The sequence below is a fragment of the Caloenas nicobarica genome, chromosome 19, assembly GCF_036013445.1.
Source record: "Caloenas nicobarica isolate bCalNic1 chromosome 19, bCalNic1.hap1, whole genome shotgun sequence".
Classification (NCBI taxonomy): domain Eukaryota; kingdom Metazoa; phylum Chordata; class Aves; order Columbiformes; family Columbidae; genus Caloenas; species Caloenas nicobarica.
In genome coordinates, this window is record NC_088263.1 from 9,161,313 (window position 1) to 9,441,172 (window position 279,860).

At 50.5% G+C, this 279,860-nt stretch overlaps 9 protein-coding genes and 1 long non-coding RNA gene across 21 annotated transcripts; 8 read left to right on the plus strand and 2 right to left on the minus strand.

Annotated features, from left to right (window-relative positions):
* The first annotated feature begins 45,607 nt into the window (after positions 1-45,607).
* NOTCH1 (notch receptor 1) lies at positions 45,608-88,379 on the plus strand. Of its 2 annotated transcripts, none has more exons than XM_065648240.1 (34): positions 45,608-45,812; positions 47,489-47,570; positions 64,094-64,356; positions 64,735-65,073; positions 67,904-68,026; positions 68,183-68,416; positions 68,542-68,697; positions 68,789-68,974; positions 69,722-69,835; positions 70,417-70,530; positions 71,585-71,818; positions 72,129-72,239; positions 72,958-73,150; positions 73,399-73,544; positions 73,820-73,933; positions 74,891-75,010; positions 75,177-75,329; positions 75,738-75,966; positions 76,113-76,314; positions 76,449-76,602; positions 76,852-77,036; positions 77,231-77,363; positions 77,650-77,907; positions 78,017-78,129; positions 78,658-79,229; positions 79,954-80,382; positions 81,162-81,310; positions 81,944-82,160; positions 82,516-82,606; positions 82,863-83,028; positions 83,771-84,066; positions 84,389-84,536; positions 84,625-84,722; positions 85,170-88,379. In XM_065648240.1, the coding sequence occupies exons 1-34, from the start codon at positions 45,755-45,757 to the stop codon at positions 86,637-86,639; spliced, it is 7,650 nt and encodes a 2,549-aa protein (XP_065504312.1). In that variant the 5' UTR covers positions 45,608-45,754; the 3' UTR covers positions 86,640-88,379. The 2 variants fall into 2 exon arrangements, with proteins under 2 accessions (XP_065504312.1, XP_065504313.1); XM_065648241.1 differs by having other exon boundaries at positions 77,788-77,907.
* A 3,937-nt stretch (positions 88,380-92,316) lies between these two features.
* SEC16A (SEC16 homolog A, endoplasmic reticulum export factor) lies at positions 92,317-120,314 on the plus strand. 5 transcript variants are annotated; one of them, XM_065648412.1, is made up of 33 exons: positions 92,317-92,453; positions 96,164-98,743; positions 99,512-100,033; positions 100,588-100,730; positions 101,221-101,306; positions 102,210-102,345; positions 103,140-103,338; positions 104,404-104,581; positions 105,355-105,497; positions 106,076-106,137; positions 106,365-106,503; positions 106,753-106,995; positions 107,322-107,419; positions 108,102-108,183; positions 108,372-108,489; positions 108,722-108,833; positions 109,038-109,143; positions 109,623-109,763; positions 109,878-109,991; positions 110,592-110,796; positions 110,991-111,239; positions 111,984-112,072; positions 112,838-112,885; positions 113,061-113,219; positions 113,434-113,511; positions 113,729-113,785; positions 114,471-114,582; positions 114,920-115,057; positions 115,701-115,801; positions 116,151-116,225; positions 116,835-116,894; positions 117,790-117,864; positions 118,668-120,314. In XM_065648412.1, exons 2-33 carry the CDS (start codon positions 96,236-96,238, stop codon positions 118,734-118,736), a joined length of 6,645 nt encoding a protein of 2,214 aa, XP_065504484.1. In that variant the 5' UTR covers positions 92,317-92,453; positions 96,164-96,235; the 3' UTR covers positions 118,737-120,314. The 5 variants fall into 5 exon arrangements, with proteins under 5 accessions (XP_065504484.1, XP_065504480.1, XP_065504483.1 ...); XM_065648408.1 differs by having other exon boundaries at positions 96,164-100,033; XM_065648411.1 differs by having other exon boundaries at positions 96,164-100,033; positions 104,464-104,581.
* Positions 120,315-120,757: 443 nt separating this feature from the next.
* Positions 120,758-130,525, plus strand: INPP5E (inositol polyphosphate-5-phosphatase E). 2 transcript variants are annotated; one of them, XM_065648464.1, is made up of 11 exons: positions 120,758-120,883; positions 121,698-122,765; positions 123,933-124,056; positions 124,583-124,680; positions 125,364-125,488; positions 125,628-125,747; positions 126,125-126,232; positions 126,655-126,816; positions 127,393-127,508; positions 127,954-128,090; positions 129,183-130,525. In XM_065648464.1, the coding sequence occupies exons 2-11, from the start codon at positions 121,909-121,911 to the stop codon at positions 129,313-129,315; spliced, it is 1,980 nt and encodes a 659-aa protein (XP_065504536.1). In that variant the 5' UTR covers positions 120,758-120,883; positions 121,698-121,908; the 3' UTR covers positions 129,316-130,525. The 2 variants fall into 2 exon arrangements, with proteins under 2 accessions (XP_065504536.1, XP_065504537.1); XM_065648465.1 differs by lacking the exon at positions 129,183-130,525 and adding an exon at positions 127,776-127,854 and having other exon boundaries at positions 127,954-128,033.
* A 285-nt stretch (positions 130,526-130,810) lies between these two features.
* PMPCA (peptidase, mitochondrial processing subunit alpha) lies at positions 130,811-136,071 on the minus strand. The gene is made up of 13 exons (XM_065648507.1): positions 136,001-136,071; positions 135,704-135,906; positions 135,486-135,565; positions 135,111-135,193; positions 134,733-134,827; positions 134,470-134,570; positions 133,795-134,058; positions 133,507-133,599; positions 133,127-133,245; positions 132,556-132,646; positions 132,382-132,444; positions 132,006-132,150; positions 130,811-131,730 (listed from the first exon to the last, which is right to left on the minus strand). Exons 1-13 carry the CDS (start codon positions 136,051-136,053, stop codon positions 131,561-131,563), a joined length of 1,560 nt encoding a protein of 519 aa, XP_065504579.1. The 5' UTR covers positions 136,054-136,071; the 3' UTR covers positions 130,811-131,560.
* A 331-nt stretch (positions 136,072-136,402) lies between these two features.
* Positions 136,403-140,869, plus strand: ENTR1 (endosome associated trafficking regulator 1). Its single transcript, XM_065648688.1, has 7 exons — positions 136,403-136,525; positions 136,606-136,836; positions 137,870-137,943; positions 138,696-138,807; positions 139,396-139,458; positions 139,826-139,965; positions 140,387-140,869. Exons 1-7 carry the CDS (start codon positions 136,412-136,414, stop codon positions 140,478-140,480), a joined length of 828 nt encoding a protein of 275 aa, XP_065504760.1. The 5' UTR covers positions 136,403-136,411; the 3' UTR covers positions 140,481-140,869.
* Positions 140,870-141,124: 255 nt separating this feature from the next.
* SNAPC4 (small nuclear RNA activating complex polypeptide 4) lies at positions 141,125-156,324 on the plus strand. 2 transcript variants are annotated; one of them, XM_065648502.1, is made up of 23 exons: positions 141,125-141,315; positions 142,227-142,267; positions 143,276-143,434; positions 143,578-143,703; positions 144,352-144,430; positions 144,970-145,051; positions 145,300-145,404; positions 145,999-146,071; positions 146,354-146,518; positions 146,719-146,866; positions 147,267-147,373; positions 147,659-147,753; positions 148,464-148,558; positions 149,177-149,262; positions 149,614-149,979; positions 150,644-150,733; positions 150,959-151,196; positions 151,301-151,371; positions 151,697-151,795; positions 152,034-152,061; positions 152,676-154,780; positions 155,322-155,444; positions 156,236-156,324. In XM_065648502.1, the coding sequence occupies exons 1-22, from the start codon at positions 141,126-141,128 to the stop codon at positions 155,433-155,435; spliced, it is 4,662 nt and encodes a 1,553-aa protein (XP_065504574.1). In that variant the 5' UTR covers position 141,125; the 3' UTR covers positions 155,436-155,444; positions 156,236-156,324. The 2 variants fall into 2 exon arrangements, with proteins under 2 accessions (XP_065504574.1, XP_065504575.1); XM_065648503.1 differs by lacking the exons at positions 141,125-141,315; positions 142,227-142,267; positions 143,276-143,434; positions 143,578-143,703; positions 144,352-144,430 and adding an exon at positions 144,696-144,846.
* Positions 156,325-156,474: 150 nt separating this feature from the next.
* On the plus strand, positions 156,475-166,601 carry CARD9 (caspase recruitment domain family member 9). Of its 3 annotated transcripts, none has more exons than XM_065648504.1 (17): positions 156,475-156,528; positions 157,025-157,126; positions 157,502-157,601; positions 158,496-158,637; positions 159,570-159,735; positions 159,926-160,149; positions 160,419-160,556; positions 160,986-161,311; positions 161,704-161,883; positions 162,071-162,223; positions 162,699-162,824; positions 162,944-163,135; positions 163,682-163,723; positions 164,084-164,129; positions 165,533-165,600; positions 165,814-165,896; positions 166,333-166,601. In XM_065648504.1, the coding sequence occupies exons 6-17, from the start codon at positions 159,966-159,968 to the stop codon at positions 166,421-166,423; spliced, it is 1,629 nt and encodes a 542-aa protein (XP_065504576.1). In that variant the 5' UTR covers positions 156,475-156,528; positions 157,025-157,126; positions 157,502-157,601; positions 158,496-158,637; positions 159,570-159,735; positions 159,926-159,965; the 3' UTR covers positions 166,424-166,601. The 3 variants fall into 3 exon arrangements, with proteins under 3 accessions (XP_065504576.1, XP_065504577.1, XP_065504578.1); XM_065648505.1 differs by having other exon boundaries at positions 162,074-162,223; XM_065648506.1 differs by lacking the exon at positions 165,533-165,600.
* A 79-nt stretch (positions 166,602-166,680) lies between these two features.
* On the plus strand, positions 166,681-168,538 carry DNLZ (DNL-type zinc finger). Its single transcript, XM_065648862.1, has 4 exons — positions 166,681-166,707; positions 166,858-167,094; positions 167,477-167,616; positions 168,262-168,538. Exons 1-4 carry the CDS (start codon positions 166,681-166,683, stop codon positions 168,431-168,433), a joined length of 576 nt encoding a protein of 191 aa, XP_065504934.1. The 3' UTR covers positions 168,434-168,538.
* Positions 168,539-170,990: 2,452 nt separating this feature from the next.
* Positions 170,991-173,540, plus strand: LOC135996486 (uncharacterized). The gene is made up of 3 exons (XR_010607271.1): positions 170,991-171,068; positions 171,332-171,439; positions 172,232-173,540. It is a non-coding gene; the product is annotated as an uncharacterized LOC135996486 (long non-coding RNA).
* Positions 172,935-237,348, minus strand: GPSM1 (G protein signaling modulator 1). Of its 3 annotated transcripts, XM_065648531.1 has the most exons (15): positions 237,272-237,348; positions 213,179-213,400; positions 212,770-212,905; positions 212,352-212,494; positions 211,368-211,491; positions 210,085-210,200; positions 209,656-209,811; positions 207,789-207,897; positions 204,848-204,974; positions 193,157-193,227; positions 190,785-190,964; positions 176,115-176,274; positions 174,428-174,636; positions 173,896-174,068; positions 172,935-173,809 (listed from the first exon to the last, which is right to left on the minus strand). In XM_065648531.1, the coding sequence occupies exons 1-15, from the start codon at positions 237,325-237,327 to the stop codon at positions 173,665-173,667; spliced, it is 2,127 nt and encodes a 708-aa protein (XP_065504603.1). In that variant the 5' UTR covers positions 237,328-237,348; the 3' UTR covers positions 172,935-173,664. The 3 variants fall into 3 exon arrangements, with proteins under 3 accessions (XP_065504603.1, XP_065504605.1, XP_065504604.1); XM_065648532.1 differs by having other exon boundaries at positions 173,728-174,068; XM_065648533.1 differs by lacking the exons at positions 190,785-190,964; positions 193,157-193,227; positions 204,848-204,974; ... (6 more) ...; positions 213,179-213,400; positions 237,272-237,348 and adding an exon at positions 179,800-179,927.
* Positions 237,349-279,860: the final 42,512 nt, after the last annotated feature.

Genomic DNA, 279,860 nt, shown 5'->3' on the forward strand with positions numbered 1-279,860 from the left:
GTGCTTCATCCTCCTCCTAAATGTGCTGAACCCTCCCCTGCTGCCTCCTCTCCACACCAAATCCATCCATCTGCTGGAGCTGGAGGCCCCCAGGTCACAGAATCACAGAATGTTAGGGATTGGAAGGCACCTCAAAAGATCACCCAGTCCAATCCCCCTGCCGCTGCAGGAACACCCAGATGAGGCTACACAGGAATGTCCTCCCACGAGTCCATCTTACATCGAGGAGGGAAGAACTTCGCTTACAACCACAACCTTGCCTGGACCCACAGTTCCCTCCTCACCCTGGCCCGTCGCTGCAGGGCAATGGGACCCCAGCAGCGGGTCCCTGGTCATCTGCGTGACAAGGCTCAGTCACCCAAGGGGACCTGGGGGGCAGAGCAGTTATGGCAGGGCAGCAGGCAGGGCTGCTTGGTGGTTAAACCACAGAATTTGGCCAAGTCACTGAGCAAAACAGACCCCAACCCCTTCCCCTCCCTGCCTGTCTAAATAGAGCCGGCGATCAGCCCTGCACTCAGTGAGGCCCCGACGATAAAAAGCAGGGCTTTGACGTGGAGGGGAAAGGAGCCATCCCGTGCAATCCCTTATCTCTCTTCGGTGTGCATGAGTGGTGTGGGAACATGCGCTTTCCAAAAGGCATCCCTGGCAAGGAGGGGCTGGGTACCCCACGAGCCTCAGGATGAGGGGGCAGAGGTTGCAGCCCAAGCCGCGCACGGGGACGCACAACGTGAGAGCCGAGAGCCACCCGCCCGTCGTGCCGGGCCAGCCGTGTCCCCAGGGACACGCAGGAGCTCAGACACAAAGCTGGGACACACAGGTTGATCAGAGGAGACGCCAAGCGGCTCGGTGGGGCCTGATCCCCCTGCCTCCTTCTGCCCTCCTCCGGTGGCCACGGGAGGTTTTCCTTGGATTGTTCTCATCGGCTGCGCCGGCTAAAACCTGCTTGTTCACGTGGAGCCAGACCTTTAATGAAGCCCCCAGCGTGGCAGGGATAATTACCTTGTGCTCCAGGAACTGCCCTCATTATTTGTTATTAATATGGGATGGGGTGTTCCCAGCCCAAAGAATTACCACAAGTAATCCCAGCCCCGATCCTGCCAGAGACTCTGCGGGAGTGGTGCAAAAGGGTTTGCAGCGTCTGGGACTAAATATAGCCCCATGATGCGATGAGGAGGAGGAGGAAGCAAGACCAAGAGTCGTGAAAATAAGAGACACGTGCCTTTCCTCGGGTGGAGGGGAGTTGCCTGTCCGCGCTGCTTGTGCTTGCGCTGCTCTCTCCCAGCACGCTTAGGAAGGAAAAGCACACCCCACCGTGGCTGCTCGCACACTTATTAGCCTGTTTGCATCAAAGACTTCCCTACAGAAGAGCACCCATCTCAGCTCTTGATGCCATCCCGCGAGGGGAAACTGAGGCTTTCCCACAGGAAAACCCCGGAGCGAGGGAGCGCAGGGGCTGGGAGCTGCCCCTTCGTGTGCCACCGCTCCGAGAGGCAGCGGGGGGAAAGGGGACAGCTGCTGGGAGGAGGTTGTCCCTCCTTCACCCAGAGGGGCAAAGGCATTTGGAAATGGGGTGTGATTTTGTGCAGAAAAAATCCGTGTTTCCCATTGCCTGTCTGCACAGTGCTGGCAGGACGTGGCTCTCCGGGGCTGCTCAGCCTCTGTCCCCACCTTGGGGTCACACATCGAAACATCTGGGCTGCAAAAGGCAGCGGGGAGGGTGCTGGGGGTCCAGAGGATTTGTTTTGACATTGTTTTAAACCTCAGAAACACGTTTCAGGAAACCTCAGAGGAGAAAATATATGAAGCGAGGAGTAGCAGCATCTCCAGGCGACAGGAAGGTGGAGTGGGAGAGCTGCGCTAGCGGGAGCGGAACACTTTAAGAGCAGAGGTTTCTTTGAGTTTACAACTATGAAATTCAAAGTTAGAAAATTAATAAAGCTGCTTACGTGTCTCAAATTGAGGCAGCATCTTCACAGAGAAAGGGGAAGGAAGATTCATGCAATAAAAACATTGAAATACTTTGCACCAGGGCTTGCCAATGAAAAGTTTAATTCTGGAGCCACTAAATGTTTTGTTTCATCATTTTCAGATATGAAACGTGCTTTTGGGAAGCAGCATTTTCCCTGACAAATTGGTCCCAGCCTAAAAAGAAAAAGGCTTTAAAGGATATTAACTGGCCCCCATGAAAGAAAGGAAGGTTTTAATTTCATGTGGAACACAGCATTTGCAGAACGAACTAGAAAAGGAAGCGTGGCTCTTTCTTCAAGGCTGAGCCTGTCTGACTTTGTTCTTGTGGTTTTCAGTTCAGATGCAGAGTAGAAACATCTATTTTCCCCCCATTTCTCCCCTTGAACCCTCAAGCGCAGCCCTGCCGCCACCATGGCCACAGGACCTCACAACCCAGAAGTGCCCACTGGAGTCAGGTGTAATTAATTCACTTTGGGCGCTGCTCGTTAAGAGCCTCCCACCAACCCCAGCTCTCAGCTGCAGCTGAGGTTATTGCTCTTCCAGGCTCAGCCATGTGTTTCTGTTTATTCGCTCAGTGTGCCAGCAGAGCCCCCACCTCCAGATACATTATGTTTGCATATAAGCTGCAAATTCGAGTTAGATTTGGTGGGTTGGAGCCTTGGGGGTCTCTTGGCTGCCTTTAAAATAGCTGCTGGGTCTGAAGGGTCTCTAAAGAGTGGGGCTGTGTGGGGAGAAGACCAGGAGAAAAGAGAAAGGAAAAGGAGGGGAGAGGCGTGGGGATAATAAAGGAGAAAATCCAGTCGGGAGAGGGACCGGCAGAGCCAGCGTCCTCAGGGCTGTCCCCAGCACGGTGTGAGCCCGTCTCGTGGTGGGGACATGGGGTGCTGCCCAGCCTGCGGTGACACAGCCAGACGCCATCGTCCCACAGCCTTTACCGAGGGATGTACACGAAGCTCAGCATCCCCAGCCTGACGATGAAACTCCTTCCCTCCAGACGGCAGAGGCAGAGCAGGCTCTGGCCACCCGAGCAAGGCTGCCACCTCCCTTTCTCGTCCTCCAGCGCGATGTGACCGTGGCTTTGCAGAGCCCAGCAGCCCCTGTCCCCCCGCTCTCCCCCCGGCCCCGCAGGACCGCCATCCCCCCGCATCCCCCAGCGCTCCCGTCTGAAACACCCAGCGGGAGGCTGGGAACGTTTGGCTGCTCTCCCAAGGAGATTTTTTTTCCTTCATAAAACACCAGGCAGGCGGGAGCTTTTCACATGCGGTGGGCACGGCTGAATCCCTTTTCTCAGCAGCCAGTGGGAAGAAAACGGAGCGGGGACAAGAGACGGGCCAGCCCGCGCCCCCGCCTGCAGCCAGCGGGACAGCCGGTGCCTTTGTTGAGTGTTTCAGAAGTGGAGGCAGAAAGAGCGTGTTACAGAGGAGCTGAAGATATAATGATGGCCCTGAATGTGGTGAAGGAGCAGTGTGGGGCGGGAAGGCTTCGGGCCACCGAGGCTGGGGACAGGCGAGGTTTGGTGGCCATGGAGGGTGGCTCTGGGTGCTGGGATGGGGCTGAGACCCTCACTTTGGGCATCTCTAGGGCAGCGGGTCTCCTCCTGGCCTTGCCCTGTCACACTCGCGGCTGGTATTCTCAAGGTCACCCAGCTGGGTGAGGAGTTGAGGGTTTTTTGAAAAAAAATAATAAACCAGCACTGTTCTGCACTTGGGCATTTCTGCACTGCCTCAGCCCAACAGGAGGGAGCCCACTCCTGCACCCGGCTCTGGCTTTTTCGCCCCCAGCCCCTTGTTCTCCCCCTGAGGGGCTGGTGGGGACAGTGACAGGGACAAGGACAGGGACAAGGACAGGGACATGGACATGGGCCGCCCTGGGTTGGGGAGCAGGGCAGCCCAGCTGTATGTCACTAGATGGCGGCGCCACCTCAGAAATGGCCTCAGGGGCCAGCCTGGGGGTCCCCTGTCCCCATGTCCCCACAGATGCCATTGTCCTCATTGAGAAGGCCCAGGGCAGGCTGAGCTGGCACGGCTCCCTGCACCTCATGGGGACGAAGCAGGGGTGTCCATGGTGGGCCGGCACCGCTCATCTCCCCGTGTGACACCCCACCCGTGGGTATTTACCCGGGTACAGCGTTGCCGCCCTCACCCAGGACAGCAGATGGCACGCAGGGAGCGGAAGGGGGGGCCCATGTTGCAATCACCCATGAGTAAATAAAGATGTGCTATACCTCACCTATTGAAGCTGGAGGCTTTTCTATTTCTGCTCGCTGCAGCCTCACCTTACGGGACTGTTCCTGATGGACAAAACCTCATCAGCCATGCTGTCCTCGAGACAGCTCCAGCACGTGCACACCGTCACCTTCCCTCCTTGCAAACTCCGCTTTCTGTCTCTCTTTTCCACCCTCAAATCTGAGTCTCTTGCAGCCCGAAGGGTTACTTTTGCTCCCCGGTAAGAAGCACAAATTTGTGGTGCCCCACGGTCAGCCCCATGGCATGGTGTTCGTGTTCCCGGTATGGCCAGTCCTCTCCAGTGCTGCGGCCCGTCAATGGGCAGATCTGCAGCTTTAAGGCACAGCCCAGCCAGGCCGCCGAGCAGGTTGCTCTTCCCAGCCTCCAGTGACCTGCCAGAGTCAACTTAGCTGAGAGTAATTAGTGTGGTTATCAAGGGAAGAGGTGGATTAATGTGGGAAAGTCATTGATGAAGGCAGAGAAGGGCAGATGCTTTCCTGGCGTCCCCAATCAATACAGACCTTGGAGGATGAATGAGGGCTTCAAAGAAAAGCATCAGTGAACAATTGAATGCTTTTAGCTCCCGGATGGCTGCTCTGCCTCAAGCGATGAGTGAAATATGGCACAGAGCAACCCGCACACTCTCGCAATTATCCCTCGCTTGTGCCGCTGGAGGAGCCTCTGCCCACCGGGCACCCACGCAGGGCAGGAGGATGCTGGTGGGGTGGGATGAAGATGGGCACCAAGGATGCGAATTTGTGAGTTGGATGGGCCGAGAGCTCCCTCCAGACTCCCATCTCATCCCCTCTTAGCCTCCTGGCTGTATCTCACACCTCTTCTTCCCGGGAGGATGAGTGGACACCAACAACACGAGTGGGGCCGTCAGTGACCACCAGTGTGCAGGAATCTCCGGGGCAGCCACAGCCTCAAGCGTGTCCCACGCAGGGCAGGGGACAAGAGAAAACCAGGCAATCCCAGGTCCTCTCTCAGAGCCTGAGCAGCACCCAGCACACCCGCTCTCCTGTCCCCGGCCGTGCCCTGCCCGTGCCACGCAGCCACCGCCGGCGAGCCGCGCTGCCGGTCACCGCACAAAGAGCCGGTGGCCTTGCCTGCGCCCCCTCTCCCTGCCCCATTTTGCTTTTGCTTTAATTGTGAGATGTGGAAAGTGGGTCAGGAAGAGCCAGGAGCAGCTGCCGTGCTGCAGCCCCTCGGCCCCCCGTGCTGGGGATGTGCTCCCGCGGCTGGTGGTGACACCAGGCTGGTGGCCACCGTGGCTCCTGCATGCCAGCACTGCTGCCTGCAGTGGACACGAGATGCACACAGATATGTCCCTGTGCCCAGAGCTGACAGCTTCTGAGGCAAAGCCTTTCTGCTCTCGGAGATGTGTTTTTTCATCGCACTGAAGGAGAAACTGAGGCACAGAGCTGGGAAGCAGCTCGTCCAAAGCCAGCAGCCTTGGCAGGAGGAAAACGCGCCAGCACGGCCGTGCCTGCCGGTGGGTGGGTGCTGAGCCACAGGGGTGGCTCCTGGCACACGGGTTATTGGCCGTGGCCCCTGGTCCTGCCCGGGTGGCAGTTGGTGCCAGGAGACTCCGGCCACACGCAATCGCTGCAGCCGGGTCCCCATGTCCCAGCTCCCTACTCTGCCACCCAGCAGCTTTACTTGAAAGCCAAGCAGGGTGTGACAGAGGGGGAGAAAAACCAAAACAAATTGCAGCATGTTTGGGGTTTTTTTGCACTCCCGGCCCAGCTCCTGGCCCCTCCTCTGTCATCCCTGCTGGAATGTGCCTCCGAATTCCTCGCTGGCTCTCTGCGTGCCGCTGCTGGCTTCGCCTCTGATTGTTTGCAGCGATTGAGCTTTTCCCACACTCCAGATCACGGCTCGGGATCACCCGTGGCTCCGTGCCGGCTCTGTATCACCCCCAGCACAACATGCAAGCGCAGATTTAGGCAAAGCGGCGATGGAAGGGAGCCGGCGGGGTGAAGTGGGTGCTGCGTGACTTGGCCGTGAGTCACAGCGCACCAGCTCAGCCTCTCCTCTGATCCCGGCTCAACACCTGCGCTGAGCATAGCGAGTTCAACACCTTTGCCCGCACATCGGATGCTGCTGTGGGCCTCACATGGGCTTGACCAAGCTGGGTCTGGGCAGATGCCGCATGAGCAGGCAGGAGATGCAGATGGGACTGCTGCCCTTTCACATATTCCTCATTGCTTCGGCCGCAATCTCCATTTCAGAGTCCTAACACAGCCCAAGATGCATGGTCACCAATTTTAGGTGCCCCTCTTCCCTGGCGCAGAGGCTGCAAATATTTGGATTTCTTCACTTGCCGGTGAAGCCTTGGGAACATTTTTCCATCTGAACACCGGGACTTCTGCTCTCTGCAGCCCCTGGACGGGGCTCCTGCACATTGTTTGCCTCCTGCACTTTGTTATTTCTGGCTATGGCTGCGTCCCCCCTGCTTGGTGTCACTTCCCTGCTGCACACACACAGGGCAGCTGCTGTTTCCATCAGTCTGGACACACCAGAGAGACACCCATGCCCCAGTGCTGGAACATTGTTAGCAGCAGGATGACCCAAAAGCGGCTGAGACCAGCTGTGGTCATGCAGATCCCATGTCCACCCATCTGAGCATCTGACACATCTAAGCTTGAATCCACCTACTCATCATTGCATCGGCAGAGCACCTGGCAGCCATTTCTCCTTCCAACACCCCAAAATGCCCTTATCTGCATCATAAAGTGGGTAAGAAGTCCTACGGAGTGGAGTTGTGTCCTGCAGACATACCAGGTCAGGAACCTCTTGGGAGTGCGTGGCGCAGATTGACATGCTGAATCCAGGCTTCCCAAAGCCCAGGCAGCTGCCATCCCCTCCTGTTAATGGACTACATTTTAAACACGGACTCCATAAAGTAGTTAATCCTTATCTGCAATTTATAAAAGGATCAACTGCATGTGATTAAGACCGTAGTGCGCAAAACACCCAGCTCCAACGCAACAGAATCGCACCCCTGCAGGTCTCTGTGCTCAGCCCCCATTTTGGGACCAGCATCCCGATCCCAGGTCCCTTGAGCCCTCCAGGACCAGACAACGGGGACTTCCCAGAGGTGACCCCCAGCCCTGAGCACCCTTGAGCCTCCTATCTCCCAGCCCAGCTCTAATCTCAGGGCTCAGGGCTCTGAGCATGAATAAACTCACCTGTTATTTGCAAGTAATTCACCCACAAGCACTTGACAAACAAAAGCCTGTAATTAAGCAAATAACACAAGCCCTCTCCCCTGTTATACTGTGCTGTAGACCGACTCTTGTTTGGATTGTTTTATTGCAAAGAGTTTTAAATCACTCTTTTTATTTGAGATGAGGTGAAGTCTAAACATAGGGGAAAAAAAAAATCAGGGAAAGAAGGTCGGGATGGGCGGCTGCCAGGGCTCAGCCCTATCGCTGCTGTTCTCATAGGAAACCCCCATAAAACGGCTGAGAACGGGACACCCGCAGCATTGCCTTCTGTTCTGCTCCTATCGCTAAACCAAACATCGTGGAAGGTGAATGTAAACAGTTTCTTTAGCCCGATCAAATCGCCAGATGTCAAATTAGCACACTCAGTTAAGCCTCAGCCCTAATTGTGCCATTTGTCATGCTGGAGCAGGCAGCAGCACAGCATGTGTCCCCCCCAGCACTTTTTAGGGGGCAAGAACTCCCTTCCAGCCCCAGTGCTGTGTCCTGCCACCCCAAGTCCATCACTGCACCCCGTGGGATGAGGATGGCGCAGGGTCCCGTGTGAGACGATCCCCCAGGGGGCGATTCTCCACCCTGTCCTGCCCAGACACCCCCAGTCTGGGGACAGGGAAGAGCAGACATCCCCTGGTGCAGCTACCCAAAGCAGCATCTCCCCCTGCAGCTCTCCGGTCCTGGCTCCTCCAGCGAGGGCTGTTTTCTCTGGGCACCACGGCTGCTTCTGGGGCAGGAGCCCTTCATCTCCAGCCCCTCTCACTGCCACAGTCATAGAGTCATAGAATCATAGAACGTCCTGAGCTGGAAGGGACCCACAAGGATCATCGAGTCCAACTCCTGTTCCAGCGCTGACGTCCCCAGCCGCCCGCAGCACCCACCGGTCACCGCTCCCCTGTTGCTGAGCACGGGCAAACTCGATGCACACACTGGCACACGCGGCTCAAACCTGGTGTCGATCTCAATCCTTATCACGTTTTCTCAGTAGCTCCCTCCTTCCCTGCACAATGAAGGTCAGGGTGCAGAGGGACATTTGGTTTCTTGCCATCAAAACAGCTGGGTTGGTGGTTTTTTTTCCTTCTTCCTGCCCATCACACGCCAGCTCCCCGTATCTAGCAGCCCCAAGGCGAGGTGGCCATCGCAGTGTGTGGGTGCCAGGTGGGGACAGTCCCCAGCAGCCCCATTGCAGCAGAGCCCACGGTCTGCCTGGCGCGGATGGGATCCCGCTCACAGAGTCCCACCCGGGCCAGCCGGGAAATGACCAAAAGGGGAAATTAATGTAGCAAACAAGCTTTTGCGCTTTGCTTATTTTTTTTACTGCTTAGAGGGTTTTTTTCTTTTTAAAGGGCTCAGATGTTTTGGGTGGGAAAGCCTGCCCTGGAGCTAACCCGCTGGGATATCAACACCCAGGGGGCACTAAGAGGGTTCTGGTGATTTTTTCTGTTAGAAAAACAAGTACTTGGCTGGCCAAAGACAAATATTTTGAGTGTTTGCTTTTAACGCTTTAAGCACCAGCCATCTGTGCCTTTCCATTTAACAAGAGCTTCTCACCTCGCAATGCTCCTTAAACGTGGGCTTGCTAGTTTTTTAAATTAACTCGAAGTCAAACCAAAAAATTGTTTCACCCGTCCCAAAAGAACACATTTTATTGCTTGGCTTTGCGAAGAAGAGCTTTCTCTGGCCATGTGCGTTTTGCATAAGCCAAACAAGCCTCCTCCTGCCCTCTTGGCCACCAGCCCTCGAGCTGCCCCCGCCTCATGCCCAGTGAAGCTCCATCTGCGCAGGAGCACATGTGGCCAAATCCAGCCTCCTCCGTCCCGGCAGCGACAATCTCAGAGCTGTTTGCTGCCAGTAAGTTTTGTGCACGTAGGCGGTGGAATAAGAGGTCAAAGAGGCCCCATTGGTGTCACCGCTAGTGTCACCTTGGAGAAAGAAACTGCGTGGGGAGCTCAGCCTTCTTACTAGACAGCAGAGCACCCACACACGAGACACTCGAGGGGTGATGGGTGCGTAGGAGACCGGGCTGGTTTCCTGTCTGGGCTCGGCTGCTCCCGGCGCTGTTTCGTGCCGCGAGCCCTCGCCGAGCCCCGGCTGTGTCCGTGTGTCACGGCACAGCAGTGCCACGGGGCTCCCGGCAGCTCTGCTCTGCTGGGGGGCACCGGCAGCCGCCCCCACCACGGTGCCCGTGGCTGTGCAGCTCCGTCAGGCATCGCCGTGGCATCAAATAGTGCTTTGCTGAGCTTTTGCTTCTCCTATTGATAAGAGCATGGTCTTGCTCAGGACCAAGTTCTCTGTGAAAATGGGGGTCCACCTAGCCGGCACCCTCCACTGTGAAGCCACCAGGCTCCAGGCCCCAGGATGGAGGCACAAACTTCCCTGGGAACTGAGGTATGGGACGTCTCCTTGGCTTGGGAATGGCGAGAGGTGGGAAGGGTCAGATTCACGGGACTTGTGGTCCCGGTGGCACCAACCATCACGCTGTGGTCTCCATAAAATGCTGGTGTCAACATGGCCCAGGTGGGAACAAGCTGGGGGCACCAAATGGCTCGGTCTGGAGGCCCCCGCGGTGGCAAAGGGCCCTGCAGGCCGGCGCTCGCCGGGGCTCGGAGGAGGATTCTCAGCTGTTTGTGTTCAAAGCCAGTGGCAGGAGGGTGCGGAGCGGGACGGCCGGGTTTGCAAACCCATTGGTTTACGGAGGAGCCAGGAAGGGAGGGGCAAGGGAGCAGCCTGCCTCGTAATTGCGTTAATTAACCAGGCTCGCTCCGAGCAGGATCCCACACTGAGCATGCCGCGTTCAGGGCTGTGCCATCCACACCAAAGGTGGGTGCTTTGTCATCCCCCACCCCAGCGGTGCCACCATCCCCTCCTGTCCCCAGCGTCCCAGTGGGACCATCCAGCCAGGTCTGCTCCCGAGGTGGCTCCCGAGTGATTTCCCCATCCGTCAGACAGCAAGGGTCACACCTGGGGTCACCCTGGCTGTGCAGCCCTCGGACTTGGTGACTTTTTGGACAGGTGCAGAGCAGTCACACGCAGGTTCCTTGCTGTTGGTTCCCAGTGATGCTCAGCGGTACCACCAGGGTCCCCGTGTCCTGTCAATCAATGCGGTTGACACTGGACAGCGTCCAAAGCGCAGGCTGCCAGGACGCTGCTGTGCTCTGCAGGACCAGGCAAGGTGGTGTGTGTGGGATCTGGCCCTCGGGCGTTCGCTCAGCCTGTGTCGAAGTGACGCAATGGAAAGCGGCAAGCAGGAGCGTGCCTTGCCCCTACTTGCAGCTCTTCCAGCTCTAGGGCTCGATGGTGGAGATAAACGGCCTTGATGGGACGGCAGGACAAGTTCCAACACTGCTTCCCAGTGCCTGTTGCCAGCTTCAGAGCGTGAGAAAATACCAGGCAGGGAGGGAAGGATCAGCATCGCACGGATGTTTAGAGATGATTGATATTTTCATGGTGAAGTTGGGATTTTTGGGTTCCTCCATCCCTCCGTGGGGCAGGTTTCTAGGCTCGGGCTTGCACGCACGTGTTTGGCACAAGTGCTGACACGGGTGCTCAGCGACATGCCAGGGGCCGGGCTGCACCCCGACATCACACCCGTGCACCCACTGATGGGTGCAGGCGCCCGCTGAGGCCGTGCGCATCTCCACACACGTCCCGCCAGCCCTGGCCCCTTCCCCGCTCAGCACCAGCGTCCCTGGTTGAGCCCACAGCCTGGTGTAGGATGGACTCTCAGAACTAGTGAGTTTGAAAGCAAATCAAGCAAAGCACCAAATGCACAAGTCACCCATGGGGGTCTCTCCATGGCCAGGGGCCCCCGGGCCGGGTGCCTGCAGGGAGCTGCCACCTCCCTGTTCACGGTGCATTTGGCTCCAGGAACTGGCCACGGGCGAGGGCTCTGGTTAAAGGAGCAGCTGAGACAACTTGTTGCTTTTTAAACAGGCAGTGAAATAACCTTTCCATTCAGCTATGGGTAACGATGCCGTAGGGATCAGAGGGTCCCAGGGCAGCCCCACTCCCCCCTCATTTTGGCTCTCTGCATTTGCGGCCACTCTAGCACCGGCTGAGAGATTGAATCCTGGCAGACAGTATCTCCTGCCTGGGAGGGGAGGACCAGACTCTTCTCGAGATGCTCTAGGACATGGCATTCAGCTCCTTCCACCAACACTCCCTTCATAGTGCTAAGAAGACAGAAACCAGCCCGGGGAGCGCAGCTCTCATCTCCTGGCAGGTTGTGGGACATGCCCGGGCATAAACCGTTCCCTGCTGCAGACGATGAGCCACCGCGTGCTCTGGAGATGCTGCCACCACACAGGGGATCTGGTGTGAGCAGGAGCTCCTGCACAGGTCCCCAACAGTCCCTGTGCCCCTCAGTGCTCCCTCGGGAGAGGGAAAAACACAAAGAGCAAGCGCAGCTCTCTGGGAAAGCTCCCTGCCTGCTATTCAGTGCTGCATCCCTTGAGGTTGTCTAGGGGAATTCAGCCTGATTATCATCAGAATAAAGGCCAAAGGAGCCCAGCTCTCTCCCTGTGCTCTGGCTTGCTCTCAGTTTCTCTGAAGTACCCCCGCTGGGTTCGGCTTGGCCCCCACTGCTGTGCCCTGCATCCAGAAGGATGCAGGCTTGATCCAAAGCCTATAGACATCCTGGAGCATCTTGTCAGTGCTTCCACTGGGACATGGATCAGGAGCAGATGTAGCCAGCTGGATTGGGGTCTGCTCCTTCCCAGACCTACGTGACTCCCCCAAGTGAGGCTGCAATTGCAAAAAGGAGAGTTTTTTCTAAATGAAGATGAGACTGAGCCGCAGACAGCAGGAGCGAACTAAAAGGCACAGCCTGCTTCAAAATCAATGTCTTTGCAGCAGCTGCTTGGAGCAAGGAGAGGCAGCTCCAGCCCCAGCAATGCCTCGGGCAGCCCTTCCACACTGCATGGGGATGCTCCAGAAAAGGGGGAGCTAAATCCAGCCAGGGAATTGGGTGCTCTATCAATTAATTGGGAACCTGCATGTGATTCCTGACATTATTTATGTCTGAGCATGCAAATGCAACAGCCATGCATCTTGGAAGCAGGGCACGCTCTTCTTGCCTCCAGCTCTCTCAACAAATGCATGTTTCCTCTCGGATCCCGGAGGTTTGCTCTCACCTCCTTATCGGAGCCGGGACACGTGTGGTTTTTGATGGGGAATCGTGCCCCCAGGCTCTCCACCTGCCAGCTCCCCTCCATGCGGAGGAGGAGGCTCCGCACCGTGGGATCTCTGCGGCAGCGTGGGGAAGCAGCTGTGCCCGGGCACGTCCCTGCAGCGGGCGGGATGCTCAGCCCCATGGCCCAGAGCTCACCCCAGCGCTGAGCCCAACCCAGACCTTTCCTCTTGTCCTCCTCAAGCCAGGACCCTGAGGGATGGGGGCTGCGTGGTGGGGATGGCGGGGAGCCCAAATAGGTGGGTGCTGCATGGCGATGAGGCTCAGAGCCCAGGCAGTCCCTTACGCTGCCCCCAAACATCTGCTCAGCAGTTTAACCCTGCTCTGGCCCCTCTCCAGCCCTCGGGCTGTTTCCTTGCATGTCCGTGAGGGTTATGACCCTGCAAAGACCCTCTGCTGGAACAGAGGAAATATTTATACCCACTCTTTAAAGCACGCACTTTTCAGAGAGCTGATGTGCAGGTGCATGAGTGCAACAGCCTGTCCATGTCCTCCTTGTGAGTAAACGATGCTGGCACTGCCACACTTCATGGCTGGAGGGCTGGCAGGTCCCCCCTGTCCCTGTCACCGCCGTGCTGGCGCGGGGAGGGGGTGCCCAGCAGGCAGCAGCTGACGCATGAGTTCACCTGGAAAGCCCCAGCCCGCTGTGCCAGGACGAGCAGCAGGGACAGGGAGAGCTGCCCTTGTGTGCTTGCATCCTGCCAAGCCATTGCCTGCCCCTGTCCTGCCCTGCAAAAAAAAAGCTCGATGCCACCCCGGCTGCAGTGGGGCTGGGGCTGATGTGCCCGCACCGGGGTGATGCCTTGGAACAAAAGGTTGGGAGTTTAATGTTGCACCAGGAAAACAACTCACTGGAAACCTGCCACCATTTGTAAACAAATCGAGGATGAGCCCTGACAAGCCCAGCTCATATCTCCGGTGACACAACCACTCTCTCATCCCTGTGCCCTTTAAAAAGCGAAGTGCGAAGGGAGAGCATCCTCCCTCCTGTGCTCTCCAGGGCCAGGGATCGTGCTTCGCAGGCAGCCGCTGCACTGACCAGGAACGGAGGCTTTTTCCCAGGAACCGGTCATGTCTCACCCCAGCAAAGCCACAACAATGGTGTCCTGACACTGTCATCACAGCCACTTTGCCCACCCCGCATCCCCGTGTGCCGGGCACTGGGCACGTTGCTGTGAGGTGGGGAGTGGTACCCAGGGACGGGATGGGGTGACCCTTCCCAGGAAATACCCTGACAAAACCTGCCAGGGAAATTCAGGGCGGGGAGAAGTCCTGTCTCCAGAGCACACTCAGCCCCTCAGTGGTGACTGACAGCTGTCAATCAATGAGCGACACAAAGGGGGCTGGGAATTGCAGTTTGGGTGCATCTGGCCTCTGGCGGGGGCCTGGGCCAAATATCTGCCTGCCAACCTACTGATAAAAAATGGTGTTTTCATAAAACTGGGATTTGGGGGGAGGACGCGTGGGGGGTGACATTTCCAACAAAACTCTTCTCTAGTGCCGGAACAGCAATCATTTTTATCACTTTTTGGCAGCCAACCAGATTTACAACGGCCTTTCACTGAAGAAACAGAGCTTCTGTTTGTTTTCGGGGCATCCACATTCCCGGGGTTTAACAGAAATGACTATTTTCCCCCCTTTTTCTTCCAAATGTTGACATAGAAGTGAAACACTGCCTTTGCTGCCAGGTCGCCAGCCAAGAGGAGAAAGGGAAATGTGCTGTTTGCCGGAGGAAAGGCCAGGACGTGCCTGGGTTTGTCTGTGCCCCCGGGGATGTTCCACCTGCCCGGCTGGGTTTGCTCCGGGCTTGGAGCTGCTCTGGCCCCGCTGCACCAGCACCATGTCCCGCATGGTCGCAAGGGCTGCCGCAGCCGAGGAACCACCACGGGGATGTGCAAACCCAGCAGAAGCAGCACCATTGCGTCCTCCTGTCACCGTGTTGAGCAAGGAGCCCAGGGCACGGAGCCACAACTGGCCATGGCTTTGCAGAGCCCCCGTGGTGGTCACAGCTTTGCAGGGACCCCTGTGACGGTCGTGGCTTTGCAAAGGCTTTTCTTGCAGGCCCCTCGAGCACTGAGCGATGCCCAGACCCAGGCTCTGGGTTTTAATGCACCCGAGGAACCCCAATTTCTCCCCCAGCCTCCGTTCGCCCCTCTAGCACTGCAGCAGCCATTTCGCAGGGATATTTGGGGGCTGCTTGTGGTCCCAACACACCATCCCCGTCCCATCCTACCCCCTGAGAGCGTAAGCCCGTCCCTCGCTGGCAGCAGCCCAGCCAGGGCCGTGCAAGCGGTGGGAAAGCCGAGGTGTGTGCACCTGCCCCTGGCCCCAGGGGGACGAGGCGGGACAAGGGGGGACGCGGGGGCGGGCAGGGGGGAGCAGCATCCTCCGGCTGGGAGGGAGGAGGCTGGAGGGAGGCCAAGCGGGGGATAGAGACCGAGTGAACTCATCTCTCGGCCCTTGGGCCAGGGCACGGGGAGGACGAGCCACTGGGTGCCCATCTGACACCGTCCCTGCATGGAGGCTGAATCCTGCTGCGAGACAGGTGCCGGCGGGAGGCTGCAGCATGTCCCCGCACGCCTGTCTGCTCAGTGTCTCCTGCAAGAAAGCAGGAGCTGCACCAGCCTCCCTGGCTCCTGCATTCTTGCTGGTGTTGTACCTGACCCCTGCAAGGATAAATTTGCAGTCTGGGATGTGCAGGGTGGCCCCCAACAAGGCTATGGGCTTGCATCTCAGCTCTTGAGGGCTGGTGGTTGCCCTCAGCCAGCCCAGCAGACCCAGGGCTGAGCATTGGGAGCTCCCAGCCCTCTGCCCACCGTGGCAAAGCCCCGGTGCTTGGGAAGCTGGAAGCACCCTTCCTCTGGGTAACGCCCGTGCCAGATTCCCAGGGAACTTGAAACAAAGCAAATCCAGTCCAAGACACGCATCTCCAAGGTCTGTAGCTGGAGGGCACTGCGGGGAGCTCAGGGGGAGAAAAGATGAGGGGAATCAAAACCTTTTTTTGCAGCCAAGTGTGCTTTTTCCCAAATCCTTTGCAGCTCTTTGCCTCAGAGGCTGTAATTACCAAGACTTGCCCTCTCCGTCTGCACGCGGCTGCCGTGCTGGATGCTGCCCCGACACTTTGAAGTTGCTCTTTGCAGCAGGGTAAAGGTTCGTTAACTCTTTCGGGATGAGCAGGGCGACCTCCATCATCTCCTGACTCATGAGCAGCGACAGCACCTGCAGCACCGTGGTCGGAGCTTGGTCTCCCCCACCGCGGACACGATCTGAAGATGTGCAGCATGTCGGTGCCGATCACGTCACCCTCCCTTGTGCCTTGGCAGGTCCTGACACCGTCCAAGGGGACATCAGCCCAGCGAGGGTGGCAGCCGGTGTCCCCCACACAGGCTGTTTGCAAATGGTGACCAGTGGCCTGGCAGGGTCCAGCGCTGCGTGCCTGGACGTGTCAGCAGATGGCAATGTTTCTGTGCTCTGCATATCTCCGCAGATCTCTCTTTTTCAGCCCGCTTCCAAACCTGGCGGCATCAGCAGGATCCCTCCATGGGGTCCAACCGGGCCCAGCCCAGAAAGTCCAGGGCATCAAGGTCTGATGAAGCTGTCATGACCAAACATCTCCAGCACCCCGCTAGCAACATCTTGCAGTGTTTCTGCTCCGTCCATGCCCAGGACATGGCCTTCTCATCCTCTCCGTCATGGCGTTACTGTTTCTGATCTCAGCCCTGGCCAGGAAGGGCAGAGGCAATGACAAAAATAGCCAACAAACTGTTCAATGAAGATTTTTCAGACTCTTGGGTGTGGTGCAACTTTTGGGCAAGAGATCAGGGGTTGGCTTTTTCCATCCGAGGCTGCTCCCCTGCACTGGTTTGTCTCAGCCTGGCTGCACCAGGAAGCTTGGGAACACCAAGGCAAGCTGGGAACGGAGGAGGAGGTGGAAGAAGGCTGTCCTGGTGGTGGCCTTAGTAAAATAGCAGCCAAAACATCCCTGTGGGGAGCTCTGAAATGCCAAGTCTGAGCGGCAGCAAGCCAGGGCTCAGCGTTTTCCCTCCTGCTCGCCTTGCTCCGGTGACAGCGGTGCCGCTGGTGCCCGGGCGCAGCTCAGCCCGCCCCGCTCGCAGCGGCAGGTTTCTGCTCCCCAGGCTTCCTCTTTCGGGTGAGATTTATGATCACGGCAATTAGGAACTGGGAATGACCCGGCGAGCCTGCCCCAGGGGGTAAAAATAGCCCTGAGTCGTGACGCAACGGCTTGTGGTGTACAGAGCCCCGAGGCTGGGGACACGCTGGCGATGCTGCCACAGCCGTGTCACCTGCACTGCAGGGTGCTGTCCCACAGACGTGTCAGGAACCCGCTCTGTCCCACCGATCAGCCATGCGGGAAGATGCCAAGGGCATCAAGCCATGCCGAACCCACACCCATGGGATGGAGGCTGCTTTCCAAGGGGCCTCGCACCCCGCCAGGGGAAAGCACCACCGCACCGAGCACCTGGAGAAGCCGGATGGGCTGTTGGGAATGTTCTGGGATGACATTTTACCTCCTGGTGTAAAAGCCCGTACCCCGACAGCCCCGTCCCTCCCTGCCTGCGGGCTGGGGCTGGAGGAGGGGCTGGACCCTTTGCGTGGGCGCAGCACGTCCTGCCGCATCCCCGTTCCCTTGCTCTGTCTAATCCCATCAGGTAACAACCTTCGCTGATGCGAAGCCCCGAGCACTCAGATGCACTTGACTAAGTTGTGTGTCAACTCGGCTGAGCAGAAGTGTCTGTTGAGGGTGGGTGGTTACCGCAGGGTAACGCGTGCTTCCTCTGTGCAAGCTAAAAATAGGTGGCGGAGCACAAAGAAACAAGGTGCTGGGTGCACCTCTGCATGGGGGAAGGAGGATCCTGACACAGCTTCTGGGTGGATGTTGCAAGACCAGCTTAATTCAATGCAACATGTGCTCCAGTTTCAGGACTCTTTGTTTTCACAGGAGATTTGCACTTGAAAAGCCACTATCAAATTTGCATGCGCCAACATGTACAGAGTCAGGCCAGAAACAGAAACGATGCCCTCTGGTTTCCAGAGCAATCCCCGCTTCCTATTGCCTACCTGGCTTGCACACCCACGGAGCAGCACCCGGCTGGTCTCCCAGTCTGGCCCAGAGCGCTCGGTGAGAGCAGGACAGCAAATCCACGGCCAGCACGTGTGCTAAACCCATGCCCAGCGTGGAGCAGACAGCTCTGTCCTGCCCGGTGATTAATGACCCTCTGCTGAGATTCCCCAGAAAGCAGCAAGTGTCTTTCCAATGGAAGGAGCTCGTTTTCACTGACACGGGCTCGACAGCTCACACCATCCATTGCAGAAGGGACTTTGACCATGAACTCCCACTCCGGGGGCTGACTTTGCATTCCTGATTTAGGAAAAGCAGCAACGTCCCTGCAGCGGGTTCCTCCAGCTGGCCCGGGGCAGGCAGGGGAGCGGGGTCCCAGGGACACCCCGAAAAGGGAGCAGCTCTCTGCACATCGCCCCAGAGCAGAGCAGAGCTGATCCCAGCACGGTCTTTCGCTCCTCTAACAACATCAGCCCTCCCGCACAGCAAAGTTGTTCCCTCGCGTGGCTACACATCCCCAGCCGAGCCACCGAGCACACGTGGCAGCAGCGCCGGTGCCAACTGGTGGTTAAAGCCGAATCCTTGGCGGCTTAAGGGACCTGTGTGGTCCGAGCATCACTTCAATCCACCCCTGCGGGGAATCGCTCCCAGCGCACGCAGCCGAGAGGCTGCCCGGGGCGAGTGGTGCCGCGCCAGAGCCCGCGGCTGGAGATGCAGAGAAGAACCGGCTTCATGGCCCTTTGCTTGGCCAAAGTCTCCCCCTGGCAGGTGCAGGGAAATGCGGTTTGCACTCCTGCAGTGTGGAGGTATTTTTGCAGAGCTGCCCATCATCCCAGCACCTTGCCAGAGGAGGAACAGGGGAAACCACAACCCTAGCTGGCTGCGAAACATCCCCCAGCCCGGCTGCATCCAGCCTCATGCACAGGGAGCATTTGCTCCATGTCCTTTTGGTCTGAGACAGCACAAAACGCTGGCCGAGGGCAGGGAGGATTCGTGCCAAGAGCTGATCCTCTCCTACTCGCTGGTGGAAGGGTTATCGGGACAGGAGCGAAATCTGGAGCGGGGCCGAGGTCGGAGAGGTGTGGGAACGCAGACAAGGCAGGGTTATTTCCCCTGCACCGCCGAGTAGCGAGGCAGGAAAGACACACAAATAGACATAATTGAGGCTAAATGTCTTAGGTTTTTGAATCAACATGCACCACTGAGAGCACAATCAAAGGCTCTTTAGTAATTTATTGACTTACCCCGAAGTAAAATTATCTGCACGTATTTATCACACCCACACCCACACCCACCCCTTCCTATTAGGTAACCGAGTCCTTCCAGAGCACGGCGGGCGGGAGGAGGACGGGACGTGGGACGGGAACCAGGCTCACACCAGCGAGATACCGTCAGCATCGCTGCTGCATCCATCACACCCCCCTGCCCGGCCTGGGGGTGCAAAGAGGCTCCGGCAGAGCAAAGGGAGATGGTACCAAGCACAGGGGGGTTGCATTCGACACCTCCCGATGACCCAGCTCAAAGTGTTCCCAGGTGGCTGAGTCCCCTCCCTGCCTGAGCTCAGCTGAGACCAAGCAAACTCATGGCAGGGGTGGCCCTTCCAACTCCAGTGCTACTTCAGCCCCGGCTTTCCAGGCAGAAAGGGGAAGGCGGCAGCGAGAGGTGAAGGCAGTGGGCCCTGAGGTCAGCCTCGGTTTCAGAAGGCACTTGTAGGTTTTCTGCGCTTGCAAAACTTCCCCCTCCCTCCTCTTGCAAAAGACCCTCGGCTTGCAAAACAGTGGGTGGGGGTTGAAACGTGAAAAAAAAAAAACAAAAAACAACTTGTAAAGAAAAAAGAAAGACTTAAGGTATCAAGCTTGCAGTGAGAGTGAGCACCTGGCTCTGATTTCACCACCATGCCGGCACCGAGGGCAGCCTGTGCCTCAGTTTCCCCTGCCAAGGAGTGGGGCAGGTGCCGGGGGAGCAGCCGGTGCTGCGGGGCTCCCCCCAGCAGGTTCCCAGCCATGTTCCCACTCCCACGCTGGCACACAGCCCTGGCCCAGGGGTTTGGAAAAACCCTCCCCATCCCACGCTGCAGGTTCAAAATGCTGAATTTTGTTGCTGACAGGTGAGGTGGCGGGTCAGACGTGGCCGATCCTGACCCTGCATCCTTAGAAAGCACCGACTGCTGCAGCGGGCAGCTGGGAGCATCCCCAGCTCCCTTGGGATGCAGCTGAGCCCATCACTCCGGCTCAGCGTGGTGTGTCCATCCCGGCCCACTGCAGGGGACAAACACCTCTCTCCCTAGAACACCCACAGTCCTGCTCCCTCAGGAGCCCCGAAAATTGAGGAAAAGCCTTGCTGTGGTCCCTGGCAGCCCAACTCACCGCAGCAGGGGGGAGCTGGGAGATCCCTGCTTATAATTAGCTGGTGGCAAAAGCCCAGAGGGGAAATGCAATTGTTCATGCAATCCCGTGCGCAGCAGACAGGGGAAGAAAAAACCTCCCGAACAAGAACATGTGCTACCAAAATGAGTCCAGCTCCCACATGAGGGACGATGAATCATGGGGAGATGAATCTTCTCCCGTGGGAGTCCCCCACGGGCATCACTGCACTCCAGGATGCCTATGGGGAGACACGAGCCAACACGGGGGTGCAAAAGGGGTGTTACAGCCCAAGGACTCATCCCTGGACACCAAGGACAAAATGTGGGGCAGAGCTGAGCAAGAGGGATGCCCTGAAACGAGCACAGAGCCCCCAGACGCACCCGAGCACGGTGAACAGTGCAGGGAACAGCCTGACACACAAGCGCGGGGAGGGGACCACGCACACACAGAGCCCCCCAGGGTGGAAAATGGGGTATTTTCCCTTGGTTTGCTCTGGCCCTGTCGCATGGGAAACTGTGAGTACAAGAGAGAAAGATAGCGGCCAAGGGGAGATATCGCTCTGGCTTCCTGCGGGCAGCTCGCAGCCCTCCGCCCCGCACCGGCCAGCGGAACCTGCGGTTCACCAGCCCCAGAGCCCCCCCAGCCCACGGCTCCTCTCCTCACCTGGCACTAATTAGCCTGATTAGCACCAGGACTTCACACAGTGACAGATCAGGGGAGCCCAAGCCTGGTCTGTGCATGGATAAAACAAGGAGATGCTCCTCAAGGGCTGGCGGTAGCCCCCCAAAAAGGAGGGGTGCTGGTGGTCCCAGCTCATTTTGGTTGTAGGCAACCCCGTTGGGGGAGCCCGTCAGCCAGCACTGCGGCACAGCCAGAGTCAAAGCAGCCTCGAGGCTTCCCTTAAAGCCGTGTTCACATGTGCCCTTGACCACGCTTCTTGAGTGCACTGCAAAGCCAAGCGATTTGGGAGCTAGCAAACCACAGCCCCAATATGGTTAAAGCCTGGTGTGGGTGCCTGGTGTCGTGCTGGGAGGAGAGTTTGGCCCCAAAGTCACCAAAAAATCTCACAGTGATGCCTGAATCCCTCACCCCGGCTGCTGCCCGAGCCAAGAAGAGAAAGAAAAGCAGGATTACAAATGCACGAGCATGCACGTCGGGTGCGCTCACAAGAACAGGTGTGTGTGCACACCTGGGGACATCGCACACAGGAGGTCAGTGCCTGGGTTGAGCCCTCTCTTGTGCAGGTTGTGAGGTCGAGGGGCCGGGGACGGATGCTGGCGTTGTCCCCAGTGACAAACCCAGCCCTGGGAATGTTTGCCAGCAGCTCGGGTTGAGCTGCCGTGAATTATGGACACGTCCCTGTGGCTGGTCCCTGCGGCAGACGGCATTGCTTGGGTTCAGCCCCCGCATCTGCCTCCCCGGGGCTCCCCGAGGACAACCAGCCCTGGGAACTGGCACTTCTCGGCGGGGGGGGCACAGCCATCCCAGGACAGGACCCACATCCCCTGCCCTGGCAGCCCCACTGTCACGCTCTGCGGTGAAGCGCAGAGATATCCCCGAACCGCTTGTGCTCCCACTGGAGTCCTGCAACAGCGAAAGAGGAATCCGCCCCCAAAATCGATCAGCTTTTACCTTTTTACCAGGAAACATCTGGGAAGGGGATGTTGTTATTAAAGTCACCTGAGTGCTGGGCTCAGCTGTTGGGGGGGGGTGCAGGGGCTCAGTGGGGAGACATGAAAATGGGGCTGCATGAGAGTTTCCAAAACACCGGCCCCATCCCTGTGTGCAGGATTCTTCCTCGTGGTGCAGGATTCAGCCCGGTCACAGTGCCGGGTGACCCGTCGGGGTTTTGCTTGCCCGGTCCTGCAGGTCTGAGCACGGCTGCTCCCATGCAAGCTCCCAGCAGGATAAATGCCCCCCAGCCCTGAGGATGGGCCTGGAGCGGTGCAGACCCCCAGCTGCGGACAGTCCCTGCGCGAGGAAGATGTGTGGGGGCAGGAAAACACAAGGCGGGGAAATGCAGCAGCACTGGGAAAACTCTGCTTTTTTTTTTTCTTTTATTATTGTTGGGGGTTTTTGTTCTTTTTTTTTTTTTTTTTTTTTTGGAAGGTGCCTGGGAAAGGAAGCGATTGTTTGGAGCAGATCTTGATGTCTCCAGGCCCCTCGCTGGGGAGATAACCAGGCGCAGCCCCCCCACGGCAGCGAGCCCCAGCCCGGCCCCACTGGGAATCGTCCCACCGCAGCTGCAGGGGGGCCGGGGGGCTCCGGTACCAAAACCCACCACCCCTGGAGCCGGTGTGACTTGGGGACAGGGTCCCCTGGCATTGCCACCCCCGCGGTGGCTCCGGGCCACGTCCCCACCTCAGCTGTGTCTGTTTGGGGCTATTTTGAGGGTAAGCAGGAATTAGGCAGCTTTAGCTCCTTTCTGATGCTGTTGCCAAAAATCTTGGCTAAGCATATGTAATTAGGGACTCCGTCATCTTTGGAGCCATTACCCCCCGTCTACCCGGCACTGATTTGCAATATCGACATCTTAAGTACCGCCGTCCTGGACCTCTCCTCCCTCTCCCGCCATCTCTCACGACTTGAGCTGGAGATTAGGGAACAAGAGAGGGGTTTGGGGCCTTGCTGTCCGTCGGGAGATAGGGCCGGCTTTGCTCTGAGGAGGGAATTATTCTGGGTATGAATTATGTCATTTTCCTCTCCGGAAACGGCGCATGCTCCCGGGTGTCACAGCTGGCGGGGTGGAGGGGGAAGCTCCCTCCCCGGCACGTCCCGGCTCCCCGACCTCTCCGGGTCCCCAAACTGCGAGAAGAACATTGGGAGCAGCCGGAGGACGAAGGAAAACGAGCAGCGGCTCCTCACTCCTCCGCTCACCGCCCAGGAAGGATGCGGCTGCAGTTGTGCCGGGCTCAGCTGTGCTCGGGGATGGAATCCAGGCTGGAAACCGAGGGGAGATGTGGGGCGGATCAAAGGCTGATGAACCTCTCGTCCCAGCCCCCCGGGGAGCACCCGCCGGGGTCCGGGCTCTGCGGCACGTGGAGCATCCTGAGAATGAGAGCAAATGGTGGGGGGCTGCGTCCCCCTGTCCTTGGTGGGGCGGTTAAAGATAGTAACGGGGAAAAGAGCTCTGGAGGGGACGGAGCATCTGCCCCATGAACAGTGGTGCTGGCAGACAACTAAGCCAAACTGGATTGGGGTGCAACACGCCGGCACCTTCCCCAGCACCTCACAAACCGCACCATGCTCTGCTCGGGAGCACTGATCCCCCCGCCTCGTCCCGGCCCTTGGCAGCCGCCGTCAAAAGGAGCATTTGGGGCCGCGCTGGCACCCTCGGCAGGCGCCGGGGAGGGCGGCCGGGCCAGCTGCTGCCGCTGGCGCCGGAGCCGGCGGCACGGGCTGCGGGGCAGGTGGACGGCTGGCGCGGCCGCCTCGCTCCCCACAAAGACGTCCCTTTCTCCGGGACAGAATCGGATCTGAATGAACCCGCCTGATTTATTTGGTGTCGTTTCCTCAAATGGCTTTTCCTGGCGAGGGTGCCCGTGCCACCTCTCCCCCTCCCGCTGCTGGCACAGCCCCGGCACTCGTGTCGAGGAGCATGGACAGGGGTGAGGCTCCCTTTGCAGCAACCAGTGCACCCAAATACCTGCAGAATACCCCCCTGCAGATATCTGGGGAAGGGGAGACCTGAGCATTTCTGGAGAGAGGCCAAATGCAAGGCTGGACGGTTTGCCAGCACGCAGCGAAGATGCCGGGCACTGTGTGTGTGCAAGGAGTGATCTGCTGCTGGGACCCGCTCCGCAGGCTCATGTTTACCCCTAAGTACTTCAAAAATGTGCTTCGTAAACCTCCACACATCCTCCTGTTGCGCAATGCTGGGCTCTGGGCGCGCAGAGCCCCGCTCCATCCCCGCAGGCAGCGGGATCGCACCCCGCCCCTGGCAGCACCCGAAAGCCGGGCTGCCCGGGGACCCGGGGCTCTGCAGAGAGCCGGGGCCCAGACATGAAAAAGCCTCTACGGTTTTCCTTCCTTATGTTATCCAAGCACAATATCAATTAAAAACCGCTCTGTTTAAAAATGCAAATGATCCCTAGCATGCCGATGCAGACAGAGGGAGTCGCCCCGTCTCTGCCACTGAGGGCCCAGATCTGCTCATTTCACTATCTCGCTCCCTTGGAAAACTTAATTAAATTCTCCCTTTGATTTGGGCGTGCTCCTGCACCCCGTGCGGCTCCTGCCGGGGCGTGCAAGCCTCCCAAAGCACCCGGCTCCTTCCTCCTGCGATGGGGAGCACCCCGCACCTACGGACCTCGGGGGTGCTGGTAGGAGCAGCCCCACGGCCACGGCGGGTCCCCGCGCCCACGCGCGCCGTGGCACCGTGCACGGAGCAGGTGTGAGCCACGGCTGCTCGCACCTGGCAAAGCAGCGATCTGCGATGGGAAAATCTTTGTCTTCTTGACTTTTGGGGATTGGGAAGCTGGTTGGAGGTGACTTTTCCATCTGGGGCTTGGCACCTGGGCTGGCATCCACCCGGCTGGCCACGCGCTTGGCTGCACGTCCATGCCTCTGCTTAAAAGCAAGAAAAAAAGAGGGAAATATCAGTCCCAAGAAGATGCCTTGGCTCGTTGTGGGCTGTTTGCACACCCTTACAGCAGCCAAAAGGCCATCCGCGTTTATCATGGACGATTTCCCTCAGCATCCCTGCAGACCGGCTGTGGGGCTCCCCTGGGGCAGCCCCCCAACTCCCACACACTGCCTGTGGGGGAGGCGGATTCCAGCCCTGCTGGAAAAGCAGCCGGAGGATGAAGCCGGGCCGGTGCCTGCTGGCTCACAGATGGGGCAGAGCAGCAAAGTAGGACAGCTTGGGGAGGCAGCTCTGCCTCTGCAGCCCCATTGTCCCCTTCTCTTCCCGCAGCCGCAGCGCGGAGAGGACGCGCGGTGCTCAGCATCACGCCGGCAGGTTACCATGGCATTTCCCTGCCAACCCCGGCCCCTCCGTGCCTGCTGCTGCCTGAGCATCGCTCGGCACGGCCGAGCCCCTGCCCCTCCTGCCTTTCCTGGGGGCCGGTGGCCGAGCAGCCGTTGGGGAAGGAAGCGGCGGGGAGGAATACATTGACCTGGTGGCAGCTGTGCTGCTCCAAGGATGCGTTTCACCTGCCCATGTGCAACGTTAAAGTGGGACTTTCCTACCCAGGTAACTTGGACCAAGCACAGGATCACCTCGTTTGCTGCTAATTTGCTACTTTGTTCCTGCTGCTACGGCAAATATTTGCATGTGGTATGTGCGGAGAAGTTCCTCCTTTGTTCCGCAGCCTCTCCCTTTGCCAGTCCCTGCAGCAAAAGCAGTCTGGGCTGACTGTTGATGCAAAGTGGTTTGGCAAGAAAGATCCTGTCTCTCTCCCCAAAATCTCCATCAGTGATGGGCTCGGGACAGCACAAGGCTCTGCTTCCCACCTCTCTCCTTCCGCACAGGCCAAGCAAAGAGGGACTAAGCAGGGAAAAGTCTGTTCTGCAGGAATTCAGAGCCAAGTTTGCAAAAGATTTCAGGCATGTCTTTTTGCAGACTCGGCTGTGGCAGAGCCAGAGGAGCTCCTGCTCCTCCCAGGGCAAGGGAGCAAATGGTTCAAAGGCTCCGTGCTGGAACCTTGATGGCCTGAGAAACCCTCAAGTCCCAGGTCGAGGCACATGGGCTTGCTGGAGACACTGCCCTGTCCCAAGGACCCGTCCTTCATGTGGCCAGCATTATGGGAGCAAAGACCTTATGGAAAATCGGGGGTTTTCGGTGGCTGCTGAGCCCCCTCAGCCCTGCACAGCCCACCAGGGCTCACCCCCAGCCCCCAGCTGTACCCCGGCAGTGGCAGCACTGGCTGGGAGCCTTTGCACACCCCGATTCATCTCCTGCTCCTCACAGAGCCCCGAAACGAGGGCAAACGCAATGCCAAATCCAACCCTGAAGATAGAAACTGAAATATATTTGCTTTGTTAATTACCTAATTACACTGGAGATAAACAACAGAAAGCGTCTCTCTGGCACTTTCGGTATATTGGGTGTCAGATACCTCGAGACTCAGCCCAGCCACGCTGTAGCAGATGGATTTTGGGGTGTTTTGTGCAAGGGCTCCCTCCTGCTCCGGGTTCTGCTGCTGAGCCAGGCAGCACCCCCGGGCTCGTCTCCCACCCAGCTCCCAGCCGCCGGAGTCAGGAAAGGAATTTGGCCTCTGGGGCCACGTTAATTATGATTGCTCCTCACCACCACTGTAGCCAGCCCACAAGGCTCCCCTCGCAGAGCTGTGAGCTTTGCAAACACCCACCTCCCCAGCACGGGGCCGTGGGGTCCGGGACATGACACCCCGATGCCGCAGATGCTCCCGCATCCACCTGCCACCCCATCCCGCAGAGCCGGGACACGGCACAGCAAAGGGTGGTTGGGGAATGGCGCTTCTTCCCCTCACCCTCCTGCCGCGGGGATGTGTCTGGGCTTATTCCCCATCACTAAAAAGCAGCCACCCAAAACTTGCTCGCCCGGAGTTCAAATGTGCAGAGATGTCCCTGGGGCACATGGGGAGGGGACAGTGCCGGAGAGGGGACCGTGCCGCCTGTGTGCAGGTCCTCACCCCTCGCTTGGGAGCACTAGAAACCCTCTTGAGGTTTCTTAGTTTCCCTTAGTTTCATTGTCCCAGCTGGGTTGGTCCCAGCCAGCCCCCCCAGCCTCCCCATCCTGCCCAAACCAGCAGTGCAGCCCCCGGAGGTGTGTGGGCAGGGGGTGGTTTGGTCCCGGAGGTCCCCGAGCCAGACTGACCACCACATTTCTGCAGACAGTCTGGTTTCACGGTGCGGTCAGGTTTCCAGCTGGGACCTGGCCAAAACCAACCCATTCGTTACAGTCCAGATCTCAGACTGGGCTTTACAGCAACTGTGATCCCATGGCGGAGGGAGAGATGCCCAAACCCCACTGACCCACGGCTCCTGCCCCACTCAGACACCCATCACCCGTGTCCCTCCAGCACCAGCCAACTCCAGAGCCGTGGTGCCAGAGCTCTGGGTTTTGGGGCTAGTGAGGAGCCCCCTTTCCAGGCAGCCCCCTCTCGTCGCCCCGTGGGACCCGCTGTCCCCGGGGGTGCGTGTCAGTGGGGCAGCCAAGCGGCTGTGGTGCTGGCACGGGGTTGACTTTGGGTGGTGGATGGTTTAGCTGCTCTGTGCCACACCTCCGTGGCTGGCTGGGCTTGCGCTGAGTTAGCAACGGGGGACGATTCCCTACTCCTAACGGCTGGGCTGCTCCCGGGAAAGCTTCATGAAGGAGGCACAGCGGGTGTTCCTGCTCCCATGGGGACACTGAGGGACCAAACCCCAGCCAGGCGTGGTGGCAGCAGGGGGAGATCAGAAAAGGTTTGGGCTGGAATTGGGAGGATGAGCAGGAGGGAAAGACATCTCGAACCCTCCCTCCGCTGGGATCCCTGTAGTTAAAACTGGGTGTTTTTGGCAGAGACGTGCCGGTTGCTCAAGTGACTCCTCCGCCATGGAGAGGCTCGGGGGGGCCGTGGGCGTGCAGGAAGGCAGCTTGAATTACCCCAACGGCCCCTCTGTAGCCGAAGACTCTCCAGAGCCCGGGAAGTGTCTCTGTCAGCCTTGACCTCATGTCAGCGATGCTTTGGAGTGTTTGGGGTTCCTGCAGAAACCCCACAGCAGCCAGCCTGGCGTGGGATGAGGACACGGTGACGGGGGGCAGCAGAACGAGCGGCAGAGAGAACGGGTGGCAGCAGAACCTGCCCCCAGAGCAGGGCTGCGGGGACAGCTCGGCTCCTCCTCTTTTCCCTACTGCAATTTCGGATTTTGTGCATGGAAAGAAGAGCAGGCCTCAAAAGTTCAGTTTCCTCCACCCCCCTGCCCCGCTCACAGCAGCGCGAGTTGAATTTAATGCTGCTCGTCAGGCAGTGCCTGGCTGGCTGTGCCGCTCTGCAAGCTGATGGGGAAACCAATTGAGGGCAAAATTGCTGCAAACAATTGTCCTTTTGTCCCTTTCCCTGGGGTCTGTCTGCCAAGGTTAGTGGAGCTGAATAAAACTCACTTGAGCTGCAACTCACACAAGATACCGAGGGCTCCTTTTGGGGCTTGGTGGGGCTGGAGGAGGGGGAGTGGGGAAGAGGGGAGGGCGGGGAGCAGGGGGACACTCGGTGTGTGCCCAGTGCTCACCCGATGGGCTCTGGGATGCAGTGGTTGCCTGGGGAGCATCCTCCCAGCCCCAGCTCAGACCCGGGGGTCCGTGGCCAGCTCCTGGCACTGACCGAGCCACTGGGAAACTGGGCTGTACTGGGGTCAAGCTGCGACTCTGCTCACCCCCTCAGCACCCTGAAATGGGCAGCAGGAGCCGGCGGGAGCACAGCTCCTCTGCCACGCACCCCCTGCCCAGTGCCAACCCCAGAGCAGTTTGGCCGGTCCCTCCTTGTGCACTCGGCAGCCTCAGCAGGAACCGTCCCTCCGTGCCCGTGGGCTGCCCAGGCAAACCCCTGTAAAACACACGGAAACTGATGCCTCCTCCGAATAAATAATAGCACGCTTGTTTGATTTCCTGAGCACAATAATTAAAAGCCCAGGGGCAGGAGGCATTGTCTGAGCGCCCCTGGGACCCCAGCTCGCTCAGCTGACTCTTTACATTCCCCCAGTTATTCTTTGCGTCCTTTTTTTAGCTTCTCCATTGGCGAATGAAAAATAAAAGCACTTTTTTTTTTTTTTCCATCAATCTGGCTTTGTTACTGGAAGCCGATGCCTGAAAAGAACTTCTGTGGGTTTTTTTTTTCATGAGTAATGAGCACTTCTGTTCTTGCTGCCCGAACATGTATGTGTTTTCCCATGGGGGTGCCCCTCACTTCTCCCCCCTGCTCCCCCAGGTTTATCCCAGAAGATTCCTTCCCTTATCTATGTAACGTGTTATGGCACGGCTGGCATCACTTCTCCCTTTCCCTGCCATGTTGCTTCTCTTTAAGTGTTTCCTCGCCTGGCAGGTGGTGCAGCGTGGACATGGTGCGATGGGACCTGCAGGCTCGAGGCCCAGGTGATGGGCTGCTGGAGTTCTGGGCTGGCAGATCTACCCCAGCCCCGCAGGACAGCCAGGGAGGAGGCAGCATGTCCAGGAGGGCAGGAGCAGAGACTCGACCTCACCGGCCCCTGACACAACTCTTGGGTGCTCCCCTGCAGCGGGGAGCCCTGATATGGAGATCATTCCCTCTGCTGCTGCTCTGCGGTTGGAGGGGCTGTGGGTGATGCATAGTGGAAAGCTGCACTGCGCGAGAAAAGTAAAGCAAAAGGACACCAAAGCGGGGCTGGCTGCTTCATTATTATCCTTCCCGGATTTGTTCGCAAAGCTGCAATGAGCAAAATCCAATTTCTGGGATCTTCTGGCAGCTGGTTTTCTAAGAACCCAACCAGCCGCGGAAGGGGAAGGGATGGGCAGGCTGGTGGCGGCTCTGCCACCGTGACGGAGAGAGTTCCCTGCCATTACGGGGCAGGTTTCAGTTCCTCCGAGCGGGGGGGGGGCTGCTCCCCTCTGTCTGCGCTGGTGTCCCTGGGGGTGGCACGTTCCCACCCCTGGGCCGGGGACCTGCGGGGCGCAGGGCAGGGGACTGGGGCTGCTCCAGCTCTGGGACAAGCATTCCCAGACCCAACACCCCTCTGGATATTTTTTATTCCCCCTCGGAGGCCTCACTTTGCAGATGGGTGCAAAATTTCTCGCCTGCCTGCAAACAGCAGCCGGGACAGCCCCGTCCCAGCACAGCCCATGTGCACAACGGCTCTGGCCCCGCCACCCCCGGGACACCCTGCTTGTGCTGAAATGCGAGCGAGAGGGGACCAAGGCTTTACGCCAGGACCATTCTTGGAGCTGCACACCCTATCAACCCCCTCAATAGCTTGTGGCATCCCCAGGACAAGGAGGAGCAGCAGCGAGGCGGCAGGAGCAGCGGGAAGGGTTGGGGTGTCCCATCGCCGCACCACTGTCTAGGAGACATTTTTGCCTTTCTGTTTTTAACTTTGCTGACGAGGAAAACCAACAAACACCCCCAAAGGAGCTGTGGGAAGGGGGAAATGCCTGAAAGTGAATCAACCCCAGCCAGACGCAGCAGTTTGCAGCCCATAGCGGGGGTGAGAGCACGGTGTGCATCGTGTCGGCAGCTCCAACGTGGCCGTTACCTGCACCAACGAAGCAAAACCTCCCGAAGTGCCAGCCGGGCACTGGTGAACCAGGGACCGCCTTCGCCACCTGATTTAGTGAGTTGGAAACCAGAGGGGCCTGTGGCAGCTGGCTGCGGGTTTGGCTGCAGAGCCACGATCCCATCAGCCGAGATGTGATTCTAACCCAGAGAGGTTTTAGTTTACAGTTGACAAAGGCCAAAAAAAAAAAAAATTATCCCCTCTTTGGCAAGTTTTGCTCTGAAAAACCTCTGAGTGTCATAGTATTGTTGTCTTTTTCCAACCCAGAGGCTGCCTAGTGATTCGAACCATCAATGAAAGCTGCTGCCCCGGCCACAGCAAAATGAGGCGCTTTCAGCAGCCTGAACGTGTCATTGGGAGGTTGCCATCAAATGCTGGTTAAAAAAACACAGCAGAAAAAAAAAAAAAAGAAAGAACAAAACAAAGGCAAGAGTACAAACAGAAAGGGCTTGAGATCAGACCAAAGGGAAAAAAAAAAAAGTTGTTATGAACTATATTTACTCTGCCTGAGATCCTTCACTGCCTTCGCTTCTGTGTGCGGTTATTTATTCACCGAGGGCCAAATCGCAGGAAGCACTTGCAGCCCTCAGCTCCCGGCAAGTCACCGGAGCCGCCACAGCTGCTGCGGCGATCCTGCCCCCCACATCCCCCCGTGTCCCCCCGTGTCCCCCCGTGTCCCCCCACCCCAGCGATGCTGCTGCGCTGGCTCCCCAGGGCCCTTCTCCTGCGGGGTGAGCCCCACGCCAGCAGATCCCCACGGTGCTCCCCTGCCCTGGGGAGCCACTGCGTTACCTCCAGCTCATGGTTTCCAGCTTTTCTAGGTGCCCATTTACACCCCCAGCACAAACCCAGCGTGAGCATCACAAGCTGCCACCAGCAGCCGTGTTTCTGCAGAGCAGGTTGGGCTTCAGCTAAGGATGGGAGCAAAGGCTGACAGCTGCCCCCACATTATTTTTACTTTTCTTATTATAATTTTTCCGCCAAAATGCTTCCTACCCAGGCTCATGGGTTCCTTACGGTCCCCAGGCAGGTCCCTGGCAGTGTTCTCACCCCAATTCAGGGGCAGCAGGTGGGGAACAGACTTGAAATGCAAAATCTCCCTTGTGTTCACATGCTCTTAACACATCAATCAAGGCGGCAGTGAAAGCGTGCTGCAGCCCCACCGAGCACTTCACACCGGGGTGTGCAGCCCACCGCCACCACCGCCACCACCATTGTCACCACCGCCACCGCCACCAGCACCACCAGCAGCCCTGCAAAACCCTGCGGGTGTCCCCAGCCCGGGTCAGGGCAGCAGGGCTGGCTGGATGCTCCAGAAATGTTCCCCTTTGACTCTCCGCTGCTTTCCTGGAGCATCAGTGTCAGCGAGGGGTTTCTGCCGGCTGGGAGCCCCACGGCCGTCAGGGCTCGGCGCTCCCACGTGCCCCCACGCAGGGTTATTTTTCGAGCATTTCTTTTCTTTCCACTCATCCGGTATGGTTGTTGTGACACTACAGTCAGCAAATCTCATTAAATTGTAGGAAATGTGAGGTTTTTACTGCTTCAGTGAGATTCGGCTGATAAAAAGAGGAAGCCAGAAACTCTCTTTGACGGGGTGTGAAGCCCTGTTGTGCCACCCCCAGACCTCCCCGCGCCCCTTGGCTGCTCGAACCCCCAAGTCGGGGTCTGACCCACAGCTGCAGCCCCGCTTGGGGTGGAGGGGGACTCTCTGGGTGCTGGGGGCACCCACAAACATGCCAGGGTGTTGCTGCCCACGTGTCATCCTGGTCCTGGGGCAGAAAGCAGGATATGACCCCCCCACTGCCTGCCGGACCCGGGAACCCCAAATTCTGCTCTCACCAGTGCTCATGGCCATGCAATACTCGTCGCTGGCACAGCCCAGGGACCCATTTTCAGCTCCTTTATCTGATGGGACATTTTGAGGGAACAATGTCCCCCGCGGCAGAGCTGGGGCGAACAATGGGCACGGGGCGACGGGCGGCTCGGCGGCCGGGCTGCGGGACCCCGGGCGCCCCGGCCCGCAGGAAATCCTTTTATTTTTCACTCGTGAACTGAAACAAACACAAGCTCCTGTTTATTTCCTGGTCGATTGTATTTTGGAGGATGGAGGTGGCTTCCCCACGCCGGGCAGCTTAACTCCTCCCGCGCCGGCTGTGACTGTCCCCCGTCCTGCTGCAGTGGTTGACACACGGCGGGACTCCTGCTCCCTCCGCCGCCGCCTCCGCCGATTTATGATGAATTTGAAAACCTGGGGGCCATAAATAACACGTGTTGGCGTGGGAAGTCTGGGAAGCGGAAAGGCAGCCCACGGCCGAGGCTGGGGAGCCCGGAGCGGTGGCTGGAGGGCTTAGGGTTGGAATTGATGCTGGGGGAGCGATGCAGCATCCCGGGTCTGCTCCACACCGACAAGCCGGAGCGGGCACCGCCGCGGCCGAGCCCTCTCTTGCGAGGGATTGTGGCTCCCACGGCGAGGCCGAAGGTTTGCCGACCTCGAGCTTTTCTCACAGCTTCCCCGTCACATCCTCTCCGGCTCCCACGTCTGCCGTTCACAGGCGCTGCTCTCTTGGCTCCCGGCCCCGGGGCCTGTGCCTGGGTGGAAACAGCATCCAGATGGAGCTATTTTTTCACATTTTTGGGGGGGAGGGGAGGAAGGTTTGGGAAAAAGCTGCTGGGACGGGGGAAGTGGAGGGAAGGAGCGGATTTGCAAGGGGCTTGGTTAGCGTGGCCCCGTTTCTGCGAGATGCTCCTGGGAACAGGGGGGCTCAGCGGGGAAACCGAGGCACAGAGCAGCCCACCCAGGGCAGTGTCCTGGCTGGCGATGAAGTCGTTAACTTCTGTCCCAACCCAGTGCTGGTGCGATCGGGGGGACGGTGTGGTCGGGATCTCATTGTCGGTGGGGAGCAGCTGCCCAGATGGGGACATCGGTGCCACGGGCAGAGCCCAAACTTTGCTTTCGTTCATCCAGAGGGGGAGGAAAAGCCCCTCCACCCTCTCAGCCTTAAATCGCATCCATACAAAACTTTCGAAACCCCACCATTGTGTCGGAGGATAAACATTTATTGAATATTTCCTGTTTGGCACGAACACTCTCTGACTCCTCTATGGTCTTTTTCTTCTCGTGCCTTTAAACGAGAATTATTTGAGCTGAATGTAAAGGAAAAGAATCCCCAGAGCACAGAGCCCCTGGGAGCGTGGAGCGAAGGAAAGCCCACGTGTGTGCCATGCCTGCTTGCTGTTAGCTATTAATTTCTGTCTCCCGAGGTCTGACATGAGCAATGCATTATGCAAAGGTTGTGGGAATATTTCAGACGCTGCATCCCAGGGGAACTACAATTTCAGTTTTACAGGGTTGAGGGTATTTTTTTTCCCCCCTTTCTTTCAGATGTGTTATTTCACTGAGATGTAACAGTGGTTATGACTTACACAGCAGAGGGAAGGACGAGCTGGGTCTGGCTGGGGTGGTCAAGGGCTCATTGCCCCTGGGCACATACAGTTCAGCCTGGTCCCCTGCATCCCCAAAGCCCCACATCAGGCACCCATCAGATGGAGGAGCAGAACTTGGACCCAGCTTGCACACTTCAGCAGGGGCAAAACCCCTGGGGTCCAGACAAAAACGGGGCTGGAGTCTTGTGGAACAGTGGGGAAGGCAGCGCCGGGGGACACGCTGGGTTTGGGGACAGCACCTGGCACACCCTGGGCTGGGAAAAGCCCTCCAAAACACGAGATCTTCCAGCAGATAAGCCTTGCACCAGGCACTGGTCGCAGGAACTCTTCTGCTCACTGCTGCTCCTTGGTATGTTCCACCACGGCACCTCCAGGGCTGGAGCGGGGAAGGTGGGGGGACATGGGGGACATGGAGGACACGAGGGACATGGGGCCAGCCCGTCCTGCACGGCCAGGAGCCCAGAGGGAGAGAGAGGGCTCAGGTTGGGATGAAGCTGAACAGGGCTTGGTCCGGCGGCAATCTAATTCTGGCCCGGGCACAATCAAAAGGGATTTATTTTTAGGCTCCGGGCTATTGCTGCTTTGGGGAACTGAATGGAAAATGTATATTTAGCCTCTTTGGTGATTTACTTAGAAAAATAAGCTCCTGTCACCGCTGCGGGTGGTGATTTGTGCCAGCCCTACCCTCGCCAGCACCACTGGGTCCCCAGGCAGCTGAACACACTGACGAGCATCGTCCCCCCGCACGGCTGGTGGCTTGCAGGCTTGCTTCTTTTTTGTTTCGCAAAAGCATCTTGTCATCCCGCAGACTTTGCCCTTGCTGTGCAAACGCAGGTGTTGGAGGGCAGCGCTGGGCACCCTCCCACACCGCTGCACCCACGGGACAACCCACCCGGGACCGGCACCTTCCCCGTGCCCGGCGGCCGGCGCAGGGGACGCGGTCACGTAGGTCCCGCTGCAGCGACGTGATTTATTGGTGCCTGTGGGAAGCGCCGAGGCCTCTCTGGTGTGAAAGACGCGCATGAACGCACGGCAGGGAGATGGCGTTTCCTCCCCGAAACGCAGGTGAGAGCCAGAAGGGCAGAGCATTACTGAGCCGTTCACACTATAAATACACGAGATACAGGAACCCGGGGCCCGTCGCTATTTTTGCCTGCAGGAAGCCAGGATGAGAAGGAGAGCATCCCTCCCTCCCCAGCACGTTGCTGGCAGCGGGACGTGGCCAGGGCTGTTGGGCTGGAGAAGTCCTGCCCCACGCCTTCTCTTGAGTGTCTTTTTTTGCACAGCACCACTGCCAGCAAACATGCTGCCCCATCGCCTTCACCCTCACAGGGCAAAGAGCAGTTGCTGGAGGGTTGCTGTCCCTCGGCTGGGGCTCTGCAAGAGGCTGCGTGGTCCAGGCTGCTGCAAGCGTCTCGGCTCAGGGCGATGGGGATGGCCGGGACAGGAGCGTCTGGGTAACCCCAGAGCCCCGAGCCCGCGCAGCAGCTCCTGCTCCCCACGCCGCCTGGCCGGGCGGCTAAAGGAAAAGATGTGTCGCCTTCTCTGGGATTGATATCAGCTCTGCATCCTGCAGAGATCTCTGCTGCCTGGTGACGTGCTCCCCTTGCGCAGGGGAAACAGCACAGGCTTGGTCCAAAAAAACTTGAGGCAGAGTCCTGTCTCTACCAGATACTTGCTTGGTCTCTGCAAGTGTTTGTGTGTGCGTTTGCACATGTGCGTATGTTTCTGTGCTCTTGTAGAGAAACTGCATTTTGCAACAGACAAAAGGGAAAAAAATATTTCAAGAATGTCTCTTGAATAGATTAATCTCGGGGAATTTGACAACCGAGGTCACCAGTAACTTTTGTTCCTTGTTTGCTCAGTGTGGAGCCGGGTCTGGGCTCCAGGTGGGCAAGGTCCCATGGATGAGGAAGGTGGCCGGTTCCCAGCTGAGGATAATTGTGGGTTTGGGGTCTAAGAGCAGCAAAAGCTTCAGGACATGGTTGTGACCTGGATCTCCCAGCTCACCCTGGCAGGAGGAACCCTGCCTGGGGAGCGACTCTCCTCCGAGCCCCGGTGTGACCTGCCGGGGCGTGCTCCGGCTCCAGCATTCACCAAAAGAAAAGAAGCAAGAAGAAAAAAAAGTCAAATCCTCGTGATGTAGCCTCATAATTACCTGTTATTCTCACATCAAGGTAATTAACAATTAGGCAGCTGTCTGAATCACATGCAGGGGAACAATTATTTTGTTATTAATGGATTCTATTTAACAGGTCCTGTTTTCCCAGATGTTTTCTTTTTTTCCTTGTGCTTTCATGAATTATCCTAGCTATTAAACCTGCCCCAGAAAAAGGGAGGAGTAGTCCTAATATTTACTGAACCTTGCAAAGCATCACATTTCTCAGCTTATGAACCTGTCACAAGTCATCGGGGGGCTCCGGCGGTGATGGGGAACCCGTAACCCAACACCCTGTGCTGTCACCTGCACAGATCTGCTGGCTCTGCCCTGCTGCTGCCGGGCAGCTTATTCATTTCACGGGTCCCGCTGCAGATAAAAGCTATTATTTACAGTCAGTTACATATTTCCGTTGGCAAACCACCTCCCTTAAGTGCAGGTTTGAAAAAACATCCCGCTCAGCAAACCCAAGCCACACAGGCTAAAGCCAAACCCGCTCTCACACGGTGCTGCGCCCACTCCGATGTCCCGGCGGTGCCGTGCTGGGTGTCACCACATCTTGCTCCCACATCGCCGTGCAAAGAGGTGCTTTAATAATCCCTGAACACTGGCAGCCGCTGGCAGGGACAGCCCAGGTCTGACCTGTTGGCTCATCTCCCATGGGTGCAGAGGTGGTTTTGGCTGCGATGCCCAGGGCTCTGCAGGGACCAGGACCTGCTGGGCTGCCCCAGGGACCCCGGGTGCGGACAGGAGCCACCACGGGCTGGTGTGGCAGGTCCCAGTGATGGCAGCTGGAGGGTAGAGGGTACGTGGGGGTGAATCCCTCTCCATGGAAAGTTTCATTTTGATTTTCCCAGCTTTTCAGTCTGGCACGTGCTCTAAAGCAGGAGGGTTTCACTCCCTCCCAGACCCTTGAGTTTGGGGTTTTCTTGGCGAGATTGTGGGGGGGGGGCAGTTTTTTGAGTTTGCTTTCAAGGGTTTGTGCATATGGACTGGTCCAGCTCTGGGGTCTGTGTTTACAGTGGGGACCGAGCCCTCGCAGCCGCCCTGCACAGGGCCAGGCACCTGCTCCGCTCCCGCTTGTTTTTTTCCAGGCACGGAATTGGGGATTCCACTGGAAAACAGGAACTGTGCTGGACAGCAGCTGCTCTGAGGCGGTGAATCAGCTCGCCCGCTGACGCCCAGCAGAGCCGTGCCAGCACCAGCACCAACACCAGCTCTCCCGTGCCCGACGCGCTGGGGACCCCGACGTGGCCGCACGTGCCACCAGCCCGGCGGGCAGCACGCGGGGACCCGGCCAGCGGCTGCGACCACCCGCGTGGCAGAGCGAGGGGTCTGCGGCCGGTGCCCCGTCCCCGCCGCCTGCGCAGAGGTCAGCGGGCCGCGATCAGGCGCGGATGGCTAATGCCTTTTGTCCCAGCCTGACTTTTCCCCTCCCGGCGGGATTAGGACAGGATGACCAGGCAAGGAGCCCCTAATCCTATTACCAGCCCCGCCGGGCAGGCCTGGGAAGCGGCCGCGCCGCGAGGCGCCGGGGCAGCGGGTGAGGGAGCAGCCTGCGATGTCCTGAGCTGTTGCTGCAAAACCAAGCACAGCTGCCATCCCGCTCAGCCCTGTCTCCACCAGTTTTCCCAAAATCACTTTGCTCTGAGCTTGGAGAGCTCTCGGTACGATGCCTGAGTTTGTCTGGGCAGCACGAGAGACACGGACAACCCTGACCCCTGCGTCCCCCATCAGTGGGGCTCAGCCCCCCACAGTCACGCACCCGGCAGCATTTGGGACAGGTGGTCCCAAGCCCTTTTGGCTCATTTGGCTCATTTGCCACATTTCTCTGCAGGACTGCAGCTGAGAGGGCAGCAAACCTTTTCCCGCCTGGCGAGCAAATTGTTTTTCTCCCTCAACAGTTGCAAGAAGCTGTGTTTGTCTTTCTTTCCCTTCCTGTTTACTCGCTGCCATCAGGACGGGCTTTGATGTGTTTTTGCTGCTGGACATTCACAGGAGCATCATCCCGCGGGTGCCCGCAGCTCCCCGCACGGTGCGCTGGGGACCGTGGCTCTCAACACAGCTCCAACGTCGCCGGCACCGCGGCAGAGCCCGTGTGCCGCAGGGGCACAGCCTGGCGCGGTGCCGGAGCGGGAGGGAGCCGGCACACCAGTCCCCTCGGCAGCGCCGGGGCAGCCGCACAGCTCCTACGCTCCAAAGTCCAGGCGGCAGCGAGAGCCCTGCCCGGCCGTGCCCAGGGCAGATGCCACCCCGGGGGGGCACAGGCTCCTCCGGGAGCGGGGAGCTGGTGGTGGCACCGGGGTCCCGCTGGGCTGCATCACGCCATCCCCATGTCCCAGGGCAGGGGTGTCAGCACATCCCTCCAGCCGCTGGCCAGGGGGGCACGGATCCCCCCTGCACTCCTGGTTTCCTCCCAGCTGTGAGTCTCACTGCCCTGTGCAAGAGCCGCTGCACTTGAAAGGTCACCGGGCTTTGATGTCGGTGGCTTGGGATGGCAGGGGAGGGTTCGCACCTTGCCGGCACTTCTGGTTCCCAGCACATCACCCACGCCAGCCCGTGCCACCAGCTCTGTGCCTGCACCGCAGCACAGGAACAGAGGGACCGTCCCTATATGTGGAGATGGGGGAAGCCGCCTGGGCTAGCCGGCACCCCAAGGGGACACAACCCAAGCAAGAGCCCCTTTCCCACCGAGGGAGCAGCCCTGGCCAAGCAGGAGGGATCCCTCCCCATGGAGGGGACCCCACAGACGGATGAAGGATCATGGCATCACAGGGGGTTTTTTGTTAATTTCTATTTCAGCCAAATTCTTAAGAAAATCTGCAATGATTTTCCAGGAAATAAATCGCTCATGTGCAGCTGCCAGCCGACAGAGATCGAGAATGGGCTCTGGGGCTTCTCCAAACCCTTTGGCACTGCTGCAGCCCCACGACAGCGCCCAAGCACAGCCACTGCGGCACAGGGCAGGGGACCAGGATGTGCTGGGCATGACAGGGGTTTTCCTGGGGCTCCTGCGTGCACCCAAGCGTGGTTCAGGAGGGTCGTCCCACGATGGGACACCCTGCGATAAAGCAGGCGGCTCCGGAGAGGCAGCCGGTGCCCCTCAGCCTCTCCTCTCCCAGCGGAAACAGCATCTTTTGGCCAATTTCTCCTGGTTCTCGTCTTCGTGTGCCTGGCTTTGATTCACGGCTGAGCCCTGTGATAATGTGGCTGCCTGGGAAGGAAGGGAGTAGAAGGAACCGGCTATTATGCTTGGCCCCTCTCCAGGAGGTGTTTTTGCTGGGAGGCACCAAGGTCAGAGCTGGGTGGGAAGCGTTCCCCGACAGCAGCCCTTGCACATGCCCCCAGCCACGGCGGGGGACGCAGGAGCCCCCACACCACCCTGGCTGCAGGGTTGCCGTCCTGGTGCCCAAAGCCCAAAACACCCTGCAGGGGCACAGAAGATGCATGGCTCCCCCAGCACGTGTTTTTTGGGGAGAAAGAACTGGTTTGCAGCCGCTCTGTGAAATGGAACATCTCCAAACCTTCCCGTTTCTACATGGAAGGGAAGACGGGGCGGCGGGCGGGAGCACCCATGAACGAAGCAAGCGGCAAGGGCTGCAGTACGGAAAGCGCTTTCTCACCCTCTTTTTGTAATTGCTTAAGAATTTCAGCTGGCTTCAACCTGGCGCAGGAGCTCCCAAGCCCCGAATCCCATTGCTGTGAGAACAGAGCTGGCACCAAAACACTCCTGAAACTACCTGCTGGCATTGGTGTCATCCCAGGACCCTGCGAACCAGCCCCCCGAGTCCAGTGCAGCAAGAAGGGGCATGCCTGGGTCTCCAGGAGCGACATCTCCCAAAAAACCTGCCCCAAAACCTGCAAGGAGTGAGTGTCCGTGAGGCACGATGTGTTTTTCGAGCGTTTGCCCTGGGAGAGGCGAATCCCAGCGGCGCGGAGCCGGGTGAAACCGCGGGGATGCCAGCGCATCTCAGACGCGCTCGGCATTGTGCAGCGGTCCAGAAATCTAGTATCAGGTTCATGCCCAGGCTTGTGTGCAGAGAATCACGCTTGGGTTTTCACTACTGCGAGTGACGGTTTTCAATTATTGAAGGTAAATATCAGAGGAGGCCTGATCCTGGCCCCTCCGCACACTCTGGTGAGCCATTTCTTTGCTGAGATGATGGAAAGTCCCATGTGCCTCAGCAGGAAAAGAAGGAATGGAAGAAAAAGCAAAGAAATGGATGGTTTTGAAAGAAGATGCATGTGAAACTCGGGGTGCAAACGTGTCCCACGTGGCACCAGGGCTGGGGGCAAGGCTGGGCTGGGGTCTGCGCTTTGAGAGAGCCGGGGTCACCGCCTGTGTCCCACCCATGGGTGAGAGCTGGTGGGTGCAGAGCCACCCCCAGCCCCGAGCTGGGTGCCCACGATGCTCCCAGGTGAGGGAGGGGACAGGGACACGCAGGGTTTGCAGCACCCAGGTGCAGGCAAGGGCAAGAACACGGAGGGGACAAGGACGCGCACTGAGGGACCCGGGGACCCGCACCCCGAGCCAGCCCGCGGGGAAGGGACGGGCTCAGCGCCAGGCACATCGTCACCCGCAGCCCCATAAACCGCATTGGCCTCTGTTTACACAACAGAGAATGTTTCGGTTGTTTTATGGGGGTGGATAAGAGCAGCGCAGGGGCCGGCAGTGCCGGGGCAGGGCCAAGAGCCGCCTGCCCAACACCTGCTTTCCCTTCACAGCCCGTAAAGGCATTTTATTTTAAACGCGACACAGATTTTATAGCGCAATAGCGCAGCAGCACCTTTCACCCAGGTACAAACAGTGCGGGGAAATCTGCTGCTCCAGGACGTCTCCCTGCCCGTCGCTAATCCAGTAAGTGAGAGTGACTAAACTGACTTTACACACCAAGAAATGATGGCCAGAAGCCACCCTGCAATTAAAACCAGTTTCAGCAGCCCGTGAGGAGGGAAACCTCGCGGGTGCCAAGCGCGGGCGCAGCAGCCGTGCCGGGGCAGGGACACGTGTGGCACCGATGGCAGCGAGGGCTGGCTGTCCCCTGTGTCTCCTGTCCTGTCCCCATCCCAGACACCCTGGTGGGGTCGATCCCCACAGCGCTGCCAGGAGGAAAATCATCCTCCATGGGCATGTGCTGCCGGCGGGACGGCACGATCGGTGTGATTTATCCTATGGCCGTCCACCCACAATCCTCCACTCAGCTATTTAAGAAAAAAAAAAAAAATCAGGATTTAGACCATTCTTTCAAATCCAGCCTCGTTTTTCTGGTGCCCTGGGGAATCGCAGCTTAATCCCATTATGGGGCAGCTTGGGCTGGGATAGTTTTACATCGCAGACTCCATGACCGGCTGCGTTTTTATCTGCTCAGACTTTCCAGGATGCTCTACCCACTTTGATTCACGCTTAATTACTAAGAATTGCTTTTTTAGAGAGCGTGAGCCAGGGTGCGGGTGCGTGTACCAGCACTAACCCTGCATGCCGCTCCAAAACCCAGCTGGAGGAGGAACGCCAAACCGAGCACAGCGGGGAAAGCAGGAGAGATCCAGTTTGATGTCTGCCTTATCGGTCCTATTTTTATTGCACTAAATGTAGAAGAGCAAAATATTGATTGTGATGATAAAGAGATGAAAGTGTCAAGAAGGAATAGACACACTAGTTACTCAGGCGATTGGAAGCCGCATTGGTTGTATTTAACAGGCATTTGCCATTAAAAAAAAAAAAAAGCCTGTTTTTATTTAAATAGCCTAGGGCAAATTTCTCACTAAACCAACTTTCCCACGCCAGCCCAGTGCTCTAACTCTGGTTTTTGGCAAATTTTTTCCTGAGCTGTCAAGGCAAAATATATATAAGAATGCTGGTCTCACTTAGGTTTTTTTTTCCAGCCCCTGGAGACATGAAAATAATTTACAGATGTGCGTTACCTGTTTATATTTGTATTAAGTTTTGCTTAACAGACATAATTTTCTTAGCTCGCAGTAACAAAAAAATATTCCCAGAGTTTCACTCATTTAATTTTAACTTATTAAAACTTTTAAACATGTGTGGAGGTTTAATGTTTTTAAATCACTAATCACATGGACAGTTGCCAAGGTTTCTATTAAAGCCTTTTACAAATGCTATTTTTAAAAGTACCTAAAATCCCATTATTTTTAACCCCTGAAGACCACTCAAAACAAAAAGTTTCTTTGGATTTATGTCACATTCACCTCTTATTGCAAAAAGATTTATGCTCGATGCTGACTTTTCCCTTCCTCTCCTTTTTCTTTAACTGGTAGGAGTCTCTGGGGGAGGCGTTTGGGAGAAGGAAACTCAACGAGGTTCCCTATGAGGATCTTGCACCAGATCCCCCCCGTACCAGGGGAAGGACGGCACCAGATTAAAGTGGGACATTTCACAGCAGCTCCTGGTTGGAGGAGTCATCCTCACGCCAAGATGCTCGTGCCCCCATCCTGCCCATGGGAAACCACAGAGGAGCCTTTTGCCTCCCCCACGGCAAAGCCTTCCCCGGTGCAGAGCCACACCACAGCCCCTGGGTGATGGCAATAAATAGATTTATTTGACCTTTTGTGCTCAGGGGTGAGGCGGCACGGCCGCACGGCCGCATGCACGGCTGTGTTTGCATTTATCCGCAGCCTTGCCCACGGCTGCTGTGCACAGACCCTCCCCAGCGCAAAGGAAAGAAGGGCCAGGGCTCACACACAGCTTCCCACGGGCTCTTTTGGCCCATGGGTGCCCAGCACCCCGAGAGTGCCCGGCGCCAGGGACACCTGGTAGCAGCCAGTGCCAGGGTCCCCACCGCCTGGTTCTGCTGCTACATCCCGCCACGCTGCGCTGGCATCACCGCCCCTTGGTCCCAGCCGGTGTGGGCATGGCGGGGACCCCGACAGCCCCATGGACCCAGGCATGGCCACCGCGGTCTGGTGGGGCTGGGGGAGCTCCCTCCAGTTTCGGGGAGCAAACCCGTGATCACAGCTAAGCTGAACGCGCTGTGCTCTCTGCACGTGGAGAACAAGCCCGGACAAAGCTACGGCCGGTATTTCCAGGCGGGTAGAGCTGAGATGCTCCCTGCTCGCTGTGTTCTGATGGGGAGGGAGAAAGGGAGAAGATGGAGAAAGAGAACAGAAGTTTCCAGCTCCAAGGAAGACTGAGCAGCGGAAACCTCAGGCTGCCCTCGTGGCTGCTTTGCCTCCAGCTGGGGCTGAAAACGGTGGGATGGTCGTGGTGCCACAGGGACGTTGCTCAGCCAAGCAGAGGCAGGAGACACATCCCGTGGCCCAGCTGCTGCCATCCCACTCGTGTCTGCAGGGAGGATAAAGCAGGGGGGACACCCGCTTCCCTGGCAAGGGTACAAAATGCCAGTGAAGGGGCACGACAGCCTTTGGCGTATGTTACTTGCTCTCGAAACGTGCCGATGGCCTGGCCTTGCCCCTGCTCCGCCACGATGGGGTGAGCCAAGTGGCATCTCTCGGGGATGCTTTAAGGTTTCAGAGGGGCTCGAGCTCCCAGTGGCACCCAAACCTCAGGTGGCACCATGCTCTGCTCAGACCCTTGACCCCCCAACCTGGAACAGGGCACTGGTTTGGAGCCCAAAGCGATGAAAGCAGGAGGAGCAGGGAAGGAGGGGAGAGCACGGAGTGAGGTACCGCTGCAGGGCTCGCTCCTTTGATCTGGGGAGCAGACTCTGCCCTTCGGTTTGTTTAATTGTTTCACACTTGCTCTGGAAATAATTTACAACAGGAAGCAGTGGGATAACACTGGGCCTGGCATGGGATAGGATGAGCCTGTGGGCTAGCAGAGAGGTGTCCTGTGATGAGAGGCACAGATGACAGGGGTGTCACCTCCTTCCCATTAACCCATCGCAGACCCTCGCTCCCCTTTCTCTTTCCCAAGCTTTCCGCCAAAGGCCGGCAGCCAGCCCTGCATGTCCCAGCGTTTGAGAGCTAGAAAAGAACCATCCGATGGCCTTCAACAGCCACAGCTCGGAGGGGCTCAGGGGGTGACCCAGGGGTGCGATAGCATTTAGGTGCAGTTTGTACCCCAGATTCTCTGTGCTCGAGCTTTCCCCCTCCTCCGTTTGCAGGTGCCGCAGCACGGTGCTGCAATTGCAGACACCAGGCTGCCGCGGTGTGATGCAGGGGACCCGTGTCGCGGTGAGCCTGGCTGAGCAGCGTTGGCCCCCACAGCCATGCGAGGAAGCAGCTTTCATCAGCACCCTCGCACAGGGTGTTTTCAGCGGTGATGCTCTGTGGGTACAGCCGCTGAGCACCCCCCTGCAGGCACCGCTCTCGGGTGACATCGGCAAATACAAGTTTAAATGCTTCAGCCCATCTCCAGGCTGGACCTGGCTGGGTTTCAGTTGGAACATCCGCACACTACCATCCCACAGGCTCTGGGGCAGCTCGGTGTGCCAGGCTCAACCACAACTGAGCATGGCCTGGGGACTGCAGCGGGGCTCTGGGGACACAGGGATGAGGGCACAGGCAGCACTGCATGCACGGGAAGCCTGCGCGCGTCTGGGGGTTGTTGGACTGCCTCCCAGGTTTGGCTTCCCTGCTTCTCCTAATTTATTTGTTTGTTTGTTGATGCCTCACATGGGCTGGCCAGGGTTCTGCCTGCAAGTTCATTAGTTCACAGCACAAAACAAACAACATCCGACCCCAGCTCCACAGGCAGCTGCCTGCACGTACGGTGAAGGCGGGTAGGAAGTGGCTCGGAATACCTGCGTGCACCTGTGCCGTGGTGCAGGATAGAGGGTGAATCCCACCCGTGGCCCCAGGTGCACCCTGCGCCCGGCTCTCCTGAGACCCCCAGGGGATGCTCAGCCCAAGTCCTTATCCCCTGGTGCAATCGGCCATTTACAACTGCTCCATTCCCATGTGTCCCCACAGTTTACGTGCTCACGCCGCGGGCCTGGGTCCTCCTGCGGTCCCTGAGCAGGTGCTGCAGCCCACAGGACTGTGCAGGGGCTGGGGGGGCTGCACTGGGGGGGCTGTGCAGGGGCTGTGCTGAGGCTGGTTAAGGGGGTTGCACCAGTGCTGGGAGAGCGCTGTACTGGGGCTGCACTGGCATTGCGCAGCGTGTACATGGTGGGGCTGCAGCAAGGCTGGGGTGAGAGGCTGAACTGGAGGTGCCTGGGGCTGCACTGAGGGTGTTCAGGAGCTGCGTTGGGACCATGTGGGGGCTGCTTGGGGGGGTTGCATGGAGGTGGCTGGGGCTACGCTGTGGCTCTGCAGTGGCTGCATGGGAGGGCTGTGCTGGAGCTGCACTGGGAATGGGGGGCTGCATGGCAGGGTTGTGGCGACCACATCGGGGGGTGCACTGGGGGTGTATGGTAGCTCCATGTGGATGCTGCACTGGGGTGTCCGGTAGCTGCACGGGGAGTTGCACTGGTGGTGTCCGGTAGCTCCATGTGGATGCTGCACTGAGGTGTCCGGTAGCTGCACGGGGGGCTGCACTGAGGTGTCCGGTAACTGCACGGGGGGCTGCACTGAGGTGTCCGGTAGCTGTATGGCGGGCTGCACTGGGGCCCCCCGTGGGGCTGCGCACACCCCGCAGCCCCACTCCCGTCCCCTCCGTGGCGGGAAGGGGGTTCCCAGCGGCGGCCCCCCGGGCTGGGCAGGGAGGAGCGTCCCGTCCCGTCCCGTCCCGTGCAGTGCCGTGCCCGGCCGTGCCGCGGCGTCCCGCCCCGCGCCGTCCCGCCCCCCCCCGCCCTCCCGCCCGGCCCGGCCCGGCCCGCCGGGGCTGAGCAGCCGCGGGAGGCGCCGGCGCTCGGAGTCGCTGTGCTCGGCGCTGGGGCGCGGTGTGTCTGGGGTTCCCGGCGGGGCAGCGCGATACCGGCACCGGCTCGGCCGAGGCCCCTCGGATCTATGCGGCCGTGAGCGGCGGGAGCAGAGCGGGATGGAGCGGCTCCTGGCCCCCGGCCTCCTGGTGCTCCTGCTGCCCGCCCTGACGCGAGGTGAGCGCCGCCGCCACGGGCCCCGGAGCGGCCGCCCCGGAGCTCGGCAGGAAGTTTGTTGAGAGCGGGGCCGGGCGCGGCGGGTGTCCCGGTCCCGGCGGGGCTCCGCGGGGCTCCGCGGGCACCCGAGCGCGGCGCCGTCGGGGGGTCCGGGACGCGCGTTCCCCGTGGGAACCGGGACTCGGAGCCGCGGGATGCCTGGGAACCGAGCTCAGCTCCCGCGGGGGAAACGGAGCTCGGCGCCGCCGGGGGAAGCGGGGCCGGAACCGTGGGGGGAGCGGGGCTCGGCACCGCGGGGGAGTCGGGGAGGCCAGACGGCGGGGGGGCCGGGGCTCCGCGTCTCGGAGGAGGTGGCGGGGCAACCGCGCTCGGGGCCGCCGGGAACCGGAGCTCGGTACCGGGGGGCGCTGCGGGGAACTGCGCTCGCTGCCGTTGGGGGAACCGGAGCTCGGTACCGGGGAAACCGGAGCTCGGTACCGCGGGAGCCGGAGCTCGGGGCGGGCTCGGCGTGCAGGGCGGGCGCGTTCCTGCCTGTTGTTCTGCGAGAGCTTTCGACCGTTTTGCAAATTTTTCTCGGTTTCCTGTTTCTTGAAAGTCAGCCGGGTCTCCTCCGGGCCCCCCCCCCGGCGCCGGCCTCGGGGCGGGTCCGGGTGCTTCGCCGCAAAGCGCTGGCCGACTGTCGGGGCCGACCAGTCGGGGCCGGGGAAAAGAACCCTAAAAGTGGCCCGGAGGAGCGGGGAGCAGCGCGCCGCGGCGGGTCGGGGCCCTGCGATGCACCCCCAGAACCGGGGCCGAGCGAGCAGCCTCCTCCGGAGCAGGAGTGTCCTGGGAGGATTTGGGGAAAGGAAGGCAGCGGGGTTGCCTTCACCCCGCTCCGCACCAGGGCAGTGCGGACTGAGAGCCATGCCTGGCACCCGGCCCCTCCGAGGCAAAGTTTGCAGAAAGTTGTGCCCAGCACCACACTCCATCCCCCCGTGGGACACGCGGGGCTGGGGACAGAGTCTCGAGCGCTGCGGGGTGTCCCCGGGGTGCCTGGGGCTCGGCAGCCGTCCGGGGGACAAGTTTGGTTCTGGCGGTGCCAGTGCGAAGCTGTAGTCGCTCAGAGTGAAACTGCTCTGGCTGCGCACACGTGTCGCAGAACCAGTTACCGTGAAGAGCAAGCGGGGCAGAGAAGGGGAAGAGCGAGCCAGGGTGGAAATCAGAAGCGATTCTGGTACTTTCAGCAAGTTGCTGCGGTAACTGTGCAGAATTTGGCTCTGAGGGCCAGACAATGAAACCTTTACTCATAGCAAGTTGTGATGGGCGACTCATTTCATTACTGAGTTAGTGGTAACTAATGGGCCCTTGGGCGGGTGGTTTTTCCCAAATGGCATTTGTCACTCAAGGACCTGCTCTGGGGTTTCTCTCTGTCAGTCCTCCTGCTGGAGGAGAAGGCAGAGCCTACTCTCAAGCCCACCCTGAGTTTATTTTTAGGTGAACCTCTCCGTGCTGGAGCCACACGGTCCCTGCTCACCTCCATCACCCTGCGGGTGGGGGCCGCCGGGTGCTGCAGCCCCCCAGCTGCTCCAGGGGTCTCGGCGAGCCTGTCCCTGGTCCGGGTGACACTAGGGGATGCAGCCCCCCTCCGTTGCCACCCGGGACCTGTGCTATAGCTAACACTTCCCTTCTGTTTGCAGGTTTACGGTGCACACAGCTTGCTGAATCCTGCCTCAACGGGGGCAAGTGTGAAACTTTTCTCAACGGGACAGAGGTGTGCCAGTAAGTATGGAGGAGCCAGAGGATTTTCATCTCCCCCAACCAAAGTATTGACATGCATGTTGACTTTGCTTTGAAGGCTCTGGATTTAATAGAGCAAGATGCGTTTTCTTTCCTTGAGTGGCAAGAATAACCTGCTCGTGTAGGAGTCGCTGCAAGTTTGGCAGGATTGGGCTTTGTTCCTAGCTGGGTGGAAAAACATGGGCAAAGGGCCACGTTTTGCTGGTGTTAACCTATGCAGACTGCCCTGCTGATGGAGCAGGAGGTAGGGCCAGCCCGCGGTGCTCGTTGGACCGTGGGGCAGGGAGGGAGGCTGTCTCTCTGTCTGTCTTCCAGCTATTCCCTCCTGGCCCTGAAGCATTGCCTTTCAGTCCCTTGCACCCTGGCAGTTCGTGGTGCGGTGTCCAGTACATCTCCAATAAACGTTCGAGAGGGATTTCATGGTGTGGCTCTGGCTGCGGGAGCTGCACGTTGATGTCCGTGGGTCTGCGGGGCATCACCCGGGGCAGGCGGGGGAGCAGGGCCACCTCCTCCCACAGCCGCCGCAGTGCCAAGCTGCGGTCCAGCCTGGTGTTCCTGGCGGGCCCTGGCACCCGGGCAGGAGCTTTCTCCAAGCCGATTGTGGGGAAACGGATGTGTAAAGCGTTGGGACTCTTTGAAGGACCAACCGACCCACCGCAGCGATGGCCGATTCACTCCAGGCTCCCAGGGAACAATAACCAAGAGAAATGAATAAGACTCCGGCTCCCTTTTTAAAACTATTCCATAAAAGAAATGTGAATGGGCAAGGCTCTGTTTTCCGGCCAGATTTCCCCTCTGCCTGTTGAACGTGGCCTGAGCTGAGAGCAGGCGGGGAGATGTTCCCACCCACCCCAAACCTCCAAATAGGAAGTCCTCGGAGGAGGAACCTGAAGGCATTTCCAATCCCAACCTGTTGAATGGCAGTTTCCCTTGACAATGCGTGTTGCTTTTTTGCAAATCCGCCCGGGTGCCGTTACTCTGCCCAGTAGCTGGGCACCTCCCGCCCCCTTCTCCAAGCTGAGCCCCCCAACCCTTTGGTGCAAATAAATCAGCAAATCAATCAGGCACATGAGCAATTTAATGGACAAAGGCTGGGTCCCTTTGTGAGCCACTAATGAATGCACGCCACTTTTTTTTGCACAGAAGCCCTTACCAACGCTTGACGCTCTAAATCTTGTTTTCTTTCATTCAAAGAGCGACAGCTGGGATTCGGTCGAAATTCGGCAGCTATTGTTAAGGGAGGCAGATTAATGCTGTGTGACTAATCATGTATGGCTTCCCAGAATGCCCAACCCTCCACCCCCTCCCCAACCTTACACCCCTCCTTTTCCTTGTGGTCATTCTTCCCTTTTTTTCTTAAGTCTCTGCAACTCCTGATTTACATTTCATGTACAGATGGTGATGGAATCTAATTAGATCTGATGTGTGCGAGCTCTATTTGGTGGAAAAGCCTCCAAAGTAGGCTTGAGCTGGATTTTTTTTTTAAGGGAAAAAGTTAACCTTAAAGAACTTTTTCATTGCTAGCTGTGAATAACCGCCTCTCTCTTGGCTGCAGACACCGGGGTGGCTTTGCGAGTGCGTGCGAGTTATTTTTGCAGGAAGCCAAGGTGTGTGCCCTCGGTGTGTTAAAGCGCTTGTCCCGTGCAGGGTACACTCATGGGCGATGGGGGCAGATATTAGAGGTACTACTAGACCAGAGGAGGTGCAACTTTCCAAGGCATCCGATAGCAGCTCGCAAAATCCTGGTTTTTCACTTGTTTGAATATCTCTTTACGAGGAGTTTTGCTTCCAAGCTCCTTAAACAAAGCAGAGCCAAGAACACAGATACCAGACGCAGAAAAGCTTGGCACTGCCCTTTGGCGCCTGCGTGAAATGCACCATTTTGGCTACTGGCCACATCTCCGCTCGGCCTGGCACTTAACAAAGTTTGGCCATAAAGCCCCATTGTGCTGCCCCCACAAATCCAATTAGAAAGTGGAGTGAAATAAATAGCGTACGAGGGAGACGCTACTCCAGCGGACGAGCGTCCCGGCGTTTGTGGCGGGAGAGAGCTCGTTGGGTTACGTGAAGACGACTCTGATAACACCAAACCCGAGTTATCAACCCTGTTACGGAAAGGGAATCGTCGGTGCGAGACGAGGGACTTTCTCTGCCTTTATTACTTTACAGCGATAGTTTGTAAAACTCCAGGTGCCTTATCTTGCTTGTCCCTTTGCCAGGCAGTCCGGGGCGCGCGGGGCTTTAATTGAATGGAGAGGACTGAGCATTTGATCGGCGGGAGGGCTCGTGACAGAAGCGGCCTAATTAAGCCGCCTTTGGAGCTGCTTTTCGTCTTGGCAGGGGCAGCCGGGTCTTTCAGCGCTGGAAGGGCAGCAGAGTTTTGTGCACCTTGCAGGGACTCTGGGTGTCTCTGTCCCACGCGTGGCACTTGCACCAGACCTGGAGCTTTCAAAGGTCTCGTCCGCGGAGGGCTGGGACCGGCAGACGGTGGCTGATGCCTTGTTCAGCGTGTGGTTTCTCGGCGCTGGGGAGCTGCGGCTTTCCAGAAAAGGCACTCGCCCTCAATTAAGGCATTTTCCCAGGCAAAATGAGAAGGTTTTCCGAAAGATGGTTTTGACTTCTAGTGATAGCTCCTAATTAGACTGTTGGATAGCCATAGTTTTGACTGGCATCCCTGCAAACGAGCGGGGCTGATTTTAGCTTGCTGTGCCATGTGACGTTTATTCCCAGGACCTCCCTTGCTCCGCTAGTTAAAAGCAGATGGCATGAAAGAGGGCTGAGTTTCCAACCCCGCTCCACCAGCCTTTCTCCATTAAAGTCTGCGCCTGGGTTGTCATACTCTTGCCTAGAGAAGCCAAAGGAAAAGAATAAGTTAAATTAATCACTAGGCTTGCGCTGAAAAGGGGGAAAAGTCAGTTTGCTAAAGTACTTCCTCTGTTTATGAATCAGCGCGGTGTTGTAGTTCAGCCGGGGCGACGGCTCCTGAGCCGATGCCCGTTGCCACCACCAGCTACCACGGGCAGCGAGCCAGAAACCTTGGAAGAAACATTCAGAGGGGGCCTGTAGTGGTAAGAGATGATTATTTTAGCTCAAAACTCTTTCAGGAGACAACCAGGAAGGCAGAGGAGGGATCCGAGCCCTGCGCTTCTCTGTGCCCTTCGAGTTATTCAACTGCTCAGTCATTGTTATCTCATTGTAAAGGGCGGAAGTTTCCTTCTGGTTTGGTTTTTTCTCATGTGCTTTAACCCAACGTTATTTCCATGAAATAATAACAAAGAAAAAAATGCAGTCTCGGTGCTGGAGAGGAAGAGGGTGGAGTGTCGAACAATCAGCCAGAGGAAGCTCTTAAAGAAGTAGCCGAGCAGTGATTCAGCCATGTTGAGAACTCTTGATGGCTCTTTCGAGCCTGATCTCATTCTCGGAAAGAACAAGCTGGAAATGGGTAAAAGGGTGGATTAAAAATACAAAAGCATCACCTGTTGCAGATTCCAGTGGAAGGGAAGCTCTGCTGAGGAGCCCAGCTGGTGAGGTCACGGGGACAGCAGCAGGACTTCTGATGTCTTTTCTAGAAGGATCTCCATTAACATCTCTCTGCAAGGCGTCTTGATGGTTGTCAGTTGTCTCAGGTGGTCCCGCCGACTCCCGCTAACTTGCCTTGGGATTTTATTGGGTGGGCTGAGGTTCGTTGCTCGATTTTTCTCATGGCTCGGTACTTGTGATGGCCAGAGGGTTGTAGTGCATCTGGGCAGGGGCCGACACGGGCGGCACTCAGGACATATCTTGGTAGGTCCCTCAGCAGTACCTGCAGCACAGAGATGAGCAGGAGCCGGGGGTGATGCTGCTGAGATGAGGTTGCTCGGGGGGTCCCCAGCATCCCGAGGGGATGAGGCATCATCACATAGAGTACGTTTTATTCCACCAAAATCCCTGACTTGCCGTCTGCCTACCTGCTGGAAGCCACGATGTGCCCATTTGTTCCAGCTGATACTACATGCCCTGGTCTCACCTCCAAGGCTGTTGTGGTTTATTGTATGTAGCATGAGGGAGACATGCTTGGTCATTGCAAGGCCGAGCTATTCACCAATTAAGGGCTTGGATAACGTAATCAGCAGGCAGTTAGCAAGTTTTAAAATAACATTGTTTGGAAATGAACCTGCTCTTTCCAGGCCTGGAGGTGCGCAGACCCTCGTTTTGCTCGTGTTGGTAGGTGTCCTGAATGGTAACAGCATGTGTACAGGAGTGGAATGTGGAATTTATAGACCATCAGCGTGTTTAACGAGGGAGTAGCCTCGGGGTGCAGTTACCGGGAGCTGGTAAGCTCTGGATCTGGATGGAGACTTCTCCATAGTTAACCTGTTGCCAAACTCTGGGTGAAAGTTTTAGACCATGTATTGAGGTTGTGGAGTGGAAGAGCCTCTGAGATACAGTTTAAATCCCCCTGGGGAAGGACACCTGCAGTGGGGTCTGGGCTGAGTCCTGTCTCCATCCCAGGGGACAAAAAGGTGTTTGAGGTCCGTCTGCTGCACTGCAGGTGTGTGGCTTTGTGTCCAGCCAGGACAGGGCTCCGTCCTTCAATGCCACGTTCCTCGGCCAAAGATCTGGAATGAGCAGTAGAAATGCTACTCTGGTGTTCAGGGGAGACATGACATTTTTGTTGCTTGGGTATGTGCGCTCGGAGCAGAGACGTGAGGGTCAGGGCTTTGGCACCGCCGGTGTCAGTGGAGTCTGAATGGCTTGGGAAGCTCCAGCTGTTAATAGTTTCTTTGCGCACCTACTTAATAGCACAACTCTCTTTGCACATCTACTGTATGTGACGTTGGGAAGCCTTTGCAGCACCTCGCCAGGTCTCAGTGACCCCAGCCCATGGCAGGTCCCACCTGCCTGCTCAGAGAGCCCCAGGACAGGTAGAGGTCCCCACCTGGGGATGCCCCAGTCTTTACTTTACAATCTGAGCCTTGCTGGTGGAGCAGCTCGGTCCTGCTTCCAGCTGGCGATCTGGCCGAGGTGTGACGGTGCCCGTTCAGACTTGTGCACCTTTGTCTGGACTTTACCTTCCTCTCTGGGCAGTGGTGCCTGCACCCATTGCAGCTCCACCCTCTACAGCTCCAGCATGTGTCCAGTGGGTCGGGTCACCTCCTCTCACCTCCCTGTGTCGGCAGGTGCCCCACGGGCTGGGGTCTGCAGTACGGCGTGGTGGCAGGTTTCCACGTGTGTCAAGTGAGATCTGCTTGGTGCCTCAGTTTCCCTTCACGTGCTGTTTCTTATCTGAACATCAAACCCCGTCTTGGTGTGAGATGGAGCAGCACAACCCGCCAGGCGCGCCCCAGCTCCTGGAGGTGAATTAGGTGATGGAGGTTCCCGTTGGGAAATGCAGCGCTTGGTGTGAGCAGTGCAGGATCAGGACCATGTAAGGGGTTGGGGACGGGCAGAAGACATTTGGCTGGGCCGTATGAGGAGCTCTGCCCCAGAACAGAATATTTTCAGTCGGAAGGGACCTACAGTGATCATCTAGTGGAACTGGTGGGGCAGCATCCTGCGCAGTGGGCATCACTGTGGCCAGTGATGTCCCACATCTGTGTCTGCAAAGGGCTGCTGGGAGCGTGACGCCGGTGACGCGGGAGCGGTGTGTGCTCTGGATGTACGTCCCTCGCCCAGCAGGAATTAACGTCTGCTTCAGGCTTTCACCCGTCACATCCTCCCCTTCCCCCACCGCAGTCTGGAGTTAATATTGGAAAAGTCAGTTAAACAGTTAATGTTTAGGCCCTGGTTATTGGGCTCTTGCACTTTTCCAGCAAAGGGAGCAGAGTTGCATTTTAATGGGAAACTTTCACGCTCAGTCAAGTTGCAAAAATTTATTTGCGCAGAAGTCGTTTTCTTTTAACAAGTTTTCACCCTAATTCCCTTCCTCAAAATCTGAATTTAATGGTATTTATATGGGAAATGGATTTATTAAGTTTTAATGATGGTATAATGTTGCCCTTATTTAATAGAAGGGGCAGGCGGCCTTGCGGTGGGGGGCTGGGAGGGCTGGGTGCTGGGGGAGCCCCCACGGGCTGGGGAACCTGTTGCTTTGGGCTCGCTCTAAAGTCAGTGTAGCTGCGAGCGGCGGTGCTGGGCTTTGCTGGGACCTCCGGGGCTGTGCAGGATCAGTCCCAGGCTGTTACAAGGGCTGAGCCTTGCTGATTCCTCCTCATCCTCCTCCGGAGCTCCTGGCGCGATGTGACGCTACCTGTGTCCGCTGCAGCTGTCACCAAGAGGAGCAACTAAAGGAGGTTCTTCACTTTGTCACCTGTTCTGTCCCATCAGCAGGGTGATGGGGACCCCAAGGACCTTACGCTCCCCACCAGCATCACTGCCTGGGGGGCTGAGTGTTGCTGAGCGTGCAGTGATTTATTTTATGATGGAAATTACCTGCTGTCGATGAGCAGCCGTGGAGCAGAACATGTCCCCAGCCTTCCCGCCCCGTCGGTGCATCCTTGCACAGGGGGATCAGAAAAAGTCCCTCTCAAACTCACTCCTGGCCAGTTAACCCCTGGAACAGCCCCTCTCGGGGCAGGTGGGGGAGCGTGGCTGTGGGCAGCGCGATGTGCAGCGCTGCCGGCTCTCGTACCTGCTGCCCGCCAGCGGCTCTGGCCCTGCGCAGCGGCTTTGGGGCGGGCTGGGAGAGTGACCCCCTGGGGGAGCAGCCCGGGAGGAGGGGGGGGCCTCTCCTTGGCCCCTATTAAAATGTTAGACACAGACCTCCGAGTCAAAAGGCAGGGCGACAGACGGCCCTTTCACAGGGCCTGCTGCTCCCCACAAAAGGGGGGTTTCCAGGGGAGGGGGGCAGGAATGCGCGCTGCGGCCGGAGGGCAGAGCCGCCACCATTGTCCCCTCTCCCTCGGCGAGGGCGTCATGTTGACACAGGGATTTCTGCCGGCAAAAGGTGTCAGAGGCAGAGTCTTCCCTCCCTCCCTCGCCATTTCCTTAGTTAAACTCAGCAGCAACAGAAATGCCAGGATACAGATCCCAGGAGCAGATACCCGCCTGCTCAGGGGTGCTTTACATCCCTCAGGCTGCGGTTTCCAAGTGGGGGGAGGTTTTTGTTGCTAATAACTGGGTTTGGGAGCTTTGCTTTGCCTGCAAAGAGAAACCAAGAGCTTCGTGGCCGTGAGGTTGAGGGGAGGTGGATCCGTCGCTGTCTGGCCGTTGTCATCTTTGCCCGCTCACCATCTCACCGAAACAGCCCCGGTGTGAATTGCTCCAGCTTTTGGTGGGGTTTGTGCCGCAGGGACACCGTGTGCTCTGCAGAACCCCCCTCTCCTCCTGTTTATAAATATTGGAGCTAAATATAGCTTGTTTAAACTCTTGGTGGCTGTTCAGATCCTAATCTTAGGTTTTATGTTCAGGAATAGAAGAGTGGGATGGTGGGGTCACGCATGTCCCGGGTGGGAGTTTTCCATATTTGGCTCTCGGGCAGCGCAGTGTTTAGCCAGAACTTGGTTTGAGGGGGAAAAGGAAAAAAAAAAAAGAGTTCATCATCACTTGGTGAGATGGTGACACTGTGTGCGTGCCAGAGCTCCCGGGAGCAAGACAGAGTGAAACTGCCCTGCACAGGCAGCAAGTGTGGGCAGAGCGGGTGAAAATGGGCATTTACCCCAAAAGTGATGGGGAAGGGAGGGTGGCCTCAGGTACCAATAGTGCTGGGCTGGCAGGTGGCCTGCAGAGGTGGAAATTCCTCATCTCCCCCAAATTCCGACTTTTCTGTCTGCTGCCTTAAAGAATAAAACATTTTTAAAGGAAAAATGCAAGTGAAAAATCGAAACAGGGAGCAGTTGCGGCGGGTACTCTCGAATGCCAGAGCTGCTGTGCAGAACCGTGGAGGAAAAGAGTCGGGGAACTTCATGGTGTCCAAACGGCACATCAGTCACTGGTGTGGGCACGTGCTTGGGGACCTGCCCCGGGATGCTTGTCCCTGCCCCGGGATGCTTGTCCCTGCCTTACGGGTGGGCAGTGGGACCGTTTGCCAGCCTTAGCCAGGTTGTGCGCCCTGGGGATGCTCCGCTGGAAGCGCATTCTTCATGGTCACCCCATCAATGGGCTCCTCCGAGACAAGGAGCGGGTTGAGCGGGAGAGCAGAGCTCGGCAGTCGCTCTCGCAGACAATGGGGCCGTGCGGATTTACACCGGCAGAGGATATAAAAAACATTAACTGGGGGAGGAAAACAAAAATATTTCATAGCGGCCATTGTTGAGGGTGGGAATGAGGGGAGTTTTGTCTTGGTCTCTTCCTTCGACATCTTTTATGTTTATTGTGAATGAAGCTCCATTGAAAGGCAGCTCCTTCCCAGGTAGCTGGTTACCACCCCGTGAATAGCCTGGCCACTTTGCTTAGTAATGGGATTATATTGTTTTTCATTACAATGGGAACTTTGATTCCCAAACTGTCCTGACTAATGTCTGCTTAAGAAACAAAGCCATTTTTTTTTTCCCCTCTCTGCTTTGTGCTGGTAGGAGGAATAGAGCTCTAGCACGTTTTTCCCCACTCCCATCCATGCTTTGGGAATTCCTTTAGTTTCTCTCCAAATGAAAGTCTGGGTCTTAAAATCTCAATTAGATGGCTTGGGCTAGGTCAAAAATGAAATGGAACAAAAAAAACACATCAAAGACTTCGGATTGCACTTTGCTTTTTTTAATTAAACAAGACTGGAGATCTGCTCTTGCTTTATTAACCTGATGTCACTTGAAGTAACCTGCTGCTTTGCCAACCACCCTCCCTGTGTGAAACTCTGTTTTTTTCCCAGGCTGGTGTCCCGGTGTGTTTAATAAAGCAGGGCTTGGATGGAACTTTGTAAAAAAAACCAAAAAAACCAAAAAAACAACAACAACAAAAAAAACAAAAAAAACCACCGGTTTGGTCTAGCGCTGGTTTTTGGTGCTGGGAGACGCGTCGCGGCTGCCGGAGGTGTTTGTGGGGCTGTGCTGGCGCCGGGGCCGCCGGGAGCTTTGGGGTGCACTGCCCAGCCAGGGCGCCCCACGCGGGTGAGGGGGAGCTCTGTCATCTCCGCCTGGGCTCTCCTGGGAGCCGTGGTGAAGCCTTTGGTTTCTTAACGGACTCATGTGCCAGAAACCACAGAGCCAAGCTGCAGGTGAGGCGCGGTGAGCCCGGCCGTGCCCGCTGCCGGGAGGGGGCTTGAGCATCCCCCGGCAGCCCCTGCGAGGGCAGGGGGGACCCTCTGCCACCCCCTCCTCTCCACAGCCCCGTGTGCCCCAGGGAGGTGAGGGCGGCGTCTGAATGTGTTCCCCATCTCCCTGCACCCATCTTCCTCCAGCTGTGCCACCCTGAGCAGGGTGACAATGCTGCAGCAAGAGATGGGACCAGAGTGCAGGATGCTGAGCTCTGCTTTCCCAGCCGGACAGGTTTCCAAGCCTGTCTGCCTTCCCCTGGCTCCAGAGCACGTTCCCATGCTCGGTGGGGTGTTTCCGAGGTGGGCTGACCCCGGGTAGGCAATCAGACGCACCTGCGGTCCCTGATGCTTCGTGCAGGAACACGGGAGGCGTTGAATGAAATAAGGTGGAATGGGAGGATGGAATAAGAAGCAGATCTCTCAGTGACATGGAGACATCTCTGAGCATCAGCCCTTTCTCTGGTTGGACTGGAGCTGGGGGAGATCTGAGTCTCCTGGGCTGGCACTGAGCAAACATGTCTTAGGGGGAAGGGTGTAACGCCAGGAGAAAGCTGGGGTGGTGCTCCTGGGCTGTGCCAGCCGGGAAGCCACTGGCACAACTGGAAAAGTGACTCTGGTGCGTGGATGTCTGATGGCAAGCCAGCATAACGCCCAGGCTCTGCAGCTGCTGGGGCTGTGGAAGGAGGGGATTGTGGTTCCCGGTCCCGGTTCGCCGTCCCGGCCCAAGGATGACGGTGACCCTGAGAGGTGTGGGGATGATGGGGCAGGGTCGTGGCACCGCTCTGCAGCTGGGAGCAGCGTGCGGTGGCTGTGGTCCTGTGTGTGGCTAAGGGAGGCTCGGCTGCTGGTTATTTCTCCTTCCCTGTCTTGTTGCCAGCAAACACATGAAATCCCTGTGTTCTGCTCACATTTGGCCGCTTACTTTGCTCCGTGGGGTCCGGACTGGGCTGGCACAGGTGTCTGCTTGGTCACGCGGTTTGTTTGCTGGTGTCGAGGGCCCTGCGTGTGTGACGGTCCCTTGGTGGGGACCCTCCGCACCACGCAAGGTCACAGTCGTGGTTTCTGAACCACCTCTTCATTAGGGTGGCTTTGCCAGGGGCTCCGGGGTGCAGGGAGGGCGGCTCGTTTGGGATGGCTGCTCTGGGCCATGGGTACCGCAGGGCAGAGAGCGGCATCCCCCCAGGCCAGCCCGGGGATGGGTGTCGGGGTGGGGGCTGTTCCCCTGGCCGGGGACACCCCGCAGCCAGCGCCTGGGTTTGCTGCTGCCCCAGGGGCAGCGGGGACTCTCCCGGCCACATTAGTCTCAAGTGCCCCCAAAACGGGGCTTGAATAAAGACCCGAGCCGCCCTTCCTCGGCTTTCCCACGGTGCTCGTACCTTGGGGAAAACAACCGCGGCCGTTTATGCTTCCAGCAGATGAGGGTGAGGAAGAGGTTATGTGATAGCAGCGCAGATAAGAGGCAGCCTGGACGTGGGGTCAGTGGCTGCGATGGGGCTCCCCGCCAGCCCCCCGTCCCCTCCCTCAGTGTGGGGGCTGCCCCCTGGACCTGTCCCCGCCGTGGGATGGGGATGGGGGACAACCCCTGCGTGTCCGGTGGCCGTGCTCCAGCTTACACCTGGTTTTCACTTTGCTCATTGGTTTATTTTGCGCGTTTTAAGCCCAAGGTGGGTTTTACCTCCGCGTCATCGCCCCACACCTCTGAACCGCCCCCCAGCCCCTGAGCTGCGCTTGTGCAGGGCTGACGCATCCCGAATTTGAACAAAGCTCCCGTGCCGCCGTGCGGGAGCCGTGCCGGGGCGGGCTGGGCTGCAGGAGCGCCTGGGTGTCATCTGTGCCGGCCGTGGCAGATGGCAGCTTAGCACAGAAAGGAAAACAGTCTTGGGTCAGAGGTCGCAGAAACATCTGCCTCGGGATGCTTTCAGTGCCCGCATTGCTGCGGAGGGACAAAACCTGTTGCTGGTGGGTTGGAGGAAAAGCCTCGCACGCTGCGAGCAGGGAGGGAGCGAGCAAAGGGCCAGCAGCGCGCGGAGCTGCACGCGTGGAGCACCCGGTGTGGGGCTGCGGGGCGCCGGGACGGGCACCCCGACTCTCCCAGCACGGCTGGTGGGAGCTGGAAGCTGCGGCGCTCGGGCAGCACGTGTGTAAAGCAAAGCGGTGGCAGCGGCGCGGCAGCAGAGCCTGTGGGCTCTCCCGTGCTTCTGCGGCTCATTCACGCTTTGGATTATACGATGTGCCAAGCTTTTCTGGAACCCTGCTGAAATCACTGCAGCGCTGGGCTGCAGTTTGTCACTCGTGGAGGATGTGCAGCAGACACAACAAATGCACGTGCCCACGCCGAGCAGATCCAGATTTGGCCTGGGCTCGGTGCTGGGAGTGGGGTGGGAATCCGGGGCCGCTGTTCCCGTTCCCAGGCCATCCCCCGGGACTCGCTGTCTGACCTTGGACGAGGCCTTCTCCGTCACCCTTCACATCGCCCATGAATCACGGCGGAGATTTATGGGTCGGGAGCGCGGTGCATTATTAATTGTGCCTCCCCCCTTGCAGTGGTTTGCGCGGGTGCTCGCTCAGGGCCAGCAAGGAGGGGGAAGATGCGTCGCAGCCTCGTGTCATGGGAATCCAGCCCCAGCCTCTGCCCGACCTCCCGAAACAAAAAGCCACTGGGATGTACCACCGCTCCAGACGCTCAGGCGGTGTAAATCGGTGTGTTCACACCTGCAAGGAGCACATGCAGCATCCCCATCCGCAGGGTTGGGGACGAGCCGCTGCATCGCTGTCCCCTCTCCTGCCTGGGGCTTCGGTGACAGCCCGGGTCCCTTGGTTAGGTCACGTAGAAAACATCCTAGAAGTGAAGAGTCATGAGACTGTCTGCCCTGACCTGCTCCTTGTGCCAGGACGGCGCTGGGAGCAGGAGCATTGTGCGTTGGAGCAGGGCTCAGCCATCACCGGGGTCGGGATCTGTCACCCTCCATCACTGTCTAGAACAGTAGGGTGGGTCATGGCTGGAGGCTTTGGTGCCTCTTCAGCAGGTTAATGAGTCAACAGAAACGTTTCTCAGCTGCGTGCTCAGGGAAGGGAGAGACATCAATATTTTTAGCCGTTGCTGTGTCACGCGTGGGGCTGGGAGCGCGGCCGCGCTGGCCTCTCCGGGGATTTCATGGGAGCTCCTCAAAGCTGGTTTCTAATGGCCCTTCGGAGCTGTTTTGCTCCTGGAGCAGCTGCCCTGTCCTCTGCCAACATATATATGTATAATTAAAGCATAGCTTTAATGTCTCTTATGCTAATTTCCTTGAGCTGCCTGGGGTTTGGTTTGGGTAGCCCTCGCTTGGGAAATGCCAAAGGAAAAACCGCAGGGTGATGTTCACCTGGCTGAGCCCGCGGGGACGTCGCATCCTCCGGGTCTGCTCACCTGGGAGCCCTGACGCCACCACCCACTGGTATGTTTTTTACAGAAAATAAAGCTTAGCTCCTTGGGCTGAACTTTAGGAGAGGTTTTAAGCCCCTGGAGAAGTACATGGACGCATGATGAGGTTGCAGCACGGCTGTGAGCTGAACTTGGCTCTGCTGAATCCAGCCTTTCCAGACCTGGGAGAGCTGAAAAATAACTACGTCTTGGGCTGGCCTTATTCTTCACCTGGTTTTTGATCCCTTGCTTTGCATGAGAAGCTTGTCTTCAGGCTTTCCTCTGCAGCCGGGACTCTCTAAAGCTGTTGCGGTTGTTGGGTTTTTAAATGCAGCTCCAGAGTCTCCGGCTGTGAGTGAGCTCTGGGACCTACGCCGGGGGGAAGCAGTGAAATTCATCCTGCGGCTTCAGTCTGCAGCCATTCCCTGCTTCGTTTCAGACTTGTTGTTTCAAATGTGGGCAGGAATCGCATCGTTCCTGTGCAGAAGCATCTATGGATGCTGCAGGAGCGGTGTCGAAGCCACCGGGTGCAGAGCTGCTGTGGGCATGTGCCAAGCGCTGCTGCATGCGAGCAGGAGTGTCGGTGTCCTTGTTTCGTGCTCTTGCTGAGCAGGATTGTCACTGTCACAAGAGCCGTGTCCCGACCAGCAGACAGAGCTTCTGCTTTGATACCTCGAATGAAACCGAGATGCCTTAGAAAGCGCGGGGAGGAGTTTGAGAGGGCTCCCCAAGCCGGGAGCTGGTGTGGTGTGTGTGACAGGTCTGTGAGGGCCGTCCCCATCCCTGCTGTGGTTGGGATTCAGGAATCACCGGGTAGCCACAGCACGTCTGCGTTGCACAGGTGCAAACGCCTCTGTAGGTTATAGCAGGGACCATACCGGATTTGTAGTGTGCCTGTGCGTTGCTTCACCAGCACTGCTCAGTAGCTGGGAATACCCATCTCGCAGCGGGGAGGAATGCAGCTCACAAGCGTACCCCGATCCTGCCTGCCCGCGTGTGCCCATCGCCCAGCTCAGCCCCTTTGGCTGGGGCAGACCCGTGCCAAGCCCTTCATCGGCGTCTGCCGCACCCTCCGCTTGCTCCTTGAGCTGATTGTGTCTATAAACCAGCTCTTAAACAAATAGAAAGCCATTAAAAAAAAAAAAATCTGCAAACTCCATGAAACTTGATGGCTTTCCTGAAGCAAAAGCCTGGAGCAGCCCAGCTGGGCGGGGGGCAGCCCCCAACCCCCTGTGCCTTCAGGCAGGGGCTCCCGGCCCCCCAGGAGAGTTCCTCCAATCACTAATTAACCTCTTGGCTAATAACCATACCCAGGCTTGGGCTGGGCTTCCCATCTATGAGCCGAAACCACCAGTTGCCCGCACTGAAATTGGAAACAGTCTGAACACTAATTGGGTGGGAGGGCTCTCGGCTCCGCGCCCCTCGCCCTGGCCTCATTTAAGCCCCGCGGTGCAGGAACCCCAATCCCAGCGATTGCCCCGCCAGCTCGGCCCGGGGTGCAGAGCATCACCTCCCGGTCCCGGCTGCCTGCGGCGGCACCGTCATAACCAAATCCCGCGCCGGGAGCCAAATTCCGCGCCGTGGCGGTTCCCGCGCACTCGGTGGTTCCCGTGCTGCCCCGGGGCTCTTTGTCCAGCATCAATTTGTGTTTTTTATTCTTATTCTTTTTATTTTTTTTTTTTCTTTCCGCCTTTTTCTCCCATTGGAGAATCTCACGACGCCTCCCTGTCCAGCCAGCCGCTGACAGAGCCCGGAGGATTGTTTTAAGAAAAAAAGCGTGTGTGGTGCGGGGAGACGGGGGGAGAGCGGTGCATTTTAACAGATGACTGCACACTTGAGCGGTTTGCCGGCGGCGTGCCTGTGCCGGCCGGCCGGCCCCGCACAATGGTCCCTCTCAGGCGGCCCCGGCCCCCAGCCCCTCGCATTCCCCCGCGCGGGGCCGCGGCGCAGCCACCCAGAAGCGCCCATCGCCCCACGGCCGCGGCGTCCCGGGCTCGGAGCCGCCGGCGAGCCGGGCATCGGCCGCGGGCGCCGGCAGCTGCTCTGCCTCATTAGGATGCACACCTGCTCCCCGCCGCCCTTTGTGTGCCGAGCAGATGCCCTGATTTATTATTATACACATTTTCTTTTTCATTTGGCCTGGATAATGCCGTCTCATTAACTCAAAATGTCTCCGAATCCTGACAAATTCTCACACAATCCCCAACAATGAAATCAGAATTGGGTTAAAAAAAAAAAAAAAAAGAAGTAGTAGAGGAAGAGGAGAGGGGGAAGCGGGGCTGAAACGTGGTCCTGCCACCAGCATGGCGCGGCAAAGCACGGCGGCTGCCGGTCGAGGCTGGCAGAGGATGGGGGTTTGCTGGCTCTGCTTCACCGGGGGAGCCCCACGTTCTTGTTTTGGGGTTTGTAGGTGGGTGGGGGTTGCGGTTGGTGCTCTCTGCAGCGTTCCCTGGGACCCTCCCTGCTTACCCCGGGGGGGCTGCCTGCCGCGGGAGCCTCGCAGGACTGTGCCCAAGGCTGGGGGACGCAAGGTCCCACTAGCTTGGGTGGTGACGGTTGTGAGCTGAGCACTGCGTGTCCTGCTCTGCTGCGGTGGCATTGCCATCGCGGTGCGGGACGGCAGCGGGACGGCAGCGCCTCGCTCCTCCCATGCCCCGCTCGCGACAGCTGCTCGGCGCAGCCCAGCCAGGGCAGCAAATCCCCCTTTGGAAGCGGTGTAATGTGAGCAGAGCTGCTTGGGGACAAAACGCGCAGCATCTCGTGTTGCAGGCGTGATGCAAAAGATGCTGCATGGGAGGGTTTGTGCTGAGGAGGTGCTGAAGGATCTTGTCCCCAGGATCTTCGTTGAGTGTTGGGTGCCCTCGGTCTCTCTGTGCAGAGCTTTGCTCTGTCCTCCCTTTCCCAGGGGGCAGCTCCCCCCTCTGCAGGGTCCTTTGCCAGCCCCGTGTCCTGCCCAGCGTCACCGGACTTGTCCTTGCAGTGTGTCCCCATCACCCCGGTCCTGCAGCAGGCAGTTGCTCCAGCCTTGTCAGCCAATGGTGACAGATGGTTGAGCCGGTGACCGCGTCAGGGGGACGTTTTCTCAGAGCCCCCACGCAGAGGGACGCGGCAGCCGGGGCCACTCGTCCCTCCTTGCACAGAGTTTATCATCGGGGAAGATCTCAGCTGGCTGCGAGGAGCAGAAATGTGTCCCACCTGCTGCCAGCCAGCACTGAGCTGGGGTTTAATTGTGTTTGAGTGATTTCTTAGGATGGAGGAAGGATAAACATCACCCTGGTGGGGCAGGGACCAGTAAGTGGGGGGGGGGCAGAAAAAGCGTGTTGTGATGAGAAGCAGGACGTCAGCACTGGAGGCTGCGGTTTTGCAAGTCGGCGCAGGCCTCTCGATGGGGGACGCCTTTGTTCCCAGCACCTCTTTCATCTTCCTCTTCTCAGCCCAGAGCGGCCAGGGCAGAGCCTGGCAATTGCCAAACCCGCCGTACTGGGATGCAGTGCAGGACTGGGCTTGGGGGCGTTTATAGAGTCTTAGAACGGTTTGGGTTGAAGGGACCTTCCAGCTCCCCCAGTGCCCCCCCTGCCATGGGCAGGGACATCTGCACCAGCTCAGGTTGCTCAGAGCCCCGTCCAGCCCGGCCTGGGATGTCTCCAGGGATGGTTCATCCACCACCTCTCTGGCCAACCTGGGCCAGGCTCTCACTGCCCTCAGGGGCAACAATTTCTTCTTCATGTCCAGCCTGAATCTCTCCTCTTTTAGTTTAAAACCATCACCCCTTGTCCTATTGCTACAGACCCTGCTAAAAAGTCTGTCCCCGTCTTTCTTATTGGCCCCTTTTAAGTACAGAAAGGCTGCAATAAGGTGTCCCCAGAGCCAGTCCGTGGGGTGGCTGGGTGTCCCCAACCCCTCAGGGACAATCCCACTGACACACCTTCCCCCTGCCAGGTGTAGCGGTGCCTACGTGGGCGAGCGGTGCCAGCTGCCCAACCCCTGCCTGAGCTCCCCCTGCAAGAACGCCGGCACCTGCACCCCGGTTGTGCGCGGCAGCACCGTGGACTACACGTGCGCCTGCCGCCTGGGCTTCACCGACGAGCTCTGCCTGACGCCCCGCGACAACGTCTGCATCAGCAACCCCTGCCGCAACGGGGGCACCTGCGACCTGCTGACGCTCAGCGAGTACAAGTGCCGCTGCCCGCCGGGGTGGTCAGGTGAGGGGGTGTCACCGCGGGGCACGGGGACGTGGTGACGTGGACCGGGGGGTGGAAGGGCAGCCAGCACCAGGGGTTGCTCCTGGAAAACCCTCATGGATGGAGAAGGATGCTGGCTCTGATTTTGGCTTGCTCCAGCACTGGGAGAAAGGAGGGGAGTCTGCACACTTGAGCAGGGGTTTTGGGGGTCCCTGGCTGGGTGAGCTGCAAGACTTCTGCACGGGGGAGAGTTTTACAGGGGCAGAGGTGGGGAGGAATTAGTTGCACCCCCTGTGAACACAGTCCCAGAGCCAGCTCTGCGCCCCAGCACAAAGATCGCTCCCACCGGGTGCTTGAGCTGCAGTTTGCATCCTCATCCTCCCGCCCTGCCCTCCCCAGGCAAAACCTGCCAGCAGGCCGACCCCTGCGCCTCCAACCCCTGCGCCAACGGGGGCCACTGCGTCCCCTTCGAAGCCCACTACATCTGCCGCTGCACCGCCGGCTTCCACGGGGCAAACTGCAAGCAGGACGTGAACGAATGCAACATCTCACCACCCGTCTGCAAGAATGGCGGGAGCTGCACCAACGAGGTGGGCACGTACCAGTGCTCCTGCAAGCCGGCGTACACCGGGCAGAACTGCGAGCACCTCTACGTGCCCTGCAACCCCTCGCCCTGCCAGAACGGGGGGACGTGCCGCCAGATCGGGGACACCACCTATGACTGCACGTGCCTGCCAGGTAGGGGCTGCCGCTGAGGTGGGGGACGGGGACCAGGGACCCTCTTGCAGCCCTTTTGCCCCTCTGCTTAAACAAGTAGTGCCCAATCTTGCCCCGAATTTTGGCTCTGGGAGGGACAAAAACAAGAGGCTGCTGGCTCACTGTGCCACGTGTGTTTGAGAAGATATTGGGCAGCGATGCCCAAAGAAGGGAGATCATCTGGGGGCTTTTTATACTTGGTGATTCACCAAAATAGCTCTTCCAAAACAACTGTTTCAGCAGAGGCCCCAGTGCGGATGCTCATATTCCAGAGTACGAGTGCCTTTTTCCGCTTCAGCTTAATCCACTTCCAGAATGGAATAATTAGCCCGGAATAGCTATTTTGGAAAGTTTCCGAGTGCAAAGGGAGTTGGGGAAGGGAGACCCTCTCCGTGCTCTCTGCTGCTCTCTCCAGCAAGCGCTGGAGCAGCCCGGATGAATTACAGCCTCCGAAACGAAGGGCTCCTGGGACAGGTCCCCTCAGCCCAGCACCCTGTACAGGAGCTCAGCACCTGGGGGGGCAAAAAAGCGGCTGTGAAAGGGCCCCCTGGCCCCGTCAAGCCCTTTCACTTCTGCCTTGGGGCACTGGTCGGCAGCGCAGTCAGGGCAGGGAGCGGAAGGGGCTGAGCGTGTCCTGCGCTCCCCCCGTCCCCGCTCTCCCCCCATCCCCACACTCCCCCCGTCCCCGCGCCGCCTGGAGAAACGAAATAGCTGAGTTTCCTGCCAGCACAGCCCAGGCCCCACTGCCACGCGATGCAGCCCCGTGCCCCTGCTGGTGCTTGGGAAAGATGCGTGGTCCCTGCACGGGGGGTCTTATCTTGATCTCCAACACAGGCTCAGAGCATCAGTCCCCTTCCCAAAGCTTTTGGCTGCAATGACTTAAAAGATCCATTAAGCATCCAAAATACGCGGGATCCTGCAGCATCTCCTGCTTCCCCCCCGACACCTGCTCACCCGTCCTTAGGGGCAGCACCGGGGCTGACCGGGCAGCCAGGGAAGGAAGCCTTTCCTCCCCGGATGAGCCGGTGCAGCCGGGCGCTCCCAGAGGCGATGCTCGGCGGGAGCAGCTCCAAGCCCTGGCCCGGCGGAGCGGCATTGCCGCAGGGACGGGCAGGAGGAGCTGGCCCTGCCCTGCCGTTCTGCTGACGAGGCACTTTCCTTGGCGCAGCCCAAGCGTCGGGCACGTCGAGGTGAGGTATGGCCCCGGGGGAGCATCCCTACCGCGATGGCACCGACGCTTTCACGCCCATCTGCGGCTTCGTGGGCTGCTCCCCGGAGATCTGCATGCTGTTCGGGCTGGTTTGCCACCTGCGGGGCGGCACAGCCCCTGCTTGGGGGGACGGGGGGGTCCCTCGGCACCTCTGCCATCCGGCACAGCTCACTGCAGGAGCTGCATCGGCTTCGGGCGGAGGCAGGAGGGACCGGGGGCCGTTCCTCATGATAAGAGGGTGATTGATACGCTGGTATGCGGCGCAGTGGACCTGAAACAATGTCCCCTTTTAATTCACGGAGAGGCCTGGTTGGACCACGTTTCTTCAAGTTAAACTAATCTCAGCTGTTTTATCGTGCCATCGCTGTAGAATGTAACCTTGAGTTTAAAGTAATTGCAGTACTAATTACTCATTCGGATGGTTCAAAATGAGTTAATCCTGGTATCTAGGACATTGCCAGTTATTACTGTTCGGTCTCAGCCCAGCTGCTTAAAAATGAGGTGCAAGCATCATTATCTGCTTTGGATTCCTACCATCAATCATTAATAGCTGGTTTTGCTCCTCGTGTGATGGAGCTGAGGCTACAGGGGAAAGGAAAATATGGTCCTTTGGAGAGAGTGAGCGGAAAACCCCCATCTGGGCCACGGTCTGGGGTCCGGCGGAGGATGAGCCTGGGCAGCGCAGTCCCTTCCCGTGGCGGTGCAGTGAGCTGCCTGTGCGGGGAGCAGCCCGGTCTGGACCTGCAGAACGCCCTGGGGAGTTTGGGGAGCTGCCGGGACATGCCGGCACGGCGGGGAGCTGGTGTGGGCTGGCATCACCGTCCCGACCCCCACGCCTGGGCAGGCTGGGGAGGTGATGCCTGATGGTGGCTGGGTCGAGGGCTTTGGGGTCTTCCAGTAAATGCAGCTCTTAACCCAGGCAGCAGGTGGAGGAGGATGGGGAGGGTTGGCAGATGCCCTGGGAAGAGTCTGGCTGTTTCGTTTCTGCTGGAGAGGCCGGGGGTGGTGTGGTTTCCACGCGTGCCGCACGATGCAGGTGATAACACAAACCTGAGCAGCCGGACTCCCCAGGCGAGCAGCGGGCTGGGACCAGCACTGCGTGGGGCGGTGGGTCGTCCTGCCAGGGGTTGGATTTCCTCCCCAGGGAAAGCGCCGCTGCTGAGGCTCTTTACATGAGAAGTTAAAAGCTGGTGATTCAGCACCAGGTGCCGCAAGCCTTTGTGGGAGCAGCCCCGGTTCATCCCGGCTTGCCATGGAGCCGGATCTTCTGCTGCTCGGGGCAAGCGTCTCCAGAGCCGGGGGCTTTGGCAGACGAGCCCCTCGCCGGGGATGCCCCACCTGCCATGTGCGGAGGAAGGCGCTGCTGTTTGCTCTGGTGATGGTGCCCTGGCAGGGAAACCTGCGCGGCAGAACCGAGCCCCAGCAGCGGCGGGACAGGGCTGGGGATGAAACCAGTCTCGAAGCTGGGCTGGGAGCGCCTGGCGCGCGTGCTCGACACCTGATAACGATCATCCTGCCGTGGGCGGTGGGGTGGCGGGGGGCTGGGGCAGTGGCACGGCAAGTTGGTGGGTCGGCGTCACGGCAGACATCTCCTCTGCACAGGGTTCACGGGCCAGAACTGTGAGGAGAACATCAATGACTGTCCCGGCAACAACTGCAAGAATGGAGGCACCTGCGTGGATGGTGTCAACACCTACAACTGCCAGTGCCCGCCCGAGTGGACAGGTAACACCGCTGCCGCGGCCAGGGTGGCACAGGGCTGGGCTGGGAGGGTGGATCCTGCCCTGAGGGCTGCAGGGGGCCGGGGTGGGGACAGCCGTCCTGCTTCTCAGCGATGCTGCAGAGCCCACAGGAGCTGACATGGTGCCCTGTCCCTGGCAGGTCAGTACTGCACCGAGGACGTGGACGAGTGCCAGCTGATGCCCAACGCCTGCCAGAACGGGGGCACCTGCCACAACAACCACGGCGGCTACAACTGTGTCTGCGTCAACGGCTGGACGGGCGAGGACTGCAGCGAGAACATCGATGACTGTGCCATGGCCGCCTGCTTCCAGGGGGCCACCTGCCATGACCGAGTGGCCTCTTTCTACTGCGAGTGCCCCCACGGCCGCACAGGTGAGGTCCTGTCCCATCCTGGAGCGGGGTGGCAGCTCCCCACGTGTCCTCTGGCTCCCAGCTGAGGTCTTGCGATGACTTGTGTACCCATCACCCTTGACGTGCGCCTGAATTTTGCTGCCCAGGTTTGCTGTGCCACCTCGATGACGCCTGCATCAGCAACCCCTGCAACGAGGGCTCCAACTGCGACACCAACCCCGTCAACGGCAAAGCCATCTGCACGTGTCCCTCGGGGTACATGGGGCCAGCCTGCAACCAGGACGTGGACGAGTGTTCGCTGGGTGAGCAGCGGGGCTGAGCTCACATGAGCAGGTCGGGAAAGCACCGGTGCAGCCGGGAGCGTGTCCTGTGAGCTGCGGTTGTGTGTTGCAGGAGCCAACCCTTGCGAGCACGCGGGGAAATGCATCAACACCCAGGGCTCCTTCCAGTGCCAGTGCCTGCAGGGCTACTCAGGCCCTCGCTGTGAGATTGATGTCAACGAGTGTCTCTCCAACCCCTGCCAGAACGATGCCACCTGCCTGGACCAGATCGGGGAGTTCCAGTGCATCTGCATGCCCGGTGGGTGGGCGGCCCCGCGGACCCCTGCCGCGGTGATGGGTGTGGGTGGCAGGAGGGCTCCGGGTGCCCCCGAGCCTCGGCTCGGTGTTGGTTTGGGTGAGGAGCCACGGGGACAGCACCAAAAAGAAGGAGCTTGGTAAAGATTGCAGCGATGTGGGGATGGGGCATGAGATTTGGGCACCATTCGCTCTCTACAACTTATCTGAAAGGAGGTTGTAGAAGGGAGGGTGTTGGTCTCTTCTCCCAAGTAACAAGCGACAGGACAAGAGGAAATGGCCTCAAGTTGCACCAGGGGAGGTTCAGATTGGATATTAGGAACGATTTCCTCCCAGGAAAGGCTGTCGGGCATTGGAACAGGCTGCCCAGGGCAGCGGTAGAATCACCATCCCTGGAGGCGTGTAAAAGACTTATAGATGAGGTTCTTAGGGACATAGTTTAGTGCTAGACTTAGGTTATGGTTGGACTTGATGATTTTAAGGGTCTCTTCCAACCAAAATGATTCTATGATCAGCCCTTCTCCGGACTCCTCTTGCCAACCTCGCCAGCTTTGATCAAGCCACGGGCAGGGCGGTCTGGGGTAGACAACCATGGAGCAGCTTGTGCATCGGGTCCCACCACCTGTAGCACAGTTCCTGAGCTGCCTTTGTAAAGCTGGCGCTCCAAATGCGTCCTGGTGTCACCTGCTCATCCCACGCGTTGTGCCGGCCCCGTGCCACGGCGCTGACGGTGCGGCGGGTCTCTCGGCAGGTTACGAGGGGGTTTACTGCGAGATCAACACGGACGAGTGCGCCAGCAGCCCCTGCCTGCACAACGGCAACTGCCTCGACAAGATCAACGAGTTCCACTGCGAGTGCCCCACTGGTACGTGGCATCCGTCCCACTGCCGTCGTGGTGACAAAGTCATGATGCATCCCAGCTCAGAGCCAAAAATGGGCTCCTTAAATTCCAGGACCCCCCTGAAATGGGGAGAGGGGGCTAAGCACCTCTCAGCGCTTTTGCTGGGGGATTCCCTTATCGTGGCAAGGGGCTGAGCCCCGCTCAGCGATGCTGCTCCAGGTCTGGCCCATGGGAGAGGGGAAGGAGGATTAAACCCCGTGGCTTTGCACTTGAAAAGGCCCCTCTCTGGGAAGGAGGGCTGGGGGGGGCCGCGCCAGCGGCTTTGAATGCGGTGTCAAAGTCACGGGGTGGAGCGGAGAATGGGGAGACGGTTAATCTGTGAAAGGAGGTTTTGAAGTTCAGAGACTTTGCTCCTCTAGAGATGTAAATAAGATGCTCTCAATGGCGGGTCGCAGCCCCGCATTCAGGGCCCCCAGCAGCCATCCCCATGGAAACCCGGCGCCCTGGCCGGGCGGCGGGGGGGCCCGGTGGGATCTGCCCGGCGGAGCGGGGAGCCTGGCGGGTTCGTCCACCACGCGGGGACGTGACTTCTCCCTCCATCCCAGGCTTCAACGGGCACCTGTGCCAGTTCGACATCGACGAGTGCGCCAGCACCCCCTGCAAGAACGGTGCCAAGTGCGTGGATGGGCCCAACACCTACAGCTGCGAGTGCACCGAAGGTGAGGGGTCCCAGGGGGCTCGGGGGGTCCCACTCTGACGGGCAGGAACAAACGACCTTCTACCCCATGATGTGCCAGAAATTGCCAAATTATTAACAAGTGCCCACCTCCCCAAGCACCTGCTGTGGGTGATGTCCCCAAACCCCCCAGCAGCGGGGTTGGTCCCTGCTGATGTGCCTCCGAGGGACAGGACCATCCCTTTCCCAGGCGGTGGTGGAGCAAACTGAGCCCTGCTGTCCCTTGAGCTGGGCTTAACAAGCCCAGTGCTCATTAGGTGTGGCCCCCAGCAGCCATCCCGCCTGGGCGATGGGCGGCAGCGAGGGGGATGGCAGGAAGGAAGGAATAAAGCTGCCTCTATGGGGACGCAAGGTGCAGGGCTGTGGGGGCTCGTCGACCGAAACCCAAGGAGCGATTGCACAAAATGATGACTTGAGCCCCGGTGGCAAACAGTGGCTCTTTTGTGGAGCAGCTCCCGCCAGAAATCTTCCAGCTGAATGGCCTCTAATTAGTGTCTTGCTAATGCCAAGCCCCGATGAAAAGCTGCTATGTGGGCTTGGCGGGGTCTAGTCAAAGCTGTACTTTGTCCTCGGCTCTCCACCCCCAGCCCAGTGGGGAGGGAGCCGGCCAGGAGAATAGGATCTGCCGGGGGGGTTATTATTCGGGGGTGCCTGCGGCCGGCCCCCCCGCACACTCCAGGACGAACCGCGGGCGAGCGCGGGGCCCCACTCCTGAGCCGAGGCGGCTTAATGCGGGTCATTGTGCGCCCCAGGACAAAGCCCGCAAGCTGGGGGCTGACCGGCCCGGCCGCCGGCACACCGGGGTGCTCCCCTGCGTACGTCTCGCTCCCGGGGGTCCCGGGGCTCACGGCGGGGCAGGTGGGCAGGTCACATCACCCCCAGGCACTGCCCCACACCTGGCCAGAGTGGGAAGGGGTGTCCCCCATCCTGATCCCTTATCCCCCATTCTCACCCCATGTGCCCCATCCTGACCCTGCATCCCTCATCCTCACCCCGTGTCCCCCATCCTGACCCTGCGTCCCTCCCGCTGGTGGCAGGTTTCACAGGCTCTCACTGCGAGATCGACATCGATGAGTGTGACCCCGACCCGTGCCACTACGGGACCTGCAAGGACGGCATCGCCTCCTTCACCTGCCTCTGCCAGCCCGGCTACACCGGCCACCGCTGCGACATCAACATCAACGAGTGCCAGAGCCAGCCCTGCAAAAACGGAGGGACCTGCCAGGACAGGAACAACGCCTACAACTGCCTCTGCCTCAAAGGGACCACGGGTGCGCAGGAGGGACCCCCCGGGGGCTCTACGCGGGTTGGCTGTGCCGTACAGCACCCCGGTCCCATCCCCGTCCCCAGGCGGGTTGGCCCTGGGCCACCGCCAGCAGCCGCCCTGGTGCCGGGGCTGGCCCGGGGCGTCCTCGGAGAGGGCCGGTTCTCCCGGTTTGAGGAACTGCACCCCAGCCGGGAGCCAGGGAGCCGCTTGCGGTGGAGGCACTTTGTTGTGGAGCAGCCGTCGGTGTTGACGAGCTTCGTTTTGCCTCATCAGGGGGTCTGGGGACCCCCTAACGGCACCGCTCTCTTTCACAGGGCCCAACTGTGAGATCAACCTGGACGACTGCGCCAGCAACCCCTGCGACTACGGCAAGTGCATCGACAAGATCAACAGCTATGAGTGCACCTGCGAGCCAGGGTACACAGGTGAGAGCAGGGCATGGCAGCCACCATGGTGCCCTGGGGACCTGGTCCAGATCCAGCCTGGTGTGGGGAGCCCCGGGATGCCTGCAGCTGGGGGTGTCCTACACAGCCAGGGCAAGGGTACAGCCAAGAGGGGAGATGCTGCCATCCCACTTTCGGGAGGGTTTGCACCCTTTGTTCAGGAGGGTGACCCCGGCTCAGGCCAAAATCAAAGGGGTGTCTGGTGCCACGAATTTGACTCCCGCTGCGCCCACTCCCATGGGTATCGGGTTGCTGCCTCATCCGACTGGTTTGTTTGATCGCTGCTGGAAATGGCGGAGAGCTTTGATGGGAGCAGCCCCCGCCTCTCCCCGCTCGCGCGGCCCCTTGTCCGCCTGCCCGCCGGGAACCGCAATAAAGCCCGGCTTTGTCAGCCGCGGCAGGTAGGGTTACAGGCTGAAACCGGCTCCCTTCGGCATTCCCTCCTGGACCAAACGAGCACAGGGCACGGCCTCTTCCCAGTCGTGTTTAATTAAGCCAGGCAGGCGATAGAAGGGTGTGAAGTCACCCTAGCCGGGGGGCAGCCCTGCTCCACACATGTGCCCGGAGATTTGAGATTCCAGCAGCCGTTCCTTGGGTGGTTGGCCAGGGACCTGCCCGGTGGGTGCCCCCCGGGAGGTGGCACACACCCACCGTGTATCCCATGGGGTGACATTTCCTCACATCCCCCTCGTTTTCCCAGGGCGCATGTGCAACATCAACATCGACGAGTGCTCCAGCAACCCCTGCCACAACGGGGGCACCTGCAAGGACGGCATCAATGGCTTCACCTGCCTCTGCCCCGAGGGCTTCCACGACCCCAAGTGTCTGTCTGAAGTGAACGAGTGTAACAGCAACCCCTGCATCCACGGGAAATGCCACGATGGGCTGAACGGGTAGGCTGGAGGGTGTGGGGACCCTGGGGGGCTGTTGGGACCAAAAGGGCCACCAGCAAAATTAAGGTTAGAGACAGGACGAGCAGCTACCCGCGGTGCTTGTCCATGCTCTGTGCTAGTCCCAAGGGATGTCTCCCCTCAGGGACACGCTGAGGAGCCTGGGCTTTGCTGGGTAAATGATGGCCGGTGGAGCCAGGAGGGCCACGTTGGACCAGAACTGTGCTTTATGCCTCAATTTTGCCCCGAAGCTACAGGTGTGACTGTGACCCAGGCTGGAGTGGGACAAACTGTGACATTAACAATAACGAGTGTGAATCCAACCCCTGCATGAACGGTGGCACCTGCAAGGACATGACCAGCGGCTACATCTGCACCTGCAGGGAGGGCTTCAGCGGTAAGGGACTCCGAGGAGCTCTGGGTGGGGGTCCCCGTGACGCTGGACAGGCAGGAGACTTCTCTGTGAGCTGCTGGAGACCCCAGCTCTGGGTGGGAGACGTGGCAGTGCCACCAGTCTGGGGACCCTCAGCAGGGCTGGAGCTGAGAGCAGGAGGCTCTTCCAGGGTGATTGATGGGCTGTTGCCGTTGTCACCATGTCCCCACCGTACCCACAGCCCCCTCCCACCAGCACACCTCCATCACAGTCACTTTTATCTGTTTTTCTCAACACAGGACCCAACTGCCAGACCAATATCAACGAATGCGCTTCCAACCCCTGCCTGAACCAGGGCACGTGCATCGACGACGTCGCCGGCTACACCTGCAACTGCCTCCTGCCCTACACAGGTGAGGGGGGCACCCTGCACCACCCCCATGCCCTCGCTGGGGCTCCCGCTTCAGCTGTGGCAGCAGATTGGTCCCTTTGCATGTGCAACAAGCCAGCACCGAGTGCAGAGGCTTCCCTCGCTCTGCCCTGCCGTGGGGCTGCCCATGGCCGCCGCTCCACCTCCCTGTGCCACGCTGCAGCTGGAGGAAATTTGGAGGAGCTTTAGGAAGTAGCCAGCCAAGGCTTCCTCCCTCGTCTTCCTCCTCCTCCTCCTCCTGGAGGGCACCGAGGCGGTGGCTCGGCCACAGCAACCGCCCCACTCACACCCCACTGCCCCAGGGGGTCGGCGCTGCCGGCAGCCCCGTTCTCCTGCCACGATGCTCGTGCTGGAAAAAGCGAGGAGAGGCCGAGGGGCCGGGGGATTCTGCTGAGCCGATTCCTGTTTGCCGGGCTCCCGCTTCCTCTCGCGCAGAGCGGCAGCCGGTGCACAATTGCAGGAAGCCGTGAGCCGTTTCCTGCCCTCGGCAGTGGCCATAGAAACCCCTGGGGGGGTTGGGGATGGGGCAGGCAGGGAGGGGAAGGCTCTGGAAAATAGCAAAGGCCAGTTTGGGAGATACTGGCTGACAGGGAAGATAAGGGTTCGGAGGGAACGTGTCCCTTGGCTGGACGTAAACAGGAAAAGCAGCTGAGAGGGACGTGGGGGGGAGCGCAAGAGGGGAAAGACACCCCGAGCAGCGCTTCCCTGCCAGGGGAAGTGTGCAGCGCTTTAGTGCAGCCCAGATTGCCAGGGCTTAAATGATTTGGGGGGGACCAAGGTCATGGGGCACTGGGGGTGGAGGAGTTGGCCCCAGCTGGGCTGCCCTGGGGCGGTGGGGAAGCCCAGGACTGGCAGCAGCCCAGGGCAGGGGATGGGGCAGCGGGGTCTTGGCCCACCCGTTGGTTCAGTTGGGTGTCAGCGGGTGCTTGTGCCTGTGCAGGAGCCACCTGTGAGGACGTGCTGGCCCCCTGCGCTGGCGGCCCCTGCAAGAACGGCGGCGAGTGCCGGGAGTCGGAAGACTATGAGAGCTTCTCCTGCAGTTGCCCCTCTGGCTGGCAAGGTAGGGGCACGGTGCTCGGCCTCAGGGAGGGTCCTGACCTGCCCACGGCTCAGCCGGGTGGGCAAGACACAGCCATCGCCTGTGGTTTGCTGCGAACAGTACCCAAGATATCACTGTCACCCTGGGGGCTTTTGCCAGTGCCTCCAGCCCACACTCTGTCCTGCAGGTCAGACGTGCGAGATCGACATCAACGAGTGTGTGAAAAGCCCGTGCCGCAACGGGGCCACCTGCCAGAACACCAACGGGAGCTACCGCTGCGCCTGCAGGACCGGCTTCACCGGCCGCAACTGCGACACTGACATCGACGACTGCAAGCCCAGTAAGAGCAGGGACCACACTCAGCCTGGTCCCGAGCCATCGTCTTCTCTGCCCCTCCTGGGGCTGGGATCCTGCTCCCCGCGCACGGGCGAGCCCCGGCCGCTGCTCCAGGCTGTGCTGTGAACCCTGCTCGGGCTTTTGGGCATCTCGAGCACCTGCCAGTGGAGTTGCGTCAGTCCAAGGCCAGATGGGAGGTGGCAGGAAGGACACTGGGGGGGAGAGTGACGTGCAGGCAGTGAGCAAGTGTGTCCCATGTGCCATCGTTGCTCCCAGTCCTCCAGCGGGGCTGGGCTGGCCTCTGCCTGGTCCATGGGCTCTGTCCCATCCCTCTGTGTGGCCAGGGGATGTGTGGGGACGGGACAGCAGGGCTGGACCGTCGCATCCTCACATGCACGTCCCTCCTCTCCAGATCCGTGCCACAACGGTGGCTCCTGCTCTGACAGCGTTGGCACGTTCTTCTGCGAGTGCCTGGCTGGTTTCCGCGGGCCGAAGTGCGAGGAGGACATCAACGAGTGCGCCAGCAACCCCTGCAAGAACGGTGCCAACTGCACCGACTGCGTCAACAGCTACACCTGCACCTGCCCCTCCGGCTTCAGCGGCATCCACTGCGAGAACAACACACCTGACTGCACAGAGAGGTACAGCCCGACGCGGGCACAGCCTCTGTCAGGGCTGGAATGAGGGGCTGAGGTCCCTGCGCTGCCCTGGGCTGGTTTGGGGTGGGGGCTTTGGTGTGGGGCATGATGAGCCATGACTCACTGGGACATGATGTCTATGTTCCCAGCTCCTGCTTCAACGGTGGAACCTGTGTGGATGGCATCAACACCTTCACCTGCCTCTGTCCACCCGGCTTCACGGGCAGCTACTGTGAGCACGACATTAACGAGTGCGACTCCAAGCCATGCCTGAACGGGGGCACGTGTCAGGACAGCTACGGGACGTACAAGTGCACTTGTCCCCAGGGATACACAGGGCTCAACTGCCAGGTAGAGGAGCCTTGGGCTGTCGGCTGCTGTCCCATGTCCATCCTGGCTGTGGCGATTTGGGGAGTCACTGCAGTCTCCATGGCTGCAGAAGCACTGCTGGGTCCTGACCCCTATCCCTTGCTCTGCTCCCCCAGAACCTGGTGCGTTGGTGCGACTCCTCTCCCTGCAAAAACGGAGGCAAGTGCTGGCAGACCAACAACCTGTACCGCTGCGAGTGCAACAGCGGGTGGACAGGGCTCTACTGCGATGTCCCCAGTGTCTCCTGCGAGGTGGCTGCCAAGCAGCAAGGTGAGTCCCTGCCATGGATACAGCCTCACAGGGCCAGGGTGGGATCCCCGGGTGCCCCCTGCGCTGGGCTGAGCAGGGACATGCTCAGTTCTCATGGGGATCTTTGGCACAAGCAGAGCGATCTCAAGGATTGCTGTAATGTGCACCCCCCGAGGCTGCAGTCCTGGCTGTGATCCCCGGTGGGACATGCAGTGGCCAGGACGTGGGTGTCACCAAAGTCACAGCATCTCACTCTGCTCTTCCTGGCAGGTATCGACGTAGCACATCTCTGCAGAAATTCGGGGCTCTGTGTGGACACCGGCAACACTCACTTCTGCCGCTGCCAGGCCGGCTACACCGGCAGCTACTGTGAGGAGCAGGTGGACGAGTGTTCCCCCAACCCCTGCCAGAACGGAGCCACCTGCACAGACTACCTGGGAGGCTACTCCTGCGAGGTGGGTGCTGCAGGAAGACAGAGATGCACAGGGAGAAGACAGCAGTTGCTGCCCTTTTGCTGCCCAAGGAGCTGCCCCAGTTTCGGGCTGGCTCAGTGTCTCTGTCCCGAGGTGGAGGCCGGGCAGCTGACCGCTCCTGCAGCCAGGTGGGAGCTGCGCGAACCTCTCTGACCGTTCTCTTCCCTCCTTTGCAGTGTGTGGCTGGTTATCATGGAGTTAACTGCTCAGAGGAGATCAATGAGTGCTTGTCCCACCCATGCCAGAATGGAGGAACCTGCATTGATCTCATCAATACCTACAAATGCTCCTGCCCCAGAGGAACTCAAGGTAAATTAATTCCCCAGGCTGGGACATTAGTGGGCTGAGCGCGGATATCCTCGGGAGCTGCTCATTAGCTGCTCGGGCTAGCAGAAGCAAACATAATGGTAGTTCTGTGTTTGTGGGCGAGCTTAGCTGTCAAGGCCATGCAGCCTTGGCCGCGTGGTGCTGCGTGTCCCCTGCCCGAGCGGCGGCTCAGGCTCAGCCCCTCCGCAGGGACGGGTCACGCAAAGGGACCAGCGGGCACCCCGATACTGTTTGATGAGCTGTGTGGGTTGTTCCCCCGTTTCTCTAGGGGTGCACTGTGAGATCAATGTGGATGACTGCAGCCCTTTCTTTGATCCCGTCACCCTGGGGCCCAAGTGCTTTAACAATGGCAAGTGCACGGATCGGGTGGGCGGCTACAGCTGCATCTGCCCCCCTGGCTTTGTAGGGGAGCGCTGCGAGGGAGACGTCAACGAGTGCCTGTCCAACCCCTGCGACGCCCGCGGCACCCAGAACTGCGTGCAGCGGGTCAATGACTACAAATGCGAGTGCCGACCTGGCTACGCCGGTGAGCACCGCGTGCCCCCCAGCTCCCCGTGCCTGGCCCCGCAGCCCCCAGCCACCCCCAGCATCTTGCACGCCTTCCTCTGCTCCTCACGCGCTCCTCTCCCTCGCAGGCCGGCGCTGTGACACCGTGGTGGACGGCTGTAAAGGCAAACCCTGCCGGAACGGTGGGACGTGCGCGGTTGCCAGCAACACTGGCCGCGGCTTCATCTGCAAGTGCCCCCCGGTAGGTACCTGCTCCTCTCCAGCTCTGAGCATGGGGCGTTGCATGGAAAAAGGGACAGGCCAGGGGAGAGTTTAGCCCCTGAGGATTCCCCAGCTGGGACAGCCAGGAGCAGGTGTGGAGGGGGAAATGTTTTGCTGTGGGTGCTTGCTGGAAGGAGATGTATCTGTACATCCCTCCTCATTTGCAAGGAGACTGGGTTTGGGTGAGGGACAAGGAAGCCCTGCAGGTATGACACACAGCTCTGCTGGTACAACACACAGCTCTGTGGGACAGGCTCTTGCCTGATTGACCATCATTCACACCACGTCAAGGTGGAACAGGCAGCTGTGAAGAAGAGCTCCCTTCATTTTGAGGCAGATGTTTACGTTCCAGATTATTCTTGCCCATCACTAGTTTCAGAGGACACACCAGAGCCGTGCCCTGGTTCACCGGGTTTGTGCTGAGTTTCCCAGAACACACACGTGTGTTTAGGCTGCTCACGGGACAGCGTCCGTGACTCTGACTCCCTCCTTGCTGTCGCCTCCCCAGGGCTTTGTGGGTGCCACCTGCGAGAACGACTCCCGCACCTGCGGGAACCTGCACTGCCTGAACGGCGGCACCTGCATCTCCATCCACAAGAGCTCCAAGTGCATGTGTGCTCCGGCCTTCACGGGTCCCGAGTGCCAGTACCCGGCCAGCAGCCCCTGCACCCCCAACCCCTGCTACAACAGGGGCACCTGCGAGTTCTTTGGCGACGCCTCCCCCTACTACCGCTGCAACTGCCCCGCCAACTTCAACGGCCTCAACTGCCACATCCTCGACTTCGATTTCCAAGGTGGGATCGGGCAGGACATCATCCCACCCAAAATCGAGGAGAAGTGCGAGATCGCCGTCTGCGCGGGGTACGCCGGCAACAAGATCTGCGACGGGAAATGCAACAACCACGCGTGCGGCTGGGACGGGGGCGACTGCTCCCTCAACTTCAACGACCCCTGGAAGAACTGCTCCCAGTCCCTGCAGTGCTGGAAGTACTTCAACGACGGCAAGTGCGACTCACAGTGCAACAACGCTGGCTGCCTGTACGATGGATTTGACTGCCAGAAATACGAAGGGCAGTGCAAGTAAGTGACTTTCTTATTGACCTTGTTTTAAAGCCACGACTTCCATACTGATCGTCTCGGGGTATTTTCTGGTCGCCTTTGCTAAAACTCCTTAGTGCAGGCCTGTTGTTCACTCTCTGCATTGTGTTCTGCTGCCTTTGGGGCTGCAACTCAAGCAACCACAGTTCCCTGTGGTTTTATTGAGTTTATATACACTTCAAAGCTTTGGCTCCTTCCAGATGGCTTCCCTGTCCTTGCCTTTATCACGCCATGGAAGTGAATTCTCTAACTCTCAGTCGTAACACAGCGAGTTTCAGTGTAGGGAGACCCCAGATGGAAGAGCAGCCAGAAAACATGATGATGTGAACATCCAGGCATTTACCAAACGTTGTCTTTGGCAACAGCAGGAGCTTAATCCCAGATGCCTGGACAAACTCTGGTCTGAGTAACTATTTTGTGTCCCCGTGTCTTCTCTGAGTCACACTAATTTTTCCCTGTTTCTGGCATCTACATTGCAACCTATAATTTAACAGCTGCTGTCTTTCTCCTGCAGAGGTGAATGCTTCACAGCACTGCATGAAACAGTTGCCTTCTGTGTAAACTGGCTTAATGTCTATGAGGATGAAGAATATTTATAGGATAGAGAGGTCCTTGTGGACCACCACTTATTTTCTCAGCAGATACAGATAATACGCGCAGTACTTGGTCTAATTCATTTGTCTGCCTTTCTTTTTCTTCCGCCCAGCCCTCTGTATGACCAGTACTGCAAAGATCACTTCTCCGATGGTCACTGTGACCAGGGCTGCAACAATTTTGAGTGCGAATGGGATGGTCTGGACTGCGCAAACAACATGCCGGAGAAGCTGGCGGATGGCACGCTGGTGGTGGTGGTCCTCATCACCCCCGAGAACCTCAAGAACAACTCCTTCAACTTCCTGCGGGAGCTGAGCCGCGTGCTGCACACCAATGTGGTCTTCAAGAAGAACGCGAAGGGAGAATATATGATCTTTCCATACTACGGCAATGAGGAGGAGCTGAAAAAGCATTACATCAAGAGGTCGACAGAGGACTGGTCAGATATGTCTAGTGCTGTCATCAACAAAGTGAAGAGCAGCCTCTACTCCAGGGCCGGCAGGAGGCAAAAGAGAGAGCTGGATCAGATGGACATCAGAGGGTAAGGGGGACCAGTGGGTTCCTTTTCCACGGAGCGCTATTTGTTTTGTGTGTTGATAATAGTAACACGCTATAAAGGGAAGGATGTAGGGCAGATAATTGTATTTAGACGTTGCGTTCTGTGTGAACAGAAACCGGATTTTGCTCTCATGTGGGAAAAGCGAGTGATCGCTCAGGAATCCCTGATACAATGCTGCGCCGACTCTCACGATTGAAGGAGTCCTGCGTATTGTTGGGAGCCGGGGCTGGGCTGGGTGGGACCTGGAAGCAGAGCTTGGCCTGACCGACTGTCTGACTTCAGGAAGTCATTAAGTTAAGCCTCAGTTTCTCCCTGGGAAATGCTTTCTAGAGCTTTGTTGTAAAACTCAATTACTGCAAACTGTGTTCGGAGATCTTTGATATAAACATATAGACCTAACCTTCTCCCTCTCTGCGGGCTTAATCAAAAGCCACCGAAAGCAAAGGAGTTAGAGCAGTGAAACTGATGCGAAAAGATCTGAAGGCTCCCAAACAGCATTATTGAAGATACTGTAGCGTCTGGGTGATTTTAAGACGTTGTGAAGCAGAGATTCCCTTCCATTCTGAGTTATATTCAGCGAGGCAAATCCGGTAGCCCATGAGTGTGAGCTGCAGGGCTGGGGCCACCGGGCAGCAAGGAAATGGGGTCCCACCTGCTAATTCCCACCGACGGGGGTTAACGAAGGGAGGGAGACGGGCTCGTCTGTCTTGTCAGCGTGGTCATCGCTCCGTGGGTCTCATTGACTCTCCTCTCGCACACAGATCCATCGTGTACTTGGAAATCGATAACCGCCAGTGCATCCAGTCGTCTTCCCAGTGCTTCCAGAGCGCGACCGATGTGGCAGCGTTCCTGGGCGCCTTGGCCTCCCTTGGCAACCTGAACATACCCTATAAAATAGAAGCCGTTAAAAGTAAGTACCACTGGCCAGCTGGGGAGGAGAGGCAGCCAAAACTTCCCAGCCTTATCCATGTTCAGTTATCCGTCAGCTGGCCGCACTTGAGAACAGTCTGGTTTTAATAACCTTGCATCATTTCTTTTTTTTCTTTGAGTCTGTTCTTAAAAAAAATTGCAAAACCAGTTTATTATTTTTGCTTATTCCAGGTTTATTTCAAAATCATTATCACTATAAAAGTTATTAAAAAAAAAAAAAAATAAAAGAAAAAGAAAATCCAACCAGCTCCAATCAATCAGTGACATGCAAGGAGTTGAAGTTTGTATCTTGAAAATCCCCCCTAAATCCTTTTGTCTTAACAGCTCAATGCAAGCGCAATGATTTGAAGTTTGCTAATCCTTTTCCTTAAAGGAGAAAAAAGTGAAGCTGTCTCCTGATGCAGACTGGCTTGTGCAGCCGAGAATTTGCCGATAGTTTGCAATTCTGATTAATAGCTTATAAAATGACCTTATCTGGGGCGGCGGGGGGGGGCGCTGATTTGGATCAGCCTTAGGTACCTCTATTAACTAATTTTCCTTCATTTCCACTCTGTCACTGGTTTGCTATGCAGCTTAATGTCTCAGCCTCTCTTTGTGCCCCACTGTTCTGTAGGTGAAACGGCCGAGCCCGCGAAGAACTCCCAGCTGTATCCTATGTACGTGGTGGTGGCCGCGCTGGTCTTGCTCGCGTTCATCGGAGTGGGGGTGCTGGTGTCTCGTAAGCGGCGCAGGGAGCATGGGCAGCTTTGGTTCCCAGAAGGCTTCAAAGTGACGGAGTCGAGCAAGAAGAAGCGACGAGAGCCACTTGGGGAGGATTCTGTGGGACTGAAGTGAGTAATTTCCTTGCTAACCCATTAAATGCAGTGCAGCAGGGCTGCTCGGGGCTCTTCTGAAAGAACCCATCAGAGTTTTGTTCTCCAGTGCATCATATTGCTGTAGCGGGAAGGAGAAAAATCAGGTTTCTTAAAGTTCTGCACGGGGAAAACAGTGTTCTCATCTGAAGGAGGTTGTTAAATGCTTTGTGGTCTGTTTACTCTTGGTAAAAAATGAAAGGCAACCTGAGGGGAACCTCCTGGAAATTGCCTTCTAGAATCTTTGTTCAGTTTGTGCCTGTATATAAACACAGCCCATCACAGACTAGTTCCTGCAGAGGAGCTGATTTTTTGTCTGGTTTTATTTTTAAAGACCCCTCAAAAATGCTTCAGATGGCACGCTAATGGACGACAACCAAAATGAGTGGGGCGATGAGGAGACCTTGGACACCAAGAAGTTCAGGGTAAGCTCGGTGCCGCGTCCCCTTTCGGTGCTGCGAGCTGTCACTCGCTGGGTTTTGTCACAGAAGGAGCAGCGTGGAGCGGAGGGACCCTCGGGGACCCAGTCTGCGCTGCACGGGCTGCCAGCCCCTGTGCAAACCTGCGTGTGGCAAACACCCCTTGGGGACTCGCAGAGCTTCCCACGCCGGAGCTCAGCGCCCCCCTCGCACCCCGACCCGTGCGTTTTGCTGGGTGCTTATTCCCGCGGTCGTTCCGCAGTTTGAGGAGCAGGCGATGCTGCCCGACACGGACGACCAGACGGACCACAGGCAGTGGACCCAGCAACACCTGGACGCCGCTGACCTGCGCATCTCGTCCATGGCGCCCACTCCGCCGCAGGGGGAGATCGATGCCGACTGTATGGATGTCAACGTCAGAGGTCCTGGTAAGCTGGACGCCTTTCATCACTTGTGCGCTGCTTGTCAGCTCCTCCGCAATCCTCCCTCACCCCCTGCAATGAGCAGCCCCAGACAGCCCTACCTGTCCCCATTTCTAGTACAGAGTTGCTGCCAGGTGTTCTGCATCACATGGTTGCTGTTGTGTGTGATTTAGAGATAGACCCTGTCACGTTCTGCTTTCCATGAGATCTCTTTTGTTGAGATGGAAATCAGAGAATACAGAAGAACTACCTATTGATTCATCCAGCTTATCTCTCTGACGCTTCTAAATTCCTCTCCTCCCACCAAACTGCATGTTTTACAATCTTCTTTTCAGGTTTTTAACTCTATTAATAGTTAATAGGTTTTAAAATTATTACAAACATTTGGTCTTCTTCACATCTGTGAAGTTGTCCTCTGAAATAATAGAAACATTTAAGGCTGTGCTGTGCTGTACTGTACTCAAGTTTGCTTTGAGCAACCAACCTTATACATTGCACTTTACATGTTAGTGTGCAAGCTAGGAGATAAAATACGAAAAGCAGTGAGTGGTGAGATACCACTAAGGAATTTCAGATCCATATCAGAGGAAGGATATTCGTGTTTGATGTTTAGAACCAGTCAGGAGCTCAGTCTTGATGCACCCACGAGAATAAGCATATATTGCAACCAGAGCATCTTACTGAGCCGCCTTCATTAGAGGAGGGTAAAAAGCCTCTTTTTTCACCAAGTTCCCCCACGTTTTTTCAGATGGCTTCACCCCCCTCATGATCGCCTCGTGCAGCGGAGGAGGGCTGGAGACCGGCAATAGCGAAGAGGAAGACGATGCTCCCGCCGTCATCTCGGACTTCATCTACCAAGGTGCCAGCTTACACAACCAGACGGACCGCACCGGCGAGACGGCCCTGCACCTGGCCGCACGCTACTCCCGCTCGGACGCTGCCAAGCGCCTGCTGGAAGCCAGCGCCGACGCCAACATCCAGGATAACATGGGCAGGACACCCCTCCACGCCGCTGTCTCTGCCGATGCCCAAGGCGTCTTCCAGGTCGTTGATCCTTTCTTGGGATTTTCTGGGGAAATCCTGGTGCTACGTGTTGAGTTCGGTCACACAGCTGAGCTTATCGCACAGTGTCCCACTTGCCCTGGCAAGTTAAAGTCTTGAAAACCGAAGCCCCGGTTGTCTCAGGGCAGGACACAGCAAAGCAGCAGCCCTGTAGCTGCTGTCGGGATCCACATCCCCAGACTGGGAGGGGGAAACTCCCTTTCCCCTCTGGAAGGGGAGTTACAGGTCCTGAGACTTGGGTACCAGGACTGTCTGCTGTCTGTCCCTCCTGACGTTTGGTGTCCTGCGCTTTGGTCCCTGGCAGATCCTGATTAGGAACAGGGCAACTGACCTTGACGCCCGAATGCACGACGGGACCACTCCTCTGATCCTGGCCGCTCGCTTGGCCGTGGAGGGGATGCTGGACGATCTCATCAACTGCCACGCAGACGTTAACGCCGTGGATGATCTAGGTACTGCAGGCGACTAAAGGAAAGGGCTGCTTGCCATGTCCCTCACCACTCACTAATATGTCTTGTATTTCATGGTCTTCCCCTGTAGGCAAGTCAGCGCTGCACTGGGCAGCTGCTGTGAATAACGTTGAAGCCGCAGTTGTCCTCCTGAAGAACGGCGCCAATAAGGATATGCAGAACAATAAGGTAGGGGTCTCCTGGGCTGACATGGGCGAGGAAAGAACCATGTGGAGAGTCTGTTAAAGGGTAATTTTTGCCTAAAATGCAACAGTGTTTGGCACTGAGACTCTAATTTGATTGTTCTGCTGGGAATGAAGCTCTTGGATTTGGCTCAAAGAAGCACTGTGGGACTTGGTCCTTTGAGTGATGTTGAGGAGCCGCGCAGTGCTTGGTGAGCAGAATGACACAGTGTTAGTGTGGCCGTCTCCTCGCATGTTCTGAGTCACTCGTAGGGTCCCTGGTTTGATATCAGTATAAGGACATGGCTCAGCAGAGTAGAAACAAGCAGCAGTAAAACCTCACCAGAGGAGAGACCATTACAAGCCACCCAACTGCATGGTGTCGGGCATGGAGCTCAGGATGCTAACCAGGAGAATCTGTGAAATATCTTAACGCTCTTTGTTGGGTTTCCAGGAGGAGACCCCGCTGTTCCTCGCAGCCAGAGAAGGGAGCTATGAAACCGCCAAGGTCCTGCTGGACCATTTTGCCAACCGCGACATCACGGACCACATGGACCGTCTCCCGCGGGACATCGCCCAGGAGCGCATGCACCACGACATCGTGAGGCTGCTGGACGAGTACAACCTGGTGCGGAGCCCACCCCTGCACAACGGCCCACTGGGGGCCCCCACGCTGTCCCCACCGCTCTGCTCGCCCAACAGCTACATCGGCAACCTGAAACCTGCCGTCCAGGGCAAGAAGGCCAGGAAGCCAAGCACCAAGGGCCTGAGCTGCAACGGCAAGGATGCCAAAGACCTCAAAGCCCGGAGGAAAAAATCACAAGACGGAAAAGGATGTCTGCTTGACAACTCCAGCGTGTTGTCTCCAGTGGACTCGCTGGAATCGCCCCATGGGTACCTGTCGGATGTTGCCTCCCCTCCGCTGATGACCTCTCCGTTCCAGCAGTCCCCTTCCATGCCTCTGAACCATCTGCCAGGCATGCCTGACGCCCACATGAGCATCAACCACCTCAACATGGCAGGGAAGCAGGACATGGCCATGGGAAACTCCAGCAGGATGGCTTTCGATTCGGTGCCGCCGCGTCTCTCTCACCTGCCCGTCTCCAGCCCCAGCACGGCCATGAGCAACGCCCCGATGAATTTCTCGGTGGGCGGCGCGGCCGCTCTGAACGGGCAGTGCGAGTGGCTCAGCAGGCTGCAGAACGGCATCGTCCAGAACCAGTACAACCCCCTGCGGGGCAACATGCAACCTGGGGCGCACCAGCAGACGCAAAACCTTCAGCATGGCATGATGACCACCCTGCACAACAGCTTGCCCACCACAAGCTTGTCGCAGATGATGAGCTACCAGGCGATGCCGAACACCCGCCTGGCTTCCCAGCCTCACCTGATGCAGAGCCAGCAGCTCCAGCAGATGCAGCAGCAGCAGCTCCAGCAGCCAAACCTGCAGCCGCAGCAGCCGCCGCAGCCACCCCAGCAGCCGCCGCCGCAGCAGCCGCCACCGCAGCATCACAACCCCAGCTCCAACGCCAGCGGCCACATCGCCCAAAATTTCCTCGGTACGGAGCTGAGCCAGCCCGACATGCAGCCGGTGAGCGGCAGCTCCATGGCCGTCCACACCATCCTGCCGCAAGATTCCCAGATGCTGCCCACGTCTCTGCCGTCCTCCCTCGCCCAGCCCATGACCACCACCCAGTTCCTAACTCCACCTTCCCAGCACAGTTATTCCTCCCCCTTGGACAACACCCCCAGCCACCAGCTCCAGGTGCCCGACCACCCTTTCCTCACACCGTCTCCGGAGTCGCCGGACCAGTGGTCCAGCTCGTCCCCTCACTCCAACGTGTCCGACTGGTCCGAGGGCATCTCCAGCCCCCCCACCAGTATGCAGTCACAGCTGGGACACATCCCCGAAGCCTTCAAGTAAAAGACGGTGGCTCAGAGACGCTGGTGCTCAGCAGGAGTTAGAAGCTCGAGGGAGATCTTTTTTTAAAAGGACATCGGATGCTTTTATCAAAGGATCCTTTTAAAATATGTTTTTATAAAAAAAGAAATAAAAAGACAAATTAACTCCTTTTTTTTTAGTATTTATTTATGTACTTTTTATTTTACATGAAAACACTGCCTTTTTATTTATATGTTCTATTGTTAAGAACTCAATGTGTTTCAAGAAATCAAAAAATTAGGTTTTTATAGGACATTCTCTTTTGTTTGGGGGGGTTCATTGTGTTTGATTTGAGAGGAAATGTTTATGTAAAGATATAAGCAGCGATTTGTGATTCTGAAATGCCATTAATTTATTTTTTTTCTCTTTCAACTCAGAAAGAGGTGAGAAAGAAAAGGGGAAGGAAAAATTGACTAAAAATACCACTCCTTAGGGGGAATAAATTAAGTATGGGCAGATTTTTGAAATGTACTTTAAAATGTTTCCTTTGCTTTTATATCTGAGAGGACATTTTATGGTACCAGTCATGAATCTTTGTTTAATTTCAGTATTATATAGTTGTACATTTGCCTTGATAATAGAAATGTTTGTTCTCTCTTGTTTTTATATATATAAAAATATATATTTAAATGATTTTTATGATCTAAAAAAAAAAAAAAAAAAAAAAATCAGGATTATAGACCTGTAAGAACAGGTTCTAAGCTAAAAAAACCCCCAAACCACAGAACATGAATACTAGCCCCCACCAGAAGAAATGTATTTGCCAAACTTTTAAGAGAGCAAACCCATAACTACGGAGTATATACCAAACCCACAACTTTGGAGTTTATACACAAAGGAGGCTTAATTTTACTTTGAATATCTTTACTTTTTTTTTTTTTTTTTTCTCGTGTTTGCATTTGAGTAACTGTTTAAGAAATAAACGCCAATATAAACTTGTTAAACCACATCCTTATTTTAAGGATGGCCGGCCTGTTTCGGAGAAGGCGTGTCTATTAACGACCTGAGTGAGATGACGAAGCATCGTTGACGCTGCCACCGCCACACGCTCCCCCGCGTCCGGCCCCAGTGGGACGCGCTGCTGGTTTTACTGGGGTGCCGGACTCCCGGACGGGAGGGCGAAGGACAAGCGCAGCCAAGTCTGCGCCGTGAAACCTTAACATTTGGTTCTTGTTAGCCCGGAGTGGTGCATCTTTTTTTATATTGATGTGCGCTCTTTCTGTGTATCATGTAAAATATAGTATAAGCCTGTGGCAGATTTAATGTTTGTAAATACGGGGTTTTTTTTTTTTTAAAGAAAAGGTGGATTTTGTTTCAAAAATCTAAATGAGCGAGTCTTAAATATATCGTAAATATATCACCTTGTAGAGGTGTTGGAATATCACTCACTCGGGGGCAAAGGCAACCAGACACCCTAAGACTAGATATGTGTATGGGACAGGCAAATAGCAGTTAATCAAGAAAACCTAAGAAAAGGGTTCCTTTTCCTCACTCCTTCTTATTAGAACACCAAATCAAGTGGATATTTCTCAAGGCACAGCGCCGTGCTGAGCACTCATCTTAGTTAACGTTTCAGACCATTGTTATTGTGACGTGCCTAATATGAGTGATAAAAACATCACGTGGTGTTGAATCTTCCTATGTTTTATAAACTAGAGTGTAGTTTAAGAAAAGATATCTTCTGTAATAAAGTTATCTACATGCAAAGTTGTAGTTTGCAAAAATGATGTATTTTTTTTGGTTAACTGATTTGCAATAAATGATGCTTCTGGGCATCTAGATTTTACTAAAACTGGAACTTAAGTGTTTTTGTTACGGATTGTTTGGAATCTGGATTTGATACCCGCTGCCTTTCGATACTGCAGGCACTTTTCCTGAGGTCTTGTTCCCTGCTGAAGCTCAGAGCAGGGCTTTGGACAAGGAAACTTTCTCCTCAACTTGCGCAATTCTCTCTCTGACTTGAGCCGTCTGGTCTGAGGCAGGAGAGGCTCTGCCCAGGTGGCCCTTTATGTTGTGGCACAAACACCATGCGGAAACATTTGCCATCCTTGCCGCACTCAAGATTTTTAAGGTAATTTAATTTTCTTTTCCCCACAGGGACTCTCTAGTCCAAATGCAGCTGCAAAGGCCCCAGATAACTGGATATAAATAGCTGAACTGTGGACCTCCTCCCAAATCAGATAAGCCCGGTGACTCCTGGAATGCTGGTATTTTCCACTCCGTGGCAGGAGTGGGCATGTGTGTACATGTACGCGGTATCCAGCCCCAGACAGTTTCGGGGCCACCAGATATTTGCTCTAAAACTGGTCAGAAGCCGGTGCTGCTGCAGCAGCATTTTATGCACCGCCCAGCAGCGGTGAAACGCGGCACCTTCAGAGATCGGGGAGACGATGTGCCAGTGTGCGCCCCCAGCAAACTCCTTGGAAAGGGGTATTTTAACCAAGGATAAATCCCTCTTTGTGGTTCACCAGCGAGGATCTCATTACTCCAAGGGACACCCTGAAGATGGGCTTCCTGAGATGTGCTCTTGCCCCGAGCTGTGTCTCGCTGTGTCCCATCTGGGGATGAAGAGCATCTCCCTTCACTACAATTCGTGCATATATCACATCCGGCAACATCCAGATGTGTTCTCATCCTTCCAGGCTTCTCCCACACGTGCACGTCCCAGCGCCTGTGCCCACGGGTGGCTGCAAGCACAGCGTGTCCCCGTGGGACCGGGACACGCTCGTGCCAATGTGAGACTCTGCTGTCTGGTCCAGTGTGCAACACTCCAGTCGCTCACGGTCAACGTGGGAATTTGGCCTGGAACGGATTAAAAAAAAAAAAAAAAAAAAAGGGGGTTATCATGGTGTGCAAAATAACACGACGTTGCAAGAGGCAACTAAACGTAGGTGGGTCATTTCAGAAGTGAGGGGCTGCAAAGCAAGTAATTCTCCGTGAGGATGGGTTAGAGGGACAGAATGAGGAAAGAGGGGGTTAAATACCAGGGAAAGAGGCAAAATAAAAAGGTCTGCATTGGCACATAATAAATTGGCCACAGGTAACTCAATGAAGAAGTTAGCAAAGGTTTTCTAAGCAGTAGAAGAATAAGGATACACAGTTTAGTGCTGAAGTATTTAGTCCCCAGCTGAGTCTGGTGTGGTGACCCACAAACTCATGCCAGTCTCTCATTCCTGCTGAGCAGGTATATGAGGTGATCCTGGGTCACAGATCCCCAGCTGGGACTGAGGCAAAGTTAATGAGAAATGAGTGAAATGGCCCCAGTTTCAACCCCCCCTCTCCACACCCAGGGCACCAACTCTCTGTCCAGGGGGATTTGCCTTTCCCCAACCCCCTCCAAGCAACCCACCCTGTCCAACCACCAGCTCATCTTGACCTCCTGCCGGTAAAGATGCTGGGAGCTGATTTTCAAGCTCTCACATCAACAGAAGATGCAGAGGGATGAAGGGGTCATGGCAAGCACAGATGTTGTAGCATTCCAGGTGAAAAAGGCTGAGAAGCACTGAAATTATATCCCATGCCAAGGGGAGGGTTCAGAAGTGTTTGCATAAAACAAGATGAGCACCGAGCTGCTCCGATGGCAGGTATGTTGATGCTATGAGGAATTGGTGCATCTGCACTATTTGTTTACATGCTGGAGGGCCCGGGTTTTTTTGTTCTTTGTTTTCATTATTCCTGCTCAATTAGATGGGACATTTAGAAATTGCTACTCTGTATTGCTTTTACCTCCAGGCTATTGGTGTTTGCTCAGAAAGTTGTGAACAGCTGCTTGAACCCTGATTGCCGAATTGCTGCTGCAGCTCAAATCATCCCCTTAAGAATGTACAACAGAGCCAAATTCATCTCAGGTGCAGCCTCTCTCGAACTGCACATGGGTGAATGTGGCTGGGGTAGTTTGGATAATCACAGCAACTAAACGAGTAAATAAATAGAGCTCAGCTTGTCCAAGTTGGCTAACCTGATACAGAATACTGATACTTGCAAGAGAAATGCTCTTTTAGCCATTTTCCCTGTTTTTAAACTCAGAGAACGATCCTTTCAATAGTGAGCTCCTGGGGCAGAGCTTGTTTGTGGTTGCCCACAACCTGAAGGCTGAATAAATTATCTGAATTTAATGGGAAAAAGTCAGTATCATTTTTATTGTACCCCAAATAAGCCGATGAAGTAGGAGACAAGGATTCACTCTGTCCTCATCCCAGCAGCAAGGGTTTTATTTGTAAGAGTCACTCTCAAGTCCAGAACTGGCTGTGTTTGCTGAGTGCAGCAAATCAGTGAGAAAGCTTCAGGGTAAAAAGGAATTGAAGGTCTTAATGAGACAATTCTTCATAATCACATACTTAAAAGAACAGCAGAGGTGAGAGCCCACCATTAGTGTTTGCATTGTCTATGTATGTGTAAAAGATGAGGGTTAGATATGTTATGTATATAGCTATAGATACAGATGTAAACTGTTGATGATATTTACAGAATATATATGTATTATTAAAAAGACAATCGGGCTAATGAAAATCACATTTCCTCTGATTACACCTGTATGGGGAAACATCAAGGAAGGACCAGGGCTTTGTCTGCTCTTCATGCGTGTGTAGGGAAATGGCATTTGACAAGCTGGTTTATACGAACGTTCCTGCAAAAGCGAGAGATAAAAGGCATTTTAAAAAATCACAGCCCTGCCTCTGGTTCCCACACCAGCATCAAAGCGCTGCTTCCCCGCCTGGGCTGGGCTTTGAGGATACCACCCGGCCTTAATGATCCAGTGTGCAGAAATAGCTCTTGTGCTGATAACGACCCTTGATTAAGATGTTTATGCAGGTTGTTTCTATTTTCTCCTCCACGGCTCGTCATTGGGTGCAGAGCGTGACAGCGTCGGAGCGGTAAGCGAGACGTGTCCTACGTTTGAACGGGGACTCCCCTTTAAAAAGCTCCGTGTTTGCATGGAACAGACCGTCAACACAGACATAAGTGTAAAATCTTTATTCTTGCCAACAGCTATTTGATATCCCGCTACCTGCTCCGCGCAGCGCCCGGACACCCCGCGTTCGCACCATTAATGCCCCCTCACACAACCAACGTCCCTTCGCAGGTCAAGCTCCTGCAGGCCGGTGCCACAGGGACCTCGCTTTGCAGCGGGTAACAGTTTCTTATATTTGCCTCTTCCTCCAACAAAACGGTTTTTCTCGTTCTCAGCCTCAGCGACCCGGGCAGGGGGGACAAAGAGCCTCCCGGCCCGGCCCCTCTGCCCTGACAGACACGGGCCGGGGCCGCCGCTCCTCTGTCCCGCCCTGGCGGCCGCCTTCGCCACTGCAGCCTCCCGGGACACCCGAAGGCTCCCGAGGCGACCAGGACCCGCACCGGGCCGCGCTCCGCCGATCCCCGGGCGGTGGGAGCGAGGCCCGTAGCGGACGGTGCCTCGGGGAGGTGCCGGGACAGGCCCGCAGCCGCCTCAACCGGGACTCGAACCGGCGAGCACCGAGCCCGCACTGCGCCTGCGCCGGGCCGTGGCGCTGCCGAGGCCACTTCCGCCCTCAGTGTCATTTTTTCACCCTCCGACACTTCCGCCCTCCCCCGCTTCCCTTTAAAGGAAGGCGGAAGGGTGGCGGGAGGGAGAAACACAAACACGGGCGCTGGGCCCCGCACGCGCCGTGGCGTCATCACGCGACGCGACGTGACACGTCGGCGGCGGAACTCCCCAGCCGGATGTGCCAAGATGGCGGCGGCGGAGGCGGCCGGTGCTGCGGCCGTGAGGGGGGGCGGCGCCCGCTGCTAAGGGGCGTCCGGCGGCGCGGGGGCTGCCAGGTACCGCGGGGGCGGCGGAGGGAAGGGGCGCGCTGCGCCGGGGGAAGCCGGAGGGCGGGGATCCCGTGTGGAGAGCAGGGCCTGAGGTGCGGGCCCCGGGGCTGGCGGCGGCCGGTGCTCCCTCGGTCTCGGCCCCGGTCGCGGTACCTCACGGGGCGTGAAGCGGCGGGTCCTGCGCAGTCACTGGAGCCGTCCCGGCGGGTTCGGGGTGTCCCAGGAGTGTTCCGTGTGAAGGGGGAGAGAAAAAGATCCTGCGGCCACAAGTATCGCCCGATGTCCCGTATCGTGTGTTTCCCTTGTTGAGACGCGATACTTGTCACCACTCAGGGTTGTTTTTTCGAGTTGCCCAGTGTCGCGGGTCTGTGCTTGACTGGAGCAGCAGCTGGTGCTGCCTCAGTGGGGCAGTTGCCTGGAAGAGTCCGGGAGCCGCTGGTGTGAGCGACCGGCGGGGTCTCCATTCCAGAACAAATGTAGAATGAGATCAGTCTGAGTGTCGTCCACAGGTGTGCAGGTGTCTGCACAGAAGAACAATCTGAAAAACTAGTGCTCCAGATACTGATTTTAAAAAAGCAAATCTCATTTTTCAGCTACTCTTGTCTTCAAGATTGCAGCGGCCTTTTTTATTCACGTTATTCTTGTTGTTAGAATTCAGTGTGCATTAACGCGTTATTTATTATTTGGATCATACATATGCAAACACATGTGCGTGTACATATGTATAGGCAGACATGAGATTTAATATTAGTACTCTGTAACCTGCTTTGTTGGCATACTTATTCGTGTCTAACAGTAAATTATTTAGCTTGTGTCCCTTAGAGATAGGATTAAATTAATTCCCCCCAAATAATTTATTCCTTCATGCAGATAAATTTTCACAGAGGAGTTTAAACCAGTCACAGACATAGAGTTTGTCAGGTGTAATTTATTGATGGCCTTGTCTAGAGGATAGTTTTAATCTTTTTTTTTTTTTTTCCTTTTTGGTAGCATTTTCTTGCACATCTGGAAACAACTTCTGTAATTGTTATTTCTGGTGACTGATGTTTAGCAGGCTGCTCTGCATTATCCATTAATTAACCTGCTGAACATTAAGAATTTCCAAACTAGATAAAGCAGAGATGGATTGTTCTTAACTTACATAGTTATTTCTCATTTATAAATTTCTTCAGATCAGCATTTCTGTGAATACTGGTTTGGAGGCAGGGAGGGTCAGTATCACCGAGTTGATATCTTCTGTTTAAATTAGGTGACACGGGCACGTTCACTTTATTTGCCCTTAATTCTTCAAATCTTGCATGCTTTTACTACTGTGTGCAGTCTGTTAATATTAACTTTCCCCTATAAGGAATCTGATACCCTCACGTTGAACTTCTCTAACACAACATTAGAGACCTTGTTATAGGAGTGGCAAGCCAGCGCTTTAAAATAGAACTCTACACTTATTTTAATTAGCTAATTACTGGTACTGGGTGTTACCAAAGTGTCGTAAAGTATTAGGGTTTTTTTCTTTGTGTACATCTGATAAGACACTATGAGGAGTGAAGTCTGCATTAGAAATTTGAAAGTGAGTATGTAAGTTGTAAAAACAGTCGACTTTTGTGCTCAGATGTATTTCAGAAACAACTTTTCTAGTAAGAACAGAATTGTTAGGTAGAGTAGATATCAACATTTTGTTAAGTGAGTGCTTTCCACGCAGTAGGTGCCTTGGAAGGTGTTTTAATGAGCTTTTTTTCCCTCCCCACTTTGCAGTGTGTTGCATAAAAATATGAGTTTATTTGAAGGAGGGAAGATTTTTTTTCTGCAGTTAATACAGTAGAGAACATGATGAGAAATAGCTGGGAATGTCCAGAAGAGCCTGGGGTTTCTTCAGCATGTGGAAGCCGAGGCGGGTGTTTGGTCAGGGCTCCCTGGGAACATGCTGGCAGTGAATGTGGCCTCCTGGAAAACCTTCACCTCGTTGTAGGAGACAAGATTGCAAAGCGCTAAAACCCTTTTGGAAATGTTCCTTGATAGGAATGCAACAGGCAGCTGTGGGTTAAAAAGAATTTTGAAGACAGATGCAAGTAAAGCATGAAACTAATGAAGCTTTCTATTGAATGCTTTCCTGGTCTTCCTTACCATTTTAACAAAACACAAGTTTTAACAATTTACAAAGTCTTAAGACATGGCTATGAAATATATAGATATGTGGAGAAATTGAGAGATTCTGATTGGTACTTCAGGCCTCTGGAAGAGGGACCTGGATTATTCATAGGACTGTTGGATTCTGCAGTGATGAGCAGAAGAGATTTTACCGATGTCTGATAAAGTCTGTATAGATCATGTGGTACCAGTCAGTATGCTTTTTATTGAAACTTTTTCGTTCTAAACCTTTATGAAATACATGGTGTTAGGCAGTGGTCACTCAATATGTATTTTTGTTGACTGGAAACCAGAAGCGTCTTGCATTTGAACTTCTCCATATCTATTGAAATTTTGTCTTGATTACCAACTTCTGACTTTTCTGGCTTCTCATTATATTAGTGACAAGATGCTGAATCTTAAAAAACCTACAAATTTCACAGCTTTTGTCTGTCTTCTGTAAACGGAAGCGCATCTGGTGTGAGACAATTGCCATGGGTACTTCATTCTACACAATGTAAACCGTATTTGTTGTGTACTATTAGAAAACAAGACTCACGTGCTGCTAAAACTTCACTGAGCTGAACTGGACTAGTTCTGAAGAAAAACTCCAGTTTTTTCAGCTTGTCTCCCTGCCCCACATTGTTAAGGGATGATAAAATTGAAAAATACATGATTCTTATAATTTGCCAAACTTCCTGTGTACCAAATTTGTAACGGGTATTGTTTGGAGTTCTTGCTGGCAGAGTTGGAATACTTGTGTGCCTGTCCTTTCCACCCTGAAACGCAGACATAGCTCTGACACTGGGCCAAAGTCCCACTAGTGCTAAAGCGAGAATGCTGGTTAATTAAAAGGTGGGAGGAGTTGATTGTCTTTCATATTCTTAAATGCAGCTTTTCTATTAAGAGGCATTCATCTAGAAGAGAGAATATTTGTGATGAAAACCCAGTTGTCTTTCTCAAAATAATGCTACTGCCCTACACAAGGTTTTCTTTATTAAAACAAAACTGAACTGTGTTCTGTTGAGGGGAATAACATCTGATTAATTCTTTCTTGAGGTGCTTGCTTCTCATCTTACCTGAAAAAAGGTCCCTTCACATCAAGCGATGCTGCAACAGAGCTGAAGATTGTCTCTAACAGAATTAGAGCTAGATAATAATTTCTCAACTCATTCTAATTAAATTGAGCTTGCCATAGTGCTTGCAAGTTCTACTGCAGGCTGACTGCTGCTGTGTCTTGTTTGTGATGCCATACTTGTGCTTAAAACAAATTTGGGAAAGTGCGACACCATTGGTGCTTCAACAGTCTGAGATTTTAACATTTGTACAGGACTGAACTGTGTTTAATTACTCTTACTTGGAGCTATTTGTTAATGAGGTGGTTAAAGAATGTGCATAGTTACCACACAGCATTAATACTGGGCTTGGCTTTAGAAATACAATGTTATGTGTACATTTCTTATGCATTTTGGAGGAGAGATATTTTTCACTTCAAGTTCTTTGGGTAATTTCCTTTCTAAAATAGAAATTGCTGAAGTGCTGCATGTATTGTGAGAAAGGAAACTGACTTGTCGTCTGTTTTGCCTTAACAGGGTGGAAGAAGGAATCTGTCTGTGGCACCCACTACTAGTTTGTCAGCCAGCGCCTGACCGGCTGAGGCCACCATGCAGCAGCCTCCACAGCCTGTTCCAGCGGGAGCTGCAGCTCCAGCTCCCGCAGGCATCGCCCGGAACATGTACTGGAGAAACAGCTCACTCGGTAAACGAGGAAATGCACCAGCTGCCCCAGTGCAGCCTGTGACAGACCCTTTTGCGTTTGGCAGACAAACTCCACAGGGTTCCCCTTTAGATAATCCATCCAAGGGCAATGCGTTGGTTATGCAAAGCTCTTCCCCGGCGGGGTTTCCGCAGCCAGCCGTTTTGCATGCTTCACTGTCGCGTGCAGGGGACAATCCTCATGGACCGCATACATCTTTATCAGCTCCTGTATCTCAACCAGGAATAAATACCAGTTCGTTTTCTAATGTTCCAATTACTTCACCGTCCCCAGGATATGTTATAAATAGTACTGCAGAAGTGCATCCAAATGCAGATTTTGGACTCCATGGGCCTGCGGTACCATTGCATTATAATACAGGAGCAGCAGCTGAAAATTCTTTCGGTGTGCATCCTGGAATGGTGTCTGCATCAAACAAACCTGGAGTCAGACAAGATGTTAGCAGAGACCCAAATGATGTTCCTTCAGGACCCAATGCAACAGCACTCTTCCCTCCACCTCTTCAGCAGCCTGTATCTCAGTGGAGGCCTGTTCCAGGTAACCTGCAGTCTCCGGTTCGAAATTTTGTGCCCCATCCTGAGCTGTCTTCTCAGACTGACGTTCAGAACGTTTCTCAGTCTTCTGTTAGCACTTCTCATCTTCCTCCACAGACAAATTTACAGCAGGGCCCTATACACCAAGGTATTCCACAAAATATCATGCAAGCACCTTTATCCGTTGGTTGTGAAAAGAATGGGAAAAATGGCTCTGCAAATAGTCATCACATGAACAGCATCCAGCCTGGAAATATGTTTAGGCATAATGCAGAAATGACTAACGCTTGGTTAAATCAACCATACCAGGAACAGTTTTATCCACAGCCACAATTGCAAGACTCCAGTTTTGTCATTCCCACAGCTCAGGAAAATAACCCTAAAAACCAGTCTCCAGATACGTCTGGAATGTCAAATAGACCTATTCCCACAGATCGAGATTCAGGAACTCTCTCCATGTTTTTCAAAGGGGATGAGGCAGAAAATGAAGAAATACTTTCATCTGAAAAAAATTACATAGTTGAGAAAACAGAGTTTGATGCTTGTCAGACAAATTTGGCATCTTTGTATCACCCACCAATGCATCCTCAGCGGGTTGCAACTAATGTTCTCTCTCAGGCGCAGACTGGTACAGGTTCAGCCAATGAGATGGTACAAAAAGGCATGGATGCCCAGTACTTTCCTAAAATTGTAAGTCAGCAGGAAACACAGGCTGCTAAGCACTCTATGTTTGCTAGCGACGACAAGACACGTATAGGTGACACGTCTGAACATGGTGGGTCACAGTATGAAAACGTTGAGAACCTGGAGTGCATTCAGAATCAAGAAGTGCTGCCAAGTGAACCCCGCAACATCAGTGCTGCATCCCCGGCTGCGGGCCCTGATCTGTACAGATACGGATCCTTTCCAGGTCACGCGCTTCCCAAGAACGCTGTCGTGAGCCATGCTGAAGGAGGACCAAATTTGGAGGCACCTGATTCATTACCTCACCCTGTCCGACCAGACAGTGTATCTTCAAACTACAGCAACATCAGTCATAGGAGCGCTTCTAGCTCCGCAAGGCCTCAAGAGCAAGTCAGTACGTTTATTCAGCAAGAAAGTGGGAAGCCCGATGAAGAATCTTCTGCCGTCTTTTTCAAACAGATTGACTCCTCTCCCTTGGGAGGTGATTCAAGTGAGCTAAACCTGGGCAAGAACTACCACGGTAATCTATCCCAGCCTCCAACTCCGAGTCCTCCTAAGCCTACAGGAGTATTTCAGACAAGTGCAAATAGTTCTTTTGAACCTGTGAGGTCCCATGGAGTTGGTATCAAACCTGCAGAGATTGACCAAGCGAAGATGGTGGTTGAATTAAGAGAGAACCACTCAAACCAAAAGAATATCAAGAAGAATACAGCTGTGCCAGTTGCATCCCCAGGCAATCTTGAACAGCCACCAGATAATCTGGAAACTATTTTCCTGCCTCAGGTACACCCACTGCCCCTTGCAGTCACTGGGGAAGCTGGAAATATCTTGCACTCTGGACCTACTATGGAAAACTTACAATCAGTATCTGAGAGAAGGTCCTCAACAAGAGCTCAGGGGGCAGTTAAGAAGTGTGATAGCCCAGCGACAACTTTGTGGGCTCATAATGAGTTACCTAATTTTGGGGGAAATGTTCTTCTGGCTCCTGCTGCTCCTGCAGTGTACGTACCTGCCAAACAAACGGTGGAAGTCATTCAACCACCAGAAGAAGTCCCATCTAATCAGCAGCCAAGTAAACCAGGGACTATTCCTGTGCAGCTTTCCCAAGATGGAAATGTATCCTCTGAAAATCTTGAGAATCCTCCCAAAATGGGAGAAGAGGAGGCACTTCAGTCTCAGGCAAGTTCCGGTTATGCAAGTTTGTTGTCTTCTCCACCTACAGAGTCTTTGCAAAATCAGCCTATCCTGATTGCTCAGCCTAATCAGAGCTATAACTTGGCTCAGCCAATTAATTTTTCTATTTCTCTATCTAATCAGCTAAGCAGCAATGAAAACAATCAGCCAATGAAGGACTCTGGGGTTGGGGACAAGCCTGCAATGGGTCCCCAAACATCAAATGCTGGTGGGATCATTTCTGGGGAAAACATGCCATTACCTATGATGCAAGTTGGATCTCTATTAGTTAATGCACTTCCAAATACTAGTCTATTGAAACATAATTTATTACAAAGCCCTGTTAATTCCTCTGATACTGCTTCTAATCAGCCTGCAAACTTGCTTATGAAAACTCCACTTAATTTGGCTCCAGAAGGGCAAAAGAATGTTAATATGGAAGGTTTTGTTCCTGAATTTGCTAGCAAGCCAGGGTCTAACTCATCTGTTTCTCCTGGGACGAATCTCCCCAGTGGAAGTGCAAATCCACTAGTGCCCCCTGTTAACTCTGTAGTACAGGCTAATAATTCTGCAAATCATTCAAATAGCAAAGAAGCAGCTGCTGGAGCGCTCGACTTCACAGTATCACGGACGTTGGAGAAAAGCAGTGCAAGTAATTCTGTACAGGTGCATAATCAGTCACTTCCTGGTGGTCCAGTATATCCTCAACAGTCAGCTGGTGGTGCTGGTCAGGTGGGTCCTGAGATGCATGACAACCAACATTTCTATCAACAGGTGACAAAAGATGTGCAGGCTGTATCAGACAGAGCTGTACAGGGAGCGTTGCTGTCTCCACCACAAATGCAAGCAGCTCAAACGCAGCAGCCACCATCTTCTGGGTCATCCTCAGTTCCTTTGAACTACCAGGCTGCCACAGGGACTAAAGTCATGCAGGTGTCGCAGCAGCACGAGAACCAGGTGCTCAATAACCATCCGCAACCAGTGGGTTCCCAAGAAGCGAGTTCAGCGCAGCCGACAACAAGGTGCGATCAGACAAGTCCTGATAAGCAGTTGGCGTCTGGGCAGCCATCGGGTGCTCCACCCTCCACAGCCCCATCTACCACCAGTCAGTCGGTCACGCCAAGTGCGCAGCAAGACCTGCAGCGTCCATCCCTGCCTCAAACTCCTCAGGAGGCCTTTGGTCCACCCCAGAACCCTTACTACTACTACAGACATCCTTACGATGCTTACCAGCCTCCGTATCCGCCACCTTATCCTCCTGCAGACCCCAGAACAGCAGCTCATCTTTATTACATGGTAAATTTTTTTGTCCCTTCCTCTCAGTGTGTATCAGTAATTTTCATCTTCAAATTATGAGTTTAAACAGTTGTGTCATGATCAACATTCAGTATAGAATTCCCGTTAAGTATTTAGTTGTCGGGAAAATCCAGATAGCAGTAACAAAACCTACAATACAAAGATCATAAAAACTTTAAGTAGTTACTTTGAGTTGGCACAGATATCGCAGTTTACCTGGTTCTTTGCAAAAAGTTGGCAGTTACAACTGTCTCAGCTGTCCAGGTGTTCAGATTTGGTTCTCATCTGCTGCTTGAATTACTGACAGTTTAGCAGAGTGACCAGCGTAGTGGTTGAACTGCCTTTAGTCCAGACATTGTTTTTTTTCTTAAGAGTAGGATGTTAATAGACTTGAATATACTTGCCACAATGGGTATCAACAGCTGTGCTGTAGTCTGTTAATCTGCATCACTTCAGGTACCACAGTTGTGGTGTAGATGGTGATTTGTTTGTTTTTAAAGATTAATTCTTGGAGGGAGGATGCCTCTCACCGTACACGTCCATCTCTTTTCTAGGATGACAGCTATGGGCAGTACGACCCACGGTACCGACACTATGACAGCGGCACAGCGTACGTGGAGCCTGGGAGCTACCGCTATGCTGAGCCGGAACGTCCCAGTTCCAGAGCCAGTCACTGCTCCGACCGGCCTTCTTCTAGGTATGCGTTTCCTAAACTGGGTAAATCACCTTCCAGAGATTACTATTTCCTGATGATTATTGCATAATTGATTTGTGTGAACTCCAAATTAATGACAAAATGTTACTGTGGCATTATCTGGTGGATGGATTTGCAGGTTTCCAAGAAAGAACCCCAGTTATCTGTTTGGAAGTGATGGAAACCTTTGTAGCATTTGTTTGTTGTTGGTAGTTCACTCATGGATCAGTCTTCAAATTAAAAATGTAACATTTACGAACATCACTAAATTATTATTTAGTAAGGGCTGTCAGCTTTTTATTGCACATAACACATTAGTGATATATTGGTTTGTAAAGTCTTAATTTTATGATTCCTTGATTTCCTGTAAATGCATTCAAGTATGAAACTCTACCTGATCAGTTGTTGCATGTAGTTCTTCATATCTCCTGCTGACTTTAGAAGAGATTGAAGGAGGAATAGTAACTTTTTATACCTGTGGGCTTTCTTCCAGGCAAGGGTATACTGAAGATTATTATACAAAAAGTGGATGGAGTGACTATTATCCAGGTTATTACCCAAACTCATATGATTATGGAGGTAAGGTATCAACATGAACTCTGAATTTTTCTATGGAAAATTTCAGGTTTATGCAAAAATTTATGGGAACATGTTAACGAAACTGTTATCCTTTCCACAACCACCAAGAGTAAAGTTATACTTGCTGAAAATTGGTCTTTGGGCCTTCTTCAGTTCTTAAGACCGAGCCTTCCTCATTGTATGGGTTTTATTCAGTAGAAGTAGTAAATATAAAATGAATTAAGGGTTTTTTTTCCTCAGTACCAGACTTCTGTTTGTCTTTCCATTGTGAAAGCACACCACGTAAATCTACAGAAAAGTTTTCTTCAATGTGTTGCAAGCCTGTCATTCACTGGGGTATATCCTTGGTGTGTAACCTGCAGGCAGATTTCAGGTGGGTGTAAACAGAAATTGACTCTGACTAGAATTTGGGTTCGTCCATAATTATGTGAATGCTCACAGAGCCATACCGGCATTGTGAATCTGAAGATAATTGCTTTTCTAGTGCCTGGGAGGATTTTAAGCAACATCTGTGTACATCGTGAGACATTTAGCATGACTCTGTGAAGACTGATCACAAAGATTCTGTTAATATTTGAGTTATCATGTTGCAATCGAGTTTTAAAATTGTTAGAAAAGATCTCTGTCTGATGGTGAACACTGTACCTTCAGGAGTATCTAGCTAACTATAATAACCATGTTTCTCTGAAAGGGGTGAAATTTTTTTTTTTCTTTTTTTTAGTTGTGGGTTTGTTTGTTTTAACTGAAAATGAGTGGACATATTTACATAGCTTTAAGTACGTTATTTTGGTTTTGCTATATGCTTTCAAGACCAAATCAGTGTATAATTAAAGAGCAAGGACTAGAAAAAGGCTATAGACAATGGCTTCCAATATCTAAACCATTTATTTTTATTTTCCAAAGATCCAAGTCGCTGGGACCACTACCCATCAGCGTACGACCCCAGATACAGAGACCCTAGAGGTTATGACCAGAGGTATTGGTATGATGCTGAACATAACCCTTACCAGAAGAGAGATGGATATCCATATGGTAGCAGGTTTGTCCGTTCGATCCATGTTCTCTCAATGCTCTTTGCAGATCCAGGGCAGTGCGTGGCCTCGATGCTGATGATCAGAGAACTGGTGTGTCTGTCTGAGTGCAGGCGGAGAACCTGGTATCAGTTTCTTCAGGGCTGAGTCCCCTGTAGTCAAATGTGTCACCAGAAAATTAAGTTGCAGCAGTAAGTGTTAAGGCAAAAAGGCTGAGGCTTTGCTTGTGCACTAACAGAAATATTACTTTATTTGCTGAAGATCTGCCCCAAAGCCTTCAGAATTTATCAGCTGCGATGGTAGCTGTATTAGGCATCAGGATTTCAGAGTATCATGCAATTTTGTTAGTAAAATCTTCTCAATATTCTCTAGGAACGCAGATGCGTCCTGTAGCAGGCTGTTGAAATGCAGTATTGCACATATTTCACAGATGCTGCTGGTCCTTTCTGTAGCTTTAACATGGGCCATCAAGGTAAAACAGATGTGCTGTCAGGTCACTCTGAGGATTTCAGACAGTAGGACTTGTTTTCAGATCAGGTGAACATTCTGTGGGTTTTCCTAGAACAGACGCTGAGTATGACGGTCTTGATCTTGAGTATTCTGATTGAACTTGAAGAAATGTCAGTTTGCTTACTGTAAAAAAACAAACAAAACCCAACAAACCTCAATCTAGTAATTAATCTAAGAGCCAGTCCGAAGTTAGGTACAGTTTTCTTCCTGACAGGTACACAGTGAAGTCACTTCCCTCATGGATATGGGTGGCTATGTTCATTTTTACTTTGTGTGTTTCTTCGTTCTTCAGGTATGACCGATATGAAGATAACTGGAGATACGATCCTCGCTTTGCTGGAAGTTTTGATGATGAATCTGAACCTCATAGAGATCCTTATGGTGATGACTTCGATAGGCGCAGTGTGCACAGTGAGCATTCTGGGCACAGTCTCCGGAGCTCCCGCAGCGTTCACAGTCACCAGAGCAGTTTCAGCTCTCGCTCTCAGCAAGTTAGTTTCAAATGATCACATACATCCAGTATTCTTTCAGTTGAGTCTTTTTCTATGTTCAGGGTGGGAGAAACATTAGAAATACAGAAATATTTCTGGGTTTAGCTTGGGGAATATGTATTTTGAAGACTTCTATTCTGTAAGTTAAGTCTGTTTTGTAATATAGTTTTGAACTTAATATTTATCACAGTTGTCAAGAGAACTTTAACCAAAATCAGCACTCAGCTGTGCAAGTTGCCACACACAGAGAAATGGAAAATTGCCTCTACTGAATCCATTTGTTGTTTGTGAGAACTTTGCCCTTACTGTGCTTGGCTGTAGTTAATAATGTGTCTGGCTTTCAGTTTCATGTCATTTTGCTTTTCACAAGCATGAATGATATTACTGACCTTGGTATGTGTTAAAAGACTAACTCCATATTTGTATGATGCTATTTTGGCTTTAAAAGCAAAACCCAAATCTAACTGATTACTCATCTGCTTATGCCATAAGTACAAATACTTGGAAAACACAGAATATTTGGGTAATTTTTGACATATAGTCTTTCACTAGTGGAATACGTCACTTTAACTGTAGTCTCATGTGTTGCTACATTTCTTGGAAGTTTAGGTGGTTTTCCAGTCTGAACTCCAATTCATTTAGTAATATTGGAAGTAGTACTGGAGATCATTTAGGTGTTCATCTTGAGGCACACGAAGTCATTTAGACATTCAGATTTGAGAAAATCTCAATTTAAGATTTTCTGTCCAAGTGTTGCAGCAGAGGTGAACACCGACTCTGATCCGTAGTGGCTGATACAGCAACACTTGAACCTGTAAGTCATTTCTAGAACGTTATTCTGGATACCAGCACACAGACATTCTGTCGTGACAGAACTGACCGTACTTGCCACAGGTGTCGTGCAGGGCAGCTTTCTCAAATGCAGGGGTGTAATAAACCTGATTTATGAACAGTATAAAGAACTGTAGCTGGGGGGAGACACTGTCCTGAGTCCACGCTTGCAGTATCGCTCGCTTTGTGTAACTCCATGCTCTCTGCTAACAATTACTAATATGATCTATTTAGAGCCAGCTGTATAGAAGTAATCACGATCTAACGGCTAATGCCTATGAAACTACGGCGCAGGCAGTGTCGCTCCACACAGATTATCCGTATGGCGGATACCCTGCTAACTTTGATGGACAGCAGCCCTTTACAGATTATGGCTACGCGGCTGAACCAGGATGGCCGGCGGTAGAACAAGGTATTGGCACCACTGGGGAGGGGGGAGGGACAGCACCATGCTTGTGAGGTTGTCTACCAGTAGTAGTTTGCACTTCCGTTTGTATTTGTAGTGTATTTGTTGAACCTGTTAACGGGGGGGGAGAAAAAAGGCTGTTTTACAGTGTAATTATACATGAACAAAGTCTCATTTCCCTTCCAGTGTAAGGATAACTTTTTGCTTGCTGAAACCTGGTTATATCGCAGAACAGCAGCAGTAGCTAGACAGTGTTTGCTATTAAATACTGCATACTTGCAAGCGTAGATGTCTTTTCAGATAGATTTTTAACTACGCTGCTTGTGCTTCATGGGGAATATACATAAAGTTTAACTTAAACTTCAGATTTCTCCAGAACTTTTTTTACTTATCCTTTCAGTGTGGAACAAAACAATGTTTCTCTGGGGAAGCTTTTCCAGAGTATTCTGAAGTATATCATTAACTCCTTGAAGATGTGTCATGTTTGTATGGAGATCACAGAAATGTGTCTGAGACAATCAAAGCCTCTGCATTGAGAAAATAAGTGGATTTTAAAGTTCTGTAGTCTAGTTTTGTTCTTATTGTTGCAAACCTTCAGAAGATCTTTGGGCCTATAATGGAACTGATTAATTGTTGTGTATAAACTTTAGCCAAATTGAATGGCAGGGTTTTTTCCACTAGTACTGGAGGATTACGAAATTGGATAAATACGTCAGCAAGTTTACGTGGTTGCCAGACCAGTTACTTGTTCTTAACTTTATCTTTTCTTCTGACTTCAGCACCTTTAAGGCCCTCAACGCCTGAGAAATTTTCAGTGCCTCATATCTGTGCCAGGTTTGGCCCTGGGGGCTTCTTAATAAAAGTGCTGCCAAACCTGCCTTCGGAAGGACAGCCAGCTCTGGTGGAAATACACAGCATGGAGGTAAAGTCTCAAAGGAAAAAGGGAGGTGGTTCAATACAGGTCATTTTTTTGGAAGGGGAGAAGGAAACTTGGATCTGTAGCTTCCTGACTTTTTTTTTCTATGTCAGTCATATATCCTTCATATTTATCTGTTTGGGCTGTAATCATAAGTAAACCAGGAACTTTAAAAATCCTGCTCCTGAGAGATGATGTAGTCATGAATAAAATATCCCTAGAAGGGAGCAGAATTGTACACCAGTACTAGAACAGCATCAGGAAAATCGTTGGACTTGGCAGTGTTGGGTTTGGGGTTGGACTCAACGATCTTAAAGGTCTTTTCCAACCTAAACGATTCTATGATTCTTTTCTATTATTAAGGAGATAGAAGGAAGATTTTTATATTTTGCTACAGAATGACTTCTGTGTAAAGTAGATTCCCGCATTTATTATCCTTGTGCAGGTTGCAAATCACCGTATGTATTTTTTTAAGAGCAATAGGCTTGGTTAGACTATGGGTTTTGTTCAGGTCTGGAGTATTTATTGGTGAAAAGCAAATTCGTAGTTATAAGAATTCCTTACGGTTTGTATTTGTGTTTTAGACTATGTTACAACATTCTCCAGAGCAAGAAGAGATGAGAGCATTTCCTGGTCCTCTTGCTAAGTATGTTCCTACAGATTTCAGAAATACCTTTCATGCATTCAGAGGTCATTTCTTCATCAAACTTTTAATTGTCTGCAAATTATAGGATTTAAACTGACTTAAAATATTTGTGGCTTTTCACCTGCTTAAATAATACATCAGCTTTAAATTTGTTCCTCATACTAATCACAATAGTGATCTGAATATTTACGTTTGTCTCACTAAAACTTTTTTTTTTCCCCCCCCAGGGATGACACCCATAAAGTGGATGTTATTAATTTTGCACAAAATAAAGCTACACAGTGCTTTAAAAACGAAAATTTAATTGACAAAGAATCTGCAAGTCTGCTTTGGGACTTTATTGTACTGTTGTGCAGGCAGAATGGGGTATGTCTCACTGCTCGAATTTTTATCTGTCCTAAAATATTTCATACACAAAATAGTATTTATGTAAAAGACAGCAATATGAGTATAGTGACTTTGAATAGTTCCCAGCTTGATGGAACAGTTAAACTGGTCACTTGTCCTCAGGTGCTCAGAAGTGCTGATATTCGCACATTATTGAAGTGACAAATAAAATGAAGGCAATGTTGAAATAAAGGATTTTTTAATTCTGTGTTTTCTCTACATGTATAGACCGTTGTGGGAACAGACCTGGCTGAACTTTTGCTTCGAGATCATAAAACAGTGTGGCTTCCTGGGAAGTCCCCTAATGAGGCAAATTTGATCGATTTCACTAATGAGGCTTTGGAACAAGTGGAAGAAGAATCTGGTGAAGCCCAGCTCTCATTTCTCACTGATAGTCTCATAACCACAATTGACAGTCTTGAGAAAGAGACGGAGAGATTCAGAGAGTTGCTGCTTTACGGCCGCAAGAAGGTGAATGCTTATACTGTTGTTCCAAATACTGCCTGTGTCGTTTTGTTTACTTGTTTTTCGCAAATCTTAAAGTTCTAGACATCAGTTAGAATAATTTTTGCAACTTGCAGTGCACTTACGATTTCATGGCACTGCATTACACTGATATGGAAAATTGTTATGCCCTGCAGTTTATAATATAAAACAAAATTATATTCATGTGTTAGCATTTGATCTAAACAAACGTTTTTAAAAATACAGTCCCAAACTACTACTGTAAAACAGTCATTCTTTATCTGAGTAGTATGTTAACCTATTCCCAGGAAACTAATTTCTGTGTTAATTAGGATGCTTTGGAGTCTGCCATGAAGCATGGTTTGTGGGGCCATGCTCTGCTACTTGCCAGCAAAATGGACAGCAGAACACATGCGAGAGTTATGACCAGGTACTGTTTTGCTTGTTGATTAGTACAATATGACTACTTGTCTTGCTAATGAGGTAGAGACTTAGTGCTCAGACATCTTAATACCAAAATCATGAGTTATCCTCAGTAGCTCATGCAAGAATTGTGCTTTAATTTTTTTACCTGTATATTCAGTTAACATAATTACCTTTTATTCTGGGGCCTTCTGGTTAACTTAAACCTGAGAAGTTATTCTGTGCCCCTTGTTCCATTTAAGGGGTATTTGGACAGTGTTGCTGTGGCCTTGCTGGACAGGTGCTGTTACTCAGGCCTTGAAAAAACTGCAAAACCCCAGCCGTCAACTTTGTTAAAGCCAAGTAACTCTGTCGTACCCTTCATTCTCTCGAAAGAAGCAGATATATTCATGGGTGCTTCGTCTGTAGATAGAAAAACTTTTATCTCGGCTTCCTGAGCTTGTGAACTCATGTGCTAGGTCTTGTCAGCTGGCATGGGGAGAATGCTGAGGTTCTCCCTAGTTTGGACTGACCTAGGGCAGATCCAGTTAACAATCGTGTTCTGGTTTTGATAGTTATCCACTGGGCAATCGCTTACTCGGTGTAGTATGTTCAAACAGCACTTTCTTCTCTTAAGCTAAGCTAGATTCAAGTACATTTTAACTGCTCACCCTATGTTTGTTTTCTTTTTCTGTGTAATGCCTCTGTAGATTTGCCAACAGTCTCCCAATTAATGACCCTCTGCAGACTGTGTACCAGCTCATGTCGGGAAGGATGCCGGCTGCGTCCACGGTAAGATCCCAGTGTGAGCTGCACCTGAGACTAAAGAGGTGCTGCAGTAGGCAGTGTAGCTCACAACAGAAATCTTCCCATGTGCTTCTCCTAGAATTGTCAGATAAGTTGTTTTAGTCCTTTTTAAGTTGAAACACGCACACAGAGCTACAGCCACTGATTTGACTCAGTAATTATTCTAATTTTAGTGCTGTGGAGATGAGAAATGGGGAGACTGGAGGCCTCATCTAGCAATGGTGTTATCCAACTTGACCAATAACGTGGACTTGGAATCCAGGACCATTGCTACCATGGGAGACACTCTTGGTAACTCTTGGGGAATGAACAGGGGGTTGACTGAAGGAAAAGCTTTAATTACTCAGATTATTTTTTTTTTTAACAAGCAACTGCTGTGTAAGATGTAAAGTGGAACAGTTTTCTGTGGCTGTGTTTCTGTTGCGAAGATACTTGAATGCAAAGCCAAAAGAGTACGGGACACTGAATTACAATGTGCCACTGAGAGGAAATATCCTGAGTTCTGTTGCTTGTTTCTCTACAGCTTCTAAAGGCCTGCTGGATGCTGCTCATTTTTGTTACCTTATGGCCCAAGTTGGTTTTGGAGTTTACACAAGGAAGACAACAAAGCTTGTCCTAATTGGATCAAATCATAGGTTTGGCTTTCCTTTTTTTGTTGTTGTTGTTGTAACTTTTTTTAATATGATGCCCTGTCCTTGTTTGAGGAGTAGAAGTTATTGACATTTTATGTCTAATAGAGCTATGTTTCTGACTTCATTTCTGATTGCCTTTATTTATTTATTGTCAGCATGTATAATCTTAATGTTAAATAATATTTTTCCTTTCCCCTTCTCAAATAGCTTGCCATTTTTTAAGTTTGCCACCAATGAAGCCATTCAAAGAACAGAAGCCTACGAATATGCGCAGTCACTAGGAACTCAGCCTGGCTGCTTGCCCAATTTCCAGGTGAAGAGCTGTTTCTTTTTTGTTGTTCTTGTAGCAGGTTTTATGCAAGGCTTTAATCTCTCATTTGCTGTATTCAGCACAGCAAATATTTTATCCATTGTAACATGAAACATTCATGGATAACTTAGTGCAAGATGGCTCTTTTCCTGTTGTCACTTAAGTAATCTTTTCCAATTTTTATCTGTGCATTCTGAACTTCAGAATTTTAAACTTTGTTGTTATCGTAACTATATTCCAAAAGAAAAATCCAGCAGAATGTGTTGGCACTAGCTGCAGACAAATGGATAACTTTCATTGGATACGTTGGGTGGAAGAGAATTCAATGCTTCTTCGCTCTTTTTTTTTTTTTTTCCCCAGCACACTATAGATGTGATAATGGGATATCTGAGCTTTCCGCTGAAATGACAGACTGCCTTTCATTTGATACTTTTAAGAATGTTCTTACCACTGTGTTTATTTCACGTGCTTGCGTTCCACAGGTTTTCAAATTCATCTATGCTTGCCGACTGGCTGAAATGGGACTTGCTGCTCAGGCTTTCCATTATTGTGAAGTAATTTCCAGAACTGTCCTCAAAGATCCGCATTACTACTCACCTGTACTTATCGGCCAGCTAATCCAGGTAACATAAGGAAGAACTAAGTATTTGTGGCTTAATATTGTAGGTTGTAAGCTGTGGCTAAAATCCCCTTTGTCAGCTGGTTAACTGAAACTTTACAATGATTCCTTTCTCTAGATGTCTTCACAACTACGGCTGTTCGACCCACAGATAAAAGAAAAGCCAGAGCAGGAATCTTCCATAGAACCTTCATGGTTAGTAAGGCTTCGACATGTGGATGGACAGATCAAGGTACAGAATGGACTTTTCAACGTGAAGCATTCCCTTTAAGGATTAGTGTAAATGCAATTTTTTAGATGGTTTTGTTTATACCGCTAATTACAGAAGCACGTGAAGTGACCTTATGATATATTCATGTTGTGAAGTGCGAGTGTTATGATTTAAACCAAGTGGATTTACCACACTTCCGTGCCCTGGGATTCAATACAGAATTGTTAAAGGGTTGTGTACATTCTATGAGACAGGCTGTTCTTAGAACTGTAACGTAAGAACTGCGAGGCTCATTAGGCTGCAATAACTGCTGTAAGCAGAGGATCTGCTTGCCCCAAAAAAAGAAATTGTGTCTGAATTAGTGTAGCTAGATTGTGACAGATAAAGAGATCTGTTAGAAATTTGAACCTTCAGCTAATTAACTAAGCTTCCATTTAAAAACAAAAACCTCTAAATGTTTTGCTTGAACTTGGCCTGCAAATGGCTGACAACTCATTTTTTTGACTAAACACTAAAAAGAACCCATGTGCTGTTTTGACCTAAGATTTCCTTTGCTATATGTTCCATTGGTTATTAACTTAATGTCCGGTACGGTTAATAATATCTTGGTTTTTTGCGCAGGAGGGTGCAATAGCTTATAACGCAGACAGATCCACCCCCCCACCGTACGCCTGTAGTACTCCAAGCTCTGAATTAGACCGTGCCAGCCAGTGCGATGGAGCAGGAGTGGGCCGGGACATGGGTCCAGGTGCTGAAAATCCCCTGTTTGCGTCCTTATTACCCAACATGGCTCAACAGATGCAAAGTGTACAGCTGATGCCTTCAGGTTAGTGTTTCGTGTTCTGCTTCATGACAGAGAGAAAATAAAATGTTTCGGGTTTCTGGTATAAGAAACGGCTTAAGAGGGTGGTAAAAAGTGCGATTCCACTTCTTCATTGTGTCATTTTATTCATAAGGTAAAAGGTTCACATGCTGGAATTTCTGTTCAGTTATAACTCTTCACTTTTTTTTGTGCTGCAGTACCTCAGGCTGTCCTTGATGGGTCAGCTGCGATGATTCCTCCTGGTGACCAGGAACCTGTCCAAAGTGTCCCTTTCTATTCAGTGGCTTCTCAGTCTGTTGGTCCGGGACCTGGCTTTGCACCTCCAGGATTTTCAGCTCCGTACGGAATTGAACCATCACCAGTGTATTTAGGGTCAGCGCTACCACCGGGAGGGTCACCACAAGAAGTTGAACCGCGGGCAGAAGAGCAGACAAACCTGGAAACAGGTCTGGGATCTTAATAAACAGCTTTCCTTCCTTATAACAGAAATGAAATATTTTGGGGAATACTGCAAAATATCTCGATATTTAGAAAATAGTAAGTCAAGTCTTGGATTATGAAGTTTAAACACACCATATAATGGTACAGAAACATCAGTGGGAGGTTATAGTATTCATCCTGCTTATTTGGCTTAGTTTACAAGTGAGGTCAGACTTGGCAGATTATCATTTAGCCTCTAACAGATCATCACTGAGTGCCCTGGGGTTGGCAGTTCTGTTTGCAAGGTCTGTGATTGGAGCCTCAGGCATTTTCTGCCTCTGGATATCAGCTTCTGGGACCCTGATCAGTTTGAATTATGTGACAGCAGAACCTGACACGTGTGAAGTCAGGCACAGGTTTGGCAGAGCTGTGTTAGAGATGGGAAGAACCTCGAACTGCCCCAAAGTGATGGTTGCATCCCACAGCCTGCTGTGACTCTTTACAACAAATAAAATACCCATGCAGTAGAAAAAAAAAAAAATCACCGCAACTGCTATTCACATTCTTTAAAAGACCAGGTGCTTTCTAGCACATATTTAATAACTCCTGAAGATTTTTGCCTTTAAAGTGTTGTTGTGGGGTTTGGGGGCTTTTCTGTGTGTTTGTTGTTGTTTGGTTTTGGTTTTTTGCATGTTTTTGTTTGTTGGTTTGTTTGGGTGTGGTGGTGGTGATGTTCCTCTCAGCTAACATAATATAATTTGGTTTTTAAGGAATGCAGAGAATTGCCCCGGAGTCTCCTTCACAAAACTCTTTCCCTGAACAGAGAGAGGAGGATTTCTATGGCAGAATGGCCAGCATGGTAGCTCTTATTTCATACATTTCTCTGCAATTGTCAGCTTCATTGCGGATCTTTGCAAGCACAAAAGTGTATTTGGGATCTGTCTTGCTCTTCAGCAAGACTTGAAGCTTAGTTTTTCTTCCCCACTATCCTTCCCCTTCATAATAAATAATGAAGAACTAGTAGAAAAAAATAAAACTGGAGAGTTAGATTGATCTTTTTCTGCCCTGCCTTCCTCTTCCATCTCCCAGAATGGTTCTTCATAGCCAGAAGAGCTTGTAGCATACATCTGCAGATGAGGCAAGCAGGCCTTAAAGACAGTTCTGTGACTTAGTTTTAAAAGCGTAGTATTGACTACAGTTCAGTCATAAATGGAAATGTGGAAGGTGTTTATCAAAATCCCAAATCCCTTTTTGAAATACATAGTATTTTTTTTTTTTTAATTTTTTGTTTTTGAGTTGCCATACAAAAATTAGAAGAACAACCTAATGTTGGAGGGGAGAAAAACGCAGCAACCACTCCTTGGTGCAGCATTTTTCTCTCTCCTCTTGTGGGCTGGTTACCCTGATTTATCTCTTCCTGATGGACCAGTTACATGATAGTGCAGTTACTTGACCAGACTTCAGCTCTTTTTTGGCACCTCCCACATGTCAGAGGAGTTAGAAGTACCTAAAGAACCAGCTGGGATATCTTTAATTGTGTCGGAATTTGTGATAAAAAGTGAATGTTGTGTCAGGTATTTAGCTGTTTGCTTATTAAGCATGTCCTGGCTTTATGTCTAACCAGGCACCAGGACGAAGATCCAGATCTGCATCTCAGTCTTCAGCACATATGGTATGCCACCAGCGGGCTCTTTTGCTGAATCTTCATTCTTATTTATGTTAATTTTTTAATGTACTTTTTAATGTCTTAATAACTTTCCAAAGAAGGAATTTGTTTAGCAAAATGAAATGCAATCCATCACTTCAGCAGTGCTGACTTTGGACTTGCCTGTGTATTTGTAATATAGGGCTACGGACGGAGATCCCGAACGACGTCAGAGTCCTCTGCTCATTCTGTGGGACGAGAGAGATCCAACTCTGCAGCAAACCAGCCCTCTCCTTCTCCCTCTGTTCCTGCAGGGAAAGAGACTAAAAAAGAAACTAAAAAGGAGCCAGCACCAAGAAAGGTAAACTTTCCAAGAAGCTAGAGGAGATTTGTTAGTCTGTGTCGTAACTCCAGGTCCGAGGTCCTCACTAAACTATTTCTATTTATTAGGCTCAACTCTGGGCTCAGAGCTGGAGTCTCTAACAGAAAATGAATTGTTGCATGAATTTTTATTTTAATCTGTCTGTAAAGACAAGGGTTGAGATAATTAACTGAATAGATGAATTTATTTTTAGACTGGTGGAAACTGGCTTCGCTGGCTGATGGGAAAAGGAAAGAATGAAGCTCACCTTCCAGATGACAAGAACAAATCAGTAAGGCCCCTAAATTGCATAAACCTTTATATTTTTTAGTGTGTTTACCTGGATGACAGATGAACATTGTTTTGACAAGTAAACGAGTGTGTGTAAAACTTTCAAGATTATGCTTATTCCAAGACAGGCTTTTTAAAAAAATGTTGCAATATTTTTTGTTTGTTTGTTTAACAGCTGTGTTTTGAACTCCTAACCTTTGACTGTGATTTCCTCGTAGATTGTTTGGGATGAACAGAAACAACGCTGGGTTAATCTGGATGAACCAGAAGAGGAGGTAAAAATCTGAGACTCTTATTTCTCCAAGTGGAAAACTGAAACCTGTACTGACACACATTTTTCTTTAATCTGTCATTGGCTCTTAAGAGTTGCCTCTTACTGAATTTGGACTAAAATGCGCAACATTTTGAAACTAAGAAACAGTTTACATGTTCTTATAGTCTACATCCCTTATGGAACCATTTGTATCTTTAGTTCCTTGTGTGAATCCAGTAACTGTGATTGAATTTACAAGGGAGTTTAGAGTAAACTTAGTCCGATGTATCTCTTTATAGAGGTTGACATCACCTAGGCAATTGCTTGTTAATTCATCTGCTGCAAACAATACAGAGGAAAAAAGAAGAGTCTATAGTTCTGAATATGTAATGCATTGTAAAGCAAAGAAAATCACACATCCTGTCCATCCTTGTAATTCAAGGATCTGTCTCCAAACACAAACAAATGATAAGAACCGCTGTTGTAAATGTTTCCTTTTAGAGTGAGTGTAGATGGGTTGTAGCAATGCCACTCAGGATTAGTTATCAGATGGAATATGAGCAATGCTGGTCTGCATTACAAGGTATGTGTCTGTATACCCAGTTTTATGTGCTCAGGAATAGGTAAGGAAAAGACGACACACAAATATTTGGTTTAAAACTCTCAATCAGTGATGTGGTTGGATTATCTTCTTGTTCTGTCTGCAGAGTAAACCTCCCCCGCCACCTCCAACAGGATTTCCTAAAGTTCCTCAGGCTGTTCCAGCTGGACCTGGAGGCCCACCCAGCGCCCCTGTTAACATGTTCTCCAGAAGAGCAGGTAACAAACAGCATTGGTGCTTGAAGTATGGAAGACTTCAAATTTTCTCTTGCATAAAACACAAAGACAGAAGCCATGGCTTTTCTGGGGTTGTTTGGGAACAGTTGGCAGCTTGGTGATATCGTGGAGCTGTGGCTGCTGCTGGCTTTGCTTGTGCCAAGCTTCTGCACTGTGATTGCTGTCACAACTGTATAGTGACTTGGGTATTACCATTTGTATCCCTGGAGCATTTCTTTTTTATTCTGAAAGATGGCTTAACCAGCAGACTGTTCGAAACGGACACGGCAATGACTACTAGAAGGTTTATTTCTGTTATTTCTGGATTTTTCTGTTTTAGCCGGAAGCAGAGCCCGGTATGTTGATGTCCTGAATCCAGGTGGAACCAAGTCAAGTGGTGCCGTCCCTGCGCCATCAGACCTTTTTGCGCCCTTGGCACCAATGCCAATTCCTGCAAATGTGTTTGTTCCAAACTCAGGTGTGTCATAAGTGGAAAAAATTGGAAGGAGGTTGCATGGTTATTTATGGTTATGTAGTTCTCTAAGTGTCTTTTGACGGTATGTGTATTATGTAGCCTTTAGTGAACATTTAAGAATGTTCTATCTAGAGTTAGTCTGGGAACTGCAGTAAAACAAATGGATTAGTAAAGCCCAGCTCTGCATGCTGCAAGCAAAGTGGTTCTCTCTTTTGCCTTTTCCACCCCCATCCCCATTGCAGAGCGGCCAGGCCATGCAAATAGCAAAATCTGAACTGTGTAGTGTTCTGTGTTGCTCAGCATCTCGTGCTCACTTCTGACACCTGTTCCTAGTTCCAGGATTGCTATTTGGGGAGAGGGAGAGATCTTACCTGCACACTTACCTTTTTTTTTTTTTTTTTTCCTGCTTTCGCTATGAGCTGTGTTGCACCAAGGTTATCTGTATGAACTGTGTGCATCTCCTGCTTGCAGACGTATAAGAGACTGAGGCATCTAGAGGCATTGACACTGCCCTTTTGAAATTACCTTTTTCCTGGGAGAACATTGATATTGTAGAAATTCAGTTCTGCTGATGTCCCTGCTTCTCATTCTGTGAAATCAAACACCCTGGTATGGTGTGTCTGACTAAATCCCACTTTATTTGTAGTTCCAGGAGAACCGCAGCCAATGGAAGGCAGTGGTGCGCCAGAACACACACCAGCTGCAAATCAAACCAACGCAGATCCTGCTGCAGCTGTGGAACCAGAGGTGGGTTAGAAAGAATGCTTTGTGTATATAATTCAAACTTCCTATTAAAAAGTCCTTATCGTTCTGAATAGTTGTTTCTTAGCCACAGTACATACAAAGCATGTTGTCGTTATACACAAACATAATCCCTGCGTTTTAGTTAGAAACTGGAGAAGGCAAATGCAAGTGAAAATGGAAGTGGGAAGTCCCTGAAAAGTGACCAAAGGGACCAAGAACACAGGAAGGAGCCATACACTGCATGTTGCACCTGGCTTGATGTGTAGTAACGTTTTGCTTCAATGGGATCAATACAGCAGAATTTGAAGTAGCATCACAGTAACAAAGATAAAAGTGCCTTGTTTTTCTTTAGTATTTAAACTCTGCAGTCCTTCCTCCTGGGTCTGGACTTCCCATCTCGAACCCTGATGGCTCGCAGTCAGGCGAGGTAAGAATTGATTCATTAGCTAATGACTTCTGCAGCATATTTTAACCATTAATTTGTAGTGGACTTAACACAGGCCATCTAAAACAAGTAACTGATTCAGTTGCTGACGACTGGCCAGGATGGAATCCCATGACTGCCTCAAATTTTACAGAAAAGACCTCTGAGTCCACACAATCAGTTCAGCCTCTACATCCTATGTTCTCTGGTGTGATCTCCTTTTTCTATAGAAATAGACTTTTACAAGCCTTTTTCAGAGTAAAATGTCAGTAGCGGTTTGAGGATCTCTTGTCTCCGTGCATGCGTATGATTTCACTAATATTAAGTGTGAGACACAAAGAGAAGAACAGGTTGCCATGTGCCAGGCAGAGTAACATTACTTTTGTTCCTACTAAATGTTTTCTATATCTACATAATTTTGTGCTTTAAGAAGTCCTTTTGATTTAAACTAACTTCTGGCTTTACATTTTTTTTTTAACTTGAGGTTGGTTTAACCTTTGGCAGTGAGACTTTTAAAATTAAATAAAACAACTGAAAGCTTGGAGCAGTGACATGCATGACGACTTTTTTATTTGTGTTTTTTTGTATTTGTGTGTTCTTGCTGTTTTGTAGCTTTCGCGCTCTAGTTCAATGAGTTCATTATCACGTGAAGTAAGCCAGCATTTTAATCAGGTACATGTGGCTGGCTATTCTCATTTATGTTAACTTATTTACTTTTCCCCTCTTTATTTTGCATTTGCTCCAATACTTACTAATGCTACTTCAGTCATTTTCCCCTCTTTTCATTTCACAGAAATAACATTAGAAGTGACTAATGATGTAGTGTTCCTTTTAACACTCAAACAGGGTCTTCAGATTTTTTTTCTGTTTATGAGAATGCATGTAATCCGGGCATGCTTTTTTGGTTTTGTTCATGTTCGTAAGAGATTCACTTAACAATTTAGATCAGCCCTTTTCTGGGATGCCAAAGAAGTCAGTTGATTTTAAACAAACAAACAAAACCCAAAAAAACTCCTAGAAAGACTCACACAAGCAAAACCTTGTCATTGCTGCTGCCAGTCTCAAATCAGTAATATTATCATTGCCTGTTTAATCTGCAAAAGCCCCTGTAGGAATTAAAGGAATGCTTCATCTCTGCTGTAAGTTCCAGTACTGAGCGGGTCACCATAACGGGGTGACACAAACTCTTTCTGATATTTCTTGGTAAAGCAAAACTTAACACAAATGTTTATTTGGGGGCAAGCCCTAAGGTGTACTAACAAAAGTAGAAGGTACTAATTCAGTGAAGTCGCACTGGTGTCTTGTTTTGGTTTTGCATGCTTTGGATTTTCAGAGCTGTTTACAGTTAATGCATGTGATATTGTTTTGCCGGTTCCTACATTAAGCAAGCAATATGAAAGATATGGATGCAAACCGTACCAGCACTTTTTGCAGTTGTTACACTACGCTGTGCTGTCCATATTGTTGGCATTATTACTGTGAATATTTTCTCTGTATGACTAAGCAAACTGTTGGAGGGGTAGTGAAGCTCTGCAGTTCCGTAACTTGGGTGTTATCTGTCTCCTAGGCTGCTGCTGCACCGCCCTCGGGGGGACCTGCAGCAGGAACGGTACCGTTCTACAACCCCTCTCAATTTGCACAAGTGAGTAAAGGCCTCTTCTTTGCTTTGAACAAACTGTCGAACAAAACCATGGACCTGTCAGCCCTGACAGTTAAACCGAGTAGTGAAATGTTGCTTGAGTAAACCATAGTCATGCTCAACCTTCTTGTTTTAAGTGACTGCAGACCACACCTATATTTCTTAAGTAACTTGGCGTGGCCTTCATAGTCAGTACAAATTCCGCCTTTCCTCTCCCAGGTGCCTTTTGAACATAGTCTCTGTTCCTTCCCCAACTCCCTACCCCCAGCTTTCCCTGCCTTTGTAGCATTTGGGAATTTTGCAAGATAAAGTTAATGGAACAAGCAGCTGCTACGCTGCAATCACTTTTCATCTGTTCTGAAACGCGGTGTGAGGGGTTAAAAGCTTGTGTGACAGGAGAGGCTGTCTCGCTGTCACAGGTACCTGCGTTACAGTGAGGCTTGTTGCACATAGAACAAGGCCCTTGCTGCTGCAGGATGAGTTTCTCTTGCCTTGTTAGAGCCACAGAGATGAAAAGCGTTTAAATGTGTATTGCTGTGAAAATTTGCTGCCTCAGAAGGGTGGTTGAGCTTTGATAGCCAACATCACCTGGCAGAGTCTTCATCTTGGATGCATTTTGATTTTATGTTTTGCTAACTCAACCTGGACTGTTGCATGCAGAACGTTAAATGTGCACATAGACCAGTCTAGCACCTGTTTAACAGGTTCATGTTCAAAGCTTTATTGCTATCTTTTTGTATTTTGTCTCCAGTATGACACTTTCACAGAGGTGGGTTTTTTTTTTTATTCCTGTTCCCCCTTTTTAGTCTCCTGCAGTCACTGGAAGTTCAAAGCTGGGAAGAATTGGACAGAGGAAGTATCCGACATTGAAGTAGAATACAATGGCTTTATATTTGGAATTCTCACCTTCTGAGTATACAAAGAACTATTTGATCTTACAGCACGTGGTATCAGTACTGGCTGCAGTTGACATGACAGAAATTTAATGATGGGTGATTTCTTTTTCATGGGTCTCCCTACTTGCACCTCATCTACGCAAATCATTACCAAACGTGAAATATATGTAACTTTTCCTTTTAAAAAAAACTGGCTAGAAAAAGCTTTGCTGTGATAAAGAATAGACACAAGGGAGGAAATAGTTGCTGTCTGTTACAAAAACTATTTGTAAATTGCATAGGCAATTTATTCCTTAAATTAATTTTAAGCCTACTAGTGTGACCTTCAAAGACATAGTTTCAGGGATTCCTTAATTTCTGAAGGCTGCTCCCCTCCCAGCGGGGGAAAAAACCATGTCCACATTGTACCAGAACACTCTGTGGCCTTAAGAGGACCATGCACAATTAACGCTTATCGCCCAGGGCTGGGATTTGGGGTGTGAAATGGGAGATGCTCCCCTGGGAAATGTTTGGCGGGCAGGGGGGGAGGGGGCCACAGCTCATCCAAATAAATCGACTTGTATTGAATGAAAACTGTGACTGTAATCTAATACTGATTTGATTTGGATCTTACCCGGTATGTATGTAGTCTGTGGTTTTAGGTTACTTGTAAAGCAAATTGTATAGTCTGGAAGAAGCTCTCTGTATAATAGCCGACGCTGTACTGTTTGATGAGTGAGTGTTCTTTTAAGTGCAATACAGTTACTTGCTTTCTCTCAAACTGCTGGCACTGTATAATTAAGGTGGTAACAGCTTGAAAGTGGTTTAAGTTTCTTCCTGTTGAGTGCCAGAATCTGCATAATACTCTCTTCTTCAATTTCCATTACTAAAAAAGCCCAAAGTCTTAGCTAACAGCTGAATTTCAAACATACTAAAAGTAGACAGATTAGATCTCTACTGATGGACTTCAAAATCTTTACGTTTAATATAGGAAATCTTAAAAACCATGATATGCAACATTCATATTCACTGATGAATCTGAATTATCTGCAAAGAGAGAAATAAACTTTAAATATTTATTAAATCATTAGGTCATGTTTTATTTAGAACTTGCCACCAAATTATTTGCTTTTACTTGAATTTCTGCCCTTGAGTAGAAATAATGTGAATGTGAAATTTCCAGTGTTGGTCTCCAATTGTTGGTGTTTTCTTTTTTTCCTTTCTTCCCTGAATAACACCACCTTTCTGAGATCTCGATAGCCTTATGTATGTCTTAAAAGGTTTGTATGTAACCGAAGTAAAATGCTGTTTGGAAGGATTAGAAACTTTTGCATAATGGTCCATACTCAATTCCAGCCGTGATCAGCAGCAGTTGGTGTCGTCTACTTTTCTATAATTGAAACCCAGTCAGACACTTGGCTTTCCTCTGGTTCAGCCAGGCTGCCGATTCTGTTCTCCTTTCAGTAGAGACTGCCAAACAACAGCGTTCCCCGCGGCTTCCTCGGAGCTGGGAGCCCCTGATCTTTCCTAAGTGTAAGATTTGACACTGTAAATTCTTAAATAAAATATTTTGCGCTCTGGAGCACTTTCACATTTTACTTCTTCTTGTGGTTATTGCATTAGAAAGCTGGGCAAGGATGTATGGTTGGAAATAATCTTGTTTTAACGAAGAGGAGCAGGAGAGAGCCGGGGCCATTCTGTGCTGTGCTTTACTGTCTTCATTGAAGTGTTTGAATTTGAAGCTGCAGACTTAATCTTTTAATTTTTTGGAAGTGTAAAATGCCTTGCTTTGAACTGTCGCCTTAATCTGGTAACTCTTCTAAGCGAAGGGATCGTGACTCGCAGCGTTACGCGATCGATCGATTGATTGACTGATTGATTGATTCCTCCCCCTGGCGGCGGTTCGGTCCTCCGGCCGCCAGGGGGCGCAGGCGCTGCCCGCGGGGCGGGCCCAGCGGCGCCGCCGTTGCTACGGCCGGGCCGAGGCCGCCACCGCCGCCCGGAGCGCCCGCGGGGCCGGGCCGGCTCCAGCCCTGCCGGCTCCAGCCCTGCCTCTCTGAGGCCTCGTGGGGAAGGAGCCGCGTCCCAGCCCGCTGCGGCGGGTGAAAAGCCGCCGGGGCCAAGCGCAGCGGAGCCTGCGCCGGGAGGTCGGTGGTCGCTCAGCGAGGGGGCGGCCTGTGGGGAGGCTCGTCCGTTCTGTCCTCGGGGTCGGTGGAAGGCGGGGTGTGAGGGGCCGGTGGGTGTGAGGGGCCGGCGGGTGTGAGGGGCCGGCGGGTGTGAGGGGCCGGCAGGGCTGTCCCTGGGGTACAGAAACGGCTAGAACAGGATTTGCGCTCCCAGTACAGAGCTGCAGAGAGTGGCACTGCAGGTGGGAAGGTCGGGTTGCAATAGCTGCGGAGTAACAAGGTGCTTCCCCCCGCATGTGGGAGTTTGCCTGGAAGCCCGATCCCACATCCCTACAGCTGCTCCCGGGATGTTTTCTCGGTTTCAGCAGCGGTGGCTGGAGGTTGGTGCAAAACAAGAGAAGGTGGCGGCGATTTCCCCACCGTGAGATGCCGGTAGAGGCTGAAATCACTGGAAATTTCCTGGCCTGAGGTCACTGGAGGTTTCCTGGCCTCCGGCACCAGCCTGGGGGCTGGTTGTGCTGGTGACTCACTGCACAGCAACGAGAACAAACCACCGTTTATGTGCAGTTTTGATTTCCTTTGATGCTAACAGTACACACAAGCTTTTCTTAAGGAAGTCAGCATGCAGCCATGATGCCTGCAGCAGTTAGGAATTCAGTTTGCTGCTCCGGTCTTGATAAAAAAAGAAAATAACATTGGTTTTCTAACAAGGTCATGTTAAGGTTTGAATTGTTCTAGAGGCAGGTCCTGTGAAGAGCTTGATTTCTGATTAATGAGCAGGGTTTGCAGCTTAATAACTTTTAATTTTTTCTGTATTTCCCTTGGGGAAATCCAGGTATCCCACCTCTTGGAATTATTGCAGACAATGCATCTGCCTACACATACACCTGCCCTTCGTTCTCAGCTACAGACTGAGTTATCTCTAGTTTCCCTGCCTTTCTGCCTTGGTTGAAGCTCTGTGAATCTATGGAGTAAGTAAGGGAAGGAATCGATGCTGCGAGGAACTCGTCCTGTGGAGCTGTGTCCATAGCTGGATACGGGGGAGAATGAGCACTCCAAATGGATTTCCTCAGCATTCCGGGGCATGTGCTACCCCGAGCACAGAGAGTGGAGCAGTACAGGACCTGCACGCTAAAAAAGCTGGCAAAGCAGCCAAGAAGGAGGCCGGTGACAATGGGCTGCTTACCTTTGAAGATCCTCCAACTGTAGGCACCTCTTTAAATGAAACCTTAAAGCTTCTTCCAGCTGAGCTCAAAGCTAATATGAAAATTAAATCATTCACTCCAAGGCCTTCTCGGAAACCCCGACTGGAACGCGCTGCATCTCTGGATGAGAAAAGCTGGAGGAGGTGGAGGCGGTTTAGAACGAGTCAGGAAAGTCTGACTGATCCCAACGAGACAAGTTCCTCCAACGGTTCTCTGCAGGAAGCGTCCCTCAGCCCTCCGGTCAGGGGCAGGGCAAGCCCCTGCCACCCCTGCTGCCCACAGAGTTCCTTGCACAGCTCACCGGACGCCTCGGAAGCCAGTCCCGCGGGGAAGAGCAGAGGAGGCACCTCCGACCTGGGCAAACGAGCCTCTGAGATCTCCAGTGCCTTTGGGGGGCTTCTGCGGGGCAAAGCGTTTGCCAGCGGCAAACCCCGGTTGTCCCAAATAACGCCGGTTCGACCTCTGCCACCCATGGAGCTGAATGTGGCCTCTCACACCCTGAGGACAGCTAATAGGATTGACTCAGATTGCGTGGATTATCGACATTATTCTCAGCACAAGTTTGGGAGGGTGAGCAGCAGCTTGAGCGACACCAGGCTACACGGCAACGGGATGGTCTATGATAATTGCTCCACAGACTCCATGAAATCCACGTTCAGTCTGCTCACTCCCATTCGCTCCAAGGATGTTCGAAGCAGGTACGTCCCTCAGTTTCTTGTGGCAAAGTTTGGGGTGTGTTAGCAGGGAGACAGCTGCCCTGGGCAGGGGCAGGGAACTTCCAACCGAGCGGTAAAGCACAACGGTTGTTTCATGTTGTTTAATTGGCTGTGGAGGCTGGGAACAGTTTGAAGAGGAAAGATTAATACAAATACTCTATATTTGCTCCTTTCAGCGGGGTATTGTTTTTCATAAATACAAGTTTGATTTGCTGTCAGCTTGCTTGTAATATTTAAGTAATCTTTTTTATTTTCTTTTTTTAATTAAGAAACAGTAGCTGTGCCTACTAATAGTTGGGAAAAACTGTTAAAGTTTTACCAACTGATACAAATGCCCCAAGATAGATTGTTACTCGTTTGTCATGAGGAGTTTTCTTTCAATTCCCTCTGCAAAGCCACTGGAGTCAGGTGAGCAGCTGGGTAGAGCAGTGGGTTGCGCAGCGTTCCTGGACATCATGCTCTCATCATTATTTGTAGAGCTTAAGCAAGATTAAAAATGCTTATTCAACTTGCAGTCCTTTTGCCAATACCCCTTGCTTTTGTAAGCGGCTTGTTCTTTGGAGAAGCAAGCGGTGTGGGGCAGATCTGTCCTTTTGAAATGTGATATTCTTTTAGACCTCAGACTCAATAAATCATTTAGTTGAAAGCTAATTTGATGAGACGAACTGAAGGAAGAATGTGGTTTGAATCATTGATTAGGAGCCACTTGGTGCCAGAATGCTGGGAATAGTGGATCTATTTTCACGTTTTAATTCAACTGAGCTTCCTCAAGATACTCAAATATCAAACCAATCTCTTCATTTTGCGTCTGTGGTAAGTACCAGGGAGACTGAAGATTTTTGATGGTTTCAGTCTTCTCATCACAGAACCTGTGCAGCATCGGTCTTGCGATCACACTCGCGTCCTGGCTTTGAAAAGGCTGGCTTATGACAATAGTTTTGTTTTCCTGCATATGATCCATGAACTCTCTATAAGGGTTGGAACTTCATATGGAACTTTAGGCAAGTAGAACAATATATAAAGACTAAATGCTATTTTCTTGAGCTAAAGGTATATCATTGATTAACTCAAGGTGCAAGTGTTACAAATGGTAATTCCAGCTGTCATGCTGACTCCTTAGCTGCTCTTTTATGGGTCTTCTGTTCACAGGAGCTATTTGGAAGGCAGCCTTCTGGCAAGTGGTGCCTTACTGGGAGCAGAAGAACTCAGCAGATATTTCCCTGATCGGAATATTGGCATTTTTGTGGCCACCTGGAATATGCAGGGTCAGAAGGTATGTGCACAAAGTCTCCACAGGTCTTTTGGCAGTGGTGAAGTTACCCCATCTTTACTGCAGGGGCCGGTGTGATGGTTTTGTTCTATTCATACTATGGTCCTTGTCAACCTGAGCTCATTGTTTTTATCAAATTACAAGGCTCTAAGAATTCAAGACTGATTGTACCAGGTGACTGAGAAGCTACGCTTGGAAGAGCACAAGCAATCCCTGGGGTGTTCCGTAAATAGCCCGTGAGCTTGGTAAAAAGTGAGGAAATTAGAAACATCACGTTACTGGCCCACACGGCTGAGCTGTGGAATCTTGGTTACTGCTGGAGCGGCAGCAGTTGAAATCTGCCCTTGGGAAGGAGAATTTTCAGTGTTATCACTTAACGTATTTTTCGGAGCCTGAATCGTTTGCATATTCTGTGGAATTTGTAGCTTAGCTTGGACTTTTCTTATACTTTTCTAGGAAACCTTTGCATAACTAATACTGCTATTTTATCTTTTATCTTTTTTTTTTTTTTTTCTTTTTTTAATAATAGGAACTTCCAGTGAATCTGGATGACTTCTTATTACCCACAGAAGCTGACTATGCCCAGGACATGTATGTCATTGGGGTTCAGGAAGGCTGTCCAGACAGGTAGCAAAAACAATGTAAAGAACCATCCTCTTTTATTGTTAGCTAATTACTTTGTTTTTAATTAGTCTGGAAATAGTCTCCATCATATTCTTAATATTTTCAATAAACAGCCCATTTAATAAGACTCTGAATGCTATTGCATGAGCACCAGGGGAAATAGGTTTTAGAGGAAAATGTCATAAAAATCTGTAAATACAGAACTCAGCCGTGTTGTTAGGACAGCAAATAGCAAAACTCCTGTCTGATTTCTGTGGGCATCTTACCATAGATCTGAGAGGCGGTGAGTTCACTCAGGGGCTGGCTGTGAGCGTGAGCAGCAACGTGCTCGTTACAGGACATTGCTGCAAATTTCTAGTCTGTCTGAGACTGACTAGCCCTGGAAGAGCAGGTTGAAGCCTCGTGTCAGACTCTGCTTTTTTAGGGAGTCTCCCAGTGGGATTCTCTTTTCCTCAGATTTGTGAGCTGTTTGGTGCAGTGGCTATAATTCTCTTACCAACATGCAGAACCTGCTGCGTGATACGTGTGGAGTTCCACACCAGACTGACAAGGCAGCAGAGGTTTTGCTTACGCTTGTTTGCTGTTCTTTATCAGGGGGATTGCTCTGTTCTCACAACGCTGATTTCCTCTCCTGGTTATTGTCTCTTGTGCTGTCCTTGTGATCCAGCTGTTGTTCTCTCCTGCAGAAGAGAGTGGGAGATCCGCCTGCAAGAGACATTAGGTCCCCACTACGTCATGCTCTACTCCGCTGCTCACGGGGTGCTGTACATGTCGGTTTTCATCCGGAGGGACCTCATCTGGTTCTGCTCAGGTGTGTGGTCCAGAAGGAGCTGAAGAGTGTGTAGGTGAAAGGGCCGCTGCCATCGGGTGTCTTGTCCTTCTCTCCTAATTTTCCTGCTCACCACCTCTAGAGGCTCTTCAGTAAAAGCAGGTTCTTTTCCTCCTTCCAGAAGTGGAGTATGCCACGGTGACAACTCGAATCGTATCTCAGATCAAAACCAAGGGAGCGCTGGGAATCTCCTTCACGTTTTTTGGGACCTCCTTTCTCTTCATCACCTCCCACTTCACATGTGAGACTTTTACAATCTTGTTAGAAGTGTCCTGATGGAGGGAGGAGGGAAAAAAAACTGCAGGGGGATAGAGGAGCAGGACAGACTGAAGTCAAAGTGCGGGATTGCTGAGCTAAGAACAATAAGGGAGGAGGACTTTCTGGTGGCAAACTTACAAAAGAATTTGGTTTAGAAAAGCAGAAATGAACTCTGCACAATTGTATCTCTTTTGCACACTTTCTGTCATTATTTTTCAGTCTGTATGCTCCCTGGGTCAGAGTGTTACAGTTTACATGTGGAATATGTCTGATGTCATTTGGAAGCTCCTGTTTTAACCAAAAATGGTGTCTGAATGGCAGCGATGCATCGTTGGCAGTAATGGGATTTCTGTCTTTCAGCTGGGGACAGTAAGGTGAATGAGAGGAAACTGGACTACAATAAAACCATTCAAGCCCTTACACTTCCCAAGAATGTTCCAGACACAAACCCGTATCGATCCAGTTCTAGTAAGAAATAACTTTATTTCAAAACTTAAGAGAAAGAATATTATTTCAGTTTACATATCCACAGGTCAGTGTATTGTTTGCCAAATTTTATCATTGTTTCTTATTACCACATTCCGTGATGATCACAGGCAGACAACATGTTTAAGTACTATATCTCCTGGTAGTAAAAATAAATAATTTAAGCCTGTTCTTTGAACAAATCTAGTAGCGCTCTCAGTAAGCCATGCATCATACAGCTCTCATTTCAAAAGAATTGAGTTTCATTTTAATGAACCTTTAGCTACATCATATCCTTTAATTTTCCTCAAAAGTCGAAAGGAGATTCAGGGAAGAAAAGTTTGGGATTCTTTTTTTTTTTTTTTTCCTTCAGAAGTTTTCAGGACGTTTCCCTTTGTACTGACACTTCTGGCTTGAATTTGCAGGTGATGTCACAACTCGGTTTGATGAAGTATTCTGGTTTGGTGACTTCAACTTCCGACTAAATAAGGATCGTGAGACTGTGGATTCCATCTTGAACCAGAACCCAGAAACAGACGTGTCCAAGCTACTGGCATATGACCAGCTCACCAGTGAAATGAGCAGGGGTGAGCAACAGCTGCTTTTCTCCCAGGCTGGCAAGAACAGAGATATCTATGCATAGAAATAATGACAGCCTGCTTCCTAGAGACCATCACTGCTTTCTGTTAAGTTCCCTAAAAATGGAAGTCAGCAGTTGTCAGATACAGTGGCAGTCTGCACAAGAGACATTTTGCTATAGCATTTTGCTATATATAGTGTAATCTCTTTTACTACTCTGTTTCATCCAGTTCCTCTGAAAACTGGACATCATTCTTTCACAGGGTCTGGGGCACTTATATGTTAATAACTTGCATTTGCAAAGCATCATGAGCTTCGATGGAAGGGGAGGTGCATCCAACAAATGTTTTTTGTTTAAATAGCCACTAACTAAATAGCCACAGGCTATTTTTTATCCTTGATATGTAAGAACTCGAGCTTGCTCATTTTCCAGAGCCCAAGCCCAGGTTTTTATAGTCACGTATGTACGTGGCTGCAGTTCCTAGCCAGCATTAGATAAGCAGTGTTGAATAACGGCAAAAAGTGTGTCATGTTCTTGTGAAGGAGGAATTTGTTGTTCATGCTGTTCTCCCCTCCCCTTCCAGGGTCTATTTTCAAAGGATTCCAGGAGGCCGACATTCATTTCCGTCCTTCTTACAAGTTTGACATAGGAAAGGACAGCTATGACACCACTTCCAAGCAGAGGACTCCATCCTACACGGTAAGGGATGGTTTCGGGGCAGCACGCTCAGCCTCTTACCCGCCTCCAATGGGAGTTCTCACCTATATGACAAAGCTCCCTTGCCACAGCTGGTCTGTGGGAGATGCAGTCATGCTGAGATCTGTTTCTTAAGGGCAACAGGACATGTGGAACTGGTTTGGAAGAAAGGATTGTTGAAGTTGTGAGCACACGGAGAGTTCGGTACAGGCTGCTAATCTTATTTTCCCTGCCTTACATCCTGTTCTGTGCATTCTCCCCTGTACTCAGAGCCAGGCAGAGAACCACTGTTGGGATCAGACACAAATTCTTCATGAACGGGACACTTAATTTCACTCAATGGAGTGCGGTAAATGAATGGATTTGTCTCTTGTGAACCGGTGCTTCTTTCCAGGGTGGACGTGCAAAGGAGTTAACGCTCAGTGTCCCTTCTCTCTCTGCTTCCCAGGATCGAGTTGTGTACCGCAGTCGGTACAAAGATGACATCCACGCTGTCAAGTACTCGTCTTGTCCTGTGATCAAAACGTCAGACCATCGGCCTGTGTTTGCCTTGTTTCGTGTCAAAGTGAGGCCTGGCAGAGACAAGTTAGTACCTCGTTATGCTGCTCTGTATGATTGCGCATGGCTCCAGCGGCTCCTGCGTGGGGTTTGTCCTCCCAGGAGAGTTCCTGAGACAGAATTAATCCCATGTAGATCCCTGCAGCCTGTTTGGTTTTTACCCAATATGTGCTCAGTGCTTAAACCTTGCGCTGACATATGAAATCCCTGCTGCCGGGTCCCTTAATCCTCCTGAGGGAGATAAACGGAGTCCATTGCAGTGGACTATAAATCTGTGTTTTATCTGAGATGCAGCCCTCAGTTTTTCCTATCAGCACGGACAGCTTTCCTCTTCTGTTCCTCTTTCCCTCTTTGGGATCAATGCTGGTTTTCCTCCCCAGTGGTAGCTGCATTTCAACATCGCCATATGTCTGTGGAGTATTTCGAGATCCTCCGTGTTCTTTATGTCCCATTGTGGGCTGTTGTGCCAGTAGAACTCCTTAGAAAATTTGGTTAAGTCACTGAAATGTAGTTAGTCTCTTTTCTGTGAGTAGCAGTGTCAGGGTCAAGACCCAAATATTTAGAAAATTTCAGAAAAATTTTCAGAAAATTTCTCAAAGCACGTGATCAGCAGTGCAATTAGAATTGGTTTTTATTTGTTTGTTTACGGGTATTAAATACCCATTAAGTAGAAGTATTGCAGAGTCTGTGAGGCTGAGCTAGTTTCCTTCTGTCCTCTCTAGAACAGACCAGAGTAAGAGCTGTTGTGCATGAACCCTACCAGAAAATACTCTAAGAGTACGCTAGTTTAGCTTTACAAGTTGGTTTTTTTTTTTTAGTTTAGGGTCATAAAGAATGTCCTCCATGTACATCCCTTATGAGTGCAGACATGTTGGTGCTTAAATTGAAAGTACATTTGCCTTTTACAACCATTTTCTTCATTTAAAGGTATCGTGAAAACCCTTAGTTTGTTGCTGTGGAAGAACTTAGTTTAATCTGTTTTCTCCCACAGCAGTAGCTGAATGCCTTAAGAAAGTAAAAATCAGGTTTCTGGCCTTTGTTGTATGAACTAGTTGGGAAACGTTGGGCAAACAAGAAGTGTGTTGTGCTCTGATCTAATTGCTTGTGTTTCTGTTGTAGCATTCCACTTGCTGCGGGGCAGTTTGACAGAGATCTCTATTTAATCGGAATAAAGAGGCGGATTACAAGGGAACTTCAGAAACGGCAAGAGCAAAAGGACCAAAGATCCAGCAGCATATGTAGCATTTCCTGAGCTGAGAACTCTGCAGTGCATGTGTTAGAGGTGCCCAGAAAGAGGATTTCAGGCCACGACAAACTCTGCAGGGAATTGTCTGCTTAAGCACCTCTGGCAGTTGCTGTGGCTTGTGAAGAATGTCTTAAACCTCATCCTGGATTCATTTGCATGAGGTAATCCATGTAGCTCAAGTACTTTTGCTGGAGAAAATGGAGTCAGTTATTTAGGACATCCATCCCAACAGATGTGACTGATTTATTTTTAACCGTACTCTCTCTGGAAGCAACCAGATGCAGTCTCTTGGTTCTAAGATGACTCCACACAGGGGGCACAGCTTCTGGAAATGGCATGACTGGGGCTAGGGGACCTAAGAAAAGCCTGCAGAAAGGTGGAAACACTTGTTTGTCTTTCGGGTTGACTGGTTAGCTTACATACATTGTGAGGTTGTTTTTTTTTCTCCTTATCTGTAGTTAAGTGTACGGTTACTCTGTAAAATGCATAACAGGGACCAGTTAGGGGACTCGGGCAGTTTTGTGTAAAGATGGTGCTCCTGTGTTGGGCTTTTTTGGTCCTCGACAGCAGGACCTGTGTGAATGTACTACTAATGTACTACTGTACATTTGATGTGTAGAAACATTGCCTTTCAATAATTATTCTATAGGCCTTCTGTTACTGAGGGGGTAAATCTCAATCTCTCACACCATGTATGTGGCTGTTGAGACTGCTTGAAACAATCCCTTCCTTAACTCACTTGCCCTCCCCGGGGGGGATAAAACACTTGCCGCCTTCAGCAGCAGGACACTCGAGGTGAAAATAATGGTCCGAGTACAGCTACTGTGTAATGCTTCAGCAAAGTGATGGAGAGGTCAAGTGAGTAAACGAGGGCAGCGCGCAGAGAAACTGCACAAGTCAGATCAGCGCAGTTCCATTATCTCTGATTACAGTTAATTCAGTTTGGTTTTTTATTTTTCCAATTCAGTGAACTGTAAGTTGCTATTTTTTGAAGTAGTGTTGTCTTAAGGCTAAACGTGCTACATGGGCCAGTGTGGCACTGGTAAAGTGTAAGTACAGCTAATACTTTATGGGCACAGATCAGGTGGATCGTTAATCACTTTAGTACATAGAACACCGTGCAAACTTGGAGGAAGCGCTGCTAACTATGCAACCTGTCCGAGACAGAGCTTCTGTTCTGCGGTACGAACATTTAAGGCACTGACCTGTCTGTAGCCATCAGGTATTTGGATTTCCTTTCTTTTTAAAGGAATAAAAATATATTAATGCAATACCTTAAATGCGAATGAGCTCTTATTGCAGGGTTGTCAGAACTGGAGTTCTTTGACTGTGTGACGCATGCTAACAGTTTGGGGGACCTGAGCTGTTTGTCTTCAGCTGGCAAAGCAGGACAGATTTCTTTGGGATCATTTGCATTGAACAAACTAAGCACGTTTCACCTGTCAATTCAAGACACCCAGCCATTAGCTGCTGAATTTCAGAACTCTTACTACTTGTTCCAGTCACTTAGAGGTCTCATTTATTTTCTTACAAACATACACAACAACTGAATAGGAGATCCATACCGTGGGTTCCACAAGAAGCAATGCAACAGGTTTTCTTCCAGTTGCATGAGGGAAGGTTTGGGGATAAAGGCAGTAACAGCTGCCTCACAACGTTCTGCTCCCAGTTCCATCACTCCGTACAATACACATCTAGCCAGTGAGGTGCTGCAATGCAACTGTCTACATTTGTAAGCCCGTATGTTAGGGGATTATAGAAATCAAATGTTTTATTCCTCTCTTTTGGATCTCCCATTTCTTCAGTATGTCAGATGCATGGTACTCAGTTTGATGTCTCTCTGTATGATGTAGGATCAGTCACTTTCAAGATCACAAGCTTTCTAAATGTGGTAATTTTGTTGATCTTGACTCCCAGCCGAGTGACAGCTCTGCTGTGAGACTGACAGTTACGTTTTCTTTTTGCAAGGCCTTAAGTTCGTCCGAGCGACAACTTGAAGAAAGCAGGTGCAAGTTCAAGGCGCAGCAGCAGCAACTCCTTTAATAATTTCCCATTTGTGTACCAACTCTGGAGTAAAAGAATTTTTATTCTTTAGCATAGTTTACTTGCAAGTGAAAAACCTGAAGAACAGGATCGCGTTCATTCTAGAGTAAGTGTCCGTGGAGCATTATGCATAGTATCACTGTAGATGAACTCCCCAGAAACTTAAGTTACACCATAGGTCTACCTTCCTTAAAAAAGAAGCAAGTCTCTATCGGAAGAGCCGGTACTTCCGAGGGAGTCGCCCATCCTTACTGGAAAGTGCTGCCTGGATGTGTTCGTAAGTGGGCAAATCCGTCAAGTCACCCAGTGCGGCCACAGCTGGTTTTTTATGAAGCATCTTAGTGACCACTCTCTTGATATCAGTAGATTTCACCTGACCTGCAGAAAAAAAAGCCAGACTTGCGACAACTACATTCTAAATAGCGCAAAGCAGCTTTATGATGATGCTGAGTCAGACCCCATGCTCAGAAAACCAATCACTAACTCTAGACCTTCTCTACCATGCTGGTTTTTTCCTTCTTTCTGACAAAAATAAGCCTTGTGCTAGCTTGCAAGCAATTGAGAATATCAGTTTGGAGTGTTCTAGGCTGCTCCCCCTGCCCACGATTGTATCTACAGTTCAGTCAAGGCCAGGAAAAGTGTCGTCTACTCACTGATGAGGGCACAGAGCTCGTGAGGCAGCTTCCTTGTGTTTGTTGCCAACACTTGCCTTCCCACATCTTCAAAGATAACTGGCCGAGACTCAAGGTTCATCATGAGCATGGACTTCAGCTGCGTCTTTGCTCGTTCAAGCTCAACCTGTAAATGAGCAGTAAATACAAATAGATGTTCAAAAACAGCCTGGCTGCTGCTCTCTAATACAAGAGACCACCTAAGAGTTCTGGAAGCACCTTCCTCTTTGTGAATGTGTTGCTAAAATTACTGTATTCTTTTACAGAAATACTTAACACACTTATCTACAAAATTTCATTCTAGCCAGGCCAGTGCGATGCAATATTTCAGCTCAAAGACCAAAGTTAAGCTGCTGACCTCCCCTACTGCTCCTGCCATTAGAATGAATTCTCTTGTGATGATTTCCACCATTTCTCGAACCTAGGAAAAACAGATGATTGGAAGGAGATTAGAACAATGCTTATTCTGTCTGGTAAGAAGTGATGTGATTACTTTTGAAGGACACCTGTCTTTGAATACAGGACTATTTACCTGTTTGGGGTCTGCACTGGCATGTATACACAGGAGACCTGTATCCTCGTAACTATGGTGGTAAGAGGTCGCATTATACATCCAGTGGTGCCTGCGAGTATACAAACAGTATTTAAAAATTTCCAAACCATAATTTAAATGTAAAAATTTAACAAACACGGACAGTGAGTCCCCTCCTAGTGCATTTTCCGGATTCTCAGCGTTGCCAATGAGAATCGTTAATTCTTTGCCTCTGACAATTTCTGCATGTGCCATCTACTCCCTTCCCTCCACTTGCATCCTCGAGACCAACCCCAGAGCAAGACAGAGCAAAGTTACTGGTACCTAGAGCCAGTTAATATTGTTAATATCCCCTGATTAAAGGATGGATTGGTCTAGTAGAGGAAGACGGGATTCCTGGTCACTTCTGCCCTTCACTTTCATCCTCTCAAAAAATAAATCAGTCCCACACATTTCAAGCAGAATAGGCAGATGTAAAACCTGGGGGTGCTGGCTTGCAAAAGATGAAGCCTTCCACGTGAACCTGCTAATGACTGTTTCTGCTGTCCCTTAAACAGAAAGGCAAACAAACCTGTTGAGCACATTGAGATACAGCCGGGTGAACATGCCCTTGCCAGGCCCTCCAGCTGAAAAAGAGCCACCACCTCCCATCATCATGTTTAGGACCGCAAAGGGAATGAAATCTTCCTCCTGAATCACAACAAGAAATTCAGCCAGCTAATAGCAGAGCCTTTGAGGGGCTGGGATGAGTAAAGAGGGAGAAAATGAGTCGGGAAGAAACAAGGCATGAGAAGAGCAGAAAGTTCAGTGCCTTCATCAAACTGTTAGTGAAAAAGCTGCTTGGCTGTATGCGCAGCATCAGCAGCAAAAGTGCCGATGTTTACGGTGTGAGACAGTGTTCTGGGATTCTTCAAGTACAGGACACTCAAAGGATTTTAGGTTAATACTTACTAAAAATGAGCAGCTTTCTAAGCCAATCATGATGTGGGTGAGCTCTGGGATGGGAGTAGGGCCCAGACTCACATCTGACATATCTTTTTCAACCTATGGGAAGGATGGACAAATTATTAGGACTGATTTTTACCCCTCTTGTATCCAGCCTGATACATTCCCAACAGAAGTAATGGCTATCATGGCCAGTTTTGGCTCATACTCAAGAACAGCGTGTGATTTTAGAAAAGCAAAGCCTACAGAGAAATCGGTTCAAGTCCAAATCTGCCACCTCCACCTCCCTTCTACCTTGATGATGCCTCCGGTGTACTGAGCCACCGATCTGTCCACATCCTTGCCCTGCCCGCTGCCCCATACGGGCTCCACGCCGAGCAGATGTTTCCTCGCACACTCCACCAGCTGCTCGTGCTCGATCCCCACCCCTGCGAGCACCATCCTGTCCGGCGTGTAGTAGTTGCGCAGGTACGAGTGCAGGACTTCCCGATTGATTTTGTCCGTATTTTCCACTGGGCAGAACCTGTTCAGTCCAACTGTGTTGCCTCTGTAGGCTGCCTAAAAGGAAACAGATGCATTAAAGTAACAAATATTACTTCAGCCCCCTCCATCTAAACCTTCTCTTTCTATTCTAGAACTATGCCTGCCTATTTGAGACATGTAAGAGAGGAAAGGCCGAGCGTTATTTCACTAACGTCAGCGTAACTCAACAACACGTTGTCACCCGTGTCAACAAAGAGAAGTTATAGGTAGTTTTAGTTTAGGTTAAAATCTTTCACTTGTGTAGGATTTTGAAGTGGAGTGACAGCAAAATTCTCCCTCTCACCACTGAAATCTAATTGAATAACAGAAAAATTGGTTTTCAGAATAGTCTAAAATAAATCCTGAGGTTCAGGAAAAACTGAGGAAGAGAATGCAGCGCGTCTCATACGGGGCACTGCACACAACATAGACTTTTCAGTGTTTTACCGCGTGGATCATTTCTGTGAGGAGCGGCTCGGGATCAGGTCTCATATTCAAGTCTTCAAGCTCAAATCGTATCGCCATTCGCGTCATCTCAATCTCCTCATCTATAATAAGAGACAAAGCCAGAGGTAACAATCACCACGCCAAATACCCAATTGCTACAAAATAACTTTTTGATGAGCACAATCTAATGAAGAATTCTGAAACCTCCTAGCAAGCCATGCGTGGGGAGGCTTTTTTTGGGACAGGGACTTGTGTTCCCAGACCTGAGAACCTGGGCTGCAGCGCTACATCAGCCAGCAAGTTGACCACCGTGTCCAGGCCTTTGGCGTCAGCAGAAACCGCGTACATGATGGTGTCCCTGCAACACGAACAGACAGAAGTCACGTCTACGATCATTCAATGAACATGCATCACAAATTCACAGGTAAAGCTGCTTGACCATTATCACTAAATGCTTTCAAAAGGAAACAGAACTTTTAAAACCCTTTTGGTTTATTTCTGTAGCTTCTTAGCAGTCGCCACAAATGGATTTCTGCTGCTTAGAAGGAAAAAGTGGCTTTGACTGTCACACACCTCAAAAAGCAGCTCAAGCCGCTGTCAGTGTTAGAAACACTCAGGTAACAGCACAGAGAGCGTCATACCTCGATGCCTGGCAGTCACAAATGCCCCCGTGCTTCTCTAACGTGAGGAGAATTTCGTCTTTGCTGCCAAACTGAGCTGTGGACTGAGAAAGAAAATACCAGTGTCATTAGTAAAACCATAACTGTTTATAACCCTTCAGTGTAGCCCAGACAAGGATCTTCTACAATCTTTAAGCCAAATGCTTTGCTAAATACTCACTAACATTGGAGGTGAAAGCACCGCTTTCAGAATACAATTATGGTTGCAATAATTAACCAGGAATGCCATCAGCGTCTATGTAAGCAACTCAGACCCCCGGTGAGGAGCAGCCCTGCCCTTGGCCACTCGGTGCTGTGCAGATTTACGGTGTTTCGCACCGTGAGAACGGTACTCACGGAGAACGCCAGCTTTTCCAAGAAGTGGGAGATGCCGCTGAGGTATTTTGCTTCGTGTCTTGATCCCGAATTTACAAGAACTGGCGCGAAAAGGAGAAGAGGTCAGTGTGAGTCCCACCCCCAGGCTCCCGGGGGGTGCGGTGTCGCCACCGTGTCCCCGGCTGCAGCCGGGGCAGCACCACGGCCCGGGCCCCCCGGTACCGGGCTCCGGTACTCACGGCCCACGGTGCAGAACTGCCCGAACTTCTTCTGCGAGGCGACGCGCAGCCCGTTCTCCAGCAGCGTCACCCGCGTCTCGAACTGCTCCCGGCCCTCGGCCGCCGCGAACACCGCCTTGGGCACGCCGGGCAGCGGGCAGCTCAGCGACACGCCGGGGTAGGCGCCGCCGCCGCTGTAGCTCCGACCGGCCGCCAGCCCGCACCTACGGGAACCGCCGTCAGCGAGGCCGGGAGCCCCGGCAGCACCTCCCCCGCGGCCGGGACCGGAGCCGCGTCCCTCCCCCGTCCCCCGCTCACCGCCGGGCCGGGCCCCAGGCGCCGCGCCGCAGCCACGCCATGGCGGCCGCCATCTTGCCGTCACCGGGAGCGTCGGCGCGGGGTCACGCGTGGGCGGGGCGGGCGGCACTGCGCAGCGGCGGAGACCCGGGGATTGGTGGGCGGGGAAAGGGGCGGGACTCGGAGGAGGTCATGATTGGGTGAGGGCGTGGCAGCCGCTCGCTAATTGGTCCGTTCTGAGAGAAGGCGGGGCGGGCGGCACTGTGCAGCGGGGCTGGATGGGCGGGGCAAGGGGCGGGACGCGGAGGAGCTCATGATTGGGTGAGGGTGTGGCGGCCGCTCGCTAATTGGTCCGTTCTGAGGGAAGGCGGAGCCCGCTCTGAGGCGAGGCCCTGCCCCGCGGTCGGTCCCCGCCCGGGTCGCGGGGCTGCCATGGCGGCGGGCGGGCAGCCGGTGCCGGGCCCGGCCGAGCCGAACCCCTTCTCCTTCCGCGAGTTCGTCCGCAGCAAGGCCCGCGGCGGCGAGGAGCCGGGCGGCACCCGCCAGGTAGGGCCGGGGCGGTGGCGCGGCTGGACCCCCCTGCGGCGCCCGCCCGCGCCCCCTCAGCCTCTGCTCTCCCCTCCCAGGCGGCGCAGCCCGGCCCGGGCCCCGGCCCCCTCTTGTTCCCGGAGCCGCCCGGAGAGGCGGAGGACGAGGATGAGGAGGAGTGGAGCGGGAGCTACCGGCCCTCGGCCGTGGAGCGGGCCCACGCGGGCCCCGCCGGCTCCTTCCCCTGCGAGGGCCCGAGCGCGGCCTGTCCCCGCGGAGCCGCCCCGGGCCCGGGCGGTCAGTCCCCGCGCCAGCCCAGCTACGAGCAGGTGAGAAGCTCGGCCGGGCTCCCGCCGCCCTGCGCGGAGAGGACACGGATCCGGGTTCCGCCAGGCGAGCTCTGAGCATCAGGTTGTAGGAAACGAGCGTCTTGCCGATATAATAGGCCCAGGCAGGATCTCTCAGCAAAGCGTATTTTAATAATGCTCTCGCAAGACCGGGTGTTCTACCTAAAGGCAGGCACACAGAATAGGGCAAAAAGCCCCTGTTTATATCCCCCCCAAATCCCGGCCACAGATTCACTGCCCTGTTCCCCATGGGTTGGTACTTCAGGGTTTACAGACCACCCGACCCTGCCTCAGTTTACCTGTCTCATTCATCTAACAGCCCCCTCCCCTTATTGATTTATTTAAAATATGGATTCTTGGCTCTTTGGCTACCCTTCCCCCTAGCTTAACTTTTTAAATACAGAAATCAGTTTGCATTCTGAGGTTAGTTCGAAGAGGCTTTGTTTTATGTTAATGATTCATAGTCTGATGTCTCTCAGTCCTTTCCCCTCGCTGGGGTCAGGTGCCAGGTCCCCAGTTTTGTAAAAACAACATTTCTTCATTAAACGTTCCTTACAAGGTTATTACAGAAACTCGGTGTTAGTAAGTTGTTTTGTCAGCAAGGGCTGTGCGGTACCTGGCGGCTTGTTAGAGCAGCTCGAAGAAGAGAAATAGGCCTGAAAAGCTGCTCCACAGCATAAGTCAGATCCAGTCCCTTCTCCTGCTGCTTTGGGCATGACCCGGGTGACTTCCTCATGCTTTTCCCCCTGAGGTTATGTTAATTTAGAAATAACAGCATCTGGATAGTCATATCTGCACTGGTTGATGGCACATTTCTGTGCCCCACAGGGTTAGTGATGTTAAATGGTTTTGAGATGGGAAAACTAGGTGTGAAAGTAACCTTGAATGTAGTAGAAAGTGCAAGATTTTCCAGCACTAAAGTTAAAGCTGGATATTTCTTATGGTACTGGTCTTGGAGTGTTAGTAGTGTTGTGAAACTACGCCCTCATTTCTAATGGAGGTTTTTATTTTTTAGCTAAAAGAAGAGAATGCCAGTTTGAGAAGCAAGATCAATAAGCTTCAGATTTTCTCTGAAACTCAAGCCGACAAGTGCGTAAGCCACAGTATGGGGGAAAGTAACCACATAAGCAAGGAGTTGTCTTAGAAGAGGTGCTCACTGGAAACAGTCAACGTCTTTAAGAAGAAAAATGTAGTTGAAATCTATGCTATTTATTAAAAAGCTTTAACAAACCTGGTTTGCTTGTTGAAAAAGGCTTGGAAAGTAAGTAGCAAGCTGACATCTGATAAGTGTGTTTGTGTGGCTTATGCTTCATGCAGCTTAGGTGGTTAGTGAAAATGAGGGTATAGCCTGACAGGATGCATTTCATAAAGCTTCAGGTTAACAGAATACTGAGTCTTAATCTCTCTCCTTGGAAGCAAGAAAAGCACTTTTGTTTTTGCTGGTGAGTAACTTGATATTGGGACACTTGAATTTCCTGAGGTTAAACAACCCAGTGACTGATCTAGGGTGGCAGTTTCTTAAATTCCTGTCTAAATCCCCTGTGCGGGGCTGCTCCTCCAGTGAGGCAGCTGGTACTTCATGGTGATGGGGTAACATTTGTTTCAGAATTACCCTGTTGTGAACAGTTCTGTTTTCTGTACGGCCTTTCTGCATTCAGCTGTATAGTTCCCCTTAATGCTAATGGATGTTGAACAAAGAAATCCTCAGAGCCACAGCATAGTTCTGTGAGAAGACTTTTATTTTTCTTATAACATCAAAGAACGAACTTTCCTTCCCTAGAATTTTCTTCCTAAAGTATTCAATGTTACAAGTGCTCACTGTACATTGTCTGTTTTTTAAGGATGAGGAAGCTTGAAAAAAAACTCGAGGAAAACAAAATTAAAGAAGAAAAAGAAGCACGGGATTTAGAAGCAATGGTGCAGCATGTGGAGCAAAATCTCCAGCTGATGACTGTAAGTGTTGGCATTTGCCACAGAGGCAGAAGCTTGTTCGTGGTTGGAACTGTGGAGTTCTCTTCCTTTCTCCCCCAGGAGAGTGGGCGAAGCTGAAGCAATTGCTTCACCTGTGTGAGCACTAAACAGCTCTGACATTGGTTCAGAATCTTCCCTTATAACAAGACTGCATCCCAGTCTAGAGCTCCTTTCATCATAAGGGAGGTCTGTGCAGAAATACCATTTTTGGATTCATCAAGACCTTCAATTGTTTTTTTGCAGCCTTCTGAAAACACCTCTTACATGACCTAAGAGCTGTTTTTCCTGCTTCCTTATTTATATTGAGTATCTTTTCCTCTTGTCCACAAAAAAAGAGAAATAACAGCTGGAGGTGGTGAGCTGCACTTGAGATACCTGAAAGGAAAAATGGGGAGGAAACAGCTGATCAGATGTAACTGGGTGCACTGTGCCCATCTTGTAAAGTGTTCAGAGCAAGAGGTGGTGTAACACAAACCACATTGCTTCAGGTTATGTGCTGGGATCGTAGCTCAAACTGCCTGCTGTGTCTTAAGCACTGCTATGGTATAAATAATCTTTATTCTGTTTCAGAAACGGGCTGTTAAAGCAGAAAACAACGCTACAAAACTGAAACAGGAAAACGCACTACTTCAGGTAAGAAGCAGGATTCTTAAGGCCTTGCTGAATGTACTGGGGCTGAAAACATCTTGAAATTGATGCTGTAAAAAGGATATTGAATATTATGCCTCACTTCTCCTAGCGAATGCTGCAGAAAGTGTCCTAGACCAGCCCATTTCATCTACACAGACTGTTAACCTCTCCTCTGGGATGTGCGATACTTCACTTACCATTTGGGTGAAGTTTCATTCTCTCTAGGCAGCCTGGTTATGAGACCTCTTCATTAGTTGCTCCACCTAATAAGTTGCTGTACAAGTGCATTCATCAGTCGCTTTAGTTGTAAAGGACCCACTGGAGTTTTGAGCTTATTTTCACTTGATTTTTTTGTCTGTGTCATCCATAGGTTCAGCTGAAGAATTACAAGACTGAGAATGAAGCGCTGAGGTCGGGCCAGTCGGCGAGTCTGGCCGTGGTGAAGCAGAATGCGGAGCTCGCCCTCCAGAACCTGCTCACGGTCATCACCAACTCCCGCTCCTCCATCAGGTGAGTGGCTTTAACCTCCCCTAACGCTGGCCCAGATCCTCGTCTAAATACTGAGGCCGTGACTAAATGTCCCCAGGGGTTTTTTTTTTAGGATTGAAACTCAGGCTTTTGTATTCTGTGTGCCAGATCAGCTAGTCCATGTTCTTACTTATCTGGCATGTATTTTCCTCCAAGTTTAGGTAATAAAAATAACTAGAATGTGGAAGTCTTATTTTTTTACTTAATGTAAAACAATCAAATGAAGTGTAAGAGACTTAGAGAGTTTATCTGAGACTCTTATACATCACTTCTAAGAAGTGTAGTCTTCAGTTCAGATAAACTGCTTCTGAAAAAAATCCCCTTGTGTGGGTGAACAGCCCCAAAACGCTGCCCAGCTGCTCCATCCCCCCCTGGTCTGACACTGCGTCTCTCTCCGTTACAGGCAGCTGGTCTCTGGAGCAGAATCGCTGCAGCTTGTTGCCGATCTCCTTAAATCAATAGACAGAATTTCTGAGGTGTCGGAACACGGACAATGACTCAAACACAACAGACTCAAATGGAGAACTTGGCTTTCATACAGATATCATGTTAAAAAAGTTAATTTCTGACGTTGCACCTCGTGACAAGGTGCGAAGCTGTTGGCGCTGCTGCAGAAATGGCTGTTCCGGATCGCCAGAACCGAATGGACCAGAGTATGTCCTTGTCCTGCCAGGCTGGGACCGCAGCCCCCAACTCACACCCCACATTCCCGCAGGCACCCCAGATTTTGGCTGGGACACCCCGAGCACCCCAGGTTTTGGCTGGGACGCCCCTTTGCCTTTCCCTCCCCATTATTCGCCTGCCACGGAGGGAAAAGAGCTTGTGGGGGTCTGTGCAGCGCGGCGAGGCCCCGGGCGCTGTGTAACGGGTTTGGTGCCGCTATTAAAGGCCGCGGAGGCGGCGGCGGAGCCGGTTGTGCGATCGCTGCGGGGACCCGGGGCGGGGGGACCCGGGAGCGCCCTCGCGCCGCCCACGTGCGCCAGCCCCGCCCCGCGGCACTGTCAGCGCGCCCCATTGGCTGGACAGCGTCACGTGCGGCGGGGCTCAGCTGACCGCGGCGCTCAGCGGTGATTGGGCGGAGGGCGAGGGGGCGGGGCCGCGGGAGGCGGTGCGGCCCAGGCCCGGGAGCCCGCGGCGCCGCCATGTCCGGGCAGCCGGGCCCGGCCGGGCCCCGCCGCTCCCGCAGTGCTCAACCCGCGCTGGCCCCCGCGGGCCTCGACCTGGACGCGGAGCGGGAGAAGATCCGGCGGGAGATCGAGGAGCTGGAGCGGAGCCTGGAGCCCGGCGGGACCGGCGTTGCGGTGACCGTGTCCGACTCCAGCCTCAGCTCCGGTACGGCCGGCGGGGCCGCTCGCTCCTCTCCGGCCTCCCCCGCTGCTTCTGCGTTCGGTTACCGTTCTGCCTCTTCGCACGCGTGTCTGGTTTTCGTGTTAACCCCGCCGTTTCTGCCAGGCGAATGTTGGAGGCGTCTCCTCAGGGAGGAGCCTCCTGCACCCACGTTTTGCCTGTTTTTGTGGTGAAACCCGGGGCAGGATGGCGGGGGCGGTGCCAGGGCCGTCAGGCCTGGGGATGGGGCTTTCTGCTCAGGGCAGGGGGAACGAGCTGACTCGTGGAACGTGACAGCCCTCCAGATATTGTCAATAGTTAAGTTGCAGCCATTTCCACGCTGAACGGACAACACAAACTCTGCCGTGTGAGCTGCTCCGTTTCACAGCCTGCCTGTGCCCCCCGAAAATCAGTTTTTCAAAACGAAGAGGGGGCGCTAATAGTTGAGGCATCTGTGCCTCTGGTGGCTTCACCCTTGCAACTGGTGTTTTGATCATGCATGTCAGGAATCTGTGGCCAGGCTGACTGCAAACCCAGATATTGCTGAGGAGTGTGGAAAGGCTGTTCGGTGCTGTCAAGGTTTATGTGGTCGGTTGGGTTGGAACGTTCACTTGGCTGCACACTCAGGAGCCTGTAATTTGTTGTGATATGCAGGACCAAGATGCAGCGTGATTGTTGCTGTAGTTATCAGGAGCTGCTCTTTTTTCCTACTCTAGAACAAAAAAATGTATGTGTGGGCTGTAACTAAATAGGATTTTTACATGACAATGTTGATAATGTCAAAACCACTAATGGTCATGTCTGAGAGACTATGTGGCGCTTTATTCTGTATGATTTAATTGAAAAGTCTTGTGTTTGAAGCTTTTCTTTTTATATGTCACTGCAGTCAGCATTTTTGTATTTTTGTTGTTTAACAGATGATGGTGAAGATGATGGCTCAGACTCTCAAGCCGAAATGGTAACCACTTTCTCTTTAAGTATATCTTCCTATCTGTCTACTGAAGAGGATGGGAGGAAGGGGAATTTCATTCTGTTCTGGGGAAATGTAGGCAGCTGGCTTGACTCTGTAGCTTGGGAAGGATTAATAATAGACTGGAGATTTAGTTATTCCTGCCCAGGACTTTGTTATTCACATGTAATAGCGACGTTTCTTCATGTGAAAACAAATGAGAGGGATCAGAGGCCTCACTGCTCTAGTGCTTGCTGATCCGTCACTGGAAACACAGCAGCTTCTGGGGGAGGTTGCAGAGCATGTGAGCAAGAAATCATCAGCTTGTGATCAAAAAATCTTTTCCTTCTTTGTACCTGAAGAATACTGGGTTTGTACCTGAGGGGAACATTACTTCTAAGGCTTTTCATAAATCTGTTCACCTTTGGTGGTGTTTTAAACAGAATATTTTCTCAGACTTCATGTAAAAAAAGTTTAGTAGAGAAAGGTCTTAACATCTGTAGAGCACGGGAGAGGAGAAAGTAGTTTGTCAAGACAAATCTGCTGAGACACTTCCATGCAACAGCCAGTCTTGCTTTGTGTCTGAAGCACGGGGTGATAAATCACGTAAGGGAAGAGTTGCTTCGCTAGAAGCATAAATGAGGTGGAAATTTGAAGGGGTGGTTCAGATTTAGCAGGTAAGAGAGCTCCAGTGTAAAGTGTCTTGCAGTTCACTTACAGTTTTGCGGATGATGGCACAAGATCAGGCGTTGGCAAGGTTTGGAGTGTGGCTTTGGTTCAAACAGCAGCAGGTGAACCGATGAGCAGGGCAAAGGGAGCTGGGGGAGGCTGGTGACGGCCTCTGGGAGTGTTCAGAACAGCTGCCAGCGAGAGAAGAACAGTTCTGTGCCTGCTGTTCCTTTGAAAATCGGCTTTGTAAGACAATAGAGGTGTTGAGTTACAAAAATAATCATTACATACCTGCTTTTAAAGCAGTGGTTATTCTCCCTTTTCCCTAAATGCCTTGTTTGACACAAGGAAGTGGAAGGAGAAGCTGACAGTAGTGACGATGACATTGAAAGCAGCCTGCCGCAGGATCCAGAAACCTGTCTGCAGATGAACCATGTGTACCAGGAAGTTATCCAGGAAAAGATTGAGGAAGTTGAGCTTCTCATTGCTCAAAACAAAGAACAGCAGGTGAGCGAAACAGCAGTAAAATATTCATTCCTGTGCTTCTCTGGGTTGACTGATGTTTCCATGCTTTCTTATCACCAAAATTGCTACCCCTAGGGTGTTTGATGTCTTGTATTTTAGTTTTTAGTTTAATTTTTGTGTTGCAGAAGGAGATCATGTGCGAGCTTGGTGGTCCAAAAATGGCAAAGGCAGGAGACGGTAGAAATCTACCAGGAAATGTATTTTTGGGTCATTTTATGAAGCCATACTTTAAGGATAAAACAACAGGAATCGTAAGTAAATGTAACTAGGTTACATATTGATATGACTTTCAATGATGGATTTAAATTGTAACTGAGTTACTTTCAACTGTGGAACTGCGAATGTCGCTCCTCAGTTTGAAACCTTTATTTTCCTGACTTGTTGCTTATTTACCCTCTTTTGGAGGTGATTGTTCAACCCATGTCTGGCTGTGATGTCAGAAAGTGAGTTTTGAGGAGCGGTGTTCCAGCCACAGGGCACTTGAACATTCTTGTTTTCAACTTAACTTTGATTGTTTGTCTTCATCTCCATGATCCAATCCCACGCTGTTGTTTAAAGTATTTGTTGAAATCTGATTGTCTTGGAAACCGACTTTCTGAGGCAAACATCACTAGTTTTTTCATGTGTTTTTAAAGGGTCACTAGTAAAAAGAGATCTTGACTTTTTGTTGTAGTCAAGTTATCAACTGTCACCATGCACATATTAATGTAATAGCCAAGCAATGCCTGCTAATTTTACTATTAATTCCTACTCGAGTTGGTAGTGTGTCTTAAGTAGGAACAAACGTGCATAATACTTGTCCCCACGTTTTTTGTTCATGCTGAAGTTCTAAGAAAAAAGGGCAATTTTTCTGTGTATCTGACTCTTCCAGTGTATCTCACCCTTCTAATCTTTATCAGGGCCCTCCTTCCAATGAAGATGCCAAGGAAAAGGCAGCTCAGGGTATAAAATCCTTCGAACAACTTATTTCAACAAAATGTAAGTAACTCTTTGTGCTGTTCAGTGTTCTATAGAGCTATAACAAATGTATGTATTCATATTGTTAGTTCCCCCCCCATTTGCAGTTAAACATCAACAGTTCTGATATTTCATACTGGACTCCACAAAAAAAAGTAGTTAAAAGTAAATGGGATGCTCCATAAATTGTTTCAGTGAGTGATTAATGACTCCCTTCTTTCATTTGCATTTGTTTTGATGCATCAGCTCCTCTGAGTGCTCCAAAACCAAATGAGATGGTGCAAGGGTAGCACTCAGATGAGAGAAGTTCCGGGGACACTTAGAGCTCTAGGTGGTTGCAGGCGCCTGGGCGATGATCTTTATTCAGGTTTCTTTGGAACTAAAGCTGAGCAAGAGGCTGCGACTTGCCCAAATCAGACGTGACATCAGTGATTTAGGTGGGGAACTCTTACTGAAGACCTGAGAGATACTTTAAGAGGGGTATTGAAAGCTGTGGGTCTCTTTTTCTTAGCAGTGGTTTGCACTAATGTCTAAATACTCGATTACCTCGTTTGGTTTAGGGAAAAGCAAAGAGAAGACGTTATTGCAGCAATCAATAGTAAGTGACCGCTTGCAGCGCCTGCTTCAGCCAAAGCTACTGAAGTAAGTACCGTGCAAAAATCTTCTTTCTCCTGATGAGAACATTCGATATGAAGGAAGGAGAGATTCCACCTTCCTTCAGCAAGGTGTGGGAAAACCTGGATGAAAAACAGTTTTGTGTAGTTTGGAAATAAACTTGAAGGAAAGAATGATACTGATGGGGAAGCCATCTTTGCCATGTGTATTCTGACACCATTGACCTCATTCCCATCTAGTGATATTAAGTAATGATTAAAAATGTCTTTGAACAGGATGAGTTATTGGAATCAGAAACTGGATAAAGTCAAGACTGAAATGGAGAAACAGATCTTGGAAAAGCAAATCAAAGAAGTGGAGCAAGAAATAGAGGCAATTAAGTGAGAAGTCATCTTTTTGTCTTCTTGGTGAAAATGAAAATCTGTTCTTGGAGTTTTCCTCTGAAAATTCCCTCCTTCCTCGAGTATTTCTAGATATGGCATTTGGAGAAAGCTTTATGTGTGGTGGCTTGCAAAAAATCGAGTGCTATTCAAACTCTGTAGAGGTCTCATCTCCACAGTTCTTTACTAAGAACTGTGGTTTTGGTCTTGATATAAATGTAATACGTATACCCAATACAAAGGTGCTGGTTTAAATGGTTCTTGATTTAGCAACAGGGAAGCAGAGAGCTCAGTAGTCCTTGGCTTTTGCTCATCAAGACATCTGGAGCAATGAATTTTGATGTTGCATTAATAATTTCTCTTGCTAAACCAGCATCATCTTGTAGGGGATTGTTTTTCATTAAAAAATCATTGTTTTGCACGAAGTTACTATGACGTAGTGCAATGCTTTGAGGTAGTAAGTGTTCGGTTCTTGTGGAAATCAGTAACGGGTAGGAGGAGTAAGACGAAGCAAGATCAGGAAGACAAAGCAAGTGTTTGTTTAATTAACCATTTAATGTGGTTCTTTCTTTCTCTTTGTACCTTCTGCTTTAGCCAACTCCCAGAAAGTGAATTGTTAGGAAACAGATTTGATGAGCATGACTGGGAGAAAATTTCAAACATCCATGTAAGTTGGGAGATCAGCTGTTTTATTCCTTCTGATACCTGTGTCCCTTCTCTCGAGAATTACCTGACCTGGTCTGGTTTGCATCCACTGTTCCCATCATGTATTTCTCAAAGTTGACGGTTATGTGATCTCAGCTTGTTGAATTTGATGATTTAATTCTGGAATGCTTGACAATAAGACATATCTGGAATACAAAATATATTCCTTGCATCAGTGTTCCTGTCTGTCCAGGTGATTCAATCCCAGTGACAAGACAAAACAGATTTTTGCTGTTTCTTTTAGTTTGATGGACAACGTAGTTCAGAAGAACTGAGGAGGTTTTGGCAAAATTCAGAGCATCCAAGCATCAACAAAAAGGAATGGACGGAGGAGGAAATGGAGAGGCTGAAGAAAATCGCTGCTAAGCACGGTTATCTGGACTGGCAGACCATAGCCCAGGAGCTGGGGGTAAGGTCTGAGGTGACAAGTCAGTTAATTATGACTTAAATGTGCCTCATGTCAGTTTTCAGAAAACAATGTTACTGTTAATTAATGCTTTTCTGAGAAGCATTCAAGAACAGTACCAAAAAAGTTTGGTACTTTAGCCTTTTCCTCTTGCCTTCATAAATAACCAGTTATCCACATATCTCTCTTTTCATTGTATTAAGACAAACAGGACACCTTTCCAGTGCTTGCAGAAATATCAAGTCTATAACAAAGATTTGAAAAGGAAAGAATGGACCAAAGGTGAAGATCAAATGCTTTTAGAGCTTGTTCAAGAGATGAGAGTGGGAAATCATATCCCGTATAAGAAAAGTAAGTGACCTACAAGTAAAAATGCCTCCCCTTCACCTGTAATTTTTTTTTCATTCTTCCAGGCTTATGTCTGTTAATATTTCTACATGCTAGAGCACCCAGCCTGCTCTGATTCAAGGAATTAATGAAGTTTTATTTCCTGTGAATGTCAGAAAATACCAGACTGTCACAGTTCTGTGTTTTCACCTTACTGTTCTAGCGTGGGATCATTGCAAGGCGCAACAGCGCTGTGGCTCATCTGAAACTACAGATGTTCTGATTTCTAAAAATCCCTTGTTGATGCGTTTGATTAAAATGCTGCTTATGGCAATCTACTGCTTGAAAATATCACAGTTACAATGTAAGTAAAGGAAGAAACATGGTTTGCAACAGACTTTAAAATATACCTTTGCATTTCTAGTTGCTTATTACATGGAAGGAAGAGATTCGGCTCAGCTGATTTACCGATGGACAAAGAGCGTGGACCCCAGTTTGAAGAAAGGACCCTGGACACCAAGGGAAGATGCTGTAAGTTCCGTTCTCTGATGCCTAAAACAGCAGGGTGCAAGAAGCGGGCAGGTTGGACTGTGAGATGGTGCATGGCTGGATACGTCTGAGCTTTAACAGTGGCACAAAGGAATGTAAAACGGACCAAGATGGGCAGTGTACAAGTCAAGAGTGCTTAGAAACTCCTAAACGCTTTTGTTCAGAGGTTTACAACACAGTGGAAACAAATACCACTGCTTCAGTCTCAGGCCTATTAGGATTATTACTAATGAGAATTTCGACTCTTGCTTTGTCTGATTACCGTAGATGTTGTTGGCTGCAGTTAAGAAGTATGGAGAGCGTGACTGGTACAAAATTCGGACAGAAGTTCCAGGAAGGAGCGATGCTCAGTGCAGAGATCGGTAAGTATGTTAAATGTAGCAACGGTGCTTTCAAGTTTATTACACAGAGCCAAGGTGCAACTTATTTTACAAATATGTTTGATTTGCTTAAACCACTGTCACCTTAAGGACTGTTTTGTAAAAAGTGGTTATGATCTAAATATAGTCACTAACATTGTCTCCACGTAACCCGGCATTTCTAGTTACAGCTGAAACTGAGTTTAACAGAGAGAACAGTGCGTTGTTGCCTGTGACATTCTGCTCCCTCAGTATGGTTGCCTGGGGGTTAGAAGTTGGGAAGGATGTTGCTCAGAATAAAGCAAAGGGGTCATAAAGCGTGAATGAGGGCGTGTAGGGAGGGCAGGTCTCACCCCTGTATTGTGTGCGTCTGTGCAAACGATCTCGTCAGTGCTGTAACAGAGCACCAATAACAAGGTGCTGAGCATTTTTCAGCCTCAGACTCAACTTCAGGAGACTTTGAGTACAGTATGTCCTAATTTCAGTAACCTGTTTCACAGCTGCTTGTTGTAATTCCTAATCACGTGGCCTGATATTTTTGAGAACAAAGAGATTGTAGCTGTGCTCTATTAAAGGAGTAGGAATGGGACCCTTTACAAAAATAAAAGATCTGATAAAGAATGCTGGTTTTGTTCAGCCTCAGAGTGTGTGGTGATGATCGGAACTGTACAAGCAGAATTGAATCTTTCTTACTTTGATGTTTTCATTTGAAGGTACTTAAAAGCATTGCACTGTGATGTCAAGAAAGGCAAGTGGAGTTTAGAGGAAGAGGAGCAGCTAATTGAACTGGTTCAAAAGCATGGCCTGGGTAAGTGTTTCTGTGTCTCGAACTTTGGAAGCTTAGAGAAGTAAGTGCTATTAAGGAATTCATTTAAGTTTTCTCCTTTTTATTTTAAGCCCTGCAGCTGATAAGGAGGCTCTGCTTCATACTGATATTTGCGGCCTTCCTTAGATCGTGTAGTCTGTTCCTGGAAATTCGGTTTTTGAGGGATTGTGTAGTGAAGAGTTCTGTAGCCATGTTAGCAGTCAGAGCTGTGACAGTTCAGAGGGGTGAGTTCCCCTCTAAACAACCTGTGACAGAGTTCTCTTCTTTTCTCTAAGAAAACTTTCCTTAATAAATAGAAGCTTTTCAGCATTCAGCTGAAGCTTTCTTCTAAGCGCTCTCTTAGTGTTGCAAAGGAGTGTGTAGTTCTGCCAGGGTTTTCATCACCAGTTCATTTGTTGTAGTTTCTAACTTGAGCTGAGTGTATAGTAGTGCAGAGTGTGATCGAAGTACACTAATGAGGATTGGGGTTTTGAGATCAATTCATATAGTAACTTTGTTTTACAAGGAAATGTATAATATGTATATAATGTTCTGCACTGAAAAGGCCCATCACTCAGTTTGTTGCATTAATAGGTACGTGCTACTCTTCATCCTTTTTAGGTCACTGGAGTAAAATCGCTTCTCAATTGCCACATCGGACTGGCTCCCAATGTTTGAGCAAGTGGAAACTCATGATTGGGTCTAAGGTATTGTACAAAATCCTGCTATGTTGTAGTCCCTTCTCTTTAATTAAGATTCTCTAAACTAAAAGCAAAATCCTGTGAAATCAATACAAAAATTGGGAAGCTGAATGTGTCAACATGGGTGCAACTGTACTCAGTTTGTCCTTCCACGTGCACCAGTTCTTAATGCACACTTGTCTCTATCTGCAGCTTTTTCTTTGCATACAAGAATCTAAACCAATAAAAATCTGGGTCCAAAGGCAATTGTCAATCGTACTGGGTTTAGTTAACCTTAGCAGAAGTTAAGTTTGAGAGATTTGCAAGTGAATGGTGAACACTGCCTGAAACTTGCCTGTGCTGTTTTTGACTGAGCAGAAAAAATCTAGGCCACCAAAACACCGACACGTGCAAGAGAGTTCCAGCTCTTCAGAGAGCAGCAGTGAGGACGTAGAACTGGACTTAACAGACAGTTCAGAGGAGGAGACGACGACAAAGAAGGAGGAGTGTGCAATTCCCAGCATTGATCTGTGGATACCAACACAGACAAATACACAGGAGTCAAACAAGGGAAGATACCAAACTCCATCCCTTTTCTCTCCTGCGAGTGAACTTCCAGGTGCAATAGGAGACAAGGACAAAGTTGCCGATAAACCATCAGAGCTGAACACCCTCCTGAGAGGCATCGCACGTCCCTATTCGACAGACATCGTTGTGAGGAATCCAGCAGAAATCATGAACAAGGTGAATCCTGGGATTCTCAGTCTGTTCTTGATGGCATTGGAGCTCAGATCAGAAATTACCAGGAAGCTCAGTTGCTGCAGTAAAGAAAGTGTGTGATGAGTTGGATGGCAAAACCTTTTTTGTGCCTCTGTTGGCTGCTCTCTTGCTATGCCATCGGGGGGTGCTGTTGGAAGCTGTGGGATTAAACAGAAATTTCTAGCGCTGACTCCCCATGCGTTACCTAGAAAATAGCTGTGTTCTTTCCTACACGTAGGAAAGAAACAAAACTTTTTTTTAGATCTTTATGAGGCAGAATTGGCCAGTGAATTGTGGTGTCTCCCTGCCCTGGTGATTAGGGTGTACAGGCTTAAAGTTTGGGAGAATTAAGTTACTTATACATCTGTATCTGATTTTGAGCTGGGTTTTCACCCCTAATCAGATACTGAAACAGTGCAAACCCTCCTAGCACACAGAGGCTTTTACAAAGTAGAGATTTGATATGCGATAATGCACAAGGACTAAAAGGTAAGCTAAGCATCTGCACTTCGGGGCTGATTTCATTTAATAAGATACTTCCAACAGCAGGAATGTTGGAAATTTTTGTACCTTCTGTGTATAGTCAGTGCAAGTAACCTTCTGTGAGATACTTTTCCTTTTATCTTTTCTTGTATGCTTTTGCTTTAAGGCTTTCAGATGTGGCAAGCAAGTGCTACGGGTTAGCCTGGAGAATGTGAGAAGAGCATTAAGAAATAACACATGCTTCCAGAGGAAAATTGTAAGTGCCTCTTCTGTCTTGTCTGCTCTTGTGATGTGAGTGCTACTAGGCGGCGTTTAGTGGGAAATGGCTTTTGATACAGTCGTGGATCTTCCTGCACTGTAGTCCCAAGAGGAAAAGCTCATAATTTTTTTTCACGACTACCCCATGAATAGTTTGTCTTGGGACTAGTTATGGTAGAACCTTCCCAGTTGGAACTCTAACTGTGTATTTGTTTACGCACAGCTGGCGAAGATGCTAAAATCTCCCACCGCTTTAACAAAAATGTCTGGAGTTAGTACATCTGGCCAGAAGGTTCAAGGGCTGCAGAACATCACGGAGAAAACTTATCGTCAAGAGAGAGGGCGTTTGAGAAGACTGAACCTTGACAGAAGGCTTCTCATGGCAGTGACACCATGGGTGGGCAATGTACTGCTGCCGTGCACCTTCCAGACTGGGAAGATGGGTTTTCATCAGACAAAAGGTAGTGGTGACCATCAGGGACAGAACTGCCCTGCTTTTTGTCCCTGCTTTCTGACATCTTGTCAGCGAATGCCCAGCTGATTTTGATGTTGGACTTTTTTCCAGCTGAGTCTATTCAAGAGAAGATTAAGTCGGTCAGTCTTGCAAGCACTCCCCTGTTCACACTTTTCCTTCAGGTAGGTTTTGCTGTCTTAGTAGCATTATCTGCTTTCAAACTGTGGTAATCTTTATTTCTGCATTTGGTGCTTAAATAGGTGGTTTAGCTTTGTTCCTTAAATAATCATCTAATTACTGGGTTAATCTGACCTCATGGTTTGCGTATGATGTTTCTCAAAGAAATCCTGTATCCAAAATCTAATACTGTGAGGTTTTTTCCTGTAAGTGCAAAAATGTCCCCAGAACCTTGCATGTGAAGCTTCTCCTATCCATCTTGTATTGTTGCTGGCTCTACCAGCCCATTTTTGTTCTCAATCAAATTTTAATGAAATTCTCATCTTGCAGCTCTTCCAGATTGATACCAATGGCTGCATGAAGATTATTCGTGAGAGAAGGCAAAGGCAGGCAGAGCTGCTTAGTGCTAATGCAAGAAGCCCTCAGCAGGTATTGCACACGATCTGTTTCTAAGCTTTTCCCTTTTTATTTTCTTGACTAAAGTAGAGATTTTTCATTGTGTGTGGCCAGTGGTGCTTTTTGTGTGTGTTACCAGTTTGGTTTGGTTCAGAAGCACAATCAAATATACAGGATGTTGACCGGTGTGGGCTTGATTCACATCTGTGCTGTTTTAATGATCTTTAGGTATCTCAGAAGTATAATTTCTTTTTTTTTTTTTCTTTGGCAGGCTTCCCAAAATACGGAGACTTCTTCAGGTACATACCAGAACATTTATTTCTATGATGTGCAAGAACTTTCACATAATTCATCACTGTTACATTAATGACCAATTTAACTGAAGGAGAATTTTTGGAACAAAACTACATTGTCATTTTTGCTAGCTCTTGGATCTTTCAGTTATTGGCTAAATATTTTACCCGTTGGTAAGAACTGTAAAAAATACTGAAGGGCTGAGGGACCAGTGGTGCTGGGCCACCAGTTCTGTAGACTATCGCTGTTAATGGTTTTCTCCAGCAAGGCGCTGGCTGTAGTGAACGTGCTGGCACCAACGGAACCGCAGGTCGTTGTTCCTGGAGTGCTGAGCAGGGCCGTTCCTCCTGTGCGCTGTTAAGGTGCATTCCTAGCCCATCTGTGATTTCTGGGGAAAATTACATCAGCACTGAACAAGTGGTAAGCTTGATGCATCAGAGTTACCTGAAGGATGTCAGGATGGGGCTGGATTAAATCCAGACTATACTGTTGTAGGAACACTCACAAATAGGAATTTTGCTACTGCAGGGTACTTGATGCTTAATAGCTAAGGTATGGCTTTTGAAAATACTGTTCAATCCTTTATTTTTTTTTTACTTTCATTTCCCCTCCTCTACAGGCAATCCATCACAGTCTTGTACTCAGAGGAACTCCCGAAGGGGCATCCCGAGGAACGTTGTCAGGAGACCTGTTGCCTCAAAATCAAAGGAGAGCACTGCTGCCTTGGAGAGCTGCGCTCCTGCCGCGCAGGGAGCTCTTCCAGCCCAAGGGCAAAGGCAGAAGCCTAAAACTGTCTCAGAATTACTGAGAGAGAAGCGGCTAAGAGAATCCCGGGCTAAGAAAGCTATGCAAAGGACAGTGTTTGTTGCCCCACAGATGCTGGTTTCGGGACCACTGATAATCCAGCATCCACCCCAGCAAATCGTTCCTTCTGCACAAGCAGGGAACAAACCTGCAGCAGCCGGTTGTACAAATGGCCAAGTACAGCGTGCACCAGCTCCATTGCCAGCATTTACTTCTGTTGCGGCTTCAACTTCTACCACTATCGTGCTTGGAAACCATTCCTCATCAGTGCCAGAAACTGGGGAAAGCCCTGGTTCCTCACAAGGGACAGAACCACAATCCAGTAAAGAACTAAAAGAGCAAGCTTCGGAAAGCAGCCCCGAGGGAGCATTTTTTCCAGGCTTGAATCCAGCTGCAGCAGAGAAGGCCCCAGATCCGGGAGGGAGCAGTGGTCAGGTCCTGGCTGGTAGCTCAGCTTCAGTACTGTTGCAAAACCAAGCTTTTGTGCCACATCAGATTACAGTGGTGCCTGTTGGCATTGAGTCTGGTGCCAGCAAATTGTCTCTTTCCACACCAGTTGCCTGTGAGCCGAACAGTGATGCGCCTCAGCAGAGGCCAGTCAGTCTCTTGCCTGCTCTTGTAACTCCACAAACTGGTTCGCATTTGCTTCCCAACAGCATCCTGCCATTCACATGGGTTGTAACGCCACAGGCTTTGCTCCCCGCCGCTGTACAAACCGTGGTGAGTGTTCCCCAAGGACTGCCAGCTCCTGCTGTGACAAATCAGTGTGAGACAACTGTGACTTCCAACAGCAATGGGTCTGTCTCAGGGGTGCCTCCTGTACCAGCGGCAGCAAAGACGCCTCAGCCCAGCGGTGCAGAGACAAAAGCACCGAGTGCCCAGTTAGCCGGAGAAGCACCTTTGGGCAAGACAGCCAACCATTCTACAGTTCTACCCGTGACCTCGGAGAGTGCTGGCTGTGCCACATCCAGCGTTTCTTCTGCAACACCTGCATGTTCAGATGGCTCCTCCAAGGCCTCTGACTTCTCCCTGGCTCAGACTGCTCTTCCAGCTGGTGCTCCAGCCCTGCATGCTGTGCTGCTGCCTCAATCACAGCTGCCTGCAAGCACTCAAGGGTCTGATTCCCAACCTGCGTCGAGTCTTTCTAGCTCGGGAAAGAGCCATGACTCCATTACAACAAATGGATCATCCTCCAGTTCAAGTGTCATCGCAAAAGGGCTTGTGCTCCAGCCAGGAAATCCAGTTCCTTGTAATGATGTTCCAGGAAACACTGATGGTTTTGCTGCACAAGCACTGAAAAATACACCTATTGCCTCCAAACCACAGACTACGCAGGCAGCTGACACCCCAGCCCAGCCAACCACGTCCAGTGCGGAAAAAAACCTACTTGACTTCAGCCTGATTTCCCTCGAAGATGAGGGGGTAGTGAAGGAGTGGCTGAGTGGGAAACGAGGTGTCCAGGTGCCATCCCTGCAAACCAGGTTGCCTTATTTCCCGCCTTTTCTGTGCAACTTAAAAACTCTCTCCAGGCTACTTCTGCAGAAAGCAGCTCTGGAAGAGCAAGCGGCCTCTCTTCTGCCTTCTGATACTGGTCAGGATGGGGGCACTGGGGTAGATTTGGACGCTATCGGAGAACTGGTGCAGCGGGAACTTGGCGATAACCCTGCCTACCTCCTGCTGAAAGCCAGATTCCTGGCAGCCTTTACACTCCCAGCTGTACTGGCAACTCTGCCTCCTCCAAAAGTGATAACAACTCTGTCAGGCAGCAGGAAGCAATATGAAGAGAGTGATGAAGAGGAGTGGCAGAGTGAGAAGGAAGCATCTGAGGAAGAGAGCTGTGGGAATGAATTAACAGGTGTGCGGCTGGATGGGACAGTTGCTGATGAGCCTGGAGACAAAGATGCTGATGCACTAAATCAGGTAAAACAGAGGTGCCAGGGAATAAAAGCAGAAAGTTACTGCCAGCTAAATATTGCTCCCACTGTTAATTAAATGTAGGAGAAATGTGGCCCTGAAGAAGCACGGGCTTGCAGCTGATAAAAGGAAAAGCTCTGTAGCTCAGCTGCGAGTCCCTTAGTACTCACGAGCAAAAAGCCTGTGTTTCATGTTCATGTTTGATACCCAGGAGTGGGTATCAAAGCTCGTTTCCTCTTACAGTTTATAATCTGCTGCACAGACTCCTGTATTTTTGAAATCAGGCCCTTTTTTTTCACTGCATGTGTCCTTTAAACCCCAATAATATTAGGAGAGTTTTCTGCATTTGCTCCTATTGCCATTTGAGGTCTTCCTCCTTAATTGTTTTATATGACTAGAGATTATTAAGTATAAGGATCGATGTAAGCCATAATTTCCTGTTTTGGAAAGCTTTCTGAGCTCCCTAATACAAAAAGCTGGCGGAAGGGGTTCTTTGCAGTGATGCCAACTCGCATGGTCTCGATAGTCTCTTCTGCTTCTGTTGCAGGACACGGGAGCTGGAGAGATTGCTGCACAATCTGTCTGGGACTCCGGTGCCGATGTGGCTGATGCTCCTCAAATCAGGAGAAGCGCCCGCTTCAGGAAAAGGAGGAGGATATGAGAAGGAAATGTTAGTAGCTACTCTGTGAATCTTGTATTTCGTGCCCAAGAAGAGAACTTAAAATGCATCCGTCTGTGGTACAGCTTAGACAATGAATCATGGTCCTAGGAAAGGAGTGAAATTATCTCGGCTTTTGTTCCATGAGGACACAGAGTTCTACAATCACCCATTAATCACAGACTAAAACTAACACTTGAACTTTCAGGGGGAAGGAAGTTGATGTCTGCATGATAAAATTATATACGAAAGTCAGGAAGTTCAAACATTTGACAGCCTTTTAGTCCGTGCTGCTGCCTACTGATATTAGACTTGGTTGGTAGCACCCTACAGACTTGGCTGCTAAAATAAAACTCGTTTAATAATAAGAGAGTCAGGGTTTGTGGGCCAGGAAAGCCTGGGCAGCGGCTGCTGATGGGAGGGTTTGTGTATGAGTGCTGAACACTCGCAACAAGCCAAAGTAAATCCTTGCTGCAGGTTCCAGCGAGCAAGTGGGTACCTCGTTGGAGTTTGTCGTTAACACTTGATCTTTGGCCAACTTTGTGGGGTTTTTTTTCCCTTTGTATGGCTTCATTTATCTAGATGTATAACAGCAGCTTCTATAGGGTATAAGTGTGTGATGTTAATATATGTTGAGGCTTTTGGAGAAATAGACCAGATGAACATGAGTGGTGCTTGATGAACATAGTTGTCAAGATGAGACTGTTTGGGTTTTACCTTTAAAATTGGTTTTAGAAGCTCCAAAACAGCAGCTTCCCTATAAAAATGCTGTGACTAATAGGAGTTGTTGTGCTTTGTTCCAGGAGCCATGTGCATGAAGTCTGCCTCCCTACCCCGCAGCAGGAGATACTCTTTGCACTATTCACTTTGAACACTTTCCAACAGACTACAGGGACCCGGAGAAGAGAGGAAAATGGCTGGACTGGTTTCCCCATCGCCCAACAAAGTCTGCGTCTTTAGACAAGTTGCAAAAAATGGAACAAAGTGGCTGGAGGGAAGCCTTCCAGGCACAGACCAGTTCTGTTCTCTTTCCAACTGGCACCTGGCATAGATGCTTGTGGGGAAGATTGCTGGAGATCTGGGGGAACCAGCAATGGTGGTTATTTATTTCCTTTTTGTGCTAGCCCCTATTTATGTGAATGCTTATCCATGTTCACAATATGTTGTGCATTGGGTGGCTTTTTAGTGCTGTGACAGTGGTTTGGCTTGATAGCTAACTGACTGAATACTGCTGGATAAGCAGCAGATTAATTTTGTATCAAAATGAGTCTTGAGTGTTTGTTGAAATACAGATGTTTTATTTTTCTCACTTAAAAATTACCAGCATATTCTGTGTGGGTTTTTTTTGGCTAAACGGTGCTTTTAATAACGTGTGTATGAGTGTGATTGCTAATGAGAAAAATGAAGTTTGCAAGCTGCATGAAAACCAGGGAGAATGTGGAAAATGAATATGCATGTGGCTGAAAATGCAGGAGTGAATTAGGCTTGGATTCTTTCTTCATTCTTCCACAGCCTGCCCTGTGCAAACATTAGCAAATCACTTAACAAAAACTTATTTCTTCATTCATAAACCAGCAATTTCTGTCTTACAGAGATGTGCAAGGCTAGCTGAGTCAAAGCTGATAAAATCTAGTGGGAAAGTGCTGCAGGAAGCTTTGTTCCACCTCACTGGTTAAACCTGAGGGAGTGTGGTGGTGAGTTCAGAGCGCTGGGAGGTGGAACTGCCACGAGAGCTGGGGCAGGGGGTACCCGTGTGGCTGTAATTGCGTGTCAAGCCATTATGGAGCAAAAGGAAGGATTGTGAAATGGTTTTCCTTCTGAAGTGTGCTTTATTTTCCATAAGCCAGTATAGATAACATTTTTCCCAGAAATTCAGATCTCTGCCATGCAGTTCTATGTGCTGTTCAGCACAGGGCTGTTACTGTGAGGCCCTGGCAGTAGAAGTGACCTGTGCACCAAACGATTGTTTTCCTTTGCAAATGCCATTCAAGAAATGCCCTTGTAATCTTACTGCTTGTGCAAAACACTTTGCATAACTATAAGAATCAGCTGTCTTTGTTCTTTTTCAGCATTAAACGGATCTGTTACTATAGAACAAAACCTGCTGAGGCTAGATTGGTTAATTAGCAGATGTCCTGATTACCTTCAGCAAGGGCATAGCTAAAAGAGGTACTGTATCTTTTTTTAGTATAAAGCTAATTTAATGTCTAAGCAAGAGCACAGGCTTAAAGAATCTCTGAGCATCTCTGCCCAACTCCTAATGATAACATGGAGAAACTCTCCAGAAACTTCAAAAGCAGAACAAAGAGTAGAGTGGGAAGCTAATGGGAAAATGTGTCACGCTGCCATGGTATCAGAGCGTGTGTGTTCTTGAGACTTTTGTAAAACAGAATGTTAGTGAGTTCTTGTTGCAGCTGCAGTTCAGGGCTGCGGGAAGGCGGGGAGGCAGTCAAAGGTATGATGTTGATGCTTAAAATCACAGCGCTGCTGGCTGTGCTGCTCCTTTAATTATCATTAGAGCCACAGCCTGTAATTTGGGAATCGTGGGTTATGTTCCTTGCTTTGCCAAGACTTCACTCCTTTTCCCTCAAAATACTGAGTTGTCAAAATTACGCTTGAAGCTTAAGGACATCCAGAATTAGAGGCATTATTAGAGAAATCATTCTTTTTGGCTGAACTCTAAACTGAGAGACAGTTTTTGCTGCCACTTGCTTTCCTGTACGAAGATGTTAACAGCTGAAGGGCCATTTGAAGAGCCTTTTCCTTCAAACTCCAGGTTGTTTTGTCCCCTGAAATCAGCTGGACAGACCTACACCTGTGACCTTCACGCTTTTGAGACTTTCTGACCACTACACAAAGAAACTTTCTGGACTCTAGCTGGAAAACAGGCAGAATGAGTTTAAAATCAATGTGTAGTAATGCTGCTGGCTTGCAATGTGACCAGTGTTTTTCTTCTCCCCCATCACCCATTCTGGCTTCCCCTTTTTTTTTTAATTTCTATTTTTTTCCTTCCCTTTCCCGTCTCAGAGTATAGCCAAGTAGTTTCCTCTTTTCTCAAACCAGTTTTGCTCCTGGAATGATCTTTGCTCTTGCCGGAATAGAAAGGGAGGCTGCACCCAAGACAAGTTTTCTCAGAGCCAGGACACAGATGAGTGTTTCTGGACCAGGAGAGGAGACAAGGAGGCTTTTGGCTGCACAGGCTCAGGTTGGTCCATATAATGCAGAATGGTTTATTTTAGTGAGGAAGATGTTTTTATTTTACAGCTCTGAGGGAAAGCTGTGGTGTTTATCAACAGGGGAATGCATTTCTTGTAATGTGCTGGGGCTGGTTTGACGTCAGGCAGAGCAAAGGATTTTCTCCGTGACAAGTGACAATTCTCCATGACAAGTGACAATTCTGTGTCAGCCCAGCTCGTTGAAGTTAATTGACAATGTAACATTTAACAAGTATTCCAAAGGCGAAGAAACCTGGGTATAGAGCGGCCTCTCAGGCTGTGTGTTTGTCACACAGGGGTGTTTGTGACCATCAATTGCTGAAGCTGCACAGGTGAGATCTGTGAGGTGGATGTGAGAGGCAGCATTCCTGGCGCATGCTTCACACAGCTGTACATTCCCTTTCTTTGTCTATGGATGAAGCACGCAGAAAACCAGCTTTTGTGTGATTACTGCTGAACCCAGTTAAGGCTGTTGCGATTGGGGTGTTCACGGAGACTTTCGTGGGTGTTAGATGCAGTGACTGTGTGGTCAGACAGAATACAGGGATCTCCTGAATGCTGGGAGATGGAAGAGTGAACTGTTCATAAAGCAGAGACAACAGCTCATTAGAAGAGCTTTAAACATGTTTGCACTTCTTCAGAACATGCTTAGTTTCAAATTGGAAAGTTGCAGTTTGCCATCAACTTATCTTGTTGTGTTCCAACCCTTTTTGTATCGTTCATTGGGATTAAAGATTTAATTCTAAGCACAGCTGAGCATCTGGAGAACCCATGGTGAAGTCAGTGAGATTTGACAGCCCGTTCTTGGGGTACGCTGTTGGGAATCTAGAGTTAGTTGGATTTTCCTCTGGTCATGGGGCTCTCAATGACTTGCCTATCACCAGTGGACCTGTTGCTAAATAGTTTCACTTTCCTCTTGCAGTGAGATAGGGGAGATGTTCAGCTGGTTGGAGGGACATCTTCAAGCTTTGGTGGCTTCTGTTTTCTCAGAATTTCACGCCAGCTCTCCTTCACATCTGAGGCAGCAGCTTTGGCACTAGCCTGGCAGCTGCTGCTGTCTCCAGTCTGGTACCACACTCTTCTTCCAGGTATGACTGCAGCGTGTTGTGCGGATGATTTGCAAGCACTGACTTAAAGACCACGTGGGAGATGTGTTCCTGTATATAAAAGGCGCTTTTCCATTCTCGGGCTGTTAACACACTTGGTTTCAGCACCACCCCCCAGTCCCCTAGGAGGCTCAGAGTCTGCTTGTTTGTTTTCTGGTTTTGTTTTTCCAAGACAGGGCAGCACTGCTCGCCAGTCCTTCTCACTCACCAACATGTTGGAAGAAGATAACGATGAGACATGTTGGAATAACCTGGAAAACTTCCGGGTGAAGCTGATCTCTGTGATCGATCCTTCCCGTATAACGCCTTACCTTCGCCAGTGCAAAGTGATCAACCATGACGATGAGGAACAAGTCCTCAATGACCCCAGCCTGGTGATGCGCAAGCGCAAGGCAGGTGGGTGAAGTGCAGCTTCGCCTCTGTAGATGTTCCTGTGCTCTGTTGGCTCTTGAGAGCAGATCAGAACGGACTGGACCTGGAGGAACGCGTTGCTTCTAGGTCACCATGTGTTTAGACACAAACGCTGTCGTTGCTGCTCAGCAGCCCCTTTCCCTTCCCTTTCCGCAGCACATCATTGCAGGGAAAGCAGGAATGTTATGTTGTTCTGTTAGAAATAGGTAAAGAGAGAAATAAATCAATAGAACATCCTGTTGCTATTATTTCAGGTGTTCTTCTGGACATTCTTCAACGAACAGGACACAAGGGCTTTGAGGCATTTCTGGAGAGTCTTGAGCTTTATTATCCACAACTGTATAAGAAAATAACAGGCAAGGAGCCCAGCAGGGTTTTCTCTACGATTATAGGTAATGTTTGTGTTCCGAAAAAACAGCTCTTTGTTTGGTGTTGCTGTGCAAATTAAGGGGGGATTCACCTCTGTTTTCCCCAACTTCGGTGAGCAGAATCGGGAGCGTTCCCTGCCTTGTTCCCTGTGTGCTTCAGAAAGGCTCTGGCAAGAATGGCCGGGCCGTCTGGTGTCACAGGCTGGACCCAGGAGGGTGGAGGAGGAAGCACAAGGATCAATTTTGTTCTGTCAGTGACGCCGTGGTGTAGAAAGGCACAGAGCAGAGGGGAAGCAGGGGGGATAATTCGATCACACGTGTCTTCAGGCTTTGCGTGCTTGCGCGTGGCATGTGATGATCCCCAGCTGCAGTGACAGCGGGTGGGAACCGGTGCTGTACGTGTGTCCGGGGAGCAGACAGGACAGCGATGGCTGATTCCTGCCCACCAAACAGACACCGCTGGGGAATCCGGCCTGAGCCAGCTCCTGATGAACGAGATCACGAAGCTGCAGAGCACCGTGCAGGAGGAGCGGCGGAAAGCCCAGGAGCTCACCGTGTGGCTGCGCACCAAGGAGGACACGATCAGGGAGATGTGGGTGAGGGACAGCCTCCTCCGCAAGCACCAGGAGCGGGTGCAGAAGATGAAGGAGGAGAGGGACAGCCTGAGCAAGGAGCTGCGCAAGTGCAAGGATGAGAACTACAGCCTGGCAATGAGCTACGCCAAACAGAGCGAGGAGAAGAGCGCTGCCCTCATGAAGAACCGGGACCTGATGCTAGAGGTCAGTGACTTTTTTCCTCAAGCTTCTGCTTCTTACCTGATCCCTGGAAGGCTGCACCAGATGTGCCTTTGCCCAGAGTGGTCTGGATCAGTCCAGCATGAGTTCTGTGCATCTTCTCTAGCAGATGCCATGTCTGGTGGTCCACAGCTCAAGTTGTTCTGTGAAGAATTAACAGTTTTCCCATCATTCAAGACTGGGCCCTCTCAAAAGAGCAACTTGTTGTATCCATTTAGCACACAGGCAGGACTCCGGTCCCCAGAGCACCAAACCACCTGAGGAAAACAAAGCTGGAGAGAAATTTGCCCCATGTTTGCCTGGGGAATGGAGAGAGAACTGCTTGTGCAGGCCAGAGTTTTCTGTTTGTTGTTGATGAGCTCTGAACCTTCTTGTAGATCGATCACTTGAAGCACAGCCTCATGAAGGCTGAGGATGACTGCAAGCTGGAGCGTAAGCACACAATGAAACTGAAGCACGCCATAGAGCAGCGTCCGAGCCATGAGGTGATGTGGGAGATCCAGCAGGAGAAGGAGTTTCTCTTGGCCAAGAATCAGGAGCTGGAGAACACTCTTCAGGTTGGTGGGGGGGTTGGAAATGGACTCCTGAGAAGTGATTGTAGCAGCCAGGAAAGCGATGGGACTGCTTTGAAGTTGTATGGGTCAGTTCTGGCTTTGTTCTCCTGAGTCAAACAGAGCACATGGCGCTGCAGGGAGGGCGTTAATATGGATTTAGATGGTTGCTTTATCTCACTTCTTTGTCCAGCAGGTTGCCAGAGAACAGAATTTGGAGAAGAGCCTCTCCAGCGAGACTCTGGAGAAGGACTGTAGCCAGCTACTAGAAGAACGGCGGGAGCTGATGAACACCATTTACAGCCTTCGCAAGGAGCTGCGGCGAGCAGAGGCGCTCCAAGACAGAGTATGTGCTGCGGTGCAAGTTCCCGCTGAGGGTCAGTGGGTAGGACAGGCAGATGAAGCACCTGCCACATCTTGCTTCTGAAAGAGAGGAGCTGCTCAGCACTAATCCCTTCTGCTGCTACTCTAGTGTCTGTGTTATAGTTTGTTGAAAAAGGCACGCTAATATTTTAGCATTCTGTGGCGTTAACTGCTGCCTGTTAATGCTTCATTATTTAACAGTCCCTGCCTCAGCCTGGAGGGTGGTGGGAGCTTTTATCTCGATTGACAGCTCAGATACATGTAAATCCAACATGTCAGCACTTCACTGAGTCATGTTGACCAACCTTTTGGTTGGCCTTGCCCCAACTGGACAGTCAGGCTGGACTTTGGTGTTGTGTGGAGGTCTGGCTGTAGTGACCTGTGGCACAGAGCAGAAGTGGGGAGAGTCCAGCTCAGGCTCTGCCCACAAACAGGTGGTTTTGACCTTGTTTCGACAGTACGCGGAGGAAAAAGAAATGCTTGAACTACAGTGCACGTCTCTGAGGAAGGACTCCCAGATGTATAAAAAACGGATTGAAGCTGTCTTGCAGCAGATGGAGGAAGTGGCTGCAGAGAGAGACCAGGTGATGAAACATTCCTCTGGGAGCTTCTGCTAATTGCTGCTTCACTGCTCGGAGTGGGCAGATACTGTACTGAATGTGCTGTTGTGTGACATGTTGTGGCACGTTGTCCCTCACGCCAGGCGCTCCTGACCCGGGAACAGTTCTACATGCAGTACTCCAAGAACCTGGTGGAGAGGGACACGTACCGCAAGCAGATCCGGGAGCTGGGGGAGCGATGTGACGAAATGCAACTGCAGCTCTTCCAAAAGGAGAGTCAGTTACTGGCTACTGAAGCCAAGCTGAAGAGGTTGCAGCTGGAGCTCCCCACACCGGTACATCTGCGGGATTGTCGTCCGTGGGGTGGGTTGGGGAGCTGTGTAGGGCCAGAGCATGGCCGTTCTGAGGCCTTTGCACCAAAGCGGTTTGGATTCGGTGCCAGCTCTGTGGGTAGCCATCCCCATGCAAACACCAAGTTTAGAAAATGAACGTGATGGATCCTATTACCTCACCCTGGTTCCAGGCACAGATAAGCCAGACCGATACACGCTGAGGCTTTTTGTGTTTGGAGCACGTCCAAAGATAATGAGGGGATCCTCAACCACCAAAGAGTGAGCTCTATTTAGAGACCGTGTATGTGCCATTTGGATGAAATGGGAGCAGGGTGTGAGGGTGCTAAAGTTTTTGGAATTAAATTAGGTATACAGGGGCTTTTAATTAGCGTGGCATCTCGTGTGCTTTCTCCAAGTGGTCAGACAGGAGTGTAGGAGGGAGGAAGTCCACACTTCCCTGTTTTCTGGAGCTTTCAGTCTCCTGTTTATTCCCTTACTACCACTTCCTTGCTTATGAAGAATGATTAATTCACACTGGTTTTATTTCAGACCTCTGACCTGGATGATACCTCCTCCAGAGATTCCCAGGAAGTGAGTAGGGCGCCTTGTGTACCTTTTACTTTCTTTGGGGATGGGTTCAAATTCCTCAGGTGTGCTCAGTTCCCTAAGTAACAGCGGTTTTCAATCCATGGCTCAGGCTCACTTCCAGATTATCAAAAACTAGAGAGGCAGCAAAACAGACCAGGAACAGAATCTCGCTGTGTCCTGAGATTTCTAAGTGTAGGACACAGTAACGGGGTTAGTCAGCAAGGTTTGTTGAATCTAAGCAAACCAGGGGAATTGAATTGTTTTGAGTTGCTCCTGTTTCTTCCGTTCCTCCATCTGTTCCTGGCTGCTGTGAGACAGAACAAGGGGCAGTTCTCATGTTCTTGCTTTGTTTCTGTCCCATAGCTCACTCTTCACGGTCATCTAGATGAAGATACGCAACCAACTAAAAGTAAGGCTTTTCTTGGGAAAACAGAGTTGAATTCTTGAGAGGATGGTCCAGTGTTTCAAAGGGACAGGAAAAGACATTCCTGGGTTTGGCTTTGTAGCCTAACTGGCAACTCAGTTTGTGAGAGATGCTTCTCAGTGGGGTGCGCTTGGCACCCCGAGTGAGACCTGCTGGAGACGATGCAGAACAGGCACCCATAAATCAAGGCGTTCTGCCACTCCACCATCCTTCTCACCTGTAAGAAGAAGAACATGTCCCCAGATGCTGGGAATGGTGGATGCTTGTAAAGCTCTTTTGAGAGAAGCAGCTCCACAGGCTGTCTTTTCACTACATGGTGTCTGAAAGGGTCTTTCATATAGCAGAGTGACCTGGGAAAAGTGGTATCTTTAGACCATCCAAGGACCTCGAGTATTTTTTTTTTTTGAGGTGTTCTGTCTGCTGAGTTTGTGCAGGAAAAGTCACCTGGTCCTGGTGCCTTTTTTTCCCTCCACTCCCCTTGCATTTGTGGCAGAGCTGAGAACACAACAAACATCCTTCCACTTCAGCTGGCCCGTGTGGCTTTCTCCAGGGATTTCTCCCTCCCCTCTTCCCTTTGACGTTGCAGGCTATTTTCACAAAAGCAGAACCATGTAGTTAACACTGTCACCGGTTCTTTTTCTGTGGCATCCCTGGTGGAAATGACTCAGCAGTGTGGAAAGGAATTAATAGGCTCTTCTAAGAACTTGAAACTCTCTTTTAAAACACATTGAGAAAGGAAAGAAACTGGTACAGTAGAAGAAATTTTCTGGCTTGATCTCCTGGAAGATCTAAGTGATCTTTTCATTCACTGAGATGGGAGATTTTTCACAAAAGCTGAATGACACTAATCCCAAAAGCCTTTTATTATTCTACCTCACTCAGCTAAAAAACACGTATCACAATACCCGATCACTACATAGGGAGTTTCACTAAAATGTGGTCTGATGTGAAGTGCCTTGATACGCACAACTTAGTTGTTGGGAAACAGAGACGAATTGTGGTTAAAATAATGATTGACATTATTTCCTGTGGTCACCTCTACTGTGATTTTTTTTTTAAATGATGCTAAGCAGAGGGGCTGCTTTGCAAAGGTTCGTTTTGCTCCTGCATGAGCAGGAACTTCAAAGCTGCCGTCTCTGAGCCTGACCAGGAGCTCCACCACCCCGAGTCAGGGTTCAAGTCAAATGAGAAGTGACTCGTGTGCTGATCACAGGACTGAACCCTGAATGTTTTTGAGGCTTGGTTTCAGTTCTGCCACTGACTCTGTGCAGCTCTTACTGTTCAGCTATTGCTGTTTGACGAACTGGTGGAGGGAGAAGTTACTTCACAATGGCAACTATGACTAAAGCTGTGATTTTTTTTTGTTTTTTTTTTCCTTCTCTTACAAGATCGCCCTGAAGGACAAACCCAGCAATTTAGCACTCCAGAGATCAGTCTGCCTCCAAAGTCACCAAGTGTAAGAGAATCTTTTGGGGCTCTTCTTTACTACTTTTTCTTTTTTTACTACTTTACCTTTTTTTGGGGGTGGTCTGCGCCTTACACCCTGCAGAGGCCACATGCAGAACATGCGTCTCAAAACCTGGGCAGAGCAGGTTTGCGCTCCCTGGCGCTGACACTGATCCGATCTTCAAGAGGAATCCTGTTCATATTTGTTCGGATTTTTTTGCAGTTCGAGGAGTGTGGCTTAGCCAACGAGGAGCTGGCGGAAAAGGAGCGGAGGAGGATGAAGAACTGCTTCGAGCGATACCGAAGGTCTGGACTTTAGTAATTTAGACATTAGCTTGTTGTATTTCCTCTTTTCTGACCCCTGTCCCCAGGCTCGGCTCAGGGAGGGCACAAATTCATCACAGAGCTGATCTGCAGAGGCTCGTGCTTCTCGCCGAGCTGCGTGAGACTCCTGGTTTAGTACCAGAGGTGGCCAAGACGGCAACAACCACACACACTCTGCACCGTGCAGATGGTTCCTCAGCAGGGAGCGCGGCGCGCTCCAAAGAATTGCCGGTTTAATTAATTTGAAAGATTTCTCCGCATCTTCCTCAGTTTAGACGGTTTCTCTTTACCCTGTGCTTGCTACCAGGCACACACGTGGCGTTTGCGGGAGCAAACACTAAATGGGTTGATACCGACTGAACCTCCCACTTGTTTGCAGAAAAATGTCTCCTAAAAATGTAACGAATTTTGTTTTCAGAAAACGAGCGATGCGGAGGGTCCCCAAGGACCGACACCACGAGGCCGACTGGGAGAACAGCAGCGACAACACCGACACCGAGGGCTCCTGAGCGGGGCCGCGCCTGCCCCTCTATTCATCTCTTAATGAACTAATTAGATTTTAAAAACACCTAAACAAACACACATGAGAAGTTAATGTTTGTAACAGGGCTGTTTAGCTCTGACGTCCCCTCCTCCATCTTGCTCTTAGAAAGGCAGCGACGCCCGAGCACAAATAAAATAAACAAGATTTAAGAGCTGCCCAAAAAGTTTAAGTTTGCCCAAAGCCACGAGGCTGTGCGTCAGTTAACGGCGGGTCCCCGGTGCGATGCCCGAGCTGGAGGAGCCTCGGCCTGTGCCGGGGGGGCCCGCGCGTCCCATCGGTTCCCGCCGGTGACCGCGGCCAGCGCCGGGCCGCGCCCGCGGCGCCTGCCCGCACCTGACATGGCTGCCGCCCGCAGCTAACATGGCCGCCGCCTTCGCCTAACATGGCCGGCGCCCGCAGTTAACATGGCCGACGCTGCCTCAGCGCCCGCCCCCTCCGCGCGCCTGCGCCAGCGCCATGCAGCGTGCGGCGCGGGCGGTGGCCGGGGCGCTGCTCCGGGCCGCTCCGCCATGGCGGCCCCGCCGCCCGCCGGCCGCCCCGCAGCCGCTCCGCCGGGCCCCGCTCCGCACGGCCTGCAGCGCCGCCGCCCCGGGGCAGCCGCGGGCCGCGCACTATCGCCTGGTGTACACGTGTAAGGTGAGCGCGGCTGGGCCGGGAGGGCGGGCGCTGAGGTGAACGGTTCCTCCCGGGGAACAGGCCCCGGCCTGGGCTCACAGAGTCACAGGACGGTTGGGCTTGGAAGGGACCTCTGGAGATCATCTTCTCCGACCCAGAACCTTCACCTGGGACACGTAAGGAGCACTAAAACTCTATGAGCACTGTAGTTTAGGCAGGAAAGCTCATACGTTTGTGTCCGGCCCGCGGAGCGCGTTGGTACCAAACTACACGGCATCGTGCCGCCTCGCGATAGTTAGAGGTGAGGGAGGGGGAAATAAACCTTTTAATCGCATTTAAAAACGTTTTTTCCCTTGAAAGGCCCAGAAGCTGCAGTTATAAAACCACGTTGTTTGGTTGGCAGGTCTGCCAGACCCGCTCGGCCAAGACCATCTCCAAGCTGGCGTACCACAGCGGGGTGGTGATCGTCAGCTGCCCGGGCTGCGGCAGCCACCACGTCATCGCCGACAACCTGGGCTGGTTCTCCGACCTGCAGGGAAAACGGTGAGTGAGCCCAGAGCGCCTGTCCCGCCAGGGCCCGGCTGCCGAGGTACCGCTGGGTCCTCCTCAGCTGGTACGTTACTTCCGTGATGCTTTCAGAATGCGGTTCAGAGGAAACCAAAGTGTTTGCTGGGTGTAATTCTCTGCTTCATCTGGATTCTTAAAGCGCACAAGCAGAGTTTATGATCTGTAGTTTGACAGTTGCTGCGTAGGGTTCGAATAAACTGTGTAAAGTGGCAGCAGCTGCGTGATACGTGGGCATCCTTGGTGGTGCCAGCAGGTGCGTTACTGTGTGTGGGTCCTTCTGTTCTCCCTCGGGTTTATTAAATCACTGCAAGGTTTCCCTGGCTGTTTCAAATGTGTGGACCCAAGTGCTGCTGAATTTCAATTATTTGTAACTCCCTTAGGTACCTTTAAAAATCTCCGTTTATCCAGAATTGCTCAGTCATTGATCCCAATGGATCAAAATAGTCCCAGAAGGTTTGGGTGGTTTTATCTGCTTTATGGAGAAATAACCACGGTAACACTCGTGCGTGGTTCACTGTGGATTTAACCCTGAGAGCAAAACGTGGAAGAGCGAGTCTGCACTCGACTCTTGGCTCCGGCCTTTGCTGCAGTGTCACTGTTGGTTTTCAAATCGCTGTTCAGGAATATCGAGGAGATCCTGGCAGCCAAAGGGGAGAAGGTGAGACGCGTGGCTGGCGAGGAAGCCTTGGAACTGCTTTTGGAAAGCTCGGCCGATACTGGGTCTCCAGGTCAGCTCCCCGAGGGAGAAAGCGGGGAATCCCCCCCTGAGACTGGCAGCAAGGGACAGACCTGACCAACGGGATTGATGTCGTTCTGCTGATGGCGAGAGAGACTCTTAAACCTTTATTTCCTGACTTCAACGGTCTGTGTTTAAAATAAACTCGGGCACTGGTCTTTCTCTGTTTTGTGTCTTTGTCTCCTGGAGTTTTGCCTTTGATCGAGCTGATATTTTTAGAGGTGGAGTGTAGATATTTCTCCGGGTACTTGTTTTGCTGACTGTCAGTTGAGTCTCGGTGCTTCGGTGGTGTCTGGAGCGCTGGTTTGTGCTCTGTGGAGGAGGGAATCGGTCATTCTTTGTCATGTGCCTTGGCCAGGAGGTGCAGCTGCACGCGGAGGCTTCAGCGACGTGTCCTGGCCTGGCCCAGGTGTTGTGTGGCAGCAGCTGATGGTGCAGCTGGTGGAGGCGCCCCCGTTGCCCCCATCCCAAACACTGCGCTCCCGAGGAGACTCTGGTCTCTACCCTCTCTCATGAGAGCGCAATAGAAATCAGTAAAATCCTTCACGGCCTTATTGTCTCTGGGCTGAACAAACCCAGTTCCTTCAGCCAAGTGTGTCCAGGTGCTCATGGTGCTTAATCAGCCCAGTATTCAGTGAGGGCATCGCATGGATTAATGAGTGTTTTAATGAGTTTACTTCATTCACCTGAAGTGCTCAGGGTGATTTTATACATGTTGCATTACAAGCATGGATCAGAGTGACAGGAATGAATCATGTTTTCCTCTTGGTATGAAATTTCAGAGTGATGAAACAGCATTGAGGGGCAGGAACTTTACTGGCTTGCGTGTTCGGATCCTGGTGAGATGGCAGGATGCTGGAGTGACCCACGTGTTAGCTAAGAAGCAGGATCTTGCACACATCGCTGTGTGCTCACCCTGTTGGGAGTTGCCGGCGCCTGTTAGCACTGCTGCAAGAGTGGGTCTTTTATTACCTTTTACCTGAAAATCAGCATTCTGCATCCTTTATGCTCATGCCTTTGGGGCGGCACAGAGCAGCTGTCGCAGGATCTGCGTTGCCTTGGAAACAATTTACAACTGGAGGGGTTTTTTTATACTGTTCTTACCTTTCTCACCTGTTATTCACCCCAGTACAGAAAGGTGGTGCTCATTTTTGCTGCGTTACAGTAAAAGCTATAGCAAAGTTTGTCTCTGCTGGCTGTTAGTAGATTTTTTAGTGGGTTTTAGTGTTTTTTCATTGCAGCGTCCCCTGGCACTGGGTGCTGTCTGGGGGCAGGACAGGACCCTGGGGGTTGCTGCCGGGTGCTGGTGTAGCTGCTCTGCTGCTGCTCTGAAGTTTCAGGCCAACATCATGGACACAGCCTCACGTTGCACCAGGGGAGGTTGAGGTTGGATCTGGGGAACAATTCCTTCCCCAAAGGGCTGTGGGGCATTGGAACAGGCTGCCCAGGGCAGTGGTGGAGTCACCATCTCTGGGGGGGGTTGAACGGACGGAGATGAGGTTCTCAGGGACATGGGGCAGTGCCGGGGTGGGGTAACACTCTGCAGGAAATCGGTGCTTTTCATGACAAACCATTCTGGGGCTGTCAGCTGGGAGAGGGTTGCAGTTATATGAGGGAATTTGCACATCACACCGAAGGTTTTGCTGCTAATAGATTGCAAGTGAAACAGGAATTCTGTGCTGCATTTTGAAGGGGTTTTTTCTGAAAAATGTTGTGTCACGGGGAAGGGTGTCTGTTGTTGAAAGAGGACAGAGGTGAGCACGCTTCATCTAGCAGGAGCCCAGCAGACCTTGCTTTAGTCAGAGACGAGGGACTGGGAAGAGGAGACGCAGCTTTTCTCCTCTACCGGAGGTTTGTCAAGATGGGGAAAAAGTGCCGTGAAGTCCTGGCGCAGCGGAGCAGGGCAGAGCAACTGGAGGTGCGGCTGACCAGGGTGAGTCTTTGTGGCACAGAGGAGGGGGGACAAAGCAGCATTTGCAGGGTGGGCAGCAAATGTAAAGCTGTTTTCACATTCCTTGAAGCATTTCACTGCAGCTGTTAAGGGCTGGATCCTCTTCCTGATTCCTGCCCATAAAGGCTTTACTGCAAAATGGCAAATACTTTGTCTCTTGTTTTCTGCCTCTTTGAGCAAATCCTCCTTTTGTAGTGCAGCTGAATTCCAGAGTTAATGTGGCTGGTTGGGGGTTACTGGTGTTCTGGCCCACGCTCAGTGGGACGCTGGTGTTTGGGAACGGGGGCGAGAGGGGGACCCTGTGGGGACGGGACCTGCTGGGGAAGAACCAAACAACAGGGAGGCTGGGGCACTATCTTGTCTTTCTGCTGTTTGTTTTTTAGAGGTCCTGCACTGGGGCAGCACCCTGTGCTGCAGTAACTCGCAGGTTACAGCTGCTACAGCGGTGTTCTGCAATCCAGGGCCGAACAGTGAGTCCTGGCGATCCCGCGTCCCTCCGGGTGTCAGCACCAGAGAGCACGTCCCTCTGTGGGGCCGAGCTCTGCTGGCCAGGGCTGGCACTGGAACGGCCTCGTGTCTGCTGCCGCGGGTATGGCAGAGCAGCGACCATTGCGGTTCAGTTGTAGCCGTTGCCTCCTGCTCACAGAGCCTTTGTGTTTTGTAGGTGCTCTGAGAGAAAGAACATGGACTGGAGAGCCTGCGCTCCCTTCCCCAGCTGCTGAGGACAGCGAGAGATCGCAGGTTGGACCCCTTTGCTCCCTCAGAGGGTTTTCACCTGCTCCTGGGATTCTAAGCCACTCCCCTTTGTGTACTGGGGGGGCTGGTTCTGTCTGCATATCACAGAGACTTTTCTAGCACAGGGTGTTGCTTGTGTCCAGGCACCCAGAGGCATGAGAGGGCCTGGTGAGAACGAGCTGGTGGCTCTTTGTTAATCTTTTGATTGGGGCTGGCACAAGTCAGCCAGGCGTGGGAAGACCAGCTGTGACTTGGCTTTATCCTCACAGGGTTCAGGATCCAAAATCTGCTGCTCTCAGACCCACTTTCTAGCAAAGTCTAACGGCCTGCTCACCCCTGCTGTGCCGGACTGAGCTCATGCGGCTGCCCGCTGCTTTGTGAGTATCTGAACTAAGGGCCGATTCAGGGCTTTGCGCAGCACTCGCTGCCCTTTCCCTCTTGTCGCTGCTGCCAGGGAAACAAGACACGTCTTGTGGGGAAGGCGCCGAGAAGGCGCCGAGACAGGGCTGAGCCGGAGCCCAAGGCACGGCCTGAAAGGAAAAACTCGGCTATGTTCTGAGAAGAGGGCTCAAGCTGACAGAAAAGCCAGGCTTTTCTCTGCAAGGGTTGCTTGTCTGCCCTGTCGTCTTGGTAACTTGGGCTGTTGCTCAGGGTTTTGTGTCCCTCCACAGCCACATGGTCAGACAGATGTTGGGATTTGAGGCAGTGGAGCTGTGTGTTCTTAATGCAAAGGGAGGTGTAGGTGGGTGGACACATGCTAATGTCTGCCACAGGAGACCACCACCCACCCCAGCAGCAGCTCTGCAGGCTGGTCAAGAAATAACGCAAATGAATTTTTGTCACTGAAGCTTAGACACAAATATTTATTAAGCACAAACCCCACCCCCCTGTTCCCCTTGAGCTGTATTCATTTCTAATATATTAATTCATTTGGCAGATTATTTTTTTAGAAAAAAAAGTACCTGTGGGTTGGAAATTCCCCCATTAAAATGACATTAGCAAATGCACATGTAAAAAATAAATAAGCTCGTACATTCAAGTATATGGCAAATAATTAACATCTCTGAAAGCTTAACGGTCAGATTCCAGTTCACCACCTGGCTGAAAGCTGCACAGGCCTGAGCCTGCGGCTGGTCAAGTCGTCTTCATCTTCAATGTTTTCTTCCTAGTTGCAGGTCGGTGTGGCCGGGCAGGTCCTCCCGTCCCTTCTCCAGAGCCGTGAGCAGCCCCGGGTAGGAGGCCGAGCCATCCGTGCAGCCGGTGAGAGCTCCCTGGGGCAGGTGACACATAGCCACCGCTCCGTGTGGTCAGTGCAGGCAGGTTCAATGCCCGACGAGCAGCATCACTGGTCTAAAAATCTTACTGCTGGTTGGAAACGTCTCCATCAAATGCATTTCAAATAGAAAGTGCTGTTTTGTTCTCTATAGGAACACATCTGCTTTGGCAGAACTCATTACTGGAGTTTCTGGAGTCCAAGATAGCATGTCTGGTCAAGCAAAGAAAAAATACTCCCCCTCCTGAAGTTAAATCCATGCTCCCCTCCTCTCTGGGTTTGCTTTTCCAACTGTTCCAAAAGGGGAAGGAATTAAAGTAAATGTAGACCCTTGTGTGGGGGTGGAACTGACTTCCCAGCCCACACCTCAGTCTGGAACTCCCATGAGGCTCCCTTTATTGGAGATAGATCAGGCAAAATGGGAGCACCTTGCCAAGAGCAGCTCTGCAGGGACACAGAGAAGCTCAGCACTGGTTTGGGGAGAACCAAGGGGAGGGAAGGGCTCATATCCTGCCTGCTGTCGGACACAAAGGGAGGAGAGGATGCTTCTGTTCGCTCCCCTGACAAGCCGTGGCCAGAAAATTTTGCTGGCTCCAAGCCTGGCTTTGCAGAATGCAGGCTCTGCCTCGGGCACACTCACCTGCACGCAGGACGCTCCTGCACAACACTTCTGGCTCAGCGGCACCAGAAGTGACGAGTCGCCCACGTTTGCCTCATGCTGAGCAGACGGGCAGGGACTCCCGGCCTCAGGCTGCACAGATGGCGGCTGCTCTTCAGGGTTTGTCCCAAGCCCAAGCTGGGCTTTGCTGCGCCGCTAGTCTCTAGAGGTAGCAAATCCCACTAAAGCTCAGCTCAGCGAGGCTTTGCCCCAGCTCAGGAGGTGCCAGTGCAGCCTCGCACAGAACTGCGGCTGGGGACATGAGGGGCTGTCACAGGGCTCGCAGCGGAGTCCCAAGCAAACCTAAAATAAACCTGAAGGTGTGTGGGACCTGGGTGAGGTTTAAAAGGACCAGTGTAGCCTCTGACTTGGGCTCATTTCCTCCTGTGGAAAGAAGAAAGCTGAGCAAGACATTCCAGGGAAGGATCCAGAGCAGTTTGTGTCACCTCGTGATGCAGGCAAGACTTCCAAATGGAAAAGGTGCTCTTCCCTTTCCCCCTTAAATCAAAAATGTTGTGGAAATAAAAGACATCAAGGCTGGAGTTAAGTACCCGCTCTAGGCTCCTCCTTTGGCTGACAGCACAAGTTCCTGGATCTTTAGGTAGTAAGCAAAGGGGCTGCCCAAGACGTCTTCCCTCATGCTGTGCCCACTGTTACAGTGGCTGTGAGTCCTAAAAAACCCCCTTGTTTAAAAACCATCCCCCATCCGATGGGCCTTCCCGTAGCGCTGCCTCCACAGAGTAGCCCGGCGCAACGCGACGAGGTGCAGCTCCTGGAGAAGCGTGGGAGCGTGGGCGCGCTCGGCTTTGAAACCGCCTACCCTTTTAAAAATTTTTTTAAAACCAAAATGAAATCAAAACAACCCCCCCAAGCCAAACCCCAGTTCTTAGCTGGAACCGGACCTCTGCTGCTCCTCTGCTGCCTCCTCCTGGGCTGAGGCCAAATCCACCCGCTGCTCGTCCATGCGCTTGGCCTGGACACGCTGGATGAGGCTGAAGAAATCTTCATCGGGCATTGTGGGGCCCCGGGGAATGGAGTCGGGTGGTGCACAGCGCTGGTCGTCTATCCTGGAGGACTGCACAGGGAGAACAGGCGTTAGGGTACTGACAAAAAAGTTCTGTCATAAAAATAAAAGGCTGTGGGCAGTGCCCAAGGGCACACGTTTCTGTCAGGGCTGCGGGCACCGCTTGGACAGTGGGTTCTTCAGCTGCTCTCTCACTTGCAGAGCAGTGACGACACGCAACCCTCAGTACAGGGTAAAAAGAAGGATCTGGAGGCAAAGGCAGCGCCTGCCGGGGTGCCCAGGGCTTGTGGGAGCAGCTGCTGGGCACAGCCCGTCCCTGCAGGGCAGGTGGGATCAGGGGATGGCCTTGGCAAGTTGGGGAGAAACCAGGGCCCCCCCTCCAGCTCAGCAGCCCATTGGCCCTGCGGTACCTGACACTTCATGAGCATGTTGAAGAACTCGTCCCCGGGCTCCTGGGCGTCCCCCTCCACGCGCAGGTGCCCCAGGTTGTTGTGCGTGATCCGCAGGCCAGGCAGGTTGCCCACGTTGGCGCGTTGGTCATCCAGCCGCCTGCTCTGGGAGCTGGCGATGAGATCGAAGAACTCCTCGGTCTGCGGAGATGCCATCAGGGAGGACTGGGCTGCGGGAGGAGGAGCACACGGCAGGGTCAGCTCTGCGGGACGCTGCGTGGCCGGGCAGCGCTCAGTGCAAAGAGCCTCTTGGCTCCTGGCAGCTGCTGGGCAGCAAAACGCTCCCGAACAATGGACACTGCGCCCAGGACAAGGACAAGCAAAAGAAAACGGTAAGAAACCCAACGCGATTGGTGTTACTGTCCCAGGGAGCACAAAGCACTTGAGCAGAGGGTGTCCCAAGCCTAACACAATGTGCTCATTGTAGAGCCCCTGCTCCTGGAGTTGCAGAAATACATAAAAATCTCTGCACTGATGTGAACACAAGTTTCTTCCCCTTCAGCTCCCAAAGATACCTTGAAAATAACACATCTGAAAGGCTCAGAGACCAAATGAGAGCTGAACAGAACGTGAGCCTACTTGTACATTCTTTATAAAGCTTCATATTTTAAACTCAGTCTCCTAAATTACACAGCTGTTACAGTCGAATACACTTCTGTATCAGAAAGGAGTGTCTTGAAAAGGCGATGCTGGTTTCCACCCTATTTTTAGACGATAGAACCCTCTCCCCTCCCAGCCAGCCTGCCCTGCTGCAGCCAGACCCGCTCCGCACCCGCTTCCCCGAGCCGCCTCGGGCTGTGGCTCTTGTCAGGGTTCTCCTTCTCTCCTCTTTGTACTCCACATTCATTTGCAAACCGATAAACCATCCCTTCGAATGAAGTGTTTTTTCAGCCCTTTGTGTTGGTGCTTAAGCGTGCAAGTGTGACCTGCACATTTTAGTGCTTCTCTCCGGCTTGGTTAAAACAAAGAACCTCAACACCACATCATAAAAAAAGACATGAAACCAAAGCGCAAACACAAACCCGACCTGGCTTTCCTGTCCCATCTATTTGTCAGGCGGCTTCCTCAATTTATCCCTGTTCTTCCTACAGGCAAGCTATCTGCCTTCTGGAGCTTCCTATTGTTTACCCATCCTCCTGGCTCCTCTCCTTACACGGCGCCTATCACCACAGCATCCAAGAACTCTACAAAATCCAGAAGTTTTTCCTCCATGGCAACGCAATGAGAAAAACTGGTGACACTTTAACTTGCCTGTGGAAGCCTGTCCCGGCCCTCCGCCTGCCCCCGCTCCCCCAGTAACCATCAGCATCTTCCTCCTGGACACGCTGGCAGAGGCAAAAATCCACCTGCCAGCCTCACAGTTCAGAAGGCCAGACCTAAAGATCCATACTAAAAAAATCCAAGTACATTTTGCATTTCTCTTGCTAGTTTACTCTCCAAGCCTTAGTTCACATTCCCCAGCCTTTCCCTCAGCAACCATTAACATACGAATGTTTCTTCCTTCCTTAAATAATGACGCAGACTGCCAAAGAACCGCTCAGTTTGGGGAGCCAAGACTTGGGGAAAACATCACAAGATTCACAGTAAAACCACAGCAGCCGGCCAGGCCGTAGGAGCAGCAGGGACTGACGGACACATCGGTACTCACAGATCCGCTCCTCCAGGGCAGGGACCGGGGTGGCAGCCGCCTCTGCAGCCTCCGACGGGCATTCTTCCAACGGGCAGCGCTGATCATCCATCCGGTTGCTCTGGAACTTGCTCAACAGGTCAAAGAAGCATTCCTCATCCGAAGGGGTCCGGTTGATTTTCTGGAAAGACAGTGAAATACAGAAGAGGGTCAGAACGCCCCAAACAGCTCCCCGTGTCCAATCGCTCTCCCTGGCGTGGTCTGGGCAACGCGTCATGCCCTCTCCTGCTCCATTCAGGGCAGGCACAGCTCCCTCTCTGCTCCTGGCTCTGAAATAACCTCTCCCTTCTTCTCTTGCCACCCTCTGGTGACAATCAAACACCATCCTAGAGAAGGCCACAAGCATCACGAAGGTCCCCGCTCCCACAGGGTCCCCTGCGTGGGAGCGGGATGTGCTGCTGTGTCCTCAGCACACCACTCGGAACAGTCACCGAGCTGCAAATGACACAAAATTATAGTTTTTCAGGAAAACAGTTCTTTCACGAGATCCTCAAATAAGCACCTTGCACTAGACAGTGATATATTTAAGTCGTGCTGCGGAAGGGTTCACGTTCAAGGCAGTTTTTCAAAGTCCAGGGGCTGCGTGTCCTGTGCTGGAAAACGAACCCAGAGTCCTGCTCTGGAGAACAGATCTTTCCAAGCAGCCACTCAGAACGGGATATAAAATTCGACAGCAATAAGAGGGGCATCTGCCAGGCACTGGAAGAGTCCCTGTGTGCTGAGCTGGTCCCACCAGATGCTGGAAAAAATACAAGAGAAACCAACCGAAAACTCCTACAGTCTGCCTGTGCTGAGCTATTTTCCAGCATGAGGATGGGGAAGGGGCACTGGGGAGCAGCACAATCCCCGGACAGCCAGGCTTTCCAGCAGAGCCGGCATCTCCGTGGCTGTTGGTGAAGTGAAGCCTGTCCCGGGCAGGCAGGAACCGTCCCTCTCCTGCACGTTCGGTGCCATTCCCAGCAGAGAGCTCTGCACCAGGACAGACGGACACAACGCCCTTCCAGGCTGGGGGAAGCCTCGTGCTGACAGAGTTAAAGCCGCAAGTTGGATTCAATAAACGAAGGGAAACAATTTTCCCGTGTGCTAAGCGAAGCAGATGAGATGCACTCAGCTTCTATTTAGGGCAGTGTCAAAATTAGCAGCGGGCAGAGAGGAGCATTAGCAATGTGGGAGCTGAGCAGGGAAGGGAAAAACCCCTCTCGCCTCTTTCCATGTGCCAGCCTGCTCATGAAACAGCGGCTCAGACAGACCCTTTGAACCACCGACAGTTGCACCTTGGAAATCAAAGCTTGCTCAGGCTGGAGCGGAGGATGAACTCCATCCATCACTGCTCTGCTGCGTTGGCTTGTGTGACCCAAATTTCAAGCTGGGGAAGGAAGCAAGGAGCTCATTCACACCAAACCTCCCTCTGCTTCCCCGCAAATGCACAGAGTCAATGGGAGCAGCCGCGGACCCTCCGAAGTTTTGCCTGGGCAGGAGCAGCCGGCAGAGCCCGGGTTCCCCGGGGCGCACCCTGCCAGGGACGCTGCACTTTCCTGTGTCAGGATCCCTGCTCAAAACACACCCAGGAGAGGAAAGGATGCTCTGAATCAGCAGAAAGAGCAGCCAGTGCCTGCAAAGTGTGGGACGGGGCTGGTACTTGCCGGTACGGTGGCACTGGTGGCACCGGAGGTTGGTGCCGGGATGTTGGGTGCCGCGGGGCCCGCAGCAGCACCCGCTGACACCAGCTCCCTCCAGCACTGCCCCCGGCCTGCAGCTCTGTAATTTAAATGCCCAAATATGACAAGACACGGAGCTCTTGGCTCCCTCTGCTCACAGTCTGCTCCTGGCCCCAAGGACCGAGCTGCGAGGGCAGATGGACGCACAGGCACAGCCTGGGGCTCACCGTCTGCTACCGAGCTCTGTGTGCCCAGGGCTCGGCATGTCCAGGGCGGTCAGGAGGCTTCCTGAGAGCCAGGGCATCCCCTAACGGCACCGAGCAGCGGTCCCACAAGAGCACAGACACACAACTGGTCACCACGGGCCCGAGACCCGGATCGCTCAGTGGGTCCTGGGCAGCAGCTCTGGTTTGCTGCGCAAAGGGCCAGACCTTGTTCCGCTGTCAGATCAGCTTCTCTCGCAGACCTGCCTTTGGTTCCCTTCGCTCCTCCAGGCTCAACTTCTCCCAGACCTGCCCCAATGCAGCACGGAGCTGTCAAGCCCACGGATCGCTCGCTCCGGTTTTGTCCAGCCCTCCGAGGGGTTGGTGCTGCCCAACCCGTGGGCAGGACCCGCTGCCCAGCAGCGGATGGACCCGGCAGCTCTGGCACAGCGGATCCGGCTCAGGAGCTGCTGCTCCAGGTGATCTGGCTCTGGGGTGTGCGCCGGGTCAGCGACGAGGTGAGGATGGCAGCAGGTCCAGGGATAACACAGGAGTTTTCACCGTTACTCCCTCAGAGAGTGCTGCCTTGGCATTTAATTGTGTCCACGATTCCTCCTCCTCACCTTATTTCAGGGAGGAGACAACGTGGAGATGAAGTGACTTGACCAAGGACCTCAGTGACGCAGTGGCAGAGCTGGGACAGGACCCAGTGATCGGTCCCCAGGGTCAAGCTCTCAACCGCGGATGGTTCTTGGAAAAACTGTGCTCCTTGTTCTATAGCAGGTGCTTATCTGCCCAGGGCCTGGCAGATTTTCATTCCATCACATCTGTGTCCACCTGCTATGCCTTATCTGTCTCTCCCTCTCTAAACCAGACACATCACAACTGCTCTCCTCCTCTCTTTTCCAGGCAGATGGCCTCAAAATCCCCAGGCAGAGCTGGGGTGGTGCTGGTGACAGTCAGCGCTGGAGCATTTCATCCCCGGCTGCCCGTGTCCTGCCAGCCCCTGCACGCGGCTTCGCTTTATCCCCACATCACCCCAACACCTCACCCCGCAGGAACGCGCCGTGGCGGCCAGCACCCCAAACCCCCTCCCCTCGCAGGGACGCCAGGCTCTGAACTAACATCCCCACCTCAGGGCTTCACCTGGGGAAAAGCATCGGAGGGAAGGTTTGCAGAGACAGGGGCTAGAGGAGAGGAGTGGAAGCAAAGCCCCGGTCAAAAGCCGCAGCCTGTTTTACCGGGAACTGAAATGTTCAGAGCATCATCTCTGTGCTGGGGAGCGGGGCTCTCCCGATCCCTGGCCACCAGCACCTCAGCTGGAGTCTCCGCTCCTAGACGAGACTCTTCTTTAGAGCCAGAGGAGCTGTTAAACTCGCCCGGCCTTTGCTGAGATCGGCGCTTCCCTTCCAACGCCGGCCCCTCAGCACCGCTGCCGCGCTCCCCCAAAGGCAGGGCTGGCCGCAGCCACCCCGACCGCCCCCGCCAGCACCAAACCACCACCCGCCCTCGCCAGGCTCTGCTCTGAGACACCGGCAGACACCCGAGCAGGCTGCGCATTGCATACATCTATTTCCCAGAAAGTTACAAAAATATTAATAATAAAAAGTTCAAGCTGAAGCCACCTACAAAGTTTAAAAAAACCAAGCACACACAGGCAATACCCAAGCCCTGGCCCGAGTCAATCTCTCTTCTGTATCCACCTCCTTCTCCCACCCCTGATCTAGCCTCTCATTTCAGAGGACAGAAGGGAAACACAAACAAACCCGAGTTTTACTCACTGACCTCAGCAGCCAGCGCTTCCCAGGCTCCGGCTTTCACATGTCCACGGGCAGGAACCAGCTCGGCTCGCGGGGCAGCGGCTGCGACGCGGGGCTGGGACACGGGGCTGCCACTGCGATGCTCTTCAGCTCCGCTGCTCGTCAGTTCAGCTGCCGCCAGCAGCCCGGAGAGCTCCCCCAGCTCCGCTCCGGCTGCCGGCGCTCGGATTTATGCGGAGCGCGCAGCCATGTGCAGAGCGTTGCCAGCACCGGTGACCCGGTGCGAGATGCGGCTTAAAGCCCCAGCCCCGCTCGCCACGCTCCTCCCGGCGTCACCCCTGCCCTGGCACCAGGGGGTGGGCTCCGCTCGGCTCTCCCTCACCTCGCTGCCACCATCCCCCTGTTATTAAGATGATGCTCTTAAACACACAGCGGAGCTATGTGAATATTTAGCTTTCCTTCCACCTCCTCACCTCCTACCCGCCACACACACTTTACCTTAAAAATAGATTGGGACCAATTTTCCTAAACTACATCTGCAAACACACTCAGCTCTACAGGCACACACACCACGACAGTAAATGCCCTGTGCACATACAGACACAATATAATCACTCAGATTTAAAGCACCAAAATATTGAAGGACCATTTTTAGCTCCTGATAGTCTCTCTGCTCCTCACATTATTAGATACATGATTTTTTTTGTCCTATTGCAAGAGCCAAAGATGCTCAGCCACGAGCATCTTTTAATTTAAATGTACCACTGTTCAACAGAGGGAAATTTCTAATTGCAGCGAGGTTTTAAACATAGAAAGATGGAAATGGTATCCAACAGCCCCAGAGCTGTTCTTACCTCCCATTTGTGAAATGTGAACATGAAACGTGAATTTGTGGCTGTGAAACGGGTCACTGGGAAGAGAAGCGGCTTGCCAAGGAGCACCTGGCAGGGCAGGGGCGAAGTGGGGACAGAGCCCCGGTCGCACTCGTGCCTCCCTGGCCACACTGTTCTCTTACACTTCGTTCTCATCTTTCATTGCAAAAATAGGAAATTTCTTTATCCTGAACAAATGCATCTTGGGGGGGCTGTTCTCCATCACACAGGACCTTGCAAAATCCCAGTATCAGGACAGGGTGGACAAAAGGCAACTACCGAGCACCAATTCTGTTCTGGTGCCGCTGGCTATGGAAGGCAAGAGACAACTGGGAATCAGCCACAAACTGGGCTGCTGCCTGGGGAGCTCACACACTAAACTTCAATTTGGTTTGTGATTTAATTTTAAAAAATGCTACAGCAACTGAGGAGGGTATAACACAGGAACAGAGCCCACATACAAGAGGTCAGTGCGAGAGGAAACGACTTTTTGCACCCAGGTTTAGGATGCAGCAAAGGAGAGCGAGCGAGGTGTCCGTGATCTGCACAGACACCACCGGCAACTTCAGACCCCGGCTCTCACACTAGGAGCTGCGAGCGTGTCCGCGAGGGTGCCCTGGGCACGCGTGTGCCCCTCGTCCGCTTTGCGAAGCCCACGGCCCCGGCACAGACCCCACACACACCCAGAGCACTGCGCTTCCCTTGTAGGATGAAATTACCACCCTCACTTGGACTGTTTTCAAAGATTTTTTTTTTCCTTTAAACAACTCGCCCACTCATCCCTATAAACGCCGGTGCTAAAAGCTGGTTCTGTTGTTAAGATTTCAAATAACTTGGGTTTTATTGTTTCAAACAAAATCAAAATAACTCGCCCACGCTCCCTCCTTCCCTAATACAGCAACTGCTGACCTGCTGGGAGCGTGCCCTACTGCCACACGCAGCTTAAATCCATTCCTTCGGATCAATAGCGGGTGACAATATCGTTTTTTATTTTATTTTGAGATGGAGCGTGGTGTGCCCGCATGGGTGTCTGGCTGAAGTGTTACTGACACCTCGGCTACCTGCAGCGCGGATCCGACTGCCTCAAATCTGGTGCCACCATGCTCCGATTGGGCCACTTTGTGCAACAACTGTATTAATTTTGGATTTATACTTCTTCCCCAGCTACACGGTAACCTACCTTGAGATCACAGGTCAGGTAGTCAGCCTTCACTGCTGAGACCAGGGCATCCGCGGCATGGAAATTACCTCTGGTTTCTCTTTGGAAGGTAATTTATCCATCAGCGTATTCAAACAGTCCTCAAAGAGCTACAGCAATACCCTGTAGTTAATGTAGGAACTTTTCCACATAGGTTTTGACAGCATTTACCATGCCAGGCTGGGTTTCCCTGTCACCATTCAACAGAAACACACAAGTCTAGATTTAGCACCTCAAGCTTCCATTACTAACCATGGAGACAAGTTGGCAGCATTTTCATTCCAGGTCAGTCTATCCACCCTATGGGAGAAGATGGAAAGCTCCAGAGGCCAATTTGGCTCACCAAAAAAACTGGAGAATCCCTTAAACAGCAGAAATGGAAGTGAACATGAACTACTTGCTAAAAAAAATCCAGGTTATAGGCAGACGCCAGCAAACAGTGAGTTATAGGAGTGTAACTGATGCTCCCCCTCCCTCAGAGCTGGGGTACCTGGCTGTGCACCCCGTAACACACCCAGCAGCAAAGCACAAGGTTTCAGATGAAACTCGTTGCAAGGATTTACTTTGCAGTTGGAAGGGGGTGGAACTAGGACCACGCTCAGCTGTTGAGTCCCAGCTGAGCAGCAGTAATTTGCTCAGCCGAAATAACTCTATTGCTTTAAACCATATAACCCATATTCTTGATTAATTAGCACAGAAGCCAAGGTTAATACGCAGCGCTCAGCTCCCTACTTTACCCACCAGAGCTCCCCGCATCCAGCCCCACCGAGGAGTAGGTGGTGATGGAGGAGACAGGTGCCTATAAACCCGGGGAAGGACACGCTCCTGTTCAGCGATGGAGAAGATCCACCGCTCCCCCAGCAGCAGCTATGCCCTCCTCCCCACAACATACTGCTCTCGGAGCATCTGAAATCGGAACCTCCTGACAATTTGCTTCCAAAACGCTTTGCAAAAAAAGCCTGCTTGTCTCTGGATTGCCAAAATTGTGCCGCTTTCTTGAAATGTACTTTTATTTAGACACCTACTTGCTCTCAGCACAGCGCTGTGTTAAGAAGCAGCTGAACAGATGCAGCACCTCTACCGGGGTGGTGGTGATGGGGTGAAGTTTGTCGGTGGATCTGCACACAGCCATCTACAGTAGCACCCATAATGCACATCTAACCTCCACAGAAACACCCTTCACTGCAGCGAACGCCCAAATCTTAATTATTATTTACTCATTTTCCAGTAATGCCTGAAGGCCATGCTCAAGATCAAGGCCTTGTTATGCAAGACACCCCACAAAACATGAAATCCTGGCGCTGCTGGGGGCAGGGAGGGTCCCGAGGCTGGTACCCACGGGTTTGCCGTTTCGGCGATGGTCAGACACAGCCCTTCTCAGAAGAGCTTAAACAGGTAAGACAAAAATCACATGCAAAGACAAGAATAGCTTCTCCTATCAGCAAAAAGCAGCTCTTGCTCTGGTAGATGCTGCTTAACAGGGCAAGATGAAACTACACCCCGTCTGGGGAAGGCAAAGACGTGGAGGCTGATTTGCTCCGCATGGCAGTGCCCAGAGAACAGCAGGATGCAAACAGCTTTAGATACAGGCAAAAAAACCTCCAAGGACTTTCCTGCACAGCCCAGGGGAGCTGCACATCCTGCAGCCGAGCATGCCCAGCGGTCCCAGTCTCTGCTGGCTCTCAGGAGGGGGCTGCACCGCTGCAGAAGCTGGTTCTGCCCTCCTCCGGTATAATGAGCACCACACAGACACCACGATCTGGGATGGAAAAGTTGGATCCATGGGATCGTTTAGGGCCCTTCTCTAATTGCACGTGTCAGCAAACAGCTTCTCCAGCAGCGTCTGCATGTGAACGCTGAACTGGGCTCAGCTCCGTGCCAGGGTCGGGCTGCAGACTCCTGTGGCCGCTGGGGGAATGGGAAGGAGCCAGGGGCTCTGAAAAACCATTATTTAGGCGTTTTTAGATTAATTGGTGCTAATTGCCTTGGGAGGCTCAAAAATAGCACTGCTAACGGGAGCGTGGATGCAGGCTGAAGGCGAGGAGGGAGCAGAGGCTCGTGATGGCCACGCTAACCCCGGACACGGGCTGTGTCCTGCCCAGCGGCAGCAGCAGCGACGGCCAAAGCGGGGAGACCTTCCCCCACCCCCTGGGACCTGCCTGCGCCTCCTGCACCCGCGTCTGCCCCTGCAAGAGACAGTCGTGCAAGAAAACCAAAGAAAACCCCCAGGCGCCGGAGGCCCCTGTGCCATCTGGTGTCATCATAGCTCCAGTGATTTAAGCAGAGTTATGCTGGTTTATATCCAAAGAGAACCTCGACTATAATTTTTTTTTTTTTAAGCTCTTCTGGAATGTGCAGTTTATTAAATGCGAGAGGCCGGAACTGTGAATGTACAAAGTGCCCCAGGCCCAGCAGAAACCCTACAAATGAATGAAGAGTTCCAGATTTTGAGGGAAGACAAACATTTGGACTTTGATTGCCCGGGGTCTGGCTTAGATTCATCCCTCTTTTTAGTATTGTTCTCTTTAAAGTGACAGTTTCTAGGAAATGGTGAGCGTAACATCTCTTTTACTGTCTCATACCACTTGACGGCTGACAATTTGCCGGGAGAAAAGGCTGTGCGAGGAGGAAAGCAAACTTCAATTATGGCTTCAAAGTGCAAATAACTGAAAATTCAGTTACAATGAGTCAAGGGAAGAAAGATGTATTCTGGTAGCTTGGTTAGGCTGGCAGCTCGAGCCTGGACGAGCCAGCCTGCAGACCTTCTGTCGTAACCTCCAACAAGAGTCTGCTGGGGGACCTTGGACAACTAGTGGTGTTTTTACCTCCTTCCTAGAGCAGGTTCCTCTGGGAAGAGGCTCTTCCTTACAGTTTTCTAGCTCCAAAACTGGCCTCCCTCCCCACGCACCCTTCTCAACCACACCTTGCCAGGACCAGCTTCTCCCTGGGATGCCGAGAAGCCTGGCAGGTAATTCTGGGTTTTACTCCAGCTGTGTGTGCTACCCTACCCTCCAAACCCATCGCTCTCCATGAGAAGTAGTAACTTAATGACGGATGGTAAAGCCATAAGACTCACGGAACCGCTTGCGCAGCCCCGGCCCCGCACGCCGGAGCTGCCATCGGGAAGGGTCACGCCGAGGTTCACAGAATCGCTCATAGAATCACAGAACGGCCGGGGCTGGAAGGGACCTCTGGAGATCATCTAGTCCAACCTGGATCGGTCCCCCCCGGCACGCCGCCTGCCTGCAGCAGAGCCTGCCGTGCCTCCCCCTCTCTCACACACTCTCACTGGATAATTACAGAGAAAACCAATGCAAATCCCAATTTTAGTGCCATTATAAAACAGAGAGGGGGAATTCATTACCTGGCAGCTGTTAATATTTAAGGAAGAAACTGATAATTTACCTCTGAGGCAATGAATGCAGCAGAGGCAGTACAAGCCAGAAAACGCTATTGCCTCCCCCCACCGTCTCTTTGCAGAGATTTTCTATCAACCCGTTTATTTCCCTGCCTCCCCACCAAAGTCCCAGCGAGGAACAGCGTCTGTCAGGGCTCCGCACTGCAGAACTCGCCCAGAGTCTTGGCTCTGGCTCTGCTGTCCCTGCTGCACCTCTAGATTTGGGAGAACGTTTTTTAAATCCATCCTGGTTCGTGCAGCATCTCTGCAACCAGCCCACTTGAGTCCGAGGAGCTGAAGTAAAGAAGGGCCCTAGAGCTTAACAAAAAAAAAAAACTTATACAGACACATGGAAAGAAAGGTCAGACAATCTAAGATGACTCTGGGGAGGCAACCAGGTCACTGGCTGCTTCGCCAAACAGCCCAAATCCCTGGAAAAGTCTCCCGATACCTGCCAGGCTCAAGCCCTCCAGAAGTTTTCCGGCACATCGCGCCTCCAGCTAGAAAATATCTCAGCGCAGCCTCTCCCCCAGGTCTGTGTCTGCTCGAAGCAGCACAGAAGGTCCCACAAACCGAACAGGAAGACAGAGCATTATAAAAATGAGCCAGGGCTCAGTGTTTACCTGCTCAACTCCAGCAGGACCGACACCAGCACAGCAGCCCCCAGGTGTCATAGAACAGTCTCAAATGTAGCAGCAGCCGCCTTCCCCCTCCCTGACTCCGGCTTCTCTCTTCCTCTCCATCCCCCTCGCTCTTGGATGCTTGGAGCACGTTTACACCAGAAACTCTGACCAATTATAATGGTATAATTACACCCATGCAGTTAAACAAAACATAAAGGCTGTGAGATAAAGGAGGGCGTGCGTTTGCACTGCCCTGGCATTGAGGTAGTTTACACATCAATAAGACAAAGAGGTTACACCTCATCTTGAAAGAGAGAGATGACGCACAGCCAGGCACCACGGAGCAGCACAGCCTGCCCGGCGAGCCCCCTGCGTTCAAGCTCCCGGGGCGCTGCAAGGAAAAATCAGTTTAACCTTCTCTCAAACAACAAAAGGCAACCAGGGAAAGACTCTTTGGGGCCAGAGCACAAGTGTCTGGAGGAAGCCACCAAGGCTGTATTTATCCTTGAGCTCCAGCACCCACCTGGCCAATTCCGCACCCACGGTCAAGTCACAGGGATGGATGGGGGCACCCGACATCCTTACGCTGCCTGGACAGCACACGGTTCAGCAGGGATGGGCAGGAACTCCTGCCTGGCTCTGCCATGGAGCCCACGCTGCCCTCCAGCTCTGCTCCCTGCCCCTGACACCAGGAACGGAACCCTCGTACCTGGAGGTCGGGCCGAGGCTCAACCTGCTCCGTGCATCGCTCCCGCGACCTGACGGCCCACCAGTAAATCATGAGAGAGAAAACCATAAAAAGAGCTCTGGTGACCTGCATTTGAGGCGAGGGGGTATGATCTACAATGTTTTCCCTTCTTTTATGTTTGCTTCTTACTGTAATAATAAAAAAGATCTTATAAAAACATTTGTCCTAGGGAATGTCTGGCGATACAGCATGCTTGAAAATTGTTCAGGGTCTAAATACATCAGCAACCCATCTCTGCAAGTTGTCACTGCAATCAAATGCAGCTCCTCTTTGTCTTGACTATAAATGGTCTTCGCTGAGGACAGGGTGGAGGACAGGTCTGAGGAGCCAGGACGTGCTCGCTGGGGCTGATGCGCTCCCTGGGAAGAGGAGGGTCCAGATGAACAGCACCAGGGCACAGATCCCCAAGGAGGGGAGACGATTTGGTTTGATCCTTAATTCTCTCCCTGGATTTTGCTCCAGCTGTTGGACCTTGACGTAATAAAGTGCTTTAGCCCTTGAACTCTGGTACATGCACAGTCCCGTTGACCTCAGAGACTTTAGCTTGGTGCTGACCTCAAACCCAAGTCCCAGACCTGGGGCAGGTTCCAGCCCCTCCTCAGACAGTCTTTTCAGGAATCCACAGCCCATTTCTTCCATGGACCCTCTCCTTTTTCCACCCTGGCTGTTCTTTTGGAGGCGGGGGTGAGGGACACAAAACTTCTGATATTTCTGAAGTGTCAGAAAAATCCCATTCCTCTAAAATACAGCTGCTACCAAGTCAATCCAGAGCTGGAGCTTTATGACCTTCGCCACAGAGGAGCAGGGAGGTTACATTTATAAGCAAGCTTTTGATGTGTGCAAGCTTCATGTGGTACAAACCCTTCTGCTTTGATGTTACTTTTAAAAGGGAGGAAACTCAGGAGGTGTGCAGTGCACGAGTCCCATGGGGCACCTGGATCCAGCAACCCGTGACTGCAGGCACAGGGACCGAGCTCTAACGCGGCTACTTTTGCTCAAGGCTCTGCTGTGACAGAGAGAAAATGCGACCATGGGAGGGGTAAGGAAGCCCCGGGAGGGGTGAGGAAGTCCGTCTCTCTGCCCCACCAGCAATGCAGCCCTCCTGCACCAGTTCTCCCTCATGTGCAACACCAGCACCTTGCACGGCAGCGGCAGAAGGTCTAAAGCCGCACGGAGGGACCTGCCGCGGGCCCCAACATGCTCTCCTACCTTACGCAGCACCTGGGCCATGGCCTCTCCTACCCAGCCCAGCATCCCCACGGCTTTGCCCACGCGATGAGCCCTTCTCCCAGGGCCGGACAGAGCTGCCAGCAGGGACAGGCTCCTCTCCATCCCCGAGCTCACTTTCCCTGCCTCCCCTTGCCTCTCCCGCCTCCTCCCACGGGGAGTTTCCCAGCAGCTCAGTAATTAGCATCATCATCACCAATGCTAATAACACCACCACGGCTCCTGCCATCCAAAGCTCAAACAACTTTACAGCCATCATCACGCCTCTGTAACCTCCCTGGAGTAGGCAGGGAAGCAGCATCACCCATCACCCAGATGGGGAAGAGGGAGATAAACAAGAGGCAGCGGGTGGCAGCGAACCCAGAGCTCTGATTCAGCCACCGCACCCGCGGGACCTCCCCGTCCCAGAGACCTGCCCAATGCGGAAAGGCCCCTTTGGAAGGAGGTCAGTGTCAGCAGGACTTATGCAGAGGTTAAACCACTCGGCTTCAGAGTCCTGGGATGAGTTTTTTTCCTGGGCATCCCCGAGCAGAGCCTCGGTTCCCTTCTGCAAAAACAGCACACAGGACTCCGAGTTCTCACCTTCTGATGGGACAGCGGGTATTGTCGCATCCCATAAAAGCATCTTAAATCAACCATGAGAGCTCACCTCTAATTAAGGACTTGCTGTTTACTGATTTTTGCTTTGAGCATTCAGAAAATAAGGAATCTGCAGGGTTTCTTGTCTGAACAGCCTGGCCAGAGAAAGCTGCTCTGCCATCTTGGGTGGAGTTTGCTACATTTGATTTTGAAAGCCTCAGATGGATGGGAATTAGGGCTTTTCAAATAAGCCCAGCCACACTCTGCGAGGACTTTGCATCCCCGCTGTGCTGTCCCCCATCCCTGAAGGGCAGAAAGAGCCACATGTCCCTCCTCTGCTCACAGGTTTCCATCAGAGTCAGCAACAGCATCAACCACCCGTGTCCAAAAGGCTCCTCCTGCCCCTGGGGTGTGTCCATATTCACCTGCTCTCTCACGGACACTCCCCAAAGCCCCGCGGGTACTGTCACCAGGTCACTGTTGGTTGGCAATGTCCCACGGGGCCCGTTCTTAGACACAGCCGCATTCACAAGGAATGCTTTTTGCCTTGCTCTTGATGGAGCATGACTTTTGTTTGGCTTCTGGCTGAATGTCTGAGTTAAAAATACAAGGCTATTTCTGGCAAAAGTAGTTTGTCTTTTTTTTTTTTTTTTCTGCCTTCATATTGCCTTGGATGCCTCTGTGCTGCTGTCTCCTTTCTGGCTCAGATGAACTTTGTTTTCCTTCTCAATGATCATGTTTGCACCGGTGAGCAGTAGGAAATGCTTTTCCTATTAGAACATCTCTACGAGCACTGTTGGGAATGAAGAATGAGTTCAGAGAAGTCTAAAAAAAAAATCTGTTAGTGTAAAGATACTGTCTCCAGTGGTCAGAGAACTGAAAATCAGGAATGTCTGTTGTCAAAAAGGGATGTGTACATCCGCACATGCAGACTGGTACAGCGGGACATGTTCTCCCCATGATCCGCGGACCAGAAACAGGAGGCTCTGTGCTAGAAACACTTCCAAGCATCCCCACTCTACAGACAGGCTTCATCCCCAGCTCTGCAGCTCAGACCCTTTCTCACTCAGGATGAAAATATTTTATTTCACTTTTCTTAACTGCTAAGAAAAAATAGGCCTGTCTTTCCTGGCTTGGATTTATTCCATCTGGAATCACTGAGTGATCACAGGGCTATGATAGTGTGTTACAGTCTCAGTATAAAGCAAGAGCCCAAAGACTTTTAAGCACGCGTGTCATCGTTAAATTTTTGCTGTTACACTTCATCTCCTGGCAACAACAAGCTGACGACTTGGAGCTTCTCACTTGAGATCACTGAGTTCAAACTTCTCCAAGCCCACTCCCACGATCCGGGAACACGCCACCGTTCATGGGCATGATCCTTGTCTCCAGGACTGAGAACAAAACCAACACAGCTGCAGGACGCCTCCCCGGTAGGTTGTATTTGCTGCACGTCACAACAAACATCAACACAACCAGAAGATAACAGCCTAACAAACAGCTCAATTGTTCAGACTGAAGACATCAAAAAGGCGCATGGAGAGCTCTCCAGGGCATGGATCTCCACCACCTTCCCAAGTGCCAAGCACAACTGGCTCAGAGCTCTTCAACACCCAATGCAGGACTTGCTCCATGCCAGTAACCCAGAAATCACGGACAGCAGGGCCAGCTCCTCTCGCCAGCTTCTGCTCTTCAGGAAGCAGCTCCATCTAACTTGCCTCCAAGGAGAAGCTCCTATGCAATGATTTTCTGTCGTTTCTGCCCCAATGACTGATGAATTCAAAGAGACCACTCTGCACATTGCCACTCTGGAGACCACCAATGTGATCAGGAGATGAAAGGGAACAGGAACTAAGGTCCCAGATTTGGCAAAGAAAACCAACATTTTTGGTCGCTCATCAGAAACCCCAAAAGGGCTGTTTCTTGACAGCAACAAGCCCACCCCTCATGAACACAGGGAGGCTGGTCAAACCAGGCTCCACACAGCAAGGGCTCTGAATTTCTGTGTTCTTCTGGAATTCAAGGCATCACATCTTGACAGTCCCAAACTCAGGGAAGTTCAGGTCTAGACTTGTGTCCCTCAAGAGAAGGTTACAAATACCACCACTAAATACCAAGCTCTCATAAACCAATTCATGATGGAGGCTGGTACCATTGTTCTGTATAATGGACGGTGATGCTGAGGCTCAAAAAGGCAAAATGATTTGCCTACAGTTCCCCGAACAGTCAACAGTAAATGTAGATACAGGCTCTGTTTTCCAGCCAACAGGCCACACTGCCACCCCCATACCAGGTTAGAAATGAGATACAAATAAACATATAAGAAACTCCCAGATCAATACTGGAGGAAAAAAACATCTTCCTACCGACTGCGACACCTGGACTCGGACTTCACTGGTATCCAGCGGCGATGTATTTGACCCCTGGGACTTTCTTCCCGTACTGGATTGGTGCTCCCGGTATTTCTTTGACCTTGCAGGTAACGACAAGAACTCTTTTCCAGAGATCTTCAGGTCTCCCACGTGATGGCTGTCCCCATTTTGGTCCTTGGGAAAGCAAGAAACAGTCATTGCACAAATTGCCTGTCTCAGGTTTACGTGGAGATCTGTTGCCAAGTAGCCACAGAATAGGAGACGCACAGAAGCAAGAAGTTAATGCGGAGTTTGGATGGTGTGAGTTGCTACTCGTCATGTGCGGGGTTGAATGAGGACATTTTGTCTGTCTCTGCGGTGTGAGATTTTAATGAGTGGAGAGGAAGCATCACCCAAACACCACACAATAGTCAACTTCCCCACAGGGAGAAGCAGCATCCTCTTAAAAACCCCAGGTACACAGGTAGAAGCATGGCTGGTTTATTTACAGGCATAGGGAATGATGGATAAATGATTTCAGAACTGGAAAGAAACTGTCTCACAATGCCTTACTGCCTTAGTTAGAGCCCTCAAACTGTTTAGTTCATGACAAAAAGAACAGATGACTCAATTACGGTGCGTGAGCACCTTCAGGGTAAAAACCAGCATGAGATAAAGAGATTTTTAGTCTGGTAGAGAGAGGAATAAACAGGAACCAATGGCTGAGAGAGAAAACCAGAGAAGCTCAAAACAAGGAACAAGGCACAGGCTGGAGAGCGCAGGATGACGGGGAAGCGGCGTTCCCGTCTGCTGGGTGCGTTCTGGCAGGTCGCTCTGCCCTGACACACATCTCCGCGCAGAGACCTTGGCCAAGAGCTCCTGATCTGGGCACTAACAGGGGTCCCTGCTGAGCTGAAGGTCATCGCTGGCAGAGACAAAGGGCAGAGAGGGTGAGATGATAACAAGAGCGTGCTGGAGAGATCACAGGTCACTCCACTGGTTTATTCTTTACAATCTTATCACTCTCACCATAGCCAGCCTGAAGCAAACAGCCCCCTCCCATGACTGTAATCACCTCTCCCTTGGAGCCGCGGCAGGGGAATTGCATCCAAAACACTCTCGCAAGGAGAGGTGAACTTGTACACAGCCCATAGGGCCACTGCAAGGGGAACAGGACAATTACAGACTACCCACAGCTCCTGTTTACTGCATCTTCCCTGCGAAATCCCTGAAATCCCATAACCCTGCCTGAATTATGAATGAGGCTCAACTTTTACAGCAAAGACCAGGAAACCAGCAGCATTAGCAGCAAATCACACATCAGCAAAACTCTCCCTGCCAGTCTTCTGGGCCATGCTGCTCCGATGGGGACACACAGCTGAACGCCCTCCCTGACACTGTCACCGCTGTCACTGCTACCAACGCTCCAGAGGTGGAGTTAAAGCATGTAGGAGCCAAAATAACCAGTGGGCTGTTGAGAGAATCAATAAAAATACATAAGTGCATTTGGAGTTTAACTCCTAAAGAGAGTTAATACACAGAGGAGTTTTTGTCAGGCCCTCCCAGTGCTTACTGGGATGTTTCAGCACTCAAATGGTTTTGCAAGCCCCAGGCTGTTTCCCATTAACCATTTGCACCTGCCTACAATTCGGGTGAGTTTTTTCTCTCTGTGATGCCTCTGTAAAAGGGGGAATGCTCCCTGGGACACCCAGGAGAGCTGTGCCTGGAAAGCGCAGCATGAACATAAATTATTTGTGCCAATGACATTGCGCAAGGGGGGAGCAGGGCTGCTGGTCTGGCCACCTGCTCTGGGAACGGGCAGCACCAGTGCCTGCAGCGATCCTACGCAGGCTTTTCTGAGAAACTTAAATGATTCCCATAGGTGGGAAGGCTCAGTGACTGCCAGCTGACTGCAGAAACAGCCTTTGCCCTGGGGAGACTGAGAAAACGCTGATGTGCCTGGATCTGCCGTTTGCAGCCGCCAAGCAGAGCAAAACCCCTGGAACAAACCCTCTGCGACTCACCGACTCCTGCTCTGACCTCTCCTTCCCTCCTTGTGCTGGACGCAGCCTCCGCTGGGCTAACACAGCACTGGGATGGGCCACCAGCCGCTAAAGGGGCTAAAATGTTAATGATTATCCTCTCAATAAAGGGCTGCTTTTTCAGAAAAGCACAGAAGTGGCTTTTTCAGCTTTCAGTTGTTAAGTGCCTTTTTAGTTAGACCAGCTGTTCCTCTCCTCCGAGCTCTCTAGAAACCCTCTCTGCTTAATCCCATTGACTCCAGTGATATCTGCTAATTGCACACTTCCCTGCAAATGAAGCCAGTCAACAAGCCATTACAGATTCCCACTGATACTTAATCTCCGAGGCCAGACATCTTTGCTTACCTTTTCAGAAGGGAACTTCAGGAGGTCTAAGCTGTCCATGCTGATCCTCTGGAACCTCTTTGGCCTGGCTCCTGCAAAACAACGCACTCTCGCATCAGGAGGGTGTCACTCACCGACAGCGCTAATGTCACACAGACAAAATTCAAACCAGGGCAGACCCTCCGCTCCTGTTAACTACAAAGTCAAAAGGACGAGATGCTGCAGCTGTGCTGTCCTTGAGATTCGAACGTGGGGTTTTTTCTCTGTTGGTTTGTGTGTTTTTCAAAATACTATCACAGCACAGCCAGGGCTGCGTGAAGCGTTTGCTATCAAACCAGAGGCTGGGTCACACTGTGACCCTGATCTCAAGTGACGTCTCTGGAGCTCAGGAGTTACAAACCCCACTCTAAACAACAAAACTCATGGGACTGACATTGAGAAAAATCATAACAAAAATATAGTTCAGCAAATGCATGGATTTGTTGCTTTATCTTCATATTTTTAATTTAAAGAACGTATCTGGGATACAGCTTGGAGCTTTTCTCTATGGTTATGAGGGCTGGAAAACTAAGTGAAAGAGCAAATATTTTCTAATTATCATAGGCCCAGCCTTAAGGGGAGCAAAACCTTGTCCTGAAGCTGACAGAGAAATCAGAAAACTTTGCAGCGTTCGTTAGATTTATTTGAGATTTCATAAAATCCACGTTAAGGTATTATTATAGCAATAACAGAGTGGGCGAAACACAGTTCAGCTCTCACTCCTGCTTTCCAAACTCTCTTGACCTCCACATCTCCTTCCAATCTGCTTCCAGCTGCTCTTGCCTTGCTCCCTCACAGCCAGGATTTACAAAACGGCCCTGGGATGTCTTCACCGCGCCTGGGAAAATTTCTGCCCTTTCACCCTCCTGCTCCCCTCAGTTTAGCTGAGCACCACGTGACATCCCACACCAGCAGCACCCAACACTCAGCAATGAAAGCCCTTGACTCGAGGTCCCATGACAACTTCCAAGCTTCGGGGGGAATCCTGGGGGAGGGTGGATGAACACATATGAATGGAAACCCATCCCTGGTGCTGAGCCCTGAGAACGGAAACCACTGGGCTTCGTGTGGTTCTTGCAACAGCAAACTCACCAAACCTAAAGATTCCCCGGTTTCCCACCACCACCTAACAGCGCCGTTGCTTTTGCTACAGCAGCACCCATGGACTCAGAGCTCTTTGCACAAAGCTGAAGTCCTGCACCAACTCAGCGGGATACACGAGACACTGCACAGCAGCTCCCATCGCTCCACCAGCAACCCGTGGGCATCGGGACGGAGCAGCCCCAGGTCTCCTCCCGCGCTGCCAACTGACCAAAAGCTTTTGGCTGCTGCCACGTCGGCCGGGCAGGAGCTCAGCGAGGGGCGGCAGCGGTGGGTTGTGCACAGCGGCTCCCGGTTACGCACGGCGATGTTCCGAACGTCGCTACGGCTGCTCGGAGCTCCCCACAGAATAACCTACGGTCTGATGTGCAGAGCAGCGAGGTGGGTCTGGAATAAAAGACACCTACAAACGCTTCATCAGGTGGCATGTTTGGGTTTCAAAGCAATGCCCAAGAGGCAAGGCCGGCATCTGGAAGTGAGTGTGCGTCACAGAGGCTTTTAACAGCCACTTCCAGGAAAGCAAGAAAAAAGCAAAGTGTGTCTGATTAGATAAACACACATTGTTTCCAACAGCCTAGAGAGTTGTTAATTATACACCTCCGTCCTCAGGTGCTTCTGTACATAAAACCGCTGGCCAGAAACCATTAATCTCTGATCTGAGAAAACCTGCCTTCCCCTTTGTTAATTTAATATACGCAGTCAGCTGAGACTATCCCAGCAACGAGGACACACAGAACAATTTGTCTTTCCCAGTTGTTTTGATGCTGCTGTTCCTGTTACCGTGTGGATTTCACGTTCGGGTGAGCTAAGAGAGGAAGGAGTTAGGAGTTACAAACCCAACTTGGCTATTTTCTTTCTAAAGGAAACACAACCAGCACCAGGGCCAAACGCCGGCCTCACAAAAGCCCCTGGTTCTGCCGTCCCCACCAGCTGTTCCACAGCTGAAGCAAGCAGGACCATTAAAACGAGCAGCCAGAAGGAATTAAGCAGCACAGATCTTCAGATCGGCACAGGCAGCGATTCCCACCCCGTGCGCGGGAGCTTCTCCCGTTCCCTCCGCAGCTCAGGAGCCCACATGGACCCATCATCCAGGACAGCAGAGGGATTTCCATACTCACAAGCACCCCACAACAGAAGGAGTCCCATTAACTTTCTGTCTCCAACCAGGACATTCCCTCAGATGGCTCCAGATATAATTTTCAGCCTCCTCCAAGTTGTTTTTCCCAGTAACACCCACAGCGCTGTCTAATACTGAGCAAAACTTCAACTCTGCCTCTTTTTCCTCAGTGCTGATCAACAGCAGCAGCCGTGGATGCAAAAGACTGAGCAGCTGAAAACCTGTGTCTGTTCCTCTGGAAGGTTTTTTCCTCTCTCTCCAGTATTTATTGGCATGTTTACCAAGCCTACTGCAGGGTAACGGAAAACCTCAGGGGTATTTCTAAATGCTCTCTCTGTCTGTAAGGTTTACTGAGGTCTCTGCTAGAGCAAGTTGAAACCTTCTTGTGAACATCAGCTGAGTGATGCTACTGACTGGCTGCATTCATGCCTTGTTTTCCTGGAGCTCCTCTGATGTTGTTCTTTTCAGTGCTCAGGCTCAGGGCCCTTGTTTCTTTTTTAAATATTTTTTTTCAAAATCTCTTCCCCCCCCACCCATGATCCCCATACCACCATGAACCAGGGCGGACTTTTTTTTTTTCCTTTTTGCTTTTGCAATGTGGTTGCTGAGGTGCGTTTAACCGTTTTCACATTCTTGTATTTTAAAACTTGATGAAGTGGTCACCTCCCTACCCCAGAGGGAGCAATGAGTTCCAGGGAGACTGAAGTTCATTGCGACAGAGTAGTGGGGGACACTTGTGCACTTGCTTGCATAGAGGAGATCCTCGCTTCCCCCAGCCCCATTACATGCCCTCATCTTGCAAATACTTTCTGTTCTTCTGTCTTTGGGAAATTAACCCCATATATTCACATCAGACACCCATCCAGACCCTCTTTTTTTCCCCTCCAGGTGGAAAGATTCTATTCCTGGGCCACAAGGTGGGTCCTCCAACAGGCAAGTCCTCGATTTTCAGGGTGCAATTAGAGGAGAAATGCTCACGTAGCAAGGTACTGCTAGGGAATTTTTGCTACGAAGTGAGATGCAGCCACAGAAAACACAAGGAAGTGTTTTATTGTAGTGTGGTGACGGAATCATCCCATGCAAATTTGCGGTGGGGCAAAGCGGGTAAGACAGCGTGGGCAGAGTTTTGTTCCTCCATGGACAGTCTCCATATCCGACTGGTGCTCCTGAGGTTTCGGAGTTGACAAGATCGAGCGGAACATGTGTAGCAGCAACTCTGGGAGCCCCGCCAGGGGCTCTCATCAAGTTGACATGTGCTTTGATAACTCCTGGGCTCTCCTCCCTCTCCAGCAGCGTGGAGAGCTGCCTGCTCCATCCCCATCCGAGCCGAAGCAAACCCCCCCGACGCCATCGAGCAACAGTTCTATTTGCAGGCCAGGAACACGCTGTATCCCTCTAGGGTGGCTGTACCGGAGGAACCAGAATTAAACCTGACAGTGAGCTCCACAGAAGACCAACAGGGAAAGGCTGTACGGCCAACATCGCCGCCCTCTGCCTCAGCCCCCCAGCTCGGCAGAGGTCACCCCTGGAGCACGAGCTTTGCACCGCAAAGAGAACACCACAAATCTTGGCATAAATGCCTGCTGTATTTTCATGAAAAGGTCACTCCTTTCTGTACCTGTATTACCTGAGATACTGACTTGTCTTTTGGGTGAGTTCTTGCAGCCCAGGACAGTGTCTCCGCATATTTGTAGAGACCCCAGCATTTGAGAACCTTGATTTTGGCAGACAACTCCAAATACTGTTCAATAAAATTAAATTAGACCAGCCAGCCAGTTGTGTGAGGTAGAAGACTGGTCTGTAAACCCTACCAAGCTCAGAAGTGACAGCAGAAATCTGGTCCAGCAATCCAAACGCACACAGAGCATCTCAAATCATGTACTGCTGACATCTAATCAGGAAAGCTCTGTCAAGCTACTGCTCCATTATTACAGCAAGCTCTTCAAAGAAGAAAGGATTAAAAAAAAAAAAGGCAGCAGCACAGCAGCAAGAAAAGGAAAAAAAAAAAATCCGCCTCCAGTAGGACAAGCATCTCATTTAAGACTTTAATTAGTCTTCAAACACATAATGGGTTCTGGCACTATAAATCCACTTGACCTCTATTATTGCCAGCACTTGCATGATAAATGCTAGCATTTGTTTTCCCAGTTGTTATTGGGATAGAACAATACTTTTCTCTAAATAGAGAAAGCAAATAATATCAGTTATTTACGATGACTGCACCATAAATCCCCAGCACCAAGCTGTTGTCTGTCGATCCACGGGAAGGACCATCTGCTCATCCTTGAGACAGGAAAGGACCAGGGGAATCCTGACAGCTCTGGCCCTTCTGTCTCTGAGGATACAGCTACATGGGCAAAACATTTTCCTCCCTATCAGTTATTCGAGGGCTTTTCTGGCTGCACAGTCCAGACAAATGCCAAGAACAGCTATAGCTTACAACAGAAAGGATAGTAGACATGAAAATAATAAAGTTGACCCACAGCTAAGCAGCAGGGGAAGCTGTGGGCAGGTTGTTTCCAGTGTGTTGTCACATCAGACCTCCTGAGGAACACTTCGGTCCCATGCAAGGCCCTTCAGCTCCAGCTCTCCATCCTCAGAACTGGGAGTCGGAAGGACAGGAATGAAACCTCTTCTGCTGGGAAGATTCAGGCTCCAGCATGTTTGCTCTGACATACTGTGTTCGTTGGCACACAGACAGCACACAGCTGAGCAAATATCAGCCTTCCAGACAGGCCCTGAGCACTATAAAAACCTCCAGAATAACAATTTTGCAGGTTTGTTTTTTTTTTTTCCCCTCTGTGGCCAAACTGTTCCTTTAAAAAAAAAAAGTATATACAATACACGGTAATAAAGAGGAGTTACTTTCAAATCAAGATGCTCGCCTGCCTGATTTGGCAGAAGATGCTTTGTGCATGTGTCAGCCGAGTTCCGTATCCTCCAGAATCCAGTCTGACAGCTGAACAACTGGCTGACAGTAACGGCAGCATCGCACGTCCACACGGCACCCGGGGCCCCTGACGTTGCCTGACTGCATCGGGGCGAGCAGCTCGCACAGAGGCTTCTCGGATGGGAACAGAGAAGGAGACGACGCTCTGGACCACACGCCAGAAGGACCTTCACATTCATGTGGAAGAGGTGAGACGTGGTGCAAATGTCCTCCTTGGAGACAGAGGTGGCACAAGGGAGTTACCTTCCCCCAGCGGGGACAAAACCAAGGTAGCTCAGGAAAGCTGCAGTATTTGAGAACGAGGTGATCCTATGTCTTGCAGCCTTTCAAACGACTATTGATTGCCATGATGTTGGGTAGATCTTTGACTCCAGTTTCCTTCCCAACAGCAATGGGTGTTAGCTCTTTTCCAAGTGAGAAAGGAGGAATTTCTGTACCGAGAGGGTGGCCAAACACTGGAATGGGCTTTCTAGAGAGGTGGTTGAGGCCCCAAGCCTGGACATTGCCCTTAACAACCTGCTTTAACTTGGTCAGCCCTGAATTGGTCAGGCAGTTGGACTAGATAATCATTGAAGGTCCCTTCCAACTGAAATAGTCCATTCTATTCTATTTAAGGCTGGAATACGGCTTATTTGCAAATAAAGTGTTGGCAATTCAGGCCAAAGAATGAAGTATTTAGGTTTGTATTTGCAGGATCCGGAAATGCAGAGCACCTAATCACGCAACACCTAACAGATAGTCAAATCCAAGCCTTGGAGCTTGTGGGAAGCTTGGAGCCATGTTAGAGGCAGCCTCCTATAACCACAGCCTCCCCCAGGCAATGGTCTGATCAACGGCTGTGGGGACAGGAGGATTTTCTGGGAGATAAACTGAACTGGGTGGAGCAGGCTGGCAGGAGGCATGTAACCTCGGGGCTAATTCAAGAACAGCCCCGAAAGTCTTGGCAGGAACACTTGGCTTTCTTCTCAGAGCAGGATTTTCTCTGCCAGTATATGGCAAAGCCTCACGACCTCCAGTCTTCCCATTATCAGCTTGTGTTGAACAAGCAGAGATCAAAAAGAAACTGAGTTTGAGCTAGAAAGCGACACACAGTAATTAACACGGGCAACATTTCCAGCAGCTAGACAAGCCCAATTACAGCAGCTGTGTCCTACAGGCTGACTCAGGGGGGTCAAGGGAAAGAGCACCACACATCAGAGCCTTGCAGTGATCAAACACTAGCAGGAAAATCTTCCAAAAAGAAGGGAAATGTACTTGATCCCTCCTCCTGGCTGCTGTTGGGAATCAGTCACCAGCCTGCAGCACTTTCCAGCTACTGGAACATGGCTGGTCGCACTGGATGCTGAATTCATGAGCTCTGTCTGTACAAGCTGCCAGGTCTGCTGAGCAAAGGTCTGATGTCTGAGTGCTCGTTCCTGTCCCAGCCTCTGGGGGAAGGAGGATGGCTCCCCAGGTCCGTCCAGAGATCATGGTGACTCAAGCCGAGGGTCTGGCCTTGCCTTGCTCTGTGAAGTGCCAAAGCAGACCATGGTCCTCCATACAAAAACCTTTATGAGATAAGTAATTTTAGCTGGGAAAGAAAGAGAACTGGCTTCTCAGTTCTCTACTTGCTATGTGCTGCAAGAAAAAACAGTAAGCAGAGGTGTCTTGTTCCTAATAGTAATACTGTACTGTCAGACAGAAGATCATCGTAATCATAGGCATTTCCTACACGTTGACTACCAAAGGAAACTGTCTGCGGAAAGTGCATTTTGGAACCAGACAGCACACAGCGGGGCTGGGACGGCTGCAGGAGCCGGGAACAGCAGCCCGAGGGAACTTGGGGCTTCCCAGCCCAGAGCAGGAGTTTGTGTAAAGAACCAACAATTCCAAAAAAGTGAGCCCTCTCCACAACAAGACGTCCCTTGATTTAATGGATGGCTTTGCCAAAAGCCACGTTATACCTTCTCTGCCACAGGCTCTAAAAACTGGCCTCTTCCTCACCCTCCTTTCCAGCACTTGCAGCCTCCTCGGCATCGAGATATTTCCTCTGCTGTGAGCAGAGATCTCTTGCTGTACTTTACATTGAGGCTGGGAAGGAAGCTCCCATACAGAGCAAGATGAGAGAAGAACATTAAATACTATTAGCACTTGGAGAATAATATTTTAAAACTTCATAAAGCCAGTCCTGGGGCAGTCTGAGCTGAGTGCTGAAGTACTCAGTCTAAATCCAAACAACTCAGAGGTTCATCCCCCCATCAGTGCTGCTGGAATGATTTAACAGCTCTAACAGCAGAGGTTACTCAGATTGAGAAAAAACTCATTATAAAGATAACGAAGAGGCATCTTTTAGAAGTCCTAAATCTTCACCCAAGCAGTCCCCATGCCAACAGCACTCCTGTCTCTCCTGCTGTGCTCCCTTCAGCATCACAGCAAGGACCGCCCCAGATTCGGATCTTTTTGGACACCTTCCTACTGGGAGGCACACGGGAACGTTTGCACTAGCACCGCTCCGAGGTCAGGAGCTGGGGCTCCCTGAGCATCCGTTAGAGCACAATAAAGCACCCAGACCACCTTGCGTCCTGCCTTCCACTTGGCCAAAACCTGCTCTGCTTCAGTCCTCAACCTCATCCATCAAAACCCTGCATAAGCTGGTACAATTGACCAGCACAGCCTCAGGCTTTCATTTTCTGAACGAAAAAAAGGCTGAGATGCAGCCCATCAGCTCTTGGGAAACCCCAAATATAACTGAGGATACTTAATATTAAGTAATTGCATTTGCTATGCTTACTCAGCGTGGCTGGTAAGAACAGGGCAGTTCCATGCTGAAGCCACCAGTGATGTGACCCCCGCGCTCATCTGCTGAGCAGAAAGCAAACGCTACCCAGACACCAAAACCGCAGCCCCAGCGAGCAGGGCTGTCCCACTGTCAGAAGGACACTGGGCTCACGGGGCCACATCTCTCGGCTGTCACCCAACACAGTCCTTTGCAGGAGGGCTGAGCAAACCACAGAGAAGGAATATCCCTGGGCAGCACCCCAGCCCGAGGCACAGGCCGGCAGGGTTGGCAGCACCGCTGCCTCCCTGCGCCGCATCACAGGGTTGGTCAATCTGGTGTGTTTCAGCAGCCCTGAACGCCTCTTAGATACTTCAAAGATATTTAAACCAAGCAAACAAACAGGCTGGGAAACATGAAAGCAGATTTCTTCTATCCCTGCCTAATTGATCCAAGGGTTCAAAGATTCCTGTCAAGAAGGCAAGCTCAAAACTGCACTGGGGACGCAAAGACCCACGTTCAAAGCCACACAGAGCTGAGGACTGCTCAGGAGGAGCGGGGTTTCACACCCACCCAGCCTCAGCTGCCCACTTCACCAGCTGAGGACACAACCTGAAGCGCGGTTGCCCCTCACAGGGATGAGCAGCGCCCGGCACGGCGGCTCCTGAACACCAAACAAGCGGCCTCACCTCCGCCAACCCTTGCTCAGCAGATGTGCAGAGAGCGGGGGAAGTCGGGCACACAGCCGAGTCCTTTCCTGCCCTCAGAGCTGGTTGAGCGTGGCTGGGCAGCAGTGTCTGCGTACAGCAAACAGCACACAAACCGTGCCAGGAACCAGCTTCCAGTGCTCTGAAAGCATCTACACGCCAACACCTTCTGGAACACCTGCATCCCCCCACACCTGCACCCAGCTGCCAGGAGAGATGCTGCTCAGTGTCTCCTAACACGACCGCTGCCATCGGAGACGATGATTGAGGCTGACACGCTGCTGAGAGCAAAGGGAAAGCAGCCCAGAGTCAGTTTTCACTTTGGGGAGGCACTGAGGCTTGGCCAGGGCTGCTCTCTGCCTTCTGCCCGGCATCTCCACCCCACCGGTGCTGGGTGAGCCCCTGCTCTGCGCCCCCTCCCCGCTGGCAGCTGCCCGGCCGGTCCAGAGGGGAGATCTGCCTAGGAGGAATTGAAGAGGGGAACTCTGCAAGGCTGTTCAGTGTATGCCAGAGATCCCAGTCACCCACTAGGCTCGGTCTAGGAATGGTTCAGATCCCCTGCTGCCCACTGAGCACCAGGCACAGCCCACTCCTCGCTCGGCAGATGCTGAAGCCTCAGCCCAAACAGACTGATCCCAAAAGGGTGGCCAGCGCGGGTGACGTGGCACAGCCAGAGCTCCCCCCACAGCCCGCAGGGGGGCTCAGGGGGCTGTGTGCATGTGGGGCACCTCCCAGCACCTCTTGTTGTTCACAGGTGCCTTCACACCTACAAAACAACCCCCTGACAGGCACAGCAAGTTCCCTGACTTTGCTCCAAAGGCAAAAACCTACTAGTACTCCATTCTTCACTTGCAGTGTGTGAAAGAGGGCGAGACCAGTTTTCAGAGCCACATTTTTGGATGTTCGGAGAAACAGACACAGCCTCTGTTTATTTGCTTCACGTTTTAGCTACTCTCTAGCTTGCTTTGGTTTGTTGCTTTAAGCTCTCTATGTTTGCATTTCTTGACAAGGTCGTTGCTTTCACAAGACTTTTGCAGCGCTGTCCCACTTCCCTGGCCTCCAGCTTTGTCTTCTGACGTCCAATTGTTCTCAGAATATTAATTAAAAATCACAAATGGCTCAGGAAGAGGAGCCAAAACAGCAGAGGAAAATATCAGACACTGTTTTCTCCCTCAGGCCCTCAGCAGAGGGTAATACCCAAGACTTAGAAGCAAAAGTAACCTGCGAAGGACATCGCAGTCCGATGGTCTGGCTCAGGGTTTCCCAACTGATGGTACAGATTCTCCCAGAACTCAAGTTTGCTATGAAACTTTATTCTACTCACTTGATGAAATGAGTGTGTTTTATAACAAGCCTGTCCTTACAGATGATTTTAGCATCCTTATGAATATGCGGACATTTTATAACCTTAAGCAGGGTAAATAATCTGAAGGGAAAAAAAATTTGAAAGCTCTCCTCACCACAAGATTTGTTGGCATCAAAAGGCACGTCTGGTTCAGAAGTCAGCTTGAACCTCAACTCTCTCACCTGCTTCCTGTTACAGAAACAGATGTTCCTCTTGCTGTAAATTGCTGCTATTAATAATATAAATAATTATGCTTTTCTAATCATTTAATAGGTGCACAGGAGGGTACCAAAGTTCCTGGCAGCAATTAAATACATCTGCTTTCTTCTCAAGGGCTCAGAGACATGTTGGTAGCCTCTCTTATCCTCTACTGAAGTTCAGAATAAGAGCTGAAGCCAAAATAAAAGCTAAGGAGCAATCAAGGGAGCCAGGCTCCTCTCCACAGGCTGTCCTGCAGCCCCATCCACTCTCCAGATCTCTCTGCAACAGGGGCAGCACCTTCCCCACCTGAGATGCATGTGTAAAAGCACACACACAGGTAGGTGATCTCCAGAGGTCCCTTCCAACCCCAATCGTTCTGTGATAAAGATGGACCTGATGTGAAAAATGAGGCTGGGGCAGCCGTTGTGTCCCACATGGCCTTTGAGGAACAGCTCAGCTCCAGGGCTGAGGGGGCACAGCTGGGCACACCAGCTCCCTCACCCACAGCTGGATTTCTCAGGAAAAGCTTCAGCACTGGTGTGGCAGGTTACGCCTTCCGAGATCAATACCGAGAGCAAACAGCCGAGCCAGCCTTCCTCCCTCCCAGAACACCATCCCTCAGCCCGAGCATCGTCTTCTCTACATCAGTTCTACCAACTGGAAAGAGAACACATCGCCTGAGAAAGCCTGTCTGCACTAACAAGGTCATATTTAATCAGACGGCACCTCCTGGGATGTGGTTTCATCTGTGTGAATTAATAAGTCTGTCCACAGCGCCAGAGCAACCAGCTGGAAATGGCCCATGCTGGGCACCCAGGGGTGTCTGCAGCGGGCAGTGCCAGGACAGACGGACGGTCCCCAGGCTGGGGGCACATCAGGTTGGCAGCACGCTGTGGCGAGGACTCACTGCGCTTTCCTGCTCCCCGGGGAGCAGCGGCAGAATGACCCAGTGCAGAGAATAAAGCCATTTTGTCTGCTGAGACCAAGCCTTGCCACATCTGTTTCCAAGCTGGGCATCACTGCAGGTGCTCCAGGGGTGAGGCAGAACCCAGCATGCTGATGCTCACAACCTGCCTTCAGCCCATGCTGTAGGGTTGTTCCTTGGATGCTAATCAGAGTGCGAGCAGACAAAAATCCCTGCCAGTCACCTTTTGAAAGCTTGCTTTATCAGTCAAATCACTTAAAAGGGCCCTGCAGAGCTTTAAAAGAACAAAAGCTGATTTTCTGCTTGGTACAAGGAATTTCATTCCCAACGCAGATTAATTCTATTAACTCATTCTGCACACTTTTTGGGACAGATCCTTCCCTATCCTCGCAGCTTATGGAAAGCACAGAGCAAACACACGGCAGTTTCCTTTCTGGTAAAGGTACTCATAGCCTCACCTGGCTCTGGCATTCACATTTCCTCCCATTTTGCCCACTTGCAAACACCTCCCCATGCACCATACGGCATCTTTGGTGAGGCCCTTCAGTGCCAGCAAAAGCCCAGAAACTCACCTTGTGCCTCGTAGCCAGAGTAGCGCTGAGCTGTGCCCACGTCCTCGTCCCCGGGGCCCAAGCCGAGCACTGACCTGAGCTGGGCCATGTTCACCTGCGCTGTCAGCTCCCCGGTCCGGTCCCCGATCTGCAAGGTGCAAACCAACAGGGCAGCTGGTTAAAAGGCAACATGCTCTAAGCAAACAGCCCCTAGGAAAGGGTCTGCCAGTCCCACATCAAAGCAAACACACAGAAGAAAGTTTGGAGACACTCCGGAGAGACCATAGAGTCTCGCTTTCAACACCAAAGCAACTCTTCAAAACTGCTCCTCAGTAGTAATTTGGAAGAGGGTCCATTCATGGTGTGCTGTGCACTGGCTACACCTCAAGATGCATTTCTGGAATTTCTGCAGAGTCAATGAACTGAGGGGGCACAGCTCGCCCACTGCTACAGAACTGGAATAGAGGTAAACGTGCGCAGCTGGTCCATCCCATAGCCACATATGGCTTGGCAGAGAGCCCCAAAACTCTCAGCCCCTTTCCTCAAGCATTTCCATAGTTACTGGGCACCAGCCAGCCACGCTACTACCAGCCACGTGGGCACGGGCACACTCAGGGCACAGATGCTCCGAAAGCCCTTCTGTCCTGGCTCAGATCCATGCAGCTTCGAGTTGTTCCTAGTGATCTACCCACGCAAGACTCCAAAATGTTTTGGAGTCCAACTTTTTCCAGATTCCCATCTCTCACTGGCCCGCGGCCAAGGAAGCCGATGTTACATTCTCAAGAAGAGATCTGTCCAATGGCTCCTGCTATTTAAAATTGGGAATCAAAGGACATGCTGCTGGGCTCTCCTCAAAGTTTAACCAAACAAGAAAACAACTGTGCTGCACATCACCAGAGAGCACAGCGAGGTCACTCAGAAACAGCCTCTAATCTCCAGAGGAACAGCAGCCTCTGTTACAGAGAGAGACCTTGGTCGTTCCCTCGGAGAGGTCTGACTCCCTATTAAATGCCTTGCAAACAGCTCTTTTGTGGTCCTTGGAGATAGACTGCAGCGTGAGCCATCCTAGAACAAAATCATAAATCTCTACATTATTTATGACAAAGTCTCAAGCACTAGTAAAGGAAGGCATATCAAACAGCTTAACACAAGGCATAAATCCCCTGCCAATTACAAGAGATTTGCTGTTGACACCATCTCCAGAGAAATTACTATGCCCTGCTTAGGTCTCACAGTCCTTGATGCCCTGTTAAATGCTTCCCTGGCTTCCACTCACTCCAGATCATCTCCATAACATCAGAGGAACACACTGGCAGGACAACAATCCTAGGCAGGACCTACCACACTCACCACAGCAGAGCCCCATTTTCTGCCCTCGGCTGGGATGTCCCAGCTCCCCAGGAGCCCCCATCACACACAGAGATAGCAAAGGTACTGCAGAGCCTGTCTGAGAGCTGGGGCAGCTCCCAGGGTTTTTAGATACACATCCTTCACTCCAGCTGCTTCAGAAGAAATTTTTCAGTAACCTCTGATCACCCTGCAGCAGCTTCCAATGTGCTTACCCTGAGCAGATTTCATTTGGATTCAAATGTCACTGTCAGATTTACATGGAGGTAGAAGGAGGAGAGAGCGATGGGAGGTGAGCTCACCACAGTGTGCAAAGGTTTAACTTCACCAGGTTTTTCCTGGGCAAAGCGCTGGCACTTGCCACAACAACGCAAGCAGCTCGCTTGGTTCCCTAGGCTAAAATAAAACATTAGGTTTAGAATAGAACCACTAGCTGCTAGAAGCTAATGCAGGCTCTCCTCACAAACGGACAGTCTCTGCTCTGCTCCATAATTAATGATGTGGGCGAGTCTATTAGCCTCCTGCCATGAGTAACCTGCTCCTGACATGCCCTGTAATCACAGCGTCACCCCAGAATGAGGCCGCTGTGAACCCCCACCCTGTCGGGTGTCCCCTCCGCCCCCAAAAGTCACCAGGACCACTCCTGCTCCTGTCCCTGTCCCCTCTCATCTGCACTGCACATCACCCAGCTGCCATCTGCTTCTGAGTAATCAGCCGGTGCTGCGACACTGCGAGCAGACTAATGCTGGAAAAGTTAATTTGTCCTAAAATGTACGGGGCCGAAGAACAGTATTTCTTCTGCATGTCTGATAAGTATAATTAAATACATAATTAGGCTGGTTATGTCAGCCCTATCCCAAGATTTAGCCAACCTAATAGACAGGCAGGAGAATACACAAAGCACTTACATGTGGCGATTTCAATTAGTGCTTCACTAGGGCAATTTCTTCATCTGGGTTAAGACTAAAGAGGCCATGGCTGATTTCCTCATAACACACTGGAAAGAGCAAACAATGGCAATCTTGCTTTTCGTGCTTTTGAGCCACCTAGAAATGCCACGTTTTTGCACCAGGGAAGCCGTGACGAGCTGGACAAGAACATCTGTGAAAACCAGAGTGGCTGCACACACAAAACCCCTTTTTTTCCTCCAGGTACTTAACTCACCGGCAAACTGGGTCAGACCACTGCTGGAATCACAAGGTCCATATCAGTCAGAATCTCACAGCCTTGTGCTCTGGAAAGGAGAGTCTCACTACCCAGCCGGACACCAAGAGGTATCTGAGTTCCTTCCCTCCAGCTGGGTGCAAAACACCTTGGCCAGCAGACTGGACCACCAGTCCCCCGGTCCTTTCTCACCCAGTAATATTGGTTAAGAGGAACATACAGCAAACAGACTAGCTGTAATTAAAGGGAAGGCTGGGAGCCTCCCATAAAAATAATATTTTCCAGCCAAGCTCTGCAGTTCCTAAAGACACTGTTGAAACACCACATAGACAAGGGCTTTCCAGAGCAGTCACGGCAAGAGAAGAACTACATTAATACAACTTATTGGCATAAAATAAAGTCTCTCAACAGGGAGGACTGATCCTCTATGATCTGAACCAGCTTCTCTTACCTCTTGGGAGATTTCAAGATGCTTCCTTGCAAAGTGCAAAGCTTGTTCATGGCTCCCCAGAGAGACATAGGCATTTCCAAGGCTCCAGCAGGCTCTTCCTTCTCCCACCCTGCAAAACAGGAAACCGTCAACCGCAGAAATGCTGGGCAGAACCCAGCAGCACAGCAGCCCTTTCAGGGCCTCCTTCTCTAGAGCGCCGACAGCCAGGCCTCCTAGCTATGTTTTCAGCTACAGAAGTGTTCTGAAAAGGAAAATCAAATGCACTGTACATCTTAAACTCTTCGTATGCTGAGGTCAGTAAGATCAGGGAATGAGCAATAGCCTCAGCAGCAGATTTGCACCCACAGTGGCAAAAAGCAAAGCAGTGTAGGGGGCTTAGGAATGGTTTGTTCCATTAGGAAGGGCACAGAATGGTTTGTCTTCCTCCGTGAGCTTCAGCCTGAGACCAGAAGCCAGAGCTCCTGTCCAGCTTCCACCTTGCACAGCAAGGCTTCCTCTCCAGAGATGCACAATACAGCAAGAGGACATGTACCATCCAGCCCTTTAGTTCAACAACTGCCCAGAGCTAAATTAGCAAGAACGTGGCAAGGAGGAAATAATGCAGGAATGCAACGTTCCCCTGTTAAACACCAGCACCGCATCGCCCAGGATCCACACACAAACTAAAGCTGCATGCAACAGCCAAGCAAATAGCAACCTATTTTCACAAGGCCTCCAGGGCACCGCTTCTTGTTTTCAGAAGCCAGAGAAAGCAGGTGAACGAAAAACCTGCCCTGGGGCAGCCCCCAGCAGACACCCAAGTATCTCTGGAGCAGGTTTCAGCACCTGCTTGCACAAGCAGGCAGAGACCTACAGCTCATCAGAGCCTGCTCAGCTCTGCAACGAGCAGATGTGGGGGGTGACGGGATAAAAAAAGCACATGGGGGCGCAGGGGGAGGTTCAGCGTGACTGCAACTCCCTTTTCAGAGGTTTGGGCGGGTTGATCAGCATTTAAACGTTTTTCTTGTCACCCTATTCAATACCTTCTGCTCATGGGGTGTGTTCCCAGAAATGCGGGAGCCCACAGGCCTGCACCCCCACAGCATGATTCACCCTTGGGTGGGATCACACCTTCCCTGAGCAGATACTGCCCGGAGAGTGCCACAGAGCTCCCATTTTAATGTCTCTGCTCCATCTAGTGGAAGACACCCAGCTTCCCAAGAGCCAGCAGCGGCAACATGGAACGAGGTGGCTGCAAAGTCACTTCAGCTGCAAGAAGGCTCCACGATCACAGAGTATATGTATCCAGGAGAAAGGAACCAACCTCTCTTAAAAGAGGCCAAGCCTCCTAAAGAATAAGGAATGAAACCAAGAAGCAAAATTTATCATCACCACGTTCTCTGTGTAGCTTCGTTTGCTTCTACATGGAAGTTTCCAGCATCATCTTGGAGCAACAGGACAAAGTGGCACGTACATATATATGTATGTATGTCTTACCCACAGAGTTTCCAAGGAAGATGCAATCCTTGTGAACCCGAGGAAGCTTTAGAGGGGCCCTTCTGGGATAAAACAGCAGTAGCCACGTTGCAAAGTGCCGAATACAATGTGTTTTCTTGAAGTACCTCTTGTCAGAACACTCACTCAGCCCACACAGGCATAGCTTTAAGGGCACAACCTCCAGGTTTCAATGACACCATAAAGGTGCCAATCACATTACCTTTTTGACAGATGACTGAACTAAGGCCTGGTTTTTGAGATATTTCTAAAGACTTTCAAGACTACATGTCACTGCTGTTCAGCCCCAGCAGTAGAGAATAAATCAACAGGGAAGGGTCAGTTCTCTGAACCCACCAGAGCAGAAACACCTTCTCCTGAGGCAGCCCCTTACCTGTCTCCCAGCTCTTGTGCTATCACCAGGTGTTTTAGGTGGTACTCAATTGCTCTTTCATAGTCTTGAAGCAGCGTGTATGTGTTTCCAAGACTGTAGCAAGCCTGGGCTTCTACTGCTTGGTCTTTGAGTTGTCTGGAGAGCTGGAGCGTTTTCCTGCATGGAATGGGTAGAAATGAAGAGATCTGGTCACTGTGGGGCACCTCTGCGACAGGAGAGCCACCGCTTTGGCGTGTGCTGTGGTGACGTGGATGCCTGTAGCACACCGCAGGCTGGCAGGTGGCTGTTCACTTGCCACTGCTGAGCACCGCACACACAGTTGGTCTCCAGGTCCCAGGTCACATCCCCCTGAGCCTCTGAACTCACTGCAATAGGTCAGGGTTTCCAGGGAACATCTGCCCTGAGTCTGCCTTAGCCCCGGGCACTTACTTGTAGTACTCGGCAGAGATGTCGAACCTCTCAAGGAAGATGTGCGCATTGCCCAGGTTGCTGTACGCTCTCCGCTCAGCTGCCTTGTCCCCAAACTCCTTAGCAATAGCAAGGCGCTGCAGCAGACAGAGATTAGTGAGTACAGGCTGGCCATCACCAGGTTTCGGTTACACGGCAATGCTTCTGGGAGATTAACTTCTGGTTTTGCAAAGCTCCCTGCCCAGCAAGGTAATGGTGCACATGCCTACCAGGGCTGGAGGCAGCAGGAAATCTCTCCCTCTTTTTGCAATTTAGGATCAGGAAGGGCCTTTGGAAAAGCGGGAGTAATATCACAGCCTCCTCTAGCTCCTACTCCAGCCTGGTCAGCACACATCTCTCCAGCTAAAGTGCAAAAGGGGTTATGCACATACCTCAGCAGCTGAACCAAGAGGCAAATGGAGAGCTGTAGGTCAGGCTGTGAAGGGATGTGGTTGATCAGCAGACGAGAGCAGGAACGAGGCTGTCACTCTGCATGGTGCTGCACCACAGAAGGCACATGCACGTGTGCATGTTCCATCTCACTCGCTGCGCTGCAGCTGCTCCCCAGAGCTCTGCCCCTGCCCGCACCTCGGTCCTGCCTCTCGCATCCCCTGCTCCCCGGGCTTCCCCACCTCTCACCCTCCACTTTGCAGCACCCCCAGTACTGTTCTCCCAAAGCACTGCTGGCTGCTGTCCTCCAGCATTTAAAAATCAGAAGAGCTGTGACAGGGCTGACTTTCCAAGGTGCTGAGCACCTTCCACTGCAAGGAAACAGATATATACTCTGAACTACAAGCTAAATTGCATTTGAATTGGGGCAGGGACTGTGTCACCTCACCCGTCTGTAAAGCTTTACAGAGAGTTATTATGTTCTACAAGCAACATTTATTCCTGATCAACAGCTCTTTCAGCAGCTTAATTAAATTCATAGCTTGAATTCATTAAAATCTAGACCAACACAAATTAAGAGCAGAAAAGCCTTGCTAGGCCCAGCTGCAATGTGCCCTTTGATACTTCCTTTGGTTTCCAAGCCAACAGCACCCTTCCCTCATGCTGCTCATTAGGTGCTGACAGGGATTGGAGTAAGACGGTGCACAGCATGAGCAAATACAGCAGGGCCAGACCCCCAGGTAAAGCAGGAGGGAGAAAAACAGCTGAGGGCAAATGTGTCCCTTTGCTTCCTAAGCTGTGGTGAGGAGAAAGGCTGGTCCCCAGCTGCCAGGCACAACCCCTGACCCCTGGAAGGCAGTACAGCAGTTTCCTACCTCCTTGTGGAAGGCTATGGCTTCACTGAAGTTGCCGAGCAAGTACTGGGTGTTGCCGAGGTTGCCATAAGCACGGCCCTGCGCAGCTCTGTCCCCCAGCTCCTTCACCAGGGACAGGTTCCTCCTGAAAGGAGTCAGAGCAGTGCGTCTGGTGAGACACCGTGGAAGAACTTGTGCCGTGAAGAGAGGAGAGCAAACCCTGCAGAAAGCATGTCCCCTCCCCAGCCACCCATCCTGTGCATCCCATGGCATGTGGGACAGGGTGACCTCTGCAACTATTTAGGAAAGGATGTTACAAGCAAGATAAAATACAGATCCACGAGAAGGACAACCAGGACTTCAGGTGAAAGCCTCTTCCCTCGGGTGAGGGACTCTGTGCATGGCCCCAGCGATGGAGACACGTAGGGCTCCGTTCTCGCCAAGGCCAGCAGAGAGCAGCAGGGGCTACGGGAGCTTCCAAACACAGCTCGGAGAAGAGCAGACTATTGAACTTAATTGCATGATCATACTTCAAAGCACACTGAGTTTTACCAAGGCAATGCCAGGACGAATTTTAGCTTGCAGTCTCTCTCTCACCTTCCTCGAGATTAATTTGCCATCATAACTCAGCATTTCAGGGGAATATTCCTAATTCATTACAACATGCAAAAATCTCATTCAGTGGCCCAGTTTTCAACAATGCTGAGCCCACACTCTCATTCTTTGCAATAAGAAACAAATCCCCCCGTGAGGAAGGCTTCCAACAGGACTCAGTAAAACCTGTTGTCTTGCACCCCATGCAGGTATCGTTAACCTAATGGTCATCAGAGCTCAGCCACCCTGCAGACCCTGCAAGCTGTCAGCAGAACAGGAACACCACAAATACAGATTATGATCTGAGCAGGATAAGCTCAAAGGTTTCCCTGTGTGCCTTTTAGCAAGCACTGATGCCTGACCAGCCCTGTTCCCTGCAGGAGAAAGCACTGCCCAACCTTTAATACTTACTCATAATATTCTGAAGCTTTCTGTAGCGTCTCCTTGACTTCTTGAGGCAGGTAGCCTGGGTCTTGGGCCATGTTCCAAGATAAGTGCTTTCCCTTTGCATGGTAAACATTTCCTATATTATAGAGTGCTCTGGCTTCACCTACCTAAAGGGAAGAAGAACATTGAGCAGAGAGATACTACACTTCACATTCCAGTATGAACCTTTCCATTGCTGGACAGAGATGGTCAAAGCCAGGAGGCCCACATCTTCCTTTCCCATCTTCACTGTCATGGCAGCTCTTGCTGTCAGCAGCAGGAGAACCGTGATGGTTCCATCTCCTTCCAAAGCCCACCTTCACCACAGCACAATTACTGACTTGCAGACAGAGTATTTTTAAAGCTAGGAAATATTTCCTCTTGGATGCCACGAACCAATTACCTTGTCTCCCTGCTCCTGAGAAATGTCCAAGTGTCTCTGGCAACAAACAACAGCTTCATCAAACTGCCCAAGTATTTTCAATGTGTTCCCGAGGTTGCCGCTTGCCTTGGCTTCTCCAATGCGGTCCCCAATGGTTCTACAATATGACCAGAGGAATGAAGAGAGGTGTTGAAGAGCTCACAGACTTTTATTCCCCAGGTGTTGGAGGCAGAATTCAAGCTGCAGTGAGCCAAGCACTGCACGGTACGTACACCGCACCCAGCCCTTCCCAGCACACGCGCCTGGCTGGAGTGCTTCATAGAAGCTCTCTCCATTTTGAAGAGAGATTCTTGGGGGTTCAGACCCCACAGAACCTGCCTTCACTGACAGGTTGTGCCCGATTAGGATGAAGCACTGCTGACATGCATACCTGGCCAGGGTAAGGTCATGTTTATGGTACTCCAGGGCCTTGGAATATTCCTTTAGGTAGAAATAGGCATTGCCCAGCTGACTGTAGATGGCACTGAGAGTCTTCAGGTCCTCTGTCCCCACCTGCACCGCTGCTTCGAAGAAGGCTGCCCCGGCTTTGAAGTCCCCAGCCTTGCACAAGCGCTCTCCTTCCAGGGCCAGTTCCAGGCAGGACGCCTCCATCCTGCCGAAAGCAAGAGCAGAATTTCTAGAGGAGTTAAGACTGCAGCGCACCCACGCCGCTATGCAACAGTTAAAAGGTTTAATTCATTGTACATCTTTAATTATTCACTGCACAAGGAAAAAAAAAACAACTATAAAAAAAAAAAAAAAAAGAGCCTGCAAAGAGCTACCCTCCAGGCAGCAGCTGTGTCTGCATTCGGCCCCAAGGCACCAGCCACACAGCAAACACTGGGTGATAACAACTCAGGGACACGCAGCCGGCACAGCTCAGCAGTGTGGACACGGTGGGCACTGAGCCCCTCGGAGAAACCAGCCTCCCGGGCGTGAGCCACAGCAGCATCCAGATTTACAGGCTGCAAGTGGCCAAAGGCAGCCCCTGGGTTGCCAGTAAGATCCAGACAAGCAGCTCTGGGCTCCCGGCTCTCGGGATACACGTTCGCATCACAAGAGTAACACAGCATCTGTTTTTCTTCCAGGGGGTGCTCAGTGCAGCAGCCACATATCCTTTCCCCAGGGTAGCAGAAAGGGTAGCCAAATTGTAACATTTTTATTGGACACCAGAGAAAACCCCGGACCGCACAGAATTTCTTGGCTGAGCAGCTTCCAGTGCTCAGTGTCTGCTTTTCATTAACTCTCCTGCTGTCACTTTTTCCACAGGCACTCTGCACATCAGCCCCCGGGCTCGCTCTCCTCCCTTGCATTTCTCGACACCTTTGGCAACGGTGCACGCCGTGCTGTCAGCAAGCGCTCTGCAACCCAGCAGAGAGGAGCGAGACCAGTGATTGCTTCAGGAGAAAGGAAACATGCTCCTTTGAGGGCTCCACTGAGTCCTCTCTAAGCCACAGCTGTCCCTGTTAGACCATGTGCATCCTCCAGTTCTCGTGTGTCTGAAAGTTCACATCTGGAACCTCTCGCCTGCTGCAAATCCAGCCCCTTCACGAGGCAGATGGATGCGCTGTTCCTGCTCCTCTATTCAGAGGCTTCTCTTCGCTCTTTTTGGCTTTTTCATTTCTGCTCAGTGTATTTTTAAAAGTCAAAACTATCTAGGTCAAAGGTGGGCATCTGCTCAGGAAAAACACAGTCCATTTGTTCAGAGTCAGAAAAGGAAGGGTCAGAAAAAAAGGTAATAAATGTCCAAAGGTGGTTTCTATACTTGCCAGTGGAAACATAACCAGAAGTGAAATTTGTGCCCTGGAACCCACATTCCGACACGCTCACACACCCCCTTGCACACACTCTCACTCTCCTGTGCTTTCCTGGTGTTCCCATAGTAACTGTTCAGGCACAAGGCAGTGACATGACCCTCCAATGCACAGAGCCTTTAATTAAAATCTGTTTGTCCTTGAACAGGCTGCTTTGCAGAGCAGCTGACTTATCTAATTAACATCACTGCTCAGTTTGGGACCAAAGCAAACAAGCGTGAGGGAGAGAAGGCTTTTTCTCTGCATCGCACTCTGCCAAGCCTTTACTGCCATGTGAAGGGACAAGAGTCAAGGATGGTCATGATTAATAGAAACACAACCCACTTCTAAAACCCACCTGCCCTGCCCGCAGCCAGAGCCAGTTTTGGGAAGGAACTTTGCGTGCAGTCACCGCAGGCTTAAAAGCGCTCAGAAACACAATGCCAAGGGCAGAGGAACCAACTAAAGGTCAATAAACAAGCACACTAAAACACTACAACAGCTTGCAAAGGCCACAGCTCAACTGGCCATAAGTAAAAAAGAAGGGAAATTTAGGCAGAATACAGGAATCTGCTGTTCAAGCGAGCCAGCCTGAACCACCTTGACAGACTCTGGCAGAGGGAAAACAGTGAATCAAGACAGACTCAAGTTACAGCCCCAGCTCCTCCCACAGGACCTGCCCGAGCCCTCCCCTACTTCTTCTTCGGCAGGTTACGCATTTTCTGAACACAAACCCAGAGCTCCAAGCCCACTGGCAGAAGGAAGCAGCGGGGCTGAGGTCTGCTTGGGACAATTTTGCAGACAGGTCTCTCTGTTAAGTTCGCAGGCAGGACCCAGGGTTTTGAAGACGATGCTGGCATCTTCATGTCTGTACAACGTGCACTGCTCTCCAGTTTTCACTCCATCTGCTTGGGCAGCGATGCCATGAAGTTGCTGAAGTCCTGAATTGTGTTCATCTGGGACACTTCTTTTTCTCTCCATATGCTGCCCTTGAAAGGGAAGGGAAAAGCAGCATTGCTTTTGTTTCCAGAGACCTAGAGAAAATAACAGCCTCTAAGAAATACAATATTCTTTGTCTGCTGTTGGTTTCAGGAAGCAGGATAGTTGAGTTCACAGCTGAAATCGCAGAACAAGAGAGCATCTCAGTTCACTCCCATATTTTCAGCACTGCACAAACAAAAAAGGCCTTAGAAGAGTCCATGAGATGGTCAAATGCAAGCAGCTTTCTGAATTGGTCTCTTCTCAAAGCTCTTTGCCTCTGGTCACGTCAGGTATTCCTGTTGATGCTTCTTTCCTCCAAAAGCTGAAGAACTACTGCTGCAATGAACTTCTCCTTGTCAGCTGAGGAGCTCAGGGTTGCTCCAAAAGAGGGTCATCTTTGGGCAGAAGCACACATCAGTTTGACAGGCCCCAAGAAGGCCTCATCCATCTGCCACCCAGGGAGCTCCACAAGTCGCAGAAATAATCTCAGCAGTTCTCAGACTTGGGAAAAGCAGAAGGTGGATCCCACAGAACACATCTCTGCCCGTTTAAATGGGCTCCAAACCACCCCTGTCTGAGAGGGCACAGCCTTCCACCCCCCAGGTATTAAATTTCTCCCCTGCTGACACACAGGCAACATTCCTGTGCCTGTACTGCCTCAGCAAGAACCTGCTATTCATGTCTTAACACCACGAAAGCAGACCGAGTCCCTCCTGAGCCAGCACACCACTGCTGACAAGCTGAAGGTGCTGGGCTTGGCCATATGGTGTGGTTCAGAAGAGACACTGCAGAACACGAGCTGCCCACAGCTTTTCTTACTTCCAGAGCTAAGATGCTGCAGCTGGTTAATGCCATTCCCCCACTGCTCACCTTTCAGCTAACAGCACAGTACATCTCTGCCCAGGAGTGGGAACAAAGACGTGGCGGGGAGCTCACTTGGAGCAGCCTCTGTTCATAAGCCTTGCTCTAAATCAGAGCAAACCACTCACACAGATTTGCATATACAGAATCACACAGAATCACAGAATGTTAGGGATTGGAAGGGACCTCAAAAGATCATCTAGTCCAATCCCCCTGCCAGAGCAGGAAAACTTAGGTGAGGTTACACAGGAAGGCGTCCAGGCGGGTTTTGAATGTCTCCAGAGAAGGAGAATCCACAACCCCCCTGGGCAGCCCGTTCCAGTGCTCTGTCACCCTCACTGAGAAGAAGTTTCTTCTCACATTTAAGTGGAACCTCTTGTGTTCCAGCTTGAACCCATTACCCCTTGTCTTACTGTTGGTTGTCACCGAGAAGAGCCTGGCTCCATCCTCGTGACACCCACCCTTTATATATTTATAAACATTAATGAGGTCACCCCTCAGTCTCCTCTTCTCCAAGCTAAAGAGACCCAGCTCCCTCAGCCTTTCCTCATAAGGGAGATGCTCCACTCCCTTAATCATCTTCGTGGCCCTGCGCTGGACTCTCTCCAGCAGTTCCCTGTCCTTCTTGAACTGAGGGGCCCAGAACTGGACACAATATTCCAGATGAGGTCTCACCAGGGCAGAGTAGAGGGGAAGGAGAACCTCTCTGGACCTACTAACCACCCCCCTTCTAATACACCCCAGGATGCCATTGGCCTTCTTGGCCACAAGGGCACAGTGCTGGCTCATGGTCATCCTGCTGTCCACCAGGACCCCCAGGTCCCTTTCCCCTACACTGCTCTCTAATAGGTCATTCCCCAACCTGTACTGGAACCTGGGGTTGTTCCTGCCCAGATGCAAGACTCTACATTTCCCCTTGTTATATTTCATTAAATTTTTCCCCGCCCAACTCTCCAGCCTGTCCAGATCTCGCTGGATGGCAGCACAGCCCTCTGGCGTGTCAGCCACTCCTCCCAGCTTGGTGTCATCAGCAAACTTGCTGATAGTACACTCAATTCCCTCATCCAAGTCATTGATGAATATATTGAACAGTATTGGTCCCAGAACTGACCCTTGAGGCACTCCACTAGATACAGGCCTCCAACCAGACTCCGCCCCATTGATCACAACTCTCTGGCTTCTCTCCTTCAGCCAGTTTGCAGTCCACCTCACTACCCGATCATCCAGTCCACACTTCCTCAGTTTTGCCGTGAGGATGCTGTGGGAGACGGTGTCAAATGCTTTGCTGAAGTCAAGGTAGACCACATCCACTGCTCTGCCATCGTCAATCCACCTTGTTACGTCTTCATAAAAGGCTATGAGGTTGGTCAAACACGACTTCCCCTTGGTGAAGCCATGTTGACTGTCCCTGATGACCCTCTTATCCTTGATATGTCTTAAGATGGCACCAAGGATAAGGTGTTCCATCACTTTCCCAGGGATGGAGGTGAGGCTGACCGGTCTATAGTTGCCCGGGTCCTCCTTCTTGCCCTTTTTGAAGACCGGAGTGACATTTGCTTTCCTCCAGTCCTCAGGCACCTCTCCCGTTTCCCAAGACTTGGCAAAGATGATGGAGAGCGGTCCAGCAATGACTTCAGCCAGCTCCCTCAGCACCCGCGGGTGCATCCCATCTGGACCCATGGATTTATGGATGTCCAGATTGCTTAATTGCTCCCTAACCCAGTCCTCATCAACTGAGGCAGACTCCTCCATTGTCCTGCCTTCCTCTGGGGCCTCAGGGGTACGGGGCTCCTCAGGACAGCCTCCGGCAGAGTAGACAGAGACAAAGAAGGCATTCAGTAATTCTGCCTTCTCTGTATCTTCTGTCACCAGGGCACCCACCCCGTTCATCAGTGGGCCTACATTGCCTCTGGTGTTAGTTTTATCTGCCATGTATTTGAAGAACCTCTTCCTGTTGTCCTTGACCCCTCTTGCCAGGTTTAACTCTAAGGAGGCCTTAGCTTTCCTAGTTGCCTCCCTACATCCTCTGACAACAGCCTTATATTCTTCCCAAGTGGCCAGCCCCTCCTTCCATGATTTGTAAACCCTCCTCTTCCACTTGAGTTTGCCCAGCAGTTCCCTGTTTAACCACGCAGGTCTCCTGGCTCCCTTCCTTGACTTCCTGCGCGTCGGGATGCACTGATCTTGAGCTTGGTAGAAGCAGTCCCTGAATGTTAACCAGCTATCTTGGGCGCCTTTACCTTCAAGCAGCCTTGCCCACGGGATTTCCTCCAGCAACTGTTTGAAAAGGCCAAAGTCGGCCCTGCTGAAGTCCAGGGTTGAAATTCTGCTCGGTATTCTGCTCCCACCACAGGAGATTCTGAACTCCACCATCTCATGGTCACTGCAACCAAGGCAGCCCCCCACCTTTACTGCTTCGACCAGACCCTCCTTGTTAGCGAGGACAAGATCCAGCAGCGCACCTCTCCTAGTCGGCTCCTCCACCATTTGCATCAGAAAGTTATCGTCAATGCACTGGAGGAACCTCCTAGACTGAGGCTGGCTGGCTGAGTAGTCCTTCCAGCAAACATCAGGGTAGTTAAAATCCCCCATAACAACCAGAGCCTGTGACTGTGAGGCCACGCTCAGCTGCCCATAGAAGGCCTCATCAACTTCCTCACCCTGATCTGGTGGCCTGTAATAGACACCCACAACAGTATCAGCCCTGCCAGCCTGCCCCTTAATTCTCACCCACAGACTCTCAACTTGCTCCTCAACCGCACCTGGACAGTACTCTATACATTGTAGTTGCTCTCTCACATAAAGAGCAACTCCACCACCTCGCCTGGCTGGCCTGTCTTTCCTGAAAAGGGCATAGCCATCCATGACCACATTCCAGTCATGTGAGCTGTCCCACCATGTCTCTGTAATTGCCACCAGATCATAATCTCCTGACCGAACGCAGGTTTCTAACTCCTCCTGCTTATTCCCCATGCTGCGCGCATTGGTGTACAGGCATTTCAGGGAGCGAGCCGAGTACACCGATTTCACCCTAGGGGCCTGGGGGGCCTCCCGGTCTTTATTGATTCCAGTGTGCTGCCCCACTGATGCAAGCCCAGCAACAACCCCATCCCCCTTCAAATCTAGTTTAAAGCCCTCCAAATGAGCCCTGCTAATTCCTGTCCCAGCATCTTTTTACTCCTGTGGGATAAACCTTTCCCACATATCACTGACCGGACTGGTGTCTTATAAAACCAGCCGTTATCAAAGAACCCAAAGCCCTGCCTGTAGCACCAGTCCCGAAGCCAATCATTTACGGACTCAATTTTTCTATTCCGTCCCACATCATCATCCGAAAATGGAAGGAGGGAAGAGAAGATAACTTGAGCCCCAGACTCTTTCACCATTTGTCCCAAGGCCTTGAAGTCTCTCTTCATTCCCCTCAGACTACGGGATGCCGCTTCCTCCCCATCTGTCTGGAAGATCAGTAGGGGATAATAGTCCGTTGGGCGCACCAATTTGGGGAGGGCCCTGGCGATGTCCCTGATCCGAGCTCCAGGTAGGCTACAAACTTCCCGATGCTGAGGGTCAGCTCTGCATATCGGGCCTTCTGTCCCTCTCAGAAGGGAATTGCCTACCACAATTACCCTTCTTTCTTTTTTATCGGAAGCAGTCTTGAGGCGTGGAGTCGATCGCCTCTTCCTATGTGACTTCGTAGGCGGCCCTTGCACCACATCCCCACCTACATCTTCTTCAATATCCAGGGCCTCAAACCTATTACGGAGGGGCACCTGGGGAAGCAAAGCAGGTAGGGAGGGGGGTTGCCCGCGACGCCTAACTGGAACTCGCTTCCAACCCTCCTCAGCTGTTTGGCCCCCTACTTCTGCCCGACAGCGACAGGGCAGGGGCTCTCTCAAATCCTCCCTCTCTGCCCGACAGGGCAGGGGGTCCATCACCTTTTGGGGGGTTCCCCCTTGGGGCCTTCCTGCCTGGCACGCCAGGGAGTTACTCCACCAGTCAATCTCCCTTTCACACTCCCTGATGGACCTCAGCGTCTCAATCTCCTCCTTAAGCTTTGCAACCATGACGAGCAGATCTTGCACCTGCTCGCACCTCACACAGGCTGAATGCTCATCTCCCTCCCCCGGCAGCAGCAGGCTCTGGCAAAAATCGGCAAAAATTTCCAAATATTGGCAGAAGTCACATCCCAGGCTGCAGGTTCACCAAAAGCAGCGGGGAGGGTCTGACCTTCCCAGATGATCAGGTCCCGGACCAAAACAAGACTACAACACGTATAGTGAAGTGTTTTCTTGTAAATGTGTGGAGATGACAGACTGTGTCAAGTCCGGCCAAGCAATAATACAGCTTTGAATACACCAGTTGTAATCTAGCAATGAAAACAGTGCTGGTGTACACAGCAAAGAGTCCCAGCACTGGCTCCCAGCTGAGGGCTAAGCAAGTCCCACAGCTCCTCTGCACCTTGGGTTACATACATAATCTGTAAAACAGCAATAAAGGGGGCTTCCAGATCCTTCTGCAAAAGGTGTTTTTAAAAAGGGCAATATACGTGTTTAAGAAACAACAACAAAAAAGAACAAATCCTTTAAAAGCATTGAGAGGCCAAATATAAACGCAATGTTTGGCCGCAAGTGAGTTTGGCAATCTGCACAGCGTTCTGCCAGAGGAGCGAGCGGGTGGCGTAACGCTGGCAGATCACTCGGCCCCCAACAACGCGTCAGCTGCAGATTTCAAACCCGGGAGTAGTTGTTGTTGTTGCTTCTGACACTCGCGTGAGGCAGAAAAGGGCGACCTTCCACCATGTGGTGACAGGGATGAGAACATCTCTTTCCAATACAACACAGGGCAGGGCCACCTTCCCTCCTCATCAACTTCTTCTTTAAAGGATAACTGATCTGAAGGCAGAAAGAACCGAGAAGAACAGGAAGAACAGGTATTGCCTTTAACAACAAGATTTCCCAGGGTCATTCATCACTGTCAGATAGCAGCTAATGATGGTCTGTATCACAGATTGCCTTTTGGCTGCCTTGCCAGCTAGCCGAAAGAATTAAAGAGCAAAAATTTTCCTTTACAAAAGGCACACAGGCAAAATGCAAGGACTATTACGCATCAAATATTTTCAAGCCACATAGCAATACAGAGAAGGCAGCGAGGGTCCCAGGAGCACCAGGGATGCTGAGAACACTGCCAAGTAGGAAATGAAACAAACAGCACTAGGTGTTATCAGTGCCATTAACAATCACCATGATTGCTGTCAAAACAGCACTATAATTAGGACTTGGGTGATGATACAGGTCCCCAGAGGGGGAACACTTCTCACAACGTGTGTTCAGAAGCGTGGAGCTGCAGTCAGCCCTCCCAACACCTTGCTCTCTCCCTAATCTTTGTGCCTCCCTTGCTAAACACTCCAAGAACATAACGGTGTATGGATAACATCGCGCTAGTCCTCCCCCTGCTAGGCTGGAAAACAACGGTACAGCCTGCCTTTAGCCAAGAGCTGCTCTGCAGGACCACGGGCTGTGCACTGACCCGAAGCTCAAGGCTGCCACAGCTCCTGCCACCCAGGAGATGCGGCCACAGAAGCCGGAGTAGGACACAGTGACATCCCACCTCTCACGTCTGCAGCGCAGCCCCGCGTCCGCTCGGGCAGGAAAAGAGCAGATAGACGGTGTCCAGCAATTACGCTTGTCTTACTCCAGCCCTCCCTTCCACACATGCAGGGCTGCCCTGCCTGGACTGTCTTGGTCCCAGCACTTACCCCACTGACAACTAATCCATCAGAAAATAATCATGTCACAAGACTAGAGCTAGGAGGCTAGAGCTAGGAGGCTAGAGCTAGGAGGCTAGAGCTAGGAGGCTAGAGCTAGGAGGCTAGAGCTAGGAGGCTAGAGCGTCTGCTGCCTTAAACATGGTAAAGCTCACAGGGCAAGAGACCCTTTTTCTGCCTGCAAGGTGAAATCGCCTTTTAAAAAAAAAAAAAAGATAAAGATATTTATAGGTATTTGATTCATAAGAGTGGGGGCGATTGCAAAATGCATTCCCAATCAGAGCTGCTGTAGTTTTAAAATGGGGAATAAAAACCAAGCTCATAGACAGGAGATAAGGTGGAAAATCAAAAACAACAACAGTAGTAAAAACCTCCCTTAGTATAAAATTTCCCTCCTGTTTTGTTTGGAAAGGCCAAAGATGAAGCAATGAATGCTGCACCGTCGTTCCCAGTTCCTGAATTAGTTCCAGGCCAGTTTCCTTCCCATCTCCCGAGGCACACGAGGTGCTGCAGAGGCAGCTTTGTGCCACCAGCACATCTGGAGGGGACACGGTTTCCACTGCACACGCCTTCACTGGTCATACTGCTGTCAGTGCTTTCCGTTACCCCAAGCTGCAAATAATAAAACCATATATATATACACATACACACACCACTGCCTGAGAAATGTTTGTTCAAGCCAGAGCTCCAGGGAGTACCAAGATGAAGCGATTTTCACTGTAGTCTTTTGATAAGGGCATGAAACAGAATCCAGAGGGGAAAACTGCAGGGAGGTCTGGAAGCTGCCGGGTCTGTGCGCTGGCTCCAGATTTCCTCTTCCACCCGCTGATGGCAGCATCAGTGCTCAACAGTAGTCATTTCAGTTAATTGCTATCTACCATTAGCTGCAGAGTACTTACAAGGGATTCAATTCCACTGCATATTTGCTAATAAATACCAAATGACAGCAAGGAAGACAGCTGTATTTAGTTGCATTTACCCTCTTATTAGCAGAGCTGAATAAGACCCTATTTCCATTCATAATGGCTCCAACAAGCTGTGTCATTGTCAGAAATTTGGATTCAAACTCCCCATTGCCTGCTTGAAAGCAAAAGTCATTCAGTGCTCCCCTGTGTCCCCACACAACTGCATCCGACCGGGGCCCAAAGAACAGCGACCACTGTGGCTTCGATCCGCGGGGATGGTGCGAACCAGGGGCATTAATAATTATCTTGAATCCATATCCCAAATCTTTCCCACAAATATAGCTTAATCCATAGGAAGAGCAGAGAACACAATGAAAATTTTTCTGTGTCATTTGAGGAGTGAAACCTCTAAAAGGCAATGAGCACAAATGCAAGACTTTGTGCTCTGAAATTATTCAAGTATCAAAGGATCATGATGCGATGTAATTAACTTGCAGGTTTTGAGAAAGCTCAGATGGGATTAAGGTGCAAATGTGAATTTCATTTTATCCTGGTTAACAGTTTCACTTGATGCTCAGTTTCAAGGCACTTAATTTATAAGAGGCAAATACTTTCCAGGGTCTAAGGAAATTAAGGAGATACCAATTTGAAAATTAATTCATAAAAACGTGTTCTGATTCCCAAATTTAAAAAAAAAAATCCAAACAGATGAATTGAACAAGATGCCTCAAAAGAGGAACTGTACAGGAAAATTCAGTTTCAAGAAGAGTGAGAACAAAACCTGCTGAAGAGCCTGGATCAAAATCTCTTTGCATGGCTCAGCAGCAGGATATAAACCCAACCACCACCACCTGCCATTGAGCTAAAGGAAAATAAGTGGAGAGGCACTGAGGTTACTGGGGATACCTGACATGAACTCAGTGATTTCAGCACAATGAGGGAAACTTCCTGAGTTTTCCAAGAGAATTTTGCTTCCATGTACAATACTAGTGCCTTTGGTGAAAAAAAAAAATCCATCAAGCTGCAATGAAACAACACTCCTGGGATGATTTCACCAGAAGTGAAGTGTTATTTCCTTCAGTCACTTCCAGAAACCAGAGGGCAAGAGAGGACATGCAGTTTGAATGGCTTTTCATTATAACATTGCTTTGGCAATTAGGTCAACATATCCTCTCACTAAAACATATGCTGCGATTTAAATCAGCATACTGCTCCGTCTAGAAAACACACTGGGTTACAATTACAGTATACAGCAGAGTAATAAATAGTCAGCTTATCAGCAGGTATACAATGAAAACAGGCAATTTATTTATCACCCATTTTACTTACATTATTTAGCTTCTATTGCTTTCAACAAATACAGGGGTTCACTGATGTCAAACTTGTTACTGAAAATGGCTGGAGTCTGGTTTGGGGGATCTTTCCAAATTCAGAAGCACTGTAAATGAGACGGGAGACGTCCAGACTCAGACCCCTCCTCTCTCCGCCTGCCCCACAGCCGTCCCCGCAGGCAGCTCTCATGGGACCAGCCAGCACCCGGGTGAGTGGGGACAGCCTGGCCCCTGTCACCTCCATCACAGCTGGGGACAAGTCCTCATGGACCATCGCGGAGCTACAACACAGCGGTGCCAGCTCCGGTGAGACAAAACAAGGGTGCAGCCCAGGACCTGAGCTATGAGACAGCTTTGACTCCAAGGCATCACAGCATAATTCCTGTCCCGGGGTCCTGCCACCCCCAGCTGCTGGAAGGGTCACGCTCAGCTCCACAAATGCCTCCCAGCACAATTGTTCTGCTGTGCAACTGCACAGGCTGAGGGGCCTCATGAGATTTCCTTTCCTGCATACCCAGAGTACTTTTCTGAAGCCAAGTGAAAGCAAACCTTGTTTTCCCAGAAATGCAGAGGCCACAGGCTCAAGTTTTTTCCCCCAATTCAAGCTGCCTGGAAACCTCTTCAACTGCAGCACCCCCTTCTCCTTCCTCTCTCGACCTGCCAATTGCTCCTGCCTTGGAGCAGGAAAACAACTGCAGAGTGAAAAGATGCTGCCAAGTCCCAGCAACACTAGGGACTGTATTACATTTAAGCCCAGCCGGACAGAGGAAAACACCTCTGCCTGTCCCATCACCCAGCCCCTTGCCCCCTCCACATGCACATCCCAAGCCCCCCTGCATTTGCCCAGCGCCAGCAGTCAGACACTGCACCCACTCCTCTGTCCTACCCATGCAAACCACGGATCCGCACTCACGGCATGGCAAACAGACCATCATCGCGATGAGGGGCAAAAGAAAATGGTGACAAAGTTCACACCATAGTTTTTCTACTGACTCCCCGGCAACCTTCAGCCAATTTGGTTCCGTTCCCTTCCTGTCTCATCTGCTTCCCTTCGGCCCCGAGCCAAGGATTTCAGTCCAAGACCGAGAGCCCTTTGGGATCTGGCTGAAAACAAACACCCCAGATCTGCTCCTGGGCCATCCAGGCTTTGAGCCAGGGAGATGCTGAGCGATTGCAGCTCACCAGGAGATGGCTCGGGATGCGCTGCAGCCCTCCGCAGCACCAACACTCGCACGGGAAAGGGGTTTGGATCTGATCTTAGCAACAGAATCAGCATGAACCTGGCCTTCTTTTACTTTCTGCAGAACTCATTGAAAAGCAATTAGCAGGAACAATGCAATCAAGTCCAGCAAACCCAAACAAGCAACAATTCCTTTTTTAAACTTCCACTTGGTAAAGCCAGTGAAGACAGCGACATGGAGTCAGAGCACACCAGCGAGAGCCCACGATAGTTCCTGCCTGGGTGACTGTGTGCCCAAACCAGAGAAAAATTGCAAAGGAAAACAGCCACGGTGGTTCTCCGAGGTGGCCAAGAGCAGGTGGGCAGAGCTCGCGTCCGGGCTGGAAGCAACACCAGACACTGGAACAGATTTTGGTTGGCAAAACCGTAGCAGAGCAGATTGCACCAGTTCTTCATTGTTTTTCTGCAGCTGTCTCATGCTCTGAGGGTTGTTAAAACCATTGTCGTGCTCTCCCCGAAAATTTAAGTGGTTCTAAAAATCAGAAATCAGCCCAGACACATGCACACGTTTCAAAGGCTGCCTTGGCAAACAGCACGAGAGCTCAAGCACAGGAGGCTGCTGCTCTCCCTGGCGGTTGCACAGCCATGGGGCACCCCTCTGGATTTTGTAAAGGTAATATTCCACAGCTGTCTGAAATAAACATGGAACAGAGGCTCCCCAAGAGCTCCGATATCAGCCAGGGGTCCTCTGCATCTCTAGACACAGTTTCTGCAGCTCCTCCGTGAAAACCCAGACTCAGCACAACAGCAGCAAGAGTGCATTTGGGATCTTCATGAGATTATGGTGGGGGGGGGAGGTGGGGAGTGGAAAATCTATGCGTGCCATCAGATTAATCTGCAAGCCTATAAATCAGAGTGTGGCAGGATTCCCAGAAGGCCAGGCCATTGCCTCACAGCAACACAGCTCCCATGCAAGGTGAGAACTGCGCTCTGCTCATCCAAGAACAGCCCCGCCGTCTCGCACTGTGCAGCGCAGCCTGGGTGTCTGCTGCCTCTGCAGGGAGCCCTCCGCTCCAGCATCTCGCAAGCTGGTTTCACTTCTTCCAGAGGATCGTGTGGCTTAGTCCTCCACCACATTTTGCCAAATTTTTAGCGCTTCTGTCCTAGCACAGCTCCACAGATGACACCTACCCTGGAAACGCTCGGCACCGCTGCACCGAACATCTGTACGAATTAAGTGCATGGAGGCAAGTCCCTGCTCCTCCCCGACACAGCATCACACACCAGGTTCTGCTCCAACACTGCGATATTAGTGTAATTCAATCACGTGTGTCAATAGCAGGCAAGCTTATTTCGCTATAGGAGTTTGTCGCATAGATCAAAGCATGGTACATCTTTGCATCTGTGATACGGACTCCGGTCCTGTTCTTCCATAGGAGGAACTGGTAGAAACATTTCGTTTCCTGGAAAGTCTCCCTGGATACAGCAAGAACGCTAATGCTCTCCCTAATATTTTTTTTTTGCTATCACAAAATCTTGAGTTAGTCCATAAAACGATTTGCCTTTAAGTGAATTGCAAAACTTATTACAAAAAAATTAACAAAATTATGGTCTTCGACATGTTTTTTTGGAATTGAGCCTTTGGTAAGGGGAATAAATGGATGAAGCATCAGATTTTTAGGCTTTTCCATACCCAAAAGCCTCCTCTTTTCCTCACAAAGCAGGGTAAAGGTCCGCAGCACATCCAACTCCAGCAGAATATCCCAGACTCATTCACTGCTCCCCTCCTCACACTGGTGGAAGGAGGGAGGATACAGCATCAGGGTTAAACACATACTCAAATCAAGGGAGTTCATTTATCCAGACTACTGCATAATGCATGTCTGCAGGAAAAAAAAAAAAAAAAAAAAAAATCTCTGTTCCTGCATAGAGACATCCTCATCCAGCAGTGAGAGACACAACAGCAGGCTGCACGGAGAAACACACTTCAGGAGCACAGGCAGCAGCGACAGGGAGGACGAGACAGGTGAAAGCAGCTCCTTACCTTCACCCGTAAGGGTGGTGGGAGCTGCCGACATGCAGGAACAACACCACTTCCCACACGGATCTTGCGTGCTGGAGAAGCCTGCCTGTTTTAATCCAGGGCATCATGGAGTGGCTGCATTTGTGCTGCACAAGCAGCCTCTCTAAGCCTTTCAGGAGCAGTTACATCCTCCAACACACAACTTTAATTGGGAAAATTTATTTTAATTTTAATTCCAGTCACATGTTTTGAGCCGTTACTTTTCTCGCCTCTGTGTGTGCATATAGATAGATATATTTTCACGTCTCCTGTCTGTGTGCCGTGTTAGCCTCAGGCAACCAGCTCCCGGAGCCGTGCAGCCTTGGCAAATGACTCAGTTCTCCTTCGGAGCCAGGTCTGTGCAGCATCTCCTTCCTTCCCTTCCTAAGGCTGCTGCTAGCCCAGCCACCCTGCCCTCTGCACATGGGCTCAGAGCATCACCGAGCACAGCTGGAATCCGACCCTGCTTCAGCAAACCCCAAACATCCCCTTGAAATCACACCGATCATACCCTCATCTAAGGTCTCTCAGAAAGAGAGGTTTCCATCACTGGAGAATGTAATTCTGTTCAGTGGTGGGGAGCCAAGGGCTTTCTCTGTTTACCCTTCATCCTTGTGTCACTGCACGTTTGGCTTTAAATCAGGGTCAGGGCGAGTTGTGGATGCTGTGGCGGAGACCAGTCCGGTCACAGTGAGCACAGACACGTAACAGAGACCCTTGCTCCTGCCAACGTGCTCGTCAGCCACATAGCAAGAGAGAGCCAAGCACCCGGCCCCGCTGCTCCTTCCTGGGGACATATGGCACAGCAGGACACCTCTGTGGGAATCTAGGGTCTCCAGAACCCATGCAGGTTTCACAGGTTTTCTTTTTTCACTGCTGATCTCTCATAGAGCGCTCTGCAAAATGCTCAGTCAATGGCATGACTGATGACAACTCTGCCAAAAATACTAATGCCAAAGAATGGCTTTATTGAAGGAAACGTACATTTTGTAGAACGAGTTTTCATTTTCTTCCAGAACAGTAGAGGAGAAGGCGGGTATTTCCAACCATTTTGTTGTTAACTCTGTAGACACCTGAACACAACGTCAAAGCTCCCTGTCGAACAGGATCTCCTGGCAGAGCCTGCGGTATTTGCTGGCACACTCCAGCTGTTTGCACTCCCAGTGGTGCACGCGAAAGCGATGAATGCAGATAACACAACAGCCTCCCTTTCTCCAGGGCCTTTACACAGGAAAGCACCAGACCACAGACTTCAATCACCCAATGAGCTCATACTTGCAGTTTCCTGGATTACAGCCCCGATGGAAGCAATTGATACAAGAGCTGGCCAAGGGCTGCAGCCTTAAAATTCTGGGTGTGTTGCAGTGAACTCGTATGTTTTATTATTTAGACCAATGCAGGAGCCCAGACACTCGGCTGAACTCGGAGGCCAGGAAATGCCTCGAGGCACATGTGGAGTCTCACAATTCCAAGACATTCATCTGCATGTATGTATAAAAGTCCCGGTTCACTTGCCACAAGATGCTGGCCCAAGCAAGCTACTCCTTGCTGAAATCAGGCAGCCTTATTTGTCAGAAAGAAAAGAGAAACGCATGTTGCTTATGATGTGAGATATTTCCATTTGTTTAGTGACTGGTGGTTTATATTCCTGCCTTCATGCTGCAGAAAGCTTGGCCAGTAAACAAGTCAGATCTGATGGCCTCTGTGTTTTGGAGCAAGGTACAATCCCCAGTGCCATTTTCTCCATACGAATTGCTAAAAGAGGGGCTGTTTTCTGACGCCGTATCAGCTGTGCTATGATTACAAGAGCATAGCTGGAGTACAGTAACAAGAGGACCCTCCTCAAAGCACTGGCATCCACTGCCCATCCCCAAAGCTTCCCACCCGACTATAGGAATTGAGATGTGCATTTTTCTCTCTCCATCTTTCACAATAGTCCAAAGACAACCACCCCTCAAGGCAGAGGAGCCAGGAACTCCAGTTAATTCTTACGCGATTTAACTTGCAGGCAATTTTCTGACAGGAACCATTTTGCTCTGTGTCCCTCTCTCCCTTTTTGAATTAGCTGCTCTCTCTTCAAAACCTGACAGACAGATAACTATGTAGAGTCACAAGTGCCTGACCACTCTATCAACTCGAGGCTATTCTTGTATTTAAAAGCCAATACCTGGATTTGGGCTCTTCATGATGAGCAGACTCCATGGCCACCCAGGCTGCTCCTTTTTCTCTCCTGGGGGCTGTGGTTTGCAGTGTTCCCACATTTGCAAGGCTCACCTTGCAAATGGGCAGAGCCTGGTATTTAATTCACCAGCTGGTAACTTCCTTCTAAACAACCTTTTGCTCCCTCCCACATTAAACAGAACAGCAGAACCATTGTACTATCGTGCCATGCACGTGCTGCGCTGCCCCGTCCAGTTCAGCAAAAGCCGAAACCAAGGTCTCCAATTCACAATTAACCTCACTGTGCTGTGGGTAAAGAAGTGCTGAAGGGAGCAGTGGGAGTCAGGACATTCAGCTCCCAGCTTTGCCATCTATATTCTCTTCCACCCTGAAGACCCTTGAAAAGAACCACAACATTTCCCAGAAAGGCTGCAATAAAATACTGATGTTTACCAAGCACTCTCAAACCCTGGAACGGATATAACACTTCCAGGATCCGCTCAGTCTGGCACAGCAGCACGGGACGCCAGGCAGTACTGTAATACAAACCATGAATAACTGTAATTAACAAGTAGCCCCAGAGAGATGAATATTAATCAGTAATTTCCAGCTCTCCTCAGCTATGAATGGATACTCCACAGATGGAGCACAGAAAAAACCAACCTCAACTCTGCAGTGCAGATCACAGGAAAAACCTGTCCCACAGCTAATTTGGACTCAAGCTGCTCCGAGCCAGAGCACAGGAAATCGCAGCCATTTACACCAAAGTGCCCGGGGAGGTACCACCAGCCAAGGCCCAGGGTGCTGCATGGGGCAAACAGTCAGAAAAGGCACCTGCTGGGACACCCACCAAAGAACAAATACAGCCCGGTGGTCTGCAATATCACAGGAGCGTCAAAGTAGTCATGGAAACGTATAACCTGGCAAAGCCATTTTGTACAGCAAACCCCTCCATTCTGCCCATCAACACGCACAGCTTTCATTTTTCAAGATAGGGAGAAACTTCACTGCACACAAAGTCCGCTGGAGCTTCCCCCGGGAATCCACACAACTATGAATTATTTGCGTTCCCACAACACTTGCAAGATCCGTGGCAAAGCTGGTCTCACTGTGCTGAGTCTGCTGCAATCCTACAGCAAAAGTCATTCCTCCACAGGCTGGATGGGGCAGGCAAGCACAAGCGAGGCTGTAAATCAAATAACTTGCCCCAGGTCTCATGATGGATCAGCACCCAGACTCGTGTCCAGGAACGGGGCTCAGAGGGGCGATGATTTGCTTTCGCAAGGGTCATCTGGGTCTGCTCCCTGGCAGCCAGAGCGTGGGAGGGACACGGAGCTGGATCCCCAGGGCAGGGGATCCTGTCACACAGCCTGTGCTCAAAGCTGCGTCCCAGGAGCATCACGCAGGCGTCACCTTCTGCAGCTCAGAGAGCAAACTGCATATATCAACTGATGACACTAAGTTTTAGCCATGCATTTTTAAAAGTGGCTTCCAGGACAAAAATATCTGCTCTCAGGTGGAGCCAGGGCTCAACATGACGTGGCTTCTACAGTGAATTACGTTATTAGCATAACATAGGTGTTTTTCCCATTTTAAATCCATTTTCTTAATATTTCTCCTGCAGCAGCTGGAGGAAAGATGTATCAGTCCCCAGCTCCCAGAAAAGAGCCTCTCTGGCTGCTCCAGAGGGTATAAATGTAAAGGGTAAAGCATGAGGGGAAACAAAGACACTCCAACTTTCTTCATTCAAAATTCCTTCAGGTTTAGCAGCTGCACAGAGCTAGTGACTCGTAGCAGAAGGCAAAGCTTCTTTAGACATATCATTTCTAATCTCAGAGTCAGAAAGGAAAGGCTTGTGGTTCCAGTGCCTGTCATCCTTGAGCAAAATCCTCTTGTTGAAAGAAAACTGGGAATAGCAGAAGATTTTTAAGCTATTTATTTCTACCCTGGAGGTAGTGATCAGAGAGTAGCAGAGCCTTCCAAGTTAGAATTCATTCAGGGGTTGTGTTGCTGCTCCAACATCTAAGGCTTTGCAGAGGGATCTTTTTATTGCTCCCACTGGAATAAGGAATGGCAACCAGGTATCGACAGGATACCTCAGCGCATGCTTGTTTGCCCGTTCCCCAGGCTTCCCTGGGCCAGGGATCCTTCGGGCACTTGCAGGATCAGACCATTACACCCGTTTGGGGTTCAGCCGCTCACTTTGAGGGCTCTCAGCCCAATGCCTCAGATTCCATTCTAAAAAGAGCCTGTATTTGCTCCACTCCTGGTGGGAGCAGAGGCCACAGCTATTGCCCTTGCCAGCCCTGTCACTCCATCCTAGGAGATGTTAAGTCAGTTAAGTAGAGGGTTATACTACAAACTGCTCATTTAATATTGCCCTTGAAACTGCATTGTAATGATAATTTTTCACTTCCTTCCCTGGGCAGTTGCATAATTGCTGGGCATTGTTCAGAGAGCTGCTGCCTCCCAGCCACAGGCAGCTGCTGTCCCTGTCCCCATCCAGGACTGGTACCTTTCTGGCTGTGTTTTTTGTTTGGTTGGGGTTTTTTGGTGTCTTTTTTTTTTTTTTTTTTTTTTTTTTACCGCACTCTTATCAGCTTACTTCATTAAAGGACAGATACTCATGGCTCTGGATGCAAGCCTTCCAACAAGATTGTTCCTACTTTCGTCAGCTTTCGGGGTGGGGGGGGTGGGGAATCCCATTTAGACCAGTTAAAAAGTCATATCTGTCAAATAACATTTAATTAAAAGTATCTTTAGGGAGGAAGCAGCTCAGTCATTGGAAAGCTTTCCCACTGACAATATAAATAGCCCAGGCCCAGAATTCAACAGTCCCACTTTGTGGTCAGGCTGTGCATGCCCAGATGCAGGAGGATTTTTTGTTTCATGGCTGTGCTTGGCATGTTTTTTGTAACAGAGAAGTGGCTTTGAATTCTGGAAGCTGGGCTGGCTGATCAAAGTGATACACAGAGCAGGATCTGGGCTGTGGAGGGTGGAACTAGGTATACTTGATCAGCTGCTTGGAGACAAAACTGCTCTTGAAGCAGAACAGCACCAAGAGTTAAATAGATACATCCCTCCACTTCAAGAAACTTGCTGCTGGTGGCTCCTTGCAGCATAAGAGCTGACGGAGTTCAAACCTGCTCTTCAAGCAAGGCTGAATGCAAGTGTGGTCATCCCCTGAAAGTCTGCTGGGCACAAATGTCTTATACAATGCAAAGTATCTCAGGATAAAGAATCCCGCGGGACAGCTCTCACCCCAAAGCACAAGGCACAACAAGCAGGTCTGGCACAACTTGAGTCAGTGAAGGACAAGTCAGCACAGGGGAAAAAAAAAAAACCCAAACAGTGTATGATCTCAAGGTGATTTACACCTGCACATACAAGTCAAATTACCACTCTGAAGGCAACAATTGTTTGTATTGCAGCAGCAGCACCTAGGGGTCAGAAATAAGATGAAGATCGCTCTGTGCTAGGCACTGTACGGGTCCAAAGCACATCAAAAAGGATGCCCTAGGTCCTGGGGAAACCTGCAGCAAAGCTGACACTGATTCCCAGGCCAAGGTCTGAGCAGCCACTGTCCTCTCCCAGCTGCGGCAGAAACTCCATGTTCTCCTTGGCTCCGCTTCGGGATGACCACATTACTCGCAAATGCTGAAACTACGAGCGATTTGTTCAAAATGTCCCAAAACAGATGTCAACAAAACCAAGACTGCGTGCTAAGCTATCATATAATTTTTTGCTCAAGCCACCTATTATGCAGCACAGCTATTTTAGAAATGTTTGTCCTGTTTTTCACGTCCTTTGGTCTAACAGACACTGGCTGCATAGGCCTACGAAAGAAAAAAATGTGATATTTTAGAAACCTCTAAAACAGCATTCTCAAGTTTAATAATCAAGCAATTTCAGGTTTGATCTATGGAGTAGAGAGAGACAAAAAGGGTCATTCCCAGCTTTCTGGCAGTGCAGAACACCACATTTTCACTGTGATACCAACTAGCCCCTGCTTCCAAACCTGCCCATCCAGGACAGACCATCTCCAGTCACAGCACTCACGACACTGTGTCATTTTTCAGGAGGAAAATCTGTACCTGAAGACAAGAAGAGGACAGCTGTGACAATTTAGAACATCAGAATAGGGACACAGGGCAAATCTGCCAGGAAGTCAAAGACATAAGCAGCAGGTGAAATAGCCTGCAAGCTCAAAGAGATTAAAAAAACCCACAGAACACCACCCACATAAACATTATATTTTCTACATAGATCCTGCACTTAATAGAAGTCACCTGCGCCAACTCCACATGTTTTTAGAAGGCAAAGATGTGGAAGGAGCTACTTCCCATCCACCCACCAAGAGCTGCCCACAGCACCAGCACCCCAGGCCAGTCCTGCCAGCTCCTCACTCCCTCAGCCAAGAGTCTGCAGGAACCTTTGCCAAGTTCAAGGCGATCCCTTCCTTCGAGCCCCTTCCAGTCCCACAGAACAAGCTAATCGCACTCTGCCATCCTCCCGTGAGCCAACTCCCCAGAGCCCGAGGCTCAGAGGATTCGGTAGCAAGGCACAAAGCTCTCTCACCACACTGCTGCTCAAATCCAGCCCAGCTTAATACAAGAGCCAACAGTTATCACCACAAGGCTTATTCACTTGAGTATTCAGTAAAATTCTAAATGAACACCAAAACAAGCACTGCCAGTGGTGCTAATTTTCATCCCTGTGCATAAGCAGATAGAAAACATCTATCATCTTCCTAGGAGGTGGTATATAATTGTATCTTAAAAGAAAGCAACGTGTAACTTTTTTTTTTCCTTTTCAATGAACAAAAGGCAACACTGCTTTTATCATTAAAGTCCAGACTTACAAAGTTTTGAAACTACTTTGCAAGTACAAGCACCTGGAAAATCATTGGAATATTTCATGGTGTTGTGATCCCTTGGAAAGTCCCAATGCTGGACTTTCTTCCCAATTTGCTTTGCAAACATGGGTTTATCCTGCCTTAAAGCCCACACTGATCTACAAGCTCTCTCACCGCTTTGTATGTCAGAAGGCCAACAATTCTTCCGTCCCAGTTTTCCCATCAGAATAAGAGAAAGTTGCCTTCTCTACAAAGATCTGTGGAGCTCAGAGTGCTCTAATTGCCCAATGCGCATTCAGGTCAGGTACCCACTGTGGTGACATTAATGAGCGAGACTGAGACTGTTTATGCCACAATCAAGAGAAGTTAGTAAACATTACAAAAGCCAACAGCTCTATTGAAAGTATGAGGTGCTGCAAGAGAACACAGAGCATGGGAAGGGAAAGGGAGGCCCAGGGGGAGGAACAAGATGTGCTTTTATCCAAGTTTTCATGTCAGATTTACACATTTCTAGTCTGATTGCAGCACTATATACCTGCTGCAAACAGGTATTTCACAGTTCCCACAGCTCACATTCTGTCCAACAAAAGCCCTCAGAGGTTACACACAGCTGAACTGGATGGACTCAAATTAGCACCAGATCAAAACCCCCTGGGAAGTAAAGCACTTAGCTCAGGCTCACGTAATCCTCGCTCGGCTCAGGTTTGCAGTGCACTGTCACAGACCTCAACACTTCCCCAAGCCCCACCAGAGATCCTATGCTCAACAGTCACTGCGGATGTGCCAGCCCTGTAGAGACTCACGACTGCTCAACTGCTTCCAGAGCTTTGGACTTTCAACCACCCTCCCCTCGAGACTCATAGTTCTGCTGCAGCAACAGCAATGAAATAAAAGGCACCAGAAAAGTCAGCAAGAGCTGATGTAATGAGCAGCACAGGACCTCTTCTCCAAAACTGCACATGGCGTGTTATTGCTGTAGCAGAGATACTCCTGACTTCTGGTCTCTAAATAGAAGAGTTTGGCCCCATCCGCACGCAGATTGTTGGCTGCGAGCACAACAGAACAGATGCCTTTGTTCAAGATGGGTTGAATTTAGGGAAATATCAAGGGATGTAGTAAAATGAACAAACACTTTTCATTTCTTTGTGGCACGCTTCCTTCCACTCCATCCCTCTTCCTAGAAAGAATTCACCACCCCCAGACAAGGGATCTTGCACTCCCTGCCTGCATGGGCACTTTCTACAGTTCTTACACCTGAGTTACTGCTCCCAGGCAAAATAATAATAATAATAATAATAATAATACAGTGAGGAAGACTAATACCAGTCATTATGGCTTTACCACCCAAACAGTCACCAGAGGTTTCACCTGTCACCCTAGATACTCCTATTGCGTGGAGTTTGGAGTAATTTATATCAGGCTGTAAGCTTCTACACTGCGATACGAGTGAAGTTAAGGAAGAAACTCAAAGTTACAATCCAGTTAATAGTTCAGTAAAGACACAGAGTCTCCACAGACGGGCACTACCAAGGTCTGAAGAACACCACAGGGAATTTTAACAGCACACACTACCCAGACTAAGCCACAGGAGAAGAACATTCACAAAAAAGTTTAAGAAAAACAAAAGAGGAAGAAAGAAAAAGATCCAACGTGAATAAAAGCCAGTGTTTTTCTCAGCAGCTCCAGCTACACCAGGGTAGGCAGACCACTGGTTTTAACTCTGCATTCTCTTTTCATTTTCCCAGGAGTTGCTACACAATACAATAAAAACAAGAAACACCTGCTGTCCTAATGAACCAATACTCATTAAACTAGACAACCCACTAGCTGCCATGCTAATTATTGCAAAGCATGCCAAAAGAATTGATGAAAAGCTACTACACTGCATATACTTCAAGTTGTTTTTTTTCTCCCTGTAGTCCAGATACTGCATTACCTCTACTTCTGGCTGCTAGAGGAGAAACAAAACACAATGAGGATGAACTGCATAAACAACAACGCTCCAAGCAATGCCGTAAGGCCCCAAATTGACTCCAGTTTAGACTTTTCTATTTTTTAATCTAACTGAAAAGAACAGGTGAGATACGGTATTTTCATTAACACCAGACAGCCTGAAGCTATTTTTTTCCAGCCTTGTGTGAATTTCTGTAGCGCCCAATTTTAAAGCCGAGACTTGAAGTCTCTGCAGTGCAATCATGAGCCTCCCATGCCGATGCCCAGCACAGACCAGGTTTCACCATCAGCCTCCTTAAGAGCAGGAGCTGATCACTCCGGGCCAGTGCCAAGGAAAACCACAGTTTCCCTCTCAGCAACCTCAGCACCCACCACCCTACACACGAACAAGAGCTGACCCACGGAGGAAAAACCACGTCCCTCCCCTCCGCCTTCTCGCACTCTTGCTGGGTCCCCAGCCGTGCAACAGCTTCTCCCTTCCTCCGGCCGGGCGCTCCCGCCCCTCTTCGCAAACCCCGCGCCCGCCGCCCCGCTCCCTCCGTCCGCCGAGCGGCCCCGGGGCTCCCCGGGACGCGCTGCCCGCGGCGGGGGCGCAGCTCCGGGAGGGGCCGGGGCCGCTTCCCCCGTGGCCCCGCTCACCTCGAGTAGAGCCGGCGGGCGGCGGAGCCGGGGCTGTCCCCGCCGGGACACGCCATGGGCGCCGGCCCCGCCGAGCCGCCCGCCGCGGCTGCAGCCCGGCACCGGGCAGCGGAGTATGGCAGCGGCGGGAAGTGATGCACCGAGCAAAGAAACTCGCGGGGAGGCCCCTCCTCCGGCTGATGTCAGCCCGCGGCGGGCAGCGGCCCTTCCTCCTCCGCCCGGCCCGCCGTGCTCGGCGCTGCCGCCCGCCCCGGGGCCGCGGCGGGACGGGGAGAGCGGCGCTGAGCAGCCCCCGGGCTGTCTTTGCCATCACCCCTCTGCCCAGCACCGTGCAGGGGAGCATCGGAGCAGCCCTTGCAATAGGGTGGGCTACAGGGCACACTTATCCCCTGTGTTTAACATCACATATCAGCGTCTCCACACTCACCTCCAGAGCTATCGCAGCAGGGAAAGACAGAAACACAGCAATCCCATACACACAACAAGGTACAGACACCATACCTGCATGTTAACACAAAGAGAGGTAGCACAGCATTGCTGATTTCTGATCCACACCCTATGTAGCCACTTAATTTCATTAGAAGAAGTCTCTGGTTTTGTTTAGCTGAAGCTCTTTTGTCCTAGAGAGTAAACACCCACACCTGGAGGCAGTCAGGGTGAGCAGCACAGCTGGCACAGCTGTGTCTGCTTCACCTGAGTCATGAGGGGGAAGCCACAGAGGCCCATGCTCTCCCGGTAAATCTGCACAGGCTGGCTTAGCTACAAAACAAAGCCTGGCCGCTATCTTTGGTAGTAAGGAATTCACCAGGAAATGGGATGTTTCCCTCTGGCCCACAGCAGTTTGCTTTGTGCTAACTGTGAACTTTGGGGCCTTTGCTATTTATTGTCAGCCGCATGTTTAGAGATGGATGCAGGTCATCTTCAAACACCGCATCCAGCTCCCTGTGTTTTCCAAGGCTTGAGATGTTTCTGTAAAAGTTAGTGAGCCAGTCACTCAGCAGAAGCCTGTCTGTAAATTACTGCCATTTATCCAGCAACACCAAATTAAACATCATTATTGTCACAGATATCCCGAAGGAGCACAGATATAAATTGCGGCTTTCAGCAGACTCTAGCAGCTTGCTCTGCAGACACGAGAGGCCTGTGGTCAGAGGGAATCCAGAACCATGCCCTACTTACTGGACTGTTTCACCCTGGGGACCTGCACAAAAACCCCTCTCAAGAGCATGCAGAGATCTTACTCAGGAAAAAACATCATCAACAACACCCCACTAGCAAACCACAAAAGCCTCTTTCCCAAGAGCTAATTGATTGGGCATTTAAATCCAAAACAAAACCCCATAAACAAACCTGCATTTGTGTCTTAGCTTAGGAATTGTCTCAATTCTGTAGATAAACCACAGCAGAGAAAGCTGAAACCATTCTGCTGAGAGCTGCCTCCTCACCTAGGGAGGTACACTGGTGTCCTGGGTACATGCTATGACACCCCAAAATAGGAACCCCACTGTGACCCCGAGCAATCAGCTCCAGTAGCTGTGCTGGAGGGACTGCGGGTGAACCCATGGGGCAGGCTGGGACACTCCCCGCTACCAGCCAGGTTTTACCCAAGTTTGCGGTTTTACTGAGAGCAGCAAACACCCTTGTGCAACCAGCTGTTCACAAGCATGTGGAGACAAGTAACTGTGCAGCCCTAAAGAGATTTTGGTATTTTCAGGGGGGTGTCCATCTGTGCCTCCCCCCCAACCCCTTTTCAAGTCAAGAATATTAGTGCAAAAGATGGAAACCAGCTGCTGTTGCTGCTGGCTACAGCCCTTCCTCAACCGCAGGAGACAGAGGGGGCTTGGCTGCCCTCGGCCCAGCATTTAATGAATATGGGCAGATGGAGGAATTGGCCTTTAGAGAAGCAATGCTGGAAAGGCGAGCAAAAGAAAGGCGGGTGGAGGCCAGCTTCCAATCTGGGCTCTGGCCAGACATACAGTATTCCACAGAGCTCCGGGCAGATGGGTCACCCAGACTTTAATGACACAGGAATCACTTGAGTCAAATTCCATGGCCTGGGTTATGCAGGAGGTCAGACTAAGATGAGCATAATGGTCCCCTTTGGCCTTAAAATCCATGAATTTTCAATGGACAATTTATCATCTGACAAACTCATCTTCTTTTTCTTCTGTAGAAGTGGTAAACAGGTCACAATAGATTTGAATTCATTAGATGAAATAATTCAATTACTTTGCTGTGGGTTGGGTTTGGTTAACCCTGAATATTCGTGCCAAGAAGCTCCCTGCAAGTACTTGGACCTAAGCCACAATTCAGATCCATTTGTCAGCTGCAATGAAACAGGCAAATTACAAGAGTACAGAGAAAAAGAAAACCCAATAGTTTAAAAATGCCACTAATTCATCTGGTGACTTGTGTCCATAGTGTGTCATGTGTTGGGAAGGACATGGAGCAATTATTAATAGAAAGACTCCAGATGAATGTGACAAGTGTGACCTACAAGGAAAAGGTAAAGAAATTGATTTGTTCCTTCCAGATAAGATCAAGAGGAGGTGGAGTAGTCATCTTTAAACATGAAAAGGGCTGCTACAAAGAGCAGCATAAAGGAGAAATGGATCATGGAAAAGGGGGTAGGATACAAAATACTCGGTCTAGAATCCATCACAGGAAATGCAGGGATCACGTTAGTTAGTCAGACATTACGTATCTCTGCACCTCCAACAGCTTTTTGTTTCTGCAGTCTTAAGGCACCATTGATTCCTAATAAAGAGCAAGACTTGTCAAATTACCTGCATCATCCTCTTCCTCTCAGTTACTCAAGGTCTCTATGTCTATATCACAACACTAAGCAACAGGACTGCAGGATCCTTCAAATTTCTTGAGCAGTTTTTAATATTTCTTTTAAAAATTGATGTCCAAATCTATCATGACACGACATGAAAGAGCTCTAACTATTGTCACACTTCACACCTCTTGGAAGAGACAACCACGAAAGCAACAAGGTACAGAAAGCTGGAGGGAAGACAGCGAGACAGTAACAGAGTTGTGATAGTCAACCAGCAAATCTGGCCAATCATTCAAGCATTGCTAGGACTTGGGAACATTCCTCTGCTGCCTCCATGTCTTCATCATCCAGACACACGGAGTCAGGCACTCCCTCCAAAACACAAAGACCTCTCTTAATTAGCAGGGAAGCTTTCCTGCAGCTCACAAAATGGGTTGCTGGTGGCCTCTGCTGGGGTTTGTGTGCAAAAGGAGCATTGTGGTTCAGATTCCCAAAGCTGACAGACCCCAGCTGAAATCTCTGCTGAACTGGCACTGTAATTGTCGGCTCTTACTGACAACAGCTGTAAGTAAATACCATCACGGTGCACTGACTTTTTGTAAAGTGGAGATTACAAAATAATGTCTGCCTATTGCTCCTGGGGAAGGAATAAGAATTAATGTCTGAAGATCTTGAATGTATTACTGAGCTGTGAGCAAAGTAGTTCAAATAAGCCTGAAACCAGCGTGAAGATGGTAAGAGAAGAGTTGGCCTTGTTTAAAAAAAAAGGGAATAATAGAAATGCCTCTGGAGGGTGCAAAGGCTGGTGTGCAAATTGGGGCCACACACAGCCTGTCTGAACCAGGAACATTTGCTTTGGCTTTGGGATTTTCATTAAACATAATTACATGAGTTTCAACAACGGTCTCCTCAGAACAGCCCAGAGCCATCCAGGAAGCTTGAGAGAGGACGGGGACGGGTTTCAGCAGGAGCACTTGGCCATTCCTGTTATTTAAAACAACAACATTAAATGAACCTGCTGGGGAGACTGGCCCAGCTTGCCCTGGCTCTGCAGCCCAGCGCTGCCCCGGCGCAGGGTGCTCGAGTCTCTGCAGACACCCTCGTCTTCCTCCTTTCCTGGAATCCACACTGGCCGCTGCTGTGGTCAGTGTTTCAGCTCAGCTTTGCCAGAGCCACAAATTCCCCAAGAGCCAGTCTGACCGATGGGCCTGGAGGGAAATCTGGAGCTGACTGCGATATCCAAAGCAGATGACACTGGATAAGCGGCTGGGGGGATGTGAGCAACCTTGGCGTTATTAATTGCCTCTCACGTGCCCCCAGGCATCTCCGTGATGTTTGCAGCAAGCTGGACATGCTCGAGCAACACATGGATTTCTGCTGCCTTTTCATCTCTTGGTAAATTCCCATTGCTCCTCACTGCTTCAGGGCATGTGCACTCCTGTTCCTGCAGAATTTAACAGCCTGCAAGGTGCTGACTTCAAGAGGTCTTCTTAGGTCTTCAGCCAAAGCCCCAGGAAGGGATGGGAGTCTCCCTTGTGGTTCAGCAGAAATGTTCTGGCTTTTTTGTGGGCTTGGAAGACTTGAGTGGCAGTAACAGAGAGCTTTTCTTGGAGGCATTTTATCAAAGCTTTATTGCTCAGGCAAATACCCCAGAGCTCCGAGTCACGATCAGCTCATATTTACAATGATGGCAATGGGTTTGTTTAACCGGCTTCAATTTCCAATAGTCAACAGACAAAAATCTGTTTCTCCTGCTGGAAGTCTGGGAAAACTTCCTGTTAGCATTAACTGAAATAAGAAATACTCTTTTGTTGTACTTAAAAGCCTGGGGGAAAAAGACACATTTTCACCTTTGAAGGGGGCTTTATTTCCTTTTAAAATTGTAACTGTTGCTAATGACGTTATTTACAAACAAGCCTGTTTGGGTTTGTTTTTAGAACAGACTGCCAATATTTACACTTTAATTGCTTGTTTAGTCAAGCTTCTGCAAGTGCTTTCCAAACACTCACTGTGGAACTGACAGGGCTTATTTCTGCTTAACTAACCGACAGCTCAGAGAATCGGGAGGAGCAGATGAAGTGACTCTGTGTCACCAGCCACCCCGCGAGGTCACAGCGGCTCCTGCAGCAGCACCCGCCTGCGTCCCCCTCGGTCCCCAAACCAGCCCCTTGTGACAGGAAGCACGTTCTGGTTCTAACCAAAGCTGCAGTCTAACCACACAGGCTCAGGTCTAAACCCGCTTCTTGATCAGCAATGAAAGCCAACGCGAAAATATCGCCATTTACAGCTCAACTCTGCTAAGTGTTTATGGCAGGATATACAATTTCTTTTTTCTACATTTCTTCCAATAGCGACATTAAGCAGCATTTTCTAAAAGTAATAATTCTCATTTTAGGACTGATGACTGGCACACAGTACACTCTCTGCACTATTAATACTGATTTTTGAGCAAGTAACAGAACACAAGGAAAGTTTCAAAGGCCTGAAGAGAGACTAATAGTGAAATGAAATATCTTAGAAAAGTAACTGGGATAACCCAAGTAACTTTAGCTTCGTTAGTCCAATACTGATGCCATGGTAATGTGGGACACAGTCAAAAGGGCTGCGGAATGTTGATCCATTGCTCCAGAAAACTGCTCATCAAACCAGCAATCTTTCTTTTGAGATTATAAATTAGGTTAATAAAGATAATTCTGCTGACATAATAGACTTAGACTTCTGCAAAGCAGTTGACTTAATCTTGCATGACATTCTGTTAAAAATAGTACTCAACAAAATCAATATAGCTTATGTTAAATGAGTGGAAAATTTGGTAACGTGCATCTAAAAGTAATTATCTGATGGAGGAATTTCTAGTGTGTCCAAAAGGATTTATTCTTGGTACAGTGTGATTCAACATTTTTATCAGTGATCTGCCATTACTGGTAAAGTTTGTGTAAAAAATGAAATTCAGAAGAACAGTAACAATTAATGGGAGAGTGGGATTGGATTGTTTGGTAGGTTGGGACACTTTGGAGCGTGTGTTCCAGCACAGCTGAACATCTCTACATTTACAGTTCTGATGACAAGAACAAGATGAAAAAGCACCTGCTGAAATAAAGGGGCTGTGAAAAGGCTTTCAGGGCTTCGGGAGGTGACAAACCAAGTGTGAGAGCACAAAGCAAAGAACAGAAATATCAGCTACAGGAGGGATGCCAAATTAGCACATCAGTTGATTGACCTTGCTTAAGTGAATTTTAAAAGTGTGACTGGATCTCAGGTGACAGTTAACTTTATAGACAAGGAAATTTCTGGGAATAGGAAGCTTTTTAGCCAAGTAGAAAGTGGCACATCCAGAACTTTCAGCTAGGCAAATCTAGACTGGAAATAAGATGTGATGTTTAAATGTAGGTAATTAAACAGTGGAACAAGTAACTACTTAGGAACTGGTGCACCCTCCATTAGCTGGTATCTGGAAGAATGGTGTTTAAATATGCTGCAGTTCAAACACAGGTTCAGCATCCGCTGAGTGGGAGTGTTTACTCTGCATTATGTCAGAACTCTAATTAGACAATCTGCTCTGTTATCTGTAAAACCACTCTTCTTGCTTTACATATTGATCACTTTTATCTACAGATATTTGATATTTTCCCTGGACTGGCAAATCTCAACATTAAGGCTGACATGACAGTCATGTTTTTAGTGTAATGTGTGCTGCAGTATTGATCACACTATGTGATTAACAGCCTGTGTTGCCTAAGGGATGAAATGAATATTAACTTTTGCTCAAGTTGTCTGTTGAGATCAAATATTTGCGTCCTTTGTTGATTGCAGCCTTGAGGCTGTGTTGGCCTCTTGGAAAAGAACAGAGTCCTGATTCTGAATGGAAGGTTGGGGAGCGCAATGCGTAGTGTTAGTCTACGTTTGCAATCCCAGCTCCTCAGTTTTCCTTGGGGGTGAGTGAAGGCAGCGGCGCTGCTGCTCGGGGCAGAGCGTCCACCCCCGGCTGCTGCTTTTGACTTTCAGAGCTGCTAATGATGTTGTCACAGAAACATAGAAGGGGCACCTGGGAACCCTTCCCATCCGGGCTGCGCACAGGACGGCACATTTCACTCGTATGTATCTAGGTCTTATTACCTTTCTGCCAGATAGCACAATTCGTGAAGTCCAGGTTTTCCTACCCAATTCTTGCATCGTGGTGGCAGTCCTTGCTCACAGGGGCTCAGTCCCTAATAACTGTCGTTTTCAGGTGTCCAGGGTCTGTTCTTTCTTTCAGTGAAGTAACACGCCCACCAACTTTGCTGCAAGCAAACAGAAATTCCTCAGGGTTAGCTTCTCTACTTATATAACCTCTATTTACTGTCACAGGGCTGCACCACTTCACGTCAGCAGAGAGTTCAGCCTTCGAACATATGCTATGTTTATTTTCCATTGGAGATGGGTATGCAGCTATTATCTATTTTCCTTTGCACTTAGCTCCATATAGATTAATTTTGTCAATAACGGGGCAATATATTTGCTGGTTTAAATTATTATCCAAAGAGACAGAAAAAACCCCACAAGTCCAGACAGAAAAATTCCAGTCACAGTCGTAAATGATCTCAGGTTAAATGACTGTGCTGTCTGACATCCCAGGGGATAGCAGCAATGCAACTGTGGCAAATCTGAAGGCAACCTGACTTGACAGAGCGTAACAAGGCAGAAGAGAGTCTGTTGTGTTGGCTTTACGCTGCTGCTTCTCCATTGACAATATATTGGATTGGCGCTTAGTGGTAAAGCAAATATAATCAAGAGGAAACTGGGTGAATTTATGAGCAAAGGGTCAATGGCCCCAGGGATATATAAAGCTCTTTTACTCTCATAGCCTCTTGTAGTCACCCGTACTGGTGACTGAAGCGGGACTGAGCAGATCAGCTCTGATGCAAGACAGATGTTTTGCATCCAGACGAGCTGTCACGCTGCATTCGCACACACCACAACGTCCTGGCCTGCCCAAGAGTTTCTGCCTAGGGACTTAGATAAGCTTCTCACTGTGTCATTTGCAAGTGATACAGGTCTGAGATTAATGGCCTGCACATTGTTGCGTGGAGATAAAGAACTGGAAGGTGGCGGGAGGGATTCTGAAAGCACTGAAGGTCCAAGGAAAGCTCTACAGAGAGGAAAACATGCAAAAGGGAAGAGGAACCAGATTTTGTTTGGACTACTTGGATTTTGAACATAAAACTCTTCTTGAAGGAAGAGGCTGAAATCCTGCCATTCTTGGTAGCTGTTTGATGCTTTGTTGAAAGGTTGAAGCAGAACAAATTAGGATTTAAAGAAAAAGCTGTGGAGCACAGTAAAACATGCTTACAGGATACACAGGGCTTTGAGTCTTTGCTGACAAGGAGGCTGTATTCTCCAGCTCAAAAGGAATTTTCCTTCTTATATGTAACATCATAAATATACCAAGGTTTGTACTAAACTGCATATTTAAATCCAGTCACACTAAGCCCAGGGTACATAAATCAGGAGATTTTGAGCTTTGTTACTAGATATGACAACAAGGCAAGTTACTTAAGCACATGCGGTTCTGTAGGAGCTAATGACCACAATGTCAGTTCCATGTACATCAGATTTAACCGTTGCCCTTAGCTGGGAGCAGGACCAAATGTGTGGAGTCTGATCCAGGAGAAGATTATGTGGCACTGTCACTCAGGTCTTGGTGATGTCTGGTAATGAAGGCAGCACTGCGAAAATAATGTTGTTGCTGTCTCATACCACTCCATATATCGCTGTACTTGAATGTCAATAAATGGGAGAATCTGAAAATGGTAAATCATTGCTCACTCACCTGTTCTCTTGTTACAGAAGCAGTTTGTGGCTTATAGCACACTTGGTGTCACTTACAGGTGTAACAAGCTGGTCTGGAGGCCTTTACCAGATGGACTCTTCCCCAGCCTCAAACCAAAAGCACAAACCGGGCAGCATTACCGGGCTGTGGGGTCTGTTAAACCACCTGCAGGGCTGTGCAAGCAGGGAGTGGACTCTGCTTCTCCTCTCTCTGAATTTGTTGGGCACGGGTGTGGTGCATCCTTGAGCCTGCTGCTGTGTTTTGGGGCACAGGGAACAAACTGGTGCCTGCTTGTTGCATGCCTGGTCCAGCCCTCACCAAAACCCACAAGAATCTTTGCATCCTTTTCTACGGGTTTTAGATCAGACTTTGACACCTCACAACTTTGTACTCCTGCAGTTCTCCCCACCCACCTACCCTTTCTTTTTCATTTTACAGTGCATGGAGACAGCGTGCGAGGAGATGTGCCATTTTACCTGTAGATTGTTGATTTAAATTGCCTAGTCCCAGCCTGGCACTATAAATCCTCCCATGCAGCTGGAGAGCCGGGTTTCCTCCAGCGGGTTTCCATGGCAATGCTGCGCTCTCCCTCCTCCAGCTGCACAGTGCGGGCAGCCCCCCCTTCCGCACTTCACATTCCACTCACATGGTTTTCCTATTGATAGGAAAAACACCCAAATAGGCCATGGATAGTAATTTCTTATCTTAACACCCTTTCCCCCAATAACTGGATGATAGATACGTACTTTAGTGCATAAAGAGAACACTTGCCCTCTTCTAGACATCGTTTGGCATGCAGCACAACATCCAGATATTCCGAAGGTCTAGTTCTTCTCTGACACACATTATTGTTGGTTTTTAAGGACATCAACAGGAAAATACAAGCTTAATATTTCCTTGTGTTTCTGGCTGTAAGCACTGCAAAGGAAGCGTGTCTCTATTGGTACCAGCAAAAATTCTGCAGCCAGGGTCAGACTCCTCCCTCTGGATCTCTGAGTGTTTTACATGAATATTGCTGGTTTACAACATTACCTGTAGAGGAAAAAAAATGTGTCTTATCTTGGGAACTGTGACAAGGAATTGTTAATGGGGCAGCCCATTTATCTCAGTCTTATTTTGCTGCTGATTCACGAGATGATAAGAACCCTCAAGAATGACTTAAATATGTAATGGTCAACCCCATGCTCTTTGTAGGTTCAAATCAAGTCCCAATTTATTTATCTTTGTCCCTTTTAATTTTGGCTCATGTTTTGTCACAGATTTCAGTGGGTGCAGGAGTGGGCCCTTGGCTGACAGACTTCAGAGCAGTACACTTCTTTTTTTTTAATCAACTGCCTCTTCCCACCATATGCTTATTATAAAATTTATGTCACATCCAGCTTGCAAGCGAAGCCTAAATTTGTGCTTTGATTGTTTGCTAACTGAGAATTGCTGTGAAAGTGGTTTACAATGTAAATTGCTTAGTCAGGCGCTGGGAAAAAAAAATGCAACCACCACCAGTCAAAACCAAACAAGTACTATTTCCTTTCCTTTTAGCTGGACATGTTTCCCAAAAGTGAAGGAACTCACAACACTCACAAAGCCAGGCACACGGAGCAAACTGGTAAGAGAAAGAAGGGAATGTGTCTGCCACAGCTGCGAATTATCACTTATATGTTCCTTGGAGTATATCTGCTGGGTGAAAAAGCGTAGCTGCGTGATATGCAGCTGTTTCAAAACACAGAGACTTAGGAGGAATTTCTGGGTTTGGTTCACATACATATGCACTTCCTGAATTTTGCTAGGCCTTGTGGGTTATAGATTTAAACATTTCCTAAACAGTGACAGTGCACAAGGGCGGAAACTGAAGCCCCTGGGAGGTGAACCTGCAGCCTGGACGATGTCAAACCAGCCTCCAGACTCCAAGCAGCTTTGTACGGGGTTGAGCAATTACCAACCCCACTTGCCTTTGCATTGCAGAAGCACCAGAAATCCAGGTTGCAGCTCAACGTGCCGCAGTGTTGTGCGTCCCCCTTCATCGTTGTGTGTCCCCCGTCATCATCGTGTGTCCCTCTTCATCGTCGTGTGTCCCCTTTCATCGTTGCGCACACAAGTGTAATGGTAGTGGGAACTGCTGGCTGGGAAAAGCAGAGACTCATATCTGGACAATAGGCTCCCTATGGGATAATCTCATGTGGTGGGTTAGCAGCCTCTCTTGGCAGACCCTTAGCTGCAAGAAACTTTGCAATATCCTTTCCAGAAAAAACCCTAAAATGGCTTTTGTAAAACCTCCACTGGGTATGCGATAGCCCATAGTGTAATTTGCTAAAAGTAGTAGGCGGTAGCCTGAGTATCTCTGTAGGGGAAATTCAGTGTTTGAGGACTGATGCATAATAAATGCCATATGAGTGAAAACATGGAGCCTAAATCTGTCTTAGTTCCACATGACAGGAGCTGTGGAGTCGTCAGGTCAGAGCCGTACATGAATGGCTCATTTTGCTCATACAGATCTAAAATACAAATCCAAATGGATTTGCTCCTAACTGCCTTGGCTCACACTTGGCTCCCTGACTTGGGAGTTTCCTACACTGCAGAAGTGGGATTTGGCCCAGCAATCGGTTTCACTTCATCTCTCAGCAGATTTGTGGTCTAACACTCCAAGATGTGCAGCACAACACGCTGGCAATCTGTCACTCTCCTGGCTCTCGTTAGCTCTAACAGTTCGCTGAGAAAAAATGGTGCCAAAAGAGATGCCGATCCCACCTGAGGGACCTCAGCAGCGTCGCCTGCGCGCAGCGAGAGCTCTGCCTGTCACTGCACATGGGTTCCTGCTCCGCCTGGCTCCTCCACCAACCCAGCAGGCTGGGACCAGCCCTAGGCTTTCCTGGTTACTGTCGCAGCCTCCCATTTTACCAAAACTTCACAAAAAACTGCTCTCCCACTGCTGAGGTTTCACGTTACTGTTCTCTCCTGTCTCTCGGGTGGACCAGTTCACTTGGTACGTGGCTGCCCGGGAACCCTGTGGCTCCAATTAGGGCTCTTATCACTTGGGCACCCTGAATAGCTGTGGTTCCCATCTTGGACAAGCTCTGCATTCCTAGCACTGAAGCCTCTAATCAGGCCAAAATTTTGGCTTGGAACAGCTTGACATGGGAACTTCATGACTCCAGTCTGCAGCTCAGGAATTCCTTGTTTAGTCATATTTGAAAAGCTGAAATGCTGGGATGTGATATTTATTAGATTAGCAGACTGAGCCTGGTTCTTCAAGAGAACTTCTCTAGAGGCCACAGGGATCCATGTACATGAAAGGATGTGGTGTCGGTATCTTGCCTCACCATCTGAGTGCTTTTCCAGTAATAATGAACACTTACAATACTGACATTACTGCTTAAAGGAAATCCGTAGAATTATAAAGTATGAACAAATAACTGAGGACATCAACCAGTAAAAAGAGCCAGATTCAATATAAACCAAAATGCTGATGAAACAGTATATCAGTCTCCTCTGTTCGGCAATGAGATGGGACCTAGAAGAGGATACAAAGCCTTTGCTCAGGGTACTTACTGAAATTCAACCCATGACACAGAGCAGAAAGCGATGGCCACTGCTGTAGACTCCTGTTTGTGAGCTGCGCTTGCCCTCTGCTGTATGCTGAACAAACTGTTCTTTCTGCTTCATCCCAATTGGGAGAGTAAGAACAGCAAGACCTGAAGAACCAGAATGGTCACCCCCAAATTTCAAATACTTAAAAACTGTGACACTTAAAAAAGTGACACCCACAAATGTGGAAAAGCCTTATCTGAGACTTAAGCATACACTTAGTTTATATTATCAACATTTTTTTTTGGTAATCACGAAGACCAGAACACCCCCTCTCCCCCTTTTGTTTCCCCCCTAAATAAAAGCCAATACGCAGAATTGAGCCCCCTGCTCTCTTGAGACCAGGGATTCGGGTGTGAAGAGAGTGCTGCTGAGAGCAGGACCAAAGGCTGGATGAGCCCCCAGAGGATGGTGTGAGAAGGGCCCTGGGATGACAAGAGGTGCCCTGCAGTGAGGAAAGGTGCCCTGGGACGAGGACGCAGACAAGCCTGGTTTCTCCCCGTGCCCGGGCCCCATATTTCCTCTCCATCCCAGAACCGCAGAGCTGCTTCCACCCGAGCCCCAGGTTGGTGCTCCTGTTCCTCTGCAGCCGTCCAGCGCAGGAGCGGTCATCTCCAGGATGCCAGGCGCCCTGGAAAGGACGCAAGGGCTTGTCAAGAAAGCTGCTGGCATCTTGCCGCATGTTTGCAAGCTGAGATCAGCCCTCAGGCTGCTCTTGTTGCTGTTTGTTTTCTCCTCTGCTCCTAACAGCCTCTCCTTGTGCTGTCGCTACTGTCGCCCCGCACAGAAGGGCTCAAACAAAGGTGTGGTGAGGGCTGGTGGGTGGTGGGACTCTGAACGTGCTCCTGTGCTCATGGGCAGGGCAGGGACTGGCCTGGCGCTTGTCTCAGAGGAACTTCTGCACTCCCAGCTGGTGCCAGGGAGCTGGTGCCTGCAGATGGCTCAGCCCTGGGAAGGAGCAGCGAACGGGGTGTTTGGTGCTGAGATCTTTCTCCCATCTTCCTTTGGAAGTGGCTTTTGGGATTAGCCACAGTAGAAAGGCTGGAGTCCTGCCACAGATCATCTCTAAAGGGCTTCTCTAGGTGCTTCTGCACAGCTTCGAAGTGGAAATTTTGTTCCATGCATGGATGAGGCTTCAGAAGGTAAGTGCTAAGCAGGCAGTAGTGGGGTGACACGGGAGGGAATTGGCATTCTTGACTCTCTGGTCATAGAGTCACTGCCCCAGGTGAGTTCACCAGAGTCCTGAGCTCCCAGGGCAGCTCTTCAAGGTGTGCTGGCCCAGAGCAGGACATGTACCAACCATGTCACATCCTTGTCCCTCCCCGAGACTCCCTCACAAGGCTGAGAAAATGAATGATAATAGGTAACATTTGCAAACACCACAGAAATGTAAATGAGGAGGGTCTTTATGGGCATCAGCAATTATAGCTGAGATAAAACAGAGAGAGAGAGAAAAATAACCTAGTCTGTTCTCAAAGGGCAGCAATAACTAGTCCTTTTGCATGGTAATTTCAGACGTGGATATCAAGTAAGCAGAGCTCTAGCACAGCTGGAAGATGGATAACAAGTTTGCATCTGGAGAGTCGGGTCCTCTGGCTGGTATGTGGGTAATGAACTTCTATCTTCTCTGTATAGTCCAACTCAGAGACTTGGACAACATTATTTTAAATCAAGGATTTCTTGCTTATTGAAAGACTTCGGTGCTTAGTTTAATCTGGATTGCATTACTTCAAACACAATAGGGTAAATATTTTGAAGGGTCTTGAACAGTTTTGTAACTGTGCTTGTAGCTCTTATAGGAACATCGATACTCCCCATTTCATGCTGCTTCCTAAGAGAGACCTTCTCTTTGAATCTTACTCAGCCTGAAGTCATCAAGACTCAGTTACTGTTGAACATATGCAGTAAGTTCACACAAGGAACTTCTGCTTTGTTTTTCCTATAAAAAGACACAATCCATTTCTACTTTCATAAATAATCTTGTATGGTTTTATGTAAGTAACTACTACCACATAGGACTGAAATGGGAAAATTCAGCTCAGTCTTTCTCAAATACAGGCAAAACTGCCAGCTAGTATTGGTGAGGATTTTTCTGAATAAGCACTAGCATAGCTCAAAGAGCATTAGCTCTGACAGAACTAAGCACACATTGAAAACAAGCCGTATATAAAAGCAGTACAGACCAATTTTCCAGGAGCAGTTCTGTGCTTCAGACACCAGCTCTATAAACTTTTCTGGCTTGGGCATGAGGGGAAATTGTAGTGAAGACACATGCGAAGAGCTGCTAAAACATGTCTTCTGTCTCTGGTTTCTGCAGATGTGGCCCTGGCTTGGCAGAGCCTTCAGAAAGCCAAAGCAGTGGTACGTGCAGTTCAGGGGACATTTGCTGTCACATGCCTTTATCGCTCTCTGTCACCTACCTGTACATCACCTCTACAGCGTTTTCTTTCATGGATATAACGTAATTGAAAGCGATGTAAACATGCCATATTGCTTGTTCTTTTGCAATGAATGTATAACCTCTTTAATAATTCGTTAAATGACAAAAAGAGGATAAGGAGAAAAGCAAGGAATCTTACGAAATTTCACAACACTTCGGAATTATTAACAAGAGCAGATAAAGGTTCGCCTTGCTTGCAGTTGAAGCCCTGAGCAGAGTAATAGCTGACACTGAGCCAGGACACCCTCTGAATTCTCCGTATCTTATTGTCCTCTTAGTAGGAAACATAATAATGTTTGTATCAGGCACAGCAGCTGCAGTCTTAACAGTCAAATTGCTTGGATGGATGCATAACATTAACCAAATGCGTGCAGTGTTGCTTGCGCGGTCAGGGCCTGACCCTGGGATCACACTGTTTCAGTTGATGTTGGCTGAGGTTACTTCCAGCTTACGCTGTTTTTAAAACATCAGAACAGCCCTGGTAAAAATCTGAGGCACGCATATATGCAAAGTGTAAAGAATGGAGAGAGGTTATTCCACCTCTTATCTTCCCAGGCAGTTGCATTCTTTCCAACTGTAGGAAATACCACATGGAACGTGCTCAGACACGCCAGTGTTTACAGAGTAACCAGGAGCTGCAAAATTAATCAGAGAAACAGTGCATGCCAGCAAAGGCTACCGAAAGAAAAAAAAAACACAACAAACATATGTCTCCCTTCAAAAGAAAAATCTGCCTTTTCACAGCTACAAAGGATTGAAAACAAATTTTATCATCAGACGTGGAGTTGTGCCAAATCACAGGCAGCCAGAAGAAAGCTTCGGCATGAAAAAAGCTTTGGTGAGTTCTGAGTTCCTGGGAAACTGCTGAGACAGCGGGACTGCCGTGGTGCTGGAGGGAAGGGAAGGTGACAAGAGATAGTGGAAGTCCCTCTTTATTGAGGAAAGTGTATATTTTCATCAGCTTCCTACTGATGTTCCCAGGAGAACATCACAATGTGCAGTCACACCTTGCTGGAGAGAGCTCAGGCAATAGACCATTAATACCCACCAGCTGCAGCAAAGTAAAAGCTACTTGTGCTTGTCCTCTGAGATTTTTTCCCTACACATAACTGAAATTATGTAAGTACAGAATTTTGTTAGTTTATTTTTTGCAGGAAATGCATAATGTGTTTAAAATCATCCCTAAATACAAACTGGGATAAGAAAAAAGCAGGAAACGTGACCAAATTCCACAAGACTCTTTAATGACAAGAACAGACGTAGCTTGTTATTATTTTCCCATCTGCTGGATATTTGGTTTTTGAGGTGGCTTATTGGCTGGGAACAGTTTAAACTACCAGCCTTTAATATTTCTGGATGCTATTTGCTCCCTAAGCAGAAGGGCTTCGCTTGTTGCCTGGACCTGTTCTTGGTAACAGGGATAGCAGGAGAGGTGTCTTGAGCTGATCTGTTAGAGGCTTTGCTGGAGCTTGTGGTTTTGCATGTGAATGCTTTTTCTGATTTTGCTACACTGTAGATGTCAAGAGGAGCGGAGATGAAACAGCTTTGAATGAGAGAAAGAGCAATGAGATTCCTCCAGCCCGCAGGTAAATAATAACCTTAATGTACAGCTCTTGGCGGATGAAGAGGCAAAGGCACACACAAAGGGATTTAAAATTCTGGGGTGCAGGACTTCAGAAAAAGTTTAACACTTTCTGAGAAAAAAAGAAAAAGTCACCAAAAAATTTCACCCTCAGAAATGCTGACATGAGTTCTCTGCGTTGGTCTATCTTCCCATGCTTGTGATAATTCTTATCAGACCGCAGTTGGCTTTGCACTTTCCCAATGTTATCTTCCTTTGCGAAACTGCTGGTAACTGGGAAAATGCTGATCCTGCAGAGACACCGAGATCACTATCGGAGCAGGCTGTAGAAACTCAACTGTCATTCATATTAGCAGCGTATTGAACAATTTAAGAATACACCCTACGTATTCAATCTTGTTTTTCTTTAGAAAGGGAAGCTGTGCTGCTGTTTCCCCTGCTTGGCCACAGACCTGTTTCCTTGAGCGCCCCACCATGAGCTCTGGCCCGTCCAGAATGTCCCCTCTGTCCCCCAGCAGAGGCTCATGCTCAGCGCCTGGCTGCCCTGCCAGGAAGGAGCCTGCGGATGGAGAAGGCACAGCTGGGACATGGTCTCCTGCAAAGAGTCTGTACGAACCAAGAAGGGACAACTTCAGGGAGCAGGCAGATTCGAGAGGTCGCACAGCGCAAAAGGAAAAATCTCCCTGCTCTCTGCATTGCCCACCTCGTTCTCCTGCAGAGAGCAGCCTGTTCTCAGCTGTCCCACCGGAGCAACACTCACGTGCCCACAGCACGTTTCCTACATCCCACCTTCCATCAGCCAGCAAGCCCAGCGATCAGAAGCTGGAAGAGTTGTGGAGAAAATCACCCCAAAGGAAGTTAGAGCAACTCAAGAAAAGAATCCAGGAGCAGAGGCAAAAGCAGCAAGCAGCATCTCAGGAGCAGAAGTGCCTGATTTCTGCCTGTGCTGAAGAGCCACTGCAAAAAAGAGCCCTGAAGAGAAAGGTGTGCAGAGTGGGGTCTGCGCCTGCTGCTCCAGCTTACAGAGGTCAGTAGCAGCCTGGCATCTAATGAAGAAAGACTGAAACTGTGTATTACCCAGCAGTGCTTTGGCACAGCTGAATAACTAACCACACACCTTCCGCCCCACGCTTCGGTTTATGCTGGGCAGCAACCGCGTTCATGCGATAAATTCATTTACTTCTGCAGCCCTTGGGGGAGCTGTAAACCTCCCTGTGCTATATGTATCAGCCTGCTTACTGAGTTCATTTCTCCACTGGATTTACTCCCTAGCATACACAAATTTATAAATTTCTTTCCACAAAGTAGTAAAGAATATGCTGCCAATATGTTATATTCTCCCCTTCCCTCCCACATTTTTCCTTCTTCCACATACAAAGCATGAAACAGGGAGCAGCAGCACAGTAGTGCAGAGAGGCATCACAGGTATTTAAAGCAGGAATTGTATAATTCAGAGGCATTACAGGGGATTTAACAGTTCATTCAGTGGAACTAGCGTGGATCTGAAAGCAAATATTATTAGACTTCCTTATCCTACTTTGCTGCTAAATTTGGGCCTGGAGAACCATCCGTCTGCAGATGTCACTTTAGTTTAGCGTGATTTAAGATCTCAGATCACTGTGAATAATGCACAGACTTGAGAGCAAGGACTGCCTGTGGCTCCCCGGTCAGCCTGCCCGCTTGGCAATCTTTTCAGCCAACGAGGGATTACTGAGGGTGTATTAGACTAGAGAAGACGAGCTGAAAAGCCGTACATAATAAATCTTACTGCTGTAATAGCATTAGCGTTAATTCATTGGGCACTATGATCCCTGTCACACGCACCCCACCAGCTTCCACGGGCGTTTCCCTTAGATTTGCTCCAAATCACCTTTTCCAGTGATGTGTGGAAGGATTTGATGGTGGACACCTCGAGGCTGTGGGGACACATGCCGGTCCCGCCGTGTCACCCTCTCAGCTGAATCCAGCAGCACTTTTCACCGTCAGCCTGCGGTTCTGCCTCTTAATACCCAGAAGCCAAAGCCACAATCCCTGCTGAGCCTCTTTTGAACATTCTCAGGCTAGTTTAGTTTGTTTTCAACCCAGATCATTTTACACAACTGAGTTAGGGAGCTACCAGACAAACGATTCAACTTGCAGAACAGAGGCAGCATCTGGGGCTGAAGATGAACAGCTCCGGACTCCCGGTTCAGATGCAGCTTGTTCAGTTTGACTGTGCCACTGAAAAAAGGGTGTCACGGCTGCTTTGCCAGGCATCACCTCTGTCAGGTATCTGCAGGCTGGCCTAGGAAACCTGCTTCTGTTTTTCACACATGCAGGAGCTCAGCGTGATCAGATACTAGCATTTGTACCGCTCCTTTTAACCTAATGGGTTTCAAATATCTGTTTGTCCAGGGTTTGGTGCCGTGAACCTGAGGTCTGCTCCCCGCTTGCCTGGCGAAGAGCACAGAATTCCACGCAGAGAAGCGTTCACTATCCCTGGACAAGGGAGGGATCAGAAAAAAGCCCCCAAGATCCCAGGTTAGCAATGCTGTATCACAACAGTTTGTTACAGGTAACTGGCCTGTATTTCACACTGGCCAATCTACTAGGTATATAACTCGTGTGAAACAGAAAGAAAAAAATTCAAGATATCAAATACCGTGCAGATTAAATTATGAACATAGCAGCATCATACACTCTACTGCTTAAATACTATTTAAAATACATGAAATATATAATTTCCTTCTCCCTCTTCTTTTTTTTTTTTGTTTTAATGGATTGTTTGAAAAATGGCTTGATCTTCCTCTGAGAGTGGGTCATAATAAGACCATGGCACATGAAGCATTCATCATTGTAACTGCCAGTGTCATGGTGTCTTTATTGGCTATTAGTTTCTGTCAGGGAAAGAGCCAAGGCAGGGCTACCAAGAGATGAATGGGGGGCAGAGGTCAGAGCCAGAGTACTCAGGAGTTTGATGAATTAGAAATTTGCTGTAGTTAACAAAAAATTAAGTCACAACAGCTATAAAATATTCATCTGTTCATAGGTAGAAAAAAACCCAGGGCATATTTAAATCAAAAGATTTTCTTCTAGCAACTGTTTTCATCAGAAATGCTGGCTGCTTTTGAACTTTAACAATTGTTTCTCTAGTTAATAAACACCGTGTAGATAAAAAAAAGATTTAATTGAAATAGGACAATATGGTGAAGCGAAGATTTTTAGATCTACGTATTAGTTTGTAAGTTCAGAGAAACTAAGACAGCATACAAAATAAATGCATCCTGCGTTTTTAATACTGCTGAACTAGAGAAAAATGTAGTACAGCAAAGTGTTTCATTAAAGACATTGATGGATCTCAGTGTTCCTGAGCCCACCAGATCCTGGCAGTTCCATCCGTGGTTCCTGCTGTCAGACACCGAATGAGTTTACTGAACAGAAGCTGGAAAATCCTGACTCAGTCAGTTGACTGAGTACTGAACCACATCTTTGAACTGAGGCTGATACTGACTTAAGAGTAAAATATTTTCTCCAAAAAAAAAGCTTGAATATTTTCATTGGAGGAAAATTTGGTGGGGAGGATTTCCATGCAAAAAACCCAAGTAAGTACCTGTTTAGTCACCTTCTGCTGGAGAAGTGTTTGCAATAAATACATAATTATGCCAGTGCAAGTATTGGCATGCTGTGAATGCAATCTGAAATTATGAAGTAAAACAGTGATGAATGTTGTCTATTATGTGACACCACCTATTAAGCAAGAATAATTTGTTTGTGCTGCATGCTGCATCATTTATTTTTGCATTATACATTGTCCCTCGTCCTGTATCGTTCATTGATTCTTCCACATTGCATCCTGCTGATTCTCACCAGTTTAAAAATGAATTAGTTTTCTCTAGTGAGTTTGAAGTAATTACAAGGAAAATAATATTTTCATTATACCCCTCCCTCCAGTTCTCAAATCTGCTGGTACCAGTAAGTACCAGCTGTCTGCAGCTGCTATTATAGAAGGATGATCTCAGATGCCCTCAGGTCAGTGTCCCAACCTCTTCTTAATGTTCCTGAGGACTCTGGGAGTCAATGGTTTCTGAGGAAAACTTGCAAGAACTGTACAAACATGCTACAACTGTTAAATTACATAAATGCTAATGCAAAGCCCTAGGAAATCACTGAACCTTCGTATGTTGCCCTCATCTGATTCATGAACCATCTCTCTGTCAGTCAGTGAATAGACCACAGCAGAGTGACGGCCTCCAAAGTTTGAGTGATTTAAAACCTTTTTGTTATCAAAGTAACATCAGCATTTTTTTAAAACCTGCTCTGACTGAGACTTCTTAAATCTCCCCACACCTTGAGTGTGATTCCTGGAAATCACCATTAAAAAAAAGATTTATAATAGAGTTACAATTTTCCTTCAAAGAACGTGTGAGGGTTTAATAATGAAATACAAATCCTCTGTTTCAGGTGTGAAGCCACCCGGTGCCTCTGCATGGAGAGAAGGTCAGAAGTTAGCTAGAAAGTTGCTTGGGCCACCCCCTACATTTCCAAATCTGAGGAGTGCAACTGAAGAGCAGATCACAGCAAATACCTTGGGTACGGTTGCTCTCTGCGCACCTCTCTTTAATGACTCGTGCAATAACTCACATGTCAGGCAAACAACAACCCAGAACAATTACTAAAACTGTCGTCCACAGCCAGCGCATTGAATCCTCTGTGGTTTTGAAGAGAGAATGCAAATGCACTGTGTCATTAAACTAAGACTTGCCTGGCCCATGACACAGGCGGTATCTCCCCAGCATCAGCTCCATGTCCTGCACGTACCAGCATATTCTGCTTTTTCGCTGGGTTGGTTTGCCAGACACGGCTGCAGATCTGCCCTGGGTCTACCAACAGCTGAGGTTACCGAGTCCTCACTGCGCCACACCGACAAGCGTAAGAGGTTTATGAGATAAAGGGTTTCACTGCCCATGTATATTAAATTCTATTTATGCTGAAGGGCCACAAACTACACATCATTCGTACAATTGGCCACTGCAACCTCAAGTTTCACCCTTAGAGATTTATCTTCTCCCTAGAATGCTGCAGATTTTACAACAGACATATAAGCCTGGTCTATGCAAGCAAATAGTCCTCAGAACTATAGTAGGAAGCAGGTATTGAGATGCACATGATAGATACAGGAGTTGATCCATCTCTGAGGTAATAACACCACTATTCTTTCCAAATGCTTTCCACAGAACCTGGTAGAGAATTCGTAGCAATGCCAGTGATGGAAAACAGCTCCAGAGAAAAAGGAAACCAACCTATGAGGAAAAGCCCTGAATTCCAAAGCTGCTTGATTCCCCATGGCAAACCTATTGAAACGGGCAGCAACGCACCAACCAAGGACACAAAACAAATACTCAGGAACCTACACTTGCAAAGCCAGGACGGTGATGAACACAAACGTACCAGGCTCCCAAAGGATACCGTGGAAGGAAAGGTAGAAGTTCTACAGCAATACATAAGGATCCATTCTCCTTCACTTCGACCTCAGGGCAGAACTCCCTCTACCTTCAATGGGGAAGAGATCCAATCTTCATTAATAAAAGATGGAACCAAGCCCAGCACCTCAGGAAACTGCAGCAGAGGAAAAAGCACATCTCCTCAGAGACAGAAAGGCTCGAGCAGCCCTGCACAGAAAGGGTCTGGGAAAGAAAACCTTAAGCATCCTTCAAAGAGGAGGGTAAACATTAAAAAAGCTCACCCCTACAGTTCTGAAATTGTTCAGGAATTTATCTATCGAAAGAATGAAGAAAGAAAGAAAAAAAGCCTAGAAGAGAAAAAGTCTCTGGTGCAGGCCATGGAGCTGAGAAATAAGAGACTGCAAGAAGTGTACAGGAAACAGAAAGCAGCTATTGGAAAGAAAATGTGTTCTGACCAGATGCACAAACTCACCAGGGAAACTTCTTCTGCAAAAGAAAGTCCTCTGTGTAAACTGGAGCAGGTAAGTCATAGCGGTTTGTTGGCTGGTGCATGCAGTTTTCCAGTTACACAAACGGATTACTGAGAGGAACAAAAGCCAGATGTTGCCCTCGTGTTGCCCAGCTATTCGTGCTTGCACTAACGGTCGCTTCTGTTCCAGGAGCAAACCAGTGACGGAATCCTGGAGAGGAGTTTCATGGCCTGGGTGGATAAAACATCCTGTACTCTACTAAGTAAAGATCACAGAGGCAGGTACTCAGACATGAAAAGCCTCCTAGAAAGTCTCTTTCTCAGCACACATTGCAGACTTTTCATATGATTCTGTTGTAAACTATAAAAAATAGAGCAATGGACTAATGTACTGTCATATCTCACCTTAAAATCAGCTTCACTGCATCCTGGTACCAAGTGGTTACATAACCTGGGAACACCTGGGGATACTTTTGAGCATGGAAGGACACCGATGCTCTGGCTCTCCAGATTGAGGCAAACTTTTCAGCCTGCTTTTATGCTTTGTATTTTTATGCTTTGTATTTTTAAATAAGAATTATTTCTTGCAAGCCACAGGCTGATTCTTTTCCACGCATCAGCAGTTCATAATCCACCCTGAATCTATCATTTGACAAATTTATCTATAGACAGGGAAATCTGTTTCCTTTTCTTTTTTGAAGCACTTTAGCTGAGGATACTGGTCTGCGCAGAAAGCTACTGTCACTTTGTCCTTATAACCTGACGTTTCTCCTTTCGTTTAAACAGGAATCAACTTCTAGATACGGTTCAGTCACCTAAGAAAAGAGCAGCATCAGCTTCTCCAGCACCACCGGAATCTGAATGCTGGTTTCTCAGTCCTCTGAAATGCGAAGACTTGAGGGACTGCTCTCCCCCAGCTCTGCATACACCTCCCATGAGCTTTTCCCTTCCTCAGAAAGAGCCTTACTGCAAGGACTCGACTTCTGGTCTTTCTCCATACAGAAGTAAGCAGGATCGAGTGAAAGCCATACACAGTCTATCCAAGGAACTTGTAGAAAAGATCGAGATGGCAACTAAGAGACTGAATGAAGCAAGTACGGTTAAAGACTCTGCTGACAAAACATCGAGAGAGACAACTTTGGACCTTTTCAGTGAGTCTTCTTGTATCCCAGAGCCTGAGACATCCAAGGATAAGCAAGACAGGACAATGACTATACAAATGCTTCTGGACACCCCAGATCCTGATGTGTTCCATGTGTCGTCAGGCACAGAATTTCATGGTCTGGGCAGGATTAGCCTTGCAGGCAGCACTGAGGGAGCAACAGCCCTGGACAGACGGAAGGAAAGGCCCACTCCTTTGGCTGGTGGGAGTGAAGAATTACCGTGGATCACTCCTAGCGCAGGGCTGAGGCATCTCAACACCAGGGAAGACCTGAGCAACACATTGCAAGGTAGTTCCCACAGACAAAATGCAACAGTGCGACTCAGATGCCACGGCCCAAGTCTTTTCAAAGCTGTGAAGCCTGATCTCCCCTTGGCTATTGCAGGTGTGGTGTCTTGGAAAATCCCTGAGCAGTGGGGCTTCTAGGCTGTGTCCGTACTGCTCAGAGGGAGCAGTCGCTGCAGCCTTGAGCATTTGCAGGTTTGTTGTCTGCACAGCCCACAAATCTAACACCAAAAGTCAGCACAGGTGCTCTCAGCAAGCAGCACAGGCAGCTGGGGGGGGGACGGGTACCGCTCCATATGCTGTTCAGTAGGGCAGAACCATGAAATTCCAGCAAATCTCTTCAGACCAGAGTGTTGCCACAATGTTAGTAGTGACGGACTTCTCTTATATGCCTGCTTGGTTAGCACTGAAAAGTCTGTCAGTCCCTCTGTGAGAGGAGAAGTGGGACTGAAGTAGAGGCAAGATTACTACATCAAGAAGTAGTAATGTAACTTGGGTAATGATCCAATTTCTTTCTTCTCTTCTCATTGCACCTGTGAAGCTATATCTCTTTATTTTATCTGTAGCTTTGCCACTGATTTTGGACACATTACTTCACCTTCTTGTGCCTAGGCTTTCCCAAAAGTAAGAAAGGAATTATAAGCCTAAACCCATGTACTTAAAAATCTGTGGATAAGAAGAGCTATATGGAAGTTAAGTGCTCGCACATACGCAGGCAGAGAATAGATGCCAAAGCACGGGCCATTTCATTTCTACAAAGAGCATATTTATTAAATGCCTTCATTTGTCTTTTTGAAAGGTTTTCTTGTGAATAAGGACTCCAAGATGGACATAAGCCTATTGCATGAAAAGCCAATAACCGGCCCGGCCTCTCCATCTCACAGATTCCTCGCAGGAAGGTAAACGAATTTGGATATATTATTCTCTGCTAAATGTGCCACACACACACGTAGTTAAAATAAATAGCACCAATTCAGCATGGAGCCAGACTACTCTTTACTCCTTACACAGCGAATTGCTAAGTAGGCAGATTTTGACACAAGATATACTGGAAGAGGGAACCACCTATTTGCAGAGACCTGGAAGATCAATAGGAAGGGTTCAGCTGGGGTTTTTGGAGAGATGGATGTTCCCTGCAGGAGTTTTGCCCGAGGTGCAGCCTCCCGGTAGCGTGAGCAGACTGGGGGATGGGGATGGTGGGAGTTCTCTCCGTGCAGCCGAGCCCTGTCCCGCCTGTCCGGGGGGCTCTGCCGTTCCAGCCGAGCCCTGTCCCGCCTGTCCGGGGGGCTCTGCCGTTCCAGCCAAGCCCTGTCCCGCCTGTCCGGGGGGCTCTGCCGTTCCAGACCCCCGGAGCGGGGGCGGCCCCGGGTCCCCCCGCGGGGCTGGGGCGCTGTCCGTGGCTGCCCGCTAGGAGGCGCCGTGAGCCCGCCGCGCCTGCGGAGCCGCTGGGTCCTACCGCCGCCCGCCGGCCCCCGGGAGCCTCCGCGACCCCCCGGTCAGAGCCCCGCGTTTGGGAAGGAAGACGCAGGTCGTGCCCCCCTCCCCAGTCCCGTGCAACAAACTCCTCGGTATTTTAACGTATGGCATTGGCAGAAGAATCAACCGATCATGAGAACCTAATTAAATTTTCACTGATCTCCTTTTGGCAGGAGATTACAGAGTGCTTTAATCAACTGAATACTATAAATTCATTTTTAGTAATTGTTTTCACTCACTTTGCTCCAAAAGTGGGTGAAAAACTCTGACTACTGCAGCTCTAGAGGTTCTGTGCATGTGGAGCAACACCTACTCACAAACATTAAGTTTCCTTGAACGGGACACGTCAAAGCATGGTAATTAGTACGGAAAACAGGTTTTGAAGCAGGAAGTTTAGAAAAAAGGATTACCATTCAAGCAGGCTGTTTTCAGTCAGCCTATGCTAATTAAATGCTTAATGTAGATGGCAGTCGACAGAAAACCCTCTGTGTTTAGCCTGTGTCTTGGACAGCAAAGACATATTCGTGTAACTGCCCCAGGTGGGTCATCTCTGGTGACAGGGAGGACCGTGAAGGTGCAGATACAATTGCTGACTGCAAACCAGACCCTGCCCCAGAGAAGGACAAAGCCAGAGTCCCCACAGGGCTGCACATCTCTCTGCAGAAAGGTCTTCCCTCAGAGAGTAAATCCCCTGAGCCCTAAAAGATTAAATATGCCCTGGACAGACATGACCGAAGGAAGGACATATGTGCAGCAAACAGGCCACCACATCCCCAACTTCCCATTCAGAGAGAAGAATGAGGTGTCAGTGCTGTGGGATCCCTGCCCAGGCAGGATGGCGTGGGTCTGTGTCACGGGCAGGTGCCTGGTGCCTGAGACCCAGCTGGCCGTGCCGACCTACTTGTAGTTGAACTGCAGGAAACTGTAGTGGGAAAAAGAGCATTTTTTGAAAAACCAAAGGCAGGATATAAGGCACAGCATTCTTTTTAAGAAGGTTGTTTACAGCATTACAATGCAAAGTAAACAAGAGGAAAATGAAAATTGGAGGGTAAGTCCAGACAGCTCAGCTTACTAAAGTTACAAACAATAATTACTGGAATTACTGAGAGTTAAAACCCTGGTTTTTGTGCGCCACTACCACATTCACAGAATTGTTGAATCATAGAATCGTTTTGTTTGGAAAAGACCTTTAAGATCATTGACTCTGCTCTGAGAGATCAGTTGCAAAGGTTATGGAGCTGTTCTGTCAGAAGATGGCAAATGTATAAAACATGAGCACTTGGAGTGTGCAGTGAACAGTCAGAGCTGCGCTTGCACCGAACCTCACAGAGCGCAGCCCACCCGGCTGAAGAAAATGATGGGGCCCATTACTCTTGTCTTGATGCACGTGTGCTTATCTGCAACTCTAATTCACAGTAATGGAAGGTGGGTGCAGAACCCCCATGGGCCCAAAGGGAACAGCCCCTCAGCTGTAATGGACAAGCATCAGATGAAGTAGAAATAAGACAGATTGCGGTGATCTCCTGAACGATGCAATTACTGAGAAAGCAAAGCTCCCGTGTGTTTGAGCAGCGAAGTCAAAGTCCTCAGAGCATCACAGAAAAAACCCACCAATAAAGCCTCTCAAACAATAAATCACAACCCTGTTGCAAGTGCTGTTTCAAAAGATGAGGAGAGCTACTTGCAGATAAAATATCACTGTATTTAGAGATTAGAAGTGCAAAGCGTTGCTTTATTGTGAATGGCTCCAGACTCATCTCCTTGTGGGTTGAGGGCTCCCTCTGATGCAGCAGTAGTGACAGCGAGGGGATGATATAAAGGGGAGACCATCCCATGTCTAACCCTTTCTTAGCTACTGGTGGAGTAGATAATATAATACAGAGGTTCAGAGTAAAAGCCTGTCTTTGAATTGTCCTCAGCTTTTATTTGCATATGATGGAGACTCTAGTTTTGCACCTTGTCCTGAAGCCTGCACTCCCACTCACGGGAAGCAAAAGTGGATGAGAGTCCTTCGGTACACACCAGTGGGCAGAACACACCAGTGAGGACAACGCGAGGCGCCCATGACTGAGCTGTTCCTGATGTTGCTCCAGTATCAACTGTTTCATACCCCTGCTGAGGGCATATGTCCATGGTCTGATCAGACAGAAAGCCACATGCTAAAGGAGCACCACTGTGTTAAGAAGGTGACTGAGGAACACACTTTCCAGGGTTATAATTTCTCCTGCCTCGGACACATTTGCACTGTGGGTGCATGAACTCCATCTGGGGGAGCGTCAGTAGGGAGCGAAGGACGCCAGTCTCTTGACCAGCACTCCAAACTGCCCAGGACTCTGCGACCGGGCGGGGATAGTGCTGTGTTCTCAGCCCTTGGTCCATCCGTGCCTGTGCAGCTCATCACCAGTGCAGCCCGAGTCAGGTTAGAAAACGTGATAAGAAAAGCAGCTGAATTGGGTCTATGCTCCAGCTTCCACCGTTGCTACCAGTGATAAGGAGTTATGAATCCGCAGTTGGTTACAATAGATATTCTCTTCAAGAGTCCATCTCAACAAAGCCACCTGTTAAAATCTGACTGTTTGCCAGCCTCCTTCACCCACACAAACCACCCACTGTTACCAATTCGGCACTCTTAAACACGGTCTTTTCCACGGCCAGTTTCTATAGCACAGTTTTCTGTTTATGTGTTTAATTATAGCTGTGAAAACAGTGACTCATGTTCATGCAAGAAATCCCACGGGTGTCTCTTTCCATAAGCAATGTCCCCGTTTCACGCACGGCTGCTCCTCAGTCCACAGGGGCAGCTCATGGAGATTTGTTGCCAATGCAAATGACTCAGTGATGGGAATTCTCCCAACCGACAGAAAATGTGTATGCGATTTCATCCTTTTTTTGATTCAGTTACCTATAGAAGTGGCTTTCTGTTACATTCTTGAGAGGTGAAAAGATCATAACACTTTTGCTATAAGCTGCTCTTGAGAGATGACAAAAGAAACAAGAGCATTGACTAAAAAACTAACACAACGGAAATGCAGAGACAACACTTGAGGCATTTGCCCAGCAAATATTAGGACTGTTTTTTAAGAAATCGCTGTTACCTCTTCTCTTTCTCTCTCATCCACCTTTGCTCCCACTTTCTGAAGACTACATCCAAGACGCGTTAGTGGAAGCTGTTCTAACCGTTTTAACAGTTTCTGGGTCATGAAAAACAAAGAAAAGCTTATTAATGAGAAAAATGAAATGAGATTTCCCTAAGCTGATTGCCGATTCAAAAAAAAAAAAAATCTACATTCATTTTTCCATATAAAAAAGAAAACATCTGTCACCACTTCAATGTGTCTCAGTGTCCCCGCCTGTGTATCAGAGGCTTGATCAATAAATGCTTATTTTCACACCTTTCTTCCTAATCTTTTTAGTTTAGCTCAGATAGTCACAGATCAAAACAAAGTAAAACCAGTCAGCTGAGATCTTCATCAGGACCATGGGACTTGAGGCTGACGTTGTTTTGAAATATTAAAGTATAAATATCAATAGCAAATCTTAGCTGGTCCACAGCCATGCTCAGCACATGTCCCAGAAACACTGGAACAGAGATCAGTACTTTGTGTTTCTGAAAGGATTTCAGAAAACTTTGCCAAGGTTCGGAGCTAGATTGTGCAACCAAGTCCTAACAATGGCACGGATTGTACAATGCAGTCCTCATAAATTAAGCTTCAAAACTGCAAGGTTGTTGTTTCTATTTGCCACCAGGTTGAAAAGTATCCAGCTCTTTCAAGCAGTATCTAGAGTAGGTAAAGACAAGTGTTGTTAGCTTTCCTGACAACATCGAGGTACAAGAAAGGGGATTTTGGACATTGGCAGGTATGAATTTTCAGTGAGTCTTTTGTTTCCGTTTAACACAGTTTAATAAATCGTAGCTTTGTTAAATGAAATAACCATTCTTTAGTTCAAAAGATTGCTTATACACATGCACAGCCTCAAAAACTCTCTGAGTAATTGTGTTTTTACCTTTACACAGTCTGCAGACAGAACTCACAGCTCAGAGGAATCACCACCCGTGTGAGACTATTTTGAAAGTTCAGAATCAAGAGGAAGATGCCAACCAGTCTCCCAGAGAGAGCCCGAGGACATGGGACAGCCTGAGGTCACATCCCTCTGCCGCCCCGAGCCCTGGAGCTCACACTCCCCGTGGCTGCAAGCAGGACTTTGGTAAGGTGGCATTTCCCAAAGTGTCACAGCGCGGTGGTTACTCGGTGCCCTGCCAAGGTGCTTCTTATGCTATTGAAAAAGAAAGAATAGTCCTTCATTGCAAGAGACTTCTTGCTAACGGTTCTGGCTAGGACTGAAAAAACTTCTAGGGTGACGGGGGTTTTCAAATAGCTGCTTCGCATTCCAGATTTCAAAGGCGAAGAATATGAAAAAAATGTCCCCTCAACCATCATCACAGTCCAATTTAACACAAACATCCCACTAAAACAATACAATAGAAATGTTCTCAAGGAGCTTTGTGATTAATTCCTCATAATTACTGCATCAGATAAGCGTGGGATATTATCCTACTTGTACAGCAAGAGACAGCACGGGACAGTTGCAGGGGTTAAAGGATGGAGGCTGGATGGAGGGACGTGCTCAAGGACCTGTAGGACTGGGCGCGGCTGGGGAGCATAGGGCGCCAGTGGCCCAATGGATAAGGCCCTGGTCTTGTAAGCCAGAGGTTCGGGGTTCGAGTCCCGCGTGCGGCGACTGCTGGACCCCTCCCAGCAGGTGCCCATGGGGCCCTGGATGGGGAGCACAGAGCCGGGGGCAGCACCCGCTGCTCAGCCGGGGAACAGAGGGTCAGAATAGGAACGAATGGGAGTGAACAGGACCGAACCGACAATTAATATTAGGGAGGTGTTAAAACACGTGGTCCTGCATCCTCCAGCATACAGCTAAACGAAAAGGGAAGGAAAAAATTAAACGGGGGTAAAAAGCCGCCGAAGCAAACAAAATGCAAAAAGCAGAAAAAAAAGTAATGGCAAAATAAAAAAAGGGCAAAAAAAGCAAATAAAAGGAAACAGAAAAAGTAAAATAACCAAGCAAAAAGCTCAAAAAGCAAAATGAAACAATTCCAAACGCTAAATGAAAATTCAGACAAGCAACAAACTCAAAAAGAGAATAGGGCAAAAAAGCAAATAAACCACACAAAATATGTGGAAGTAAAAAGAAAAAAAAAGGTAAAAAAGGCAAAATATGGGAAATACAATCTAATTGCAGAACACTACTTCTTTTCTAAAGGGAGGCACGGCATTCCTCTCTGAGTGGAATGCTGCCTTAGCTGGGGCCAAAGTTGAAGGCTTTTTAAGCCTTGAAAACTTGAAAAAAACTGGTTAAAGCCTCAAACCTTTTAGGGTTTAGTGCTAGAGTTCGGTTGTGGTTGGACTTGGTCTCTTCCAACTGAAATGATTCTGTTCTACTTCTGCTCAGAACTAACGTTTGCGCAGAAACAAGGGAAAATTTGTGACTGAAGGGGTTAAACGGCAAACGGAGCACCCAGGCCACTTGTTCCACCAAACAGGAGCAGATGGTGCATTGTTTTAAGGGCTTTTCCGAGACAAAAGAACAAGATCAGATAACCTTTCCTCAAAGAGGGTACTTACAAAAAGCCTGTGCTCTTATTAAGGATTCTTCATTGTTTTCCCCACAAAATTTTCTGTGTAATACTGGATTTGGAGGCGGTGGAGAAGCCAGCGTTGTTTACTACGCTTCCCCCCACCCCCCGGGGACTAGGAGGGCATCTCATCGGATGGGACAGTAAGCCTGTTGTCTGAAGCGTTTACCATAAGCGAAAGACATTGTGTTTATTTAATATTAATAAGCAAGGGCCTCAATTTTGGAAGCTATCTGGCAAAAAGACCCCGCCACCCGCTACTCATCACATGAACAATAGGAACTGCTGCCTGGTGTCTGTGCCCGGACAAACCTTCACCTTCTCGGAGCGTTTGCAGCAGCTGAGGCTTTGGAGGGAGCTCAAGCCCAAGGTCTGAGTCTAACCCAGCAGTTCCACCAGCCGTGCTGCTGCAGATGAGGCGCAGAACTGCCGCGCTGAACACAACGCGGGTTTGAAATATGGGTCACAAGTGGATCTGTTCAGCGCTCGTAGCAGGAAAGGGGCGTTCAGACGCAAGGCTCTATTGTCTGCTATACTGCATCGCACCAGCAGCTGATTCTGTTCTCTTTCACAGAAGTCACTGTGCACACGCAGCATAATGGTACGTAATCATATACCCCGCTGCAAAATAGAAATATTTACCTTTAAAAGATGCGTGCATCACCTAACCGCTAATTGCTTTGCCAAAGAGGAATTTTCTGTAGTAAACATGCTTGACAAAATAAGAAATTCCATTTTCAGACATAATAAAACACAGTAGAAGCAGCAGAGATTCACAAACTACTTGTGTCCTGAACTGTTGCATTTTCTTTTTAAACACAGCCAGTAGAAAATCCAGACTTGCAACTGCTCTAAGCACATGCTGCGATGAACACAAATCTTCTCCACAGTGATCATTGGAAAGTACTTCACGTAGCCTGCATATACATCTAACCGATTTAGGCACAAAACTTGGTACAACCAAGTGAGTTGGTGAGGAAGTGGTTTGCACTTTCTGCCTGTCTCAGAGACCCCACTACCTAAAATCTTTCTCTCATTCCTGCCAGACCAGCAGTTCCCTTCCACAGGGAGCTGAGGACATGAGCTGAAATTTCCTGGATGCTGCAGCACACCCTCTGAATACAGCCCACGGGACCCACCTTTCTGTATCACTATTCAATAAGGGAACGAGGTGATTTAAAAAAAAAAATAAATAAAAATTTGCCTGTGCCCCTTCCTACAGCCTTGCAGTTGAACTATGAGCCAGAAAGCTCATTTCATTGGGCCAGGCTTGTAGTTTTGTTTTTTGGGGTTTTTTTTTTGTATTTGAGAGACGATAAGGTTAACGCAGAAATTCATTGTTAAAAAAAGTATTTTCTAAATGTTTAAGCTTAAGCAGAGCTACTAGTTTAAAGTAGTTGGCATTGGGAAAGGAAATGGAATGCTCTCCATTATTCTTAAATGTAGAATTTTAACCTGGATTTCAAAGAAAATATGTTAATATGTAACATCTTTCCCCTGAACTGCTGATTGATATATTTTCTCATATCACTAGAGGGAGCTGCCTTCTTGCTTGTAGCAGAGGGAGAAATGATTAAATTAGTGGAACCAGCAAAGATGTGTAACAGCGTGGTTTCGGCTAATTGTCCTCTGGCTGAGAGTTTCGAGATAACACAGCTCTTCATGTTTTGCTTCGCAATCCTACACTTTCGTATTTTACAAAGCTTCTGCCTGCTGAAGCTCCAGTGGGCTCCATCCTGAGCCTTCAAACGGCTTTAAAATAGTCTGTAATGATGGCAACGTTGAAGCATGGCATCCATACTGCAAGTGTAGCAGGTTGAGGGAATTCGATATAATCCATGAGCAATAGAAGGAACATTCCACGGAAGTGCAGTGTTCTGGTTAGGTCCAGCTTTCTCCCGCTGCTCTGTGTGTGACACGCCGCACATGGAAGGGGCAGCAGCAGGGTGAGGTATCACCATGTGCTGCAACATCTGGCCGGGAGCTGAACTCTGGCCAACTCTCTGCACCAGAGGATTTAGCTATAAACACAAAATATGTGGAGGACAGGAGCAGCACAGGCCACATTAATCCCCTTGTCTAGCAAGCAGCTACTCTTCAGTGACAAGTGGGATACCAGATGTATTTATAGAAGAGAAACTGATTCAGCAGGAGCAAAAATACAGATTCTCCAAGGTACTCGCAGACCGGCCCATTGATCTTTTCTGCGTAAACAAGTATAGTCTTCAAGTTCAGAGTCTCCTGCTTAGGGATTGCTCCTGGTTCACAGGTCTTGCTGAAGAAGGGCCAAACAACCATCCTGTTCACCTATGCTGCTTATTGCCGTTGTGATCAGGAGACAGAAAACCTCCTTTCTGCATCTCCATTTACCTGCCATCTCTACAGCCCAGCTCCTGCATGCTAACAAAGTACAGAAATGCCTGGGTGGTATTTTCCCCATGCCTTCCCTTAGCTGAAGAGCATCCTAAAATATTAATAATATAGCAATTGAACTAGCACGGTAATTTTGGAGAGGGGAAGGATTAACCTGACCTGGGTATCAATGAGTCAGTTCTTCTGGAGCTGTTGCTCCATCACACAAGAGCCTTTCAGGACTTTTTACACCTCATCTTCATGCACCTCCTAGCAATAATGTAGTCAAAGTTGTGCTTAAATCTAAAGTTGCAAGTATGTATTTTTATAATAACTGGTTTGGACTGATTGCTGACATGGGCAGAAAGGGAAAAACCGTCCTTGAGTAAAGCAGCATTAAGTGCTTCTGCCTAGCTTCAAGCAATTAGAAAAATGAGACTTTTAGCCTGACTTTCTTAATTATGTGTCACAGAGATTCCACAGGGCTTTACTGAGATTCTGCAGGTGTCGTGGAAAGTGATTTAATAAATAGCATTTTTTAAAAAAAGACTGAGTGTATGTACATAGAAGCTATCTGGGCATGCAGTAAAATGCCATTCATCATAACATAAGAGGATGTGAAGTTTAGCCAGATGGTATTTTCTTTAATGCAGGATGTTGCAACGCAAGAAATGCATCTGGAAATAGCCACAATTAGGAAAATTATGTTCAAAAGGAGTGAAAACGGATCAGAACAAACTTTGTAATAATTTTGAGAACAATACCGTTGGTCAGGCTTTGAGCAGAACAGTAATAACATTGATCAGTTTGAGGCACACATTGAAAATACTTCCTAGTTTTAAACACTCTAAGAGGGAGGTGAAATTTGCAATCAAGCTGTTTGTAAAAGCACAGCAACCTTCTAATAGAAAATCTGCATCAGGCTTGAAACGTTAACATTTTATTTCACTCACACCCACGTAAACACAAAAAGCATCCTGGCATGCCAAGAAGCCCATGTCTCTGATCCTTCCATGTTAAAGATCCTTCAGTATTCAAATCAAAACCAAACCTTGATTGTCGTGGGCTTATCCTGAGGCACAGGGTAATTTGGATTCAGACAGTCTTGATAGGGATACAGATTTTTATCTCAAGTTTCCAGGTCAAACCTATTTCTATTTATGACCCACACTTCAATTCATTTATGACTCTGGTTGCTGTGACGGTGGCACAGCGCAGAGTAAACACGCAACCTGTTTGCATAAGCTTAGCAATTCGTTTGAGGAGCTCAAAGCAGCCAAGAACATATCACTGGTAAACATTACATCACCTATACTGTAAAAGACAGGAGGGTTACAAGAAGGAAGTAGCAGTGGAATACGTGCATCTGGAACAAGAGTTGTTTTCCCCACTTAAAAAGCAAAAGCTTTTTTTCACGGGTTTGTGCCCCCCATGACAAAAGAGAGAAGTCAAGCCTGCAACCCTGTATGGGGAGAAGCTGGAAGGCGGAGGGGGCACATGTGATGCTGATGGAGTTCCCAAAGAATGACCAGATTGGGAAGATTTTCTTCTTCTGTAACTAGTGGGCCTGATCCTGTCAGTGCAGAGAGAATACAGCGGGAGCAAGAGTGGGAATAACCCACACCCTGGACTTTGGGTTTAGAACAGGAATTGCTCCCCAGTCCTTCTCCTTCACAAGGCGTACCCACCCAGCCAGCCCCTCTGGCAAAACACTTACCAAATGCTTGATCCCCATGGACCTCAACAGTGTAGAAACACATTTTCAAGGCAGCATCTAACTGGAATCTGAAGGAAATCTCCTTCCACTCTCCCTCTGGTAAAATCTGATACTTTCTTTGGCTGGCACCTATTAAATGGAACGCAGATTTTTAAAACTTTATTTTAATTAAGTAATAGTGACTGTTACCATCTATTTCCTAATTTTCTGCAGGTGAGGGAGACCCTAACTGCACAGCACTGGAAGAGAAACACAGGAGTCACCTGGACAACTTAAGGCAAACCTCCCTCCTACTGGCTCACAAACTGAAGGTACAGTAAGTAACCTGTACAAGCAGCAAAGAGCAATCCCAGCTCTGCTGTGGCAGGTGAAAAGGTGCTATCCCCAGATTCAGGTGCATTCAGGCTATAATCAGTTGGCATCAGCTGACTCTGCATCAGGTTTATAAACCCCACGGAGCCACAAGGGAGAGGTGTTAACCTTAGTTTGCTATTTGAAGATCCTATTCTAGCACTGACAGGCAAGAACATGTTGCTCTGCTACAGCCCAAGTATGGATTTGTGCCACTTGCCAGAGGCAGCAGGATGTGGCAGGTGCTGGCTGCATGATACCTGTGCTGCCTTCTCTTGGAGTTTGCTGCCCTTTGCCCCCAGCTTTGAAGAATCATGTGGCTTGGTTAAAAATATCATTTATAGCAGGTCATTTACTAAAGCAGGCCCATCAGCTCCAGCAGAAGCAGCAGCTCATAGTGCTGAGCGAGAAAGCAAAGCTAGAGGTTCAAGAAAGCCAGAGGTTTTTGAGTGACTTGCTTCAGCACAACTCAGAGGTAAGTTATTGTTTCAGATCCTGTGCTACTGGTTCTGGATTCAGTAAAATGTTCCTCCAATCCCCACTGTGTTCTTGTTTTTGGGATTTTTTTGGGTTTTTTCTCCCTCTCCCCTCACTCAGAGTCCTTTAGTAAAAAGGGGTTTTTTTAACTGATTAAAAACTGTAGATCAGGATAAGTTTTTGGAAGTGCCCAGGTCTCTCAAGTAAGAGAGTCACTTGCCCTGTCATTTGAACTTAATCTGAAATAGCTCGAGTGCTGCAGCGTTTTGTGTCTATAGCTGGTTTTGCTGCAAAATTGAGTGAAGGGTTTTTAAGTCCTCAAGAGGTAATTACTGTGATAGTTGCTCAGACATGAGAGCCTAGTGAGAGGCTAATCTTGACCAAAAAGTGTTCTTTAAAAAAAGAAAAGAATAGCATGCTGTTTATTTGTGGTTTACCTTCCAGCCTCAGATTCTAAAGTCAGCTAGGAACTGATGGACTTCAGTATCTATTCATTAAAATAAGATTTTAGCCCCACATGCATAAATACAAGCTCAGACCTCACATGCAATTCCAAGCTCTTGTTACACTATTGAGAATATTTGCTTTGGAGGATGCTTTAGCTCGACAGTGTCTCTCAACATGTTTGAACAGCTCAGACAGAAGCGATCTCTGTATGTTTTTTTTAAAGCCCGTGGTATGAACACAGTACCCTGACTCCTATGAAAGCAGCTCACAAACTCTTGTGTATTTAAAGCTGTTATACTACCTTACTTCCATATGCCCACATGGTTTTTCCACTGTGTATAGTATCTAGCTCATTAGTTAATCCAGCTCTTTAAGAATTATTGGCATATGAAGAGCATTATCTACAATGAAGGGCTTTCTCAAGAGGATGAGGGAAGAAGGCTTAAAGGTTTTGCCTTTCAAATAGATCATTCAGGTCTACAGACAATTTCTGTGTTTGCAGGGCTGCAGTAGCTCCAGAGACGGTTATTCCGTGCCAAGACTGGATCATGCAGAGCAAATGCAGACACGATACCAGCTGGAAGGTGGCAACGTAGCTGGCAGGTACAGAAGGCAGTATACAACAGTGACTTGGGGCACTAACATGTATGCACTGTTTCTAAAATGAATGTTAAAGTCATTTAAGAACAGCTTACGTGGCTGTCACGTTACATTTAAGACTATGAGCAAACCATTGTATTCATTCAGATCTCGGTGAAGTATCCATCTTTGCAATACAGTATTTCTACTCTGATTTATGCACAAACTATAGTATAAACACCTTCCCAATGTTGTGGGAGATTTTGCAATCTTAAAAGGTAGAAGCCCCTTCGAAACTTGTGGCAAGATATAATTTTTCTCATTTTGCTTTACCATCATATACCTAGGTACGAATGAGAATATTGTGTGTGCACATTTTAACGTTCATTTCAAGTGGCATAGATTAAAGACTTGATAATTGCTTCTAGAGTCTTATGGATATAGTTATCAGAAGGGCACCTTTGCACAGGTGAAAATTTCAGTATCGCATAGACACGAGCTCCATGCTAGTTTGGAAAAGATTCAGTCTCCACAGAGGACTTTGCTGTGAAAGCTGGGAATTGAAATAGTATCTCTGACTGCAATGAGAAAATATTTATTTTCTTTCTTACCTTCAGTAATCAAGAGACCTATTCACTGAAACAATCTACACTGAAGATAGAAAGAGATCACAATCCAGCAGATCCCAAAATAGCGGCAGAAAGAAAACCGCCGGGAGGAAGGGGTTCATATTGCTCAGTGCTTCAAGAAGGTGAACTCTAAGTTAAAGGACTTGGTGGTGTTGGGTAAATAACACTTTCTAGTGTGGCATGAGAAACAGCGCAGCATCCAGGGGCTGGAACATGTAATCACAAATTTCCCTAATCTTCTAACTAATTTTGAAAACTTTGGCCTGAATACTTACATGAATTATGCATAATTGAACCATAACATTCTCTGTCTGTACTCCTGGCCCTTCTACAGAAAATAATCTTGGGAGCTGGGAGTTATTGACCTTGTTTATAGGCCTCTTTTCCTCTTTACCTGTTTACCGTGATGTCACTTGAAAGTGAGGTGAGGGTTCATAATTAACTGTAAGTGACAGCTGTGGGGTGACCCCTCAGGCTCCCTCTGAGGGCAGCACACGGGCCTGGCTGCCGAGTTTTGCAAAGGTGCCTTGAATTGAGGAGCAGATATTAACTCGTGTACAGTGGGAACTGTTTGGAGGATCCTTTTCCTTCTGTTACAGAGAAATATTTTACTTGCAGTCACTTTAAATCTTCTCGCTAGGGCCCTTGCCAGCTGAGCACAGGGAGCCGCTGCATGACCATCAAACTTGGAATCTGTTGTCACCTCCAGTGAATCTCCACGGGGAGACCTGTGCAGGGGACGACTCCGGAGAGAGCAGCGAACGGGCCAGCTCTGACAGCCAGGTGACACCAGCTCTTGTATGAGTGTGTGGGTTTGTTTTTCGGGGATTTATTTTGGCTTTTACTCCCCTTGTTACTCATCACTCGCACAGCACTTCTCCAATAAACACGACGCTCTGCTCTGTCCCCAGTGGAGCGAGGTTGGCCGGCACTATGGAGGCTCCAGAACCTTCTGCTGTTTCAGCTTGGCCATGGTGGAGCAGTGTCTGAGGGGAGAAGAGCTGCGAGCTCGACACCAGGCTGCCCTCCTCAAGCTCCGCAGAAAAGCGCTCCGGGAGAAAGCCGGGGCCGAGCTGGCCTGGCTGGGCCACCGGAAACGGTGAGGGGGACAGGTCCCTCAGCAGAGGGTGGAGGTGCAGCTGCCTGCTCAGCCCGGGCAGTTTTCCTTCCTTTCAGGGGAAATAAAGCAAATAAAAAATTCTGCTCTTACAGAGTAAGCGTAGGTAAAGCAGGAGGAGAAGAGTCTGCACAGTTTAATTCTCTCCAGAGCGCCGTTGAGCTCCCTACTGCAGCCTTCTTCAGGGGTGTGTGAGGTGTCTCTCAGCGCTGACTGGGCGGAGGCGCCATTGGGGACAGTGAAAGTCCCCCTCGTGTGAGGTGCCCCTCAGTACCGAGGTGCCTTTGGGGACAGCGTGAGCCCCCTTGGAGCGAGGTGTCCCTCAGCGCTGACTGGGCTGGGGCACCATGAGGTACGTTTTGAGGCCCCCCCAAAGCACAGCATCCCTCACCGGCCTGTGCTGTGTGCCCAGGGGGGTCTGGTTGCCTCAGGGTGGTGACATGTCCTCCAAGTCTAGCAGAACATTCTGCAGAGTCTTCCGTAGCTACCACTGCTTTTGCGGATGTGTTGAGAGGAGCTTTGCTCCCATCTCTAGCATTGTTTTCTGAAGAGCATTCAATTTGTGGCATTTAATTATTTATTGATTGTGATCCCCACCCTTCTCTGGTCTCCAGCTGTCTGGAAAACCTGCAAGACAGTAAGGGAGTGTCTGCCATGGCTGCAAAACAGCGCAAAATCCTAAGGGACCTGAAACAGGAGCAGGTAATACTGCAGCTGGAGGAGCTGGATTTCAACTCATAAACAGCAGAAAGATGCAGTGTGAGGAGATGCCTGGAGTTACTGGAGCAAGTGGGGTTTGGTTTTGGTGTTTGTGGTTTTTTGGTTTTGGTTTTTTTAAGTCACTGTCATTTCACATGCATTATTCTGCTCTTCTTCCCACATTCAGTGAGGTATTTTTTGTGCCAAAGTCAGCAGTCTGTAAATCTTTGAGAAAAGAAACACTTTTTTTCTTCCTGCTACTCCACTGTGTGTTTTTTCTAGTTGTGCCATAACAAGCAGGTCATATAATGTAGGTTTCCACCAATTTATGCAGATTTATGCTTCTGATGCTGAAATATATTAAATTAATCTGACAGCTAATTTTGTAGTCCCACTCCTGCTACTGAGAGGAATGCTGGGCTCATAATTACACTTGGTAATCAGTAAATTTCTGTCCTATTCCTTGTGTAGTACAAGCCTCTCCTTTACTTCAAGGAATTCCTGTGCAAACAGAGTGCAAGTCAGAAGCATCCCGTAGCTTTGAGTGACCTAAACACAATTCACCTCTAAAGGTCTCACCTCTGAGACACCAAACAAGGAGCAAAACCTGCATATTAAATTTTCAGGATGTTTTGTGCGTTTTAGTGCCTTATGTTAAGAAATACTATACACATTTTTAAGTAGGTCTCATTCCTGTTATCTTAGCTCTCTTATGTTCCTTTCTTTTTCTGCTTTGGATAGGCAGAAATCCAGCATCTGCAAAACATCTACAGGGCAGCCCATCAAGAAAGAAAGCTCCTATTAAAGCAGCAAAGAGAAATCTTAATGATGAGGCATTCAACAGCACAGCTACAGGGAAAGCTGCACGATTTGGCTGGGAAGCAAGAGGTTATTAAGTCACAGTCACTAGATGTCTCGGTGGGTTTTTTTGAGTGGATAATGACTGAACTCAGAGCTGACACTACAGCTAAGGAACCCAGGTGAAACCTCATGTATTACCTTTTCCTTTCAGCTTACAAGGAGCCCAGCAACTGAAGAAGCAATCAAGCTGAACACAATGAGGCTTATTTCTAGCCCAAAGTTCTACTCATCCTCAGCAGAGTCTACAGCCCACCCAGAAACACCTGATCTGTCAGGGAATAGGGAGAGTTGTGTCCAGCTGAACAATAAACAAAGCAAGAAATATGAGGGGTAAGTAAAACCCTTTTCCAGCGATAGATGAACCAGTCCAGTGGAGAAGATGGAAGCAGTTACTACTAGATAATTGTGCAAGTTTAAATGCTCCCAAGATGGAGTTCTATAATGATAAGTTTTGAAAATATCTGTGTTCAAGCAGCTAATGCATCAAGATCACTGCCTATCATTCTGACTGATATTGCCTCACCATTTACTTGTGTGTCTGCCATGTGTCCAAACTACCATCTGGTGTCCAAACCAGTAAGCTCCTTGAGGCAGGGACCAGTTTATTGCAAGGTATGAGAGTAGCATTAAGTAAACTGTCTGGATCTGTAGCTGGAGATCCTTATTAAATTCTTCAGGTAGAATACATTCATCACTTCAATACACCAATAAGAAATAGTGTATTTATTTCAGACTCTTCCATTCTTTAAAAAGATGAAGTACCCTTCTGTGCAGGGGGAAAATGTGTTTTAAGTAAAACCTTGAATTTTAACAAAGTTGTTTGAGTCAATATTTACAACAACTTTATCAAGGACTGCTGCTGATATGCGTATATATAAACCCACACACAAAACAAAAAAACCCCTCTTGGTGGTTACAGGGAGTTACATTATGATCTCAATACTTCTGTATGACACAAATATTAACTCCTTCAATAGAACAAGCTACATCAGAGCCTTAATCCTGAAATTTAGTCTGTGTACATGTATTGATTTAATTGGTGAAATTCACTCCTTTGTCATCCTCTGGCTCTAAGCCTACATGTCACTTAACTCCTCAGAGCAGGTTTGTGTTTCACTTAGGATTTAAGCACAGGAGGCTTTCGTACTACATGGGGCTTAATTTTATGCTTAAACTGAAATGCAGAGGTGTCATGTGAAATACCCACAGTCGGAGGTGATTCAGGAGCTCAGTCAGACTGTCCTGAGAAAGTGCTGATCTCCTGTGTCCCAGGGGCTGTGTCCCCAGTGTCCCCATTGGGTGAGGACCCAGCAGCATCCACACTGCTCACAACAGCAGTCTTCCAAAGCAGGCTCAGATGAACAAAAATCTAGCTTGCTTCAGGAAAAAAAAGGCAGTTAAAGACAAATATATATCTATATGAATTTAAAAACCTTGTTCATTCAGTGTTACCCAGACCTTAGCAGACTGGTGAGTCAGATTTGTGCATTTACTCAAGTCCCTGCAGGGAAAGGCTTTCAAATAAATCCCTGCACAGAACTGATCTATAATTCATGGTGTTATTGATTACAAGTCACAGAAATCTTTAAAAGGTTTCTTGGCTGTGCTTTCACTTCTTATTACTGACAAGCCTGCTCATAGGAGAACAGTGAATATTGGCGTCAGTCTAGAGCAGGCAGGCCCTGCTGGAACTTGCAACGCACCCAAACTCCGGCGGCTGTTTGCATATAGATCTCTTTCCTGTCTAAGAGTGTACAGTGGTAATTGTGCTATCTATCCATCAGTGGAGGTATGTTCATGTTTTCATACTGACCAGGAAGACAGTTAATAAGCAGGGCTGTAAGGGAGTGAAAAGAGTTGGGAAATACCTTTTAAAGTGAAAGCAAACTGAAATAAAAACTTCCTGACATGCAGAAAAAAACCCTGCTGATTTGGGGATTTATTAATGGATATTCATAGAATCATATAGATTTGTCATGATCAACTTGAACACAAAACTTACTCCTAATCATTAATTCCTTATTTAACTGTTTACAGCTTTTCTACTGAGAACAAGAAAACTCTGGCACAACACCAGGAGCAGGCAGAGGAGTCCCCAGGTTTGGAGCAGCCCCTTGTTGTGCAATGTCCTTGTGTGTCTGAGATGGTGACCAAGACAGTGTGTGGTGCTACCAGCCAAACCACAGGCTCGGTCTCTATGGTTAAATATTGCAAATACACAGGTACCCAATAAAGATTACTTCTGTGGAAACCATGTTTGTGAGTACTTGGTTAAACTGAAGGACTTAGGTCAGAAGCTGAAGTCTCAGCTGTTCTTTGGAGCAGTTAAAATGATCTTTTGGAAGAGGATTGTTGAGCTAATTAGCCCATGAGGGAGAACTTGTGATGTCGGTCTGGTCCTTGGTTACCTTCAGCATGTGTTTTTGTACCAATATCTGTTCAGAATTAGCAAGAAGAAGGTGTAACAAAGGTGTAAGTTGGGGTGGGTTTTTTTTGAGGTAGCAACGATGCATAGATGAAGCAAGGGAGAAAGAGTACAGAAACTTCTGGAAGTGGGCTTTACAGTTACCACCATGTAACTGGATGGTACATAAGGTGTGGTGATCAGATAAATAAGATCACTGGTCCTTTTAGCTTCTGTTGGTGTGACAAGGACTGTGTTGGGCAAAATTAAGTTACTCAAGCTAT

Coding starts and splice junctions, on each gene's coding strand:
- GPSM1 (XM_065648531.1), bottom strand. CDS start 237,327: ATGGCGTGTCCCGGCGGGGACAGCCCCGGCTCCGCCGCCCGCCGGCTC. Junction 213,401..237,271: donor GCCCGCCGGCTCTACTCGAG/GTGAGCGGGGCC, acceptor TGCTTTCGGCAG/GATGGAGGCGTCCTGCCTGG. Junction 210,201..211,367: donor CCATAGCCTTCCACAAGGAG/GTAGGAAACTGC, acceptor TGTCTGCTGCAG/CGCCTTGCTATTGCTAAGGA.
- DNLZ (XM_065648862.1), top strand. CDS start 166,681: ATGCCCGAGCTGGAGGAGCCTCGGCCT. Junction 166,708..166,857: donor AGCTGGAGGAGCCTCGGCCT/GTGCCGGGGGGG, acceptor CGGCGCCCGCAG/TTAACATGGCCGACGCTGCC. Junction 167,095..167,476: donor GCCTGGTGTACACGTGTAAG/GTGAGCGCGGCT, acceptor TTTGGTTGGCAG/GTCTGCCAGACCCGCTCGGC.
- PMPCA (XM_065648507.1), bottom strand. CDS start 136,053: ATGGCGGCCGCCATGGCGTGGCTGCGGCGCGGCGCCTGGGGCCCGGCC. Junction 135,907..136,000: donor GCCTGGGGCCCGGCCCGGCG/GTGAGCGGGGGA, acceptor CGGTTCCCGTAG/GTGCGGGCTGGCGGCCGGTC. Junction 135,194..135,485: donor TGGAAAAGCTGGCGTTCTCC/GTGAGTACCGTT, acceptor TTTCTTTCTCAG/TCCACAGCTCAGTTTGGCAG.
- ENTR1 (XM_065648688.1), top strand. CDS start 136,412: ATGGCGGCGGGCGGGCAGCCGGTGCCGGGCCCGGCCGAGCCGAACCCC. Junction 137,944..138,695: donor TCTGAAACTCAAGCCGACAA/GTGCGTAAGCCA, acceptor CTGTTTTTTAAG/GATGAGGAAGCTTGAAAAAA. Junction 138,808..139,395: donor AAAATCTCCAGCTGATGACT/GTAAGTGTTGGC, acceptor ATTCTGTTTCAG/AAACGGGCTGTTAAAGCAGA.
- SEC16A (XM_065648408.1), top strand. CDS start 96,236: ATGCAGCAGCCTCCACAGCCTGTTCCAGCGGGAGCTGCAGCTCCAGCT. Junction 100,731..101,220: donor TCCGACCGGCCTTCTTCTAG/GTATGCGTTTCC, acceptor GCTTTCTTCCAG/GCAAGGGTATACTGAAGATT. Junction 111,240..111,983: donor GCAGACAAACCTGGAAACAG/GTCTGGGATCTT, acceptor TTGGTTTTTAAG/GAATGCAGAGAATTGCCCCG.
- SNAPC4 (XM_065648502.1), top strand. CDS start 141,126: ATGTCCGGGCAGCCGGGCCCGGCCGGGCCCCGCCGCTCCCGCAGTGCT. Junction 145,052..145,299: donor CTTCAGCCAAAGCTACTGAA/GTAAGTACCGTG, acceptor GTCTTTGAACAG/GATGAGTTATTGGAATCAGA. Junction 151,796..152,033: donor ATGCAAGAAGCCCTCAGCAG/GTATTGCACACG, acceptor TTTCTTTGGCAG/GCTTCCCAAAATACGGAGAC.
- INPP5E (XM_065648464.1), top strand. CDS start 121,909: ATGAGCACTCCAAATGGATTTCCTCAGCATTCCGGGGCATGTGCTACC. Junction 125,748..126,124: donor CATCACCTCCCACTTCACAT/GTGAGACTTTTA, acceptor TCTGTCTTTCAG/CTGGGGACAGTAAGGTGAAT. Junction 126,233..126,654: donor CCCGTATCGATCCAGTTCTA/GTAAGAAATAAC, acceptor TTGAATTTGCAG/GTGATGTCACAACTCGGTTT.
- CARD9 (XM_065648504.1), top strand. CDS start 159,966: ATGTTGGAAGAAGATAACGATGAGACATGTTGGAATAACCTGGAAAAC. Junction 162,224..162,698: donor CAGAGGCGCTCCAAGACAGA/GTATGTGCTGCG, acceptor TTGTTTCGACAG/TACGCGGAGGAAAAAGAAAT. Junction 163,724..164,083: donor CCTCCAGAGATTCCCAGGAA/GTGAGTAGGGCG, acceptor TCTGTCCCATAG/CTCACTCTTCACGGTCATCT.
- NOTCH1 (XM_065648240.1), top strand. CDS start 45,755: ATGGAGCGGCTCCTGGCCCCCGGCCTCCTGGTGCTCCTGCTGCCCGCC. Junction 69,836..70,416: donor CCACTGCGAGTGCCCCACTG/GTACGTGGCATC, acceptor CCTCCATCCCAG/GCTTCAACGGGCACCTGTGC. Junction 80,383..81,161: donor GATCAGATGGACATCAGAGG/GTAAGGGGGACC, acceptor TCTCGCACACAG/ATCCATCGTGTACTTGGAAA.